This window comes from Capra hircus, chromosome 3 (genome assembly GCF_001704415.2).
Source record: "Capra hircus breed San Clemente chromosome 3, ASM170441v1, whole genome shotgun sequence".
NCBI classification, from domain to species: Eukaryota; Metazoa; Chordata; class Mammalia; order Artiodactyla; family Bovidae; genus Capra; species Capra hircus.
Genome location: NC_030810.1, coordinates 70,937,229 through 71,206,552, shown reverse-complemented (window position 1 = coordinate 71,206,552; position 269,324 = coordinate 70,937,229). Strand labels below are relative to the sequence as shown.

The 269,324-nt window shown below is 43.6% G+C and overlaps 2 protein-coding genes, 1 non-coding gene and 1 pseudogene across 4 annotated transcripts; 2 read left to right on the top strand and 2 right to left on the bottom strand.

Annotated features, from left to right (window-relative positions):
• On the top strand, positions 55,209-193,656 carry ABCA4 (ATP binding cassette subfamily A member 4). The gene is made up of 48 exons (XM_018045782.1): positions 55,209-55,333; positions 57,979-58,118; positions 64,331-64,458; positions 68,927-69,124; positions 88,567-88,656; positions 90,922-91,162; positions 92,178-92,317; positions 92,942-93,058; positions 93,888-94,085; positions 105,864-106,069; positions 106,724-106,900; positions 109,129-109,351; positions 116,062-116,283; positions 118,136-118,340; positions 123,618-123,683; positions 127,318-127,407; positions 129,399-129,573; positions 139,472-139,603; positions 140,545-140,684; positions 141,159-141,296; positions 142,251-142,444; positions 143,520-143,604; positions 147,019-147,224; positions 147,591-147,639; positions 152,185-152,444; positions 153,044-153,168; positions 153,668-153,766; positions 154,577-154,763; positions 157,362-157,456; positions 158,941-158,973; positions 162,881-162,986; positions 163,121-163,195; positions 163,451-163,620; positions 165,524-165,701; positions 172,077-172,192; positions 173,206-173,353; positions 176,785-176,908; positions 177,473-177,602; positions 180,770-180,890; positions 181,315-181,377; positions 182,728-182,834; positions 184,783-184,924; positions 186,496-186,630; positions 187,535-187,638; positions 187,726-187,818; positions 189,776-190,025; positions 191,300-191,386; positions 192,889-193,656. The coding sequence occupies exons 1-48, from the start codon at positions 55,212-55,214 to the stop codon at positions 192,922-192,924; spliced, it is 6,666 nt and encodes a 2,221-aa protein (XP_017901271.1). The 5' UTR covers positions 55,209-55,211; the 3' UTR covers positions 192,925-193,656.
• Positions 220,932-221,490, bottom strand: LOC108635649 (annotated as a pseudogene).
• On the top strand, positions 244,001-265,061 carry GCLM (glutamate-cysteine ligase modifier subunit). Of its 2 annotated transcripts, none has more exons than XM_018045781.1 (7): positions 244,001-244,558; positions 248,335-248,400; positions 249,661-249,745; positions 252,775-252,834; positions 254,200-254,402; positions 257,143-257,257; positions 261,700-265,061. In XM_018045781.1, exons 1-7 carry the CDS (start codon positions 244,433-244,435, stop codon positions 261,867-261,869), a joined length of 825 nt encoding a protein of 274 aa, XP_017901270.1. In that variant the 5' UTR covers positions 244,001-244,432; the 3' UTR covers positions 261,870-265,061. The 2 variants fall into 2 exon arrangements, with proteins under 2 accessions (XP_017901270.1, XP_017901269.1); XM_018045780.1 differs by lacking the exon at positions 244,001-244,558 and adding an exon at positions 244,604-244,939.
• Positions 254,891-254,962, bottom strand: TRNAY-AUA. Its single transcript has one exon. It is a non-coding gene; the product is annotated as a tRNA-Tyr (tRNA).

Genomic DNA, 269,324 nt, shown 5'->3' with positions numbered 1-269,324 from the left:
CAGATGTGTGTTGTAATGTTAAAAAGAATGGTAAAATAAAGGGAGAGGGAAGTGAAGTGTTAGTATTGAGTAATCCAAAAGAAGACAGAAGAAAGTAAATGAAAGAGTGCATCAAATGGAAAGTAAATCGATGGTAGATATGAAAGCACTTAAATCAGTGGTTATGTCAAATGAAAATCGACTAAATGCTCTAAGTAATAAGCTAATGTTATCAGACTATGGAAGAAAATAAAACCAATGTATTAATACATCCTGTTTACAAGAGACGTAACCTTAAGATGCACAGAAGGTACAAGGATGGAAAACGATAAACCATGCAACTACTAATGAAAAAACAGATGTAGCTATACTGCTGCTATTGCTACTGCTGATTTGCTTCAGTCGTGTCCCACTCTGTGTGACCCCATGGACGGCAACCCACCAGGCTCCCCCGTCCCTGGGATTCTCCTGGCAAGAACACTGGAGTGGGTTGCCGTTTCCTTCTCCAGTGCATGAAAGTGAAAAGTGAAAGTGAATTCACTCAGTCGTGTCTGACTCTTCGCTACCCCATGGACTGCCGCCCACCAGGCTCCTCTGTCCATGGGACTTTCCAGGCAAGAGTACTGGAGTGGGGTGCCATTGCCTTTTCCGGTAGCTATACTAATGTGAGATAAAACATTTAAATCAAGAAGTATTACTAGAGATAAAGAGGGTATTCTGTAATGATAAAGAAGTCAGTCTACCAAGAACACTTAAAATTTTTAAGAACACTGCTTCAAATATATAAGGCAAAAATAGACAAGTAAAAGGAAAAGTGGAGAAATTCACAACCGTAGGGTTACTTTAACACACTTCTGAACAGATAAAAAGAGTAGTAAAAAGATAGATCTGAGGAACACAGTTAACAACCTTGACCTAATTGACATGCAGGGAACACTGCCAACAATGACAGAATTCGTATTTTAGTTAAGCCCATATTTAAAATTTACCCAGACTGATAATAAGCAGTCCATATAAGAAAGCTCCAAAATATTTCAGAGCATTGAAATAATTCAAACTATGCTCTCTGACCTCAGGGAAATTATGCCAGAAATCAGTAATAAAAGCTAGAAGATCCTCAAGTGCCTGGAAATGAAACAGAAAATCACCCATGATCAAAGAAGAAGCAGACTTTAAGAAATATTTTAAGCTGAATGATAAGGAAGATGTACCATATTGAAAATTGTAGGCTACAACTGAAGCAAAGCTTAGAAATTCATGGCCTTAACTACATTTACTATGAAAGTTGAGAGGTTAAAATCAAACTTCATCTCAAGAGACAAGGAGAATAAATCAAATCTAAAGAATGTAGAAAAAGGAAAGAACGATTAGAAATAAGTGAAATAGAAAACAAAAATAATAAAGCTAAAAAGCTGGTTCTTTGAAAAGTTTGATGTATTCCCAGTAAGACATCAGTAAAAGAGAAAGCAAATTAACATTAGGAATGAAATCAAGAATATCATTAAAGACACTGCAAACACTAAAAGCTGTAATGACATAATGAACAACAAAATTTGAATAAGGACAAATTCCTCAAAAAAATTAAACTGAGAAAAATTTGGAGAGTTTCTTCTCTTAGTGGGAATTGAATCAGGCTTTATTAAAAGCCTTTCTACTGATTTCTTTCAAACATTTAAGGAAGAAATTATTCCAATTTTATATACATTCTTCCAGTAAATAGAAAAAGGGAACATTTCCAAACTTTCTAAGTCCATCTAACCATGATATCACACTCTGTCAAGGACATCACAATGCACAGAAAAAGAACTTGCTGTACATAAAGAGGATAACCAAGTGAGGTTAACTCTGCTGCTGCTAAGTCACATCAGTCATGTCCAACTCTGTGCGACCCCATAGACAGTGGTCCACCAGGCTCCCGTCCCTGGGATTCTCCAGGCAAGAACACTGGAGTGGGTTGCCATTTCCTTCTCCAGTGGATGAAAGTGAAAAGTGAAAGTGAAGTTGCTCAGTCATATCCAACTCTTCACGACCCCATGGACTGCAGCCTACCAGGCTCCTCCGTCAATGGGATTTCCCAGGCAAGAGTACTGGTGTGTTGCCATTGCCTTAACTCTCCCTGTATTCAAATACAATTTACGTTTGAAACATCAATGTAATTTTCCACCTTGATTTCTTAAAGGGAGAAAAACATGGTTATCTCAGATGCAAACTGAAAAAAGGATTTGATGAATTTCAACATTTATGATAAAAATTAATAGCAAACTATGAATTGTTGAGTCACTAAGACGTGTTTAACTCTTGTGACTCCATGGACTGTAGCCCACCAGGCTACTCTGTCCATGGGATTTCCTAGGTAAAAATACTGAGTGTTAGCCATTTCCTTCCCCAGGGGATCTTTCCGACTCAGGGATCAAACCCATGTCTCCTGCACTGCAGGCGGATTCTTTTCACTGAGCCACCTGCGGAAGCCCTTAACCATGTATGCTGCTGCTGCTGAGTCGCTTCAGTGGTGTCCGACTCTGTGCGACCCCATGGACAGCAGCCCAACAGGCTCCCCCGTCCCTGGGATTCTCCAGGCAAGAACACTGGAGTGGGTTTCCATTTCCTTCTCCAATGCATGAAAGTGAAAAGTCAAAGTGAGGTCGCTTAGTCGTGTCTGATTCTTCGTGACCCCATGGACTGTTGCCTATCAGGCTCCTCCGCCCATGGGATTTTCCAGGCAAGAGTACTGGAGTGGGGTGCCATTACCTTCTAAAACTTCCCTAAACTGATAGAAATACAGATCTATTTAGTGGTAGAACACTGAAAGTTTTACCCCTGAGATAGAATACCTGCCATTACTACTTCTATTCAACGCTGTTCTAGAGATTCTAGACATGCAATAAAGGGGGAAAAGAGAAATGAAGGGCATAAAGATAGAAAAGGAAGAAATAAAATAACTATTTGTTTGCAGATGATATCTAATTATGTACACAGAAAATCCAAATGAATTTACCAACTATTAGGAAGGAGATCAGCCCTGGGATTTCTTTGGAAGGAACGATGCTAAAGCTGAAACTTCAGTACTTTGGCCACCTCATGCGAAGAGTTGACTCATTGGAAAAGACTCTGATGCTGGGAGGGATTGGGGGCAGGAGGAGAAGGGGACGACCGAGGATGAGATGGCTGGATGGCATTGCTGACTCGATGGATGTGAGTCTGAGTGAACTCCAGGAGTTGGTGATGGACAGGGAGGCCTGGCATGCTGCGATTCATGGGGTCGCAAAGAGTCGGACACGACTGAGCGACTGAACTGAACTGAACTGAAGTAAATTAACAACCTTATCAGGTCAGTACTCAAAAGTCATTAATATTCATATATAAACACCAAATAGAAAATGGAATTTAAAATTAAAACATCAATGAGCTAGGAAATCTACTGTGGGATATGTAGAGATGACTATACATTGAAATAATCGATACATATACATTTGTATGTATAGGTATATACATATACGTAAACATTGATACATATACATACACAAATATATTTGATACAATTTAAAGAATTAAACAGAGGGATATGCCATTTTCGTGAATTAGAAAATTCAATATTATGAAGATTGGAGTTCTTCATTTGGAGTTCTCACCAAACTAGTCTGTACATCCAACACAGTCTTCTTTATTTGTGTTAATTTTTGACAAATATGCCTTAAGATACTTCAATAAAGATAGTGTCATGATCCCCAGAAAAGCAGAGCAGGTGTTTTGAACTTGCCCTTAGTGTCTTCAGAGAGGATAACTTGCCATGGAATATACAGCTAGCAGAGAAGAGGTGGCCCATGAACCCGTGGGAGTCTTACTGGGACATCTTTTTTCCTCCTCTACTCTTCTACCAAAGACTGCTCCAGTCCTATTCTTCCTGGTTAGGCTCCTTCCTCCTAGAATCTTGACACTGCCAGAGACATGCTATAGGATTTAACCTACCTCAAAATCCCAGGCTTTTTGTGTGTGTGTGTTTTATGTATTGAAAAAAATGTGGAAAGCTGAAAGAATGTGTGGTTAGTCACGTCCGACTCTTTGTGACCTCATTGACTGTAGCCAGGCTACAGTATGTCAGGCTCCTCTATCTATGGGATTTTCCAGGCAAGAATGCTGGAGTGAGCTGCCATTTCCTTCTCCAGGGCATCTTCCTGACCCAGGGATTGAATCCATGTCTCACATCTCCTGCATTGGCAGGCGGATTCTTTACCATTGAACCACGTGAGTTCTACATGGTATAGAAAATTTATCCTTGTAAATAAAGTCTTTGAATTTAAAGTCAGAAATGACTTCCATGCAGCACTGGGGTTTACAGGCAGATTGTCAATAAATACTTTGAGTCCTACTTTAAAATTATTGCTGTTCAGGGACATTCTGGAGATGTGAGCCTAAATAGTTAACTGAATGTTTGTAATTATCTTTGTAAAAACAAAGTTCTAGCTACCCCCAGAAATTAAGACCCAGTCTAGAACAAGCCTTAAATTATTTGGGATCCTGCAAAGATTTTTCGTAATAAAGACAAAAATTTTCCTAGCACGTGAGAGTTGAGTGAGTGGTGTTAATCACATCTTCTTTTGGTTATTCATTGAATAAGGCTTTTGTTTCCTTACTGTCTCTCTCCTTAAGCTAAGTTTAATTTCAGAAGGAAGTTTTTAAGATTTATTCATTTGGGGCTGTGTTGGGTCTTTGTTGCTGTGCTCCAGCTTTCTCTGGCTGTAGCAAGGAGAGCTCCTCGCTAGTTGTGGAGAGCAGGCTTCTCACTGCAGTGGCTTCTCTTGTTGCCGGGCACGGGCTCTGGGTGCGTGGGCTCGGTAGGTGTAGCATGTGGGCTCAGGTAGTGGAGGCGCATGGGTTCAATTGCCCTGCAGCATGTGGAATCTTCCCCAAATAGGAATCAAATCCATGTCCCCTGCATTGGCAGATGGATTCTTAACTGCTGGACCACCAGGGAAGTTCATCAAAGAGAATTTTTTTTAAGCTGGTCATCCTATTTGGGCTAAGCTATTATCTGACAGAAGGCTCCCCATAAAAGAAATGTGACCAGAGCTTTGCAGGGTTTCCTCATTGTTGTCTGACTTCCTTGGACTCACTCTGAAGTCCTTGCCAGTCAGATAACATTTGAAGTATAATGTGTCTTAATTTAATGTATAAATGTATAAAACCACCGACATACCTGTTGGCAGTGGAGAGGGAGCACTGAAGACTTGTGGAACTATAATTGATTTTAGTGACCTATAACGAATGTGGAGTTGGGAAAGGTGAGACCGGGGAAGAATAAGGTAGAGAATCTTCAGAATCTAGAAACTGGTCACGTGATAAATGGTTGAAGACCGGGGGAGGCATAGCCTGGAAAAAAGGAGAGCTGGGAACATGACAGTCACGCTCAGACCCTGGAAGGGGAAAGAGATGACAATCAGAATGCTTGTTTACTCTTATAGGGAGACATGTGACCAGGGCTGGGATTTACAGGTGACAGGTGTCTGTTCAGTAATACAAGGAAGTAATACAAGTGATACAAGGAAGTATTAAAAAGAAGTAATACAGCTGGAATAGATCTAAAATGAAGATGTGGGGGACACATCCAAAACAAAAATTAGATGACCACCTTTGAAGCATACCAGCGAATAATCTCTTGGGAGAGAGGATGTGGTTTAAATAATTAGTAAAGCACTTTCTAACTCTGAACTGAAGATTGTTAAGGCCTTGAGTTAAGTGTAACCTTGCACTTAGACAAAGCCCTATTTGCAGGATCAGCAAGGAGCAAATAAACCTCATTACCTGGTCGGGCTGCTTCCGAACACGCGTTGAGACAACCAGCAGAGACCTTGGCTGACAGCTCATGTCCTGTGAGCTGTCATAGGACAGGATCATTACTCCTGGTTCCCAGGTTCCTGTCCTACTGGCAACATAAATGTGATGGTGCTGTTGTATTTCCATTTGTAGATTTTTGTACATTTATTATAAAAAGCTTTAGGGTACATTGTATTTCTTTATCATTTAATGACAATTTACCATTTATCATCTATCCACTAAACCAGATCATAGAAACAAAACAGAAACGAAAAAATACTTCCTGACCTTGCAGATCTTACCACCTAATGTTATCAGCAGTTGGCTCTTGGTTCTTTTTTTACATTTGGAAAAGCCAGAATTGTTAAATATGGCTTTTTTCAGGAATGAATAGGAAATTTCTCTGTATACAGTCTGAGAATAGAAAGAATATTTTATATTGAAACTAAAAGAGTATGATTTGTTCCTAAAATACTGTTATTACCCATACCTAAAATTCTGCAGTGAATAATTAGGAGAGTCATGTCCACAGTTTTAGGAAACTTGTTGAAAACAATCATGAGCTCTAACTGAGCTGCCCATCTGCTGCCCATCTAGATCTGAGTTGTCAATACAGTAACCAGAAGCCACATATGGCTACTTAAATTGAAATTCATTAAAATTAGATAAAATTTTAGTTCCTCAGTTATAATAGCCACATTTCAAGTGCTTAATAGCCACATGTGTCTGGTGGTTACCATATTTGACCATGAAGATTTTGTACATTTCTATTATGGCAGAAAGTTCTATTGGTACTGACCTAAAGAACCATTATATTTAGAAGCTGGATTTGAAGATGTTTAAAAACATAAAAGCATTTGATAACTCTAATATTTATTTATGATAAAGACTTTAGCATACTATCAATAGAGAATGTCATTAAAGTAGTTTAGTTTCCACTAAATGACTTGAATCAGCAGCAATACATGATATTAGGAAAACAGATAATTTGGAAAACAACTACTTTATTCTGTATATATAAAATATATCTTGATGGTTTGTACAAATATACATTGATAATGTATTAATCAAATATTACAAATTCAACTACAAGGATACCAGTAAACTAATTTATCTAATATGTATTATAACAGATAGGAAATTTTGCCATGAATCAATACCAAGTAAAGGATGTGTTGTGTAAAGTGAGAATTATCCAGGACCTATCCAGTTTCATAGTTATGTATATTAGTCTCACTGCTTCAAAAAGAGGGTCAAACTAGACTTATGAAATCACTAGATGTTATTTTTTAATATGCATTTGCCTGTGGTCTGATTTCTGCTCATTATGCATACATATGAATATTTTTATTTCATTAAATATACCATTTTATTCACTTTTTCTTTATAATTTATTTAGTGTCAGAGTTCACACATGCTGATAGAAAGTCTCCACTGTTAACTGCAGTTTTATACACTAGTAGAACTAAATTCCATTTTATATTGTTCTGCAATCTAGCATCAATAATGAAAGCTAGCATCAATGATAAAATAGTATCAATAATCACAGTGTCCAAAAGAATGGTGACAAAAAACAGCAATTTCCTACTTCCTCTATTCTGCATATTGTGCTAAGTGCTTAATTCCATTGATTTTATTTCATATAACAACTCTGAAATATTTTTTTAAAAAGTTAGAAATAACCCCAGTAAACTCATAGTCCAGCAGGCCAAGATGAGTTTCATAAGATTCCCTATATCATGCCCCTACTAAATTGTTCAGTCAAGATGTGGAAACCCAGTCTGATTCTTATATATGTGTTTATTTCACTATTCCATTACCTAGGGTTCCCAATTATGAATAATAGTAAATGCCTTTTTTTTTTTAAGTTTAAAAGGCAGACATTTCTATCTCATGATTGTAGAAGCTAGTAAGTTTGAGATCAAAATGTTGGCAGATTTGATGTCTGGTGAGAACCTTCTCCTGGTTTCCATAATGCCATTTTCTTAATATACCCTCAAATGAAGGAAAGAGATTCTTTATATACCCTCACACGAAGGAAAGAGAAATGTCACTTTCTAAGTACTTACAATATACTAGATAATTCTAAGCACTTTTCATGATTAGATCATTTAGGCTACACATTGCCATAGATACAATTATGATTCCTTTTGACAGATGAAGACACTGAGGGACAGCTAGATCACCTTGCCCTGTGCAAAGGAGCAGAACTGAGCTAAACCCAAACACTGGGCTTCAGAGTCTGCACTCTTATCCATTATGCTGTGCTGTGCTTAGCTGCTTAGTCATGTCCCACTCCTTGCAACCCCATGGACTATATAGCCCACCAGGCTTCTCTGTCCATGGGGATTCTCCAGGCAAGAATATTGGAGTGGGTTGCCATGTCCCACTCCAGGGGATCTTCCCAAGCCAGGGATCGAATCCAGGTCTCCCACATTATGGGGAGACTTTTTACCAGCTGAGCCACCAGGGAAGCCCAAGAATACTGGAGTGAGTAGCCTTTCCCTTCTCCAGGGCATCTTCCCGACCCAGGAATCAATCTGGGGTCTCCTGCACTGCAGGTGGATTCTTTACCAGCTGAGCCAGCAGGGAAGCCCTCTTATCCATTACACTGTAGTGTTTTTTTTTTCCTTAGAACTAAAGAAAGCACTTTGGTGCCTAAGGGCATCATCGACACAATGGACATGAGTTTGGGCAAACTCTGGGAGATAGTGAAGAACAAGGAAGACTGGTGTGCTGCAGTACACGGGATCACAAAGAGCTGGCCACGACTTAGCAATGAACAACAGTCAACTGAAATGCATCACGTCCCTTAAGGTATTCTATACTCATGGGAAACGACCTGGGAAATCAAAATAAGAGAGCATTGTACTGGAAGCCCAGGGAAGCTCCATAGTCTCAGGTAAGAAGGAAGATCAGATGAGGTGATGACTGTTAAGTCATTCGGATGGACTCCTGTCTGCAGATTGCTGCCCCCAACATGTGAAAGAAGGACCTGGCAACAGTGACAAGGATTGCATGCTGTGCTCAGGGCCAGCTGAAGTTCAAAGCCAGAGTTGTTTGATGTTTTTCAGCAATAAAAAGGATTGTGAGCAAAGAGCTGGAATTTTCCAGCTGGGAATTTTTCAGGGAAGACTTAGCAAAAAGAGTCAGGGTTTGAAGAAGCTCAGGGAACCAGTTTGAAAAAACATGGACTGTGGGTTAAGTCTGGGAGTAAACTGTAAATGGGGAGAATGGCAATTTTTACCTAAAATAAAACTATTCACTGATTCATGTTGAGGTTTGACAGAAAACAACAAAATTCTGTAAAGCAATTATCCTTCAGTTAAAAAATAAATTTAAAAAAGCTATTCAGTCTTAATCAGACAGGATGAATGTTACAGTCCATGTATTAGTTGATCAGATTAAGAAGGGCATCTAAAGCATTTAACATGATAGCTCTCACTGTGCTATGGATTTGATGTATCTGAAAAGTGGATTAAATGAGTTGACAAAAACCTTGGGATTCAGGGCACATGCATTTGGTTGGTGTGTGAATTGGTGTAACTTTTCTGAGGTTAATTACCAATATCTGCCTATTAAAGTCATGACAACTCTTTGGAACAACAAATTTACTTCTGTGAATTTGTCTTGTGGAAGTTCTTACTGAAATTTTTATAAATAGAACTTCTCAGAAGGAAAGTATTTTTTTTCTTTTTTTTAAAGCATGTTTTGTAGTTGTTACATCAATTTAATTACAGTGCACATACATAATTTTACAATTTCATTCAAAGTGTACTTTTAATCCTTTAATATATCTTTAGGGATAGGTATTCCTATTGAGTAGGAAACAGTTTCTGTTTGCTAAGTAGAAAGAAATATTCACTAATTCCTACGTACTTTTTAAACTGAGAACAACTTGTTTTAATAAATTATCTCTCCATTGTTCTGAGAATGAGTCCATCTGTCAACCCACACTTTTTTATTAAGCATCACGTTTGATTTTGATACATAAAGTGATGATCCTTTCTTTTTTTTTTTTTTTCTTGTCAGATGAACTTATTTGCAAAGCAGAAATAGAGACCCAGAGGTAGAGAACAAACTTACAGATACTAAGAGAAGGAAGCGGGTGAGATAAATGGGGAGATTGAGACCGACATATATACACTACCAGGTATAGAATAGGCTTCCCTTGAGGCTCAGCTGGTAAAGAATCCGCCTGCATTGTGGGAGACCTAGGTTCAGTCCCTGGTTTGGGAAGGTCCCCTGGAAAAGGGAAAGGCTACCCACTCCAGTATTTTGGCCTGGAGTTCCAGGACTATATATTGGAATTCCTAGAATCCCATGGACTGTGTAGTCCATGGGGTCAGAAAGAGTCCAATACAAATGAGTGACTTTCACTTTCATGTAGGGAGTGGATAACTAATGAGAACCTATTGTATAGCAGAAGGAACCCCACTCGGTGTTCTGTGGCAACCTAAATGAGAAGGAAGTCCCAAAACCAGGGGACATATGTATAAGTATAGATGATCGCACAGTTGCACTCATCTCACACGCTAGCAAAGTAATGCTCAAAATTCTCCAAGCCAGGATTCAACAGTATGTGAACCGAGAACTTCCAGATGTTCAAGCTGGATTTAGAAAAGGCAGAGGAACCAGAGATCAAATTGCCAACATCTGTTGGATCATCAAAAAAGCAAGAGAGTTCCAGAAAAACATCTACTTCTGCTTTATTGACTATGCCAAAGCCTTTGACTGTGTGAACTGCAACAAACTGTGGGAAATTATTCAAGAGATGGGAATACCAGACCACCTTACCTGCCTCCTGAGAAATCTGTATGCACGTCAAGAAGCAACAGTTAGAATAGGACATGGAACAACAGACTGGTGCCAAATCAGGAAAGGAGTACATCAAGGCTGTATAGTGTCACCCTGCTTATTTAACTTATATGCAGAGCACATCATGAGAAATGCTGGACTGGATGAAGCGCAAGATGGAATGAAGATTGCTGGGAGAAATATCAATAACCTAAGATATGCAGATGACACCACTCTTATGGCAGAAAGCAAAGAAGAACTAAACAGCCTCTTGATGAAAGTGAAGGAGAGTGAAAAAGCTGGCTTAAAACTCAACATTCCAAGAACTAAGATCATGGCATCTGGTCCCATCACTTCATGGCAAATAGATGGGAAAACAATGGAAACAGTGAGAGACTTTATTTTGGGGGGGGGTCCAAAATCACCGCAAATGGTGACTGCAGCCATGAAATTAAAAGACGCTTGCTCCTTAGAAGAAAAGTTATGACCAACCTAGTCACATGGCATCCCACTCTAGTACTCTTGCCTGGAAAATCTCATGGACGGAGGAGCCTGGTGGGCTGCAGTCCATGGGGTGATGAAGAGTTGGAAATGACTGGGCAACTTCATTTTCATGCATTGGAGAAGGATATGGCAACCCGCTCCAGTGTTCTTGCCTGGAGAGTCCCAGGGATGGAGGAGCCTGGTGGGCTGCCGTCTATGGGGTTTCACAGAGTCAGACACGACTGAAGCGAGTTAGCAGCAGCAGTGGCAGATGCATATTAAAAAGCAGAGACATTATTTTTCTAACAAAGGTCCATCTAGTCAAAGCTATGATTTTTCCAGCAGTCATGTATGGATGTGAGAGTTGGACTATAAAGAAAACTGATCACTGAAGAATTGATGCTTTTAAACTGTGGTGCTGGAGAAGACTCTTGAGAGTCCCTCAGACTGCAAGGAGATCCAACCAGTCCATTCTAAAGGAGATCAGTTCTGAATATTCATTGAAAGGACTGATGCTGAAGTTGAAACTTCAATACTTTGGCCACCTGATGCAAAGAACTGACTCATTTGAAAAGACCCTGATACTGGGAAAGACCAAAGGTGAGAGGAGAAGGGGACGACAGAGGATGAGATGATTGGATGGCATCACTAACTCAATGGACTTGAGTTTGAGGAAACTCCAGGCATTGGTGATGGACAGAGAGGCCTGGCATGCTGCAGTCCATGAGGTCACAAAGAGTCGGACACAACTGAGTGACTGAACTGAACTAATAGCTGATTCACTTTGCGGCATAACAGAAACTAACACAATATTATAAAGCAACTATGCTCCAATACAAGAATACACAGAAGAACTGTACAAAAAATATCTTCACAACCCAGATAATCACAATGGTGTGATCACTCATCTAGAGCTAGACATCCTGGAATGTGAAGTCAAGTGGGCCGTAGAAAGCATCACTACGAACAAAGCTAGTGGAGGTGATAGAATTCCAGTGGAGCTATTTCAAATCCTGAAAGATGATGCTGTGAAAGTGCTGCACTCAATATGCCAGCACATTTGGAAAACTCAGCAGTGGCCACAGGACTGGAAAAGGTCAGTTTTCATTCCAATCCCAAAGAAAGGCAATGCCAAAGAATGCTCAAACTACCGCACAACTGCACTCATCTCACATGCTAGTAAAGTATTGCTCAAAATTCTCCAAGCCAGGCTTCAACAGTACGTGAACCATGAACTTCCAGATGTTCGAGCTGGTTTTAGAAAAGCCAGAGGAACCAGAGATCAAATTGCCAACATCTGCTGGATCATAGAAAAAGCAAGAGAGTTCCAGAAAAGCATCTATTTCTGCTTTATTGACTATGCCAAAGCCTTTGACTGTGTGGATCACAATAATCTGTGGAAAATTCTTCAAGAGATGGGAATACCAGGCCACCTGACCTGCCTCTTGAGAAACCTATATGCAGGTCAGGAAGCAACACTTAGAACTGGACATGGAACAACAGACTGGTTCCAAACAGGAAAAGGAGTACGTCAAGGCTGTATATTGTCACCCTGCTTATTTAACTTCTATGCAGAGTACATCATGAGAAACGCTGGGCTGGAAGAAGCACAAGCTGGAATTAAGATTGCCGGGAGAAATATCAATAACCTCAGATATGCAGATGACACCACCCTTATGGCAGAAAGGGAAGAGGAATGAAAAAGCCTCTTGATGAAAGTGAAAGAGGAGAGTGAAAAAGTTGGCTTAAAGCTCAACATTCAGAAAACGAAGATCATGGCATCCGGTTCCATCACTTCATGGGAAATAAATGGGGAAACAATGGAAACAGTATCAGACTTTATTTTGGGGGGCTCCAAAATCACTGCAGACAGTGACTGCATCCATGAAATTAAAAGATGCTTACTCCTTGGAAGAAAAGTTATGACCAACCTAGATAGCATATTCAAAAGCAGAGACATTACTTTGCCGACTAAGGTCTGTCTAGTCAAGGCTATGGTTTTTCCTGTGGTCATGTATGGATGTGAGAATTGGACTGTGTAGAAGGCTGAGCACCAAAGAATTGATGCTTTTGAAGTGTGGTGTTGGAGAAGACTCTTGAGAGTCCCTTGGACTGCAAGGAGATCCAACCAATCCATTCTGAAGATCAGCCTTGGGATTTCTTTGGAAGCAGTGATGCTAAAGCTGAAGCTCCAGTACTTTGGCCACCTCATGCGAAGAGTTGACTCATTGGAAAAGACTCTGATGCTGGGAGGGATTGGGGGCAGGAGGAGAAGGGGACGACAGAGGATGAGATGGCTGGATGGCATCACTAACTCGATGGATGTGAGTCTGAGTGAACTCCGGGAGTTGGTGATGGACAGGGAGGCCTGGCGTGCTGCAATTCATGGGGTCGCAAAGAGTCGGACACGACTGAGCAACTGAACTGAACTGATACTCCAATTGGAGAAGACAAAGGCAACCCACTCCAGTACTCTTGCCTGGCAAATCCCATGGATGGATGAGCCTGGTAGGCTGCTGTCTATGGGGTCGCACATAGTCGGACATGGCTGAAGCAACTTCACTTTCATGCATGGAGAAGGAAATGGCAACCCACTCCAGTGTTCTTGCCTGGAGAATCCCAGGGATGGGGGAGCCTGGTGGGCTGCTGTCTTTGGGGTCACAGAGTCGGACACGACTGAAGCAACTTAGCAGCAGCAGCAGCAGCAGCAGCATACTCCAATAAAATTTGTTTCAAAAGATGAAATCATACACTACTTGAAGTGCTCAAAACATCATTCCTCTCTAAAATGAAAAATCCCTAATCAATTTCCTTTAAAATCTGACTATACTTGTAACTCTGCCTATACACAGACTTCTTGCAAGTTCTCCTAATGAGAGAAAGGCAGAAATAGGAAATGTAAAGACAAGTTTTGCAAGTATTCTTCTGTAGAATCTGGAATATGACCATCTTGTCCATCATGGTGAAACTACCCAAGAGAAGTTAAGCAACTTAGTTTTGCTGGATATGAACCTAGGCTGGTGGGCTTCCAAGCCTGTGGTCATTCTGTTACCTCATGATATAGAGTTCATTCCAAGAAACGCTGATCGTGATAAAATAGCTAACTGTAGTGAGAATTTGTTAGGTCAGGTACTGTTCTAAGCATTTTGCATCTATCTCTCAACAAACTTTAGCTAGTTCTCTATTGATTTATAAGGTTACGCATCTATGAACTCAGTCAAACTTAGCTACTAATTAAATGCCCTTCAAATTTGCTTTGTAAAAATTGACATTCCTTTTTTTTTTTTTAAATCAGGTGTTTGGCCTTGAAACAAGATACTCATTTTTAAAAAATCAGTAAGTATCTAGATCTTGCTCAGCTTTAAATTCTTGAGCTACTTTCAGGGCACTGAGAACACTGCAGCCCAAATATGCTAATGATGTTCTATTAGTCTCTTGAGTGACTTCTGAGCAGTACAAGCATCAATATATTTTGTGTTTTGAAATATAAATAGAACACACTGATGTTTAAATTGTAAAGTTTCATTGAATTTTTTTTCTTGCTCCTGTAAAATGGACTATTAATCTACCTTCAATAAGGTACAGGTGTCAAGCTGATAGATAGTACGAAGCAGTTTCACTTTCTTGAGTGCAACTAAGCACTTATTTATAGAACTGAATTTCTGACTACAATGGTTAAAAAAATAAAAAACCTCCACTGGTATAAATTATAAAGTTATGAAAAGAGATGACAAGACTTAACAGTTGTCCTGTTAATAAGCATAAGCTTTTGCATTCCAAATGTAGACAGCTTCTTTCCAATATTTTCTGTAATAGTCAAAGGCTAGCAAATATATTTATATACTTTTATTTCAGGATTGAAGTTTCTACCAGTGACAGGCATCTGGATTGCACAAAGAAGAGGCACAGAGGCCTGTTTCTGAATCACATGGTTTAGTTATATCCCATTACTTAGATTTTAAAATGTTAATAGTTTACCATTCAGCACTTGGGCTTTGATATATGTAAATTTTAAATTTTCAATTAGATTCAAGGTGGCAATAAATATTTTGTATAATGGCGCAAAAGTCCAGGACTGAGTTACATATTAAAAAACAGAATGTACATAAAGGAAAGAAGAAATATTGGGAGAGGGAAGAGTGTTTTAAAGCCATCAAATCACATTACAAATATTATTATTTCCTGAACCTCACAATTCAAAGATGAGATTACTTGCATTTTTTCATTGTAGAAGTACACGATATAAAATTGTCAATGACTAACATAGACACACTATTATGTATAAAATAAACAACAAGGACCTACTGTATAGCCCAGGGAACTATATTCAATATCTTGTATTAATAATAATCTATAGTGGAAAAGAATCTGAAAAAGAAAGTATAGATATATAACTGAATCACTTTGCTATACACCTGAAACTCACACATTATAAATTAACTATACTTCAATGAAAAAAAAACTGTCAACAACTGAAATATGGGCATAAAAATAAATAAAATACAGTTTTAAGCTTTTTCACCATTTCATAAGACATTTAAAACTTTGTTATGTTTATATTTATACATATAGATATATACAATGTATAATTTTATTTTTTCATATGTGAACAGTACGCAGATTGTTAACTAGTATAGAGATCAGGTTAATTTAAGCTTGCTTCTGATTAGTTGAGCAAGTCAAGTTATTTAGAATATGATATATGGCTTAGTTCAGACCACATCTGACTTGCCACATATTTTTGTTAATAAAATCTTATTGGGACCCAGTCATGTCCATTCATTTACACAGTGTCTGTGGCTGCTTTCCTTCAGAGTTGAGTAGTTGGAGCACAGACCCTACGGCCTGCAAAACCAAAAATATTTACCGTCTGTCCCTTTATAGAAAAAAATTTGCTGACCTCTGTATTTGATGAGTCAGATGGTGCGCTAAATATTACACTTGCTATTACAATAAGTGTTTTACGTACAGGAATTCCCTCTTCTGCGTTTTGACTAATGTGTCCAAAATAGAATATAAGACTGGCCAAGATAGCCTAAATGTCCATAATAGTATGTGCATGTTATATCTACCCACAGCAAATGTTTTATATGACCTTGTTATAGCTGATTTATATATATGTATATATCTCACATATATGTAAACTCATTATTTATAACGTATTTCAAGGACTCATGGCTCCCCTGAAATTGTGATCTCTTAGACTTTATTCAAGTCTGAGCCACTCATGGTTTTCAACATTTTGAACCATACTTCTTTTGGCTATGAGATAAAATAAATTTCACGGGAAGTTGTATTATAGTACTGAATGGCATTGAGAAATAGAGGGAAAATAAATAGTCCATTCTCTTTGCCTTAATAGCTTTGTTTTTAGTCCTTAGTGCTTGAAATATAAAAGCATTGTATTGTTTATGGAAACCTAAAAGAAATCATGGTAACTATGGTATCACTGACTCAATGGATACAAGTTTGAGCAAACTTAGGGAGATAGCGAAGGACAGGGAAGGCTGGCGTGCAGCAGTTCATGGGGTCACAAAGAGTTGGACATGATTTAGCGACTGAACAACAGTAACAACTTATTGAGCCTCCAACATGTCAGGCCCTGTTAGGTACTCTACACACATCATCTCATTTCATCCACATAAGCTTAAAAAATATGTTGGTGTATTATGCCTGTTTTATATATGAGGGCATGAAGGCTCAATTAAGACACTTGTCCAAGACCACACAACCAGTAATCGACAGAGCAAGGACTCACACATTGAACTGTCAGATTACAAAATCAGGACTCTTAATCTTACCATTAAATAATAGGTGTTAGTATTTATGCACTTCAAAATACCTTCACATGTCATTTAACATGTTGAAACAACCCAGTCAGAGAATATAATGGAATTACCTGGTGAACTGACGTCTTCGTTTGCCCTCACTGGCAAACCTCCTTGGGAGTATCGTTTCCTACTGTCATTTCTTCCTTCTTGGTTCATCTCCCTTTTCCATTCCCCAACACTTACTAACCTACATACACTGAGGTGAGTCAGGAAGTCCTGCTTCAGGGGTCTCAAGTATCTCATACTATTTATAATCCTCAGCTTATAGACACTTTCCAGCTTCTGAAGCCATTTAACAAGAGAAGATGTTGCTATTTCTATTGTGGAAGTCACTAGTTTGGAAAGTGATTTATTACAAATGGGCAGAGATATCTGACTGATGGAAAAAGACAATAATACCGCTGTGTTTATAAGCCTACTGACTACCACAAATCCTGGTAGCTAGTGTACTATGCTATAAAGGAGAGTGTCTGAGGAGGTGGTGAACTCTAGTTTAATCTGGCTTTATGACTAGAAGACTCAGTTACAAAGATGGGCAGACATTTGGAAATGTTTCTTATGGTGTGCATTTGGGCAATGAATACAGAGATGGATAATGAGTGTTTCCTGTGATGAATTCTCTATTTTGAGATCTCAAAAGCAAATGGAATTAAATTCTTTCTTCCTTAGTTCACTTACTTGAGGAATGGTACCATGACTTCATTAGGTATAATGCTTCTTATATTTGTAAGTACTGGAGTTTACTCCAGGAATGCATGGATGGTTCTGTAATTTAAAAATTATTAATATTACTTTATCTAGGGATGAAGTAGGGTAGCAGCCTAAAATATCAATATGCATTATACTTTGTGGATGAACAATACCAGAGGCATCCTGATATAGAAAAATAGAGCAAAAATCCCTATCACTACTATTATTTAACTACTATATAATATTGTACTAGAAATATTGGCTAGTACAATTAAGCAAGAGAAGGAATGTAGAAGGAAAAAGCTTGGAAACGACAAGATAAAATGATCACTATCTGTAGATGAAACATTATCGTAAACCTAAAACCTCAAAGAAAATCACTGACAAACTGCAAATAATAAGAGACTGGTAAAATTGTTGAGTGTAATAAAATCCTAACTTAATGAAGAACACCTAACGTCTATATTGAACTAGTATCACTGACACAGCTGTTGATAATGGTTTCTACTGAGGAATAAACACAAAACTGACTGTTTTGTTTGGATTTTCTGAAAAATCCTCAAGCAGATGTCCTCAAATCATCCAACGAAATCTTCCTAAACCAAAACAGACTATGATAAGCTAATTAAGCAATTTTTTCTCAGCAGCCTATTAAAAGATCTCAATGGAATTTTTGGTATTTTTATCATGTGAGGACTACCTTGACTTTGTTCCCTCCCCTATAATAATAGTGGTCCTACCTGAAACTTTTCAATTTATGTGAATAGGGTCTTTTGAGCATTTTCCAAGAAAAAGCAATTTTCCAGGCAAGGTTGTTGCAGCTATTTCAATAATCATTGTGCATATGTCCGCTTTAATAATACTTAAAATCAGATGATGCTGACCCAGTTAGAGCTAAGGATTAAAGAAATCTGCTTACAACTGAATTGGATCCACTAGAGCAACAAGAGAAATGCATTCCACAGAATGCCCTTCAGAGAACCTCTCATTAGCCAGACTGCAAACCTTTGATTTCTTTTTACTTGATATACAGCTGCCTAGAATTCACTTAAACATGGATGTAATATATGTTCATGTATGTTCACAGCATATTGGTCTAATCTTTCACTTTTTTGTGGACAAAAAATGTAGTCTTATGCAGAAATTAGTTATTTGCTGTTCTACCTTAAAATATAAAAATAATATAATTTTAATACAAATTGTATACACTCGGCATACCTTTTATGTAATTTTAATACAACTTCAAATACGTCTGAAGATGTTAAAGCATTGCCTTTTAAACTAGAAGCACTTTTTCTGACTATAAACCTTTAATTTGAAATTCACACACACACAAAAAGCAGTAACAACAGCAGTGTATTATTCCTCCCGTCAACCAGATGTAACAGAACCTGCCCAGAGAAATCTCTGTGCTTTCCCTAACCTCTGACAATATTGCATTTATCCTTCCATTTATACATTTGTTTCTAACTTGGACTTGATCCTATCTACTGTTACTGTCTTTTGTCTGATAAGTATCCTTACTACTTGTCCTATAACAGATGTATTTACATCAATATTACCTATTGTAGACTAAAATTCTTGGATAGTAGGATTTTTAACACCACAGCTTTGAACCTCGGCTCTTCATTAAGATCACCTGGGAGGTTTATACATTCTGTCACAAGGGTATTGCTCCTGATGAATCAGTAGATGTTGGGTGGGCCCCATACCTCAGTATTTTTTAAAAGTATTATAGGTAATTCTGACACACAGGTAAGAGTTGGGAGGCACTCTTTTTAATATTATGCCTAATTCTATCCATTGCACCCAGCATAACTGACCCATAGACAACCCTCAAAAACTGCTTATGATACAAACCCTTTTGAGTCAGGTCCCAATAAGGGTATTCCTGCCCTGTGTCACTCATACCAATAGAAGGAGACCAGTTCAGTTTGGAAGCAAAGGAAAGCTTTGTTCTCCTCCTTCTTTTTAAAAATATTGATTTATTTGGCTATGGTGGTTGTCTCGTGCCTTATGTATTGCATGCCATTTCTTTCTTGCCGCAAGTGGGAACTTTAGTTGCAGTGTGCGGGATCTTTTTCAGTTGTGGCACGCAAACTCTTGGAGCATGTGGAATCTAGTTCCCTGACCAGGGATCAAACTTCACCCCCTGCGTTGGAAGCCTAGTGTCCTAGCCAGGACCACCAGTAAAGTCCCAAGCTTTTATCAAAGACTGGAGTGGTGCACGGTCTCACTCTAGTGTATATGCTTTCCAGAAAGACCGTTGGCACTGCTGCTTTATAGGGCTCTCCATAGCGGGGGAGTGATGGTGGTGCCGGGGAGAGGGGGACCGGTGGGAGTTCCTGCTGGTCCCGTGCTCACGGCACTCACGCCAGACCCTCGCAGTGCCAGGCCCAGGGTCTCGGCACCCGGCCAGCAGCGGCCACCGCCATCTTGAATTGAGGTGTCACGTGCACACACCTGCAGAGCTGTGTCTGACGCAGCCATTTTGTACTTGGAACAGTGCCCTGAGGCGGGACTCTGCATGCAGTACCCGATAAGCAAGTGAAAGTAGACGGAGCACAAAGAGAAAACAAAAGGTTAGACTTTATTACCCAGGTTCTATTTTTATTTCCTGAAAATTGTTAATGGATTTTGCCGTGACAAGTCCCGTCTCTGCCGTTTGTCCTGCTCCTCATTTGCGAGGGGTGCTGAGAGGCAGGTCCATCTTCTATAACCACTTTCTGCTGCTTTGGGCATCATGAACCCAGTTGGAGGAGCAGAACTTCTCCCCAGCTACTTTACTGTCACCAGACCTCAGTCCTGATGTTCGTATCTCTGAACAATCACCAGTTGTCTAATCTTTTAGAGACAAAGGGCACCAGACAATTTAAGACACATTAAGAATAATGGTCACATGTCAGTTTTTTTTCCTGAAAGTGAAGGTGTCTAGGTCTTTTCATTTCAGTTCAGTTCAGTTCAGTCGCACAGTTGTGTCCGACCCTTTGCGACCCCATGAATCGCAGCATGCCAGGCCTCCCTGTCCATCACCAACTCCCGGAGTTCACTCAGACTCACGTCCATCGAGTCAGTGATGCCATCCAGCCATCTCATCCTCTGTCGTCCTCTTCTCCTCCTGCCCCCGATCCCTCCCAGCATCAGAGTCTTTTCCAATGAGTCAACTTTTCACATGAGGTGGCCAAAGTACTGGAGTTTCAGCTTTAGCATCATTCCCTCCAAAGAAATCCCAGGGTTGATCTCCTTCAAAATGGACTGGTTGGATCTCCTTGCAGTCCAAGGGACTCTCAAGAGTCTTCTCCAACACCACACTTCAAAAGCAGCAATTCTTCGGCGCTCAGCCATCTTCACAGTCCAACTCTCACATCCATACATGACCCCTGGAAAAACCATAGCCTTGACTAGACGGACCTTTGTTGCCAAAGTAATGTCTCTGCTTTTCAATATGCTATCTAGGTTGCTAATAACTTTTCTTCCAAGGGGTAAGCGTCTTTAATTTCATGGCTGCAGTCACCATCTGCAGTGATTTTGGAGCCCCAAAAATAAAGCCTGACACTGTTTCCACTGTTTCCCCATCTATTTCCCATGAAGTGATGGGACAAGATGCTATAATCTTAGTTTTCTGAATGTTGAACTGTAAGCCAACTTTTTCACTCTCCTCTTTCGCTTTCATCAAGAGGCTTTTTCGTTCCTCTTCACTTTCTGCCATAAGGGTAGTGTCATCTGCATATCTGAGGTTATTGATATTTCTCCCAGCAATCTTGATTCCAGCTTGTGCTTCTTCCAGCCCAGCGTTTCTCATGATGTACTCTGCAAAGAAGTTAAATAAGCAGGGTGACAATATACAGCCTTGACGTACTCCTTTTCCTGTTTGGAACCAGTCTGTTGTTCCATGTCCAGTTCTAAGTGTTGCTTCCTGACCTGCATATAGGTTTCTCAAGAGGCAGGTCAGGTGGCCTGGTATTCCCATCTCTTTTAGAATTTTCCAGAGTTTATTGTGATCCACACAGTCAAAGGCTTTGGCATAGTCAATAAAGCAGAAATAGATGCTTTTCTGGAACTCTCTTGCTTTTTCCATGATCCAGCGGATGTTGGCAATTTGATCTCTGGTTCCTCTGGCTTTTCTAAAACCAGCTTGAACATCTAGAAGTTCATGGTTCACGTATTGCTGAAGCCTGGCTTGGAGAATTTTGAGCATTACTTTACTAGCATGTGAGATGAGTGCAGTTGTGCAGTAGTTTGAGCATTCTTTGGCATTGCCTTTCTTTGGGATTGGAATGAAAACTGACCTTTTCCAGTCCTGTGGCCACTGCTGAGTTTTCCAAATGTGCTGGCATATTGAGTGCAAAGCACTTTCACAGTATCATCTTTCAGGATTTGAAATAGCTCAACTGGAATTCCATCACCTCCACTAACTTTGTTACCCACAGTGTGCTCTGATGACAAAGCTCACTGCCATGGCCCGAATCTCCCCAAGTCAAAACTTTTCTTGTTTTCCAGAAGAGGAAAGTTCTGCATGTTAGAAGTTCCATGAGTAGTCAAGGAGGTTCATTGCCCTAGGTTGTGTCTCTGGAGGTTTGGGTTTGCGGGCCCTCCTCACCTGAGTGTGATGTACCCACAGAGTAATCCCTGCAACTGCAGGGCAGAATGGGTGGTTAGGATCACCAAGCAGGATCTGTTCCACATAGGGCTGAGCTGATCTTGTGAGCTGCTGGTTTTTCAGGTTTTTAGATAAACCCAGTTTCCTGGTCAGATGCGGGCAGCACCTGGTTACCATATACCATGAGGGCTTTCATGGTTTCTGCTACCTGGAGGGCACACTTCAGTTGCTCTGTTTCAACTGAGGAGGTTAAGGGGATACAAGGGTTAAGGTGTCCCTTCTTTCAGGCTTGGGAAATGGGTCTACCATACATGAGTTCACATGGACTTCACTTTAACTTATTCCTTGGTGCTAACCACATGCAGAACAGGGCTATCAGAAGCAACTTAATGCAATTTTCTTGAGTCTCCTGACCTAGTCTGGCTCAGGCTCTTGTCAAAGTCTGATTGAATCTCTACTTTACCTGACACTTGGGGTCTCCAGACTGAGGGCAAGGTCCATTTTTATACCCAGGGCACTCATAATCCCCTTCATCACTTGAGACGCAAATGCTAGACCATTACTGCTTTGGAGGGATATTGGGAACCCAAGTTCCCTGGGGATTATTTCTTTTAGTAATGCCTTAGCCATTTCAGCTGCCATTTTGGTTCTAGCACAGAATACTTGTATCCAGCCAGAAAATGTGTCTACTAGCACCCCAGATGGCACTAGTGGTAAAGAACCCACCTACCAAGGCCGGAGACATAAGAAACACAGGTTCAACCCCTGGGTCAGGAAGATCCTCTGGAGGAGGGCGTGGCAACCCACTCCAGTATTCTTGCCTGGAGAATCCCTTGGACAGAAGAGCCTGGTGGGCTACAGTCCATGGTGTCGCAGAGTCAGACACAACTGAAGCGACTTAGCACATGCACACAGTACCAAGAGAAATCTGACATTTTCTGGTACTTGGTAATGGCAGTGACATGTCTTGGCATGACAGTGAAATCAATCTACCAGTCTTCTCCAGGATGTGTTCCCCTGGTCTGAATGGACCTTATCTGGAGGCCTCTGAGGAGTCCGGTTTTGAGGTTGTTCATTGCACAGGTGAGACAAATCTCAGCTATTTGACTGATAATACTTTTCATTCCAGGAGTTACCATGACCTCAACTAACCAGTTATAAAGGGCTTGCCTCCCGTAGTGAGTTCCTTGATGAATCTCCCTGATGGCTTGACAAGTTGCACTTTGGGGAAAGAAATGTTGCCCATGTTCATTAACTAATCACCCATGGTCTCCTAGATCTCCACTGAAGCCCCGCTTCAGATGTCTAATTCTTGCTTTGTGTAGACTGGGGAGTAATTGGATGGATCTGGCCTGCTGGGTATGAGAAGAAATTGCCAAGTTACTGGTTCTAGGGCCCACCCTTTCGGCAGTTGTGTCTACCTTTCGTTTCCCCTAATTACCTCTCCATCTCTCTTTTGGTGACTCCTCCCCATCCTTCTTTCACTGCCAACTTTTGGGGAATCTATACTGCTTCCATAGTAGTTACTGTGTATCCCACTGAGCACAAGTGGCTCAGCGGTAAAGAATCGCCTGCCAAGCAGGAGACCTGGGTCAATCCCTGGGTTGGGAAGATCCCCTGGAGAAGGAAATGGCAACCCACTCCAGTATTCTCACCTGGAGAATCCTATGGATACAGGAGCCTGGCAGGCTATAATCCATGGGGTTGTGAAAAGTCTGACACGACTGAGCACCTTAACAGCAACAGCAGCATAGTGCTTCCAAGAGCTTCAATATGCTTAAGCCATGTTTCACCTGTTTATTCTCCACAGTATGTATACCCTGTTTCTTTCCAAACAGCCCTGTGTCCATGTAGGATGCCAGATGCATATTGGGAATCTGTTTAAACATCTAAGGTCATCCCTGTCCTGAGCTCTAGGGCTCAGGTGAGGGCTATCAGCTCAGCCTTCGGGGCAGAAGTCCCAGGGGTAGGCGTCTTGTTTCTATGACGTGGATCTGGGAAGTTACTGTGTATCCCACCAGCTTTTTCCTCTCCAGTGAAACTGCTCCCACCTGTGAACCATTCTTCTTTGGCATTGGGAGAGGCTCACTTCTTAGGTTAGAGTGACTAGAGTAGGTTTTTTAATAGAGTCATGCTCCAGGGAGAGCAGAGTGGCAGGATTTAGCATGTAACAGGTGTTTATGGCAGCCATTGTACTATTTAAAAGTCCAACATGAATTTGTATCTATCTTCTGAGAAATAGCCATTCTGTTCCATTAGAACATACTAAGGCCTGAACCCGGTGTGGAGTCCATATAGTGACTGGCTGACCAAACCTCAACTTTTCAGCCTCCTTTAGCTGCTGCTGGGCTTCCCTGGTGAGCTTGGTGGCAAAGAATCTGCCTGCCAATGCAGTAGACGCAAGTTCAATCCCTGGGTTGGGAAGATCGTCTGGAGAAGGAAATGCCAATCTGCTCCAGTATTCTTGCCGGGGAAATTCCATGGACAGAGGAGCCTCGGGGGCTACAGTCCATGGTGCTGCAAAAATTGGATACAACTTAGCAACTACACAAGTAGCTGGTACAGCCCTTTTCTCATGAATGTAAAGGTCAAAATGATTAGCTAAATCTGGGAGGGCCAGGGCATGGGTCCGAAATAATTGTTTTTTCAATTCTTGAAGGGCCCTTTTTGCTTTCTGAATTCCATTCAAAGGGATCATCATCTTTCAACTTTTCATATAGAGGCCTAGATCATACTTAAGGATACAAATGTGGCAAAACCTGGCCATCCCCAGGAAACCCCAAAGCTGTTTTCTAGTTTTAGAAGGGGTGAGGCTGCTAATGGCTTGCAACTCTGGGGCCAATGGAGTACAGAAGAAGGCGTCTTTTAAATCTACTACTTAATACCAGATTCTGGTGGACAATAGAGTGACCAGCAGGGCATAGGGATTAGGGACTACTGGATGCATTTTCTCAGTTGCTTCACTGACAGCCCTAAGGGAGAATGAGGGTATTACAGCCCGATTGGCATGGTCTAATGAAGCCCTGGTCAATTAAACAGGGTGTTCCCTGTTCTTGCCAGTAGCTCACAGGGCTTCCTGATCTTGGGATTCCTGGTTCTGCAAGTGGCTCACATGCTCACCCGCCCACTTCAGAGAAACTAGCGCTGCCTGGAAGAGGTCAAGTCACAGTCCCATAGCTACCTTGGGACACTTTCACATTTGAGCATTGGATTGAGTGTCCTCATTCTGAGTTAGCAGGTGATCCTTGTTACCTACTCCCTTTTCCAGTCTCACCTCTTGGCTCACAGGGCTGGCAACTTTCCTTAACCAAACCAAAAGTGATCATGGGGAATGCTACTGTTGATCCCCAGAGTTTGGCAAAGAAGCAGAAAGCCCTAGGGCAGCCACTGTTGCCTGGTAGAGAAGTCAAGAGGACAGCGTTACAGGCACAGCAGCAGCAAGACTGCCATGGCCCCCTCTCATCCGCAGGCTCCCTTTGTCCCTGGGCTTCTGGTATCACGAAAGACCAGCCAGAGGCGGTAGACAGACGGGTGTGAGGTTTCAATCTCCAGTCCCCAGTGATTCCATATTATGATCCCTTCAAGCGGGGCACAGTCCAGATTACTCTGGGAGCTACACTGTGTGTACCATATTGAAGTGTTGGGTTGCTGGACTGAGTTGCTTTGAATTTGGCTGAAGGCTGCCACTGTTCTACCCCGTCAGGATATACTCAAAGATCAGAGTCAGTCATCCTCCCGTGAACCTCCAAAGCCTCTGCAATCCTCTGCATGCAGTACCCCATGAGCAAGCGAGACTAGACCAAGTACAAAGGGAAGAAAGGGATTAGACTTTATTATCCAGATTCTATTTTTATGTCCTGAAAATTGTTAATGGACTTTGCTGGTGATATTTATGTAATTGGCGAACTGGTTCGACATGGAGCTTCACTTGAAAGCTGTCAGTCATAATATCAATTAAGTAAGTCAAGCAAGTACAATGATTCCAAGTAAACAAAATACTGACAAAGCCATAACTGCACTTGAGTTGTGTCGTTTGAGCCAACCAAATTATTGGCTTAACCTGGACAGACCTAACCTTTTGTAATTAAAAAAAAATTTTTTTTTGCAAGGGGATTCTGGTTGCCAGCAGTCTGAGTTTGAGGAAAGAATATGCCTTTGTTGTTGTAAACAGTCTTTATGGAGTCCTTTTCTTTGAATTAAAAATGAGTAAATAACCATGTGTTCAAAGAAGAACTTCAAATAAAAGATCCCAGAGCTGAGTTATAACATTCCCAAAGATTTGCATGTGACTGGAAGTCAGTATTACATTTTCTTAGTATAAACTAATTCCACTTTTAAGTAGTTCCTACAACAGCAATTGGTTTGTAGTAATCCTAGTCATGAGAATTAGTAAGACTTGGATGACAGTGTCTGAAGGCAAACCCTGGCACCCCAGTGAAAGGCTGGCCCATCTTTCTGTTCTCTAGGTTGTTCCTCAAAGGTGAGGTGCATCAGAATCACCTGGAAACCTTGATAAACATGCAGATTCCTGGGCCTCACCCCCAGAGATTCTGATTAAGTGGCTTAGCCACCAAGGCTGTGAATGTGTATGTTTAACAGCTGTTGATTCTGATGCAGGGGGTGTGACACCTTTAGAAGGATTGGATTGTGCTGTTTGTTTTCTTGTTTTTTTCTCTTTCCAGTGTCTGAAGGTAACTTGTGCAAGGGCTTAACAGCCTAAGCCATCATGGGAGTTTTCCTGTTTTATGTTTTAATCTGTTTTTTTTTTTAACAAATATATTTGTATACCAAAGAATTTATATGCCCCTTGAAGATATTTATTCCTACTTGAAATTCAGTCTTGAAGCCAATGTTTTCAAGTCTAGTGAATTAAACTGTCTCACCAAAGCAGTTGGGAATGTTTTTACAAATCCTACCCTTTAATCCTAATGAAAATAGAATACAGACACTACTAAAACAACTGCAGTATAATTCATAATCTAATCAAGAGAGAACACTGCTAAGTAACCCAATAGCAGTTCTCTAAAGTGCAGCAGCAGTTGGTAAACCATATTGCAAAAGTACTCAGTTGTAATGATGATAATTTAGACTATGAAGCCTTTGTGGTCGGAGAGGAGAGAAAAAAAGGAATAATGATGCATTCCAACTGTTTGAGTACCACTGGGATTTTCCCTATTTGGGGTTTAGGGACTATGAGAGGGACCTGAGGTTAGCATGTGCCCCTTCTCTCTGCCCTCAACTTTTCTAGTTATTTTCCTCCTTTCTCCCTTGCTCTCTATTTTTGTTTTCCTTTCTTTTTTCTTGAGAATGTATGTGACGTCTGGGCCCTAGAGCCCATTGAAGAGGGTTATCTGACCTTTTTAAAAGATGACTGGGTGATACATTGACCTGCAGGTTCTCAGTCAAAGATCTCCTCTTCGGAATTGAAAGGGCACAACAGTTTGTAAAATCAAGCTGTTTTTTTTTTTTCCTTTCTTTGAATGCCCACAGCAGTAATTAAAGTCTATTGTGATAGTTTCTGAAACAGGGAGGAAATAGGAAATTAACATCCTGAAACTGAATTGGAATCCCAGACAAGTTGCCAACCTGTAGCTGAGTCACTAAAGTATCTGGAAGCTATTTGCCATCTAGCGAGACAGGAGGAGGTTAGGATGGAAATCACTGAAAAACAGATGACTCAGTTTTCCTTTTTAGAAAATGTTCAATTCCAGCTGCCTGATTTCCCTGTTTAAATAAAAGGGATACAACTGCAACAGGCCAGTGGCATCTAGGATGGAGAGTAATAACTGCTACCTGCATTGGTATCAATCGAAAAGGCACTCATTGAGGCACTGGGTAACTTTATGCAGAAGCTTATGACATTTTGTTGGGCTTCCCTGGTGGCTCAGATGGTAAAGAATCTGCCTGCAATTCAGGAGACCCAGGTTCAGTCCCTGAGTCAGGAAGATCCCCTGGAGAAGGGCATGGCAACCCACTCCAGTATGCTTGTCGGGAGAATCCATGGAGAGAAGAGCCTGGTGGGCTACAGTTCATGGATCCCAAAGAGTCGGACCCAACGACTAACACACACACAATGACATTATCTACCAGCAAGAGGAGATATAAGTCAAAGGAAGATTCAACCATGTAGTTATTTCCTGCTTTGTCAGAGACTCATATGGCAGGAAAGAATGAAGTCCTGTGTTTCCATCCCAACTTTTCTATTTACACACTGTGTGACATTGGCAGGTCATTCAACTCCTTTGAGAATGTTGCCTCATCTGGGAAATGAGAATAATATCTGCATGACAAGGCAGTTGTGAAGGATAGGTGAGTTAGTATACTTGAGTTAATGTACATTTTCAGCCCTATAAAAATGTAAAGCCTCTTTGTTGCTGTGAAGGTGTTTGGAGGGGTTGGCCATGGTTACTTGGTCACAGTAATAACGTAAGAGAGGGGTCAGTGTACTGTTCTTGCATTTAGAGAGGAAATAGTGAGTATTTGAATGAAGATACCCATTATCACAGATTTATGTTTATAAGTATGAAGATGACCTCCGTTTGAAAAGTTCAATTATATCACCTTTCATTTCAAAATATTAGGTAGCGAATGCATCAACAGTAGGCATTTCTTATCAAAGTAATAATAATAGCCATCATCTAATGTTTTCTTTAGACTGAGCATAGTGATAACAAACTCTTCCCTTTATACCATCAGACTGAGCCATAGCCCCAATATGTAGGCATTCTCCCCAGCCACTGTAGACAGCAGCCCTACACCAATAGGTATTATTATGCCCACTTTAGAGATAATGAAACTTATCAAAATTAAATTAAAAAAAAATTTCCAGGGGCATACATCTAATAAGCAGAGAAATAGACTTTTTAACCCAAGTATTTCTGACCCTAAAGCATGTGTCTTTAACTACCAAAATCTTGAAGAGAATGGAAACCACCCTGTTTTCCACTGAATTGGAACAGAAGTCTTGTCTCTGTGACAAGCTGACCTTGACTTACGGTCCTGTTTTTGAAATTGGTACATGATGATGAACATAGCTTAGACACAGGCACACACACACACACACACACACACACACATACACACACACACACACACACACTCCTCCTTTATACCTGGCTCCTGTCAGCCATGAGTTGGTTATGAAGGAGATATGTGTTATAACTGACTGATGAAGAGCCAGAATGCTTAGCTCATATTGCTGATTACCTATGTATCTTTGAGTAAGTGATTTAAAATCCGAGCCCTAATATCTGCTTTGAGTGAAGGTCATAATGTTTATCTAACCCACCTCATAGGGAGTTGTGAGGGTCAAGTGGAACGGTGCAAAGAAGAGTATGTTTAGATATTGAAGAAAGGGGAGGGTGTTGTTAAGAGTTTCTCAACCAGTAAGAGACTGAGAGAAGGTTTGGTAAGTAATGTAGAAAAAAAGAAAAAAGGAACCATTAATCCCCTGCAGTAGTCACTCCTTTTATTTCCCACGCCACGTCCATCACCTCACAGAATGGTGCCTCAGTATACCATAGTCTGATTATCTAAAAAAGTGGCTTTCAAAGTATCGTGTGCCTACCGGTGGGACGCAAGATTATTTCAAGAGGTGCTTGAAAATGTATTTTAATAGTTCTGTTTACTAGAACAATATAGAAGAGAAAAATAGAAAAATATTGTGATTTCCCAAATTACTTTTGAGAATTCAGCTAAGTATAAAAAGTGAATCAACTTAAAATGAATTAAATATAGTGAAGTACAGGTATTACACAGATCCAGCAAACACGGCGAAGGTAGAAGGCCAAAGATTTTAGGAAGCACTGACGAAAGTACTCTGTTTGAAAACGAAGTCTTGTCAGAGGAGCTTGTTGGAGCTACCTCCGGCTGATCTCAACGGATCTCTTGTCTTCAACAACAGTAATAATAACAGTAAAGAGCTCTGTTGACATTCTCTCCAAAGCTCACCCCATACTCCCACCTTCCCTACTCTGGTTGAATGTACTTGCCCCATAAGGAAGGCAATTTGAGCCAAAGTATTGTTTTATTCCTTCTCCAAAAAATATACTTTTCACCCTACATTACACAGGTTTCAAACCATGGGTGCTCCTCTACACAGGGCATGAGTTTCTACTTTGAAAAATGAGGATTTACTCTTAGTATCATAAACATACTTCAGAAAGAAAGCATAAGTGCTCTGGAAAGGTCTGTAACAGTCCTACTGGGACTGATTGCTCAGTTAAGGCCTTGAATATTTGCCAGGCCCTAGCTGCATCTTACGGAGAAGGCAATGGCAACCCACTCCAGTACTCTTGCCTGGAAAATCCCATGGGTGGAGGAGACTGGTAGGCTGCAATCCATGGGGTCGCAAAGATGACTGAGTGACTTCACTTTCACTTTTCACTTTCATGCATTGGAGAAAAAAATGGCAACCCACTCCAGTGTTCTTGCCTGGAGAATCCCAGGGACGGGGGAGCCTGGTGGGCTGCCGTCTATGTGATCGCGCAGAGTCGGACATGACTGAAGCAACTTAGCAGCAGCAGCAGCTGCATCTTAACTGCTAAAGGTTAAAAGCTACTGACAACTCTTCTACTGCAAGGCTTGTTTTGCAAGCCTTTGATGACAGGGCTTTCATTTAGGATGGCTCCTCCAGGCTTGTTGAGAAACCAGTATTGACCTGATGTGACCTCAAAAGAAAGCAACATAGTCTTCTGTATTAAGGGACTTCAGTGGACCATGTTGGATTTTTTTCCAAATATAATCTAGTTACTTAAATAGCGATTAAAACTAAAATAAAGAAGCATCATTTATTAAGAAAAGAAAAATCCCTTCATGTATTTTCCTGAGAAGTTCCTGGTCTAATAGAGACATTTTCTCCTACTAGCAGTCACACAGCTAAGGGCAGTCTGACATCCAAACCAGGGTCTCTCTGGTTCCAAAGACAGGGACTTTTCCCCATACCACAGTCCTTGTACTCAAATCTTTATTGATTGATATCAAAGAGTAGCACTTTGAAAATCATTTAATTTCATTAAGGAGAAAAGAGAATCAGAATTTAATTAAGAGATGGAGATGGAAATGCTTCCACAGCATTCATGGGGATTCCTGGGAGACTGTTGGGGAAATGCTGGGACCCCATCGCTGCCTCGCCTCTCTGTGTTAGATAAAATGACTAAGACACATTCCTGCTGGGGCTGAGCTGGAAATGAATCCAAAGCAGGGGCGAAGGCTGGCACACAACTCGCAGCTCTGCGTGTGGGTCTTTCCCCGTCTCCCTGCCCCAACAGATGCAAAGAGCAGGGGAGACGGAGGGCCAGGGGGGCCCTGAGTGCTGTGAATCATGAAGGCAGGGGGTGATATGGAGCTGTTTGAAGAGCGAGATTTCCCTCACCCAACAGAGGTTTTTCCCCCTTTGACAAATTTAGCTGAAGGAATCTGACAGCAAACCACAAGCTTTCTTTGTCAGGCTGAGCAGGCAAGAATCATGTGAAATATTTTCCCACGCCACTTCCACCACCTCATAGAACGCTGCCTAAGTGTTCAATAGTCTCCGTTTTCCTCCTGTTTTTCTATGCTTAAGGTCAAACGGTTACTGGAAAGCTGACATCGTTGTTGGCTGTTGCGTGGTTTTGCCACTTGGCAGGTAAATTGGAGCAAGCCCTTCCTCTTGGTTCGCCTGTGGTGAGTTGCCCATTGTTGAGTTTTGCAGACCTCTCGGCAGAGTCTACAGAGACTTAACTTGTTAACCTCCCAACGGCAAATTCCCAAGGAGGGGCACCAAGCCTTCCTTGGTGTTATAAGGAAGGTATATCTTCCACATGGGCACTCAAATTGCTGCTATTATTTGTCTCACTAAATGGATCACCACAAAGAACTTGTTCTGAATTAGTCTGGGTCCCTGAGTCTCAGTTATTTTTGGCACTGAAATACCTCTTTTCCTCTGTTCTTTAAGCTTACCCCTTGGTTGTGCTGCTTGCCTCTAGCTGGAGTCCTTCGGAATGTCTGGTTCTGGAAGCTGAGCTCATGATGCCCTGAGATTGCAGACTGGCAGGTCTGGCCCTGGGAGTGAGGTTTCTCAGGTGTTATCAGACTCTGCCCACAGCCAGCAGCTCAAACCCCTACTGAGGCCCATGTGATAACATCCCAGACTAATGGTCTGCTATGAAACACTCCTCAGCATCCCCTAAAACTCTGTTATCTGACAAGTATTTTGTACTTAATTCCCAGAAAATGTGAAATCTCTGGGCTCTTGTGGGTTTTCTGAATGTCAAGTCAGCACAACTCTAAACAGCTTTTGAAGTGAGTGCATAGAATGTGCTTGGAGTAGCAACCTGCCTCCTCATTTTTGATAGCAGCTTGATTTAGTTTTACTTATTCTGTTAGAGTCCTTTATACTGGGGCAAGTGGGCTACCCGCCTCCCCCACCTCCAAGAGTCCTCAAAGACTTTCCAAAGATACCAGACCAAGATAGCTGACATGGATACATTTCCAGAGCTTCAATTTCCATATGATAATTTCCCCAAATCGGTCTGCCTTTGATGGAAATGAAGATGTCCTTCAGGCTGAAGAATGAGAAGAAATTCAGACCACTCTGCAAACAAGGCTGGGACTGGGCATCCAGGAAGGAGAGGAGGGGATATGCAAGTCCACACGGCCTTGTGGAGCATGCCTTGGGGTAGAGGTGAGACCTAGGAACTCAGGTCTTGTTTTCCCAGGGACAGCTGACCTTTCATAGGGTCTTGCCCTCCCAGAGCAGAAGTAACTGTGACTGGGAAAGAACTCTCCAGAAAACACTTCAGTTGGTGCTGGTTATCGGTTTAAACCATCAAGTTGAATTAATAACAAGACCCTACCTGTGACTTGCCAATTCATTAGGTGAATATAGTGACACGTGTGTTTGGGGGAGGGGGGCTCAATGAATAATTTCACCCCTAAGAGCTCTACACACTGTAGCTCCGTTACTTACCCTTTATAAATGGCTCAACATGCACTTCGCTTAACCAAGCTCAAAGGAGGACAAAAGAACGATGAGAAATAAACTTGCATGTTTGTCGCTCATTCAGTTCACAAGGTATTTTCACATTATCTCATTTAATCCTCTCATTTTCCCTTGCCACATTTAAGACAGGAACCACTAGGTCCCTGAGCTCCTGGCCTCCACTCTCTTAAGTGAATCTGCCCCTGCTTCTTGTGTATGGCAAAAACCACCACAATATTGTAAAGTAATTAGCCTTCAATTAAAATTTAAAAAAAAAAAAAGAAGAATTGGAGGAAAAAAAAAAAAAAGATCCTTCCCACAATGATTGTGGGATGCAAGGTGTCCCTCCCCTGCCCAAGGCTAATTCTACTTCCTCCCCTTCCTTGGGGCCACATTAATCATCCCCACTAGTTTTAGCATCTTCCTTTCAAAATACTCTGTCCCCCACATATTAACAGGGTCACATCTCTCCTGTCTTCAGGGAAAGAAAGCCTGTCTGACCTGATGTCCCTCCGTGTGTCTCACGCCTCAGTCCTCTGCTGTCTGGTGTCTACCTCCCGTAAGACTGTTCTCTCAGAGGCCAGTCATCCTACCCAATAGACAGCTTTCAGTCTTCATTCTACTCCACCTCCTTTCTTGAGCCATTTGGTACTTTGAACCAATTCCTCCTCCTGCAAACATCCTGTTTCCATGGCTTCCAGGGTATCGCTTTTTCCAGACCTTTTCCCATCACCTCTAGCTAATCCTGCTCAAGTGCCTTTGCTGGGTTCTCTTTCTTCACTTGCTTTTTAAGAAACAATTATTATTGCAGTATAATATATACATAGAGAGGTGTACAAGTCCTAAGTTTACAGGCTAATAATTTCCACAAACTGAGCACACCAAAATAACTAGCACCCAGATCAAAACACTGTTTCCAGTGCCCCCAGAAATGGTGACAATCACCTTCGCAGCTGCCATGCAGCCAACTTGCCCCTGCAAAGAGTAGCCACCCTCCTGATTTTGAAAATCAGGCGTGAGTTTTGCCTGGGCTTGAACTTCATGTAAATGTGAACTATGAATGCTTTGTATCTGGCTTCTTTTGCTTATCATGTGTATATTAGAGAATTAGCTATCATTTTCTGGATGTACTTTGTTCCCACTCACTGCTATATGAGCTTTGACTGGAGAACACACCGCAATTCATTTATCCATGCTCCTGTGATGGCTGTTTGGTGAATTTCCAAGGTTTTGTTATTAGAAGGCATGATAACAGCAAAACACTCATGTACCTGCTTTTAAATGGTGAATTCTCTAGATTTCCATCCCAAACCTCTCCTTCTCCCTTGTCCCCCAGAGAAGCTCTGGAATATTTGAGGGGCAGATGAGCAAAGATGGCTTAGACATGAAAGCCAGTGTCCCTCTCACTAAATAAGAAAGAAGCTGCTAGAAGTATTTCACATAAATTTTTTCAATTACAATTTTCAAAAGTTTAAGTTTAGCATCTTCCAGTTAGCCCAACAACAATCTGAATTCCAAAATTCTTATACCAAAGAATAAAGTAGTGCCAGGTAATGTGCAAGGGCTTCCCTGTTGGCTCAGATGGTAAAGAACCCGCCCGCAATGCAGCAGACCCGGGTTTGATCGAGATCATCTGAAGAAGGGAATGGCTACCCACCCCAGTATTCTTGCCTGGAGAATTCCATGGATAGAGGAGCCTGGCAGGCTCCATGAGGTCGAAAAGAGTCAGACGCGAATGAGTGACTAGGCACATAGGTAATGTGCAAGATTCTCATAGGAGAGATCAATTTAGAAAATTTGTTTTTCAGCATATAGGGCCATTAATTCCATAGTACTACTGAAAGTTTACATTCTCTTATTTTGGTCATTAGCTTCTACTCCACAAAAATTAGCAGGGCTTGGACCTCTTGATGACACAGTGTAAATGTTCTAGCAAGGTACAGTAGACAATGAGCATGCCAGTCTTGCTGCAGTAATCAACCAAGTCAAAGCAACATGTGACAGCTCCAAGTTACAAGGCTCACTGATAAGACCACGTCAAGTAAGAGTCAAGATCGATTCATAGAGGAAACTGAGCTGTAGGTACTTCAGGTAAAACCAAAGTTCTGGGATTATACTTGCAACAAGTCTATAAAGGAATTTTTAATGAATTTTGCTACTGCTTTACTTGATGGTTCAGAGATTATTTTTATTTTGGTATAACCATTCTCAAAAAAAAAGTCAGTTCAAATCTAGTAGTATAATTAGCAATCCATAGAAAAGATTTTAATTTTATACTATCCTGCTGCTGCTGCTGCTAAGTCACTTCAGTCGTGTCCGACTCTGTGAGACCCCATAGATGGCAGCCCATCAGGCTTCCCCGTCCCTGGGATTCTCCAGGCAAGAACACTGGAGTGGGTTGCCATTGCCTTTTCCAATGCATGAAAGTGAAAAGTGAAAGTGAAGTTGCTCAGTCGTGTCCGACTCTTGGTGACCCCATGGACTGCAGCCCACCAGGCTCCTCCACCATGGGATTTTCCAGGCAAGAGTACTGGAGTGGGGTGCCAGGAGGTAGAAAAAAAACTCATGATTTTTCTCGCTACCCAAAATTTCATGATTTAGTATTTTTATCCTCCAAATATAAGACATGTAGAGATTATTTTCTGAAGAAATTCTTCTACTCTGTGCCAAATGGTTTGGAAATAGTCATCGTTTCCCTCTGATGATAAACTATGTGGTATTGCTTCTACTTTTAAAAACAAAGAAAAAAAATGTGTTTACAGTTTCCCTTTGAGGCCCTTTAGAAAGAATTCTTGTGACACTTAGTGAACAGTAAATAAATGTTAAACAAAAAGCTGGCTCAAAATTAAAACAAATATAAATATCACACTTGATTCATTGGCCACCAAAGTATAATATGTAAAGAATCAGTTGACATAATTTTCAGTTTAGATCATCTATGAAAGTACAGTCCCAGCTAAGAATTCACAATGGCTGATGTGCTATGAACCTGCCTCACATCTTCCCACTTCTTATGCCTGCACACTGCTTAGCATGTTTTTAAAAATTGTCAACCTTTTCCTAATAGAAGACAAACTGACAGTGTTCAATATTTTGGAATTCCTTTGCTTTCCTAAAAGATCCTGATGACAGTGTCAGTTCAGTTCAGTTCAGTTCAGTTCAGTCATTCAGTCGTGTCTGACTCCTTGCGATGCCATGAAGCACAGCACTCCAGGCCTCCCTGTCCATCACCAACTCCCAGAGTTCACCCAAACTCATGTCCATCGAGTCGGTGATGCCATCCAACCACTTCATCCTCTGTTGTCCCCTTCTCCTCCTGCCCTTAATCTTTCCCAGCATCAGGGTCTTTTCAAATGAGTCAGCTCTTCGCATCAGGTGACCAAAGTATTGGAGTTTCAGCTTCAACATCAGTCCTTCCAATGAACACCCAGGACTGACCTTCTTTAGGATGGACTGGTTGGATCTCCTTGCAGTCCAAGGGACTCTCAAGAGTCTTCTCCAACACCACACTTCAAAAGCATCAATTCTTCAGCACTCAGCTTTCTTCACAGTCCAACTCTCACATCCATACATGACCACTGGAAAAACCATAGCCTTGACTAGACGGACCTTTGTCGCCAAAGTAATGTCTCTGCTTTTCAGTATGCTGTCTAGATTGGTCATAACTTTCCTTCCAGGAGTAAGCGTCTTTTAATTTCATGGCTGCAGTCACCATCTGCAGTGCTTTTGGAGCCCAGAAAAATAAAGTCAGCCATGGTTTCCCCATCTATTTGCCATGAAGTGATGGGACCAGATGCCATGATCTTAGTTTTCTGAATGTTGAGCTTTAAACCAACTTTTTCACTCTCCTCTTTCACGTTCATCAAGAGGCTCTTTAGTTCTTCTTCACTTTCTGCCATAAGGCTGGTGTCATCTGCATATCTGAGGTTATTGATATTTCTCCCGGCAATATTGATTCCAGCTTGTGCTTCTTCCAGCCCAGCATTTTTCATGATGTACTCTGCATAGAAGTTAAATAAGCGGGGTGACAATATACAACCCTGACGGACTCCTTTTCCTATTTGGAACCAGTCTGTTGTTCCATGTCCAGTTCTAACTGTTGCTTCCTGACCTGCATATAGGTTTCTCAAGAGGCAGGTCAGGTGGTCTGGTATTCCCATCTCTTTTAGAATTTTCCACAGATTATTGTGATCCACACCGTCAGAGGCTTTGGCATAGTCAATAAAGCAGAAATAGATGTTTTTCTGGAACTCTCTTGCTTTTTCCATGATCCAGCGGATGTTGGCAATTTGATCTCTGGTTCCTCTGCCTTTTCTAAAACCAGCTTGAACATCTAGAAGTTCACATTCACATATTGCTGAAGCCTGGCTTGGAGAATTTTGAGCAATACTTTACTAGCATGTGAGATGAGTGCAATTGTGTGGTAGTTTGAGCATTCTTTGGCATTGCCTTTCTTTGGGATTGGAATGAAAACTGACCTTTTCCAATCCTGTGGCCACTGCTGAGTTTTCCAAATTTGCTGGCATAATGAGTGCAGCACTTTCACAGCATCATCTTTCAGGATTTGAAATAGCTCAACTGGTATTTCATCCCCTCCACTAGCTTTGTTCGTAGTGATGCTTCCTAAGGCCTACTTGACTTCACATTCCAGGATGTCTGGCTCTAGATGAGTGATCACACCATTGTGATTATCTGGGTCATGAAGCTCTCTTTTGTACAGTTCTTTTGTGTATTCTTGCCACCTTTTCTTAATATCTTCTGCTTCTGTTAGGTCCCTACCATTTCTGTCCTTCATTGAGCCCATCTTTGCATGAAATGTTCCCTTGGTATCTCTAATTTTCTTGAAGAGATCTCTAGTCTTTCCCATTCTATTGTTTTCCTCTATTTCTTTGCATTGACCGCTGATGAAGGCTTTCTTTCATATATATATATATATATATATATATATACACACATAGATATGTGTGTGTGTGTGTATATATATATATAATTTAGCAGAGAAGGCAATGGCAACCCACTCCAGTACTCTTGCCAGGAAGGTCCCATGGATGGAGGAGCCTGGTGGGCTGCCGTCTATGGGGTCGCACAGAGTCGGACACAACTGAAGCGACTTAGCAGCAGTAGCAGCATATATAATTTAGATTTCTTTATTTTAATTGGAAGCTAATTACTTTACAATATTGTGTTGGTTTTGCCATACATCAACATGAAGCCGCCATGAGTGTACACGTGTCCCCCATCCTGATCCCCCCCTCCCACCTCCCTCCCCGTACCATCCCTCTGGTTCATCCCCGTGCTTTCTTATCTCTCCTTGCTATTCTTTGGAGCTCCGACAGTAGTTCTTCTTTAAACTTTGCTGCAATTCTGTGGAGTTTTCTGCTATATTAATATTGTAATTATGTATCTACCTAGGTACTTTATTCAGATACATCTCACAGGCTGCAAATCAAATTTTTGCCCTATGTCAGTTGTCCAGGTGATAGCCTCTCCTTGATTATGATAACTCACATTAGTCGGGAGTTTTTTGGTTGCAAGTGATAGACACCAAACTTGAGCTAAGTTAGGCAAAGTGGATTTAATTGGAAGGACTGGGGTGTCTTACAGCTAAATTGCCTGGAAGAAAAACAGGAGAGCAGCTGTGTCCCGGGGACAGCTGGAAGCAGGGCCACAGCTGCAGCTGAGACTGCTGCTCTCGGCCTCAGTCTCTCCTGTGCATTGCCGTCATTCCCTCTCCCTGAAGATAGATTTCTCTCCGTAGTGGGGAACACAGCCTTGAGGCCACTGCCAGTCCCTGGCATGTGTGTGTGCATGCGCGTGCCCACAGAGCCTCTCAGTTGTGTCAGACTCTGCGACCCCATGGACTGTATAGCCTGCCAGGCTGCTCTGTCCATTGGATCTCCAAGCAAGAATACTGGAGTGGGTTGCCATTATCTTCTCCACGGGATCTCCCCAAGCCAGGGATTGAACCCACGCCCTATAGCACTTTTGAACAAATTAGAAGGCAGAGACAGCTCCACAGTTGCATAGTTTGGTGAGAAGAGGTATCTTCATGAATTGAAAAATGCACACGTTTTACTTGAATACAACCCTATACCAGGGCCCATGGTTTGGTCAGTAAAAGGAAGTGAGATTTCACTCACTCCACTCTTTACCTGCACACAGTACAAGCTGGACCTAATGACCTAGCATGGCCTCTGATTTCTCTACCAACTTCTGTACTTCCGTAATGATAAACTCACGCTTCTCTCAGGTCCACAATAAAACATTCTGTGACTAGGCTCTGATTGACCCAACTAAGGTCAGAAAACCACATGTGACCAATCAGCTCTGACCACGGACCCACAGCATTTCCTAGTCTACTGTAGACCCTTTCCTTGACATTGGGGTCACCCCCGGAAAAGAACAAGTCTGTGAGTCAGGCAGCCAATCTGTTGGCAGCTCCTACCCAGGTTTGGATAATTTTTTTTGGAGAAAATTACATAAACTGAATTGTATTCATTTATTGCACTATTGGGGCTTCACAGGCGGCGCTAGCAGTAAAGAACCCACCTGCCAGTGCAGGAGAGTTAAGCGAACACGGGTTCAATCCCTGGGTCAGGAAGAGCCCCTGGAGAAGGGCATGGCAACCCACTCCAGCATTCTTGCCTGGAGAATCCCATGGACACAGGAGTCTGGCGGCCTGCAGTCTGCAGAGTCAGGCTGGACTGAGTTGACTGAGCACAGCACCGCACACTACACTATTACCTTATCAAATATTATTGAATAAGTTGAGGAGATGTTATTCATTACGACTGAAGGAGTTGGAGAATTTAACTGCCAGTTATTTAGTTTTAAATCTGGTAGGGATAAACTCAATGTTAGAAAGCAAAATATTTTCCCTTTGTCTTACACTGTGATGTCTCAAAACTGTCTTTATGCTTATGAGATAGATTCATACTGCTTCCCACCCCACCTGTAATCGCTGTTTTCAAAGAAATATGTGTCCAGTGATGGATTAGGGAACATTCTATTTTCTTCAGCTTGTTTCAAATGAACTATTGTTATCTATTGACATTAGTTCATTATCAAATTTATCTCCACTCTAACACTACAGAGTTTCTAATTCATTTAGCTTACATATTTTCCTGAGTACTTTCTCCAACAAGAAACTTCTTAAAATTATAAATTACTTTTCTCTGCTATAGAGTTTTTGCAGGATAACTGGTAAAAGTGATAGAAGGTTTCTTTCTTGATGACACTGCATCTCAGCCCTCAGAAATGAGGTCTTTAAGCTTCATCGTTTGTCTTCTGTGCTTCTGAAGATAAATATAGGTTGATATAGTCTATCACTTAACTTCACAATGCCCAAACCACACACAATTCCCAATCCTCATGTAGGGTCCTAGCATGAAACCATTGCATTCCCTACGTTTACATCAATTCTAGATTTACCCCCAATCAATTAGTGTTATTGGTGATAACTATAAGAATAAAATGTGAAGTTATTAGCACCATTCTTGATTAACTAAGCATATTCTCAGAAGCATTTGAGAAAACTGAGAACATAGGATTTATTTTGACATAATTTTTAAACAACTATAGTTACCTGCAAGGAGTAAGGTGGGGGAATTACACTTAAAAATAGCTATAAAATTTAAAGAGTAAGTGTCCTCAACGTCACCAGTCGTTAGGGAAATACAAATCAAATCACAGGATACCATTTCATACCTGCTAGGATGGCTATTGGGCTTCTCACGTGGTGCTATTGTTAAAGAACCTGTCTGCCAATGCAGAGGTAAGAGACTTGTGTTCAATCCCTGAGTCGGGAAGATCCCCTGGAGGAGGGCATGTCAACTCACTCCAGTATATTTGCCTGGAGAATCCCATGGACAGAGGAGCCTACTGGGCTACAGTCCATAGGGCTGCACAGAATCAGACACAACTGAGGCGACTTAGCACACAGGCACAGAATAGCTATTATAAAACAAAACGGAAAGTAGTAAGTGTTGGTGAGAATATGGAAAAATTGAAACTCTTGTGCACTACAGATGGAATGTAAAATGATGCAGCTCTTATGGAAAATAGTCATTTTTAAGAAAATTAAATGTAGATTTACCATTTGATCTATTCCACTCCTGCGTACTTATCCAAAAAAACTGAAGGCAGAGACTTGAACAGATTTTTGTGCACCTATGTTCATTGCAACATTATTCACAATAGCCAAAATGTGGAAACAGCACAAATTACTGTGGATCAAAGAGCAATGAAATATTATTTTGCCTTGAGAAGAAATTCTAACATAATGCTACAACACGGATGAACCTTAAAGATTACGTTAAGTAAAATAAGCCAGAGACAAAGGACAAACACTATTTTTTACTTATATGGGTACCTATAGCAGTGAAATTCATAAACACGGAAAATAGAATGGTGCTTGGCAGGGGAGGAGGGAAAAGTGTTACTGTTTAATGAGGATAGAATTTCAGTTTGGTAAGATGAAAACCTTCTGTAAGTGTATAGTGGTAATGGTTGGACAACAATATAAATGTACCTGGCACTACTGACCTATACACTTAAAAATGGTTAAAATGATAAATTTTATGTTACATATATTTTGCCACAATAAAAATAGTGTCAACATCAACAAATATTTGTGTAGACAAGAACATCAGTTACATGGAAATAATGCCACTGCAGTATCATCAGTTGAGTTTAACAAAGTGCTCAAAGTTTAATATTTTCTATTGTAACTCAATGAAAAACAGAATATTTGTATACTGTGACAAGACACAATTTAGATAGCAGGTATCTGATGACTACAACTTCTTCCCTTTGGGAATTTGAAAGGAGGCATATTTCTTCACCAGCTGTAGCTCCCCACAGCAATTCCACACGCTCTCCAAGTTTATCCTCCCTGGAGAATCTACTTAATCACTCCCAGGGCTTAATCTTCTGTTTATATGCTGATGAGTCCCAAATCTATGTCTCCATCTCAGAACAGCCTGCTGAATACCTCCAGTCAGATAGGGAGGTCACAGGGACCTCAAAGTAAATATGTCAAATCCCAGCCCATCTTCTCTCCCACTTCCTCCTACTTCCCTAGGCCGTCCTCTGGCATTCTCCTCCCAGTTACAGGCAACACCAACTTCACTACTCAGCCAGCCAAGCCCTCAACTTTAGTTACTCTGACGGACGTCTCCCTCCTCTTCCTCACCCGCTCCCAATCAGCCACCCAGCCGTCTGTGCCGCCTTCCTTTGGTCACTCCAGCCCCTCTACTATCACCTGCTGCCTTTGCTCAGGCCTTCTGTTTCCCCCACCACTCCCTCCCTACTGCCAGAGTGAATTTACCCCCTTTGGCAGCCACTGGATTAAAATCTGCGATAGCTTCCTGCGTGGTTAAACCCGTACTCTATGGCATGCAGCAATATCTTAATGATTCTGCACAGCGCCTGCTTCTGTTTGGGTGTGCCTTGCACCTGTGGACCATGGAGGGATCACTTCATGGGGGCCCAGGAAATCTCAGTCGAGTCAAAGGTAATCATCAATTTGTCGGTCTAGTTCCCTTTCTAGTTGCTTCTTTCAGCATTTCTCTATCCATATCCTCTACTTCAGCCTGTTGTACTTCTGGTTTTCCTGGGCAGGATTAAGCTGTTCGTGCCTCTCTGTTTTTGCATGGGGTTTAAATGAGATGTTCAGGAATCCAGCATCGTCACGTGTGACCCTAAGCACAGTATTTAATCTTACTAGACTTCTTGTTCCTTGCCTCATAAACACCTACCATACAAAATTATAGTGAGGATATAAGGAAATGACATATGCAAAAGTGGTCTGTAAACCATAAAAATAAACTGTTATTTTGTAATTCATCAAAGCCTAACTTTAATATCACCGCTTCCAAGAAACTTATTTCATATCCTAAGCAGAAACCAAAGAATTGATGCTTTTGTATTGTGGTGCAGGGGAAGACTCTTGAGAGTCCCTTGGACAGCAAGGAGATCAAACCAGTCAATCCTAAAAGGAAATCAACCCTGAATATTCATTGGAAGGACTGATGCTGAAACTGAAGCTCCAATACTTTGACCACCTGATGCAAAAAGCTGACTCATTGGAAAAGACCCCAGTGCTAGGAAAGATTGAGGGCAGAAGGAGAAGGGGATAACAGGATGACAGTTGGATGACATCATCAGCTCAATGGACATCAGTCTGAGCAAGCTCTGGGGGACAGTGAAGGACGGTGAAGTCTGGAGTGCTGCAGTCCATGGGGTTACAAACAGTCAGACAGGACTTAGCGACTGAACAACAAACCAGAAACCATTCTCTTCCTCTGGAAACCCCACCATACACAGCCCGTTTGTGCTCATGGATTCCATCGCACTCTTTAACTTATCCAAGTTCATGTCTCATGTCTACAACCAGATCATTAATTCCATGAAGTCAGCAGCCATTCCTACTCTATGACTCTCCCTCCACCCTGTCAAGGTCTCAGGGGTCTAAAGTCTTTTTAAAAAAGTAACTTCTAAGATTTGAAATGGTGGAAATGAAAGTTCCCAGTGGTGAAGTAGCAGAAAGTCTTCTGTTTGAGATGTTTGGGATCATGGATCCACCTGCAAATGACGAGTCCATCCACTGTGAGCTGGAATGATAGTAGCTTATCCACCCACTATTCTTCTCAAGCCTAGACTGTGTCAGACATGACTGGCCAATCACAGTCTGTTCTGCTGAGCATGGAGGTTTCCAGCAACTTTTCCACCACAGCTCCAGGTAGCCACGACTAGTTGATCAATTTCAGCACAGGAGAAAAAACTCTTTACCATCCACTAAACTCAGAGATGTCTACAAATAGCTGACCTAAAGTCACTACAGAGCAAGGTAAAGGTTTTTAAAAGGGAGAGATGACTTTAGATCTGGCAAGTGATCTGCCTGGGCTTTAAAGTAGTCATTCCTTGGGTACTGCCTCAGGGCAAGCTATTTCAGAGGACACAGCCCACCCTATATTTATGGGGAGAGAGTCTGTCCCAAACTGGAAGGTCAGAGATTCCCAAAGGCATGTCCCCTTCAGGAACTCTAGGAACCCCTTTGATGGACAGGGAGCCTGAGGGTCTTGGTTTCCCATGAAATGCCCCCACCTCGATTCACTTAGTGCTCACTCACTCATGTCTTCCCAAAAAGAAGCCAACAGAGTGTCAGCCTGCTTTCCTCTGCGAAGGGCTTATGTGTGTAATTAAAAGGGATTATGCTTTGAAGAAAGTAGCCTTTAATCACCCCGTGAAGGACACAGCAGCCTAAGCTGGAGGTGCTCTGGGCACCATTTATGTCCATTGCTGCTTGTGAGCCCCTGTCACAGACGCAGGGCTGGGAGTGATCTCCGATCTTCCGTGACCACCAGCATGGGCTTTGCCAGACAGATCAAGCTTCTGCTCTGGAAGAACTGGACCCTGCGGAAAAGGCAAAAGGTAAGAGAGGAGACTCTGTGGTCTTGGACTGAGGAGGTGTGGAGCAAATAGACAATGGAGAGAATGGGTGGGGTGGGAGCAGGGAGGGTGAGAAGCCAGTGTGTTGGTTGCTATTTGTCACTGAAGCAGCAAGTAATATCTGGCTCCTCAGTGTGCCTCTCTGATGAGTGTCCTTCCCAGGAAGATGTGCTTCTCTGTCCTGAGGTAGCCGCCTTCCATCCACAGCCCAGCATGGCCGTACTATGAAGTCTGCTTTTGCCTGCCCTGCACATGAATCCATTGCCTGCCCATCCCTCCCCTGCCCCTGGTTTTTAAGCCTGCTCTCTGTCTGCATTCCCTTGTGCATTCATACTGTGTGGCAGAAAGAGTCCAAAGTCCTGAAAATCAGGCTCAAAGGAAAACTATGGTTTCCAAGAGCTTTCCAAACCAATGATACTATATTTCATTGGTTCTAAATGGCACACTGTTTTTTCACATTTCTGAAATTGAACTACAGCTCACAATCAAGTGATACGTTCTTTTCTTAGTGTGCAAAAATAACAACCCATCAAAAAAAGTAACAACGCATCTTACCATTGATAGTGTCTTAGATTCGATGAGATATAATATCTTAGCACCACAGATGTTTACTGAGCCTTCCAGTGAGCACACAAGGGATTGGGCTGGACCAGGGACTTAAAAAGCACAGATCCTACCCTGGACTCATTTCTAGTCTGGCTGAGAGAAACTGAAGTATGTTTTGAGACCAAGAGCAAGAAAAAGGGACACAGGCCAAATATCCCCTGAGAAGAACAGCCAACAGCCACAAGAAATCAGAGGACCCCAAGGGTGTACATGTAAATCCAACTGGCCTCTGTAAATTTTTTCTGGGAAAGGATACAGAGCGAATGTGTAACTATCGATAATGCACATCGCTGCGGCCTCAGCATTGCTGCGGTATGGAAATGCTGGATGACTGAAGGAGCCAAGAGAAGCAGTGGGGGAGGATTGAGTGGATAGGACTGAGATAGAGCCAGGCGAGGTAGGAGGAGACAGGGAGAAGATGGGCTGTGGGGAGGAAGATAACGGATCTGTTCCAAGCCTCGATTCAGAGTGGGGTTTTGTGGCAGGACAGGGTTTTCATGGGTACTGGAAAGGAGGTTGGAGAAGGAAGGGGGCCAACAGGTGGAACATCTGAGGACCCCTGATGAGTATCTCAGTCACAGTCCAGTCAGAGGGACTCTAATGGAAGGAGGTGTTAGCTGGCAACCAAGCTGGTACCTGAGGATGTGAAAGAGCTCCAGGTGACATGGAGGTAGCAGCTGCAGGATACAGTTACCAGCCCTACAGCTGAGAGAACCAGGGAGAAAGTGGGATTGCTAAGTCTCAGAAACACAGAGGTGATGTCAGCAGAGCCGAAATGCAGACCTGTGAGGAAGGGACACAACAAGGCCACTGCTGAGGTCTCTGAGCCCAGTCTCAGGCTCAGACCGAAGAGGAGGAAGCCCTGGCTGGCAAGAGGGTTTGGAGCTGAGAGACAATAGCTTAATAACTGGCACAAAAGGGAGCAGCAAGGGCCACAGTCAACCAGTGCACAGATGATTCTTCCCATTTGTGTGTCTTGGACAGGATTTAGGGAGACTGCAGGGGAAGCCAAGTTAGGACCCCTTCCTACTGGGAGACACCACTGTCCTCAGGCTGCTTTCCTTTGTCAAAGCTGGTGTGATTTTCAAACTAGCACTGAAGTTATATGTTACCCCAAGAACCCTATGCTAAAAGTAATCAGAGACTTAATCTCTATTTCCAGGAGCTTCCTTTGTAGAATGCAAATAGGCAGAACTGAAGCAGACTCCTTATTAAATTCATTCATTTATTCATTTGCTCCTTCAGTTAACAAATACTTAATAATTGACTCATTGGAAAAGACCCTGATGCTGGGAAAGATAGAGGGCAGGCGGAGAAGGGGCCAACAGAGGATGAGATGGCTGGATGGCATCACCGATTCAGTGGACCTGAATTTGAGCAAATTCAGGGAGATAGTGAAGGACTGGGAAGTCTGGCATGCTGCAGTCCACAGGTTTGCAAAGAGTCAGACATGACTTAGTGACTAAACAACAGTAATAGCCAGGCACTTGGCCAGGTGCTGGGTACACAGTAACAAGACAATCACGGTCTCTGCCTACATGATGTTTAGTCTAGATTTTCACTCAATTTTACTCTCAATGTGCTCTTCATGGTCCTCAAAAAATGCACCCAGGGACAATAGCTGCTGGCCTGCAATGATTCCATTCCTGTGGCAAGTGTGTTGCTGTTACAGAGAATAACCCTATTTTCAAAAACCCTATCTTCCAAACCCTATTGGCCCAGAGGCCCTCACGGTCTCTGCTTGCTTTCCCTGGTGCTGGTGGGTGGTCTCTGTTCAGAGATTCTGTCTTCTCCCCAGTGTGCTTCCTGGAGGTAGCATTGCCAGCCCCTCTGTGATGAGACAGGGCCTTTCAGGCTGAGGACCTTGGCTGGGGGCATCTCCCAGGATGCACGTAGTCAGGCCTGACAATCATTTGGTGCCATTGGGATGGCGGAGATTGAAGTCTTTGTCTGGTGTGCCTCCAGCTAGCTTCTCCACTGCTACATTCCAGGAATTTCCAGGATGTCTGAGTATGATGGAGATATCCCCACAGCCCCCAATAGCTCTGATAGGGATCTGTGGCCCCTTCTGTAAACTTTTCGGAAGCTTCTGCCTTCACAAAATGATGACTATAAGAAAGAAAAGAAAAAGAAAAGACTCACCCAGCCCATAACCCAGCTCCTAGGTTTTAATTCCTCAGACTTGCATGGTTTTGGATGTTTACTGTTGTGGGCAGAGCAAGAGCAAAACCAGATACGAGATTTCCCTCTGCCTCTTCTCTTTATCCCTTAAGGTCATAAAAGGAAAGTCTTCAGATCTTTGCTTCCCCCGCCCCTATCCCTTTGTTTTTCCTTTCTCTGTTGACATTTATCAAGTATTACTGAATGTCTGGCATTGCACTAAGTATCACTTCATTTAACCCTTATCTCAATTCTGTGAGAGAGCCACCACTATTATCCACCATGGGCATCATTGAGTCTTTGGTGACTGGTGGGCCTGGACCTAGGGCTCCAGGACAGGCAGGCATGCCAGTGACCCCACACTGCCCCCAGGTAGCACGCCCTGTGTAGTAAGCTGGTCAGGAAGACAACAAAGATAGGGTGACCATCTAGTTTATCATCCAATCTAGGGCAGCTTTAAAAGTGAAGTAAGTAAGTAAGTAAGTTAAGTCACTCAGTCATGTCCGACTTGTTGCGACCCCATAGATGGTAGCCTACCAGGCCCCTCTGTCTATGGGATTTCACTAATTATGAATATATCAGAACAATACGTGTAAAGTGATAACAGACCTGGGAAAGTGGGTTTTATGGTCGCTATCTGTGACCTAGGGGCTTCCCTGGTGGCTGAGATGGTAAAGAATCTGCTTGCAATGCAGGAGATCTAAGATCAATCCTTGGATTGGGAAGGTCACCTGGAAAAGGGAATGGCAATCCACTCCAGTATTCTTGCCTGGAGAATCCCATGGACAGAGGAGCCTGGCAGCTACAGTCCATGGAGTTGCAAAGAGCTGGACGTGACTGAGTGACTAACACTTCCACTTTCTGTGGCCTGTTTATCCACGTATTAGATAGCCCCTGACCTTCTGGAACTCAGAGCCGGGGTGGAAGCGGGAGTCTGCGCACAATGGCTGAGCAGCAGACCGTGTGCGCTAGTGGAGAGGAAGGGGCAGGAGATGAAGCTGCGCTCTGGGAGCTCAGAAGAGAGAAGGGGGTTGGCAGGGATAAGAACAGACTCCCCAGGGAGTTCATTCCCCAGAGGATGCATTTCTAGTGATAAGAGCTCTCCCACTGTTCCCTAGCAAATACACTCTTGCTCATATTTTCAATGGGGCAGGCACTGTGTTGAGTGAGTTTATAAAGACATATTAGGTGTGTCTCTTGCCCCTTAGAGCCCACAGTCTAGGGCCCCTTGGTGTCATCTCTCTGGTCCCAGCTTCCATATCAGGGCAGGATATTTGGGGAACCTTGAGGATTCATGGAGCTTCCCAGGTGGCTTGGTGGTAAAGAACTCACTTGCCAATGCAGGAAACACAGGTTTGATCCCCAGGTGTGTAAGATCCCCTGAGGAAGAAAATGGCATCCCACTCCAGCATTCTTTCCTGGGAAATTCCATGGACAGAGGAGCCTGATGGGCTGCAGTCCATGGGGTCACAGAGAGTCAGACATGACTTAGCGACTGAGCAGGCACACAAGGATTCGTGAGAGTAGGGGGCTATCATTTCCAGGGCCCCAGACCTGGGCATCTGGTATATCCATGACCTTTGACCTAGGGTCCAGAATTAGGTGAGGAGAACCTGGCAGGTGAGGGAAGGCTGGGCAGCTAGTTGCAAACCTCCTCAGGTCCTGGGGCATATTCATTCAGGATGAGAATCCTGTCTGGGCTCTCAGCGCAGAAGGGGAAATCATGCAGCTGTTTGGATCCCTGGCCACCCGCTTTCAAATTGAAAACAGAGTAGGAGGGAAGAAAACCTAGCTGACCAAGGTTTCAAACAACAAGCATGACTCTGCCCTTCCCTGTGACCCCCTCCTCCCCTAAGTAGATTGAGTGGTAAAGGGGGAGGAGGGGGAAAAAAAAAAAGATAGAGAACAAGGAAATACCAGTTTGAGAAAAAAATTTTCCACCAGCCCCTTCTGAGCTTCGGTTGGGCTTAATTAGTTACAGACATGTTTAAAGAGGAGGGGTGTGGGGAGCGAGAGCTACTCTGAAAACATGTGTTTAATTACACTGTGGAATTTCTCCCTAGGGTATGCCTGTGCACAGTTGAGCATCAAGGACAAAGATGCCGCTCTGGGATGGGGGCTGCGCATACAGTTCTGGGGGAGGGGACGAGGTTGTCGTGGGGACTTGTCAGGCTAGAAAGGCTAGAAAAGAATTGCCGGTGGTCTTTGTGCAGGAAGTGAAGTGTGAAATGCAGCCCTGCCGAAACAAATGCTCGCAGAGCTGGAACAGCAACACTGACTTCTCCAAAACTGCTTTTCAAAGATGACCAACTACTACCCGGGCCAGCGGTTCTCAGTCCCAGCCACATGCTGGAACTGCCTGAGAAGTGTTAAAAAACAAACAAAACCAAACTGATGTCCCATGGCCAGACACCCTGGTGTAATGGATGTGGGGCATGGCCCGAGCTCCCTACAGATTCCTGCATTCAGCCATGTGAGAACCGCAGACCTAGGTTGATGAAGGTGCTCATTTGAGAGGCAGGGACTTTAGGTGGAAAATAGAGGCCCTAACTCAGAGGTGTGGTAAAGAGGAAAACCTGCAGAGCTGTACTAGTCCTTGCCCTCAGCAAAGGGTGAAGGAGGAAAGTAAAGTTCTGAACTGACCTCCCCCGATAGGTGGACTTGCAAAGACCAGATATTTCAAAACTACAAGTGTGAGTAAGTGGGTAAGAGAATGTGTGACTTACATGTCAAAGAGGGATGAGATGCACTAGCCTGGGTTTGGGAATTTTATCCACGGGACAGGTAGGCCAGGCTGGCTGACCCTCCCCTGGTCCAAGATCCTCCATGGAGTAGGGGACAGTGTGTGGTTAGTTTTCTCAGAAAGCCCCATGCTTCCAAATTGAAAACTGAGCAGTTTTGACTCCAGAAAGGGAGAAAAAGGAGGAAACGTGAATGTGAGTGGAGGCCAGACCTAGGACCTTGCAGATAATTTAAATTATAACTCCCTGCTCTTCAGACTTTACAATGTGCTGTCACTTATAATGTCCTTGTGACCCTTGAGGGAAGTGAGGGTCAGTAATAAACGTCTCATGTCCATGGAATGTTTCTATGTGCCAGACTCTGCTTCAGGTGTTTTACAAAGTGAACTCATTTCATTCTCACAACTGCTCTGAGAGGTAGGTCCTGATAGCACTCCCGTTTTACAGATGAGACCCCAAGGCATGGAGAGGTCGAATGGGTTACCCGAGGTTATACAGCTAGTAGACAGCAAAGTCAGCTAAGAACCCCTGGTATTGACACACTTTTAACCCTCAGTATAAGCTATAGGATAGAATAGGCCCATTTCACAGATGAGAAAACTGAAACCTGGAGATAAAACAAGCCCCAAAGTGATTCCTAACCTAGGTCTCCCCATTCCCAAATCAGCAGCAATGTTTCATATACCAGCCTATTCCCAGGTAGGCATTGCTACATGGAAGGTGGCTGACTTACTAGATGATAGACAGCCAGTGCTGCAAGCAGTTGTCTTAAGGAAGAATCAAAGATGTAGAATTTGGACTGGTTGTCTCATTTCCTTGGTGAGGACACCAGGAATAAGTTTTGGTTTCATAGCTGGCACCTATCACTCACATTACTATCTTGCAGAACTTGCTCTCCAACCTTACCAACTGACAGGGACGGGTTGGAGAGTGGGTGGGATGGGGAAATTTTGGATAGAAGGTGTGAAGCCAGTGTACTGTCCATGAGGGAAGCAGTTTGTTCAATTTGCAAACTGTTGTTTACCTGAGCCACTGAGTCACCTCCAACTTTCCAGAGAAGCCTCCTAGACCAGTCTTGACAAAGATTCTCTCGTTCCACTGATATTTACTGGACACTTTTTATAAACTTGGCCCTGTATTGGGTGTAGTGACAAGGACAGACATGGTCCCTGCCCTCAGGAAGCTTACAGCCAGGGAGAGGTCCACCTTCATGAAGGAGTAATGATGATGAGTGCCATGGGAAGAGCTCTGGTGACCAGCAGGAATGCGTGCATCCTTAACAGTGAAACAGGCTCACTGTGGACAGTTTTCACCCCTCCACCCTTGATTTGCATGGCCTGGGGGAACTGCCAACATTTTTATGGCTATCAAGTGTGCTCGGAGTCAGTCCTTTTAATACTGGATGGGACTTGTCTGATATTGGTGTTTTGCCGTTTGTGGGAAGAATGAAGTCTTGAAGACGAGTGGTTTAAGGAAAAATCTACTATTCTTTCTTCTTCCCATAATGTTTGTGTGAGTTTGTCTTCTAATACATCATGCCTAGACATATTTTGGATAAAAGGTTTTGTAAATGTTACAACAGCGTAATCACCACCTATCCTGAACATTTTTTTCCTTTTCTTCAATGTATTGTCTTTTTTCTCTCACTGACTTATGTTATGATTTGTAATAATCTGCTTGCCAGTAGACCTAACCAACAGAGAAGGAACAAAGCTTTATTGAGTAAATATGTTGTCTACAGCAGATGGTGACTGCAGCCATGAAATTAAAAGATGCTTACTCCTTGGAAGGAAAGTTATGACCAACCTAGATAGCATATTCAAAAGCAGAGACATTACTTTGCCAACAAAGGTCCATCTAGTCAAGGTTATGGTTTTTCCAGTAGTCATGTATGGATGTGAGAGTTGGACTGTGAAGAAAGCTGAGCACTGAAGAATTGATGCTTTTGAAGTGTGGTGTTGGAGAAGACTCTTGAAAGTCCCTTGGACTGCAAGGAGATCCAACCAGTCCATTCTAAAGGCAATCAGTCCTGGGTGTTCTTTGGAAGGGATGATGCTAAAGCTGAAACTCCAATACTTTGGTCACCTCATGCGTAGAGTTGACTCATTGGAAAAGACTCTGATGCTGGGAGGGATTGGGGGCAGGAGGAGAAGGGGACAACAGAGGATGAGATGGCTGGATGGCATCACTGACTCAATGGCCATGAGTTTGAGTGAACTCCAGGAGTTGGTGATGGATAGGGAGGCCTGGCGTGCTGCGATTCATGGGGTCGCAAAGAGTCGGACACAACTGAGCGACTGAACTGAACTGAACTGGTGTTGTCTACCATTCTCCTGAAAATTTAAGTACATTAGTCCTAACCAATAGAAAAGGAGCAAAGGTTTATTGAGCACCTGCTATGGTGTCCACCAATCTGCTGAGAATTTAAGAACATTTCTTTGGAAGGAACAATAAAGGGTTAAATTTAAAGCCACATGAATAGCCCCTAGCTGATCTATATAGGCTTACATTTCTGTTTTCAGCCATCTACTTAAATTCTGCTTTAAGTTTAATGCGTTTCTGAACGGGGGTTGGGTGGAAGAACTATTACCTTCCCCAATACATATCTCTCACTACCAATAATCCCACACCTCCAACCACACCCTGACATGCTATGCCTTGGAGTGTGGGCTGCAGCAACCAACTGGTTCTTCTTTGGAGTCAAGAGTCCTTAAACTCTAAATTGAACCTAAATTTAAATACCGACATTCAGTCATATGTTGACATTGGTAATTTCTTCCAGTATTGTAAAATCTCATGGCAGTGTGCCCTTCTTTGTTTATTTAAGCAACAAGAAATTGTTGATAAAAAATGTTGGTAAATTTAGATTTCTGGGTTTGACTTTACTGCGAATCACAGTATTTCATGGGAGGCTTTGCATCTTCATTCATTCATTCAATGACCAGGCATGCAAAGCCCAGTGGCGCTATAAGCAAACAGGGCAGTGAGGAAGGGCAGAGTTCTGGGCCTGGAGACAGGAGGCGGGATTTTGGCTCCAGTGCTGTCACTGCCCATGAGATACTGCACCAGTCACCTGCCCTTCCTGGGCCCCTGTTTCCTCATCTGCAGAAGGAAAAGTTATCAGGAGACCTTTACCTGCAGCATCAGCATTATCTGGGAGCTTGTTAGACATGTGAGATCTGACAGGGCCCTACAGAATCAGAATTTACATTCACGTGCACAGCAACATCCAAAAAGCACTGAAGCACTTATCCTGATGATTTCTGATAAACGTACTGTGCTAACGAAGTTTTCAGTTGGGTTGGCCAAAATAATCAATTGGATTTGTCCATATTATCTTATGGGAAAACCCGAATGAACTTTTTAGCCAACCCAATAAAATAGAGGCAGACTGGAACCCAGATGGACACCAAGTCTTGGGAGTCCAATATATCAGAGTAGAGTCAGTATGGAAGGTAAGGTTTAATTAAGGAAGTCCTTTAAATATACCACAACCAGAGTCCTGTTGCAGAGACAGACATGGAAATGAAGTGGGTCTGCTCGGGGTATGTTTCCTGTAATCACTTAGTATCACTGGTCTTTCTCACTTTGTGTTTTGTTTTTCCAGATTCGCTTTGTGGTGGAACTCGTGTGGCCTTTATCTTTATTTCTGGTCTTGATCTGGTTAAGGAATGTCAACCCCCTCTACAGCAAACATGAATGTAAGCATAACAGAGGTGGGGTAGGGGGAGCCTTGGCGTGCCTGAAGGTCCCTATCACTTTGTTTAGAAAGGGTTTGGGCACTGGGGGGTGCCAGGATCTGATCTGCTTATCATCATTTCATGCCTAGAATGCAGAAAACAGATGTTATGCAAACTAACTTTTAAATCCTGCACATTCTATGCAAATACTTACATGTGGTTACTAAAGAAATGTGTAATGATTTTTTGTTTGGTTGGTTTTTTCTACACCTAAACACTTTGTACTTTTAAAGGGAGCAGATTATAGGTAAGTTATTTGAAATATTGGGTTGGCCAAAAAGTTTGTTCAGTTAAGATGTAGATAAACCCAAACAAATTTTTTGGCCAGCCCTAAATTTTGAAGATAGTTTAGGAATATGTTAGGCATGGTGCTAAAGAAAAAATAAGAAGGGACATCACCAGTCCAGGTTTGATGCATGAGAGAGGTGCTCAGGGCTGGTGCACTGGGATGACCCAGAGGGATGGGATGGGGAGGGAGGTGGGTGGGGGTTTCAGGATGGGGAACACATGTACACCCATGGCTGATCCATGTCAATGAATGGCAAAACCACTACAATATTGTAAAGTAATTAGTCTCCAATTAAAATAAATAAATAAGAAAGAAGGGACAGAAAATAGTGTATTAATAATGTAGTATTTCTTGGACCCCAGAGGTGTCCTGGGACCGAGGATGAGCCTATGTATGCCTCTCTTATACTATGCCCCTCAGAGAAAGCTTTCTCCTGGTTTCTGGCTAGGATGACTTCTTCTGGCTCTTGGCAGCTGGTGTGGGATCCTCAGGAGTCATACCAGCTGCTCAGTCCCCTGTTCTGGTTTCCCATCCTTTTATTAGTGAGTTCCAGGCCCCATATTCTGAATCAGCCTTCTGTCCATCAGACCCTTGCTTGTGTACCTCACCCCTCAAGGAGCCTATAACCTGCGCTCCCTCTTTAATGCTTGGGGGTAGATGCTCAATACACAGTTGTGGAAGGAATAGACAAACCTCTTCTCCTTAAACATCAGCAACGCATGGAGGCTTCTCGCTCTAACATCGCTCCACCCCTTCCATCTCCCTACAGTACAGTGTGCTCCTCCTCTGTTCCCCCTTCACACTTCCATCCATGCCTCTGTTAGGATATGTTTCCATCTCACCACTACACTGGAAGCTTGAGAGAAGAGACCCTGTCTCCAGCACCCAGCACGGGGCCAGGCATACATTAGATGCTTCTGCTTCTTAAGTGTTGGTAAATGAAGGAAAGCACCAGAAGGACCAGGGTCCATCCTACAGAGGCTCTAGCTCCTAGGACCTGCATCCTTCTTAGTGTCAATGTCTAACCCCTTGCCTTCATTTCCTGTCTTAAAGGCCATTTTCCCAACAAGGCGATGCCCTCAGCAGGAATGTTGCCATGGCTCCAGGGAATTTTCTGCAATGTGAACAATCCTTGTTTTCAAAGTCCTACTGCAGGAGAATCTCCTGGAATTGTGTCAAACTATAACAACTCCATGTAAGTGCTGGGATTCCCACCATACACCCTTTATTCTCCTCTTGCCTCGGAGTTCGTGTACGTGCACACAGAGCATGTGCTGCTGAGTAAGTGGTCTGGTGGCTTGCGGAAACCTTAAACTCTAAGGAGCAGAGCATGTTTCCACTCTGGAACATTCTGTATCAGCTGTCAGGGCACTTGAGGAAAAGGCTACAAACTTAGGCCAGATGACAGAATTTCTTGGTCCTTATATCCCAAAGACATGACTAGGAGTCTGATGTCAGCACCCTGCTAAAATGTGTCTGCTGCCTCCAGCTCATCCATCTGCTCAAGCAGAGTCACTGGATGAGAAACATCCCATTCCCCTTCTGATTCCTTATGTCACTCTCCACCCTGGATCAACTCTGAATGATCTCTGTTCTTTTAAAAGTCTTCTTGGACATCTAAAAGCTAAGAAAATTGTCAGGGGACCTTTTGAGGGTAAATGAAACCAAGTTTACAAGGTGAAATTTGCTTCTTGGAAGAAAAAGAGACAATTTCCAAATCGTCTGTCATAAATGCCATTAGTTCTCTTGGTTGGCCAGATCTTAGGATGTTGCTTGAGAGCAGTAGTTCTTAACTTGTAGGGGTGAAGACCATTCCCAGAAGGTGATGAAAACTGGTGGTCCCCTTCCCGAGGAAAATGAAGACGCACACACCCTCAGAACATTACACTGTGCATATGATTTCAGGGCATTTGTGCACTCCAGGTTAATAACCTCTGGTCTGGGATTGAATTTCAAGTCAAATTCCATAAGAGAGTCTATATTTGGAATTTCCTTGAAGTAGATAGGGGGACTTGATGTAGCATGTTCTACAGACAGAGGCTCAGGAATGAGGACACCGTTGTCCTTCAGCCACTGGGCTGACCTCCAGCTGCAGTTTGTGACGCTTACCCCCAAAGGTCAACAAGGGTTTGTTGGAGTGCAGGCTTCACCTACTTGTATAAACATCAAGTCAAATGGAAACTGAGATATTGTGTTGCTCCAGTTCTTTCCTTAGAGGAGATTTGGATATAATTCCGCCAGGGCAAAACTGCATTTTGACAAAAAGAAAAAGAACATTTGGTAATTCCACTTAATACTCAGAGGTAACCTTCCCTCTGGGAACAAACTGTGACTGCTTTTGCCGTACAAAGGCAAGAGTAGTTGTGACAGAGACTGCCTGGTCCACAAGCCTATAACATGTTTGCTAAGCCCTGGTTTATTGGAAGATAGAAGAGGGAATACAGAACACCCATCTTCCTGGAAGACAGCATTTTAGCTGGGCTCCCCTGGCTGCAAACACCACCTGGAAGCTTTAATTTACAATCTGAACTTTCAGCTTGAGCCTCCTGGAGGTGCCTAAGAAGAAACACTTGCCTATCCAGAGAGACCCCATGGGTCACGTGGTGGGATCAGGGGCGCTTTGGAGGTGCTTCAGTGGCAGCTCCGTGGAGCTTTGGTGGGACTGGCACCGAGGGTCCACAGATTGAGAGGTGGAACTGGGGAGGGGAAGCGGCTTTGGACTCTAGCTGTGTTCAGCATCTGGGCCAGGAAATCTGAGTTTCATGTTTCATGCACATAGTATGCATGAAATGTTGGCTTACTCAAAATTCATTTGCTTGCAAGGCACAGAAACACATTTAAACAAGTTTAAACCTCAGAGGGAAAGATATGATTTGGACACTAGTAGTAGTAAATAGTAGTAAATGTTGCTCAGTCGTGTCCAACTCTGCAACCCCATGGACTATAGCCTACCAGGTTCCTCTGTCCATGGGATTTTCCAGGCAAAAATACTGGAGTGGGTTGCCATTTCCTTCTCCAGGAGATCTTCCCAACCCAGGGATCGAACCCAGGTCTCCCGCTTTGTAGGCAGACGCTTTACCATTTGGACACTAGACCTTCTTACAAAGCCAAGAGCAGCAAGCAGTTCTCTGGGAGGGGGACAAGAACAGAAGAACCACCAGGAGCTGCTCCCTCCTGTCTGGACCTACAAGGTCCAGCCTCTCCACCACCGTCTGGGGTTCTACTCCATCTGCCTCTCTCCACTGACCACTCTGCCCTGCTTCTCAATGCCTCAGCTGGTACTAGTTGCCCAGTTCACAACACCTGAGCTTGGGCAATCAGAAGAGCATCTCTGAGTGCCATTCAAATTCCTGGGAGCATATCTGTTTCCCCAGCTTTATTTTCCTTGTCCAATCAGCCTTGGCAGAGGTGTGTGTGTTCATGCATGCAAGGAGGGCTTTGTAGATTAAGTATGGCTGTTAGAACCTGAGCATATGAATGGCTGGAAGGGCAGGTCTCAGAGAAGTGGGTACTGGCTGAAAAGAGCCCCTACTAATATCTCCTATTATCATCCTATTTAAGACTTCTTGGAGGAGGAAACACATAGTGAAAAGAGTTAAGAAGTGACCCAGCCCTGCCCAAGTTGGAAGACTGTTGACAACAAATTGCTCAGAGCCCCTGTTATCTTATATGTATAAGGAAGTAAAAAATCTCCTTTTGTCTTGGCAATATTGAGAGGATATATAATGTAGGTATATGCAAGCGGGGTCAAGCAGGTGGTATCTTAAAAAATTACGCAACGTGTTATAATGATGATGAAAATGACAGCCATGTCTTTAATGATGAGGCTCATTCTTACAGCTTGGCAAGGGTGTATAGAGATTTTCAAGAACTCCTCATGGATGCACCAGAGAGCCAGCACCTTGGTCAGGTTTGGAAAGAACTCTGCACCTTGTCCCAGCTCATGAACACCCTCCGAATGCACCCCGAGAGGATTGCAGGTGAGGTGGGCTTCAGTGTTCTTAAGTATCACTTGCTTCTCATTTGTCTCCTCCACCAGACAAACTGAAGATACAGAGAGGAGTTAGAAGATTTGGTTGGAAAAGATACCAGAGGGTGTAGGAAGGGATCTAGAGACAGGAGGAGGCTTACCTTGGTGAGAACTCCTCTTTCTACCAGGCCTGAAGGTGGGAAGTTAGGAAGGAGGGCAAGAAAGTTCTCATCCCAGGTAAGTTGTAAGATAGGAGAATGTGGAAAGAGATGTGCTCTGGAAAGTCTGAGGCCAGGTGAAGGGGAAAGAGTTCATGGAGCCTGAAAAAGATGTGGACCACATTCACAGAGTCCTAGAGTGTGAGCTACCCAGGACTGTGTGGAAGCAATGCCAAGTAGCAGTAAAGAGCCAGGAAGATCGGTGCACAGGTTTGATGTTGTTTTTTCTGTTGTTCAGTCGCTAAGTCATGTCTGACTCTTTGTGACCCCATAGACTGTAGCCCACCAGGCTCCTCTGTCCATGGGATTTCCTAGGCAAGAACACTGGAGTAGGTTGCCATTTCCTTCTCCAGGGGATATTCCCTACCCAGGGATCAAACCCACATTTCCTGCATTAGCAGGTGGATTCTTTACACAGAGCCACCGGAAGCCCAGAGCATGTGTTTATCATGACACAAATATGTATAGTCCTTCCCTTTATTCTGGTAATATTCAGCGTCCTAGGCCCTGAGGCAGAGCAGGTGCAAAGTTGGGGAAAGCAGGATTGGGGGCTGGTAGGGCTGGTAGGGAGGTGCCAGGGAAGGTCCAGGAGGCCAGGGGGTTGAGGGCAGTGATTGGACTACACAGATAGGGTCTAGGCTGCATATGGATGAAAGAGAAGCCAGGACTGGAAATGCCCGAGGGAAATGGAGAGGCAAAAGAATGGAGGCCTCAGAGTGTTCCGTGACGCTGGTCACAGACTGAGGAAGCAGCAGGATAGAAAGAGTGACAGCTGTGGTCAGAATGTGAAATATGTGGATTCAGGATTTCAAAGGCATGCAGGACAGATGAGAGCAAGCCCCCAGGTGCGCCAGTGGAGGTTGAAGGGAGCAGAGGCAAAGGTTAGGTGACGGGAAGGCAAAGGAAAGCAGGCTGGGTGGACACAGAGGTTGCGGGGGTGGGAGAGCCCCCTGGAATCCAGAAGCTTGAGGACGGAGGGGGAAGGAGCTCCCTCTCCCATGTCCCCCTCTCCAGGGGAAGAACTAGAAACAAGCAAAAGCCAAACCCAGAAACCCTCTGACATCTCTTTTCAGAGCACAAGTGGATGCCGTGCGGTTTTCGCGTCCGCCATAGGCTCCTCTGTAGGTGGTTGGAGTTACTGGCTATGGAAACAGCCTGGGCACCAGGTGGACCCCACCCCCTTTTCAGGGGTAAATGAACAGCTGGAAGGCAGCAGGCTGGCCAGGACCCCAGGGGTCAGTGCGGTTGTGGGGGTGGAGAAAAGGCTGCCAGCGTGGGGGAGTTCGTTCAGCGATGGGCTCAGAGGCTGTAAAGGAAGTGGTTTGTGGCTGCTGGGAAATGTCAGCTCTTTGAATGGAGATGAACTGACTATGAGGATGACCTTGCAGAATGACAAGGGTGAGGAAGGTGATGCCCAAGAAGACAGGAGGGGCTGGATAGGATAGCTTCTGCCTAGGGAGCATGGTACGAAACAGTCGCCCAGGGCTCCTCACTCATGCAAGCCAGGCAGTGTGCTGGTCCCTGGTGACAGAGAGTCATTAGACCAGTGCCCTCCCCCAAGGGATCCCTGGGCAGAAGTGGAAGGCCCGTGACCACACCCTGTGGGGCTGCTGGAGGGACGCAAGGGGCCAAAGAGCATAGGTGAGTCGGTCCAAAGAGAACCCAGTCCTCCTCCCACTGGGCCACCTTCTCCCTTCTCTCCCGATTGGAGCAATAAAGCACAGGAGTCTGATCAGAGGACGGTTAAGTTTCCTTCATTACATTCTACTGCTTCCAAAATCAGTAATGCATACACATTATATCGTAAAACTAGATTACAAACACAGCCTTCTTTGCTGCCTAGGAGTTTACTAACAGTAAGGGTTGAAAGAACCGCAGGGCCTTGCAGGATCTGGGCACAGTTGGCATTTTAATATGAGGGAAATAAGGGGGAGAAGTGCCAACAAGGCAGCAGTTTTTCCCAAGGGTAAACAGCAGATGAGAACACAGGCTTGCCCAACGCCTGGAGTGGCTGTCTACCCTGTTCACCCAGTGCACGTTTCACTGTTTTCTCATTGTCAGATGGTCTGGCTGGAAGGAAGCAAAAAGGAAGTTGTTTCAAACCGCAGTGTCTCTGTGGCCTTTCAAGCCTGTATATGAGGACCAAAATCACTGCTTACAAGCCAACACAATGCTAGTTTTGAATTGGCATACAGGTGCTTCTTGTGTCAGCCTCCGGGCTGTGGGGGAACATTCCCTTCATGAGACCGGCTTCAGGGGGTCTGGGAAAACAGCGTTAGAGGAAGCCAGCTGAGACTGTCCGAAGGAATTTGAGGGCTGAGAACACAGACTCTGCAGAACCCCTGTCCTTGGGGGCCATGAGAGGGGAAAGCAGACCATCCCCAACGAAAAGGACAGGGTGTCTGAAGGAATTTCTGGCCGAGCACTCAAGGCCACAGTCAGTAGTGAAGATAGTTTCAGTCTGTCCCTGGGCTCCCAGGACCTTGCTGGCTGTGAGCACTGAATCCTCAGCCCCAGGCTGCAGTGGAGGGTTAAGCCTCTGAAAGCGAGATGGGCCTGTCACTGGTGTGTGCTTTTGCCTGTCAGTTCCCCAGTCACCTGGGAAAGTATGCCAACAGTGACCTAGGGCATTTTCCTTTCCTAGCAAACCTGTAGTACTGCATTCTCCACAGAGGAGGATTAATGGTAAAAAAAAAAAAAAAACTAGCCGTGAAGCCCCCTCCCCTCTCACCCCCGAGCAAGCTCTGCAGTCTCTCAGTCATCTTTAAACATTGCCCTCCTCCGAGCCTCACGCACGCATTTCCCTGGTCTCCCCACCCCCATCCCAGCCTCCCGAGCTCCGTGGGCCTCAGCAGCCCCTTCCCCCAGCCTCTAATCTTCCCAGGGAAGAGAACAAGAAGAACAACATTTTACACTACATTTATTTTCTTTTCCTCAGGGCCCCCCAGTTCACATTTCTCCCTCGGGAATCCTGCTGTCTGCTTACATTCTGGCCCCACGTCTCCCTCCAGGATGCCCCCTCCACTTCCTCAGGTGTGCTGAACCAGCATGCTCCTTCATGCGCCTTGTCCCTGGGGCCACGGCAGCCCAGGCATCTGGGTGGGAATCTGGGCCAGGGCAAAGTTGCTCCCAGATCCCCTTGTTTTGTCCCTTTTCCCAAGCGAGATGTCTGTAGATGTTTGTATGTAAGGTCCAGCGAGGGAGTTAAAGAATAACGAAGAGTTCAATAGTCAGATAGGGTCCTGACTCTCAGGTCGAGACAACAGTTAATTACTGGGTGTCTCCTATTACTCCACAGACATTCACCAAAGCCCTGATTCTATGTCAGGCCGTAGTGCTGGGTGTCACGTAGAGATGATTTGGAGGGCTTACATCTCTGTGCCCAGCTAGGTATGATGGAGAGTGTGATAAAAGCAGTATCTGTAGCTCTCTACTCTCAAGAGTCTCTGTGTGTGTGTACTGGGAGTTGTGTTGCTGAAGGTCAGAGGATATAGTATGATGCTGTGTACAAAGAAATGATTTGGAGATGAGCAACCAAACTGGAGCCCTAGGGGAAGAAAAAAAAGGAAGCTGGGTTTGGAAGATAAGTTACTGAAAAGGAAAGAAAGCAAGAAGAAAATAGAGCAGCCCCTCTCAGAACCACTCCTCCTTCCTGGGGTAGTGCCCCCAGTCCACGGTTTCAGCTACCTGTGGTTATCCAGTCTGAAAACATAAGTGGAAAATTCCAGAAGTAAATAACTCATAAGTTTTAAACTGTGCGCCTTTCTGAGTAGCATGATGAACTCTTGCACTTACCTGCCTGGGATAGAAACCATCCCTTTATCCAGGTATCCTGCCCATTAGTCACTCCCTGGCTTTTCAGATTGACTATCAGAGTATCACAGTGTTTATGTGCAAGTAAGCCTTATCTGATTTAATAATGGCCCCAAAGTGCAAGACCAATGATGCTGGCAATTTGGATATTCTCTTACTCTGCCTAGTTTATAAATTAAACCTCATCATAGGTATGTATGTATAGGGAAAAAAACACAGTATATATATAGGGTTTGGTACTATCTGCATCCACTGGGTGGGGGGAGGTCTTGGAATGTATCCACTGAAGATAAAGGGACTATTGTAGTCGGGTCCTCCTTAAGGCTTTGGGTGACACTGGATCCCCTGGTGGTACAACTGTCAGGGCGCTCCATGGTGGTGAGGGAGGTGTCTGTGTGATAGAACTTCGGGGTTGGTTCCGCGAAGCTGGCCCCAGCTGCATGGGCAGGCCTGTGGCTGGCCCATCCCCTTTCAAGAGGAAATTAGCAGAACATCAATGTAGAGGCAGCATGTACATAGAAAGTCACAACCTGAATATGAAGGGTGGCTGTCAAGCACTCAGGGAACAAGACCTCTTGGCTGCCTGGGGAAGGCAGGATGTGGGGAGACAGCAGATGGGGCACTGTAGTATGAGAACCTGGAACGTGCAGGGACATTTGATGATTAAAGTTAAAGAAGAACTAAGAGATAGGCAGTCAACCAGGCTTCTGGCAAAGATAGGATGTAGAGATAAGCATTTTCATGCAACCCAAATACTTGAGTCTGACACAACTGAGCAACTGGAACTGAAATGAACTGCATGTTGAAATGATTTCATAAATATCTGGACTCTCTGCCATCTTCTCTGGCTGGTGCCTCCAGAACTGGAGCAGTGGCCAGCTTGAGACTGAAGGTTGGCCCTGGAAGCAGGCAGAGAAGGTGAGTGGGAATTCCCTAGAAAGGGTAAGAATAATATTAATGCAATCAGGACAAGCATTTTTTTTTTAGTTGGGAGCTAAGTACTTTACATTCTTTACTCCAAGTCACCCCCACAACAATCCTAAGAGGCATATGTGGAAAATGCAGACCCAGAAAGGGTCAATCACTTGCCCCAAGGTCACTGTAATGGTTAGGAATCCTTTATGCCTCCTTATAAAGAAATTTCTGCATCTAGTGGGTTTGAGTGGAGTGGAAAGAATGTGACTGGGCTGATCAGGGCATGAAACTGCAAGCCCAGGCAATAGACCCTCCCCTTTCCCCACTTGAAGATTTTCCTGCCCTAGACAGCCCCATCACTCTTAGTCCAAGTCCATACCCTGAGCTTAGAGCCATAGTTGATGTGAGAGAAACACCAGGAAGGGTCGTCTACCCCTTGACAGTGGCACTGTGGACAGAGCACGTGTCTCCTCCATTTCCACGTATCTAGGATTTGAAATCAGTCCTGACTATTCATTGGAAGGACTGATGCTGAAGCTGAAGGTCCAGTACTTTGGCCACCTGATGCGAAGAGCTGACTCATTTGAAAAGACCCTGATGCTGGGAAAGATTGAAGGTGGAAGGAGAAGGAGATGACAGAGGATGGGATGGTTGGATGGCATCACCGACTCAATGGGCATGAGTTTGAGTGAATTCCGGGAGTTGGTGATGGACAGGGAGGCCTGGCGTGCTGCGATTCGTGGGGTCGCAAAGAGTTGGACACGACTGAGCGACTGAACTGAACTGAGGGGTTTCTCAGCCTTAGCACTATTGACTGTTTGAACTGGATAGTTCTTTATTTGGTCAGGGAAGCAGGGTTCTTCTGTGCATTGTGGGATGTTTAGTGGCATCCACTAGTACTTACCCATCAGTGTTTTCCAAGTTGTAACAACTAAAAATGTCTCCAGACATTGCGATATATTCCCAGGAGGACAAAACTACTCCTCTCCCCACCCCACTGCCCAACACCATCTCTGAAAAGGATCTGATGACCACCACCACCTCCACCCCAACCTAGGTTTTTCCAGCTTGTGTGCCTTCTCACAAATTTTGCCTATCTGCTCCAGCAGTAAATGCTGTGACTCTGTTGGTGACAGGCCTGACCTTTAGGTGCTCCCATGGAGCCCCCAAACAGAGCCTTCCTCTGAGAGTCAAGTTAGAAATCACTTCTAGATATTTTTCCTTATTTGACCCAGTTTTCCTTCAACACCCTGTTCTTTTTCTCTTTCGATTGCAGGAAGAGGAATACGAGTTCGGGATGTCCTAAAGGATGAGGAAACACTGACACTGTTTCTCGTGAAGAACATCGGTCTGTCTGACTCAGTCGTCTACCTTCTGGTCAACTCCCAAGTCCGTCCCGAGCAGGTAGGTGGATGTCTTTGGCCCCGTGGTCCCTGGAGGGGAGGGGCAGGCACTGAGCCTGAGAAAGGCAAGGGAGACCTTGAGCTTCTTTTTTCTTGCTTGCTTTCACATTCAGAAGCATTCAGATTCGTGCCACATGCTCAGGAGAATGGCTCGGGTTCAATGAGATGATACAGTCCCCATGATGGGATTCTGACGTGGCGTAGAAACTGGCAGCACTTGAAACACCTCAGGGCTTTAAGACTGGAAGGAACCTGAGAGATCATGTGGCTCCAACTCCCTTTTATTGTTGAGGAAACTGAGGTTTATTCATGTAGTCGTCAAATACATAGAGACGTTTTAGGTACCAGAATGCAGCGGGAACAATGCGAGGAAACCCCTGACTCCGGGAGCTCACATTCCAGTGGGGACGACAGGCGATGACCACGTAAGCCGAGGGCACCTACGTGCGTTCCCAGGTCGTGAGGAAGGTCCAGCAGGGTCTGAGTTAGGAAGGGACGGGAGTGGGGGGGCAGTTTTCAATGTAATCATCAGAGAAGGCCTTCCTGAGGAGATGCTATCTAAGCAGATCTTACTGAACAGTAGACCCGGTGCAAATGCCTGTGAGAGGAGAGTGCCAGCTGAGAAACAGGCAAAGCCAGGATCAAGTGTGCTGAGGTGACCTTCAGGGTCATGGAGCCTGACAACAGCTGCACAGAGAGCAGACCTCTGCTTTCCTGGGCCGTGCCTCCTCAGTGCCAGGCAAACTGCTTGTAGCTCCGCTAAACGTGTGTCATCTGTTTTCATAATCTCCTGTATTTGTTCAGAGCATTTTTACCACTAAAGTAAGACTTCCACCTCTCTGAGCACCTGAACTCCTCACACTAATCCCAAGATGGGTCAAACAGATGAGAAACTTGACATGCCTGGTGGCCGAGAGACTGGTGCCCAACTATAGAGCTGGAATTGCTGGAGCTGGAGTGGAATCGGGGTCTTCTCATTCCTAGTCCTGGGCCCTTTCATTGGTTCTCAAGGTCCCCAGACCAGGAGCATCAGAAAGGACTGGGAGTAAATTCACAGGCCTTACCCCAGACTTACCAGCACTCTCCACTTTAACAAACCCTCTGGGTGGTTGTAACAGTTCAGGGGTGAGAAGCATGGCTCTAATTTAGGCCTTCATGGGCTCCTGGCCCAGCATCCTGGGTGTGTGGGTTCCTAGTGTGATAAACACAGTGAGAATGCATGATAAGCAGGAGCCTTAGCACAGACATCCTGCCTGCCTCTCCTGGCCAGGACGGCACCTCCTCTAGACTCCGGAGGAATTGTTGGTTAGTCACTATGTCGTGTGTGACTCATCCTGACCCCATGACTGTAGCCCACCAGCCTCCTCTGTCCAAGGGATTTCCCAGTTAAGAAGAGTGGGTTGCCTTTTCCTTCTCCAGGGATCAAACCTGCATCTCCTGCATTGGCAGGCGGATTCTTCTCCTCTGAGCCACTAGGGACTCCAGGGAAGACGGAGATGTAAACAGAGAAATTTCAGGGCCTGTGTCAGTCCTGAGGCAAAAGTCTGCACAGGGTGCCGTCTGAGCCCAGAGAGAGGAGGGGACTCACCACCTGCCTGGTTGAGGTTGGTTCTGTTGGATGGGCTTTTCAAGCTGGTTCCCAGTACAACAGTGGAGAAATCCACACCTGCCTTACTGGCTTCTCGGTCTCTGAGGTTTTCATGGAAACTAGACAAGGGGAAATAAGGTTCAGCCCTGACACAGCACATCGGGGCACTTGGAGCGAGGGCAATGCCCAGGCGCAACCCCAGTGCACGCCTGGGTAGGCCCCGGGGGTCAGGCCTGGCTGGCTGCCCAGCCCTGCTTGGCTCCCCCTCCCGCTCCAACCCAATGTCAGGCAGCATGGATTGCTCACTTTCCCCTTTGCTTTCTCTTCAGCTCGTAAAACTCAAGTCCTGGAAATGCCTGTGATGACTTCCAGTTGGTAAAACAAGGGAGATGGAGATAAGGGCAGGAATTTAGGGGAAATTTCTTTCCAGTTCCTCACCTCTGTGACATTTAGGTCTTTAGCTGCTGTGTCGCTAGCATCAGGGCAACAGCCTTTCATGTAGGGAGGAGACAGGGCCGTTGGGGTGTGCCTGTGTTGCAGGCTCTGATTAGCTGAGGCTTCCCTGAGCTTAGGAAGGAGCTCAGCTCCTACACTCCAGAGGCCAGTCATGTGGACCCAGCTCCCTCCATGCCTCCTACCCACCCTGCTTCTCAGCCCCAGTGACCTGTGAGCCTTCCTCCTGACCTCTTTCTCCATCTCCAACCAGCTCTGTAACTCCTGGACAGAACTGCCCCCTGGAACTTTCCTCCATGCTGGCAAAGTTCTCTCTGTGCCATCTATAGAGTAACCATAGCCATGTTTGGCTGGTGGGCATGTGAGATGAGTCTAGTACAAGTGAGGAAGTGAATTTTAAATGCCATTTAATTTTAATTACCTTAACTGATCACATAGGGTGTGCCGCTCTCTAATTGATCATCATTATACATGGGATTTTGTTCTTGACTGTCAAGACTGGCTATCCCTCTGCCTAGTATCTGAGCATAGCTCCAAAGGGAATAGCATCACCCTCCTCGCCCCATCTAGAGAATTATTAGATGACTGAAGTAGCACAGTTCTCTGGCTTATCCCTCACCACACCCCTTACCCACAGCCCAGGAGACTCCTGAACTTTCTTCAAGGCCCAGCTCAAATGTTACTTCCTCAATCAAATGGTTCATAAACCCTCCCTTCTTTGTCCCGCCCCTCCCCCTGCCCTACTTGACAAGAGAATTAAGAGCAAAAGTTGTTCAAAATGGCTAAGCAAAAGCTCTGGGTTCAAATCTCAGCAAGGTCACACAGTTAACTGCAAGTTAATTAATCTCTCTATTTCCTCATGTGTAGAATGGAGACAATAAAATTTCCTACCATATACAGAGGTTGTGGGAGGTTAAAAGACTTAATATCTATAAAGCACTTAATGCCTGGCACATAGTAAACACTTAATAAATACCAGCTACTTTTACTAGCGATTCTTAATGCTGCCTCTTCTGTGCTCTGCTTTCACTACATTAAGTCTAGCACTTACTGCTGTTTAAATGCCTGCATTTCCAGCCAGCCCATGAGCTTTTTGGAGGGCAGAAAATTTATCTCATTCTCTCCGCATCCCTGGTAACAGAATGGGAACACAGTGAATGAGCATTGAATGAATGAGTGACACTCATATGGTGTCCCAGCTTTCCTCCAGCCTGTTGTATAACCCTATTAAGTCACCTGACCCCTTCAGCCTCACTTGTCTCCTCTGAGATACTAGAGGTTTGGACAAAATGAGTTAATTAATTCCCTCCCCTGTGTAGAACCCATGGGACTGTGGAGGCCAAGGAAGTCCATGAGCCTGATCTGTTCATGGTATTTAATGCTTTTGTCCACTGGGAGTCCAGGACTCCAGGAGGCCAGTAACTGTGCTGGGTGGATAAGGGTCCCTGGCCAGGGCTGAGGCCTCCTTTGCCTCTGGAGGCTATCAGGGAGCTTGTGCTTTGAGAGTCACTGCCCACGGGAGGTTTCTGATGTGGGTGCTCCAGGCGTTAACATCATTGGATAAAATACAGGGTGCCTAGTTAAATTTGAATTTTAAATAAACAATAAATAATTTTTTCATCATAAGGATGTTCTATTTGGACTCCATTTGGGACATACTTGTACCAAAAATTGTTCATTGTTTATCTGAAGTTCAAATTTAACTGGGCATCCAGTATTTTTATATGTAAATCTGGTGAGACAGAAAGGGGGAGAGGTGGTCATTCACCATCACTCCAAATGCATTCTAGCTACTCACTCACCTCAGCTGCACGCCGTAGGTCCTGATGGTACCTTAGCATCATTGCTAAGAAGGAATGGCTCATGTTGTGAAGTCTCTCTGTTAAAATGAGGCTTGGGAGTGTTTTCATTTTCTGTGGCTGCTGTAACAAATTACCACAAACTTAGTGGCTTAAAACAACACATATTTATTATTTTATGGTTCCAGAGATCACATTCTGAAAATCAAGGTGCCAGCAGGGCTGTGCTCCTTACTGGGCGGTCTAGAGGAAAGTTCATTTTCTTGCCTTTTCTAGCTTCTAGAGACTGTCTACGTTCCTCAGCTGGTGGCCTCCCTTCATCTTCATGGCTAGTAGTGGCCTGTCCAGTCTTCCCCACATCAAATTATCCTGACATTGATTATTCTGCTATTCTCTTGCACATTTAAAGTACACTTGTGATTACATTGGGCTCACCCAGATAATCCAAAATCATCTCCTTAATTTAAAGTCAGATGAATAGCAACCTTAATTTCATCTGCAATCTTTAATACCCCTCACCGTGCCACATAACATATTCACAGGGTCTGTGGGTTAGGACATGGACATCACTGGGAGGCCAGTATTCTTCTACACAGGGAGGTTTCTGGTGTTGCTTTTCCTTTCTGCAGTTTGCCCGTGGAGTCCCAGACCTGATGCTGAAGGACATCGCCTGCAGCGAGGCCCTCCTGGAGCGTTTCCTGATCTTTCCCCAGCGCCGTGCAGCCCAGACAGTGCGCGGCAGCTTGTGCCCCCTCTCTCAGGGCACCCTGCAGTGGATGGAAGACACCCTGTATGCCAACGTGGACTTCTTCAAGCTCTTCCACGTGGTAAGGGAGGTGTTCAGCTGCTCGCCCCCGGGGAGGTAATTTCTGGAGGCAGTATGGCCTGGTAACAGGCCACTGGGGACTCATGAATGAACAGTCAGGGAAGGCATAAACTTGGTGTTCAAGACAAGACAGGCTCCAAAGGCCCCCAAACCAGCTGACAGTATTTCCAGAACATGGCCCAGACATCCAGCAGTCACCGCTAGGTTCACCATTAGATCTGTGTCGTGGCAGATCTAGGTCTACCCCAAATGTGGGACCAGCCCTCTTTGCCACCACCGGCAGTATGGAAGGGAGGAGGCCTGGGGGGACCCCTCAATTGGCTTCCTGGCTAGGTCATCATGGACATGATGGTTAACCTTTCTTGGCCCTATCGCTCATCTGTAAGACAAATATAATACTTTGAAGAATAGTAGAAAAGATACATTAAAAATATGTGCAAAACATTTAATAAATGTCAGTGAATGAGAGCTTTACACTCCCTTCTCTGGGTCTGCTTTTGACCCCAGAGCTTACTGTTTATGGGTAGAAAACAGAGAAAATGTCATAGAAAATTTGCAAAAATTTGGCATGCCTGATCTAGCACAACACTATGCTCAGAACGACATCGTACATAGTCTTGGGATTCGATTGTATCTCTTCTTTTGCTTGAAGGGGCTTCCCTGGTGGCTGTCAGATGGTAAAGAATCTGCCTGCAATGCAGGAGACCCAGGTTCAATACCTGGGTCAGGAAGATCCCCTGGAGAAGGAAATGGCAACTCATTCCAATATTCTTGCATAGAGAATTCCAAGGACAGAGGAGCCTGGTGCACTACAGTCCATGGGGTCTCAAAGAGTCAGACATGACTGAGTGACTAACACACATACACACACATACACACACACACACACACACACACACACACACACACACACGATGAGAGGGATAGGAGGCTTCAAGCATTTGTTCTAAAATCATCAGGGAAGCTGGTAAAAGATGCAAGCTCTAAATTCCTACCCCCAGAGGTTGATTCAGGAAACCTGGGCCAGGCCAGAATCTGCTGTTAACATAGGTGATTCTGATAGAGGTCTTTGTAGGTCATGCTTCAAGAAACACTCAGAATTAGAATTTTCTAGCATTGAATTGTGTTTTCTCTTTTGCCTACATTTTAATATCTGGAACTATATTTCAGGGAGTGCCAGTCAACTGAGAACTTGGCAGAGGAATTTGTGTTTTGTCTTAAAAAAAAAAATTCTGCTTCTTAGTATACCTTTAAAGAGTTGTTTATTTATTTATTTTGGTTGCACTGGGTCTTTGTTGCTACTTGTGAACTTTCTCTAGTTGCGGCGAGCGGGGCCTACTCTCTAGTTGTGGTCTGTGGCTTCTCATTGCAGTAGCTTCTCTTGTTTCAGAACACAGGCTCTGGGGCACGTGGGCTTCAGTAGCTGTGGCATACAGACTTAGTCGTCCCATGGCACGTGGGATCTTCCCAGACCAGGGATCAAACCTGTGTCCCCTGCATTGGCAGGCGGATTCTTAACCACTGGACCACAAGCGAAGCACTGTGGATTTTTGCTTTGCCTTTTGTTTTTTTTTAATTTGCTCTCTCAAGGAGAAAATTTGCCCTAGGCTTGTCTTTGAAAGCAAGGTGAAGGCCTTTAAAAACAAAGTAAAATAAGACCCCACAGTTGATGGCAAGGTTCACACTTCATCCCTTTCAGTGTGACTTTTCCTTGACATGTCATTCCATAATTTTCCCAGTTCATTGGGGATCCAGAGTGGGTAAAGGGGTCATATCTATGGATGCCACCAATACTGAGAGTCAAGGGCCCCAGAGAAGGTCTCTGCCAGGAGAATAAAGTCATGCATTTCTAACTTCTCTTTCCAAAGTGCCTCGAGGAACCCAATTTTAGACAGTTCTCAGTTTGTTTTCAGACTCAGATAGGAGAGTGAGTAGGTGATGAAGGTCCTTATTCTGGACAGCTGAACCCCAGCACCATGGGAGACCAGCGCCTGCATTTGTAGGTTTGTATTTGAAGAGCTGTGGGAGGTTCCCTGAGTGCCTGGGATATGCAATCCTCTGGGCACTAGGAAAGGGGTAGGGGCGTGTGTCTCTTTTTGAAGCACCTTTATAGCAAATGTATCTTTGGGACATGAGGACAGACAGCCTGGATATAGTAGGACAAAGGGTGACCTGGGCACAATGCTTCATTAGGGTCTGGACCCATAACTTGGACTTCAGATGTTTATTTATCATATAAGAAAGACCAGCATGCTTTTTCTTCTGTCCTTATATGCAGCTCTGGCAAGTGTCAGCGTTCAGAAACCAGAGAATTTTGGTCAGTCACTCTCACCTCCCTGAGATGGACCCTGGGTGCTTACCCGCCACCCAGGTACACGTTTCCATGCACTCAAACCTGAATTGGACCAGGCACTGAGGCCGAGGGCCCAGCCATGGTCTTCTCACCATTACTGAATTCCCAGCTATCCTGAGACAGACAAACAGGCCATGTCACAGCACTGAGACGTTTCCAGCTTGGTTGCATACTGAGTTACCTGCGGAGCTTTTAAAAGTTACGAATACCACCTCTCCCCACATCTGATTGATTTTGATTCAACTGCTTTTACCATTTTTAAAAAATAATTTTCTTGTTTTATTTTTGGTGTGCTGGGTCTCCGTTGCTGTGTGGGCTTTCTCTGGTCGTGGAGAGCGGGACTACTTTAGTCGCAGTACAGAGGCTTATTGTGATGGCTTCTTTTGTTTCGGAGCACAGGCTCTAGGGAGCCCAGGCTTCAGTGGGTGCAGTAGTAGAGGCGCCCAGGCTCTAGAGCACAGGCTCAGTAGATGTGCACACAGGTTTAGCTGTTCTGAAGCATGTGGGATCTTTCTGGATCAGGGATTGAACCTGTGTCTTCTGCATTTGGCCAACAGATTCTTTACCACTGAGCCCCTAGGGAAGCTCTCTTTTAGCATTTTTAAAAGCTTCCCAGACATTCTCATTCCAGCCAGGGTTGAGAGTTGTGGACCTACAACATAGGAGTTTGATTTACAGACTTAATTTCTGTAGACCAAGCATGTAAATGAGTGCTAGTCGCTCAGTCGTGTCTGATTCTGCAACCCATGGACTGTAGCCCACCGGGCTACTCTGTTCATGGGATCTTCCAGGCAAGCATACTGGAGTGGGTAGCCATTTCCTTCTCCAGGGGATCTTTCCAACCCAGGGATAGAACCGGGGTCTCCTGAATTGCAGGCAGATTCTTTACCAACCAAGCTATGAGGGAAGCCCAAGCATAATAATAACAGTACCCAAATGCCCCGAAGGCCTCAGAGCACTTTCACTTTTCACCCCTAAGACCAGGGTGCTGTGCAGAAGCATCTTCCCTGCTGTTGACCCAGAGACTGCCAAGAGGAGAAAGCCCTGACAGATGGGCTAACCCTGCAGATAGGGTTGCCCTACCTTCCATCCTCTTGCTCCTGCTTGTGTCTGTGGGGGAAGACCTGACCAAGACAGGACACATGGGCCCAAGCAAAGAGGACAAACACCCTAGGTGGTGACCTTGAAATGTGCTTTTCCAGCTGACAAATGGACTAAGTAACTAAACATCTTTTCAAAACTACAAAGAAGGAAACCTACATGGCTCAGACGGTAAAGAATCTGTATTACAGGCAGACACAGCTTCGATCCCTGGGTCAGGAAGATCTCCTAGAGAAAGGAATGGCAACCCACTCCAGTATGCTTACCTGGAGAATCCCATGGACAGAGGAGCCTGACAGGCTACAGTCCATAGGGTTGCAGAGTTAGATATGACTGAGTGATTAACATGAACATGAAGAAGGAAACCTATAAGGAATTATTTGCAGTAAGATGGGGCTTTTGCTCCTATACCCACCCTATCAACGTTTTTAGAAAACCAGTGATGAAACAGGCACAGAAAAGCTCAGGGCAGACCCTCCAACCCTCTCAGAGGGGCACAGGCCAGGCACGGCTGCTCTGAGGCAGGGGCAGAGGCCTCCCTGGGACAAGGCTGTTGTTGCAGCTGGTTGGCTAGCAGCCAAGCTTAGGTCCTGTGTGGGGAATGCTGTGTCTTCCGTTCTCCTGGGCTGTTTTTCAGGCACATGTATATCAGTGTATAAATAAGCTTTCAGTAAGTGCCAAATTGGTGCTCACTAACAAAGAGAGAGGGACCAACTCACTAAGCCACTGCATGACACCTACCCCTGTTGTGTCAGGACCTGGGTGTGTGGGTGGAAGTTTAACCTCCAAACTGGCCTTAGAGCCAAGAGAACTAGCAGAGGGGGGCTGGGGACTCAGCACCAACTGGGGCCAGCTGTGTTTTTCCTCAGCCCCTTGGAGATCAGAAGTGAGTGCTGTCATCTTCAAATAATCCAAGTGAAGTACCCACGCCTTCCTCCACCCCACCCATCCCCAGATGTACGCTCGCGTACACACACACTCCCTCTCTCTCTCTCTCTCTCTCTCTCTCTGGTGCCCAGTACCCTAGGCAAACTGGGAAAAAAAACAGCAGCCAGCTGACTGGATTTACTCCAAGAAGAATTAGCCCCTCTTGCTTTCACCTGGGTTGAGATGGTTTGAAAGAGCTTGCCTTCACCTGTGGCCTTTTCAGACCTAACGCCCCCAGCTTGAAACCAGCAGCTCAGACCTGGGCCAAGGTACTGAGACTGCCGCCGCTACCTGAAACGTCTTGCACCTCATAAAAGTCGGTGTGTCAGTTTCGGGTGAGGGGTTGGGCTGTTTCCCATCTGATCTGGCCCAAGGCGTGTGTCTCCCTCCCCCTTCTCCGCCTCCCTCTTCGATCCTTCCTGTTTTCTCCCTGACTCCTGGTGCACAGCTTTGAAATCTTGCTGAGAAGCAAATCTGTCCCTTCGGCTCCGCATGTTTATTTGTGGAAGTTCGGCAGGGGAACCGAGGCGGGTGCCAAGACCTGCCACGCTGCTGGGAAATCTGCGTTTCCCTCCCTTCCCCCTTCTCAGTGGACACTGATAGAGGAAATTGGCCTCTCCGGCATTTTGGCCCGTGGTTTTCCCCTTTGCAGTCGCTTCCAGTGTGACATGATTCAGCTTTCTTTCCTTTCCCTCAGCTACTACTCTGTCACGTTTTTAGTTTTCTGACTTCATTTTCCCTGTGTCTTTGTGACTATGGGGTGGCTGAACATTGAGTGAGTTCCACAGGAGAAAGGCCAATCTTGGGGGTGCTTGCTACATGCTCTTTTCAATGTCCTGCTTTGTTCTTGGCTCTGCGCCCTAAATTCCTGAATCACTGGGAATAAGTGTGGGTGGACTGCCCCTGCTCAGTGTGAGCTGGCCATGGTTTCTGCTCTCTTGGATCATTCGTTGCAGTTTGTTAAATTTCAACTATGCATTTCAGTTTTCGGGTGACGTTGCCTCCTCAAAATTCTCTAGAAAAGCCCCATGTCTCCAGGATTTTGCGATGGTTTCTCCCATTAGTGACTTCACTTCATGATCTCTCTCCTCCCATCTTTGAATCTTTGGGCTGTCAACATTCTCCCTTTTTTGCAGGGTGTCTAGGGAGAAGGAAGAGAAAGGGGTGGTGCTCAGTGTCAGCAATGTGGAGGGAAGTACAGCAGGCTGAGCGAAAAGAAAATCAAGTTAGGAATAGATTTTTTTAGTTTTTTGAAAATTATTTAGCCACAGCAAGTAAATACAGCTGATTTACAGCATTAGTGTTTGTTCTTTCTATAGCTACAAAATTATGTGTCTATTATAATTCAAAATTTTGGCAAGCTGATTTTGATAAAAAAAGAAATGAAATGGAAGAGAGAGGGACATTACTGTATGTTAAATGTATATTAGGATTATGGGCTCGATTGGCCTTGGCCTGCAAGGCACTAGTAGGCCAGGGCTTATTTTCTTACCAGATGAGTTGTAGTTTTATGAATTTAAAAAGGAAAAAAAGACTGAGAGGTCAAAACTAAAGTCACTTAGGACACAAACAGTCCCCTGCAAAGACTGCTCTTAGGATAAAGTGTCCTGGGGTTCTGGCCTTTATTCAGTAGCTGTAGATAGAGCAGCAACATGTTAGGCATCCGGTTTTCTCCAAGGTAAACTGGTTTAAAGAAGGATTTCTGCCTCTGAGTTTTCTTATCTCTCCAGAACAGTAGTTCTTAATCTTTTTATAGATTAGGACTGCCTTTGAGAACGTGACAACAGCTCTAAGTAAGCCTTTTCCCTACAGAAATGTGAGTTCACACAGACACACAGCAGGTGGGGGCGCTTGAAGCCTCTGAAGTCAGCCCCGAAGTTAAGAGCTTTTGCATTAAAATTTCTTTCCCACTTGCCATTCATGTATATTCTGTCCAAAAGATTTGAAATACAGCCACAGATTCTTCCTTAATTCTCCTTATGAAGTAATCAGCTTCTCCCCTGAGTACAGGACCCCAGAGAGAGAGAAAGGACCAGAAGGCCGACAGCCTGCTGGGGCACATAAGATCTCCCGGTGGTCAGGGGCCTGGTCCCAGCTCTGTACTGGCCCCTTCCTTGCTGTCATTTGCAAAGAACTCAGCCTCCCCATGTGTAAAATTGAGACAGCAAAACCTATTCCCTGGATCTCATAGGATTCAGTGGTGAAGTTTACATTAGAGGTAGAAAAGCACTTTGAAACAAAAAGCATTTTTGCTCTTACAAAAATAAGAATGTAGCTGCTCTGTGGGGGCCTCTCTCATCGCTCCACTCCCAGAAGTGACCTCCTCAAACACTTAGGTGGGACATTCTTCCTCCCAGACCCTCAGACTAGGAAGAGGACTATTTCAAGGGGTAGTCTCTTGGCTGCCCCTAGATTCCAAACTCAGTTTTGCATTCATCAGCCACAAATACTGAAAACAAAACTGAAGTCACCGCGGGAAGAAAAAGGCCCAGTTTCTGTTGAGCCAGAGAGAGTCCCATTACTTGTCTGTTCAAGAGCCCACCCTCTCATTCAGACTCTGCCCCTCCTCCCCAGTTCTGGGAGACAGCTTGTCTCTGTGACCTCTCCCAGTAGAGGCAGTTTGGCATTTCCCCACTGCTCTGAGTGATTTAGTCTGAATTCTCTACTCATGACGCATTTCCTGGTACTCAGGGTGTCCCCTCCTGGTTGCCCCCTCACCACTGAAGCTTGTTTCCTCTCTTTTCATCTGATGCTTCACAACTGTCAGGTTGCAACAAACATGCTTCAAATCTACATTCCTCCAGTTGCCTAGCAACAACTTCCCTCCCGGATAAATCTGGATTTCCTGTAGCGGCCCACAATTAAACACAGTGGGCCCCTCACTGTCTGTCTACCGCTTCTTCTGCTTTTCACCTCTGTCTGGGTGCTTTAAAGACAGCAGTTCATCCCTTACTCCAGAGCCCTCCACCAGTTCCCAGAGACCATGTTATCCTTATAAAGACACTTTTAACCCAAGGCTACCTATTCACCCTTGTGTTAGATCCTCAACTTAGAAATCAATACTGTTTTCCAGATGGACTTCTTTGAATCAGAGAAAGTAAAACAAAAATTTCAACTCATAAAACATGACTTTTTTGTTGTGACAGCGTGGCATCTGTTTGATTAACCTGTTGGATCCAAAGTGTCAGCAAGAACTGCTCAAATTAGACTTTTTTAGTAGCTGCTGCTGCTGCTAAGTCGCTTCAGTTGTGTCTGACTCTGTGCGACCCCATAGACGGCAGTCCACCAGGCTCCCCCGTCCCTGGGATTCTCCAGGCACGAACACTGGAGTGGGTTGCCATTTCCTTCTCCAGTACATGAAAGTGAAAGTGAAGTCACTCAGTCTTGTCCAACTCTTCAAGACCCCATGGACTGCAGCCTACCAGGCTCCTCCGTCCATGGGATTTTCCAGGCAAGAGTACTGGAGTGGGTTGCCATTGCCTTCTCTGTTAGTAGGGAATATGCTTTATTCTGCCTCAAGAAAAAATATTACATAGTCCCAAAAGACAGGCATGTACCTCGTCCCTTGAGAACCCAGAGACCTCATGTAACCAGAATTTTCTTGGCTACTGTGTAGGACCTTGTATCCATTTTTCAAGTTCTGGACCAAGGCCCAGGAACCCCTCAGACCTCCCATAGCTGATGGAAGATGATAGAGACCTACTTTTCTATAGCCCTATTTGTATATCCAATCTTCCTTATGAGATCTAATCAGGTCTTGAACCTGGGTTGAGTTCAACTTGAGTGCTGAGTTCTGTGCATGACATAGAAGGGTTACTTGTTGTTTGGGAAATTGAGAAAACTTATTTGGCATAGGAATCAGTGGTGTGCGTGTGTGTGTGTGTGAGAGAGAGAGAGAGAGATGGTGATACTTGCCATTTATGTCTGTGACCTTTTTTTCCAGAAATGTTTTCACATTTCCATTCAAATAAATTTACAGTCCCTTCCGGTTCTTTTGGCAGGAACAATCCATGCAAATTAGAATAGATACTGGGGGAGGGAGCCTGGGAAAGTTATTTTATAATTTATGGCAACATCAATCAGACAATTGGTGACCAGACACGTATGAAGTGTTCCCTGGGGAGGCGGGATGGGGGAGCACTATTCTGAGATGTAGGTGGTATCTAAAACAAAGGTTCGAGTACTAGATCCTCATTATTTACCATCTCCACTGGAAAGAGCTAGGAAAGGCATTGCAGCTGTGGTACCAGGGACACAACTGGAACTCAGTAAATTTTTATATTAACATAATGAATATTATTAAATTGTTTTTAATGGGATATAGTTGCTTTATAATATTGTCAGTTTCTGCTGTGCAGCAACATGAATCAGCTGTATTCACACAGATATTCCCTCTCTCTTGAGCCTCCCTCCCACCCTATACCCGTGTAGGTCTTCATGCAGCAGCGAGCTGAGTTCCCTCTGCTGTATGGCAGGGTCCCACTAGCTGTTTCACACATGGCAGTGTATATATGTCAGTCCCAATCGCTCAGTCCGTCCACACCACACCACCCCCTCCATGTCCACACATCTGGTCTCTACATTTGTGTCTCTATTCCAGCCCAGAAAATAGTGTACCATTTTCTTAGATTCCTCATATATATGTGCTAATATAAAATATTTGTTTTTCTCTTTCTGATTTACTTCACTCTATAAAACAGACAAGACTGAAAAGGAAAATGTTAACCAAACACAAAAACGTACCTCCAGCAGTGCTTCCTCCTGTCCCCCTTCCCCAAATTTCTGGTCTCATTCTTACTGGCGGGCCCTCTAGTTTCTCTTGCCATCTCTCCTTACATTCCTCCTCCACCTGGAATTCCTGGCCCTCCTGTTCTGTCCATAAACACTGCCTTCAGTCTCATGATCATCACCTTGTCTTCTTTCCAAGCGTAACCAACTGTTAGCTTCCCCCATCCCTAGGGAGAGCCGACCACACCCTTTCTGTAAGTCACCGTTGTATCCTGTGAAAACATCTCTTATGGAACGCAAAATCACAATAGACTCAGTCTCTTATCCACTAGATTGTGTTTATTTTCTCATTAAGTAATACACTACACATTTATTGCACATTTACTATGTACCATACTCTGAAGATACATATTTTAAAAAGTGTATTCCTATGCTTAATGAATTTACAGTATAGTAGAAAGACAGAGGGGCTTCCCAGGTGGCTCAGCGATGAAGAATCCACCTGCCAGTGCTGGAGACACAGGTTCAACCTCTGGGTCAGGAAGATCCCCTGGATCTCCAACCCTCTCCAGTATTCTTGCCTGAGAATTCCCATGGACAGAGGAGCCTGATGGGCTACAGTCCACAGGGTCACAAAAGAGTCAGACATGACTTAGCAACTAAAACAACAACAGAAACAGAGATGACTTTTAAAAAATAGCAAACCAATGTAAAAGTGAGAAATGGACAGAGGATTTAGGAGCAACTAGATGGGGTACATTAACCCAGGGGAAAGAGGGCAAGAAGAGCATGATGGTGGAGGGGAAGAAAGGTTTCTGGAGAATATGAGGTGGTTTTACATGAGCTGACTCTGGCCAGTAAGGTGAGGATGGGATGAGATGGAGTGGGTAGGCTGTTTTATTAGGCCCTAAAATGATAACCTAGCAACTAAGGGCAACAGGGTTTGCAGAGGCCTACAAAAATGCTTGAGATCTAAAAATAAAAAATGAATCATACTCTGGTTTCTCTTCAGATCGCATAAATCTTTCACCATTTACTAAAAATAAAAATTATGGCTTCAAAATACAAAGAAAAAGCTTTAAAATGAAAGTTAATAAACATTAAATTGGTAATAACATTTACATTATAATTAATAACATTAATTAATAACATTAATAAACATTAAGAAAGGTAATATTTTTCAACTTTATAGTTAAGTTTAATATTCATGAAATTCTAAATTTAAAAAATGGGTTTATAGTTCAGAGTCTTCCCCTTTACAAACAATAGTAAGTATTTGCAGTGATTGCTTAGACACTGTACCAGATCATTCATTAAATGAGCTCGGTTCAGTTCAGTCGCTCAGTCGTGTCCGACTCTTTGCAACCCCATGAATTGCAGCAGGCCAGGCCTCCCTGTCCATCACCAACTCCCAGAGTCCACCAAAACTCATATTCATTGAGTTGGTGATGCCATCCAGCCATCTCATCCTCTGTTGTCCCCTTCTCCTCCTGCCCTCAATCTTTCCCAGCGTCAGGGTCTTTTCAAATGAGTCAGCTCTTCGCATCAGGTGGCCAAAGTATTGGAGTTTCAGCTTCAACATCAGTCCTTCCAATGAACACCCAGGACTGATCTCGTTTAGAATGGACTGGTTGGATCTCCTTGCAGTCCAAGGGACTCTCAAGAGTCTTCTCCAACACTACAGTTCAAAAGCATCAATTCTTTGGTGCTCAGCTTTCTTCACAGTCCAACTCTCACAACCATACGTAACCACTTGAAAAACCATAGCCTTGACTAGACGGACCTTTGTTGGCAAAGTAATGTCTCTGCTTTTGAATATGCTATCTAGGTTGGTCATAACCTTCCTTCCAAGGAGTAAGTGTCTTTTAATTTCATGGCTGCAGTCACCATCTGCAGTGATTTTGGAGCCCCAAAAAATAAAGTGACACTGTTTCCACTGTTTCCCCATCTATTTCCCATGAAGTGATGGGACCAGATGCCATGATCTTCGTTTTCTGAATGTTGAGCTTTAAACCAACTTTTTCACTCTCCTTTTTCACTTTCATCAAGAGGCTTTTTAGCTCCTCTTCACTTTCTGCCATAAGGGTGGTGTCATCTGCATATCTGAGGTGATTGATATTTCTCCTGGCAATCTTGATTCCAGCTTGTGCTTCTTCCAGCCCAGCGTTTATCACGATGTACTTTGCATTAAGTTAAAGAAGCAGGGTGACAATATACAGCCTTGACGGACTCCTTTTCCTATTTGGAACCAGTCTGTTGTTCCATGTCCGGTTCTAACTGTTGCTTTCTGACCTGCATACAGGTTTCTCAAGAGGCAGGTCAGGTGGTCTGATATTCCCATCTCTCTCAGAATTTTCCAGAGTTTATTGTGATCCACACAGTCAAAGGCTTTGGCATAGTCAATAAAGCAGATGTTTTTCTGGAACTCTCTTCCTTTTTCCATGATCCAGTGGATGTTGGCAATTGATCTCTGGTTCCTCTGCCTTTTCTAAATCCAGCTTGAACATCTGGAAGTTCATGGTTCACGTATTGCTAAAGTCTGGCTTGGAGAATTTTGAGCATTACTTTACTAGCGTGTGAGATGAGTACAATTGTGTTGTAGTTTGAACATTCTTTGGCATTGCCTTTCTTTGAGATTGGAATGAAAACTGACCTTTTCCAATCCTGTGGCCACTGCTGAGTTTTCCAAATTGGCTGGCATATTGAGTGCAGCACTTTCAAAGTATCATCTTTCAGGATTTGAAATAGCTCAACTGGAATTCCATCACCTCCACTAGCTTTGTTCATAGTGAGGCTTCCTAAAGCCCACTTGACTTCACATTCCTGGATGTCTGACTCTAGGTGAGTGGTCACACCATCGTGATTATCTGGGTCATGAAGATCTTTTTTGTACAGTTCATCCGTGTATTCTTGCCACCTCTTCTTAATATCATCTGCTCCTGTTAGGTCCATACCATTTCTGTCCTTTATCGAGCCCATCTTTGCATGAAATGTTCCCTTGGTATCTCTAATTTTCTTGAAGAAATCTCTAGTCTTTCAAAATTTGTTGTTTTCCTTTATTTCTTTGCATTGATCGCTGAGGAAGGCTTTCTTATCTCTCCTTGCTATTCTTTGGAACACAGAATTCAGATGCTTATATCTTTCCTTTTCTCCTTTACCTTTCACTTCTCTTCTTTTCACATCTATTTGTAAGGCCCCCCCAGACAGCCATTTTGCTTTTTTGCATTTCTTTTCCATGGGGATGGTCTTGATCCCTGTCTCCTGTACAATGTCACGAACCTCCGTCCATAGTTCATCAGGCACTCTGTCTATCAGATCTAGTCCCTTAAATCTATTTCTCACTTCCACTGTATAATCATAAGGGATTTGATTTAGGTCATACCTGAATGGTCTAGTGGTTTTCCCCACTTTCTTCAATTTAAGTCTGAATTTGGCAATAAGGAGTTCATGATCTGAGCCACAGTCAGCTCCCGGTCTTGTTTTTGCTGACTGTATAGAGCAGTTCAGTTCAGTCGCTCAGTTGTGTCTGACTCTTTGTGACCCCATGAATTGCAGCACGCCAGGCCTTGCTGTCCATCACCAACTCCCGGCGTTCACTCAGACTCACGTCCATCGAGTCAGTGATGCCATCCAGCCATCTCATCCTCTGTCGTCCCCTTCTCCTCCTGCCTCCAATCCCTCCCAGCATCAGAGTCTTTTCCAATGAGTCAACTCATCTCATGAGGTGGCCAAAGTACTGGAGTTTCAGCTTCAGTATCATTCCTTCCAAAGAAATCCCAGGGCTGATCTCCTTTCGAATGGACTGGTTGGATCTCCTTGCAGTCCAAGGGACTCTCAAGAGTCTTCTCCAACACCACACTTCAAAAGCAGCAATTCTTCAGCGCTCAGCTTTCTTCACAGTCCAACTGTCACATCCATACATGACTACTGGAAAAACCATATCCTTGACTAGACGAACCTTAGTCGGCAAAGTAATGTCTTTGCTTTTGAATACTGTCTAGGTTGGTCATAACTTTTCTTCCAAGGAGTAAGCGTCTTTTAATTTCATGGCTGCGTTCACCATCTGCAGTGATTTTGGAGCCCCCAAAATAAAGTCTGACACTGTTTCCACTGTTTCCCCATATTTCCCATGAAGTGATGGGACCGGATGCCATGATTTTAGTTTTCTGAATGTTGAGCTTTAAACCAACTTTTTCACTCTCCTCTTTCACTTTCATCAAGAGGCTTTTGAGTTCCTCTTCACTTTCTGCCATAAGAATGGTGTCATCTGCATATCTGAGGTTATTGATATTTCTCCCGGCAATCTTGATTCCAGCTTGTGCTTCTTCCAGCCCAGCGTTTCTCATGATGTACTCTGCATAGAAGTTAAATAAGCAGGGTGACAATATACAGCCTTGATGGACTCCTTTTCCTATTTGGAACCAGTCTGTTGTTCCATGTCCAGTTCTAACTGTTGCTTTCTGACCTGCATACAGGTTTCTCAAGAGGCAGGTCAGGTGGTCTGGTATTCCCATCTCTTGAAGAATTTTCCAGAGTTTATTGTGATCCACACAGTCAAAGGCTTTGGCATAGTCAATAAAGCAGAAATAGATCTTTTTCTGAAACTCTCTTCCTTTTTCCATGATCCAGTAGATGTTGGCAATTTGATCTCTGGTTCCTCTGCCTTTTCTAAATCCAGCTTGAACATCAGGATATTCTCTGTTGACATATTGCTGAAGCCTGGCTTGGAGAATTTTGAGCGTTACTTTACTAACATGTGAGATGAGTGCAGTTGTGTGGTAGTTTCAGCATTCTTTGGCATTGCCTTTCTTAGGGATTGGAATGAAAACTGACCTTTTCCAGTCCTGTGGCCACTGCTGAGTTTTCCAAATGTGCTGGCATATTGAGTGCAGCACTTTCACAGCATCATCTTTCAGGATTTGAAATAGCTCAACTGGAATTCCATCACCTCCACTAGCTTTGTTTGTAGTGATGCTTTCTAAGGCCTACTTGACTTCACATTCCAGGATGTCTGGCTCTAGATGAGTGATCACACCATTGTCATTATGTGGGTCATGAAGATCTTTTTTATACAGTCCTGTGTATTCTTGCCACCTCTTCTTAATATCTTCTGCTTCTCTTAAGTCCATACCATTTCTGTCCTTTATTGAGCCCATCTTTGCATGAAATGTTCCCTTGGTATCTCTAATTTTCTTGAAGCGATCTCTAGTCTTTCCCATTCTATTGTTTTCCTCTATTTCTTTGCATTGATCACTGAAGAAGGCTTTCTTATCTCTCCTTGCTATTCTTTGGAACTCTGCATTCAGATGCTTATATATTTCCTTTTCTCCTTGCTTTTTGCTTCTCTTCTTTTCACAGCTATTTGTAAGGCCTCCCCAGACAGCCATTTTGCTTTTGTGCATTTCTTTTCCATGGGGATGGTCTTGATCCCTGTCTCCTGTACAATGTCACAAACCTCAGTCCATAGTTCATCGAGCACTCTATCTATCAGATCTAGGCCCTTAAATCTATTTCTCACTTCCACTGTATAATCATAAGGGATTTGATTTAGGTCGTACCTGAATGGTCTAGCGGTTTTCCCTACTTTCTTCAATTTGAGTCTGAATTTGGTATAAGGAGTTCATGATCTGAGTCACAGTCAGCTCCTGGTCTTGTTTTTGTTGACTGTATAGAGCTTCTCCATCTTTGGCTGCAAAGAATATAATCAATCTGATTTCGGTGTTGATCATCTGGTGATGTCCATGTAGTTAGTCAAAGGCAAATTTCAAAAGTAAAATTAAGAGCCTTAAAAATGTGTATCTATCTATCTGTATCAATATAGCTATAGACAGAGACACAGATGCTTTAAATATGTGAATTTGAGGCAGGATCAAGTTTTAAGATCAGAGTGTGCCTAGAGCCTATGGAGATGAAGGAGAGAGGATGGAAAGAAGCTGTCCACTGAGGCAAAGCACAGGCATAGATAGTATCTAGTCCATAGTTAAGTGAGGAAAACAACAGCAAACTCACAAAGAAGAGAAAGTACTTACAAGTGATAGAAGCTGTGACTGACTGATTCCTGTCTAGACTCTGGGTGCATGAATGTGATAGTTGCTTATCTTCTGTGCCTCTGGGCTTCTTAGGTCTCTCTTAATTGCCTCCGATCATCTAGGACCCTGCTTGTTTTTCTCTGCACAGCTTCTTTCGTCTCCATCCCTTGATTCCAGCTTCTTTCTAAGGCTGTCTTTCCTATTTCTCTTCTCCCCTCTCTGCATTTTGATGGCTCATCCTGGCCCACACTCAGACCCAGCACCAGCTTCTAGATCTTCAGGCTGGGATTTTGACAGTGGGATGGGGAAGAATCACCCATGACTCCCAGGCTTCCAGCTCTGGTGACGGGCAGGAGGCAGTGCCACCAACTGAGGAAGGGCATCCCAGAACAGAAGCTGGTTTGGGAGAAGATAATGAGATCAGTTTAGGACAAATTGGATTTGAGCAAATTATCCAACAAACAATTGAAAGTTGCAGATGCAGATTTAGAAGTCATCAACAAAAATGTAGTGGATTAAATGATAAAGGGAATGAAAAAACCCAGAGAGAGTGTGCGGAGTGAGAAGAGTGAGGGTATGGAGGTCCTCAGGAACCTCAGCACATATGCGGAAGGTGGAAGCAGAAGAGCTTATGGGACAGGCAGAGAGAGAACAGAGGAAACCAGGCAAGATGAGTGTCATGGAGGAAAAGAACATGACCAATTGTCAAGAGCAGAGAGGTCTGAAAAGACCAGAACAGAAAGCATTCCTCAGACTCTAAAACTGGGGATTCTAGTGAAACCATCTTGCTAGGATGACGAAGGCAGGAGACTGGGAAGTGCTGGTGAGGAAATGAATCACTGAATGTGAATTGTTCTTCTAAGAAGTGTGGGAATAAAGGGTGGAGCAGGGAAGACCTTCTCCCAAGTAAGAGAGAATTCTTCCTGCCTTACTGGCTTTGAAATGGGACATTGATGCTTTTTCTGCTTTTGAACTCAAACTGAAACACCAACTCTTTGTGGGTCTCCAGCCTGCTTGGGCTTCCCTGGTGGCTCAGATCGTAAAGAATCTACCTGCAGTGGAGAAGACCCAGGTTCAATCCCTGTGTTGGGAAGATCCCCTGGAGAAGGGAATGGCTAACCACTCCAGTAGTCTTGCCTAGAGAATTCCATGGACAGAGGAGTCTGACGAGCTACAGTCCATGGGGTGGCAAAGAGTTGGACATGACTGAACGACTAATATGCACTTAGCCTACCAACTCACCCTGAAGATCTCGGGATTGGCCAGCCTCCATAATTTCATGAGCCAATTCCTTAGAATAAATCTCTTCCTATCTATCTGTCTATCTATCTTTCTATCTACCTATGTACTGCCCTTAAGCATACCATTTCATGAAGTAGCAGGTGTAGAAACAGTCACCTGCTTGTTGCTATGAGCATTCATTCATCATATTTGATATGTGCCTGAATGTCTACTGTGTGCCCAACACACAGACATAGTTCCTGTCTACATGGAGCTTAGAGTATAATAAGAGAGACAGATAGCATGTGAACAGTAGAATAATTACCTATGGTGAAGAGTGCAAGGAAGGAAATAAACAGGGCACCTTAAAAGAACTCAACAGAGCAAGGGCGAGTGAAGAAGCATATAAAAAGGAGCATCATCTAAATCTGCCATAAGAACACTGTCTTTCATATAGATAGTGGTCTTAGGAATCAGCCTTGAAGAATGAGGAAAACTTTACCAAGTGGAGGAGGGAGGCAGACAATGTGCATAAGCCAGGAAGCATGAGAAAGGGACCAGCACATTAGGGAGTGTAGAATGAAGTCTAGACTCTGAAGGAAAAGTAAGAGAGAAGGCTTGAGAGGGAGCCACGCACCAGCTCATGAGAAGTCATGTGTGTCCAGCATGGGTACTGACCTTCTCTCCTGGAGACAGTAGGGAGCCACGGAGGATCTTTGTGTGGGAGAAGTAACATGATTGTATTGTCATGTTAGGTAACTCAGGCTATAGTGTGGAGGGTGCATTTGAAGGAAGGAGATTAGGGTCAAGAGGCCAGCAAGAAGACTGTTCTGATAAGATGTTCTGAGAAAGAAGCAAGGAGAACTTAAGCAAAACAGTTTAGTGAGCAAAGAACAAAGAGAGGAGAGAGTATTGATGCAATATTCATTTATTTATGCATGCAAAAACCTTTTTATTTTTAGAATTTTATTCTAGAAATAACTATAAAAGAGAAAATAACATCATAAATGCCCATGTACCCATCACCCAGCTTCAACTATTATCAACATTTGGCTGTTCTTGTTTTATCTGTTCCATTTTTCCCTGAAGTCTTTTAAAGCAAATCACACATAACATTTCACCCTCACATATTTCCCTATGTATCTCTAACATAAAAACTTACTTGTTTTAACAAAACCACAGTTCTATGATCACTCCCAACAAAATTAATTCCTCAATAATACCTAATACTCTGTTATGTTAACTTTCCCTTTGCTTGTTACAGGTGGTTTGTTCAGATCAAAGTCAAAATAAGGTTCACAATAGCATTGTAATTGGTTATGTCTTGGACGGAGGAGCCTGGAAGGCTGCAGTCCATGGGGTCGCTAAGAGTTGGACACGACTGAGCGACTTCACTTTCACTTTTCACTTTCATGCATTGGAGAAGGAAATGGCAACCCACTCCAGTGTTCTTGCCTGGAGAATCCCAGGGACGGGGGAGCCTGGTGGGCTGCCGTCTATGGGGCCGCACAGAGTCGGACACGACTGAAGCGACTTAGCAGCAGCAGCAGTATATCCCCTTTCATCTGTTATAGTTCTTATTGGAGGTAGTTTGGAAGGCGAGTCAGCAGGACTGAGTGATATCTTACCATTGGGATACATTTTTACCTGCTGGCTTCCTCCCTTCCTACCTACTCTTCTCAGCCCCACCCTCTTATGGGAAAACAGGAATTAAAGTACTTTGCCCAACACTGAAGCTATTTTCAAGGAGTTTGCAAAGTAGTCATGGCAAGACCAAAGTCTGGGACCAGTGTTAAGGTTAAGGAGAAAAGACTTTTCTCAAGGTTATAGTTTCAATGGTGGCTTTCCTGCTCCTTAGTCTAGAAAATTCTCCTGCTGCTTTGTAGCTCTCATGCATAAGGAGGTCTTTCATACTGCAGTTATAAAGTAAGCCTGAAATGCTAATGCTCCATAAGTGTATATACACTTATTCTTCAGTTCAGAGTCAGAGAGAAATATGAGGGCTCCTGCACCTACAGCCAGGAGAGAGGGGAGCAGGACCACAGCTAGAAATAGGCCAGGGTGCTCAAAGCCTAACTCCACCTGCTTCTCTGCTTTGGTGCAGCTGGATCAGTACCCCCAGCATTTAGGAGAGCGGTACTGGCAAATGAGAAGGCAAGGCTTATGGCTTGTGGTTCACAAATATATGAATGATAATTATATGTTGAGCTTGTTAAAATGCAGATCCCCTCTGGCCTACTCAAGGGGCATGCTTGAGTCTGAATCACCATCTCAAAAGTTAGAATTCAATCCTAAAAAAAAACAGAGAACTGGTGATGTCAATCATTTTGAAACTATGAAGAATGAAGTCATTCATTCAGGACTTGAACTTGATTTCTGGCAAACAAGGTGTTCACATCAGGCTCCGGGCCTCAGAGCCAGAAAACTCATGAACTCCCACCTTCCCCACAGCGGTGGAAAACACGCCAACAGCGCTGTGTTGCTGCACAGGCCTGGGATCACTAGAACACCAGCATGAGACAGAGACTCTGAGAGGGAACTGCTCTCTCTATTCAAGGCTGCCAGCAGCAGCTTTGAAAAGAAAGGTGCTGGAGTTGGCCAACTCACCCATAAGAGATTGGTGCTGAACAGAGTAAGAAACACAACCTGTCTGGAAAGGACATAAAGGGACGACAACGACCAGGAAGCCTGCGAGCGTCCGCGAAGCCCGGGTGAACAGATGGGCGCCGTCCGCATGCAGCCTTCCTTTACGCACCAGCAGTTGCTCTGTTTTCTTTCCTCCAGGAGTCTTGTTTGGTGTTACTAAACCAGCATTCAGAATCACTTTGGTGTATTTAATGTCACCATAAAGCTATTTGTGATTGACTAGTTCAGCAGGGTTGAGAATAAGAACCTTTGATTTTCTCAGTTAGACAAAAACTTGTTTTTGAAAGCAATCTTGCAGAAGAGGTCCTATGATCAGAAAGAAGGTAGGAAATGTTTTTCCAGCATACCAGAGATCAGATAGCACCAACGTGCATATGTAGAACTGCACACACACACACATATATGTTTTTAAAATATTTTTTTTCCTATCAATTACAGTTTCCCAGACTCCTAGACAGCAGTTCTCAAGGTATGAATCTGAGATCCTGGGGAAGAATATTATCTGATATGTCACCAAGAATTCAAGAAGTAAGTGGCTTGATGATAGTAATATAATTCCATTATATCTTTCCACTGTTTAATCACACTTAATATGTCAAATAATTTAATTGTACCTCAGACCCATTCTAGGAGAAATACATTCAATTTTTCCATCTAGCAATTTCAAAACACCTGCTCATATATCGTTAATTATCCATGCTCCTGAGTTGGAGGCAGACAAAAAGGAACCAATTGTCTAATTTCACACCTAGAAAGAAACAACACTTTGTCTGGTATAGTGGATTATCAGGGGACTGACAACTGAATTCAAGTCTTTTCACTCTTTCTGACATGATACAATATTCTCTTATGCCCTTAAAATCCGCATAAATCTATACCATTAATAGTAATAGCATATAATTACAGACTCTAAGTGTCTTACATACTTTACTCATTTCATCACAAAGAGAGTGACTTTTTGGTGTTGTTTTATAAAAGATGTGCACATTTTAATCAAATAGACAAGCCAATTGCCCATATATAAACGATTCTCCAGTCAACAGATGAGAGGTGCTGGGGTCACGATGATGAAGAGATAGATATATGGTCACTGCCTTGTGAAATGTAAAGTCCAACAGGGAGGAGAGCTGTGAAATAAACAATTAGCTTCAAGTGTAGTGAATCTTATGAAAGAGAGGCAAAGGGGAAACATAATTTTCCCAAAACTTTTTTTCCCTCCAGTATTCTCAGCTGATTTGGGCTTTGCCAACCTTGAAAACTGCATGGTTAGAATCTGTCCTCATGAAACTAAGCTCAGCCTGGGCAGAGTGCTGTGCAGGGCAAGTTAGAAAAGGGCCCATTGTACTGATGGCCACCTGCTGTAGTAGGAGTCTCTGTTTAACATTCTTCTCTTCATAAGCATTTAAAAAATGTGTATCAGTATAATAGGGTTGAAGTTGATAGAGAATTTTTTTTTAATCTCCAAAGCAAATCAGCACTCTTAATTCCATGTGGGAGTTCCAGAAAGTTTCTTGCCTGACTAGATAACAAGTCTAGCATTCGTGAACTGCACTGAAGCAGATGGCCCTGTTTATATTAACTGATACTAAACCATTTGACCCTGGAACAGCCTCTTCATCTCTGAGCGCTTTGATTAAATGAGCAACATAATAATGGTAATAACCTCTTACAAGACTGTCATAAGGCTTACTGCTATTAAAGCAATTTGAGATTCCATCTTTATTATTGAAGCCTAGACTGTGATTATAGGCATGACTCACTATGTGGATTCTCCACGGCACTCAACAGTTTCAGAGGGCAAGTGTTGGCATGTGGACAGAGAGGAGATGACAGGTAAATGTCACTTATTGCAGTAGGAGAACTGTTTTCAGTCTCACCTGATTGAATGGTTTTTTAAGATCTCCATATGCCTTTGAACACAGGTAACCAAGTGTGTTTGGGGAATAAAAGCAGCATGGTTTTTATTTTGTGTTTTCCTTTAAAGTCAAATGGTAGTATGGAAACTGATATCTTGGCAACTCTGGCAGCCCTTAACTTAGTTCTCAGCATTATAGATTCACCTTCAAAAGATAAGGCCAGTGAGTGCCACCAGTACCCGTATGGGGAGAGGACCACCAGCCTCTTCTTAGTTTGGTGCTGAATTTGAAGAGGTTTTCCAGGAATGGAGAGTTCATTTGTTCTATATTTGCTTCGATCTTAAAATATATATACACACACACAGACTGAAAGAAACCACAAACCACACATTTCAGGGAAATGGAACAGTCCACATTCAGTAAAGCTAAGCTAATAAGAAGATAATTTTCCAAATATAAGAAACTAATTTCTAAACTATTTGGCCAAAGACCAAATTTGCCCTGACTTTGCCTTTCTAAGACAGAGCTACTCCTCCATTTCATTTCCCAATTTTTTCCAGTAGCTCCATCTTGATGGGAATAACAGAACCAAAGAAGTGATTTACAAAGAAATATTCTCTACATTTTGCTAAGGATACATTCCCAGGGAATTCACACTAAACAGACTGGAAAAGAGAAGTAATATTAAAATGCTTTTGGAAGTTACCTCTTTTATTTTCTTTAAGGCTCATCCTAGTTTCCTCCTAGGGCCTGAGTGGATGGCAGTAGCTTTTATTTCATACCTGGATTAAAGATCGCCAAGAATATTTATGGTTTCTTTTAAATGTGGAAATCAAAGGCATATGCTGAGATCTCCCCAAACTTTGGAGCTTTGGCTTCATGGTGGGTTGTGACTCTGACTGCCTTAGAATGACCTGAAGCCTTTGCCTTGCCATAGTTCATCCACCGGCCAAGTGTTCAAGACTTGCTATGGGTGACCAGACCACTCGTGCAGACTGGAGGCCCGGAGACCTTCACGCAACTGATGGGCACCCTCTCTGACCTCCTGTGTGGCTACCCAGAGGGAGGAGGATCTCGGGTGTTCTCCTTCAACTGGTACGAAGACAATAACTATAAGGCCTTTCTAGGGATCGACTCCACAAGGAAAGATCCTATCTATTCTTATGACGAAAGAACAAGTAAGTTTTCTAAGTCCTGCATATAAATTGGCTTCTAATGTTGGGTTAAGCTGATAGGGTCACACTTGCAGGTGAAATTAATCCCGGGGTTGACTCACCCTGGGTCTTGTTGATCAGCTTTGGGCAAAGAGGCTTCTCCTTGTACAGAGTCCATTTCCCCAAGTAGGAAGAGGGGCAGTGCTCAGAAAGAAATCTGGAAGTGAGTCAAGGAAAGAACAGAGACCCGCTTGGAAAGGGAACAGAGGGGACATTTCCTACTGATCCGATTGAACTAGGGTTAAGTTCTAGAGGAAGAGAAAGATAAATGAGGAGGCAGCCCAGAGTTGCAAGCAGAGCTGGGGTCAGAAAGGCTCTGGCAAATAAACATGGCTGTGGGATGTTTTCACAAACACAATGCAGTGAAAATCTGTATGAGTACTATTGAATTGTGTTCCCAAAGGCAAGTTGCCTGCAAGTTATCTTTCCCACTTTTCCTTATTTTTTTTGGCTCCTGTGGGGTAAAGGAGGGTGGGGTATGGATGAAATGCAACCTAACCCACTAGTTAAAAATTAAAGAGGCAGTGAGGCACGCACCCAAAGCAGTTGGGCCCCAAGATAGCCACACACAACAAAGAAGTTAAGCGGCTAATTGAAGGGAAATTATTGAAACTAAAGCAGAGATTTCAAGTGAAGGCCTCGTTTGGCCTCTCGGTCCCTTTCATCTGAGAATGTCCTCTGTTCCTTTTAATAATCGCAAGCAGGCTTCTCAACCTTCTTCTAAAGCAAAGGAAAAAAAAAAAAGGAAACCGAGGGCAAGCCCCATCCTTTGTTTCTCTGATGAGGCCTTTATTGAGATGCACTGTGGCATTTTGTTACTTACTAATGATGAGCTTGTTATTGGTGGAGTGCAGCCTATTAATTCAGGTTATTTGTCAAATCCTCCAGCATATAGTTGAATGAAACACGTGATTTGAACACACTAATGACTGTGTTTAGCTGGGAGTTTCTATAAAATCCGTCCCTTCTCTCCTGACAGCGACCTTTTGTAATGCATTGATCCAGAGCCTGGAGTCAAACCCTCTAACCAAAATAGCCTGGAGGGCAGCAAAGCCTTTGCTGATGGGAAAAATCCTCTTTACTCCAGATTCCCCTGCAACACGCAGGATCCTGAAGAATGTAAGGTCCCAGCTGGTCTTGTCCCTTCTGCCTTCTGCCTCTGGCTGTCCAGTAGAATGGGAGTGTATGTGCATGCATGTGTGTGTATGTGTGAGTGTGTGTGTGTGTGTGTTTTACTGTGCCCTCCTGGTGGTGAGCCTTCTGTTTGTTTTTTGCTCAGTGGACACTTGGTTCCTCCCATGGGAAGGCTTTGCACCGGTGCCCCTGCCTGGACCCTCCCTTCTCTATGGAGCCTGCAATGATATTTTCTTCCTCATTGCCTAAATTCTATCCCTTAGAGAGGGGTTCACAGTTCTCTGAAGCCTGGCTTCCGGGAATAGACAAAGATAGGGAGGAAGGGAGGGAGAGCATTTGCTCACAGGGAGTCCAAATCTAGCTTTAATGAGATTCTGAGACAATAACATCATCAATATTAGGAATACCACTGAGAAATGAAATTCTGTCAGTCCTGGAGGCTGGGAAATAGCCGATTGTTCTGGGAAATATCAGTTGACTGAGAAAATAAAGACAATTCCTTGAAAACCCTTTCCTAAACAGTGCAGGTTAGTGACAGGAAAAGTACAACCACAGATTCTCTCTTACTTTTTCTCTCTCCATTCTCTTGCTGTCTCTGTCTGATTTTAGGCTAATTCGACGTTTGAAGAGCTGGAGCGTGTCAGGAAGTTGGTCAAAGTCTGGGAAGAAGTAGGGCCCCAGATCTGGTACTTCTTTGACAAGAGCACACAGATGACCATGATCAGAGTACGAATGGCATTAGAGGTTGGGAGGGAGAGGGGAAGAGAAAGGCCAGGAAAGTTCCATTTGTTTCCTCTTCCCATAACTTTCCCTGGAATTAGATCAAAATATAACAGGCACCAGTTTTTGAAGCTGTCCTTAACTGGAATCACTGACTTTGCATGGGACCTAGGGCTTTGCTGGTGGCTCAGACGATAAAGAATCTGCCTGCAATGAGGGAGATTTGGGTTCTGTCCCTAGGTTGGGATGATCCCCTGGAGGAAGGCATAGCAACCTACTCCAGTATTCTTGCTTGGAGAATCCCATGGACAGAGGAGCCTGGCGGGCTACAGTCCATGGGGTCACCAAGAGTTGGAAACAACTGAGCGACTAAGTACAGCACTGGTTTCTGAAACTGGGGAAATACAAGAACCATCACATGAGGGCCTCCAATTCAAAGGGGCATCTCCTCAAGGGGCCAGTTCTGTAACTGCAAAGATAGTCAGATGTGTCTCTCTGGTCCCATTTTCCATTTTGCAAAACCAGGAGATAAGAGTCCTGCATAGCAGAGATAATTTAAAGGAAGCCAAAGAAAATCCTTAAGAAAAAGAAAGCTTCCAATATACCATGTCCCTGCCCCTCTCCCCCATTCCCACATCCCTCCTTTATTATAGAGACCTATGTTTAGGAGAAAAATGGGATATAGCTAGATATGCTTTATGATAGAAGAAAACCCACTAGATTTTTAGGGAACCTTAGAGTCTATCCTATTTGTTAAAAATTGGCAATGGCCTAAAAACAAGACCAGAGATCCTGTGGAATTCTAAATGCTGTAATTGTGTTGCTTCTTCCCAAGGACACTCTGGAGAACCCAACAGTAAAAGCTTTTTGGAATAGGCAGCTTGGTGAGGAAGGCATCATTGCTGAAGCCATCCTGAGCTTCCTCTATAAGGGGCCTCGAGAGGGCCAGGCTGACGATGTGGGCAACTTCAACTGGAGGGATATATTTAACATCACCGATCGTGCCCTACGCCTGGCTAATCAATATCTGGAGGTAAGGGTAGCAAGTCACCTAGGGCCACCCAGGACCCCTTCAGAACAGCCCTGTACATGGAGCCAGAGATTCCTTAGCAAGTCAAGTGGTCTCGGGTTTCAAATCTCATTTTCTTCACTGAAAGATTCCCACAGTCCCCAAACGGAGATGGACCTTGTTCTCTGTCAGCTTATCCACAATTAAAACAGTTCCCTCTTCACATCTGCCTCCTAACAGCTCCCTCGCTCCTCCTTGGCTGTCCCCTTGAAGCCCATATGGTGTCATGTCTGTCCTTAGCCACCTCTTGTCTGCATTGCCTCGGTGGCTGTCCACTGCTAGTGTCACCAAACCTCCAGTTATGAGGTCCCCCTGCTTGTTAGATATTCCCACCCCCAGGTTCTACAGGCACATCAGACTCAGCATGTCCCAAAATAAATCTGCGTTCACCCTCCCTGTAAAATGCATCCTCCTTCAGCATTTCCTACCCTGATCAAGTCCTCTGCGTTTTTGCAGATTCTTAAATTAGAGGTTTTACGATCACCCTTAAATCACCCTCCATACAACACTTCTCATTAATTGTGTAACTTTGTGCCAAACTCTGTGCTAAGTGTTTTTACGTACCTTAGTCCCTTCAATCCTCTGACAGCTCCATCATGTGTTGGTTGTCATCATTCCCACTTTACAGATGTAAAAGCTGAGGCTTAAAGAGTTTAGGTATGATCCCCATTAGCTATTAGGTGGAGCAGACAGGAAGGGATTCTGCTGCCCAGACTCCTGCCCTGCGTCTGTCATGCCCAGTCACTGAGCTTTGTCTTCTCATCTCTTAGTATTCCTCAGCTCCTCCTCTTACCTTCTAGGCTCTCTGAACCCCAGAGGCCTTCTCATCTTTCTACCAGTCATTCCTAAATTCTCCCTCCCTGGACTCCAGGGTCCATTCTTTGTTGGTTCAGCTTCTTCTCCATGATGACACCAGAGTTACATTCCAAACTCACATCTGCTAATATCACTCTCACACTTACAGTCTTAATGACCCACTCTCCAGGAAGACAAGTCCCTTCCAAACCTGCCCCAGCCCACCTTCCCAGCCTCTGCTCGTTCACACATCTTCAGTTCTGCCCCACTGGCCCTGCCACCACCCTAAAGCACACCCTGGCTTCTCATGGTGTCATTCTTTGCAAATGTCTGTTTCTCTGACAATTTATTGGAGGCTCTTTGCCTAAATAAAGAAAATTTATTGGTTGACATAACCTGGAAGTTCAGGGGACCTAGGACACTGTGTCCTTCCCTCTTACCTTACTGTTTGCCTTGGCCCAACTCTGATCTCAGCCAGATCCTCTCCACTGGGTAGTGAGTCAGCTGCTCGCAGCCCTCAGTGGTCATCCTTATACCAAAATCTCTGCAGAAAGAGGGAGTGGCTTTCCCACAGCATACACAGTCCTCCTGGACAGTATTGGCCTGGCCACTCTACCTAGCACCAGCCCCTTAGGGGACTGTGTACCACCCCGGGGTAAGGAAGGCAGCATTAGCTTCATCTGAGTCTCATGGACTGAGCAGGGTTACTGTAAAGTGGGGGAAGGTCTTTCCCCAAAAGAAGAAACACAAGGCAGAGAAGTCCAAAAGGCTTTCCCTTCCCCATCAATTGAGTGACTATCCATTCATTTTTTGAGACTTAGCTCTCAAATGTCACTTCTGCTTCAACGCAGGGTTAGTCATTCACTCCTCTGTGCATCCCTGGCCCTCTCTTCGCATCTCTCTTAGATCTTGTTCCAGTCCGATTCGTGACAGCTATTAACATGTCCATCTCCGGCTGATCAGCAGACTGGAGTTATCAGAGTCAGGGAACAGATCCTAGTTAGGTTTAAATTCTCAACCTCAGACTCCCAGGGAACATCTCTGTCTGGGAGCTTATTGCACCTACCAATGGGCCTCACTTCATACAGCACATTGACACAGAGAAGATGCTCAAGGAAATAGGAGAGGAAATTAAGCCAGTGGCCCCCAAGAGCAAGCCCGTCTCCCCCATACTCCGTGGTCCTAAGGATAACTGACTAGTGAGAAAAAAAGCCCACCTTCATCTGTCACCACAGTGTTCTTAAAGACTCCCTGCTGCTCTTGGAGCCACCAGAATTCTCCCAGTGTGTGCGCCACTTCCTCTCCAGAACCGTAGACATGTCAGCACAGGCTTCCTAGGTGGCCTTTCAGAAGGGGCCAGGCACGGCAGCAACACAACCAAAGTTCAGGTCATTCAAAGTGATTCCTACTTGTCTGAAGGCAACAGTGTCCATGGATGCTTTCTACGAAACAGATTTCTGGACACAAACCCAGATCGATTGGCTCAGAATTACGAGGGAAGAGGCCTAGTAATCTGTATTTTCACAGACCTATTAGATTGGTGGGGCCTCGGGGTCCCCTCATACAATTACTAAGTTGCTATTTTCTTCTTGCAATGCCTCTGCCAGCTAAGCCCCCATTCCTGGCCATGCCCACCCCCATCTGCCACTGTAGTTATAATATAGGCAGGATTTTTGGATGGGTTATGGACAGAGGCACTCTATTCATTTATTCTTGCTGAATGGAGTTCATTGGGTCTCACAGTGTTTTTTGTAAGGTCCTATCAGAATACCTCTTATCTTTTGTTTAACTTGATATTTGCATAGTGATGTAAAGGGCTTGTTTTCTTGAAAGATCAGTTTTTCCACGTATCTTGTGCTTAATATAGTACCAAATAGATACTTAATATATATTAGATGGTTAAGAATTTAGTTTCTAGAACCAGACCACCTGGGTTCAAATCCCTGCTAATTGTGCCTCAATTTCTGTATCTGTAAAATGGATATATTGATACTTATCTAATAGGCTTGTTGTGAGAATTAACTGGGTTAATTCTTGCAAAACACTTAAGACAGTGCCTGGCAATTAGTAAGCACTTAATATTAACTTTTTAGTAAAATACAAACAAACAAACAAGCAGAAACTACTGCTTGGGAGGAGGCGAGTGGAATTAGTGAAATTAGGCCCAGCCACTGAGCCCCTCCTGCTGCTTCTCCAGGGATTACAAAACTGTAATCTCATCTAACACAGCCACCAGCATGTCCCCAGGACTTGCAATTCCATTAGCCCAGCCAAGTGCTCCTAAGCAAAGACTAGGATAGTCACCAGTTAGTGGCCTGCCCCAGGGGTTCCTAACAGGGGTTTTGATGGTGGCAGAAACCCAGCAGGTAATTGTGCTGAGGTTTCTGATCTTCCTGCCCTCGGGTGGTGGGGGGAGGAAAAGTGAGGACCAGTGACCTGAAAAGAGAAGAGGAGGGTGAAGAGTAGTGAAGAAGAATCTGATCCTTGCAACTGGTCCTGGGATGTTCTGTTTTTGTCCTTGTGTTTTGGGAAGTCAGGAAGAGCCTTGGAATTGGGAAGTCTGGCAGAGCCTTGGAAACTCCCCAGTTCTTATCCTCAGAAGCAGACAGGGCATGAAAACCCCTTCACAATGGCTGCAGGACTTCTCCAGGACAGGGCAGCAAGCGTGTTCCTACACAGGCTGTTTAAGGCTTGACTGAGTCTCTCCTCTCTTCAGTAATATGACTTTCATTAGGGAGCTTTGAGAACTTCTGGGCCAGACTCAAAGCCTACTTCCCTGCTTATTCCAAAAAAGAAAAGAAAAATCATTTCAGGAAAATTCAGCAAAAAATACTGTAAAACATTAATTATGTTGATCCAGGTCAGCTTCCCTGGTGGCTCAGCTGGTAAAGAATCTGCCTGCAATGCGGGAGATCTGGGTTTGATCCCTGAGTTGGGAAGATCACCTGGAGAAGGGAAATGCTCACTGCTTGGGGAAGCTTCTCACCCACCAGTGAGGATAAACACCTTGGATCTTGCTTATAAGCTGTATCCCTCTGGGAAACCTACTTTACCTGCCAAGGTTCAATTTTGTCATTTGTAAAATATAGGTAATAACACAACAGATCTCAGAATCGCTGTTGAGGATGAAGTGAGTGAAGCGTGCAAGGCACTTAGAATGATGGCACTCACTCATTGCCATCGATTAGTTAAGCCTGTGTGTAAATTCTCTGCCCTTGATTCCTCACATCTTAGGTGGGGCTGGCAGTGCCCTCCTTTCCAAGTGGCTGTGAGGATGAGACTGGAGGCAGTTGGGCACCTATCCATTTGATGCACAGCAGCTCTTGCTGTGAACCACAAGGATGTCTACCCTTGAACCACAGGCCACGTGAGGAATGTCCCTTTTTCTCATTTCATGTAAGCATTAACCAGGGATGTGAAGCCACTCTTCATATTAACCTTGTGAACTGGTTTAGAATCAGGACTGCCAGATTATTCCAGAAGGGTACAAAAGTCTACAGCATGAAAGCATATTATTTCAAGAGCCATGAACTGAATCACAAACAGCTTATGGACAATGATCTTATTTTATGTCTCATCAGTCTTTCAGAAACATAGAACTGGGTCAAGGAAGGAGAACACAGGTCGGGGATAGGGGCGGCTTGAGTCATAGGTGGAAGGAAGGAAGGTGCGTTTGAGTCTGCTGTGACCAGCCACTGTGCTGGACAGCCCTACACGTCATCTCGTGCAACATTCCTGCCTGCCCAGTGGGCATAATTCTTACCATTTTATAGAATTAAAGACCTAGTTGCCTAATACATCACAGCAGATAAGAGATGGCTTCAGAATTCTAACACAGAACTGTCTGGCTGTGAAAAGGAAATTTTTTCTTCTACCATATGGGCCACATTAGTAGGGAGCTCAGTAAGTTTGGATAAATTATATAATGAGTTGGATGCATGCTTCAGTTGTGTCCAACTCTGCAACACTATGGACCATAGCCTGCCAGGCTCCTCTGTCTGTGGGATTCTCCAGGCAAGAATACTGTAATGGGTTGCCATTTCCCCCTCCAGGGGATCTTTGTGACCCAGGGATCGAACTCTAGTTCTTTACCTCTGGCACCACCTGGGAAGCCCATTTAATAAATAGGATAAGGACAGTAATTATTTTGTAAAGTTCAGGATAGCAAACACTATTCTTTTTCAGTCTTTTCTGCTTGGAAATAGCTAGGTTTAGAGGCTTCCCAGGTGGCACCAGTGGTTAAAGAACTCACCTGCCAGGGGTCGAACCTGGGTCGAACCTCTTTACCGACCGAGCTACCAAGGCCTTCTTAGTGGTAGTATCTCAGAGAGCTGCTACAGTTCAATCTAACAGAGAAGAAACAAGTTGCGCAAATCCAAAATGTCACAAATCCTCCAAGCACTGTCAGTTATCCTCCAATTGTCTCTGAAATCCCCCTTCCTCACTCTCTGCATGTACGGCCTCTGTTTTCAGGGACCACTACCAACAACTCTCCTAGCTGGTTTCTGGGCCTCTGGTCTCTTGCTGCTTCTGTTCAGCTCCCACACTGCCCAGTGAGATTTTTCTGAAACTCATCTTGCCCTCACTTACTGGTTCTGTGATTTCAGGCAATATTGTTCCCCTGCCTGCTGAAAATAAGGATGGTAAGTGAAGTTACAGCTAGGGCAGCATTTACCAATGTGGCTGGACTGGGTGTTTGTGGTTGGAATATGCTTTCAACAGTCAGTGCCCGGCTCTGTTGCTTATTAAATATTTTAAGTATGATAACACTCACCTCCCAAAGTTGTTGGGATGATTAAACAAGAAAGCTTTGAGAGCTAAAGTGCCCTGCAGTCAGCCAGACTTTTCTCTTTCCTTGAACCCAACCACACAGGAAGCATCACCTGGGGGCTTTGCTGGAGTGTGAGTCTTCATGCTCCAACGTGACCTTTTTATTTGTTTCATTATTGTGTTTATTTTAGAAACAGACATTTTTAAACAGCTGTGCATTTCCTCTTCCTTTGTTTTCCAGTCATGGTGCATTTCCGCACTTCTTACAGTTGAACATTTCAGAGGTCTGTTCATGGTGCCCAGTGTGTTAGATAAAATTTATTGCAGCGCCTTTGGCCTGTACTTCACCATCCCAACCAACACAAACAGCCCAAAGCTATTTTATCCAGTGGCTTTTTCCATGTGGGGAGAAACAAATCTTAAGTGTTAAGGTTTAGATCTGCCAGGAAATTCATTCTGGGATGTTTGCCCACATCCACTGGCATTTTTCAAAAGGAACCCCAGGTATCTACATTAACACCAGCAGGACCACTTGAGGCATTCATTAGCCACTTTGTTCTTGGCCTGAGTGTGGAAGTTAAAGATGTAAGAGACAAGGTTGTAGAGCCAGCGTCTCTAAGGGTGCAGTGCTTTTCTTGTCCCTGAAGATTTATCCCTCACACATCCTGAACGTGTTAGTCAAAAAAGGTCAGCACAGAGTACCAGACCCCTTTGATTATCAAGTTCAAGCCAAGAGAATGATTCTTTCTTTCTTTGCCTCTACTGGATATAGTTTTCCACTTAAGAGATAATTTAATTTATTTATTACTTAATGTGTTTGAATTAGCATTGGAGGGGTCACAGTAGAAGAAGGAAGCCGGCTGCTACTGCAGCTTCTTCTCCCAAGGTGGTGTTTGACTTAGCTGTATAAACAAATGACTGCATTCTCCAGAGGTTCTGAACACAGCTGTCTGCCCTGGAGAGGGCCACACCTCTTCCGGCAGGGTGAACTCTGCTTCCTGCTGAGAATCAGCAAAACAACCAACAAGGAATGGTAGGGATTGTGTAGACTTCAAATGGCAATGACCCTGCCACCCAGATTTTGGCCACAGCAGTTGGAAACTGAATGAGACAAGGAAACCTCTTCTCTTGCTTTACTGCCCTTGGCCATCACAGGGCATTCTAAAAATTCTCTTTGAGACTCTCAACTCTGGTTGCAAAATTTGTCTAGACTATAACCATGAGACCCTGGAGACACTGTCTTTTTAATTAGTGAAGATGCCCTTTGAATTTTTTCCTAGTCATGATGCTATCTTTCTGCTGAGCCTCTCTCACTAGCCAGTTCTTATCTACCTACAATATTCTTCCCAACATCCATGATCACACTGTTTCTCTCTGTTTAGAACCAAAGAGCTTTTATAAACAGACTCTGTGGCTTCAGTCTCATTGGAATCTACTATGTTTTAACTTACAAGCCAACCAGACCAGACCAGATGTATCAAAATTTATGACCTTGGTTAAGAGTGTAGTCATTCACCATTGCTTCCCAAACACACTCATGCAACTACTCACATGAGTATACATGTTCATTAGTCAAGATCTTAACTTCAGGGACCCAGAGTAAGTACCAGTAGGGAATGAGGTCACTTGCTATGAGGCAGGTGGCCTCCCCATGAGAATGCAAGGATACATTATGAATCATACCTCGGGGTATGACCTAGGGACCTCTGACTCATGTCCAAACCAGCTTCCACAGCTGCTCTGCCTTGACCTCTGGATTAGTTTCATAAGACCTTCCTCTGGATAGAGTTGTCTGACTTTCAACTAATGGCCAATGAGCAAGCTAGTGAACACCAGTGGTTTAGGATCCATCCTACCGCCACCAGGTGGAAGCTTTGGCTTCTGTTCATAGCATACTTCTAACCAGATGGGGTGCTGCAGATAAGTTTGGGATGGATTGTGTTCCCAGCCATATTGTTTTTTTTAAAATAACTGTCTTCTTTCCTAGACAAACAGCTATTATAAATGGCTGGGCTTAAATGCCACTAGACTGTTTTAACTTTGAAGATATTTTGCCAAAACAGTGATTAAAATGGTATTGATCAAGTCCTCATTATTTGTGAAATAGTTTAGTATCTTACAGACTTCCCTGGTGGCTCAGACATTAAAGAATCTGCCTATAATGCAGGAGACCTGGGTTCGATTTCTGGGTCAGAAAGGTCCACTGGAGAATGGAATGGCAACCAACTCCAGTATTCTTGCCTGGAGAATCCCATGGACAGAGTAGCCTGGTGGGCTACAGCCATGGGGTCACACAGAGTCAGGCACGATTGAACAACTAACACTCACTCTTAGGATCCTACATAGTTAAAACACAGGTTCTTTCCAGAGGAAGTTTACTTGTTTGCCTCATAAGAGAGCTTGGAGTGATCATCATTAAGTGGTTGGGAGGATTCGAGGGGTTAATACAAGCAAAGCCCTTGGACCAGTTTTGGGTACATAGTAAGCCTTCATTAAGCATCAACTGTTATTCTTACCAGAAGGCAGTGGTTGGTCCCACTTACACTCATGTGATCCTTAGAACATACCTATAAGGTAGGCACATTTCCATTTTGCAAATAGAGAAAGAGAGGCCACATGGTTAGCAAACAGCAAAGTAGGGATGGCATTCAAACACTACCCTGTACCATCTTTCTAGAGATGATAATTTAAGTTTGAAAATGGGTCAAATGTTTCAGAGTGAAAATGAGTGAGAACCATTTAGGTTTTGTTTTTCCAGAGAGTATCAGAGTACCAATCTAGAGAGACACAGCAGGAAACATGACTGTGAATCATCTGCCTGATAAAACAGCCAGGATGGAGCCCAGGTCATGGCAGAACTGAACAATATCACTGGAAAACCAGCACTACTCTACTCTACTCTACTATAGATTTCCCTTTAAGACATGAAAGGAGAATTCAAAGAGCATGGGTTAGATTGCTCAGAAAGTCATGTTATTAAAATGTATTTGTTTTTATTGGTTTTTTTTGCTTTAATGAGAGTTATACTCTTGTTAACATTATACCAAAAATTCACTAATTTCTCCCAGTTTATCATCTGATTTCAGGTGCATAGGATTATGTTCAAAACTCACAGTAGTAAGGTTATATTTCTTGCAGCATTTGGGACTTCTAAATTTAACTCAATTCAGTATACACTTATTAAGCCCCTTTCATGAGGAAATACTGTTACAGAGACTTAGTAAACAAGACATGGCCCCTGACCTCCGGAAATTTACTATCTTTAGAGCTGTGCTAACAATACAGTAACCAGCAGTCACATGTGACTATTTAAATTTAAATAAAGTGAAAAGGCCAGTGCCTCAGATGCATTAGCTTCATTTCAAGTGCAAAATAGCAATGTGTGCTTCCTGGCTACCATGTTGGACAGGGCAGAAGTAGAACATTTCCATTGTTGCAGAAAGTTCTGCTGGACAGTGCTGGTCTATTGACCAGAAGCAAAAGATCTTGTTCAGGAATTCTGTTCTCCCACTTTGCGGCTGCTCTTAGAGGAATGCGAAGGACCAGCACCACCCTTCAGGCTTAACAGTTGAAGACATGGATCCATATTCTGCTTCTGACCCATATTGACCTTAGACAAGGACCTTTGCCCATCGGATACCAGTTGCCTCATCAGTAAAGCAAAGACATCAGACCATAAGACCTCTATGACTCCTCTGTCCAAGTGCCTTGTGATGCTATGAGGGAATTGATAGACTATTCTCTGTGTGTGTGTCACAGCTACAAGACACTGCAAAGAATTCCCATCTCCCCAATAATATTCTTTTTTATTTTGGAAGTTTAATTTCAAGTTCAATCTATTTGTCAATACTAAAACTCTATATGTGCAGTCCTAAACTTGACAAACTGATTTTTTTTTAAAGGGATATATTATTATTTTAAAATAGATAAGTAATAGCTATGCTCTATTTTCTTTTTATCTTTTTATTTTGTATTGGGTTATCCCTGTAGCTCAGATGGTAAGGAATCTGCCTGCAATGCAGGAGACCTGGGTTCAATCCCTGGGTCAGGAAGATCCTCTGGAGAAGGGCATGGCAACCCACTCCACTATTCTTGCCTGGAGAATCCCATGGACAGAAGAATCTGGTGGATTACAGTCCATAGATTCACAAAGAGTCAGACATGACTGAGCGACTAACACACACATAGGTAATTAACAATGTTGTGATAGTTTCAGGTGAACAGCAAGGGGACTCAGCCATACATATATGTGTATCCATTCTCCTCCTAACCCTCCCCCATCCAAGCATGCTCTCTTACTTTATGAGACAATCGTAGCACATGGAAGCCCATAGATTGGGCTGTACCAGTGGCTCCTGGTGTGGGAAGAAGTCTGGACCTAGAGTTGAAAAATGGGGAGAGAATCCAGACTCTGCCACCATCTAGCTATGTGACCTCTATCAGGTCTCCTCCTCAATAAAACTAAGGTTCCAGGTCACTCACGAGGCTCTGTGGGAGAGTTAATGTGTTCCTTTAAGCCTGTGTTACATCAACAGCCTTCTAACCAGGCTTCCAGCTTCCCCTTCCCACCACCAGTGTACTTTGAGAAACATGATCTAATCTCATATGTCAGACCTCTGCTTAGAGCCCCACAGTGCTTTCTTGTGGCTTTTTAGAGTTTTGCCAGGAAAACTCCTGACTTTAGCATGGAAAGCCCTGCATCCCATGAAACCTCTCAGTTGGTCAATCACCCTGCAAACCCAGCAGAGCAACTGACCTGGTTGCCACCTGCCTTTTTAGTACACACCTCTCACCATTCACCTCTGCTCACCTACATTCTTCTCTATAACCTAGGACAACCTGGGTGTGGGCGTTTGACAAAATACTGATGCTTTGGTCCTGCCTCTTGAGAATCTGACTTCATTGTTTGGAGTGGAACTTGAGTATAGTTGTCTTTTAAAATCTCCATAGAGGTTTGAAAGCACCAGAGAAAGGGATCTCTATTCTGTTCTCACAGGTCTGCAGAAATCCTGTGAGCGATTCTCCATGCCTGAGCTGACCTTTCCCTTGCTTTCTTCCCTTGGCTAATTCCTGCTTATTCTCGTCCTACTCAAGAGTCTCTTCCTCCAGGCAGCCCTCCAGGACCCCCTCCAGGTAGATAGCCTCATTCCACCACTGGGCTGCTTGACTACCCCAGGCTTGCTTTCACCAGAACCTGCATTCTGACTGTCGGCTTACACCAACTCTCTCCCTCATTAGGTCTGGAGTTTCTTTCAGGAAGAGATTTTATCTTTCTTCCTTGTATCCCTGGAGCCAAACAGGCTCTGGCACTTTGCAGGCTCTCAGTAAGTATTCCGTGAACAGATTAATCAAAGCAAGGCCAGCTGACCTCTTGTGAGTTACATACTAAGAAAGAAACATCGCACAATAACCCCAGTGTATTATAGAAACAGGAGATTAAGGAAAAAACACACCCAAGTACAGTGCAACACTTTAACAAATCTATAAAAGTGGACAACACCCAATATTCAAATTAAAAGAAATTCTTAGTTCTGCTCTTTTCTAGATAATGATTTTTTTTCTCTTCCGGGGGAGAAAAGAAAAAGACAGGTTAGGAGATCTTCTGTATCCTCATTACCTGTCATAAAATTATAACTGGAAATGATTTCTCTGATTAAATCCCTTTGGTTTTCTGTTATTTTCTCTCTTCCTCCTCATTCTTCCCTCAGCTGGCCATCCTTGTGTGTTTGCAGAGAGGCAGGAAGGTTCACCGCTGGGACTGTTTCTGTCTCCCTTTAAAACTCTTTTATCGGCAGGCTTTCTGATCTTCAAAGCAGCTTGTATCTGATGTGACCCCACTCCCTAGACTCCATGTACTGGGGAGTGAGAGCTGGGAGTATTTTTGTCATTTTGATGACTTGCATGTTTGGACAGCCTTGGACAGCCCAATTGTGCAGTCCTTACTAAATCTGCAGGGATGAGAGCAAGTCAGTGTTTCTAAGCTCCCTTTCACCTCTAAATCTATACACATTGAAAACTTGACACCAGAGCCCAGAGTTAAGCAAACAGCAAGTTTATAAGTCTTCTTGCTTTTGACCCATCCACTGGGGCAGCAGCCCTGATCCTCTGCCCTGTTTTGCCGTTGAGTCTTTGTGGTTGGTTGTTCCTCAGACTCTCAACCTTTGTGATTATCCACAGTGCTTGATCCTGGATAAGTTTGAAAGCTATGATGATGAATTTCAACTCACTCAGCGAGCCCTGTCCCTGCTGGAGGAAAACAGGTTCTGGGCTGGAGTGGTGTTTCCGGACATGCACCCCTGGACCAGTTCCTTACCGCCCCATGTGAAGTACAAGATCCGAATGGACATAGATGTGGTGGAGAAAACCAATAAGATCAAAGACAGGTGATGCTTCAGGAGATCTCAGAAGGCCCTGGCAATCCCCAGTGATGTATGAGGCAAGGAAAGGTGGCTCCTGTGGGCTCAGGCCACTCATCTCCTCCTGAGACAGAAGGGTCACTTGGAAAGGCGCAGAAAAGCATTTGATATCAGAGAACTAAGCGAGACAGTTGACCCTGCTAGTTGGTGGGACCAGGCAAATTCAGCTGCATGTGTTTACTTCCTCACCTCAGCACTTGTCCTTGGCTGGCCTTCGATCAATTTGGAGATGAAAATCTCTAGGTATTGGGTTATCTTCACAGAGATCCTGCAAATGAGGTTTCACCAGAGTCACTGGGAAATTACATTTGTTACAGAGTAAGGGATTGAAACTGGGCTCAGCCTATACATCAGTAAAAATTAAGTTAAATCAGAGGAAGAAAGATAATTTGTAAAGCTCAAAATAGAGTCCTTGAATGAAAGCCATTACAAATCATGCTGAGGCTAAAATTCATCACTGAGATTTAAACTTTGACCTAGAAAACAGAATCAGAGAATGTGGAAAAGTTCCGGAGAGAGTTTCAGGAGAGTGAATGCCAAGTCCCCTCGTGCTGATAACAAGTGAGTTGTCCTGTCCGTCCGCATCCACATCCCTTGTCCCTCTCTCTGGTTTCTTCTCAGGTACTGGGATTCCGGCCCCAGAGCTGATCCTGTGGAAGACTTCCGATACATCTGGGGAGGGTTTGCCTATCTGCAGGACATGGTTGAACAGGGGATCACAAGGAGTCAGGCCCGGGAGGAGGTTCCAGTTGGAATCTATCTCCAGCAGATGCCTTACCCCTGCTTCGTGGATGACTCGTGAGTCGGAGGTCCCAGGCCCCCTCCAGGACAAACTAATCAGGTTTCTGGGGTGGGATGAAGGGGAGGTGCTCCCCAGGCTTCAATCTCTTTGGAGAAAAATCTCTTTGGCTCCTGGGGCCATCTCAGGGAGAATGCCCTGCCCCCTCAGCTGCAGGCAGGGCCAGATGGGTAAGTAAAGTGGGAGAAAGGAGTTGGTGTTATGGGTAGGAAAGGGAAGGTGAAAATTAAAGCAGAGAAAGTGAGGTTGGGGGAGGGAACACAGGCTTTTAAAATTTCCACTATGTAATATGTTTGGTATGTGAAAGAGTTCAGGTCAGAGTGTTTGGCCAGTGATTGCCAAAACAGCAAATTAGGATTCTGCATCACAAGTAGGTCCGGTTCCTAGGAGCCTTGGAATAATGCAGCTCCTTCCCTAATTAACATTCCCATGATGTGTGCTTCATGAGAAGGGAAGGGGGTGTTGGATGAGCTTGGACCCCCTTTCCTGTCTACCCCCACCCCCAAGCCTGTACTTTTGCTGGCCATTAGCAAGACATGCAAGTATCCTACTGTTTTCTGAACATGCATTTGGAGGTGGCGAGGTGGAGGGAGGGACAAAGAGGGAGAAGGGGCTGGGAGGGCTCATTTACTGTGGTGGGTGGGGCAGAAATGTCCCAGGACGGGAGCAGAGATCTGCAATTGGCTTAGGGATTCAACTCCTAGGGAAAAACATGGCAAGTTCACCATAGTGTGTATGTGGGTCTGCGGGTTCAGGGAAGAGAAGAATGTGCACAGCCTAAAGGAAAGAAGAGTCAAATTGCCAGCTGGCCAGGATTGTGAAAATAAAACCCGGTATGGGTGTAACACCTTAGTCCAATCAGTTCTTCTTGCTCAGCTCTGTAAAAGACTGAAAGAGATAACAGGGGCTGTTTCACAGTCAGTTTAGGGTTGGACAATAGGCAGAAATGGGAAATGGAACCAGGAGCAAAAGCCCAGTTTCGCTTTAAATAGGAGTGAGTGGCAGGGAACTGAGGTAGACAGTGAGGAGGCAGGAATTCTGGCCATTCAATGTGGGAGAGCCCTCTGGTGGCAGGTCCCAGAAGGGCAGACTTTGTGAATGCATGATTCACTTCCTAGGGCCATCTCAGTGAAACTCTCCCACCCGGGAACTGGGCCCTTACTGTGTTACCCAACAGTTTTCAATAGATAATAACCTCAAGGGCTTTACTAGCAAGGTCAAGTGTATGGAAAACATATGTAAAGTTCACACTAGAGTAATTCCAGAATACTAAATTTGCCCTGTTTGCCGGAATGAATATCCATGAATGTCCTCCATGAGTATAGGCTGCTGGAATCGGTGACCATTGAATCCCTGATTGATTTGTCAGTGGGGCAGTTGCCTTCTAAAAGTGCCACAGTGATTAGTTATCTTGTGCCTCTTCCTGTATGACTGAGGTTTGATCCTCCAGGGTAGGCAGTGCTTCACTGGCCTAACCCTTGTGAATTCAATTAATGATCTCACCACAACCAGTTCCCTTGGTCCACCTTCTTGGACTTCAACATCAGTTAGCACGAATCTCTTCCAGTCACATCCTGTATTATCAGTCCTTTCCTGGGAGATCTTATAAGAAGCTATATAACATATATAGTATGATTTAATTTACATGTTTTATGTATAGAGAGAACTCATCTGTACTAACCAAAAAGCTAACTGAGATCTTATAAAGAATGCTGTGTAATATACATATACTGTGTAATATACATAGTACAATTTTATTTACACATTTTACTCACAGAGTTTTCATCAGGGCTAACCAAAAGGCTACCAACTTGCTCTAAGGAAAAAAGTAATCCTTTGGGGCTACCCTAGTGACTCAGACGGTAAAGAATCCACCTGCCAATGCAGGAGACCCACATTCAATCCCTGGGTCGGGAAGATCCCCTGGAGGAGGAAATGGCAACCCACTCTAATATTCTTGCCTGGAAAATCCCGTGGACAGAGGACCCTGGTGGGCTACAGTCCATGGGGTTGCAAAGAATCAGACACAACTGAACAACTAACATAATTTGGAAAGGGACAGAGGGCAATATATTAAAAGATTCAAGTCCATTGAATGCCCAGTGGAGAATTTTCTACCTTTTCCCTCCACCTGGGCTTCATTCTCAATATATTACTTCATTACTCAAACATTTACTCCACCAGGTTCAGGACAATCTACTATTCTGCTTCTCTCCTCTTGCTTTAGTTTTATGATCATCCTGAACCGCTGTTTCCCTATCTTCATGGTGCTGGCCTGGATCTACTCTGTCTCCATGACTGTAAAGAGCATTGTCTTGGAGAAGGAGTTGAGACTGAAGGAAACCTTGAAAAATCAGGGTGTCTCCAACAGGGTGATTTGGTGTACCTGGTTCCTGGACAGCTTCTCTATCATGTCGATGAGCATCTGCCTGCTGACGATATTCATCATGGTAAGCCAGATGGAGAAGGTCCAGAAAACCTTGAATAGTTTTGTTCCTCTTACTTTCCTTCCTGTTAATGAACTTGTACCTAGATTAGTCATCTCACCAACAATGATAGCATGACATGTAGCTGTCTTTCCATTTAGGCCAAGGTGGAAGACAGAGAGACAAATTCTTCCCCAAGAAGCCAATGTATCCGAGCATCTTCCCTGCCCCCACTTCCTGCCTGGGGAGCCACAAGCTATTAATAGATAGATTATCCCACCCCATTACATGAACTATCTGGAAAAGCTGCTGTTAGCAGATCCCAGACGCTGCTAACTGGGTGGTTGTATGTGCAAAGGGTTCTTTCTTGTCAAATACAGAAGAAATGAATCTAAGGAGTGTTTTCTTGGGATTACTGTACCAACCGCTAGCTGGAGTGGGGATGTGGAGAGCCTTTTCAGTATATTAGGAGAGAAGATCTGGACTGTTTATTAATAACCATTGTGGTCACTCCATTCATTGCTTGACCAAAGGACATTCTGATGCCTACAAAATCTTGGATAGAATTTGGAGTCCATCCTTTCTCAGTGACAGATATTTTATCAGTGCAGACAGCATGCATAGGTCGTTGTCCACAAATTTACAGCTCCCATGCAAGCTAAACTTATCTATAAAACTTTATTTCATAATACCCTTTTGTGCCTCATGTTTAACTCCTCCACAGTAGATGACCTTTTGTACTTGTTAAGTGATGGGACATTAAATTTAGGTAGTTTTTTACATTTATTTGTTTGGATTTAGTATAAGGCTTAGACTTCAGGCTTTGCAAGCTCCTGATAACTTGTTGTGCCTCTTTGCCATCATGCTATTAAGAGCTCCTTGCACTAAGCAATATGTGTGCTGATGCATAGGCTCTGGCTAAGCATGTCCCTTGTTTTGCTGGACCATACCTGGTGGCTACTTGATCCAAGAATGTTCCATCACATATCTTGGCCAACCAACACATATCCAGTTAAACCAAATCCTGTCCCTTCTCTTTGCAGTAAAATGTACTAAGTCTGAATGGTTTTGGTGTAAGTGTTGCATTGAGATTCATTGAACAGTGGCTTTAGCCAAACCCTGGGCTAGAGCCCTGTCAAAACCAATGCTGATTTTGAAGTCAGCCTGCTCAGTCTGACCAGACCCAGATGTAGCATTAAGTACCCAAAGGGTCCTGGAGTTCCACGGAGAGGAGGGGAGAAGCTGAGTAACTTGTCTTCCTCTAGGGATCTTTGTTCCTTCCCACCCTTCAGTCTACTCTTTTCCTCACTACTAAGACATTTAGTGTCCTCAGAATCAAAGGAATCAAAATACATGAGCATCTGACTCGTGCAAAATGTGTAAGCATGCACGACACCTTGTAGGGGCCCTGAGACTTGTTGCTGGTAAGTGGCATTGAAATTTGCCTCCCTAAGAATGGGCATTAGGACTTCAAAGCTTTTAGGACGTGAGGTAAAGAATGTTTATGAAGACTTTCTTGTACAAAGGGGTTTCTCCTTGTGGGAACCAGGACATTGTTCCAGTGATGGCGGAAACAGAGCTTTCCACAACAAAATAGGATTTTCCTTTGAATGACGTTCTCATCTTTCCCCTGTCCTTACTTCCCACCTCAACTATGCAGGAAAGAAGCTGGAAGCTGGGACAATGGAAGGGTTCCATTGTTATTCAAGCTATTAAAACAAAAAAGAAAAGTGGTCATAAGAAAAAGCCAAGGCCAACCACTTTCATCTCTGTCTTAAGTCAATGAGAAATTATATAGCCTAGAAGTTTGAAGGACCTTACTTTGATCTGAGATAAGAAATTGATTTCATTCTTTTGAGATTAACAACCATCTTAAAGGTCTTCCAGCCAAAAGCCACATGTTCAGTCAGGGACTTGCTTTTATTGAGTGGCATGGCATTAAGGATAAGGAGTGCGATTTCCAGGGTAATATGGAGAGTGCTTTCATACAAAATCAGGCCTCTGAGTCTTAATCATGATTTTATTTAGATTTCTTCAAAGTTTGCTTTTAGTTAAAAGCATGGCTCTTTTCCACCTCCTCTGCCATTTGTTTTATTCCATTTTTCAATCTGTTCTGTCAGTGCCCAGCAGGCACGACAGCATGAAGGAAGAAGAAATGGTAGCAATAGGAGGTAAGTGGCACATTTTTTTTTGTATTCAGATCTTACATGCCCATTACAGATATTGCTCTAGAGGAGAAAATGGCAACCCACTCTGTTATTCTTGCCTTGAAAATTCCATGGACAGAGGAGCCTGGTGGAGCATGGGGTCACAAAGAGTTGGACATGACTGAGTATACACATCAGTTTCAGTTCAATCGCTCTGTCGTGTCCAACTGTTTGCGACCCCGTGAATTGCAGCATGCCAGGCCTCCCTGTCCATCACCAACTCCCGGAGTTCACCCAAACTCATGTCCATTGAGTCGGTGATGCCATCCAACCATCTCATCCTCTGTTGTCGCCTTCTCCTCCTGCCTTCAATCTTTCCCAACGTCAGGATCTTTTCAAATGAGTCAACACTTCGCATCAGGTGGCCAAAATATTGGACTTTCAGCTTCAACATCAACCTTCCAATGAACAGCTAGGACTGATCTCATTTAGGATGGACTGGTTAGATCTCCTTGCAGTCCAAGGGACTCTCAAGAGTCTTCTCCAACACCACACTTCAAAAGCATCAATTCTTCTGCACTTAGCTTTCTTTACAGTCCAACTCTCACATCTAAACATGACTCCTGAAAAAACCATAGCCTTGACTAGATGGACCTTTGTTGGCAAAGTAATGTCTCTGCTTTTTAATATGCTCTCTAGTTTGGTCATAACTTTCCTTCCAAGGAGTAAGCATCTTTTAATTTCATGCCTTCAATCACCATCTGCAGTGATTTTGGAGTCCCCCAAAATAAGGTCAGCCACTGTTTCCACTGATTCCCCATCTATTTGCCATGAAGTGATGGGACCGGATGCTATGATCTTAGTTTTCTGAATTGTTGAGCTTTAAGCCAACTTTTCCACTCTCCTTTCATTTTCATCAAGAGGCTTTTTAGTTCCTTTTCACTTTCTGCCATAAGGGTGGTGTCATCTGTATATCTGAGGTTATTGATATTTCTCCTGGCAATCTTGATTCCAACTTGTGCTTCTTCCAACCCAGTGTTTCTCATGATGTACTCTACATAGAAGTTAAATAAGCAGGGTGACAATATACAGCCTTGACGTACTCCTTTTCCTATTTGGAACCAGTCTGTTGTTCCGTGTCCAGTTCTAACTATTGCTTCCTGACCTGCATACAGGTTTCTCAAGAGGCAGGTCAGGTGGTCTGGTATTCCCATCTCTTTCAGAATTTTCCACAGTTTATTGTGATCCACACAGTCAAAGGCTTTGGCATAATCAATAAAGCAGAAGTAGATGTTTTTCTGGAACTCTCTTGCTTTTTTGATGATCCAGCAGATGTTGGCAATTTGATCTCTGGTTCCTCTGGCTTTTCTAAAACCAGCTTGAACATCTGGAAGTTCATGGTTCACATATTGCTAAAGCCTGGCTTGGAGAATTTTGAGAATTACTTTACTAGCATGTGAGATGAGTGCAATTGTGCGGTAGTTTGAGCATTCTTTGGCATTGCCTTTCTTAGGGATTGGAATGAAAACTGACCTTTTCCAGTCCTGTGGCCACTGCTGAGTCTTCCAAATGTGCTGGCATTTTGAGTGCAGCACTTTCACAGCATCATCTTTCAGGATTTGAAATAGCTCAACTGGAATTCCATCACCTCCACTAGCTTTGTTTGTAGTGATGCTTCCTAAGGCCCACTTGACTTCACATTCCAGAATGTCTGGCTCTAGGTCAGTAATCACACCATTGTGATTATCTGGGTCATGAAAATCTATTTTGTATAGTTCCGTGTATTCTTGCCAGAACTTCTTAATATCTTCTGCTCCTGTTAGGTCCATATCATTTCTGTCCTTTATTGAGCCCATCTTTGCATGAAATGTTCCCTTGGTATTTGTGTTTTTCTTGAGGAGGTCTCTAGTCTTTCCCATTCTATTGTTTTCCTCTATTTCTTTGCATTGATCACTGAGGAAGGCTTTCTAGTCTCTCCTTGCTATTCTTTGTAACTCTGCATTCAGATGCTTTTATCTTTCCTTTTCTCCTTTGCTTTTCACTTCTCTTCTTGTCATAGCTATTTATAAGGCCTCCTCAGACAGCCATTTTGCTTTTTGCATTTCTTTTCCATAGGATAATCTTGATCTCTGTCTCCCGTACAATGTCACAAACCTCCGTCCATAGTTCATCAGGCACTCTGTCTATCAGATCTAGTCCCTTAAATCTATTTCTCAATTCCACTGTATAATCATAAGGGATTTGATTTAGGCCATATCTGAATGGTCTAGTGGTTTTCCCCACTACTTCAATTTAAGTCTGAATTTGACAATAAGGAGTTCATGATCTGAGCCACAGTCAGCTCCTGGTCTTGTTTTTGCTGACTGTATAGAGCTTCTCCATCTTTGGCTGCAAAGAATATAATCAATCTGATTTTGATGTTGACCGTCTGGAGATGTCCATGTGTAGAGTCTTCTCTTGTGTTGTTGGAAGAGGGTGTTTGCTATGACCAGTGCATTCTCTTGGCAAAACACTATTAGCCTTTGCCCTGCTTCATTCTGTACTCCAAGGACAAATTTGCCTGTTACTCCAGGTATTTCTTGACTTTCTACTTTTGCATTCCAGTCCCCTAAAATGAAAAGGACATCTTTTTTGGGTGTTAGTTCTAAAAGGTCTTACAGATGTTCATAGAACTGTTCAACTTCAGCTTCTTTAGCATTATTGGTTGGGGCATAGGCTTGGATTACTGTGATATTGAATGGTTTGCTTTGGAAATGAACAGAGATAATTCTGTTTTTTTGAGACTGCATGCAAGTACTGCATTTTGAACTCTTTTGTTGACTCTGATGGCTACTCCATTTCTTCTAAGAGATTCCTGCCCACAGTAGAAGATATAATGGTCATATGAGTTAAATCCACCCATTCCAGTCCATTTTAGTTTGCTGATTCCTAGAATATCGACGTTCACTCTTGCCATCTCCTGTTTGACCACTTCCAATTTGCCTTGACTCATGAACCTAGCATTCCAGGTTCCTATGCAATATTGCTCTTTACAGCATCAGACTTTACTTCTATCACCAGTCACATCCACAACTGGGTGTTGTTTTTGCTTTGGCTCCATCCCTTCATTCTTTCTGGAGTTATTTCCCCACTGATCTCCAGTAGCATACTGGGCACCTACTGACCTGGGGAGTTCATCTTTCAGTGTCCTATCTTTTTCATACTGTTCATGAGGTTCTCAAGGGAAGAATGCTGAAGTGGTTTGCCATTCCCTTCTCCAGTGGACCACATTTTGTCAGTACACACATACACACTCACACACACACACGCACACACACACACACACACACACACACACAGAGATATTGCTACTTGGTTTCTCTTCTCTACTTAGAGAAACCCAGTGCTCTAGGGTACCACTACCAAATAATCAGAACCAATTCAAGAGGTAAAGCAATGTACCTTTATTTTCCCAAGAAAAGAACGGGACAATCTATACATGTTTGGAGTTATGTGCAAAGGGTAAAAATCCTCATAGGAGGCCTATAGCAAAAGAGAAACAAGTAGGCTTGATCAGTTTGATCAATTCATCTGCTGATGTAATTAGATAGCAGCTTACTTATTAAAAATAGCTAGTTTGGTTCTATTTTCTACATAGCCAGTGACTGACCCATTAGTTAACATGAAAGGTGCTGAGTATAGTCCACAGGTTCTATGAAATGTATTTCTATAATATCATGTGCTGCAAGGATTAATCCACTCTCAAGTGATGTGGATTAACTACAGACATTTTCACCAATGTGAGAGGCAAATCTCAGAATATAAGTATAAATGATTAAGTCAGCAGACGAGGTGGTGGTGATTTAGTCTCTAAGTCATGTCCAATTCTTACGACCCCATGGACTATAGCCTGCCAGGTTCCTCTGTCCATGGGATTTTCCAGGAAAGGATACTGGAGTGGGTTGCCATTTCCCAGGACCAAAGCAAAATGTTAAAGCTTGTTGGGTGGTCTCCCACCTCCCTTTTTTGTTCCTCATCAATTCAGTATATCACAGGAACTATTGATGCTCCAAGACCCCCTTTCCAGATCTTCCTCCCTGCTCGAGGCTTCTTCCTCCACTCTTTCCTCTTCCCAAGGATTTCATTACTGAACCAGAACAATTACTCAGTACTGATAGGTAGCTTAATATGTTACCCTCCTAGGAGAAAATGAAGTAATTAGAATTAAAGGACCTCAATATATTGAGTATTAAGTGTGGAAAATTAGACAGTAACAGGGCTTCCCTGGTGGCTCAGATGGTAAAGAATCTGACTGAGATTCAGAAAACTGAGGTTCGATCCCTGGATCAGGAAGATCTCCTGGAGAAGGGAATGGCTACCCACTCCATTATTCTTGTCTGGAGAATTCCACGGACAGAGGGGTGTGGTGGGCTACAGTCCATGGTATCACAAAGAGTCAGATACGACTGAGCGACTAACACACACTGGGCTCATGGGAAAGATCCCTTTGGGGCAGAGGGCTTCTGAACACATGGAGATCACTTCCTAAAGGGGTGGGGCTCCTGGATGTGGGCGGAAATTACTGACTCGTGGCCACTTTGGTTTCAGCATGGAAGGATCCTGCATTACAGCAATCCGTTCGTCCTCTTCCTGTTCCTGTTGGCTTTCTCCATTGCTACGATCATGCAGTGCTTCCTGCTCAGCACCTTCTTCTCCAGGGCCAGTCTGGCAGCAGCCTGTAGTGGTGTCATCTACTTCACCCTCTACCTGCCACACATTCTCTGCTTCGCTTGGCAGGACCGAATTACAGCCGACATGAAGATGGCTGTGGTAAGGGACCCTGGGCTTACACCCAGAACATGATGCATTCCATTTGCAGGGTCTGTAGCAGTCTGAGAGGACTGGCTCGCCCTTTAGGGGGTCCACTTTGCCTTTGGCAGAAACGGACGTTAAGGTTTAAAGGCACAGGTACAAAAGTGGGAGTAGTCTTCATCTTGAGCAACCTAACAGTTCCTCTTCACCAAATCTGCTTGATAAGTCTGCCCTGGGAAGTAACTGAAAATCAGTTCAGCTCATGGGTCCCTTTGTGTGTCCATAAGAGGAGAACAATGGGGCCCATTTCACTCAGTTCTTTTTTTTCCCTTGGAATTGGGAAGATTCATAAGGGAGGGAGGTTCTCCCGTACTATTCTGCCCAGAAAGATGTTCCCATAAATTAAAAGTTTTTGTTTCTCTGTAAAAGAACTTGAATCAGAATAGCTCTAATGTGTCTTTGTCATGTTCTACCAAGGCACTCAGAGAAGGGTGCACAAATGAGCCAGTTGGGCGCTCTTCCCAGGAGAGGTCTCTAGAAATTGACTCTGGATTGCCTGAGAGACCTCTTCACAATGCCCAAACAACATGTTTTTTTTTTCTCTAATTGTTTTCAAATGATCTATGTCTACTCTCTCATTAACCAGACTAAATAGCTTCTAAGCCCTGTAGGATGCAAATTTCTTTGTCCTCCAAAATCTCCCTATCCATGGTTCTTTGTACAATGCAGTTGAGAAAGGACTGTCACCTGCATCTCACTGGGGAAAATTTAAGTTAAACTTGTTCTCATGACTCAAGCTTATTTGGCTCAAGTACTGCCAGGGCATCTGCCTTTTATTTCTCATGTTAAATAAGAATTAATTACTGTCGTTAATGGCACCTAATTTTCTTACGTGATCACAATGGGCAAGAAATTCTTATGACTCTGCCTGTCGGCAGAGCTGGGCTATCTTGGTATACTGTGTAGACAGTTGGTACTTAGAAGCCACAACTAGTTCCTTGCATGTGTGGGTCTACCAGGAAGCTATAGTTCTGGCTGCTCTGTGGACCAGGGCTGGGCTGAGATTTTTTTAATGGTTTTTGTGAAGATATAGCTAGGGAATCCCTTCCTTCTGCAGAGAGACACTCTGAACCCCACCTGTGTCCTGCAAACTAGAGGTTGGCCTCCTAGCAGAGCAAGTGGGAATAGCTCATCCCTCTGTATGTGTGTATATGTTTTCTGCCATGCCAGGGAGCAACTGTGGGGATGTGGCTGGGGGACTTCCTCTTTCGACTTTCTGCATACCACCTATTCAGTTACTTGTGCTCTTCAAGGAGATTCTAAGAAAAAGATTTTCCCTAGTCTGGAAATGAGAAAAGGTGATAGTCATTATAAGCTGAGGATTTGGGGCCTAACATTGCTCAGGAGGTCATGAGACAATATCCTGTCTAGCCTTCTAGTCTGCTCTAAAACACTGATGACTTTATGGACACTTTTATTGGGATTCTCACAAAGCAGCTCAAGTTAGCTTCTTTATTGTGCCAAAAACTGTGAGATTTTATGGAAGAGGTAGGTAGAGGCAGGGAAAGGTAGGAAGATAAGCTTGAGGACCTTTGGTCCTTTGTTGTGTTGTCTTCCCTAGTGCACTACTGTGATCCATTGGACAGGTGAAAAGTGGCCAAGTAGGTATTGGGCAGGGGTCCCTGAGGCCTGAGAAGTATTCCCAGAATTCTCTTCCTGTGGGAAGACTGCCTTAACCCCTCCCTGGAGTGGTCTTAGACCAGAATACATTATAGACCCTCCATTGGCCTTCCTCCCTACCTTGTGGGTTCTGTTGGGTTGGGTTAAAGATCCTCTGCTCATCTTTCATGCCTTCTTTGCCCCACTGCAGAGCCTGCTGTCTCCTGTGGCATTTGGGTTTGGCACTGAGTACCTGGCTCGTTTTGAAGAGCAAGGTGTGGGGCTGCAGTGGAGCAATATTGGGAATAGTCCCATGGAAGGGGATGAATTCAGTTTTCTGATGTCCATGAAGATGATGCTCCTTGATGCTGCTCTGTATGGCTTGCTTGCCTGGTATCTTGACCAGGTGTTTCCAGGTAAGGGTCCTCCTCCATAGGGTAAAGGTAACTATGTTCTTTAGTTACTCTGCCTTTTCACTCTAGTTTAAATCTTAATCAAATAGCCCATGCTTTTGGATTGGAAAAACTAATATTGTTCAAATGGCCATACTTCCCAAAGCAATCTACAGGTTTAATGTGATCCCTATTGAATTACTCCAGTATTCTGGCCTGGAGAATTCCATGGACTGTATAGTCCCATGGGGTCGCAAATAGTCAGACATGACTGGATGACTTTCACTTACTCACTCACTCACTATCAAATTACTCAAGATATTTTTCACAGAACTAGAACAAATAACCCTAAAATTTATATGGAACCATGAAAGACTCGATATTACCAAAGTAATCCTGAGGAAAAAGAACAAAGCTGGAAGCATAACCTCCCAGACTTCAGACAATATTACAAAACTATAGGAATCAAAACAGCATGGTATTGGAGCAAAAACAGACAAATGGATCAATGAAACAAAATAGAGAACCCATAAGTAAGTCCACACACCTACACCCAATTAATCTTTGATAAAGGAGGTAAGGATATACAATAGAGAAAATACAGTCTCTTTAGCAAGTGGTATTGGGAAAGCTGGACAGCTACATGTAAATCAATGAAATTAGAACACACCCTCACACTGTACATAAAAATAAACTCAAAGTGGTTTAAAGACTTAAAATATAAGATGTGATACCATAAAACTCCTAGAAAGGGATATAGGCAAAACACTCTTGAACATAAATTATAGGAATGTTTTCCCAGGTCAGTCTCCCAAGGCAAAAGAAATAAAAGCAAAGATAAACAAATGGAACGTAATCAAACTTCTTAGATTTTGCACAGCAAAAAAGGCATAAAGCAAAAAGACAGTCTGTGGACTGGAAGAAAATGATTGCAAACAACGCATTAGGCAAGGGATTAATTTCCAAAACATACGGACAGCTTACACAACTCAACAGCCAAAAAAAAAAAAAAATCGAAAAATGGGCAGAAGATATTTATTCAAAGAAGAATAGATGTTTATTCAAAGAAGACATACAGATGATCAATGAGCTCATGAAAAGATGTTCAACACTGTTAATTATTAAAGAAATGCAAATCAAAAATATAGTGAGGTACTAGTCAGAATTCAAAAGCAGAGACATTACTTTGCCAACAAAGTCCGTCTAGTCAAGGCTATGGTTTTTCCAGTAGTCATGTATGGATGTGAGAGTTGGACTGTGAAGAAAGCTGAATGTGGAAGAATTGATGCTTTTGAACTGTAATGTTGGAGAAGACTCTTGAGAGTCCCTTGGACTGCAAGGAGATCCAACCAGTCCATTCTAAAGGAGATCAGTCCTGGCTGTTCTTTAGAAGGACTGATGCTAAAGCTGAAACTCCAATACTTTGGCTACCTCATGCAAAGAGTTGACTCACTGGAAAAGACTCTAATGTTGGGAAGGATTGGGGGCAGGAGGAGAAGGGGATGACAGAGGATGAGATGGCTGGATGGCATTACCGACTTGATGGACATGAGTTTGGGTGAACTCCGGGAGTTGGTGATGGACAGGGAGGCCTGGCGTGCTGCAATTCATGGGGTCACAAAGAGTCGGACATGACTGAGCGACTGAACTGAACTGAGTCAGAATGGCCATCATTAATAATCTACAAATAACAAATGCTAGAGAGGGTGTGGAGAAAAGAGAACCCTCCTATACTATGGGTGGGAATGTAAATTGATACAGCCACTATGGAAGGTAGTCTGGAGGTTCCTTAAAAAACTAAAAATAGAGCTGCCATATAATTCATCAATCTCATTCCTGGGCATATAGCCAGAGAAAACTGTAATTTGAAAAGATACATGCACCTGAATATTCAAAGCAGCACTATATATAATAGCCAAGGAATAGAAGCAAACTATATGTCCATTGACAGAGGAATGGATAAAGAATATATATACAATGGAATACTACTGAGCCATAAAAAGAATGAAATAATGCCATTTGCAGTGATGTGGGTGGACCTAGATATTGTCAAACTGAGTGAAGTCAGATACAGAAAGACAAATATCGCATATCACTTATATGTGGAATGTAAAAACATGGTGCAAATGTTTTGTTATTTACAAAAGAGAAATAGACTCACAGACATAGAAAAGAAACTTATAGGGACTTTCCTGATGGTCGAGAACTAAGAATTTGCACTCCCAATGCAGGGGGCCTGGGTTCAATCCCTGGTCTAGGAACCAGATCCCACACGCCACAACTAAAAAAACAGATCCTGCATCCCACATGTTACAATGAAGGCTGAAGATCCTGCATGCCACAACTAAGACCTAGAGCAGCAAAATTAATAAACAAAAATAAATAAATATTTTTAAAAAGAAGAAAAAAGAAAATGAACTTATGGTTACTAAAGGTGATAGCAGGGTGGGGGGTATACATTAGGAGTTTGTGATTAACATATACACAATACTATATATAATGTAGATAAACAACAGAGACCTGTTGTACAGCACAGGGAACTGTATTCAATATCTTATAACAACCTATAATGGGAAAGGATCTAAAAAAAGAATATAAATATAGGTATGGTGTACAGCAGAGTGATTCTACCAAAACTAACACAATACTTTATATCAAGTATACTTCAATTTTTTCAAAATCTGATTCTTTCTGAAGTCTTTCAGCTTGAACTCTCAGAACCCATATTTAAATCTTAAATCCAGGAACCAAAAATCCATCAGTGAGTGCTTGACTCACCTTTAGAAACAGATTCCGAATATGATCCCTTGTCACCACCTCTACACAACGTTCTCAATCCAAGCCTCCTTCTTCCATCATCATCTCTTACAAGTCTCTCCTCCACACTGTGTTCAGAGAGATCCTTTCAGAATCTAGGTCAGGTGGTGTCAATCCTCTGTTCAAATTCTTCGGAAGATGTCAGTGTAAGAAGATGCTGAACTCACCTTCCCTCATAGAGAACTGAGTCTTCAGCTTCATATGGAACCATTTCCTCTTTTAAAAAAACCTAAAGTCTGGCTGAGTGATAACTACACATCAGGCAAAGCAGGTAGGGGAGTCTAAGACACAGCTGCACCATAACCCCCACCCTTGGCACAGTGATCCACAACCAGGAGGGATCTCAGAACCCAACAACCATTTGCTACTTGTATTCATCATAATATTGGAAGTCCTAGCCACAGCAATAAGACAAGAAAAAGAAAAATATCCAAATCAGAAAAGAGGTACATTTATACATAGTAACATTTGTAGATGACATTATTTTATGTATAGAAAACTCTAAAGACCCCATCAAAAAAAAAAAAAACTGTTAGAACTAATTTAAAAATTCAGTAAAATTGTAGGATACAAATTCCATACACAAAAATCTCTGAGCACCAAAGAATTGATGCTTCTGAACTGTGGTGTTGGAGAAGACTCTCATGAGTCTTATACTGCAAGGAGATCAAACCAGTCCATCCTAAAGGAAATCAGTCCTAAATATTCATTAGAAGGGCTGATGCTTAAGCTGAAGCTCCAATACTTTGGCCACCTGATGTGAAGAACTGGTTCACTGGAAAAGACCCTGATGCTGGGAGGGATTGGGAGCAGGAGGAGAAGGGAACAACAGAGGATGAGATGGTTGTATGGTATCACTGACTCAATGGACATGAGTTTGAGCAAGCTCCGGGAGTTGGTGATGGACAGAGAAGCCTGGTGTGCTGCAGTCCATGGGGTTACAAAGAGTTGGACATGACTGAGCAGCTGAACTGAACTGATGAATAACAAGGGCACTTCTATCATTCAGGAAACTCCAAAGGTTTTAAGAGCTCTGTACCAGGAACTGTGGACAAAGATCAAGTATTATTTTGTATTCTACACACACCTCAATATATCTCTTTTGGGGGAAGAGAGAGTCAAGGGACATAATTTAACCTTATAACAGTGGATTCAAAGAAATATCCTTGACTTTCTCAGCCTCCATTTTTTCCATCTCACTGGGCCATGAGAGAGGAATAATAAGTGAAAATTAATTAGATTGAAAATAAAATTTGTGTATATTTCAAGAGCTTTCATTTAGCCAAGCTAAAGCTTTAATATGTTCAGCCACTATGTACTAAGCAGCACCGATGTATTAGGCTCAGTAGCACAGGTACTCAGAAAAGAAGGAGTGGAAAAAACTGACCCAAGCCTGTCCTTGAGGGATTACAGTCTAGTATTGGCCATAAGGCACAGGGTAACTATTAAATAAGCAAAGATAATATTCTCACAAAGTCAACATTTATAGGCAGCAAGCTAAGGGAACTGGACTAGAAACTTCGTAGTTTATTCTTTGAAACTCAAGTGGATCAAGTAGGATGATATGGTTAACATTAGTGGTGTTGGGCTTCCCTGGTGGCTCAATGATGAAGACTACCTGCCAATGTAGGAGATGCAGGTTTGATCCCTGGTCCAGGAAGATCCCACATACCATACAGCAACTAAATCCATGTGCCAAAACTATTGAGCCTTTGCTCTAGAGCCTGGGAACTGAAATTACTGAGCCCACACACTGCAACTACTGAAGGCTGTGTGCTCTGGAGCCTGTGTTTTGCAACAAGAGAAGCCACCACAATGAGAAGCCCATGCACCACAATAGAGAGTGGCCCCCACTCACTGCAGCTAGAGAAAGCCCATGCAGCAGCAAAGAGCCAGCACAGCCAAGAATAATTCGTTAATTTTTTTAAAAAAGGATCAGTGGTATTAGAACCAGACTACCAATGTTGGAATTCTTACACCTCTATTAAATTAGCTGTGACATTGGGCAGAAGCCTCAAATTCAGTGTGCCTTAATTTCCTTATCTGCAAGAATAGTAATACTACCTATCCCTTTGTGTTGTTTTGGGGATTAAATTATTTAGCACATTGAAGGGGCTCACAGTTATGTTTGACACAGAAAGAACATTCAACAAATGTTAGTAATTATCATCACTATTATTATCTGGAACTGTTGAAAAAAGCATGCTTAAATTCTTTAATTAAATGGTTTCTTGGAAAACTAATGTTAGCTAAGATCATCAGTCTTAGTGTTGCTGATTTCACCCCCGAAACAGGACCTTTTGAATTGAAGCATATTAGAAGAAGTAGTCTTAGAGGAAGCATGTGGATAGCCATGTAATGCTTATGAACTATAAATATATATAGTACAACCTAGGTTCAGGTAGATAAATTCTAGATCTTATAGAACTATGGTAAGATTGAACTACTTAGGCTTTTTCTCTTTATTTGCCTGTCTATCTTTAGGGGACTATGGAACCCCACTTCCTTGGTACTTCCTTCTACAAGAGTCTTACTGGCTAGGTGGTGAAGGTGAGTTGTTTAAAATTTTTTTTTAACTAAGAAAGAAAAACAAATGTTTGAAATTAACTCCTTTGGCTCTCTATGGATATGTGTGCATTGTAGAGGTGGTTCTTACATGAAGTGTGAGATTCCTGATTAGTTAGCTGTCTGCTGGGGGCTCTGTTCCTTAGTGCATAATCACGGCCTCTGGAAGCCCCTATTTTGTGAGTGACTGGACCAGGGTGTGGAGAAGGCAATGGCACCCCACTCCAGTACTCTTGCCTGGAAAATCCCATGGACAGAGGAGCCTGGTGGGCTGTAGTCCATGGGGTCGCTAAGAGTCAGACATGACTGAGTGACTTCACTTTCACTTTTCACTTTCATGCATTGGAGAAGGAAATGGCAACCCACTCCAGTGTTCTTGCCTGGAGAATCCCAGGGACGGGGGAGCTTGGTGGGCTGCCATCTATGGGGTAGCGCAGAGTCGGACACAACTGAAGTGACTTAGCAGCAGCAGCAGCAGGACCAGGGTGATGGCTGAACATTGATAAGCCCTTGCATCCTGGTTGTGCCCAGTGGATTAAAGTGCACGCTTCAAAGAAAGCCAGACCACTTGAGGGTGCAAACGAGGTTTGCAACTTCTCAATTTAAAGCAAACAGATCTATAGAATCTGGAGAAGAAGTTGTGGTATATATACACAGTGAAATATTACTCAGCTATTAAAAAGAACACATTTGAGTCTGTTCCAATGAGGTGGATGAAACAGGAGCCTATTATACAGAGTGAAGTAAGTCAGAAAGGAAAACACCAATACAGTGTATTAACACATATATATGGAATTTAGAAAGACGATAATGACGACCTTGTGTACAAGACAGCAAAAGAGACACATATATAAAGAACAGACTTTTGGACTCTGTGGGAGAAGGCGAGGGTGGAATTATTTGAGAGAATAGCTTTGAAACATGTATATTACCATATGTCAAATAGATGACCAGTTCAAGTTCAATGCATGAAACAGGGCACTCAAAGCTGGTACGCTAGGACAACCCAGAGGGGTGGGATGGGGAAGGAGGTAGGAGGGGGGTTCAGGACCAGGGGACACATGTACACCCAAGGCTGATTCAGATCAATGTATGGCAAAAACTGCCGCAATATTGTAAAGTAATTAGCCTCCAATTAAAATAAATAATTAAGAAGACAATAAAGCAGACAGATCTAGAGAATCACAGAGGAATCCATCTTCTGCTGTGTCCCCTTGTGTGGTTTTTTAGTCCTCTCCACTTTTTCAAATATAAATAAATTTATTTTCCCAAAGCAATAAGTTTATTTTCCTGAGGCTGGGGCAGACTCCCAGATTCCCTTAGTGTTGGTCTTTCTTGTAACTGGGAAAGAGGGTTAAAAGGACATTTGCCCAGAGTGCATCATAGATAAAATTTACCTTTCTTCCTGAACAGGACAGAGTTCTAGAAGTGGGGGGTAGAGAGGGGAGCTGCGGACTGTGGACTCCTGGAGGGATGAGGAGATAGAGAGATTCCAGAGCTGAGAGCTGGGAAGTGGGGGGTAGAGGGGGGGCTGCGGACTGTGGACTCCTGGAGGGATGAGGAGATAGAGAGATTCCAGAGCTGAGAGCTGGGGCGCCCCTGGAGCTAGGAAGTCTCTGGAAGCAAAGGAGATGCTTTCCAATCTGTTTGTTCCTTACCTACTTGCTCTTTACTTTGTATTATTGGGCCTGGGCCAGGATTTAGCCTTTAAGCACTAAGATAGATGTTTGTTTTCTCTAGGGGATTAGTCTAGGACCTTTAAAAGGTTTGCAGTGGGGGGTGCCTTTTTTTTTAATGATTCAAACAAACCACATTTCAACAGCTCAGTGTTTTTTGTTTTCTTTTCCCCCCATTATGTTGCCTTGTCTGTCTTTCTTGTCTATCTAGTAAACTTTTAAATTTCTAGTATAATAAAGTTATAGCCTATCATAAATGGGAATTTTCAACGCAAGAGTCTGTTCCTGAAATGTTTCTAATTTCAGCGAGTATCAGGACTTTGTGGGCATGTTTTTCCTTCTATAATCTCAACAGATATGCTGCCTCTAAAAAGAAAAATCTTAAGACAAATGTACTCCTTCAAAAATGAGTCACATGTATTTTTGCCAACAGAAGCTAAATATTTTTCACCTGTCTCACAAGCTAGACTGAAATAGATTCCTAAATTTTTCTAAAATTAGAAAACAGCTGAGTTTTTCCACCTAATCCACTCCTTTCACAGATGAAGACATGGAGCCCAAGAGACATCTAATGTCTAACCCAGTTCCTGTTGGCCATTTTGGACAAAATCTGGAATTGGGACATGCATTTCCTGGCAAGGAACTCACTCCAGTGACTAGGAGAAATTTTCCTCCTGCTCTTTTATTATTATACATTTAATGCTGTATAATGGCTAGTAAAGTGATCAAAGGGATTGTGGGCAATAGATTCAAAAGTCCTTCAGGAAACAGAAGTACCAGCGAGGGCCGGTCCCTGACCAGGGCCCGGTACATGCCAGTCCACCACACAGCCTGCAGTCCACAGACAGCAGTGTGGACGGAAGAGGCCTTGGCTGGCTGCAGCGTTGGAACATCACCCTGCTCGTGGACGTGCACCTGTAGCCAGAGCCTTTAGATGCTTGGCGACGATGGTTTCCTCCCGCCTCTGCTTTCTTCGCTAGCTGGCTTGTGCTTCTGCTTCTCTCCCCCTTTCAGGATGTTGTGATGTCCTTTTTTTCCAGTTAATGAATTTATTTTTTGTGTTGGAGAATAGTTGCTCCACAGTGCTGTGTTAGTTTCTAAGTACAGCAGAGCAAATCAGCCACATGTGCATATATATCCCCTCTTCCTTGGATCTCCTTCCCATTTAGATCACCACAGAGCACTGAGTAGAGTTCCCTGTGCTGTGTAATGTGTTCTCATTAGTTATCTATTTTGTCCTTTGAAACCAAATGTAAAGTTTACAAAAAGTGCCTCTGTGAGGGCTAGGGGGTTGGGTGTTGTGTGTGTCAGAGTATGTGTGAATGTGAAAATATGTACAAGAGTGTTTACACCACAATTTGTGCAAGCCTATCCAATAGCCAGGCTCAGCTCTGGTGTTAAACCCCTAATACTTCAATGCCCATAAAAGTATTGATAGATTTCTCAGGAAACCAGTGTCTCAGTCTGCCTGCCCATCATATCAGCTTGAATGGATTTTTACTGAAGATTCACCGTGACTTTGGCATGTTTTGGATTGGAGTAAAAAGTACCATTAGTGAGCTGAAAAAAAAAAAAATCCATTTAAAAGTCAATCCTAGTTTTAATTTTTTTTTTTAATCACAATTTCTGACATTGTGCGCTCCACCTGAGGATAAGTGAAACTCCTGGTACAAAACTCCCTCTGTGCTCACTGATGGTTGCCAAATCAGACCTCTGGGAGGCAACCCCTCTCCCCAGACCCCGTGGGAACTTCACAGCCCCACAGGTCAGAGGTTGGCAGAGCCCTCCCCGGGGCTGGTCCTGGCAATGTCGACCTGGCCTTCTGAGGGAACTGTGCTTTCCAGCTATGGTAGGAAACTCTGCTCCCCTCTTCTTCTCGTTTCCTGTCTTTCCTGATTCTCAGCCTTCACCAGGAGAGTAACAGTAGCTTCTGGTTTGTGTAGGGTGTTCAACCAGAGAAGAAAGAGCCTGGGAAAAGACAGAACCCATAACAGAGGAAATGGAGGACCCAGAACACCCAGAAGGAATAAATGGTAAAAAAAACAAAAAAACCTCAATAAAGAATGCAGAACAGAGGCAAGAGAAGGTTCAGAATACTGCAAAGGGCAAGAGCAGAACACCTCATGTGTGGGGTGGAATGGAACCCAGGAAGCTGACTCTCTTGACAGGGGTCAAACCTGATACCTTCTCTAGGGTCCAGCTGTCCATGTGTGGAATGAATGGTCCAGCCAGACATTAACACATATTTCCTGGAGAAAGCAAATCCCAAGTATATGGTGTTTTTGTGCCCTTGTTTAGGCAAACCCCCAGTGAATTGCACAAATGTGCTGACTTCCGAGGATTTAGCAAGAACAATAACTTGGGTCACTGGGACTTCAAGCGGATATGAGCTATAAGGAAAGACAAAAATAAATGCTCCTGTGCACAGGGGGAAAGAATCTAGAGGAGCTGACTACACTTCATTTGTGATTTACAAATCTAGAGGTCCATTCATTCAAGCCATCAAAAGCCTTTCCTGACCATGGAAGTTACTTAATAATTCCTCAGCTCATAGACCAAGTTTGCAAGTGTTCTCTTGGCCTTTACCTCCCTTGCCTTCCCTCTTGAACCAGTTCTGTCCTGGTTCCCCCACCCCCACCATGTTCTTCATTCCTCAAGCATATGGATTTCTCTAGAATTTCTCTGTGGATTCGGAAATGCTCCGCTATCGTCACCCCGGGTGCAGAGAGGCAGCATGGCCTCTGGACTTCACTTGATGTTGCAGAAGGTCCAGCCTCTGTGTGTCTGATGCACCCCAGGTGCCATTTCACAAAGCTGAGGTTGGAGACCTGTGATTCCTGCAGTTTCCAGTCAGCAGAACCTTTGGGAAGACCCTCCTCCCAGAGCAGAATTCCAAGACCAAAGTCAGGGGGTGGGGGTCCAGTCCCACCTCAACTGTCAACAAGGCCAGCGGAGGCAAAGAGAGAAGAAGCATTAGGATTTCCCCCTCCCCGCTTTCTTTGGCAGGGGAGTAAGTGCTCAGAATTACAATATTATGGTGACAAATTAAGTAACACATATAAATGAAAAGTGTTAGCCACTCAGTCATGTCTGGCTCTTTGTGACCCCATGGACTATAGCCCATCAGGCTCCTCTGCCCATGGAATTTTCCAGGCAAGAACATTGGAGTGGGTAGCCATTCCCTTCTCCAGGGGATGTTCCCAACCCAGGGATGCAACCCAGGTCTCCTGCACTGCAGGCAGATTCTTTACCATCTGAGCCACCAGGGAAGCCCCATCACTGTATTGTGTGAACTAAAGCAGGGAGAGACTCGAAGCCAGGGAGACATGGACACCAAGTGGACCTCATACTGGAGGGGAGTATGGAGTTTAAAAGTGGGGGGACAGAGTTGGAGGGACAGTGGTGAGAACAAGTGGACTGTCCTACCCTAACTGGAGAAACTGGAGCGCTAAAAAGCAAGTAGTCAGCTTTAGTAGAGTTGACTCAAAGATGTGAGCCAAGGTGACTAGGAGAATGGACATAAGATAGTCTGAAGGAAAACACTGTTTGGAAAAGAGAATGAGGAGCCTGAGCTGTCCCAAGAAATTCCTGAGGAAATCCCCTGTAGACTGTCAGAAATGAGGGCCTGGGACTGAAGGCTGAGCTTAGGGCTAACTCCATACAGACAATGAGCGCATCTGCATTCAAATCCCAACTCTGCCACTCATAAACCATGCGACCTTGACTGGACTCTTGATATCTCTTTAGGTTTCTTCATCTGTAGAAATGGCACGGTAATCTCTGTTCCCCTAAGACTGTTTTAAGGGTAAAATGAGGAAATCTATATAAAGCACTTCAAACAGTGCTTGGGACAGAGTAACAGCTCCACAAATGTTAGACACTATTATTACCATTATTATTGTGTAGTCACCGTTATAAAGTTATAGTTGAAGCCGTAGGTACAAAAGACAGTGGTCTCAACAAGGAACCTTGGGTAGTGTGTACATGAAGGTATTGTTATGTCATGTTCATTTTTTCCAACAAGGCTGCTTCTTTGAACGTGAGCTTCCAGGCCTGGTTCCCGGAGTATGTGTGAAGAATCTGGTAAAGATATTTGAGCCCTATGGCAGGCCAGCCGTGGACCGTCTTAACATTACCTTCTATGAAAGTCAGATTACCGCATTCCTCGGTCACAATGGAGCAGGGAAAACCACCACCTTGTGAGTCTTTGATCATTTTCTGGCTCTCATCCTCTATTAGCTTCAGTCTATTCTTTCTCACTCCAGGGCTTCCCTGGTGGCTCAGGTAAAGAGGCTGCCTGCAGTGTGGGAGACCCGGTTTCAATCCCTGGGTCAGGAAGATCTCCTGAAGAAGAAAATGGCAGCCCACTCCAATATTCCTGCCTGCAGAATCCCATGGACAGAGGAGCCAGGCAGGCTACAGTCCAATGGGTCGCAAAGAGTCGGACACAATTGAGCAACTTCACTTTCTTCCCCACAGAAGTTTAGTGAGAAAAATGTGTTCTATATGTTTGTCCCAGGAAGGTGTAAAGTGTACTTCAGTTTTCGAAGCTTGCTCACATTAATCATTTTATCAGATCACGAAGTTGGAGAGAGAGGTGGAGTAGTAAGTTCATTGCCCCCTTGGTGCCAGGGATGGGGACATCCAGAGAGCTGAAGTGACTTTCCAAGGAAGCCAAGTTGTGGTGGTTCCATGGGCGCAAGAACCGGATCGTCCTTGTGTTTGATGTTGTGAGCTGGTCCCCCTATCCCCAACATCCCCAGCGTTTCTATCATGATGGTGGTGATAAAGTCATGACCACTACCATCACATGCCCTTCATCTGTAGAGCATTGTGTGCTTGCATGCTAAGTCATTTCGGTTCAGTTCAGTCACTCAGTCATGTCTGACTCTTTGCAACCCCATGGACTGCAGCACACCAGGCTTCCCTGTTCATCACCAACCCCTGGAGCTTGCTCAAACTCACGTTCATAGAGTTGGTTGTCATCCAACCATCTCATATTCTGTTGTCCCCTTCTCCTCCTGCCTTCAATCTTTCCCAGCATCAGGGTCTTTTCCAATGAGTCAGTTCTTCACAACAGGTGGCCAAAGTATTGGAGTTTCATCTTCAGCATCAGTTCTTCCAATGAATATTCAGGACTGATTTCGTTTGGATGGGCTGGTTTGATCTCCTTGCAGTCCAAGGGACTCTCAAGAGTCTTCTCCAACACCACAGTTCAAAACCATCAATTCTTCAGCACTCAGCTTTCTTTATAGTCCAACTTTCTCATCCATACATGACTACTGGAAAAACCATAGCTTTGACAAGACAGACCTTTGTTGGCAGAGTAATGTCTCTGCTTTTTAATATACTGTCTAGGTTGATCATAGCTTTTCTTCCAAGGAGCAAGAGTCTTTTAATTTCATGGCAGCAGTCACTATCTGAGTGATTTTGGAGCCCCCCAAAATAAAGCCTCTCACTGTTTCCATTGTTTCCCCATCTATTTGCCATGAAGTAATGGGACCAGATGCCATGATCTTAGTTTTCTGAATAATGAGTTTTAGGCCAACTTTTTCACTCTCCTCTTCACTTTCATCAAGAGGCTCTTTAGTTCTTCTTCGCTTTCTGCCATATGGGTGGTGTCGTTTGCATATCTGAGGTTATTGACATTTCTCCCAGGAATCTTGATTCCAGCTTGTGCTTCATCCAGCCCAGCATTTCTCATGATGTACTCTGCATATAAGTTAAATAAGCAGGGTGACAATATACAGCCTTGACATACTCCTTTCCCGATTTGGTACCAGTCTGTTGTTCCATGTCCAGTTCTGTTACTTCTTGACCTGCATACAGATTTCTCGGGAGGCAGGTCAGGTGGTCTGGTATTCCCAGCTCTTTCAGAATTTTCCACAGTTTGTTGTAATCCACACAGTCAAAGGCTTTGGCATAGTCAATAAAGCAGAAATAGATGTTTTTCTGGAACTCTCTTGCTTCTTCAATGATCCAGAGAATGTTGGCAACTTGATCTCTGGTTCCTCTGCCTTTTCTAAATCCAGCTTGAACATCTGGATGTTCACAGTTCATGTACTGTTGAAGCCTGGCTTGGAGAATTTTGAGCATTACTTTACTAGCGTGTGAGATGAGTGCAATTGTGCAGTAGTTTGAACATTCTTTGGCATTGCCTTTCTTTGGGACTGGAATTGAAAACTGACCTTTTCAGTCCTATGGCCACTGCTGAGTTTTCCATATTTGCTAGCACAATGAGTGCAGCAATTTCACAGCATCATCTTTTTAGGATATGAAATAGCTCAACTGGAATTCCATCACCTCAACTAGCTTTGTTGTAGTAATGCTTCCTAACGCTCATTTGACTTTGCATTCCAGTGATCATGCCACTGTGGTTATCTGGGTCATGAAGATCTTTTTTGTATAGTTCTTCTGTGTATTCTTGCCACCTCTTCTTAATATCTTCTGCTTCTCTTAGGTCCATACCATTTCTGTCCTTTATTGTGCCCATCTTTGCATGAAATTTTCCTTCAGTTCAGTTCAGCCGCTCAATCATGTCCAACTCTTTGCGACCCGATGAATCGCAGCACGCCAGGCCTCCCTGTCCATCACCAACTCCTGGAGTTCACTCAGACTCACGTCCATTGAGTCCGTGATGCCATCCAGCCATCTCATCCTTTGTTGTCCCCTTCTCCTTCTGCCCCCAATCCTTCCCCGCATCAGAGTCTTTTCCAATGAGTCAACTCTTAGCATGAGGTAGCCAAAGTACTGGAGCTTCAGCTTTAGCATCATTCCTTCCAAAGAAATCCCAGGGTTGATCTCCTTCAGAATGGACTGGTTGGATCTCCTTGCAATCCAAGGGACTCTCAAGAGTCTTCTCCAACACCACAGTTCAAACGCATCAATTCTTCGGCACTCAGCCTTCTTCACAGTCCAACTCTCACATCCATACATGACCACAGGAAAAACCATAGCCTAGACTAGACGGACCTTAGTCGGCAAAGTTAATGTGTCTGCTTTTGAATATACTATCTAGGTTGGTCATAACTTTTCTTCCAAGCAGTAAGCGTCTTTTAATTTCATGGCTGCAGTCACCATCTGCAGTGATTTTAGAGCCCAAAAAAATAAAGTCTGACACTGTTCCTACTGTTTCCCCATCTATTTCCCATGAAGTGGTGGGACCAGATGCCATGATCTTCGTTTTCTGAATGTTGAGCTTTAAGCCTACTTTTTCACTCTCCTCTTTCACTTTCATCAAGAGGCTTTTTAGCTCCTTTTCACTTTCTGCCATAAGGGTGGTGTCATCTGCATATCTGAGGTTATTGATGTTTCTCCCAGCAATGTTGATTCCAGCTTGTGTTTCTTCCAGCCCAGCGTTTCTCATGATGTACTCTGCATAGAAGTTAAATAAGCAGGGTGACAATATACAGCCTTGATGGACTCCTTTTCCTATTTGGAACCAGTCTGTTGTTCCATGTCCAATTCTAACTGTAGCTTCCTGACCTGCATACAGACTTCTCAAGAGGCAGGTTAGGTGGTCTGGTATTCCCATCTCTTTCAGAATTTTCCACAGTTTATTGTGATCCACACAGTCAAAGGCTTTGGCATAGTCAATAAAACAGAAATAGATGTTTTTCTGGAACTCTCTTGCTTTTTCCATGATCCAGCGAATGTTGGCAATTTGATCTCTGGTTCCTCTGCCTTTTCTAAAACCAGCTTGAACGTCAGGGAGTTCACGGTTCATATATTGCTGAAGTCTGGCTTGGAGAATTTTGAACATTACTTTACCAGCATGTGAGATGAGTGCAATTGTGCGGTAGTTTGAGCATTCTTTGGCATTGCCTTTCTTTGGGATTGGAATGAAAACTGACCTTTTCCAGTCCTGTGGCCACTGCTGAGTTTTCCAAACTTGCTGGCATACTGAGTGCAGCACTTTCACAGCATCATCTTTCAGGATTTGAAACAGCTCAACCAGAATTCCATCACCTCCACTAGCTTTGTTCATAGTGATGCTTTCTATGGCCCACTTGACTTCACATTCCAAGATGTCTGGCTCTAGATTAGTGATCACATCATCATGATTATCTGGGTCGTGAAGATCTTTTTTGTACAGTTCTTCCATGTATTCTTGCCACCTCTTCTTAATATCTTCTGCTCCTGTTAGGTCCATACCATTTCTGTCCTTTATCGAGCCCATCTTTGCATGAAATGTGCCCTTGGTATCTCTAATTTTCTTGAAGAGATCTCTAGTTTTTCCCATTCTGTTGTTTTCCTCTATTTCTTTGCATTGATCGCTGAGGAAAGCTTTTTTTATCTCTCCTTGCTATTCTTTGGAACTCTGCATTCAGATGCTTATATCTTTGCTTTTCTCCTTTGCTTTTCGCCTCTCTTCTTTTCACAGCTATTTGTAAGGCCTCCCCAGACAGCCATTTTGCTTTTGTGCATTTCTTTTCCATGGGGATGGTCTTGATCCCTGTCTCCTGTACCATGTCACGAACCTCATTCCATAGTTCATCAGGCACTCTATCTATCAGATTTAGACCCTTCAATCTATTTCTCACTTCTTCTGTATCATCATAAGGGATTTGATTTAGGTCATACCTGAATGGTCTAGTGGTTTTCCCTACTTTCTTCAATTTAAATCTGAATTTGGCAATAAGGAGTTCATGATCTGAGCCACAGTCAGCTCCCGGTCTTGTTTTTGTTGACTGTATAGAGCTTCTCCATCTTTGGCTGCAAAGAATATAATCAACCTGATTTCGGTATTGACCATCTGGTGATGTCCACGTGTAGAGTCTTCTCTTGTGTTGTTGGAAGAGGGTGTTTGCTATGACCAGTGCATTTTCTTGGCAAAACTCTATTAGTCTTTGCCCTGCTTCATTCTGCACACCAAGGCCAAATTTGCCTGTTACTCCAGGTGTTTCTTGACTTCCTACTTTTGCATTCCAGTCCCCTATAATGAAAAGGACATCTTTTTTGGGTGTTAGTTCTAAAAGATCTTGTAGGTCTTCATAAAACCGTTCAACTTCAGTTTCTTCAGCGTTACTGGTTGGGGCATAGACTTAGATAACTGTGATATTGAATGGTTTGCCTCGGAGTCGAACAGAGATCATTCTGTTATTTTTGAGATTGCATCCAAGTACTGCATTTTGAACTCTTTTGTTGACCATGATGGCTACTCCATTTCTTCTGAGGGATTCCTGCCCACAGTAGTAGATGTAATGGTCATCTGAGTTAAATTCACCCATTCCAGTCCATTTTAGTTCGCTGATTCCTAAAATGTCAACATTCACCCTTGCCATCTCTTGTTTGACCACTTCCAATTTGCCTTGATTCATGGACCTGACATTCCAGTTTCCTATGCAATATTGCTCTTTACAGCATCGGATCTTGCTTCTATCACCAGTCACATCCACAGCTGGGTATTGTTTTTGCTTTGGCTCCATCCCTACATTCTTTCTGGAGTTATTTCTCCACTGATCTCCAGTAGCATATTGGGCACCTAATGACCTGGGGAGTTCCTCTTTCAGTATCCTATCATTTTGCCTTTTCATACTGTTCATGGGGTTCTCAAGGCAAGAATACTGAAGTGGCTTGCCATTCCCTTCTCCAGTGGACCACATTCTGTCTTTCCCTCTATTTCTTTGCATTGATCACTGAGCAAGGCTTTCTTATCTCTGCTTGCTATTCTTTGGAAATCTGCATTCAAATGGGTATGTCTTCCCTTTTCTCCTTTGCCTTTAGCTACTGCTGTCTTCTCAGCTATCTGTTAGGCCTCCTCACACAACCATTTTGCCTTTTGCATTTCTTTTTCTTGGGGATGGTCTTGATCACTGCCTCCTGTACAGTGGCGCAAACCTGTATCCATAGTTGTTCAGACACTGTCTATCAGATTTAATCCCTTGAATTGATTTGTCACTTCCACTGTATAATAATAAGGGATTTGATTTAGGTAATACATGAATGGTCTAGTGCTTTTCCCTACTTTCTTCAATTTAAGTCTGAATTTGGCAATAAGAAGTTCATGATCTGAGCCACAGTCAGCTCCTGGTCTTGTTTTTGCTGACTGTATAGAGCTTCTCCATCTTTGGCTGCAAAGAATATAATCAATCTGATTTCAGTATTGACCATCTGGTGATGTCCATGTATAGAGCCTCCTCTTGTGTTGTTGGAAGAGTGTGTTTGCTACGACCAGTGTGTTCTCTTGGCAAAACTCTATTAGCCTTTGACCTGCTTCATTTTGTACTCCAAGGCCAAATTTGTCTGTTACTCCAAGTATCTCTTGACTTCCTACTTTTGCATTCCAGTCCCCTATAATAAAAAAGGACATCTTTTTGGGTGTTAGTTTTAGAAGATCTTGTAGGTCTTAATAGAACTGTTCAACTTCAGCATTGCTGGTTGGGGCACACACTTGGATTACTCTGATATTGAATGGTTTGCCTTTGAAATGAACAGAGATTATTCTGTTGTTTTTGAGATTGCATCCAAGTACTACATTTAGGACTCTTTTGTTGACTATGATGGCTACTCAATTTCTTCTAAGGGATTCTTGCCCACAGTAGATATAATGGTCAGGAGTTAAATTCACCCTTTCCAGTCCATTTTAGTTCACTGATTCCTAAAATGTCAGTCTTCACTCTTGCCATCTCCTGTTTGACCACTTGCAATGTGCCTTGATTCATGGACCTAACATTCCAGGTTTCTATGCAATATTGCTCCTTACAGCATTGGACTTTACTTCCATCACCAGTCACAGCCACAACAGGGTGTTGTTTTTGTTTAGGCTCTATCTCTTCATTCTTTCTGGAGTTATTTCTCCACTGATCTCCCATAGCATATTGGGCACATACTGACCTGGTGAGTTCACCTTTCAGTGTCCTCTCTTTTTGCCTCTTCATGCTGTTCGTGGGGTTCTCAAGGCCAGAATACTGAATTGGTTTGCCATTTTCTTCTCCAGTGGACTGTGTTTTGTCAGAATTCTCCACCACGACCTGTCCATCTCGGGTGGCCCTACATGGCATGGCTCATAGTTTCATTGAGTTAGACAAGGCTGTGGTCCATGTGATCAGTTAGTTTTCTGTGATTGTGGTTTTCAGTCTGTCTGCCCTCTGATGGAGAAGGATAAGAGATTTATGGAAGTTTCCTGATGGGAGAGACAGACTGAGGGGGAAACTGGGTCTTGTTTGATGGGCAAGGCCATGCTCAGCAAATCTTTAATCCAATTGTCTGTTGAGGACTATGTTCCCTCCCTGTTGTTTCACCTGAGGCCAAACTATGGGGGAGGTAATGAAGATAGTGGCAACCTTCTTCAAAAGGTCCCATGCAAGCACTGCCACACTCAGTGCCCCCGACCCTGCAACAGGCCACCGTTGACCCATGCCTCTGCTGGAAACTCCCGGACACTCATGGGCAAGTCTGGGTCAGTCTCTTGTAGGGTCACTGCTCCTTTCTCCTGGGTCCTGGTGCACACAAGGTTCTGTTTGTGCCCTCCAAGAGTCTGTTTCCCCAGTCCTGTGTAAGTTCTGGTGGCTCTATGGTGGGGTTAATGGCGACCTCCTCCAAGAGGGTTTATGCCATACCCAGGTCTGCTGCACCCAGAGCCCCTTCCCCCTGCAGCAGGCCACTGCTCACCTGTACCTTTGCAGGAGACACTCAAACACAGTTCTGGCTCAGTCTCTGTGGGGTCTCTGGGACCTAGTGCACACAAGGTTTTTTTGAGCCCTCTGAGAATCTCTGCTAGTAAGGAGTTTGATTCTAAACGTGATTTCGCCCCTCCTACTATCTTACTGGTGCTACTCCTTTGCCCTTGGATGTGGGGTATCTTTTTTGGGTGGGATCCAACATTCTCCAGTCAACGGTTGTTCAGCAGCGAGTTGTAGTTTTGGAGTTCTCACAGGAGAAGATGAGCGCACGTCCTTCTGCTCTGCCATCTTATGCCACCAGATTTTTCTCTATCACTCATTAAGAAATATCCCTCATGGGTCCTCAGTGACTCTTCTGAGAAAAATATTTCCCAGTCCCATTAGAGGCTAAGTTAAAGCATCAGTTTCTCCACACAGGGATACTGTGCCCATCCACATGCAAACCAAGGCAATGATGGAGGGGATTCCTTACATCTGGTTTCCATGCTCTTCTGATAGATGGCTACCCTCTGAATGCCTTAGTCATTTCAGTCGTGTCCAAGTCTGTGTGACCCTATGGAATGTAGCCTCCTAGGCTCTTTGCCCATGGGATTCTCCAGGCAAGACTACTGGAATGGGTTGCCATGCTCTTCTCCAGGGGATCTTCCAACCCAGGAATCAAACCCACATCTGTTAAGTCTCCTGCATTGGCAGGTGGGTTCTTAACCACTAGCATTACCTGAGAAGCCTGTAGAGCACTACTTACTTTCAAAGAGCATTCCTTTTCCTGCCTATGAGGGTTGGTGGTAGCTCTGGAGAAAAAGAGACATAAAGAATGCTCACTTCCAGCCAGAGATCCCTCTGCAACTCAGCCATCACAGCTCCTGGTGCTGCAGTGAAAGTGTTATTGCTTGGTCGTGTCCGACTCTTTGCAACCCCATAGACTATAGCCCACCAGGCCCATCTGCCCATGGGATTCTCCAGGTAAGAATACTGGAGCAGTCATTCCAGTCTCCAGGGGATCTTCTTGACCAAGGGGATCGAATCCTGGTCTCCCACATGACAGGAAGATTCTTTACTGTCTGAGCCACCAGAAAGCCCATCACTCTAGGGGCTCAGTTAAAGGTATTCAGCACATGGGTCCAAGTTGTGTCTGATGTCACCATCACAAAGGGCAAGGTCTTGGTGAGAAGCCCAAGCATTAACATGTGTTTGTTAATTAACTGATTGAACCCAGGTCTGGGAATTATCACCACAACAATTTCGGATCCAAAATAATAAAAAGCTGAGCAACTGAAAACCAAGTTCAGGGAAGATGAAGGCTCTTCATGGAGTCCTCAGCTCAGGACACTCCCCTGGCTTTTCTACGGGATCCAGGCGCCATCTGCATAAAGAGAACACGGCCATCTAAGGTTCCCCAAGGAACAGCAGGGGCAGCCCTTCAAGGGGCAGGGAAGCCATGTGAATGCACTCATCAAGTCCTGTGGCTTTTTGCGGAGCCCCAGGAAGGAACAGCCGTGTACACCCTGCGTTGGAATGTTCTCTGAGGGCGGGTTCAGTACCAATGGAATGTGGGGCTGGTGCCATTCCACTTGGTTCTGTTTCCCTCTAGTGGTTGATCAACAGACAAGTTCAGAGAGTCTGAGATTGTATCCGACTCAGGGACAAAGCTGGGAGGAGCAGCGCTGACGCATCTCATTTCTCTCCTTGTTAACTAATGTGGTCAGAGGACCCCAAACCCAAGTATATTACTTCATGCATGAGAAACGCAGCATTGCCTGGGGCTGGAACACAACGCTTAATAAAAGTAGTATAACATTTTTGACTCTTCCTTAATGAAAGCACTTCCTTTATAAAGCACTGTTCTAAGTGCTTTAGAGGTAATAATTGTATTTAATCCTCACAAAATACCCCATGAAGTGAGAGTCATCATTTCCCATTTCACAAAAATAAGTTAACAGTGCTGTTGGGCTTTTTCTTACTTTGGATCCAAAATTGTTCTGAGAATTCCCAGGCCTGGGTTCAATCAACTAATTAACAAATACATGTTGAATGCTTGGGCTTCTCACCAAGACCTAGCACTTTGTGGTGGTGACATCAGGCAAAACATAGACCCATGTGCTAAATACCATTAACTGAGCCCCCACAGCACCAGGAGCTGTGATGGCTGAGTCGGGGAGAGACCCCTGGCTATAAGCAAGCATTCTGCAGCTGGAAATCCCAGAGGCCCATCGGCACCTGCCTGTGAGCACTAGGGCATAAGAGAAGCACAGAAGGAAGGCAGATGTACTCACCCTCCTGGGGGTCTTGAGTACACACTAGTGCTAAGCCCTGTCTGGGAAACTGTTGGTTCCTGCCACTAGTGATGGTTTGGGTTAAACTGAGAGGCATGGGTAGAATTACTGAGAGTCCTCATTGACCCTGGGGTGGAGGCTGCTGTCCTAAGGTGTTCCTAAAGGCCAGGCTCTCTGCCACTGATTTCTGCTTTTGGCAGGTCCATCATGACTGGTCTGCTGCCACCGACATCCGGGACTGTGCTTGTTGGGGGAAAGGACATTGAAACCAACCTGGATGCTATCCGGCAGAGCCTTGGCATGTGTCCACAGCACAACATCCTGTTCCACCAGTAAGCAGAACAGGAACTGGGACCCTCCCGGTGCCCTAACCTCACCTTGCCCTCCCCTAACATGTTCTCTAGAGCACAGCTGAGGGGTGCTGGCTCTGGGGCCAGAGGCCATACTCTTCAGCGGCTTCACCCACATTTGGGGTCCTTTGTCCTGTTGGCACTGAGAAGGTCCCTCAGAACATGAGACTGTTTCTCTCATGCTCAATGCTGAGGTCTTCCTGCTCAGGAGACTGGCACTGCCTTCTCTCTGCCAGGGTGGCTGGTCCTGGGGCCCCTTGCTCAGAACTTGCCCAGAAGTTGCTCTCAGGGACCACAAGGGGACGCACAGAGGGGACCATGGCTCCTGTTTTCCTCTTCAGCCAGGCATTAAAAACACTTTTGAGGAAGTTTTTCAGTTGCTTTTTTCCCAAACTTTTCTTATATAAGAAATTATATACAGTCACTGAATAAAGGAAGGAGGGATCACAGGAAGGAAGGCAATATAGATTGAAACTAAAAATCACCTGTAACTTCACCATCCATAGGAAACCACTGTTAACACTTTGATATTTAATTTTTCAAAGCTTTCTCTCATGCATGTATAGCTATACATATATTTGGAATTATAAAAGAGAATAAAACTCTGCTTACCATTTAGTAACCTGATATTTTAATGCTTTTTTAAACCTAAGATATCATGAAAATTTTTTCATGCTGTTATGTATTCTTCTATAAAATAATTTTTAATGTATACATACTATTCCATTGTATAATGTGCTATTTAAGCTGTCAGATATTTTGGTAGGATCAATATTTTGTCTCATTTCTCTGTTATGAACAACAACATGATGAGCCTCATGATTGCTAAATCTCTGTGCTCATCTTTAATTATCTCTATAAGGTAAATTGTTACAAGTGGAAACGCTGAGCGCATTGTGTTTCTCACTGCCCCATCCCCATAGCCTCACCGTGGCTGAACACATCCTGTTCTACGCGCAGCTGAAAGGGAGGTCCTGGGACGAGGCCCAGCTGGAGATGGAAGCCATGCTGGAGGACACAGGCCTCCACCACAAGAGGAACGAAGAGGCTCAGGATCTATCAGGTGCTTGGTATTGGAAAAAGGGCTTCAGATGGTCGATCCATGGGTTCCCAGTGCACAGAGCCTTGTATATATGTATGTGTGTGTGTGTGTGTATTCTTAGACTTGTAACAGGAGAGCTCCTAAGGGTTGGAATAATCTATAAAGTTATTCTGAGCATCTAAGAGAAACCCACCTCTGGATTATTTTCTACATAGAACACTATCCTGCAGCAGCCTGGGCTCTATGTGCTCTGAGGTTTATGTGTTTGAACTAAAAATGTGAGAACAGTCTTCACATGGTCTGATCCTGGGAGGCAGGGATTTTCTGTTGTGCATTATAAGGCCTGAACCACTTAGGGTTCCAAACACTGTGGACATCTAAGGAGGCAGCTTGAAGCTGCTGCTAGATCTAAGGTACCTTCCTTATGTGGCCAGCCCTGGGCCATTCCTTCACGTCGTCCACAGCTCCCGTGACCCCACCACCTTGTCTCTCTAGGTGGCGTGCAGAGGAAGCTGTCCGTGGCCATTGCCTTCGTGGGAGATGCCAAGGTGGTGGTTCTGGATGAGCCCACCTCTGGGGTGGACCCCTACTCACGTCGCTCAATCTGGGACCTGCTCCTGAAGTATCGCTCAGGTAATGGCCACTGCACATCACCTGTGCTCTTGCTGAGGCTAAATGTGTGCAATCCACTCTCTCACACCTGGCATCTTGCAGCTCACTGTAGTAACAGCCACGACTACCCTCAGATGTGGCACTATCACTGGCTTGGGGAGTCTGAGTTCCAAGTGAAGCCTCCTGAGGTTTTTTTACCCAAATATAAGCAGAGAATTACTGATGAAGCAGCCTATTTCCCAAAATGCTCTAGAAAGTTCTCTCAACCCAAAACCCTTCTGCCTGGAACAATGGGAGCAGCTGTAAGTAAAATCCCCCTTGACAAAGGGACCCGAATTATCTATGAAAACCAGGTGTGAGGGTGACGAGCCTATATTCAGTGTTGTGGATGGAAGTATCTCAATGGGACGGTCCCTCCTCTGTCATGGCACCTGAAACCAGATGCACAGACCCAGACAAGACAGCAAGCAGAGCCATCATAAAAGTGACAGCGTGATCTAATCCTGTGGTGTATTTGCCTTCCTGGAATCCTCATTACCATTTTATTTTAAGGACATCTCTATCTAGTATGAAAGAATGTAAGTGTGAGAGTGTGTGTGTGTGTGTGTGTGTGTGTGTGTGTGTTCTTTGCAGAGATGATAAATGTAGCACTTAATGACCCAGAGAATATACTACAGAACTCAATAGATACTGACTGACAGTAATAAATACGTCCCATACGTGGTGGTTTATTTGCATCAGGCCCTCTGCTAAGGAAGAAATACTCTATAAAATAGTGCTTTACAATATGCAGGATGCTATAAAATGGTACCTATTGGTATTTTTTATTCTAATATTCTAGACTGTATTGCAGAATACTTGTTTTTATTTATTAACTCCCAGTTTTGCAACCCATGGAATATGGAGTTTGCTATACACCTTCTCCCATCCATACCCAGGCCTGCCTGGTAATTCCCCTGACCCCTGCCTCTGCAGGCAGAACCATCATCATGTCCACTCACCACATGGACGAGGCCGACATCCTCGGGGACCGCATCGCCATCATATCCCAGGGACGGCTCTACTGCTCTGGAACCCCACTGTTCCTGAAGAACTGCTTTGGCACAGGCTTCTACTTAACCTTGGTGCGCAAGATGAAGACTATTCAGAGCCAAGGAAGAGGCTGCGAGGTTTGTGTCTGTCCAGGGGAAAAGCCTGTCCTGGGTGAGAAGGAACGTCATTCCAGACACTTCTACCCAAATCAGACTCCAGCCAGCAGAACTGACCTCTTTGTTTCTGGAACCATTTGTAGATTTTGATAATAGAACATTCTGAACTCTCCTACAGAAATGCTTCAACCAACTAGCTTAAAAGACCTGAAATTATTACAGGCCAGAATCCTAAACTACACATGTGGTTTCATGCAACATAGAGGGAAGGAATGATTTATTCTGCAAGGTTACACTGTTTAAAGGACAGTAGTTATTCAAGCTTCCTTTTTTCATTCAAACATTTATGTTAGCTAATTAACCCCATATTTCATTGGCAAATGAAAGCTAAGAAAAAGCTTCCCTAGTAACTATAACCTAGAAATGTTGATATGAATAAAATGCCAACTAGCAGAGACCACCTCAGCGTGTCAAGAATCCCAGGTCCAAGTGTGGGCTTCAAGGTGAACAGACTGTCGCCTTAAGCAAATTCCTTAATTCCTCATTGTTGTTGGGTTTTTTCCACATAGAAAGTGCAGCTGATAACTGCCACTCTGCTTCCCGGGGATGTGGTGAAGATAAATGAGATAAAGTATGATAAATGTGCTTTGGGCTCCTAAAAAGGCACTGCTCACCTTCCAGTTGTCCTGTCATGCTTGTTTTTATTGTATTATAGTATTATTTATGCCTTCAGCCCTGTAGTTTAGGTGTCTGGCTGCTTCTGTGTTTTCCAGTCCTGGGTAGATTTCCACAGCCCACTGTGCATCCCCGGAGAGGGAGAAGCAGAAAGTCTCGCATGGGCTGACCTACAGCTGTCACATAAGTGATGACAAGCCAAAGGAATCCTTCAATGTTCTCTCGGTGCCTGATTCACACACTCTCAGAACGAAATCAGACAGCCACACCCTGAAATGTTCAGATGAAGTAATAGATTAAAACAGTGAAGAAAAATGTGTTGACCACACTTGGTGCGAGACACAAAGCATGGCGGTGACTGCAGTGGGCATCAGGGATGTCAGGGGGCGCTGTAGGAATGACTGCCGTCCATCTGTTGTAGGGGACCTGCAGCTGTGCGTCTAAGGGCTTCTCTGTCAGGTGTCCAGCCTGTGCTGAGCCGATGACTCCAGAACAAGTCTTGGACGGTAAGGACTCAAGCAGGCTGTACCTTGGTCCTGGTCTGGCAATCATCTCTGGGTCTTGCTGGTGTGTCCAGCTGTCAAGCATTTCAATGGGAGCAAAGAGAACTCTCTGTGTGCTTCTCAAGCTCATGGTCATGCAGTTGCTCGTCTTCTTCTTTTGAGTTTTTGTCTCCTCCTCCATTCCCAAAGAAAGTTGAAGTCTTGGGCTTACAGGCCCTCTCCCTTTAATGAGGAACCCAGTCTTTGTTTACTCCTAGCCCTTGCCCATACTAAGCCTGCATTTCTGGGGTCCCCCTGCCTGGATCCAAGCCACTTTCCCCAGTATCAGGAGAGGAGGTCTTCCAAAGGTGCCAGCTGGAGCCCTATGAGCCTCGGCAATGCACAGCCCTCACAGTGAACTTCTCCAGAGAGTCAGGTTGCATGGTGTAGATGCCAAATCTGTGGGTTAATGTATAGCCCTGTTACACTCCCAGATTTTCTCCCAGTTTCCTAATTTTGAGTGATTCTCCCTTGGATTAGATACAGTGTGTTAAACCTTGTAAGGGGCACCTCCAAAGCAACTTAGCAGCAGCAGCAGCAGCAGCCACCTCCAGAAAGATGCAAAACAGAGACTCTAACTGTGGAAGCATTTCTGATACAGGACCTGACTTCCTGGCCCCAGAGTGCTTGTCAACAGCTCTTTCTATTCTCCAAGCTCTTTCTATTCTCTGCTAATGCCTGCCTCTCATCCTTTCCTGTTTGGGGGTGGTGGGGAGGGGCCTGGGCGGGAGAGAAGGGAGGGGGAGGGATTGTCCTCACAATTGGAATACCATATTTCCCATATTCCTAAGTAGGAACAAAACTAAAACTATGTGCTGATCCAGGTTAATGAAGGGGAAAGTATTTGCTTATTAAAGAAAAGACAAAGTTTCCTAAGCACAAATGTTTTTCTAACTAAAATCTGAAACAAGAAAACAAGGCAGTATTTATGCACTATGCTTAAAAGCTGAGGGGAAATGCCCAGGGTTGCATCATATTTACTCTCTCACCCTCTCTGGCACTGACAGAACCTGTGATGAACACAAACATATCTTCTTAGAACATTTCTGTGTCTTTTTCCTAGTCTGCCTTGCTGTAGGCCCCTCCCTGCTTTCCAGATAATTTTTTTGAGATGAATATGTTTAATTACTGGGGCTTCCCAGGTGGCACTAGTGGTAAAGAATCTGCCTGCCAATGCAGGAAACATAAGAGGCATGGGTTGGATCCCTCGATTGGGAAGATCCCCTGGAGGAGGGCATGGCAACCCACTCAACTATTCTTGCCTGGAGAATCTCATGGACAGAGGAGCCTGGCAGGCTACAGTCCATGGGGTTGCAAAGAGTCAAACACAACTGAAGTGAAACACACACACACACACCAAAGTCAATATGCAAACAGAGCCTGCTGGGTGGGGTAAATTTTTTAACTATTACTTTATTTCTAAATAAAGGTTTATTTTCTTTGAATAGAAGAGGGATGATGTGAATAGTGGGAAGCACAGTAAGTTGTTGTGCCCCAAATAAGAGAAGGAAGATAATTTCAGTTCCCATTAGCTCCTTGAGAGGCTTTCCACTCATACAGACTCGCAAACCACACACACTGGCAGACCCCCTTGCCAGATGCTGAAAGCCCTGCCGCCCTGAAGGACCACTTCTGGAAAGGCTGACACACACATCCAAGACACAATTCCTGGGAATCCAGCAGCTTCAGGTTCGATTTCCTTCCTCAGAGAACAATGAACATGACCCCGGAGAGCGGTTAGGGCAGAGCTGCTTCCTCCCACGAGGAGCCCTCTAGCCCCTGCATGAAGTCATCTGGAACTGTAGACAATTGAGTCTCATTTGCATGTTTGACATAAAACAAGCCTTCTAGTCTGGCTAGGCAGAAGGATTTGGGTTGAAAGCCACGAAATCCCTCCGCATGAGTCATTTCTGAAACAAAGAAAAAAGAGAACTCACTGGGTGATCCTCACTCTGAGAGTGTTACTCACAAAACACCCAGAATCCCTTCCCCTTTGACCTGCTTCTCAGAACAGTATTCTAGGGAACTATCTGTTTAAATGCATGCTAATTAGATTTTTAACAAGTTTTTTTATTTGTTTAATTTGGGGCCATCCCCTGCAGCATGTGTGATATTACTCCTTGACCAGGATTCAGACCTGTGCCCCCTGTGTTAGAAGGCAGAGTCTTAACTACTGGACTGCTGGGGAAATCTCTAGATTTTTAATTTTAAAGCAACATATGCTCATGCATAAAATTCAATTCTGATTGCATGAGTATATCAGGTAAATACCTGATACTGGATGCTTCCCTTTACCCCATGCTGTGCTTTCTGCACTCCATCCCCTGGTCCTTCTTCACAGTGTCTCAATTTCCTTCTGCATTTCCCGTGAGCTGGGACTTTTTGTTTATTTGAGGAGGCAGATGCAACTCTGAGGGAAGTGGCACAGTCCTCCAAAACGTTGGGCCAGGCCTGGGGGTGTGATGTAGGAAGTGGGGTTCTCATCTGGCTTGGTCACCAGGCCCAGGTCTACTTCTTGGTCAAGTCCCATATACCTTGGGGCTTCCCAGGTGGCATTAGTGGTAAAGAATCTGCCTGCCAACACGGGAGACATAAAAGAAATGAGTTCAATCCCTGAAGCGGGAGGATCCCCTGGAAGAGGGCATGGCAACCCACTCTTGTATGCTTGCCTAGAGAATCCCATGGACAGAGGAGCCTGGCGGGCTACAGTCCATAGGGTCTCAAAGAGTTGGACACGACTGAAGCAACTTCGCACACACACACACACACACACACACACACACACACACACACACACACACGCCAGACCAGAAAAATGCAAGCAATTTTGATTCAGGTTTGTGGTGTTTAAGGTTGAGCAACATTGATGACAAGAGCTTTCTTACTTGAGATGATGTTCATGATAAGAAGAGCAGCTATCAGTCATCTATGGGCCAGACAGAACATTCTCAGTGGTTTCTGCAGATTAACTCATCCAAGCCTCACACATAAAAATAATATGGGTACCACTATTTTTCTCTTATACAGATGAAGAAACTATGGTTTCACCTGCCTGATGTTCCATAGCTAGTAAAGAACAGAACATTTAATCAAACAAAGGAGAAACCTGGCACAGGAAATGTTACGTGAGCGCCCCAGTGTTACACAGATAATTTGGGGAGAGTTGGCTTCCATCTCCATCTCCCTTTCAGTGCCTGTCACAGGGTCAACTAAGTTAAAAACAGACATGATGGAGCAATATTCCTCCACAAGAGTCACTACTGATAAAGGAGATGGGCCTTCCTCAAACACAAAACAGAAGAAAGTAGAGGACCTGGGTAAGCTCCCTGTCTTCCAGCTTCTGGAAAACAGTTGATGTCAGCCTTTTTCTTGTCTTAGGGGATGTGAATGAACTGATGGATATGGTTCGCCACCACGTTCCAGAGGCGAAGCTGGTAGAATGCATCGGTCAAGAACTCATCTTCCTTCTTCCAAATAAGAATTTCAAGCAGAGAGCATATGCTAGCCTTTTCAGAGAGCTGGAGGAGACGCTGGCTGACCTGGGACTCAGCAGTTTTGGAATTTCTGACACTCCCCTGGAAGAGGTGAGGCAGAGACTCCTGCTGGTTTCTGTCAGGCACCAGAGAGGAAGTTCCTTGCCAAAGTCTAACACAAAAGCCTAGAAGGGAAATTTCGTGAAAGCAAAAAGCCATAATTCCTTGCCCAGGCATAGCAGCTGTCTTCACTTTGGCTTGCTTCCTCCTGCCTTCATCCGTACTCACACATATTTCACATAGCTGTGGTCACCATGTGCACACACTTCTGTATTTACAGAAGAATATGTTCTTAGATAAAGAGTCATAATGTATTCCCTTCCCATTATGAAGCAATACCCAACAGAACTGAGCTTGGGTTAGATATTTTGGAGACTGGGAATGCCTAAACCAAATTCTCTTTTTCCTTCTGGACAGATTTTCCTGAAGGTCACAGAGGATTTGGATTCAGGACATCTGTTTGCTGGTATGGTGCCCCCCCAAGTGTGCAGTTTGTCCCCTCACTAAACCCTCATGCTCTATCTCGAAAACCTAAGGAAAAACTCATGAAACAACAAAGTGGACAAACACTCCTGCATCCTATTTATCTGACTCCCAAATAACAGGCCTTTTGAGTTCTTGGTTGTATGCCACAGGAAAGGCAAGTGGAATTGGGTCCGGGTGGGAAGATGCTAGATGAATCGGGAGTCTTAAGAAGGTCAGGCTGGGAGATCTGCCACCCTCAAGCTCCTCACCCCACTTCCTGGTCTCCTGTTCCTTCCACATCACCACCCTCATCTTCTCCTCTTCTCTCTACCAGGCCTCTGATCCACTCCTGCCGGCATGAGTGACAGCTCACAGAGTTCTTAGAGATAATACAATCCAGATGCCAGCTATGACCCCCTGGCCTCTTTGAGATGGAGATAAAATGGTTCTGAGCCCTCATTTACTGCCCTAAGGAATTTTGAAACTGTGGGGACCATAAAGGTTGTGGGTTCTGGGGGCTTCTCTTCTATATGTGTGAGCCTGGACACCAGTTATCCCCTTCCACAATTTCTACCAAATCTCAGAGCCACAAAAAGCACTCATGACTTAAGTGGTCTTTACTGTGGAGGATGGAGAATGGGAGTATGGATGTGCAGGAGGACTCACCTGCCACAACACAGGCCACTTCTGATAGAAAAACAGGCATCCACCCAGTCCGATAGAATCCTCTCCCTGGCTTCTCCCTTCTTGTTCCATTTCCCTCTCGCTGGTCATGGAAAGAGCTCTGAAGGAATTCACCTTTGCTGATGTGGGCACCTGCCGCTGGTCACCTCTTTCTACCCGGTGTGACTACCGCAGCCTTCTCCTGTGCAAAGACTGTTTCCTCTCTGTTTCTGGTGCCTGCTCTTAAGTCATGGTTTCCACCTTGCTTTGTAAGTGATCCCGGCTCTGTCTAGAACTATCAGTGGTCCAATATATCAGCCCAGATATGTGCCATGATCCAGGTAGGCTGTGTGGTTGCCAGAAGAGGTGGCCCTCCGGGCAGGGTGGGGTATAAAGAGCAGTGCCCTGGAGGGAGTGAGAGCAGCCCGCCACAGGGCCCAGGTCTTCTTTCCAGCTCTTTAGACACAGCAATTAAGTTCCCTCAACTCACCCAAGGGCAAAAACTTCCATTAACCAAGACCAGAATGAAAACATGATAATTTATATTAGAAACTATGATGAACTCAAGAATTGGGGCCATTAATCTGCACAGAGTGCTTCTGCTTAATAATTAGTCCTCTTAGAAGAATAAATAAATTCAAAGAAGGCAATGGCACCCCACTCCAGTACTCTTGCCTGGAAAGTCCCATGGACAGAGGAGCCTGGTGGGCTGCAGTCCATGGGGTCACGAAGAGTCAGACACGACTGAGCGACTTCCCTTTGACTTTCCACTTTCATGCACTGGAGAAGGAAATGGCAGCCCACTCCAGTGCTCTTGCCTGGAGAATCCCAGGGACGGGGGAGCCTGGTGGGCTGCTGTCTATGGGGTTGCACAGAGTCGGACACGACTGAAGCGACGCAGCAGCAGCAGCAGCAAAAGAATAAATTACACATCAGAAGAGTGGTCATTCTGGATCTATTAATAGAATAGGATGTTCCAAAGAGACAGTCAGGGGTAGGAGTTGAGTGTAGCCTCTACAATGAAGCAGGCCAAACACCAAACCTGAATTCTATAGTTTGTTGATTGAGTGGCTTTGGGTAGATGTATGTGTGCTAAGTTGCTTCAGTCACGTCCGACTCTTTGCCCGCCAGGGTCCTCTGTCCATGGGATTCTCCAGGCAAGAATACTAGAGTAGGTTGACATGCCGTCCTCCAGGGGACCTTCCCAACCTAGGTAGGGATCTAAGCTGCATCTCTTATGTCTCCTACATTGGCAGATGGGTTCTTTTCCACTAGTGCCACCTGGGAAGCCCCCTTGGGTAGATACTTAGCCTCTTTTTTTGTTTCTGAACACTCTTAAGATTCATTCCCTTAATAACTTCCATGGATAACATATAGCTGTGTTAATTAAATTTATCATGTCATACATTATATCCCTAGGACTTATTAATATTTAGTTTCTTTGTACCTCAGTTTCCTCATATGCCAAATGGGGATGATAATAGTGTCCACCTTTGAAGGTTGTTGTTCACTCACTCAGTCATGTCCAACTCTTTGTGGCCCCATGGACTGCAGCACACCAGGCTTCCCTGTCCTTCACCATCTCCCGGAGCTTGCTCAAACTCATGTCCATTGAGTCAGTGATGCCATCCAACCATCTCATCCTCTGTCGTCCCCTTCTCCTCCTGCCTTCAATCTTTCCCAGCATCGGGGTCTTTTCAGATGAGTCAGTTCTTCACATCAGGTGGCCAAAGTATTGGAGCTTCAGCTTCAGCATCAGTCCTTCTAATGAATATTCAGGACTGATTTCCTTTAGGATGGACTGGTTTGATCTCCTTGCAGTCCAAGGGAACTCTCAAGAGTCTTCTCCAACACTACAGTTCAAAAGCATCAATTCTTCAGCACTCAGCCTTCTTTATGGCCCAACTCTCACATCCATACATGACTACTGGAAAAACCATAGCTTTGACTAGACGGACTTTCATCAGCAAAGTGATGTCTCTGCTTTTTAATACACTGTCTAGCTTTGTCATAACTAGGTTATTGAGAGAATTAAATGAGTTAAAGCATGCTAAGTCTTAACACAGTGTGCAATTTCTGGTAATGATTCAGCAATACCCTCATCTCAGCACTTACAAATATCTCTTACCTCAAACTCAGCCATAACTTATACTTTACAAAAAACTAAATATCCATTGTTTTATTTGATTGTCGCTATAACCTTATGAGGCTGGTAGGGCAGGGATTGACCCCATCTGGGGAAAAGAAAGTAAAAGTGTTAGTCACTCAGTTGTGTCCATCTCTTTGCAACTCCGTGGACTGTGGCCAACCAGATTCCTCTGTCCGTGGGATTTTCCAGGCGAGAACATCTGGCTAAACAGCTCTTATAAATTGGATGACTTGCCTTAAAGTCATATAGGCTTCTCAGTCTTATTCCTTGGTCTCAGTTCTCAAATCTAGGGCCCTCGATTACACACTCCTATTTTTCAGATTGTCTCCCGTTTTTCAGATTGCTAATTGCATTTGTCTGAAAGGGCTCTGTTTTTGAGGCCGGCGTTTTTCTGGTCTGGTCTTCAGAGTCTGAAGGAGCTGTGGCTGTCTATGGAGCTGCACGGCACCAAGAGACTCCAGGCCATTTCTGAAGGATGTCTCATTGCCAGTGGCCTCTAGAGGGTAGCAGAGAGCCAGGGACAAACAGGCCTGAAGCCCTCGACTCTGATCTGAACAGGGGCCTACAGCCTGGATGGGGTGTCAGGGAGAGTGCAGCTCAGAGGACAGGCATGAAGACAGGCAGCAGAAATCCTGCCAGAGGGAGGGCCAACCACAGCAAAGGCGTCAAAGCCGAGTCCAGATCAGAAGGGAGGCAGAACTGGGGCGCTGGTGCTGAGTAGTCAGTGAGCCTGCAGATGGTCACCCTCTAAGTAGTGAGCCTGGCACACTGCAGGTGCCTGTGGAAATTAGCTGAAAGGATGACTCAGCTGACCCAGCTCCCTCTGCAGTTGTTCTTGTCCTGGAGGACGTTAGGAGAGAGACGTGGGGGCCAGCCAGCCGTCCTCTAAGCTCTCTAGGTCCAACACCACATTCTGCAAGAACATTTTAATTGGCGATGATACACTCTAGCTTCAAAATAGCTGATGACTTGCAATGGTTTATAAAGCTCATTCACATGTGTTAGCTCATTTAATCTTCATAATAGCTCCTTTCTTTTTTTCATTTTACAGATGAGAAAACTCAGATTCAGACAGATTGAGTCATTAAGACAAATTTGCACATCTAGTTAGTAGAGTCAGGATTCACACCCAGGTCTCCTAACTCCTAGTTTATTGGTCTTTCTGCTTTCTACTTCTCGGTGACCTCTAAAAATATAGAAAGAACCAAGCTGACTCTTTCTTTTCATGTACACAGGTTATACATGAATATATTTTGCTGTTAAATTCAAATAATACAAAAAAGGCTAACCCTTCCCATTTCATCCCCTGCCCCGTCCAGCTCTGCCCCTGAAGTGATCTTTTAACAATTAACAGGTATTCTTTCAGAATTTTGCACATGGGTACACACTGTGAGTGTATGTGTATACATAAAACATGTTTCTTTCCATGTGACACATGTGCTAACATAAATATGATCTTATTACACATATTGTTCTGCAACTTTATTGTTTTTATTTTTTGCTTATGTGTTTTGAACCTCTCTGTCTTGTCCTCTTTATGTAGAGATTTTTAAAGCATTTTCAGGCAATTCTGTCTAAAATGATTTATATCAGAAAGTAGAATGTAAAAATTTTTCTTAACGTTTCTGACAGATATTTTGTTTCTAACTTAGATGAAGGGAAAACTAACACAGTAAGAAAAAAATTGACCTTGTGAATGTTTTTCTAAGTTACTCATTCCATCTTCCAAACCAGGAGGCACTCAGCAGAAAAGAGAAAACATCAACCTTCGACACCCCTGTTTGGGTCCTAGCGAGAAGGCCAGACAGACTCCCCAGGGCTCCAGCAGCCACCCCGGGGAGCCAGCTGCTCACCCGGAGGGCCAGCCTCCACCGGAGCAGGAGGGACACAGCCGACTGAACTCAGGAGCGCGGCTTGTCGTCCAGCACGTGCACGCTCTGCTGGTCAAGAGGTTCCAGCACACCATCCGCAGCCACAAGGACTTCCTGGCGCAGGTATTACTGCAGTCTTTGGCTGTGCCTGTTTGCTGGTGGCCTCCCTGGCCTCCCCATCCTCTCCCAGGCCTTCTTGTGCATGTGGGGTCAGACATGGCCACGGGTACCATCTTTGGCTTCTGTCAGCTTTGTTTTCTCCTTGCCAACCTCTGCTTCTTCTTGGTAACATGAAGCTTCTTTGTAAGTATTCTAGTACACTCAGCAGAGAAAATAGCATAATAATGAATATATAAATATTGGTTTTATTTTTACAGGGGAAGGGAAAATCATGTTTTTATTCATTTTTTGCAGACCCTACGTCATTGTCTGCTTTTTCTCTTTAGATTTTTTGTTCAGAAGCAGAAACTCTGGTTTACCTCTGGCTGAGCACTGGCCTACTTTAGGGTTCAATACTGGCCTGCTTTAACTACCCTTCAAAGGGTGGAATGTTCTCTGTTCTTCTTTACAACTTGCCTTTGCACATCCTCCCATCATGTTAATCTCTATTAGGGGCTAGTTATGAGGCTGCCAGATAAATGTTTAAAAGACTTGTGTGTGTGTGTGTGTGTGTGTGTGTGTGTGATACCATAGCCTAAGTTACCATGTTTATTTTCCCACAGATTGTGCTCCCAGCCACTTTTGTGTTTTTGGCTCTAATGCTTTCCCTCATCATCCCTCCTTTTGGTGAATATCCTGCTCTGACCCTTCACCCCTGGATGTATGGACAGCAGTACACCTTCTTCAGGTGTGTAGACTCATCCCAAAGGTCATCATTCACCTCCTTGGGTTGTGGGGCCCTTGGGTCCCCTGCTGCTTGGTAGGGCCCTGCCCTTCCCACTCTGGGACAGTCACCAGTGTGATGGGGTCCTCAGACTGCCCTCGGAAAGAAAGATAATTTGCCACCTGGGAAAGGTGACCTCCACATGGACACCCAAGACTGCCAGGAGTAAGGAAAGAGAAGGCAGATGGTGGGTGAGTGGGTTTAAGTTCCCTTGTTTTGAATTGCAGACACGATGTGGCATCAGACCACTGAGTGTGTTCAGGCGACCTTCCTACGCCCTTCTCGGAAGACCCAGAGCCCCATCAAGGCAGCGCGCTGTGCCCTGTGTACATGCCTGGCACACAGCACCCATTCAATAGACATTTGTTGAGTTCCATGTTGGTGGCTTTGTTCCTCCGTCCCAGTCACACCTCCACTCGCTCTGTCTAGCATGGACCAGCTGTGCCCCTCTCGCTCTGTCTAGCATGGACCAGCCGGACAGTGAATGGCTCTCAGCACTTGCAGATGTCCTTGTGAATAAGCCAGGCTTTGGCAACCGCTGCCTGAAGGAAGAGTGGCTTTCGTAAGTCCCTATGCTCCCCTGCTGTAACACCAACAGCTGCCCTGGGAGAGCCCAATAGTGGGGGCCTAGGACAGCATGGTTGGCGAGACCCCATCTATATTACTCAGACACTTCCGTATCCCTGAGCAGCGCTCACCGGGCCTCTCCTTCAACATCTGTGTGCAGGGGTGTTCACTAGCTTTCAGGAAGCCTCTGCATCACTGGATAAGTCTCTAGTTCTATAATTCTCAATAAAGTTCCAAACTGAGTTGACATATGCTACTCACAACTTCTTCTAAAGGAATCTGAAGGAAGAAGGAGAGAGATGGGGGTGTGCAAGTAATTGGACCTAGAACGGCATTACTTACACATATGGCCAACTGTCAATATTGCTTTCAGTGTAGAGAAGAGAGTTCTAGAGGAAAAGTCATGCTTTCATTCATTGGTGGTTGAAATACACCAAGAATTTAAAACGTTCAGTATAATTTTAAATGCTTTTTTCATCTAGTCTTTTTCAGAGTTATTTGTGAGGACCAAAATAGACTAATTTAAAATTCTTGTATTTGTTCCCTCAACAGAGCTGCCAGCAGATAAAAGGAAAATTATATCACTCTAGATAATCCTTGCCTAGACCCACACCACCTAGTCAATCAACAAAATTCTAGTCTTGATTTTTCTTGAGCAGAAACCTTTAAGAGTAGAAGAAAATGCATGGGTCTGAGGAAAGGGAAAAAATGGCTAAGAAGGAAAGGGCTAGGTTCTATTTCTCATTTTTAGGAGTTTTTATAAACTTTGGATCTGACTGTGGAATATTCTCTTATCTTCCATGAGGGAGTTCCCCTGTGGAAATTCAAGCCCCTGGAAGACTCCATCTGTGTCCCCGGACGTCACCCACTTGCTCCAACAGCAGAGATGGACAGCGGACCAACCTTCACCTGCCTGCAGGTGCAGCACCAGAGAGAAGCTCACCATGCTCCCTGAGTGCCCTGAGGGCGCAGGGGGCCTCCCACCCCCGCAGGTACCTCCACCCTCCGGGGGCCACCAGGGCCCTGAGCCTGCCTGCAACTGCAGCCATTGCACCTCCTGAGTTTCTAGACAACTACCATTTCAAACTAACAGCTAAGTGAAGGACTAAGTGAGGCTCTGGGTCCTCACCAACTGAAGGAAGTCGCTGACCAAAAGTTTCATTTCCATTAAACACTCCCATTCAATCTAGTAAGAAAATATCTTTGAGTATTGAGAAAAAAATATATCGTGCATGCTTACTACAGAAAAATTAGAAAATACAGAGAAGTCAGAACAAAAAGATATCACCCTATCACTTGGCAATAACCACCAATAATATTTAGTTGTTATTTGTTCAAACAGGATTATATTCAAAATGTTGTCCTGAAACCTGCAATCAATAACATATCATGAACATATGTCCACATCAGTAAATATACATCTACCTCATCATAGCATGCCTGCACACTATCCTACTGTTTGGATTTACTTTAATTTATTTCATCTCTCATTGGAGAAGGAAATGGCAACCCACTCCAGTACTCTTGCCTGGAAAATCCCATGGACAGGGGCGCCTGGTGGGCCGTGGTCCATGGGGTCGCAGAGAGTCGGACATGACTGAAGTGACTGAGCAAGCAAGCAAGCATCTCACACTGCTGATAGGAGCTTTCCTGATAGCTCAGTTGGTAAAGAATCTGCCTGCAATGCAGGAGACCCTAGTTCAGTTCCTGGGTCAGGAAGGTCCCCTGGAGAGGGGAAAGGCTACCCTCTCCAGTATTCTGACCTGGAGAATTCCATGGACTGCATAGTCCATGGAGTGACAAAGAGTTGGACATGAAGGAGCAACTTTCGCTCATTGCTGAACATGTGGGTTTTCAATTTTTCTCTGTTATAAACAATGTTGTAGTGTCCATTAAAGAGCACACTTACTAACAATCTTGATTAAGAAGCTTGCCATGTGCTGTGTTATTGACATGCATACACATACACACACATGCAATCTATGTTAGAAATCTGTGTTTCTCAAGGATATCAGCAATCTTGGCTCTGAGTGGCATCCTCATGGAGTTCTAAACGCCATAATGTATCACAGTGAGCTTCTCCATGGGGTTTCAGAGACAGTGAGCTGGGCCAGAGAAGTCTTAGTTTGTCTAAGGTTGATAACAGGCCTCCAAGCTAACTAGGACAGAGCTGGGTCCTATATGGTCATCTCTCATGACTTGCCAATAAATGAATGAACAAATCCCCAAGAGGCAGTGGGATGAGCACCATCATTGGCGTCAGAGAGCCATGGACAGGTTACTTGGCCTCTCTAATAAGTTGGAGATAATTTCCTCACTTATAAATTGAAGATAACTACACTTCCTTAGGGGTCCCAGATGGCTCAGCTAGTAAGGAACCTGCCTGCCAATGCAGGAGACATAAGAGACGTGAGTTCAATCTCTGGGTCAGAAACATCCCCTGGAGGAGGGCACAGCAACCCACTCCAGTATTCCTGCCTGGAGAATCCTTATGGACAGAGAAGCCTGGCAGATTACTGTCCATAGCATCACAAAGAGTCAGACATGACTGAGGCGACTTACCATGCACGTCTGCCTCTGGGTGGCACTCTTGACACCCAGGTTCATGACAGACCAGAAACTAAATGCTATGTATTCTTATATTTAAAGTGCCACCTGGTGGTCAAACTCATGCACTTTTCAATTCTCTAAAATCTTTTGATTACCTCAAGTTCTAGATGAATTTTCAAAGTGATGTAAATTGTAAGGCACTGTTTGATTTTTTTCATTCACATCACAATTTATTGTGTCAACTCTATGCCAGATACTATTCTGGGTGCTGGGGACAGAACAGCTAACAAGTCAGAAAAAGTCCTGGCTCTCACAGAATTTGTATCCTATCCTACAGACAAAAACAAGTAAACAGATAGACTGGAAAGAAAATCTCAGATAGACATGAAGTTGTGAAGACAATACTACCACGTGTGACTGGATACAGAAAATACTTCTCTGAGGAATAAACTTTGGGCTGAGATTTGAATGAGGACAAGTTAGCCCTGAGAGGTTGTCCAGGGAGGGGGAGGGAATGCGAGGTGTGCATTTGAGAAGCAGAAGTGGGGAGGTCAGGAAACAAGGGGGTGCCTACAGGTGAACTCAGCCTTGGTAACGAATTAGGATCTGATCCTGCGGCTCATTGGAGTGTGGTAAGCAAGGCAAATGGTATATTCTGATTGATTATTTTTTTGAGCTCAGTCTGGCTCCTGAATGGAGAGTGGATTGTGGAGGGCCAGGGTGGACGCAGAGCCCAGTTTGGAAGTGTCTGTAGACGTCCAGGTGATGCCTGGGTGGAGACTTGGTCTAGGGTGATGTGGCAGGGCTGGAGACGTGCAGACGGGTTGGAGATGGATTCTGAAGTGAGAACTATCCTGGGTCGTCAACGGAATAAAGGAAAAAGAGGGCTCAAAAGTTTCGCATCATTGCTGGGGGAACTAGGGAGACACCAATCCTTTACTGTCTTCCCAGTAGTTGAGTCTGCAAATAATTTTTGGAAAAGAACAAGTAGTTTCACCTCAAATTCAGAAGTGATTAATGCAGATATGTCCTTGCTTCAGAGAACGCAACGCAGCACTGAAATTCTGCAGGACCTTACAGACAGGAATGTCTCCGACTTCCTGGTAAAAACATACCCTGCTCTTATCCGAAGCAGGTAAGATACTTTTTTGTACTTTTCATCCTGGCTCCCTTGGGAAAATATTGACTAAGATCAGAAGATAGTTTCCTCATGACTTTTCAACAATCAGGGCAGTGGAATTTTTTCTTTTTCCTAATTTGAAAGTCTCAACTGATAGAAAAGACAATTGGGGCATATACCAGTCAAATGCAACTTATGATTAATTTTGATTTGTTTTTGGTTTCGTTTAGGCCAAGCAAAGTTTAACCCATGCACTACTACAAGTAAAATAAGAAAGTATAGAATTTTTCCAAAATACAGTCTCATATTTTAAGTAGTTCAAAAAGAGAGGTGAAGTTTGGAGGGAGGAAGGAGAGTAAGGGGGACAGGGAGAAGACAAAGAGACAATTAAAAAAGGAAAAGTAAGAAGCAACACGGAGAAAGGAAACAATGAGACCAAGATAGGAGCGAGACAGTGGGAGAGAGTCCTTGTGAGCCCACAGGTTGTCCAGGTTAACTGTACCTGTTGTACTCTAACTGTGAATTAGCCCCGGGATGACTGCCCTTTCCAATGCCAGGCACTCCTCTCATCTCTGCAGCTGTTCTCATTGAGCTCCATCCAGGATGGACCAACTTCAGCAGCCCCATCACAGCAAACAGTGAGACAAGAGCATGCTATGGAGAGAGCGTTATAGGGGACCCTGGTCTAAGCCCCATGTTCTCTGGAATTTTAAAATAAAACATACTGTCTAACTCTAGTCATGTTTTCCGTGGCTTCCCCTCCCAGTCCCTAAGCGAAGGATTAATGGACTCAGTTAACTACAACACACTGCAGATGGTGAAAGCAGCTGCTGAGAAAGGAGTGCCAAGCCAGCAGTTAGCAAATGAGGAATACCATTGAGCACGAAAATACCAGCAGAGTGCATAGAATTTATTCAATAATGCAGTAAACAGTGACTGCATCCCACCCTTTGTTCTCAGGAGCACATTTGCAATGTGAAATTTGGGATTTTGTGCTTTGTGACCAAGATAGCTTGTGAGCCTGCACTATGAGGACTAGAGCTGGTTCTGTGCGTTTCCAATCTTGTAATTTTGTCCCTTGTTGGCTGGAAGTCAGTCCCTTAACTCTGCACTAGGAGTGATTCAGAACTTCCTCCAAGCGTGCAGGTGATTATGAGAGTCTCACTCTTTCCGGGTGCAAGAGGGGAGGGCTGCAGCCTTCATTCCATGCTGCCAGGGTCATTGTCCTATTTCCTGGGTCCAGATCATCTGACAGATAACCTTACAACAGGGCCAGCAGGAAGGCCCAGAAGTCAGGATGTGATGGGAAGGCAAGGGTTAGGAAACATTAGTCTTTTCTCCACAGATTTTTTTCAGGCTAAGCCCTTGGCCTGTGAGGGGCTATCAGGAAATACAAAAATGCCCCTGAAGACTGGGACAGCCCAGTGGGCGTTTGGGAAAGAAAGTTAACACTCCTGAATATTTGTTGTATTCACTGTATGATTTGTTTCGGCTTTCAGTTTGAAGAGCAAATTCTGGGTCAATGAACAGAGGTAAGAAACTATTTTTAAAAAATTAAAATCTCAGAGTGATCTATTTTAAATTACTGCACATTAAAAAAGTCACACCTCAAAGTCACCTGGATGAGCTGTTCCGTACTTGCCCAGGAATTCATAAGACATGTCTTAAGGGACATTCGGCTACAGACACCCTGCACCCAGAACATGCTCAGCAGTGAATCTCCTCAGAGGACATAAATGACGGGAGATACTTCCTGAAGAGGAGTTCTGGAGCACTCTCCCTCCAGTTCCCTCAGACTTCCCTGGTGGCTCAGACGGTAAAGCATCTGCCCGCAATGCGGGAGACCTGGGTTCGATTCCTGGGTCTGGAATGTCCCCTGGAGAAGGAAATGGCAATCCACTCCAGCACTCTTGCCTGGAAAATCCCATGGACGGAGGAGCCTGATAGGCTACACCCCATGGGGTCGCAAAGAGTCGGACATGACTGAGTGACTTCACTTCACTTCCTCCCTCCAGTTCAGTTCAGTTCAGTTCAGTTCAGTTGATCAGTCAGGTCCACCTCTTTGCGACCCCATGAATCGCAGCACGCCAGGCCTCCCTGTCCATCACCAACTCCCGGAGTTCACTCAGACTCACGTCCATCGAGTCAGTGATGCCATCCAGCCATCTCATCCTCTGTTGTCCCCTTCTCCTGCCCTCAATCCCTCCCAGCATCAGAGTCTTTTCCTGTGAGTCAACTCTTCGCGTGAGGTGGCCAAAGTTTCAGCTCTAGCATCATTCCTTCCAAAGAAATCCCAGGGCTGATCTCCTTTAGAATGGACTGGTTGGATCTCCTGGCAGTCCAAGGGACTCTCAAGAGTCTTCTCCAATACCACAGTTCAAAAGCATCAATTCTTCAGTGCTCACCTTCTTCACAGTCCAACTCTCACATCCATACATGACCACAGGAAAAACCATAGCCTAGGCTAGATGGACCTTTGTTGACAAAGTAATGTCTCTGCTTTTGAATATGCTATCTAGGTTGGTCATAACCTTCCTTCCAAGGAGTAAGCATTTTTTAATTTCATGGCTGCAATCACCATCTGCAGTGATTTTGGAGCCCCAAAAATAAAGTCTGACACTGTTTCCACTGTTTCCCCATCTATTTCCCATGAAGTGATGGGACCAGATGCCATGATCTTAGTTTTCTGAATGTTGAGCTTTAAGCCAACTTTTTCACTCTCCTCTTTCACTTTCATCAAGAGGCTTTTTAGTTCCTCTTCACTCTCTGCCATAAGGGTGGTGTCATCTGCATATCTGAGGTTATCGATATTTCTCCTGGCAATCTTAATTCCAGCTTGTGCTTCTTCCAGCCCAGCGTTTCTCATGATGTACTCTGCATATAAATTAAATAAGCAGGATGACAATATACAGCCTTGACGGATTCCTTTCCCTATTTGGAACCAGTCTGTTGTTCCATGTCCAGTTCTAAGTGTTGCTTCCTGACCTGCATACAGATATCTCAAGAGGCAGGTCATTTCTCAAGAGATGGGTATTCCCATCTCTTTCAGAATTTTTCAGTTTATTGTGATCCACACAGTCAAAGGCTTTGGCATAGTCAATAAAGCAGAAATAGATGTTTTTCTGGAAATTTCTTGCTTTTTCGATGATCCCGCAGATGTTGGCAATTTGATCTCTGGTTCCTCTGCCTTTTCTAAAGCCAGCTTGAACATCTGGAATTTCACGGTTCACATATTGCTGAAGCCTGGCTTGGAGAATTTTGAGCATTACTTTACTAGCGTGTGAGATGAGTACAATTGTGTGGTAGTTTGAACATTCTTTGGCGTTGCCTTTCTTTGGGGTTGGAATGAAAACTGACCTTTTCCAATCCTGTGGCCACTGCTGAGTCTTCCAAATTTGCTGGCATATTGAGTGCAGCACTTTCACAGCATCATCTTTCAGGATTTGAAATAGCTCAACTGGAATTCCATCACCTCCACTAGCTTTGTTCGTAGTGATGCTTCCTAAGGCCCACTTGACTTTACATTCCAGAATGTCTGGCTCCAGGTGAGTGATCACACCATCGTGATTATCTGAAAGTGAAAGAAAAAGTGAAAGTGAAGTCGCTCAGTCGAGTCTGACTCTGCAACCTGTGGACTGTAGCCCACCAGGCTCCTCTGTCCATAGGATTCTCCAGGCAAGAATACTGGAGTGGGTTGCCATTACCTTCTCCAGGGGATCCTCCCGACTCAGGGATCGAACCCAGGTCTCCCGTGTTGAAGGCAGACGCTTTAACCTCTGAGCCACCAGGGAAGCCCCACGTGATTATCTGGGTCATGAAGATCTTTTTTGTGCAGTTCTTCTGTGTATTCTTGCCATCTCTTCTTAATATCTTCTGCTTCTGTTAGGTCCAGTCCATTTCTGTCCTTTATCGAGCCTATCTTTGCAAGAAATGTTCCCTTGGTATCTCTAATTTTCTTAAAGAGATCTCTAGTCTTTCCCACTCTGTTGTTTGCCTCTATTTCTTTGCATTGATCACTGAGGAAGGCTTTCTTATCTCTTCTTGCTATTTTTTGGAACTCTACATTCAGATGCTTATATCTTTCCTTTTCTCCTTTGCTTTTCGCTTCTATTCTTTTCACAGCTATTTGTAAGGCCTCCCCAGACAGCCATTTTGCATTTTTGCATTTCTTTTCCATGGGGATGGTCCTGATCTCTGTCTCCTGTACAATGCCACAAACCTCATTCCATAGTTCATCAGGCACTCTATCTATCAGATCTAGTCCCTTAACTCTGTTTCTCACTTCCACTGGAGGTTCTAAAACCTCCAAGCAAATAACAGTTTATAACAAGAGCACAAGTACCCTATACCCTGGCATTCCTTGGCCCATTCCATTTAAGGCTCAGGGAGTCTGGCCCAGCCCCAGACTCACCCTGTTCCTGAGGTATCCAGGAGGTTCATGTGGTTCTTGAGGTTTGAGAATCCTCCAGAGACAGTCTACAAGTGAGCTGGCCTCCCTAGGCTCCCTCAGGAACAAGGCCTCTAGAATTAATGTGGAGCTGATGTTGACTTGATTTCCTGGGAAGGCTCTAGGCCATGAAAGTAAAATTCAGCTTTTAGAATCATTCGCTAGAAAGTAGTGAGAGGCCTCAACTGAAGCAGAAAGGTAGGGAGGTGGGGAGGACAAGTTGAGTCTCTGAGAAATAAAGTTCTCCTCCTCCGCCTCCCCTACTCAATAAGTTAATTTTGTTTGTTGAGAAGTTTGGCTTTTATGCTACCATTGAAGAGTTTTAAGCCAGAGAGCGACACGCCCAGGCCAGTGTTAGGGCACCAGTGTGGAGGATGTGTTAGACAGGGAGAGACCCAAGGCTAGGATCGCAGCTGAAGAGCAGATAGGAGTCAACGCAGGGAGAGGGGAGGGACTCCCTGAGGCAGGGATGGGTGAGAGGCACGAAGAGAGGATGGCAGACTGGGCCAGGTTCAGTGATGGTGAGTCCTGCACACTAGAAGTACCTGCAGAGTATGGAAGCAGCAGAGGAGAGGAACCACTGGTAGGGGTGGGGGAAAGTCAGGGAAGACCTCAAAGAGAAGATAACACAGGACAGATGAGTTGGAGAGGCACCCAGAGAAACTAGCAGCCCTCCAAAGGCAAAGAGGCCACTCGGAGCTTGTGGCATGACTAGATGCCAGGAATAGGCCACTGGAGGTCAGGCATAAGGAGGGTGAAGTAGGAGAGGTTGGCAGACACCAAGCTCAGAAGAAGTCAGGACTGCACCCTGGAGATAAGGAAGAAGCTATGAAAAGTTGGTTTGTAAAGTGAAGCCATGTTTCCCACTAGTCCAGACAATTCCTGCAAAAATACATCTTTTCCTACAGAAACAGAGCTATGATAGCCATGAGGTACACACACGGTCACATGGCTCATGACACAGAGCTGAGGACTTCTTGTTCCCTTCTCAGGTATGGAGGAATTTCTATTGGAGGAAAGCTCCCAGCTCCCCGCATCACTGGAGAAGCACTTGTCGGATTTCTAAGTGACCTTGGCCAGTTAATGAATGTGAGCGGGGTATGTAAACAGACTGGAGATTTGGTGGGACTTTCAACTGGTCACCTATGAAATAGAAATGATCGTGAGTGCTAAGAAGAGGTGGTGAGGGGGAGTGGGAAAAACCCTCTTGTTTGTTTTTTATGGCTTTCTAGGGCCCTATGACCAGAGAGGCCGCTAAAGAAATGCCTGCTTTCCTTAAACAACTAGAAACTGAAGACAACATTAAGGTATTGGCCCTGCATGATCTGCCCTAGAGCTAAAAACTCACGTGAGCTGGTGGCTGTTTTATTTTTATTTTCCCAGCTTAATTAAATTCCACCCCTCCTCCTGTTGGAATCTGGCATGAAATGTCTCCCAGCTGCCAAAACCTTCCTCCTGCTCCCATTGTTTTCTTGCAGCTCATTTTTTTCTTTAAACAGCTACTGTTCGTGCAGAGTGTCCTGTGGAGCAGAGCCTAAGGAAGCCGCCTTTCTGTCCTCTAGGTGTGGTTTAACAACAAGGGTTGGCATGCTCTGGTCAGCTTCCTCAACGTGGCCCACAACGCCATCTTACGGGCTAGCCTGCACAAGGACAAGAACCCCGAGGAGTATGGCATCACCATCATAAGCCAGCCCTTGAACCTGACCAAGGAGCAGCTCTCTGAGATCACAGTGTAAGCCACCGTGCCCCCTGCCTCACAGAGTTCTTGTCACCTTCTCCACTCTGAACACTGCAAGAGGCTTTTCACTAGCAGGAGCTGCCAGACTGGACGGCCAGCTTGTTTAATCAGGTGCACAGAAACATAAGATTCCTTGTGCCAAACAGCTTGGCCATTCTTTCTCCTCACTTATTTGGAAAGTGAGCATATGTCTGGTTCCATTCCCTTTTTGCTTTTGGTAACATATTGCTCCTGGAACTTACACAAATCGTCTCCTTTCCATTATCCAAAATGACTGCCAGTAACTGGGAAGTTCAGTAAATCTTTCATCGCCCCAGCAGTAATTATCTTAGATTCCGGTAATTTCCCCCAGACGGTCAGGCTTTGGACCTGTCGACATATCCCTACGTTCCTAAAGCATAGGCTCAGCCTCAAGAAGTAAAAACTTTTGCAATTTGTAGCATGTTTTCCTTATCAAAGGTCTATATTTGGTGAGAATGCCTTTGTTAGTACAAACTCCTTCTGGAAGGCAGTAAGGGGGCCCTGTATACTCCAAGTGCACTGACCATGCCCAAGGTGATGGCTAAACTTGGATCTGAAGCCCTAGGGGCCTTTCCTGGGACACCCACTGAGGCCCTAGACTGAGGAAAAATAGTCTGTGTCCATTCCCACTTAACCTAAGTTTCTCTACTTTCTGCCAAGCCTTTTGAATATGAAATATGAGATAGGAGTCTTGTGATTATAGGGACAGTATATAAAATAGTATATGTTCACTAAATAAGGTTTATAGAAGAGAGTTTTAAGAACTAAGCTTCTATAACCCAACAATTTAGGGTATTTCCTCTAAGCATTTTTTGGTGTTTCCCTCTGATCATTTGTTCTAATCTTACTATGTGTGTGGATCAAGCTATCTGTCATTTTAACAGGAGCGTCGACCAGCACATATAGTGCTTTCGTGGGAATTAGTGAAAGGTGCTTCAGGTGGTGCTGGTGGTAAAGAACCCACCTGTAATACAGGAGATGTAAAGAGACATGGGTTCAATCCCTGGGTCGGGAAGATCCCCTGGAGGAGAGCGTGCCCACCTACTCCAGTATTCTTGCCTGGAGAATTTCATGAACAGAGGAGCCTGGCGGGCTACAGTTCACAGGGTCGCAAAGGGTTGGACATGACTGAAGCGACATAGTGTGAACACATGTTCCTTTGTCCAGGTGGGCGCTGGCCCACACCAGAGTTCATGGCTCGTATGTGAAGGCTGGGTTAGATTTCAGCACACACTTGCCCCATCAGGCAGATGCTTTCTATCTGATCCAGGAAAGAGTGAATATTGCCAAGCGCCTGCATAACCAGCCTGTTCCTTTCTCACTTAAACTTACATTATAATGTAACATTTCTCTGTGTTCTGATGTGTTTCTTAAATGCGTGATTTAATAATTCATTGCCTTTAAAAATGTATTTCTTTTCACAAACCATGTATTTATTTACATAAAAATTCAAGAGTATCTACAGACAAATTATTAGAACTAATAAAAGCATTATAGTGCATGATATTTTTGAGGTAAAAATCCATTCCTATACACAACCAACAAATAATTAGAAAATGTAATATAAAGAAAATGTATCTAGACTTTCATATTAACAGGGAACAGTATATGATATTACATACATTGGTTATATACTACATAACCTTAACATTCAACATCAGCCTAGAAGAGGAAACACACAAATCTCCACCTTCACCTTGACCCAGTTTGATTTGGACAGTCGAGTGGGATGACAAGCTTCAGGTTAAGCAAGGGGATTCTGGAGGCTGTTCCCTGGGGTGGGGCAAGGACTTTCCAGAGCCTGATCTTGTCCTTCTGCTTCTGCTCCTCCTCCTTCACCTGCCTCTCTCTCCCTGTGTCTCTCGTCCTTCTGCAGACTGACCACTTCGGTGGACGCTGTAGTGGCCATCTGCGTGATTTTTGCCATGTCCTTCGTCCCTGCCAGCTTTGTCCTTTATTTGATCCAGGAGAGGGTGAACAAGGCCAAGCACCTCCAGTTTGTCAGTGGAGTGAGCCCCACCACCTACTGGCTGACCAACTTCCTCTGGGACATCGTAAGTATCAGGTCATGGACCCGCTCTTGCCACCCTGGGCCCAAGGCGTTTGTGTCTGTTCTGACTGAAGGAGTACAGCAGGGTGGGGCTCTCATATGACCAGGGCTGACAGAAGGTGCCACGCCCAGGGCCCAAGCTGGGGAAGGACGCAGGGCGCAGCTCAGCAACTGCGGTGGGGAGTGCTCTACATGTTCTGCACAAGGGGCCTTCTGACCCACCAGAAACATCACTGCTTGGCAGGCCTGAGGCTGGCCTTCCTGGGAATCATCTGGAGCTGAAGAGGTAATCTAAAGAGGTCCTTCACCCTACATGCTCTTCTTAAATCTCACCCCACCCTCAAAGTGGGTAAAATGGAACCTGCCCTGTGGTTGAGTCACCATAAACATAGGATATCCAGTTAAATTTAAATTTCAGATAAAACAATGAATAATTGTAGGTATAGTTTATCCTAGTTCAGTTAAGTTCAGTCGCTCAGCCGTGTCCGACTCTTGGTGACCCCATGCATTATAGCACGCCAGGCCTCCCTGTCCATCACCAACTCCCGAGTTCACTCAAACTCACGTCCATCGAGTCGGTGATGCCATCCAGCCATCTCATCCTCTGTCGTCCCCTTCTCCTCCTGCCCCCAATCCCTCCCAGCTTTGGGTCTTTTCCAGTGAGTCAACTCTTCACAAAGTATTGGAGTTTCAGCTTCAGCATCAGTCCTTTCAATGAACACCCAGGACTGATCACCTTTAGGATGGACTGGTTGGATCTACTTGCAGTCCAAGGGACTCTCAAGAGTCTTCTCCAACACCACAGTTCAAAAGCAGCAATTCTTCAGCGCTCAGCTTTCTTTATAGTCCAACTCTCACATCCATACTTGACTACTGGAAACACCATAGCCTTGACTAGACGGACCTTTGTTGGCAAAGTAATGTCTCTGCTTTTCAATATACTATCTAGGTTTGTCATAACTTTTCTTCCAAGGAGTAAGCATTTTTTAATTTCACGGCTGCAGTCACTGTCTGCAGTGATTTTGGAGGCCCCAAAATAAAGTCTGACACTGTTTCCACTGTTTCCCCATCTATTTCCCATGAAGTGATGGGACCAGATGCCATGATCTTAGTTTTCTGAATGTTGAGCTTTAAGCCAACCTTTTCACTCTCCTCTTTCACTTTCATCAAGAGGCTTTTTTGTTCCTCTTCACTCTCTGCCATAAGGGTGGTGTCATCTGCATATCTGAGGTTATTGATATTTCTCCTGGCAATCTTAATTCCAGCTTGTGCTTCTTCCAGCCCAGCGTTTCTCATGATGTACTCTGCATAGAAGTTAAATAAGCAGGGTGACAATATACAGCCTTGACGGATTCCTTTTCCTATTTGGAACCAGTCTGTTGTTCCATGTCCAATTCTAACTGTTGCTTCCTGACCTGCATACAGGTTTCTCAAGAGGCAGGTCAGGTGGTCTGGTATTCCCATCTCTTTCAGAATTTTCCATAGTTTATTGTGATCCACACAGTCAAAGGCTTTGGCATAGTCAATAAAGCAGAAATAGATGTTATTCTGGAACTCTTGCTTGTTCGACCATCGAACGGATGTTGGCAATTTGATCTCTGGTTCCTCTGCCTTTTCTAAAACCAGCTTGAACATCCAGAAGTTCACGGTTCATGTATTGCTGAAGCCTGGCTTGGAGAATTTTGAACATTACTTTGCTAGCATGTGAGATGAGTGCAATTGTGTGGTAGTTTGAACATTCTTTGGCATTGCCTTTCTTAGGGATTGGAATGGAAACAGACCTTTTCCAGTCCTGTGGCCACTGCTGAGTTTTCCAAATTTGCTGGCATATTGAGTGCAGCACTTTCACAGCATCATCTTTTAGGATTGGAAACAGCTCAGCTAGAATTCCATCCCCTCCACTAGCTTTGTTCGTAGTGATGCTTCCTAAGGCCCACTTGACTTTACATTCCAAGATGTCTGGCTCTAGGTGAGTGATCACACCATTGTGATTATCTGGGTCATGAAGATCTTTTTTGTATAGTTCTTTTGTGTATTCTTGCCACTTTTCTTAATATCTTCTGCTCCTGTTAGGTCCATACCATTTCTGTCCTTTATCAAGCCCATCTTTGCATGAAATGTTCCCTTGGTATCTCTAATTTTCTTGAAGAGATCTCTAGTCTTTCCCATTCTGTTGTTTTCCTCTCTTTCCTTGCACTGATCACTGAGGAAGGCTCTTTTATCTCTCCTTGCTATTCGTTGGCACTCTGCATTCAGATGCTTATATCTTTCCTTTTCTCCTTTGCTTTTCGCTTCTCTTCTTTTCACAGCTATTTGTAGGAGTTTGTCCTAAGTCCCCCTCAAATACTGCATTCTTACCCAAAAACATTTATCAGTTTTTGACCTGAAATTCAAGTTTAATTGCATGTTCAACATTTTTAGTTGCTAAATCTGGAAACCCTATCCAGGGGCCTTATTTTGATTTCCCAACCAGATCTTCATTATATTAGATGAGCTACCACTTCAGAGAACATGAAAAAAAGCTATATATCAAATCAGAAGCAGACTACTACCTCAGAATCAGAATTGATGGGGGAAGAAAGGGGTCAGGATGGGCTACTTTACTACAGGTTACAGGGTCCAAATGACTTGACAGCAAAGGTCTGGTTATAATATGGGAGTTGTTTGACACCAATTCCTGTCTATTCCAGGCATCTTGGGACCAAGATACTTTGTTTTATCTCAACATTCTAAGACTAACATGAAGATGTTAGTCTTCCACTTCATGTGAAGATAGAATATATCATGATGGAGACCAACACAACCTTTTACACTATGATTTTTAATAATGATGACAGATTTAGGGTTTATGAAGACATGATCTCTTCTCTCTTACTCAACTTACTAAGCAGCCATCATTTAACGGTATAAAACCAGAAATCACCGGTAGCAACTAATCTTTTCTCTAGCTTCTGTCTACGTGAGGAAACACTTATGAACACATGGGGAGGAGGTCAGAGACAATAAGCCTCCCTTTGAACAAGAACATCACTTGTAGTCACTCATATTGGCCTGTGCTTTAAACATGAGAGAAGCTAGGCTCTCCTGCACTGAAAAGCTATTAAAGTTCTGGTTTTGCATCCTATTTTTTTAAAAAAAGACAAGGAATAGAATTTGCAACTGAGGCTGACCCACACATGTGCCTGGCTATAGACAGAGATCTCTGAGCCTAAGGAGAAATTTGTGGACAGAAAGACAAAGCGAGTGTCTGAGTGGGAGATGATTCTAGCAAAGTAGACACTTGGCAGTCTAATGAAGAGCTTGGAAATGGTGACTATGATGCCAGCAGGCTTCCTGATGCTCTAGAATTTTAAGAATGGCCTGGAATCAATTCAAGGAGCTATATTGTTGGAACTAAGCACCCTCGTTGGCCAATGGTAAAAAGATAACACTGGCCTAGAGGTCATTGTTGAATAAATGAACAAACACGTTGTTTATATCATTCACTCAGCACGTATGTGATGCTACAAGTTCTTATTTTTAATATATCATCTGTTTTTATTTTCTTTTAAATTTTGAAATAACCACAAAGTTATAAAAACAGTGAAAATACAGCTTGAAACTTTTTTCTGAGCCATTTGAGAGTAACTTCCTCATAAGACACACACACGCACACACACACACACACACACACACACACACACACACACTGCATTTTGTTGCCCTGTCCCTTCAGTCTCTGTCAGCCTGGGATGGATCCTCCCTCTTTTTTTGACACTCGCGACTTGACACTTTTGAAGATCGTAGACCAGTTATTTTGCACAATGTCCATCAGTTGGAGTTTGCCTAATGTTGCCTCATGATTGGATTCAGGTCATAGCAGCAGTTTTCCTCTATCCTGCTCACTACATCCTATCAGGTAGCTTCTAACTTCAATTTGTCCTATTACTGATGATCACTTTTGTTACTTGATTAAGATGGTGTCTGCTGAGCTTGTTCACTGTAAAGTTACTCTTTTTCCCTTATAATTAATCAGGATTTGGAGAGAGGTGCTTTGAAGCTAGGGCTTCCCTGGTGGCTCAGTGGTAAAGAATCCATCTGCCAATGCAGGAGATATGGGTTCTATCTCTGGGTCAGGAAGATTCCTTAGAAAAGGAAATGGCAACCCACTCCAGTATTCTTGCCTAGGAAATCCTATGGACAGAGAAGCCTAGCGGGCTACCGTCCATGGTCTCACAAAGAGTTGGACACCACTGAGCGCTCATGTGCGCGCACACACACACACACACACACACACACACACACACAGAAGAGTCTGATGGGCTGAAGTCTGTGGGGTCACAAAAGAGTGGGACATGACTGAGTGACTAAACAACAACAACAGGCATTTAAAAATTATTTCCACATCTCCCTTGTCTTTCCAGAGTTTGAAACCTAAGTTACCATTAAATGAAAGAATTAAGTAAGTTCTAATTTGATATCGATTTTCCAGGTTACTAAATATTTTTCAATGAAAAATATTGGGATATCAATGATATTTTTAGATGGCCTCCACAAGAAGATGAGAGGAGTTATTTAGAAATTTAAAACTTCCACTAAAGAAAACACAATTTTTAAAGTTTTCTAGCCTCATGGAGTCCTACTGAAACAGAGTAAGTTCCCCAACAACAAAGTAATCTTTTCAATTTCATCCAACACAAAAGTAAAACTGTAATAATACTCAAGAGATTGCTTTACTTCAAAGAAAAAAAGATCTGCAAGGCAGCTGAGAGGTCACTTTCTTCAAGTCTGTTTCTGGAACGTGGACATCAACCATACACAGATACCTCCTTCCCCAGGACATGACTCAGTGACTTAACAACAACTTTGAAGTTGTGTAAATATCCTGGTTTTTTTAAATCAAACTTTCCATTTATTCATATGTTTATTTATGCTTTTATGGAGTCATGGTTCCTGTGTTAATCCAGATTACAGTCTGATACCATTCTTACTGATTTTGGTGCTCAGATTATCCCCAGTTTGGCCAGTGGGACGTCCTCCAAGCCAGCTCCCATGCCCTTTTGACTTGTGTCCACATGTTCCTTGAATTCATCCAAGTTCTCTGCCCAGTCCTACCCTGGAGTCAGTCATCTCCCCAAGGAGTTCTGGTTCCTTCCAGTGGAAAATGTCCTTCAAAACTGAGATCTTGGTGGTGAATGTATTCCTTGCCCCTGGGGTATCAATGGTCCCAGGCCTTCACAGTGGAGACAACTAGGTGAGATGCGCGTGTATATACATAGACATGCGCACAAGTACACCTAGACTTCATCTATATGCTGAACTAAACTGAACAATTGTTGTTGTTATTGCTATTCAGTCACTAAGTTGGGTCCAACTCTTTTGCAACCCTATGGACCGTAGCCTGCCAGAGTCCTCTGTTCATGGGATTTCCCTGGAAAGAATACTGGAGTAGGGTGCCATTTCCTTCTCCAGTGGATCTTCCCAACCCAGTGATTGAACCTGCCTCCACCATTGGCAGGAGGATTCTTTACCACTGAGGGACCTGGGAATCCAACAAAACTGAACAAAACATTCACTAAAAAACACCACTAGTTCCAATCCAGCACTACAGGTTCACTCTGGTTTCTGTCTTTCCGTATTTGTAGCTCCCTTCTCCAAACATGAAAAACTGGTTGCTATTGCCCCTGACTCATTTACCTGCCTGAGCAACACACCTGTATGTAGTAAGTTCCCCATCTCTGCCTTCGTCCTCCCCACTGTGTGGACACCCTCCTCTCCCTCCTCCAGCCACCCACCTTCTTGTGCAGGCCCTCTCCATTCTGCTCTGGCTCTGATATCGCACACCAGATCAGCCCCGTAAGGACACCATCCTGACCCCGCCTGGGGCTCCAGCACCCCGTACCAAGTCACCTCCATGGATATCCTTCTTAGGTTCTCATTCTGCTTGGGACCATTCTGACTCCTCCCCTGTCCTCACCATGGCTGCCCGCCTTTCCCTGTCCAGCCTGATGGACTAAATTCTGTTAAGAAGAGAGGGGAGGGAGTGATGTAAGACCAAGAATTATACTATAAATTTTTCTGAATTCTGGAGACATGCTTAGAAAGTAGAATCAACAGGACTTTGAGACTGATTAGAAAGAGGAGAAATCAAGTGGAATTTTATAATTCATTGTTCCAAAAGATACAACTGAAGGTTCCCTTTGTAGGGAAGTGGGGGTGAAGCAGGGTAGGAGGACGAAGGACACCTTTACATACATTTGCTAGCCAAGAACTGTTTATACAAATGGAATCAGAATCCCAAACTGTAAGTACTGGAGGAGCCTGGCCCAGCCCGTGTCTTACTGAATGAGAAACAGAGGTGCAGAGATTAAGGACCTTGCTCCTCTCTTCTCTCTTCAAGATGAATTACACTGTAAGTGCTGCGCTGGTGGTGGGCATCTTCATCGGGTTTCAGAAGAAAGCCTACACTTCTTCAGACAACCTTCCAGCCCTTGTTGCACTGCTTATGCTATATGGGTGAGTTGTGTGGGCCATTAGCTAATGGGAAGGGAAGCCAGGGGAGGAGCTTGCTCTTCTGACAGAAAACCTGGGTTTCCAGTGTCGAGATCAGCTTCTAGTTCCTGGCGGGGTCTGTGGCTGCTGATCAGGAATCTGGCTGGCTTCTGTTTCTGACTCCATGCATGGAGCTGTTCCTGCAGCCCAGTGTACTTAGGAACAATGGAGATGCCCCATATGGTTTGAATCTTAATCTTCCTGAGAATCCATCACTGCCCAGTTCCTCACTCAGCTCTGACTCTTATTCATCTGTGGCCAATCTGTCCATCTCAGTGTCTCCTATACCAAGCCAAAAGTTGTTTGTAACATAGAAGACTACAGCTGAAAAGTCATTCCTGGGTCAGGACCAGAAAATAATGCAAGGATTAAATCCAATAGAATTACAGAGCATACAACTTTATATCTAAGCCCACCACTTACTATACATATAACTGTAGACAAGTAATTCACCTCACTGGGGCCTGAGTTTCCCCATCTGCAAAATGGAGATCAGGATACCTGGCCCTTCCTGCAGGGGCCAGCAGTGTCTTCCCAGAGTAATGGCCTCTCTTCATCTCTCTTAGAGAATCCAGGAACAAGTGTGAATATGACATATCAGCTCCAGTGAGCTATGAATATTAGCCTGTTGGAATCTCAGCCCAGCTTTGCTGATCCAGACTAGAATGGAAAGTGTTGCAGGGTAGAGAATGCTTCTATATATTGTGTAAGGCTTTATAATCTACAAGGCACATTCACAGCTCCTATCTCATTGCTCCTCACAAAAACTCCACGAGGTGGTCAGGAAAGGCATTGTTTGTCTCCATTCAAAGATGAAGAGCAAAAACCAAGGAAGGCAGTATCTCTTTGGTTCCCCTGGACTCTTCATCAGTTCAAACATACCACCCCGTGTGAGAGGGGGATGAATTATACCTAAGGGCACAGCAGGTGGGGTGGAAATTGGAACACCATCAACTGAATTGTGTCATTTCACACAGGTGGGCAATCATTCCCATGATGTACCCGGCATCCTTCCTGTTCGATATCCCCAGCACTGCCTATGTGGCCTTATCATGTGCTAATCTGTTCATTGGCATCAACAGCAGTGCCGTCACTTTTGTCCTGGAATTATTTGAGAATAACCGGGTAAGTGTGCCTTTCTTGGCTTCTTCGTTTAGTTATTAGGACACTAGAGAGTGTGTGAAGGTCAACCAGAGCCAGGGGCAAACTCTGTGTCTGTCAGTTCTTAGTGTGTAAATGAATGTTGCTGCTTCCTTTCCTTTATCCCTCCCTCTTCCCTTCCTTTCTTTGTTTCTTTAAGCTCCTTGTTCATTCATATGCTCTGAATGTCATGGTTTTCTGGACCCTTTCTGCAGTTTATAAAAGCCCTTTCATAATTCTAAGCTTTTAGATCTTACTTCTTCAAGAAATTATCCTTGGGGACTTTGGGTCTTAGGTTTTACACACACATATACTCAAGGTAACACATTCATGTCATTTCAGAATTTAAAAAGAACAGAAAGGCATACATGAAAAGTCTCCTCCTTTTTCCTGTTTCCCACTTGCCTAGTTCCATTCTCCAGAGGCAACGTTTGGTTTGAATTTCTTATGTATTCCGGAGTGCGTGCGTGGGTGTTCAGTATGCTGACATATAAACAAATGCATATATGACCTTTCTCCCAATTTCATATGCATATTGTAACAGAATAATATGAAGATTAATCCTGAGATTAGGGTTAGGAATTTGTAGCGCTGAATGACCCACTTCTATGAGCTGTGAAGTGCGCTTGTCACACGCACACCCCCAGACTGCTCCTTGCCCAGCAAGACCTGGCAGAATGAATACTAAACCAGTGGCAGTGCCCCAGGGCTGTCTTTGCTCTGCGCTTGCTCCCCCGGTCCTCTGTGTCTGAGCCCTGGCTGTCCTGGAAACATTCCCGAGAATCAGTGGGCTCTTCCGTGTGCCTGTGTCCCCAGCACCTCTCTTGCCCTTCTCTCTCTCGGAAGGTCTTTGCAGTTGAGAGGGTGGGCACCAGCCAGCACATCTGCACACCTGTCCTGTGGCCCCTCTCCCCACGCCTGCCTCCAGGCCTTGCTGGGAGGACCCAAGGCAAACCTGCATTAACCACCCAGTCACATGGCTTCCTGAGAGCAACTCTTTCCCTGACCTCATCAGGCTTTCTGTAGCCACTAAGCAAGAAGCAAAACCCCAGTTGTCCCGTGACTAATAAGAAATGTACCACATCACAGTCAGACCCCAGAAAGGAGGTGGATGAGAACAGACTCCACTAATGACTGGAGCATCCTGGAAGACTGAATATGCTGCTCTTTAGAGTTGCTTCTGTCACAGGCTCACAACTCTCCACATCTTAATAGAGTGTGTTACTTCAAAATAAAAGCTTCAGTTCAGTTCAGTTGCTCAGTCATGTCCGACTCTTTGCGACCCCATGAATCGCAGCACGCCAGGCCTCCCTGTCCATCACCATCTCCCGGAGTTCACTCAGACTCACGTCCATCGAGTCAGTGATGCCATCCAGCCATCTCATCCTCTGTCGTCCCCTTCTCCTCCTGCCCTCAATCCCTCCCCGCATCAGAGTCTTTTCCAATAAGTCAACTCTTCGCATGAGGTGGCCAAAGTACTGGAGTTTCAGCTTTAGCATCAGTCCTTCCAAAGAAATCCCAGGGCTGATCTCCTTCAGAATGGACTGGTTGGATCTCCTTGCAGTCCAAGGGACTCTCAAGAGTCTTCTCCAACACCGCAGTTCAAAAGCAGCAATTCTTCGGCACTCAGCTTTTTTCATAGTCCAACTCTCACATCCATACATGACCACTGGAAAAACCATAGCCTTGACTAAACAGACCTTTGTTGGCAAAGTAATGTCTCTGCTTTTCAATGTGCTATCTAGGTTGGTCATAACTTTTCTTCCAAGGAGTAAGCATCTTTTAATTTCACGGCTGCAGTCACCATCTGTAGTGATTTTGGAGCCCAAAAAGATAAAGTCTGACACTGTTTCCACTGTTTCCCCATCTATTTCCCATGAAGTGATGGGACCAGATGCCATGATCTTCGTTTTCTGAATGTTGAGCCTTAAACTCAAAACATCCCACTCCTGCCGGCTGCACTCATTTAGCCAACAATTACTGAGTGTGTACCCCTCTCCTGCATAAAAAAAGCTGATTGCTTCCCCCTAAATTGTGGAATAGATGGATGCTGCAGAAATTCCCAGAATCCCACAGGAGGCTCCTCAGGTCACAGAGACATCCACTAGGAGAGCACCGTGTGATGAATGTGCCAATATAAACCACTGTGGCCCCAGGAACTCCCTTCCGGTGAGGAAATGATCTGCACACCAAATTAGGAACTGATATAAATGGAGGTTCATAACCTTCCATGAGACAGCGTGTGACAGAACATCAAAGGAGCAAGACTGATAAAGCACCACAGACCAGAGTGGGTCAGCAGGACCCTGATAGAGGAATTCAATTCAAACCTAGCTTGGAATAAGTAGTATTTTATTAACCCACTTAATAAACAATGAAGTACCTACACTGAGCTAATCAGGTGTCAGGTGTTTAGGAAGGACACCAAAATAATTTGGACCCAGTTCCTGCTCTCTGGGCACCAGTGACTAGCGGAGAAAATATGCAGGTTAAAAAAAAATTAATCATGGTGACATGGTAAGTTCTCTAAGAGAGGGTTCGATGTTTTTCCATGGGAATCTGGAAAGGTTTAGGCTAGAAGAGAGTATTTGAGCTAGGTTTCTAAAGAAGGGCAGTTATCTGCCAGAGAGCAGGAGGGGAAAGAGCATTCTTTTCACTAATAGCAATAGTTAATAGAAGTTACAAGTGCAAGGGCCTAGAGAGAAGAACGTAGTGCCTTCCAGGAAGAGTGTAGAGGGACAGTGGGGAGGGGTAGATAGGCGGAGATGAGGTGACTAAGCGAAAGTGAAGAGGCCAGAGAGGAAGGAGGTTGTACAGCAGGGATGGGCCAGAAAAGTAGGTCAGCCTCAGCCCCTTGGTGTCCCCTCTGCCTGACACTGACACTTAAGGCTCATACAGCAAATACAGTCTACCACCTGAAAACAAGTCCCCAGCATACCCCAGGCACCAGGGAGGATCTCCGGCCATCTTTTCTGCTGGTGACAGTTGCAGACAGCCATTGCTGTCCTATGGGAGCTGAGAGGCAGAGCTAGGAGATGCGCAGGGGCCCTCTCCGCTTTGGTACAAGCGAGGCTGAGACACCACCAGTGACAGAGCCTGAGCTCCAATGCAGCCCACAGCTGTACCCAAAGAGGGAGAGTCCAGGCCACAGGCCCAGCAGCTGCTGCATCTCCTGGTAACAAAAGCCTGGGGGGCTTCCTGTGGAATTTCAAAGTGAATCCGCTGTGAAAGCTCCCCAAGCAGGCTGCTGGCTAGGGACACCTCCTGTGAGTATTCCCAAGCCTCCTATCTGCTTGACAGATCCCTCCAGCAGCCAGGCCCCTCTGGCTGCACACCATCCCCTGGCCCAACTCCACTCAGGAGGGGGCGGACAGGCTTGGCCCCATCACTGACTGTCCTGCTTTTCTATATTTCAGACGCTGCTCAGGATCAATGCCATGCTGAGGAAGCTGCTCATTATCTTCCCTCACTTCTGCCTGGGCCGGGGTCTCATTGACCTGGCACTGAGCCAGGCAGTGACAGACGTCTATGCCCGGTTTGGTGGGTAGCAGTCATGTGGCCCTGGATCCTCCAAGACTGGGAGGGCTCCAGTGGGAGTTTCTATGACCAACCTGCAGCCTGGACTGGGTCCGGGGGCACCTGGTTGGTCTGGGATTTTTTCCTGATACTAGAAGGAATCAGGGTGCTTCTGTGTCCATGGCTGAGGAGCATAGGAGGGATCAGGGACAGTTCCTACTCTGACTTGAGCCAATATGAGACTCGGGTGATGGCTCAGATGGTAGAATCCACCTGCATTGCAGGAGACTTGGTTCAATCCCTGGGTTGGGAAGATCCCCTGGAAAAGGTCATGGCAACCACTCCAGTATTCTTGCCTGGAGAATCTCCATGGACAGCGGAGCCTGGCAGGCTGCATGCAGTCCATGGGGTCGAAAAGAGTCAGACACAACTGAGAAACTAAACACAATGCAGAGACTCGGGTTTGTCACTGACTTAATCCCTTGTATAAGGCGTGGTCTAGCTGAGCCTAGTGTTGTAACTAGGTCTTGGGACGGCAGGGACAGCAGGACTTCATTCCTGTCCTTTTCTGGTGGTCTGCATCCCCAGGTGAGGAGCACTCTTCAAATCCATTCCAGTGGGACCTGATTGGGAAGAACCTGGCTGCCATGGCAATAGAAGGTGTGGTGTACTTCCTCTTGACGCTCCTCATCCAATACCAGTTCTTCTTCAGCCGATGGTATGCTCCGCCACTGGTACCAAGCCCAGCTCCTCACATCTGTCAGTCAGGGGACTTGATTTCACATCCATGTGGTCATCTCTTTCCTCATGAGCCCCACTCCGTAAAGATTGTTATGCTCTCAAAGCCTGGCTTGTTCTGAATAATGCAAGGAGAGACACATTAAAATAGTCACATTAGAATTTGTGAAAATTTTAAAGTGTTTAGAATATAACACGATTAATTTCAATCACTAGTATTTAATCCCATTCTTTTAATAAACATATAATCATATTAAATTGGATCATAGCATCACAAATGATAATGATTAATTGATATCCAAAGTACTAGGAAATCAATACATGCATTCATGAGGAAATGGACAAATCAGGCCCCTTTGCTAATTAGAGATCTGAGAGTGGGGACAGGGCAGAGGGGGAAGTGAGTAATGCGGAGGGTGATATTTGAGGTGAAGGCGGCCAGGTGCAGTGTGGCGGGGGTGGAGCAGTGGTCATGCCCCCCTGGTTGGGGAGCAAGAGGGTTGTCTGCCAACCCTGACCCAGCCCAGCCATGCCTTTCTTCCCATTCTGTTGCTCAAGGCCCTGCCTCATTCTGAAGTGTGTGCTCAGGTTTCCAGAAGGCAGCCCCCTCTGCAACCCAAGTTGATATTTACTGGCCTCGACTCAGAGGGCTGAACTGCAAGTCACTGGGCACTCAGAACAAGCTTTCCTGGACAGTGTTTGTCCCTTACCCTCTTATCCTCTCACCCTCTCAGGCCAAATGTGGGCACATATAAATAAAGACTCAGAGGACTGGTCTTTAGCTTTTAATCCTCAGGGAATTGAGTTATTGGAAAGAGGTTGAATAAGATAATGAATGTCAACACACTTAGAATAAAAATACATGGCCAGAAAGTGGTTCTAGCGGGAGGATTTGTCCATGGGACCCTCAGTCCTTGCAGGCCCCCCTCTGCAGCTTTGGCTACCTCTTTTTGGGGGGGGGCAGGGCACCCCTTTAAGAGGCCTTGGGTGGGAGAGAAGCAAGGGTTATTTACTAAAACAGACACACTTTAGCTTCAAACTCTGATGTCAACACATCAAGTGTGTCCTTCTGTATTAGACCAGGAAGAGGACCAGAGAAGTGTTCAGAATCTCTGGCTTCAAGAAGACAACAGGGCCCATCCTGAGAAACAACCAGGAAAGGAGAAAAAGGAGAGGAGGGAAGAACGGTACTCTTGGTAGTGGGTATGCACACATGTGGGGAGTTCAGAATGGCTGTGAAAGGAGAGGGTTGGGATGGGGGAGGCGGTGAGAGATGAGTGGAGAAGAAGGCAGAGTCAGGTCATGAAATGCCCCCTCACCTTGGTGAGGACTTAGAATTTAAGCCTGAGGACAGCAAAAAGTCGTTGGGGTGTTTTAATCAGGGAGATGACATGATTTGCAAGCATTAGAAACGGAGAGATGAGACAGGAAGCTGCTTTGTTACCTAGGCAAGAGACAGGGGTAGCCTGGAAAGGAGCAAGGGTGTTAGGAAAGAGTAAAAGAAGTTGATGGAGGAAATAGTAAGAAGTCTGTTAGACAAAACTTTGTAATGAACTGGATATGGCCAGGAACGGAGGGAGGAGAGCGTGTAGGCCAGGGTACTCAGGGTGTTCCGAGAAGAGGCTGTGTTGTTAAGGATGGTGAGGGTTCTGCTCGGCAGGGCAGGAGAACAATAACACTGAGCCACTGGAAATGCCTGCAGGGGCTGGGAGCTGGGAAAGCCTAACCCGGGCTGGGAGCTGAGGGTAGATGGGGAGATGCAGCTATGGTTGGTGGAGGAGTCAGTCCAAGAGATAAATGGGTAAGATCTCACACGCCACCCGACATGGCCAAAAAAAAAAGTGTGGGGAGAAAATTTAGGTATCTACTTAAAGCTTTTCAAAATTATGTTGAGTGTACATATTCAAAAGGGTTTGAGTATTACGGAATTAATTACTGGAGAGTAATTGTGCTGCAGGAGAACCATCCAGTGCAGGGAGGCAGGGCTCTGAGCTGTAGGACCTGACCTGACAGAAGTGTCTGCCCCTCTGTGAACCTGTTTCCTCAAATGGACGATAAGGAGATTGGATATAATTCTGCTACTCTCTGTTTCTTGACTCACTAACTGGGTGGGCCAGGCCATTTGGAATGTAATTTCTCTACCAATGTTGTTGTTGTTCAGTAACTAATTCACGTCCAACTCTTTGTGACCCCATGGACTGCAGCATGCCAGGCTTCCCTGTCCTTCACCATCTCTCAGACATTGCTCAAACTCATGTCCATTGAGTCAGTGATACCATCCAACCATCTCATTCTCTGTTGCCATCTTCTCCTCCTGCCCTCAGCCTTTCCCAGCATCACTGGTCTTTTCCAGTGAGTCAGCTCTTCTCATTAGGTGGCCAAAGTGTTGAAGCTTCAGCTTCAGGATCAGTCCTTCCCATGAATATTCAGGGATGATTTCCTTTAGGATTGACTGATTTGATCTCAGTGCTGTCCAAGGGACTCTCCCAATAATAACACCATTAACTGCAATAATAAAACTCTCTACAATTTTTTGAATAAAAAAAGAAAGATTAATGGGAGGATGAGTGGGAAGAGTAGGTGGGGCCTGACTGCAGGTCTCTGGGATTTCAGCTGAGGAGTTAAGGTTTTAACCTACAGCTGATGGAAAACTATAGTTTGGGACAGGAGATAACCTGATGGACTAAAAGAAGTAGGAGGCTTGGTTGCTAGTAACTATCATTTGTTGAGTGCTTACCATAGATGAAGGGTTCTATCATGATAGCAGCTACCAGGTTTTGAGTCTTGACTCTATGCCAGACCCTGTGCCAAGTTCGTCTTTACCACAATCCCATGAGGCAGATGTTCTTACCACCCGCTCCCTGTCTTATGGTTGAAGGAGGCGAGGTTTGGAGAGGTTCGGCAGCATCCTCACCATCACACACAGGGAGGCCAGGACTGGAGACCAGGGCAGACTCTGGTCTCGAGCGCTTGCCTTCTCTGCCTAATGCCTGACATCTTTCCTGTGCAGAGTCCTTTTGAGAGTCAAGCGTTAGGGGTGGAAGGCTAGGCTGGGGTAGAGGCCAGTGAATGAGCAGAGGGTACGATGAAAGGACAGCGCTAAGGACGCTGTGCACCAGCCCTCTCTGTCCTCTTGTCTTCCCCTAGGACTACTGAGCCTGCAAAGGAGCCCGTCATAGATGAAGATGATGATGTGGCTGAAGAAAGACAGAGAATTATTAGTGGAGGAAATAAAACTGATATCTTACGGCTAAATGAACTCACCAAGGTAAGGGAATAGATACAGAAATGTTAGTTTGGAGGTGCCCGTTGGACTAAGATGGCACGATGCTGTGATTTGCCTTCTGTAGAATAGGCAATATACTAATGCAAGCAATTCCTTTTCCCAATTTTATGTGAGATTGTCATCTTTGTTGTAATTAGTCTTCCAAGAACTTTCAGGCACTTTCCCTAGCATTTATCTTGGGCACTGACACAGGGCTTCAGCAAGAGCCGCTGCAACTGAGCCCTGCTAATGAATCTTCCTGCACTCCATTTCCGCACAGGGGCTCAGCTTCAACACTCTCAGTGCTCACAGCACCTCTATCACATCCGTGTCGATGTGTAACCTTCACCTAAGCCATCGTTTGCTCTCTTGCCCTCCCCCGTTTAACCCTCTGTTAGTCCTCCGTCCACTTTCTCTGATCTTGCAGGTTTATTCAGGCACCTCCAGCCCAGCAGTGGACAGGCTGTGTGTGGGAGTCCGCCCCGGAGAGGTGGGTACTCTATGGGCCACATGTGAAGGAACCTCAGGAAACCAGCTCCCATGCATGTCTCTGGTCTCCTCTGAAACAGAGCTGATCAACAGACATAAAACACAAGCCACGTAGGTCATTCTAATTGCCCAGTAGCCATAGGGGGAAAAGCAGGTGAAATTAGTCTTAATCATTAATCTTGTCCAATATATCTGAAGTAGTATCAGATATACTTACTTCAACATGTAAGTCATATAAAATGTCATTTATATTTTACATTCTTTTTTGTTACTGTTCTAAATCTTCAAAATCTAGTGTGCATTTAATCTTATAGTACACGTAGATGCATTCAAGTGCTCAGCAGTCACTGTCAAGGAGGAAAATTCTGCTTCCTACTGCCCTCTTAGGTTCTGGAGCCAGTGCTCTATCAATTGGACTGATAAAAGATGAAGTAATGAGAGAGAAGCAAAGAGAAAGTTTGCTAGCATGTGCACTGTACCTGCGCAGGAGCAATGACTACCCCAAAGGGGTGGTTAGAACTTGGGCTCACGTGGCACCTTAGCAAAGGAACAGTACATTGTTAGGGAAGTTACAAGAGAAAGGAGATGGACTTACAGTTTCTAGAAGGGTGGATTGCAGGAAAGTGTGTGGGTAAGCTGTTTGTGACCCCATGAACTGTAGCCTGTCAGGCTCCTCTGTCCATGGAATTCTCCAGAATACTGGAGTGGGTAGCCACTCCTACTTCAAGGGATCTTCCCGAGCCAGGGATCAAACCCACATATCCTGTGTCTCCTGCATTGCAGTCAGTTTCTTTACCATCTGACCTCCAGAGAAGCCCTGTATGTGAAAATAATGGCACATAAGGCTAGTTATTAAAGCTTGTGATAAAGATTCCTCTAGTGTCGTCTCCTGGAGAAGGCAATGGCACCCCACTCCAGTACTCTTGCCTGGAAAATCCCATGGATGGAAGAGCCTGGTAGGCTGTGGTCCATGGGGTCGCTAAGAGTTGAACACGACTGAAGTGACTTAGCAGCAGCAGCAGCAGCAGTGTCGTCTCCAGGCTAGTAAGAGTCTAAAGTTGTCTCCAGTGATTACTTTTGTCCATCTTGATAGAGAGGAAAGGGGAACACCTTGTAAATTTATGTCTTGCTTTGAGGCAAATAAGGGGAAGGCAGACAGCTTGTCTTATGTCTGCTTCTTCCCATTTGCCTTCAGCTCACAATCACCCTCATGCCAAATGACACATTCTGCTCCCATAGGCCATAAATGGCTAATCACCTTTATATGGCAGCCTGGGTCCTGCTTGCCCTGGGGCCTGACACTCTGACCTTGGGCTTCAGAGCGAGGCTAGTTCTGTGTGTTCTCCCTCAGTGCTTTGGCCTCCTGGGAGTGAATGGAGCTGGCAAAACAACCACGTTCAAGATGCTCACTGGGGACACGCCAGTGACCTCAGGCGATGCCACTGTCACGGGCAAGAGGTGAGTGTTCTGTTATCCTGCCTCAGGGTGTCTCTCCCAGGTCCTGAGGCATGTCCTCGTCCCTACCCTGTATCTGAGGATGACTCTGAGAGCCTGAAAGATCTGTATGGAGGTACAGACCTCCCAGCAAACATGGTCTGAAAAGTCTAAGACTGTCTGGAGAACTGAATTGAATTGTGATTGTTAAAAGATTCCTCCCTTAGCATGAATTCTCAGGAAACTCTGGAAGCACCAAATCAGCGGTTTTTAGTCTTTTGTGGGTCATAAGCCTCTGACCCTTTAATCATGTGATGAACACATGTACCTATAAAAGTTGCTTCCCATTGCCTCTCTTCATATGTTCTTTACTGACAGTTTCAGGGGATTGCCTGAGCCCTGAAGCACAGTTATGACCCTACAGGAACCCCTAGGTCCCAGATTAAGAACGTCTGTGGTGAAGCACCCTTTCTCTGGGTTGCGTTTCTAGGTGGGGCTTGTTCAGGAGTCCTCGGAAGCTTTAATCTGCATTGGCTATTTCTGTGCCAACACTTGGCTTTGCTGGCCAAGACTCTTTTATAAAGGGAGAACTGGCATGTGCCCTTGGATTCTGGGAGAGTGCCTGCTGCTCTCTGAAATAAGGAGCATGGAAACAGACTGGTCTTGGACAGGACAGGACAGAAAACATGAGCTGGCACTTGTCTGCCTCTTTACAAGCTGCTCCTTGAATAGCAGAGCTCACACATATTGTGCCCAGAGAAACTCTCTGTCCTGGTTTATGAGTGGAGTTAGCCACTGCTGACATCAAACCAACTTCTGCCTGCCTGGGGAAAGCCATCACCAACGTGGCCCAATGCTCCCTGGGTGAGGAGAGTCCTAAGCATTCTTCACTGGCTCAGACAGGATGAATTTGGTTCCCCAGCCTTCCCAGCCTTGCTTTTGGGTCTAGAGCAAAGAGAATGGCAGAGGTGGAGCCAGGCCATGACTGGTTCCACCTCATCTTCAGATCTAGCTTGGCCTACAACCAAGCAAATGACTTCATGATGGGAAGCAAAAGGGGAGAGGGCAGGGAGTGGAGAGCAAGGGGATGAAAGAAGATTTACCATGAGACATCAAAATGAGACGCAGGTAAAATCAAGACAGAAGCTAGAAACTATAGGTTTAAGACACAGGATTGGGGCTGTTAAGTGTAGTAATTCCTGTGGATTTGGTGAAGTACCCTCCTTGCTCCCCTGAGCGATTTTAATTGGCCACACCTAAATGGTTTTGTCACAGTAGGGAAGTACATGGCCTCTCTCTGTCCCATACCACTGCATCTATCCTTCATTCTTAGACCCTAAGCTATGAGAGAAGGAGCAAGAAAATTGGACCAGTCTGTGGTCAGTTTGTTTTTTCATCAAGGCAATGTACTTTTTAGTGGAGGAGAATACATTGATTAGAGGGAGTTAACAGAACTCATTTCATCTCTTCATCTCTTCTGCAGTTCTCTTGCTCTGTGTGGTGATCTGATTGGTTCCTCTTTCACTGACAGTATCTCTGTCATTAAATACAAGTAGAAAATTCACTTCCACTGGGAAGCATGCATCTTCTCTAGCTACTTCCCAAATATTTGAAAGGGATCAAAAAACATTGCTCCTTTTCTTAAGTTTGATCTTCCCTTTGTTTTTAAACTCACACATGAGGTGATCCAATCTAAAAGCACAGCTGTCTTTGGGTAACAGGTATTCAGTTTATCCTAGATAGGGAAATCTAGGAGAATCCAACTGGATTCAAAGCTCAGAACTCCTGGAGTTTATCAGTTTCTAACCAAAGAACCCCTACTTTGATTTCTAAATGTTGTTCACATTTTTAAAGCAAAAATGGGAAGAGGAGAGGGAGCTTTAGTATCGTTTTGGCAGAAACTCCTCCAGTCCCAGATCTCTGGTTACCCATTTTGTGAAGGAAACCTACTAACTGTTTTTTCTTCTTGCAGTATTTTGACCAATATTTCTGACGTCCATCAAAGTATGGGCTACTGTCCTCAGTTTGATGCAATCGATGACCTGCTTACAGGGCGAGAACATCTTTACCTTTATGCCCGGCTTCGAGGTGTACCAGCAGAGGAAATTGAGAGGGTAAATTAACTTGGTTTATTGTGTCCACTTAATAGTTTGGTAAGCCATGAACCTGCTTCATGAGAATTCATTTATTTAGATATGGGAAAACTAGAGCATGCTATCCATTAATTCATTCAACAAATGCTCAACTGAGTGTCTGCTGTATGCCAAGTACTCTTCTGGAAAACAAGAGTATAGCAGTCAACAAACCAGATGAAAAAAAATTCCCACCCTCCTATCTAACAACATGATATATGCATTTACCCTTTGATCCAGCCATCCCGCTGCTGGGCATTTACCCTGAAGACACACATCCCACAGTACAAAATACACATTCAAAAATGCATATTCACTACACTTTAGTCATAAAATATTGGAAATAGCTAACTGTTCAGGCATATAGGAAACTGATTGAATAATTTATGCCATAAATACATGCAGCAAGGTCTTATGCAGCTATTTTAAAAAGCCCAGGATTTCCCTGGTGGTCCAGCAATTAAGACTCTGTGCTTCCACTGCCAGGGGCATGGGTTTGATCCCTTGTTGGGGAACTAAGATCCCACATGCCGTGCCTGGTGTGGCCAAAAAGAAAAATCAAAACCAAAAAAATAGCTCTGTGAATGATACCGACTTTTTTTCAAGGAAATACTGTTAAATGAAGAAAGCAAAGTGTAAAAGAGCACACGTAGAATGCTACTTTTTCATGGAAGAAAGTAGGGCAAATAAGAAAGCATAAATACGTCTGCTTGCCTTCACAAATAGAGATACAGGAAGGATAAACGGGAAATCAATGAGTGTGGTGATCAGCAAGAGGGAAACAGGGTGAAGGGGAAATGGGAGGGAGTAACACTTCTGTCAGGACATGTTTTTGTATAGTTTAAACTTTTGTAATCAGGCTAACATTCTACATATTCAATAAATAAAACTAACTCAGTAAGAATGAGAAAGAGGTAAAAGTGAAAACAGAAAGAAATCCTAACACTGAAAGCAAACTAAAACCAACTAATCCAATTTTATTTCAAATGAATGTAATAATCATATGGAAGGGGAAGGAAAGAACTAATACAAATAGCTGATGACACAGTATTCGATTGTTATCCTCAGTCCTGGGCAGGCAGAGTGGAGATAAAGAACTACAAACAGACTATGAGCTCTTCCCAGTCAATTTGTTTTTTATAGAGGCATAGGAATAGCACTCCTGAAACAATTTTACATGTTTTATAGGACTAAGTAAATGAATAAGTGGGTTTATGTCATTTGGAGCCAGAGTTCTTCCTCTTCCACTCCTAACCATCGTCCAGGACACTGGGTAAGAAGCGTTGTCCTGCTCTGGAAAGGCTGAAGACTATTTCTCAGGGAGTTGCATCCAATGGATGTGAAGCAGACCAAACCGTACGGGGATCTAAGGATCTGAGACTGGAAAGGAGATGCCTGGCCCTTGAAGGCCATGAGCTGCTCCATAAGTTGTCATGTTTTGGCCTCACTGGGTCTGTCATCCTGGAGGAGTGAGATCTAGGAGCCCAGACTTTGAATTGCTGGGGTGTTTGCTTGTTTGTTTTTCCCAAATGGGATTTCTTTCTCCTCCCTAGGTGACAAACTGGAGTATTCAGAGCCTGGGCCTGTCTCTCTATGCAGACTGCCTGGCTGGCACCTACAGTGGAGGAAATAAGCGGAAGCTCTCCACAGCCATTGCGCTCATAGGCTGCCCACCATTGGTGCTGCTGGTGAGGACCCTGGAGGCCACCCGAGGGCTCGCGAGAGCCGAGGGCCACATCTCTGTGTTTGAGCCAGCGGATTTAGGAACTGCAGCGGTCTGTGTTTGTCTGGGTTGTTCCTATACTGCTCATATTGAGTGAATCAGTCCAATGTTTGGTTCACAGCTCTTGGGGGAAATCAGAGTCAAAACACATTATTACTTTGAGTTCCTGGGAAGCCTCTAGTGGGGCTTCAGGCTCACAGCAGGGAAATTCAGCCCTTCTGCAGAATGTCAGTGACTGGTCAAAACTTAGCTCTGCCTGAGGAGGCCTGTGAAGGTGAAAGTTGCTCAGTCATGTCCAACTCTTTCTACGGACTGTAGCCTGCCAGGCTGTTCTGTCCATGGGATTCTCCAGGCAAGAATACTGGAGTGGGTTGCCTCTTTGAGGTCCTAACTGGACAGGAGCGCTGGCCTGGAGCAAAGGCTCATGTGGTTCTCGCCACAGCTAGACCAGGCCCAAAGCCCTGTTCCCAGGCAGTCTGGGGTTCATGAGGGCATGGGTCACAGGACTTGAAAGGACCCTGAAAAGTCACCTGAGCTTTCTTCCTGCTTCCTTGCAAGCACACGTAGAGAATTTTATTTTCTTTTTTAAAAATAGTTCTATCATTGCTTTAATGAATTTTGACTCATTCATGGGCTAAAACAGATCTAGAGGCGTGCTGATGTTTCTTCATGCTCCTGATTCACCTCCTGCCTTCCATGCCCTGTGCTGCCTTCCCCGGCTCTTGCCCATGGGGGAGCGACTTTGTGCACTGTCTGCCAGAGAGCAACATCGCTCAGAGAGAGGAAGGTGCAGCCAAGGAGTGTGCAGGAACCGGGGGAGGCTGGCTCCCAGCCTGGCCCTCTGCCCTCTGCCCTCTCCCTCCCCACAGGATGAGCCCACCACAGGCATGGACCCCCAGGCGCGCCGCATGCTGTGGAACACTATCATGGGCATCATCAGAGAAGGGAGAGCCGTGGTCCTCACTTCCCACAGGCAAGAGATTCCCAGGGGCTGAGGTGGGGCAGGCGGGTGATGGAGTCCAGTCCTCTCAGCCCTCACCTGCTCTCTCCCTGCCCCCAGCATGGAAGAGTGCGAGGCCCTGTGTACCCGGCTGGCCATCATGGTGAAGGGCGCCTTTCAGTGTCTGGGCACCATCCAGCACCTCAAGTCCAAGTAAGGATATGGTGGGGTGTTGCCTTTGTTACCTTCGGGGGAGAAGTGGGGAGTCAACAAGGCCCTGTGCAGTTTTCTGACATGTGAGAGAGTCTTGCTGCTCCCCCATGCCACGGGCAGAGGTATCTGAGCCTGATTCTGCAGCAGCAGGTAGAGAAAACCAGCGTGCTGAATGCAGCTCTTCTTTACTGGGCTAACAGCCTGTGGCTGAAGGCTTGCTGAGGCTCCAGATGGGGATTCGGAAAGGGGCAAATTGGGATGAGAGCCCAGCTGGGATGAGAGAGGGTCATTACCACTGCCTCGTTATCACACCACTCATCCCAACAATCCAGAACCCGTGACCTATTTAATGAGTCCACAACCAACATGGGAGCAATCCAGAGACCAAACAGCCTGAACAGTCAGTTTCTTTCTGGCATGTCATATGCTTTTTTTCCTCTTTCTTTTTTATTTTTTAAATTATGAAAGTATTACAACACATTTACAGGAGACTTGGAAAATACAGAATCATATGCTTTTGAGTTTGGGAAATGACCATGTATTATATGACAAACCAGCAATGCCAGTAATCATTAGTAGGATTATCCTGTCCTTATAAATTGTAAACTGCTGTAAATAATGTGTTATTAATAACAGTTTGTGTGCCAAAGTGGACAAACACTTAAAATAAGCTTTGGATAATAATACCATACTCCCTTGCCTTCTGATATGTTTTATAAACTAGGAAGGGTGGACTTTAAATTATTACTTATTTATCAAACACATTTTGAGAGCCCAGAATAGAAAAAGTCACCATGCCAGTTGGTGAAAGGAAGAACACATAACCCACTGCATCTGTGCCAAGACACTTCATCTCGATGTTCCAGGAGAGTGTCTTGCACAGCACACATCAGGCTTCAAACGCATCATATGCAACAACAATTGAGATGAAGGTCTAATAGGTTAGCTGCATCTGGGCACTAGACCCATAATGTCTTGAGTAACAACAGCTTGGACGCTATACAGGGACTTCAGCATGTGAGGTCACCAGACCCATGTCAGCAGCTTCCAGTGTCCACCTGCTGGAGAACAGATGCTCCCTACCCCCTTTGCCTCTCAGTCCTCAGTTTCCTGTAGGAGAGCAGGTGAGCGGGAACATTCCTGTGTGAAGGATGGTCACTTTTCTGGGGGTAAAAGGTAAAGGCATTTTATTGCAAAGGGAAACAACCCTGGATCCTGGATGGAGCACTGAAATAAGTATACCGTGAGGTAAGTGTGAAGGGATGCCATCTGGCCGTGCACTCACTCTCTAGTGGACCATTGACCTACATGCGAGTGACCTGGTGAGTGAAGGAGGGAGGCCTCCATGGCCCTGGGCCTGGCAGCTCCATTTGTTCTGGAAGGTTCCCCAGGGAAGCACTGCCTTCCCAAGCCTTTTCGCCCACCAGGCCAGTGTCTTAAAGGCCCAGGCAGTCTTTCCACCTCTGAGGAAGCCCTGGGCAGCCTGTGATCTCTGCACAGGGCTCAGACAACCTTTGACTTCAGCACATACGGTAAAGGGAGTGCAGCAGGGAACAGCTGTGTCTCCAGAAGGTGGACACAAGAAGGTGTGACATAGACCTGGAGACCCACTCCATCGCATGAGGCAGTAAGACCTCCAAAAGCTAGTGTCAAACCACCTCTCCAGGAACCATCATGGCCCTTTCGGTCCTAGTTTTAAACACGCACGCAAGATCTATTTTGGTTTAGTTGCTAAGTTGTGTCTGACTCTTTTGCGACCCCATGGAGCCCACCAGGCTCCCCTGTCCATGAGATTTTCCAGGCAAAAATGCTGGAGTGGCTAGCCGCTTCCTTCTCTTCTCAAGATCTACAGGGCCTTTAATCCCCAATATTTGTGATAAGTCTAGTCCTCATTTCAGGATTTCCTTAGATCCAGCTGCTAACAGGCCTGTTCCACACCGCCATGTGCATCCCCCAGGTTTGGAGACGGCTACATTGTCACGATGAAAATCAGATCCCCAAAGGACGACTTGCTTCCTGACCTGGGCCCCGTGGAGCAGTTCTTCCAGGGCAACTTCCCAGGCAGCGTCCAGAGAGAGAGGCACCACAACATGCTGCAGTTCCAGGTCTCCTCCTCCTCCCTGGCCAGGATCTTCCGGCTGCTCGTCTCGCACAAGGATAGCCTGCTCATTGAGGAGTACTCGGTCACGCAGACCACCCTGGACCAGGCAAGGCTGGGGGGTGCCCGGCTGGGCAAAGCCTGGGCTGCGCTGCCCCGCTCGGCTGGAATCTACACGAGGGCATTGGAGGACGTGCCCAAGTGCCAAGTCCCTCTGTCCATTAGGGCAAACTTGGAAAATCAGAAATGGTTTTCTAAGAGTATTTCAGTCATCGACAGACTTCACTGACTTTTTTACAGCATTCTTCCTCACAACACTACGATGTTTTTTCTCCTTCCCAGTTTGTGGGGATGGCCCTTTTTTCCTTTCAAATCATCTCTACTGATGCTTAATTTAAATACAATAGAATGCACCTATTTAAAGTGTACAATTCAGTGACTTTTGGTAAATGTATGTGCCATGTGTCAGGTTTTTTTAACGTGGTCATTTTTTATTGTGGTAAAATATGTGTGTAAAATATATGTAATTATCATTTTTAAGTGGCATTGCACTTCAGCGGCATTAAGTATATTCACATTGTTGTACAACCATCACCACCATCCATCTCCAGAAATTTTTCATCTTTCCAAACTGAAACTCTGCACTCATCAAGCGGTAACTCCCCAGGAACTGCTCCCCTAGCCACTGGTTTACATTCTGTTGACTGCTCCACATACCTCGGAGACATGGAATCACACAGTATTTGTCCTTTTGCGTCTAGCTCATTTCAGTTAACATAATGCCCTCAAGGTAAATCCATGTGGGAGCCTGTGTCAGAATATCATCCCTTTTTAAGGTTGAATAATATTCAGTTGTGTGTATATACCATGTTTTGTTTATCCATTCATCCATATGGACATTTGTTTCTGGGTTTCATTGGTTTGTATTTGTTCTTTTTAAAATAAATATCCTTAAAGACTACTCAGCGTAGCAGTAGAAACAGGCAAGTCTCTGCTTACTCTCTGAGGAGCTGGCTCCCAGCACCTTCTTGCCAGCATAAGTAGATGGAGGCAGGGACAAGAGTTGGTCACACTGCACATTGAATTGAGAATAGAAAACTGGAGCGATCAGTTCCCGTCTTCCTGGCTTTGATTTTTCAGTTATTCCTGTAGAGGTTTAGGAGGCTACCACTAGCTGAGACTCTGCCTCATTTACCCATGATCCTCTTGCGGGCACTCCTTTGGCTTAGATCACAAGTCTGAGAGGAAACCCTGTGCCCTGGGCAGGACACAGGCTGCTCCAACATTAACTGTGGGAAACAACAAAGTGATGGGTGGGAGGGTGGGTGGAGGGTGCCCTTTTCTGGAGCTATCTACCTACTCTGGCCCTTCTCTTGCCTCCAGGTATTTGTGAACTTTGCTAAACAGCAGAATGAAACTTACGACCTCCCTTTGCACCCTCGAGCTGCAGGAGCCAGCCGACACGCCAAGGTACCTCTGCCACCCTTTCCCTGTCCACTGCTTGGGGCAGATCCTTGGCTCAAGGACCCAGCTGACACACTGGGCCTGCAGGGGCCCCAGACATGCCTCCTGCAGAGAGTCCCACCCATAGCAGCCCTCACCTCCTCCCTTCCATGCCTCACTTGTCTGGGCCAAAGATAGCTGTGTACCTTCATTTTATAATCAGGAAACTTTCGGATGGTATTGGAGAACATTTTTGAAACGAACTTTCTCATATATTTTTGCTTATAGCAAAAAAAAAATTGGATTTTGGAAATAAGCAGGGAAGATAGGAGAGAATATTAAAATATTTCAGTTGTTGGGATACTTGACGTATACATCTGGTCTTATGTTTGAATTTCAAAGTAAGGAAGTTAACTGGCACTCATTTCACTGGTGGTCTCATTTGGCTAGAGTAAAGATTATTCTCTGTTTTATGAAGAGGGCTCTTTGCTCTTTATAAAAATTTCAAAATGATGAAGGAAGTAACAATAAAAGGTATGTATCCTGGCCTGTCATAACTCTTGGGATATGTGCCTCCACATTCCTGCCCTGACACAGCACATAAGGAACACATTCATCCCAGTTCCCCAGAAAGAGAACAAAGGAGAGCTGGAGAAAGTCCTGGAGGAGGCGACCTAAGCCTGGGGTGTTAAAGGATCAAATTAATTCAGCCATCTTCTCCTGACTTACCTGGAGAGTAGATCAAATAAAATCAAAGTATTTTTTTCAATAAGCCTAATTTCCCATAAAGTTCTCATTCCTCCCAGTTTCCTGATTGTGAGAAAAGCTGGGTGCAGGTAATGATTGAAACACTCCTTTCCAAGGCACTATTTGTGATGCATTTTCCCCATTTCTCTTGACCAGCAGAGACGTAATGACTACTTGGCAAGGCTGACTTTGCCCAGAAATACCTAAGTAAAGGCATCTGTCCAGAGAAAATTAGTTTTGCTGAGATTTTCCAGCCATTCTTTCTCATTTATAAATCTTATATTTGCTGTTTACACCAGCAGAAAATAATTCTTTGAAAGCAGTTGCAGTTACAAATTCCTTTTGTAACTCAAAATACATAATTTGATTTCAGAAGTTTTTCCTAAAACTGTCAGTGGTCTCCTCACCCACAGCTGGCATGTACCCTCTTAAAGGGGGTAATACCAGGTCATCTCTGGACCTGACAAGGGGCATTCATGATCTGTGATCTGCAGCAGTTAACTCCAAACTTTCCCTCTTACTGGATGTGATCGTTTCCTATTTTGCCTGTCACATTTTAGCATGCAGATACTAGAAAACCTACTGCAGCATATTTATTAAATCAGCATTTTTCTATAATAAATGTGTGGTTCAATACCTCACCCTGACTCTGTGACATACAACCTTTATAAAAGTTTGCAAAAACCCTCCTGCAGAGCATTGTACATAAGTAAATGTCATGAAACAAATAATAATTATGTTTTGTTTACATTATCCCATTTTAAAACAATTTTCTTCTATAGGAAGTGGACAAAGGGAATTCTGCACCTCAAGGATGACCTTAATTATGATTTCTTGGCTTTTAAGATAGTAAGGACATGATAACTTCCTTGGCTAAAAAAAAACAAACCAAAAGGCACCATAAGAAATGTTACAGAAGGTGTGGCTAACATACATGTCAACATGTACATGCGTGGTGGGGCATGAATCTTTAAAACATCTGGATCGTAGAGTCAGAAGAACCTGCAGGATCATCGGCTCCAAACATTACAGACAAGGAGATAAACATAACCTGTAAACCTGGATGATCTGATAGACTCTAGTGCCCTCAGCTGAGCTTCCTTCAGAGCTTGACCAACGGCTATTTAACTTAAAGTCTAAAAGCCATCGAACCAGAAAACCGAGATGGACAGAGTCCATCTAATCTCCTTCTACACTGCCCAGGTTTTCTGCTGCAGCTTAAAAAGAACTGTGGGCAGCTGAAAGGGCAGGAGCCTCTGCCATGTGGTCAGTCACACCAGCCAGCATAAGCAACCTCCTGGCCGCAGAGACGAACACAGAGGAGGCACACGGTATAGACCCCAACTTGGAGGCTTTTTCAGAAGGAAACAGGAACTGACTCGCTCACCTGAAACATCCGATGGGAAACTCATGCAACCAAATGAGCGCAGAACGCGCTTCTTCCAGACCAGACCGCAGAGGGAGAAGCCTGGGGCCGCCTTCCTCCTGGCCCTGGCCTCCGCACTGTTCCCATTTCAAGTGGATCTGCGTTGTGTGTGTGTGTACGTGTGTGTGTGTTATTTCTAAAGAGAAAATAAAATGCAAACACACTTTCAACAAACTATCCCCACTCACTCCTCTCCCTGAGGGCACCATCTGGTGTAGTTTTGGTCATTCCCGATGCCCATATGGCTTGCCATCACGGCATGAGCTTATGTGAGAGTAATTGCCCCGGGAGTGCCAGTCACAGCAAGCTTCTGTAATGAGCTAGCCTTGATGTTCCATGGCAAGTCTGCCTCACAGGGTTTGCGACAACACCCAACTGGCAGTGCATGTAGACATTATCCACTGTCAGCTGGGTACTGTTTGCATCTAGGTTGAGTTCCCTGCTGGGAACTAAATCCCACAAGCCACAAGGTACCACAAAAAATAAATAAATAAAAATTTTAGCCGCGAAACATAAGCAGGGAAACCTCGAGAGGGAGGAGGCAGGCACACACTTAGCCTGGGTTTGAGGAAAATTCAAGTTGGAGACTAGACCCAAATCTCCTGAGAACATGTTTAATTTATTGAAAAATTTCCCAATCTGGATTAATAAGAAAAATTTACAAAGAAGAGGAGGAGAAAATGGAAAGAGTCAGTTTAGAAAACAAGACCACTTGGGAGCTATTCCAGGGGTATGACTTGCTGCCATATTTTTCTAATTTCCTGTTCTTCTTTGGGGAACTCAAGATTTTAGAACAGCTGGAATCAAAAGAGGATCTCTTTCACTCTAAGTAAAGAGCTCATAGAGAGCTTGATTTGTTCCTGCTACTCTAGATCTCCTAGAGAAAGAAGAAGAGGAAAGTGGGGCAGAAAACAGGTCAGCAGAGCTCTGGGCTTGGAAGAAAGGGTCTCTGTGGCAGCCTGAATATTTGCATCAGGACCAGTGAGGAGGAAGTTAGCACCAGCAGCCGGAGGGGCTTGTGGAGAAAGGGGAAATGTTTTCCCCTAGAAGGACAGCAGTATCCCCTTCCTGAACCACAACCCCAGAAGCTCTCAGCCCTCTGGACCCAGGCTATTTGGGGCCTGGTTTCCTCAGTGTGATACTTCAGTGCCTCAGCAGGTCCTCTGAGATGAACATGACTCCTGGTGTCCACAGGGCGTTACTACTGCCACATTTGTCCAAGGTGTTTGTCAAGTTCAAGAAAGCAGAGGCACTAGAAGTTTCAGATTTAGAGACTTATAGGCTTGTAGAGCTAAAAAAAAAAAAAAAAAAAAAGGCTCAGTTTTCAAAAACTAAATCCTTATGTAATTGTTTGATTTACACTGTTTTAACAGAAAAGGAAACCAAGTCCCAGAAGGATTCAGCTACTTGGCCGGCCATCCAGGCTTCCCTTCAGGCCTCACTCTGGTCCTCCTCTGGTTACTTCACTCACATGTCTGAAGACACATGCCCATCAGACCCAGAATTCCCTGCCCCGCTGGTGTAAAGTCTGCCTCTAGGGCCTGGTGGGCCTCTTTCCTGGGTCATGGATGGTCCTGGATCTCTCAGGCTCAAGTCTGCTCATGGCACATGAGGGCCCTTGTGAAAGCAGGAAAGCGATGAAAAGAGGGGTAAGCCATGGGGCAGCTAGCTCTGCACCACCATCGTCCAACACAGGACTCCAAGGAATCCAAGAAGTTGATAGTTGAGCCTGCCTCACCAAAGAGGTCATTATTTAGCAGTTTCTTTGCTTAGTTTATTACTTTAAGAATTGAGACATACATGATATGAGAATCCCCCAAAGCTACTCTCCTCAGAGCCTTTCCCAAAGCTCACCATGATACATACTCAGCTTTTCAAGCAGCTGTCTAATATCAAGGCTCAGACATGTGTGTCTCATGAGTCAAGCTTTGGCCAAACCAGTCATCCTCTTGGTTCAGCGTGTTAGTAACTTTCCTAAGGGACCACAGCACCTTGTAGCCAAATCCCTTAGTCCTGAATTGTGGTGAGTTTCAGGAAGGACACGTCATCTACAAAGCACTGCACACACAGCACCTAGTTGTCAGGATCCCTGGCACACAGCTCTGCAATTGTGCTATTCTCATTTTCCACCAGAGCTTGGCAGTCTCTTTGGTCTTGAATGATACTGACTGCTGAGTCCATCCTCTTATGCCAACTAGAGAAGGAAAAGATAAGAGAGGAGGGGAGAAGAGGGCAGGAAGCATCCAGTGCTCCACATCCTGGGTCTAAAGCAGTGCACAAGATACACCCAATGTCTCTATGGTGTTAATATTCTCGTGTGTTGTTGTTCAATTGATAAGCAATGTCCAACTCTTTGGGACCCTATGGTCTGCAGCACGCCAGGCACTTCTGTCCCCCTTTATCTCCCGGAGTTTGCTCAGACTCATGTCCTTTGAGTCAGTGGTGGCATTTAACCATCTCATTCTCTGCCGCCCCCTTCTCCTTTTGCCTTCAGTCTTTCACAGCATCGCGGTCTTTCCAGTGAGCCAGCTTGTCACATCAGGTGACCAAAGTATTGAAGCTTCAGCTTCAGCATCAGTCCTTTCAGTGAATACTCAGGGTTAATTTCCTTTAGAATTGACTGGTTTGATTTCCTTGCAGTCCAAGGGACTCTCAAGAGTCATCTCCTGCACCAGTTTGAAATCATCAATTCTTCAGCGCTCAGCCTTTGTGGTCCAGCTCTCACATCCTCACATTCTCATGTGGGGGTCATCAAACTTTCTGAAGGGGCTGGAGAGTACAACGAACTAAATGAATTGTTTCCAATTCATGCAGTGGATGCTATATAGCAATGGAAATGAATTAATTAAAAATATGTATCTCAAAACTTAATAATTAGCAAAATAGCCAACGGCAGCAGGCTAGAAATAGCAAGGCATTCTCTGGCTACTCAATCTAAATTTTCAACTGTCCCATCCCCATCCTGACATCATACCCACTTCTATGCTTTTTTTTAAATCCTTGGAAGTTATATTATCAAACATACTGTATGTTTTTACTTTCTCTTCTTGTTTATTGTTTCTCTGCTCCCCTAAATACAAACTCCATGAGGACAGAAATTTTTGTTTAGTTTCTTATTTTTTCTGGTAGTTGTTAACCAAACCATTTTTAATTTTTACATTCTTGGCATTACAGAACTAAACTGAAATGTAACAGTCTGCTCTTACATTTCTTATCAACAAACATAACTATAATTCATGAGCCAAAAAGCCCAAAACAAAACTAAAAACAGAAAAGCTTGTAAAACTAAATATGAATCCCAGCATTAACAGCTGAACAGAAAATGTGATTTGATTTTTAAATTTTTAGCAAATGGTAAAAAGTTGTATAGAAACTGAACAGTTAGAAATAATTTAAAACCTGAAAATCACTGACTAGAAATCACACAATTTGATTATGTGGACACAGGATAAAAAGTTTATGAGTGAACCTACATTCTTCCAGCTACAGCACCTGCCCTTCTCAGAGGAAAGCCTGGCATTGATTAGATTCTGGGCCACACTAACACTGGCCGCAGAATCAGTGATAGCAATCTGCCTTCCAGGACAGCCTTCCGTTGGGTCAGCAGTTTTGATCTGGGCCCTGGACATCTGGAAGATCTCATTAATGTTGGTGCCTTGGCCCCTGACTAAGTAACCAGTTAAGCTATTTAGAATGGTGAGTTCATGGGTGGTTTGACTAAAGGCATCCAAACTTGCCCAATAGCCTTTTATCTCTGGAAAGCTGGAGTCAGTTCTGGTAAATCCAGTCTCACCACGCATCACAGCAAAGTGATGCCATCTGGTTCAACTTAGCCATATGGAGTCGAGAAATGGTGTGTTGCCCTTGAATTGAGCAGGCATGTCGTGCTGGTTCCTCCAGGCCATGGGTGGTGTAGGCGCAGCTTGCAGCATCACCGCACCCACCTTGGCAGCCCTCAAAGATGACAGAGAGCTACAGTCATGACTCTTCACTGTGGGGACCCAGAGAACATCTCTAGCATGCCCAGGCAGAGCTGCTTGGCACACTCGGTGATAGAGCACAACACGCCAGTGATGACGATGGCCCTCTCGGTGAAGCTGCCCAGCATATTTCCCGTCCCCAGTGTTAAAAACAGTGCCTGGCATAGTAGCAACTCAGTATCAATATTTGTTGAATTAATGACTAAATAGTGTACCCAGACATTTTTATAAAATCTAAAACTCATGAAATCACTAAAGATTATTTATAGATACATGTATATGCAGTGAAAAATATCATGCTTGAGGATTATGAACACCAAATTCAGGATGTGACTGCTTCTAGGTGTAAGGGAGGAAATGACATTCAGGGTGAGATGCAAGGAAGGTCTAACTGCATGTGTAATATTCAGATTTCTTAATAGAGGAAAATAACAGAATGGGAAAGACTAGAGATCTCTTCAAGAAAATTAGAGATACCAAGGGAACATTTCATGCAAAGATGGGCTCGATAAAGGACAGAAATGGTCTGGACCTAACAGAAGCAGAAGATATTAAGAAGAGGTGGCAAGAATACACAGAAGAACTGTACAAAAAAGATCTTCATGACCCAGATAGTCATGATAATGTGATCACTAATCTAGAACCAGACATCTTGGAATGTGAAGTCAAGTGGGCCTTAGAAAGCATCACTACGAACAAAGCTAGTGGAGGTGATGGAATTCCAATTGAGCTGTTTCAAATCCTGAAAGATGATGCTGTGAAAGTGCTGCACTCAATATGCCAGCAAATTTGGAAAACTCAGCAGTGGCCACAGGACTGGAAAAGGTCAGTTTTCATTCCAATCCCTAGAAAAGGCAATGCCAAAGAATGTTGAAACTACCGCACAATTGCACTCATCTCACATGCTATTAAAGTAATGCTCAAAATTCCCCAAGCCAGGCTTCAGCAATACGTAAACCGTGAACTCCCTGACGTTCAAGCTGGTTTTAGAAAAGGCAGAGGAACCAGAGATCGAATTGCCAACATCCGTTGGATCATGGAAAAAGCAAGAGAGTTCCAGAAAAGCATCTATTTCTGCTTTATTGACTATGCCAAAGCCTTTGACTGTATGGATCACGGTAAACTGTGGAAAATTCTGAAAGAGATGGGAATACCAGACCACTTGACCTGCCTCTTGAGAAATCTGTATGCAGGTCAGGAAGCAACACTTAGAACTGGACATGGAACAACAGACTGGTTCCAAATAAGAAAAGGAGTCTGTCAAGGCTATATATTGTCACCCTGCTTATTTAACTTCTATGCAGAGTACATCATGAGAAACGCTGGACTGGAAGAAACACAAGCCGGAATCAAGATTGCCGGGAGAAATATCAATAACCTCAGATATGCAGATGACACCACCCTTATGGCAGAAAGTGAAGAGGAACAAAAAAGCCTCTTGATGAAAGTGAAAGAGGAGAGCGAAAAAGTTGGCCTAAAGCTCAACATTCAGAAAACGAAGATCATGGAATCCAGTCCCATCACTTCATGGGAAATAGATGGGGAAACAGTGGAAACAGTGTCAGACTTTATTTTTTGGCGCCCCAGAATCACTGCAGATGGTGACTGCAGCCATGAAATTAAAAGACGCTCACTCCTTGGAAGAAAAGTTATGACCAACCTCGATAGTACATTCAAAAGCAGAGACATTACTTTGCTGACTAAGGTCCGTCTAGTCAAGGCTATGGTTTTTCCTGTGGTCATGTATGGATGTGAGTTGGACTGTGAAGAAGGCTGAGAGCCGAAGAATTGCTGCTTTTGAACTGTGGTGTTGGAGAAGACTCTTGAGAGTCCCTTGGACTGCAAGGAGATCCAGCCAGTCCATTCTGAAGGAGATCAACCCTGGGATTTCTTTGGAAGGAATGATGCTAAAGCTGAAACTCCAGTACTTTGGCCACCTCATGAGAAGAGTTGACTCACTGGAAAAAACTCTGATTCTGGGAGGGATTGGGGGCAGGAGGAGAAGGGGACGACAGAGGATGAGATGGCTGGATGGCATCACTGACTCGATGGACGTGAGTCTGAGTGAACTCTGGGAGATGGTGATGGACAGGAAGGCCTGGCGTGCTGCAATTCATGGGGTCGCAAAGAGTCGGACATGACTGAGTGACTGAACTGAACTGAACAGCTATGCCATTGAGAAGATATTTTCAATAATTAGTATTTTCAACAATATTTAGCATATCCCCCAAGAAACTTCTGGACCCTTTATTAGAGGCTTCATTCAAAATTTAAAGAAGGCCAGAGGGAGACGCAATGTCAGAAATTAGATCAGACTCAAGTCTTGATGATCCCAGTCCTGTCTGCAGCCTGCACTCATACCTCCTACTCTTTTAATTTAAAAAAGCCCTAGAGAAATAGACTAGTCTCATGAAAAGGCCAAAACTGCATGTATATACTTGTCACACCCTTTTCTCAAAAACATGGTACATCTACAATAATCACCAAAGAGCCCTGCAGTGCTGAAAACACTGGGAGAAACAGACTTTGGGCTTGAAACAGCAGGGTTGGCTAGAGACAGGATTGAGATGATGATAAAACTGCGTGTAGTGGAACTGGGGTAAGGGAGGCCATACCCACCTGGAGACAGGTCCATACCCGCCTGGAGACAGGTACATGCCCAGGGTCATGCACACAGCCGAGCAGGGAGAACCAGGGCCCAGGACAGAGGCTGGAGGACGCAGAAACAATTTGCCTCTCTGATGCTCCCCAACAGCATGGTTCCATGGGATATCCCATGAACAAACACTGTTCATTCGGCCTTTTGAGGAGATGAAAAGAATGGCAGATACAGGCCAAGCTGGAAATAAGACAAAAGAACTTAAGAAAGCTAAAGAAGCCATTCCGAATAAAACTCCAGTGCTGACACTCCCTGGAGCTCTGGGAAGAGACTCGGTTAATCCAAGGAGGCCAAACATGAGCTTTCCATCAGGCCAAGATTGAAAAACAAAGTGTGCAGAGATAAAACAGGCAGCAGTGTTCAGGGACCCGTAACTGTAAAGAGGAGCACGGTTTTCAGAGTGCGACTAAAACTTCAAGCATGCAAACCTGGAGGCTCACCACTTCATGAAATGACTTCATTTTGGAGAACACTGATGAAAATGTCACTATTTACGCAGAGAGTCGGACATGACTGAAGCGACTTGGCAGCAGCAGCAGCATGGCTAGCCACAGCAGGAAAAGGGATGGTGGCCTTTTCTAAAACCACTGAAGCTGTGGTCAGTGCCAGAGCCAGAGAGAGAACAAAAAAGTTTCATTTCCCCTCACAGCCTGGGCCCCCACTCCCACAGATGCCAGGCATTTGCTTTTTCAACCTGGAATCTGAGAATTTTAAGATCTTCAAACTGATGGAATTGGGGGCTACCAGGACCTTAAGAGTTGTAGATTCTTAGACATCCTGCTGCTGCTAAGTCACGTCAGTCATGTCCGACTCTGTGAGACCCCATAGACGGCAGCCCACCAGGCTCCCATCCCTGGGACTCTCCAGGCAAGAACACTGGAGTGGGTTGCCGTTTCCTTCTCCAGTGCATGAAAGTGAAAAGTGAAAGTGAAGTCACTCAGTCATGTCCGACTCTTCACGACCCCATGGACTGTAGCCTACCAGGCTCCTCCGTCCATGGGATTTTCCAGGCAAGAGTACTGGAGTGGGTTGCCATTGCCTTCTCCCTTAGATATCCTAGAACCATGAAATTCCAGAATCTCACGGTCAGAATTATTGTGTCCAGGGAAGAGACAGCTTCCACCACTTCCTAACTGTGTGACTTTGGGCAAGATGCTTAACATCTCTGTGCCTGCAATTCTTCATCTACAAAGCAGAGTAATAATTGTACTTACTCCCGTCTCTGCTCTCGGCCACATGAAGATACAGTAAGTCAGTAGTATACAATCCAGAAGAGGATCCTCACCAGAACTCTCTCATGCTGACACCCTGATCACAGACCATCCAGACTCTAGAACCGTGAGAAATAAAGTTTTATTTTTAAAGGGAAGAGGGAAGGAGGCTGGTAAGAATTTTATCAGGGCTACCCGACCATCCTGTCCAGATGCCCACCTTCTCATAAGTGTCATATTCCCATGAACCCATGTCTAGGTCCCACAGCTACCTTCAGTTGACCTTCTTAAAGCGGGCCGTTCACTATAAAACCCCATCCTGGAGACCATCACACTCTTCCAAGGGCTCCTGGAGAACAGTGCTGGCCTGCCTTTTCCAGACTCTTCACCATTCTTGGCCCACGTATTGTCCAGCTCCTGACTCTTAATAACAGTGGTGTTCATGGCTCTATAAACTGCTGCCTTCAGGATTTGGTAAGGATACTTAATCTTGAAAGCCACGACCCTCGGTATGCCTGCTAGTGCTGACCCAGACCTCTGACTCCTTTCTCCTTGGAGGTCCTGACTCCTATCTTAGTTTCAGCCCTGGGTTCCTCAACTCCCAGCAGTAGCCCATCTATTCAACACCCTCGTCATCTAACTCTGGCCCCCTGAATGTGATTTTGCACAGATGGGACATAACCAAATTGTGATTGTACCCCCATCTGAAATTTGTTGCATATATAATGCCTAACAATTTATAGTAAAGTGTACATAATTAATCTCACAGCTCGGGTTTATTACTTAATTTATTCTTCCCATTGCAGTCTTTTAAAAAAATATTTATTTGGCTGTACCAGGTCTTAGTTGCAGCACGCGGGATCTGGGGATCTTCATTGTGGTAAGAATGTTCTTTAGTTGCAGTTGCAGCATGTGGGATCTAGTTCCCTGAGCAGGAATCGAACCAAGGACCTCTGCATTGGAAGCACAGAGTCTTAGCCACTGGACCACCAGGGAAGTCCCTCCATTGTTGTCTTTAAGAGACCAGAATTTAAAAACAACTACCACCACCAATATTTGGGTTTTGTTAAGAAGATGTGCTCAACTCAAGTAGACCCAAGCCTGTGGTGCCTCTAACTTGAAATTTTGATTTATTCTCAACTGTTTCTGAGCCTCTACTAAGGGCCAGGGAACGTAGCACACACTGGGAAACCAGGGCAAGACACAGTCCCAACCTGTGGAGCTCAGAGTACAGTGGGAAGAAAGGCAAGTCCCAGATGGTTAGGAGTCAGTGTGGACCCACTAAGAGGCCCATAGAGGAGGCAGCAGCTGAGCGAATTGTTAAGAATAAAAGAGTAACGGGGGAAGGGGAGGTAGTGGAGGGAAAGCGTTTTAAGCAATGGGAGCATTATGTGGAGGGAGACCCTAATTCTGTGCATCAGTTTGTCTAGACGTGGCAGTGCAGGGTGGATAAGTGCTTCCAGGAGGGATGAGAAGATAGAGGCAGGCATACCCACATTCTGGTGGGCTTTGTCTTCCTGGCTAAGCAGTTTGGACTTTATCCTGTAATGTAGTTTGATTCTTGGTGTACATAAGAATCAGTGAGGGAGCCCATTTTTAACGGTGGCTCCTGAACCCTGCACATAGAACATTGGATTCAACAGGTCAGGCAATGAACCCAGGAATCTGCATTTTAATAACCTCTCCCTCCGCGGAGTAAATCTGATGCAGAGTATGCTTGGGCAGTACTTTTCCGAATACAGTTACAGGAGACGGGGAGTCATAGAGGGGTGGCATGATCAAATCTGTTTCAGAAAAGTCGCTCTGGCAGAAAGTATGCATACGTGCTCACTCAGCAAAGGCCCCTAATCCTTTGATAATCCCCTAGTAACCTTCTGTTGCCCAGGGCCTGCAGCGCTCAGAGGTGGCTCTGAAAGAGATAGTCTCCTGAGAAGGGAGTCCACTGGGAAAGTTATGCCTCCTGGCCTGTTGTTCTGAAATTTTGTACCTCCAGACTCAGGGCAACAAAAGGTGCTGGTTGTGAAAGCAGGAAAGTCTTGGGGCTCCAGGTCCACTGATGAACTTCTGAATGCTGGAGGACACAGGCTCTTAAAGGGGCAGACACCTGGAGCAGACCCAAGTCTGGTCTTGTTGGTGCTAAAGAAGCTCCTGACAGGACAGAACCTGTGCTCATTTGGTTAATAAAGACCCAGGGGGATTTGGGTACAAGCCACATCAGCATTTTCCTCTGGAATGCCAATAATGTCACCTCAGAAAGCTGAACCCATCCTGATTAGCATGGCCTAGTTTCTTGCAGCCAATGGCAATAAATACACTGATAAATATTTTGTGATGGCTACAACAATGACATTCCAACCAAAAGCCACACTCATTTTCTGGAACTGCTGAATCAGTCAAGCAGCAGTTCTGCAAAAACTGCCTTCTTATAACCTGGTGATTCTGACCATGGTAAAACGTTCAGGTGGACTGATGCTGGCTGACAGCATCCACCACCCACACCCACACCTAGATCCAATCCCAGTGAGCCTTTAGTCCCAGAACCTGTCCACCTTTCCATGTCTCTTCAAGAGCAAAAGTCACATATCTTCCAAAGTTGGACCATGCTATGATCTATAACATTTTGTTTCATATTCTACCATCTCAGAGGGCAAGAACCCTGTCTTGGGCTTCTTCTGGCTCCCTGTGCCAAGCAGCTACGCCAGTGAGCAGGTCTGAAATGACCAAGAGACCTCCATGTGGTCGGGCTGGCCCCACTCTTAGCCCCAGCCAAAGTCCTCCCAGCTCAGCTCTGCCACTGCCCAGGCACCAGACTCTAGCCTGGGACATTTGTTTCCTGAATACTCCCTGAATAATGCTGTTGGTGTATGCTTATAGGATTGCCCCTTTTGTCAGCTGAATCCTGATTCGTATTTTCTGTGATGGAGCCTCACTGACCACCTGGCAGGATCCCACTGAGGATCTAGAGAAGAAAAATAGTCTTGTTCAGGTACTTTAAATAGCCATTAGAAGGTGATTCCATTTGAATCAGGGGGACTACCTCAAATATTTTGGCTTTTCTGTGTTAACTTGCCAGTCAGATTCTAGTCTATAAACATTTATTTATCTTAAATTCATTTATTTATTTTTGGCTGTTCTGGGTCTTCGTTGCTGTGCTCAGGCTTTCTCTATTTGCAGTGAGCGGGGGCTACTCTCTAGCTGAGGCGTGCGGGCCTCTTTCTCCTTGTTGTGTCTTCTCTTGTTGTGGAACAGGCTCTAGAGTGCCTGGGCTCAGTAGTTGTGGTGCACAGGTTTAGTTGCCCCACAGCATATGGAATCTTCCCGGACCAGGGATTGAACCCATGTCCCCTGGCAGACTCTTCATCACTGGACCACTGGGGAAATCTGCCAAACACATTTAAATATCATTTGTGTGTATGTGTGTGTGTGTGCATTTGACAGAGAGATCTAATAACATTTGTGAGTACGTAACTGGTACCTAAAAAGATCTTATCTAATATCTAACTTGATATTATTACTTGAAGGGTAAGTTTCAACATAGGTATCAAAAATATTTATAATTAATGAGTTGCTAGAAAATTGGGTTTGCTGCCTTGTCTGGAAGACACAGCTGTTTCTTGGTCTTATAATCAAGAATCTCCACCTGGCATAAACAAAAATTACAACAAAAACTCTACCTATTGGTCCTGTGTGGCCTAGGATGACCCACAGCATGTTTATATAGTGCCATTAAGGTGGGAATCAAAGATGGGGGCCCCCGCTGCCACCCCTCCCAAGTGCCTTCAGCTCAGAGACCCTACTCAAAGATGCACAACCAGTTTTTAGACACCAAATGACAAAAGTGAGTTTCAGGAGACCAATAGTTACACACACACATAGCTGGGCCACCCTTCATCTTAACAGCTATACAAAAGGCTTTGTGTGCACCTGTATGGTCATTCTGAGAGCCTGTATTTCAGATGCACTGGGCTGAGTCCTCCCAATTCTCAAATTGTCAGCTTAGTTCATAGCCTCCAACTACCTATGCTGTAATAATCACACAGCAAAGCCTGTGACTCTGCAACCCACCCATGGCAAACAGAGGCAGCTGAAAAGACATAATAGGTTTGGGAGGAGCACTAATATTTGTCAAGTTCCCACGACAGAAAAAAAAGCTTTCAAGATAATCCTCTGAAGTATCTGCTCTTTCCCCCACTTTCTAGATGAGCCCACTCAAGCTCTAGGAGATTGATCTGCCAAATCCATACAGCTAATGAGAGGCAGAGCAGGATTTGAGCCAAAGTCTGCCTCTCTTACCACCCACGTGTTATCTCATCTATTTCATTTAATGTAATTTGCTCTTCTTCACATTATGATGACAATATTATTACCACTACTTTCCAGGTAAAGAAACTGAGGTTGTTTCTGAAATGAGTTTCCCCTCTGGAACACTCAAGCATTTTTCCGCACTGTCACATAGAAGTAGTTTGAATATACAAGTCAAGACTCTTAACAGAACACGAAAGAAAAGTTTTTTGAGAACAAGTCCCTCACAATGATTGCTCAACTTCTTCATAGCTCCAAGTAGACTAAGTCTTCATATAAACCCTCATGATTTAATATTATAAACAAAATGGTAATGATATAATAGCATACAACAAAAGAACCAAGACTTCTAAACCTAAAATTCATGTCTGAAAGAAACTGTCCTCAGCTCCTAAGATTCCTGGCTAAGATGTCATGGTTGCAACTAACAGAAACCAATCTGGCTTAGCATAACTAAAATGTGGTTTTATTGGAAGTATGAAATTCAATAACTAGGGCAAGACAGCTTGCAGGATCTCAGTGTGTTCTTAGTTGCTCAGTCATGTCTAACTCTTTGCATGTCTAACTCTTTGTTAGTCATGTCTAACTCTTTGCTATGGAATGTAGCTGGCCAGGCTTCTCTGTCCATGGGGATTCTCCAGGTGGAGGGGGTTGCCATGCCCTCCTCCAGGGGATCTTCCCAACCCAGGGGTTGAACGCAGGTCTCCCACATTGCAGGTGAATTCTCTACCATCTGAGCCACCAGGGAAGCCCAAGAATACTGGAGTGGGTAGCCTATTACGTCTTCAGGGGATCTTCCCAACCCAGGAATCAAACTGGGGTCTCCTGCATTGCAGGTGGATTCTTTACCAGCTGAGCTACCAGGGAAACCTGTAGGGGCTTCAGTGAGAGAGTTTAAAGACCTTCCTTCTACAGCTGAGGCAGCTTGCATGACTCAATTCCCAACTTCAGGACTCAGGCCAAATTCTCAGAATGAAAAGTGAATGTTTCCAACTAATTCAGCCAGTTCTGGAGCAGGGTTGCTATTGCTATTGCTAAGTCACTTCAGTCGTGTCCGACTCTGTGCAACCCCATAGACAGCAGCCCACCAGGCTCCCCCATCCCTGGGATTCTCCAGGCAAGAACACTGGAGTGGGTTGCCATTTCCTTCTTCAATGCATGAAAGTGAAAGGTGAAAGTGAAGTCGCTCAGTCATGTCCAACTTAGTGACCCCATGGACTGCAGCCTACCAGGCTCCTCCATCCATGGGATTTTCCAGGCAAGAGTTCTGGAGTGGGGTGCCATTTGACTCATCCATATAAGGGGCAGAGTTTTCAGCAAAAGAAAAGTAGTCATTCCTAATATTTATTCATAAAAATATAACATATAGCTAACTCCAAATTCTAAGCACAAAATTATTATATGGATAGAACAATAGGATGGGGAAAACACTATATAAGAAGTTAGGCAATGCGATTCCTATTAATTCTCTGCATTGTCTTTGGGCAATTCCTGCATCTGTAAAATCAGGAGTTGAAGTAAATGACCAAAAGTCTTCTAAACCCACCCTGAGGTCTAAGTTTCTGTAGATGGTTGGTATAACAGTCACTTCAAGGAGACTTTAATACAGCTATCTGAGGAATGCATATGTTTTGATGAACCCCAGAGTTTGTTTGAAGCCTTTTCCTACAGAAACAAATGAGTGCAACATCACACGGATGTCAACATCCAGCACTGTGAAAAGGGAAGAGAAGATTAACATGCCAATTCTAGGACTTTAGTGCTGGCCCCTCAGACCCGATTTCTAAAGGAGCTTCTTCCACGTCTATCTGATTAATGTTCTATCTGTACTTGGCTCACCAAGCAGAACACGTGACTGCAATATCACATTTCTATGCTGGATTTTAGTCAGTACTTTAAGTTTGCCTCAAATTAGCTGGGAACCTGATTCAGAGTTACTGCTGACATTACCCTTGTCTTATGCTGACCAGCCAAAACTGAGCTTAGATCCTTATCAATAGAGAGAATAATAAATCAAGGCAATTTGTTTTAACCATATGCTTTATTCCCTACTGTGCCCTCCCTCCATGTCCCTTCTTTCAACCATTCTATTCTGCTACAACCACAGCACTTGGGTGTTTGTCTAAAATGAAATTAATTTTCAGCAAAAACATTTTCAAAATTGTAACATACTTGCCACCCCTACCCACCTGCACTCCAAACCCCCTTTACTCTGCTCTGCCTTTTTTCCCCCAGAGCATGTATCGCCTTCCAACATATCATACAACTTATTGTGTATATTCTCCCATCAGACTGTAAGCCCCCACAAGGGAAGATATCTTATTATGGTACATATATAACTGGATTTTTTCCCTGGTCCCTGGCACAGAGCACCTAAACCCCTGGAATTTCCTGAGTCATAGGAATGTACTTTGTTACTCATAGTGAGCTTCTTTATGATCATAGTTGAATTTATGCTAATAAGGTGACTAGCGGTGAGGTCCTAGATAGTTTCAGGATGGAGGTAAATGGCCAGAGACACCAACCATATGATTAGAGGTTTAGAAATTCTAGCCCCACGCTCAACCTCCAGGAGGGGAAAAAGGATGAAATTTGAGTTCAGTCACAATGGCCAATGATTTAATCAATTGTGCCTATGTAATGAGACTCCCTCAAGCGAAGAGTTGACTCATTGGAAAAGACTCTGATACTGGGAGGGATTGGGGGCAGGAGGAGAAGGGGACGACAGAGGATGAGATGGCTGGATGGCATCACTGACTCGATGAATGTGAGTCTGAGTGAACTCCGGGAGTTGGTGATGGACAGGGAGGCCTGGCGTGCTGCAATTCATGGGGTCACAAAGAGTCGGACATGACTGAGTGACTGAACTGAACTGAACTGAATGAGACTCCCTATACAAACTCTACACAAAAGAGCTTCCCTGGTGGCTCAGAGGTAATGAATCTGCCTGCAAGAAAGGAGACCTGGGCTAATCTCTGGGGAAGATCTTATGAAGAAGGGGATGGTTACCCACTCCAGTAATCTTGCATGGAGAATTTTATGATTAGAGGAGCCTGGCAGGCTACAGCCTATGGGGTCTCAAAGACTTGGACACAATTGAGTGAATAACACTTTCATTTTCATACAGATTCTAAGCAACAGGTTCAGGGCACTTTTCAGTTTGTTGAACAAAACTGCATGCCTGGAGCATGACGTACCCTAAATCCACCAAGACAAAAATTCCTGCAGTTGAGACCCTTCTGGATCTCATCTATGTACCATTTCATCTGGCTGTTCATTTTTATCCTTTATGTGTTAGTCGCTCAGTCGTGTCCGATTCTTTGTGACCCCATGAGCTGTAGCCCATCAGGCTCCTCTGTCCATGGGATTCTCCAGGCAAGAATATTGGAGTGGGTTGCCATTTCCTTCTCCAGGGGATCTTCCTGACTGAGGGATCGAACCCAGATCTCCCATATTGCAGGCAGATTCTTTACCATTTGAGCTACCCAGTGATGCCCTCATCCTTTATAGTAATCCATAATCATCAGTATAAACTCCTGAGTTACGTATGTCACTCTAGTAAATTATCAAACCTGAGGGGGGAGTGTCATGGAGACCTCAATTTTCTAGACAGCTAGGCAGAAGGGCAGGTAACCTGGGGCCCCATTTTGGCTGGCATCTGAAGCTGGACAGCCTTGTGGAATTGAGCTCCTCACCTGTGGAAAGTGAGTGTTATTCGCTCAGTCATATCCAACTCTTTGTGACCCCATGGACTGTAGTCTGCCAGGCTTCCCTGTCCCTGGAACTCTCTAGGCAAGGATATTGGAGTGGGTTGTCATTCCCTTCTCCTGGAACTCTTCAAGACTCAAGGATAGATGCCGGGGTCCTGCCCCGGTTGGATTCAGGGTATCCGAAGTGTAACGGTGTTGGCGAATGAATGAATGAATGAATGAGAGAGGAAAGGATAGAAGCTGATATTCCTTTGTTTACACAGAAAGCCAATAAAGCCCCAAGACAAGGGACTTGCTCTGTTCACGAGGCCACAGGCGCCCTCTTACCGGACTGAAGACACAGAGTGCCTTCTCCATCGGGTCTTAGAAGCCCAGGCAGGAAAGTGAACGCAGAGAGCCTCTGTGCTCCAAGGGATCAGCCTGAAAAAGAGAGGGAGGGAGAGAGAGAAAAAAAGAATGATTGACACGGGGTGACCAAGCTTCAGTGAGCAAGGCCCATAACTTTATTTTCAAAAGGAACTTTTATACCTTGACTTGTACATAGAGGGAAATGAAAGATGCAATGTCATACAGAGTCAGCCCAAACATTATATCTGTTTCATCTTTATTGAAACCAGGATTTTTTTCTGCATACCCTTCCCATAAACAATGTTGTGTACATTATCTTCTGGCCTTGGAGGCCTGTGGACATTTTATGGCCTTCTTTTGATAAAGCCTGCTCAACCAGAAAACTTATTTCCCCTTGAAGTGTTTTTTCTTTATATTTTTAATCTATGTCAGCCTCAGAAAGTATTAAACAGTTACATTTCTCATGGAGCAAAGGTGCAGTGAGTTACAACAAAGAAAAACCAATTAGCTCAAAGATCTGATATGGTTAATTTCAAGGCTATTGCTTGTTTTTCTTAAATTCCAACTACATTAACTATTGCACTCCCAGGTGCACAGTGGATAAGAGATATGGGAACTTAGCAGCAAGCATTGGCTCAGCAATGAAATCCTACACCAGCACTGCTCTAATAGCTTTTAACTCTTTGAAAGGCTCTATATTTTTAGAATGTTTTAGGCTTCCTGTGCCTCTCACAGTTGGGAGGCTGTGAATAATCACATGTGTAGCTGCAAGAGTCTGGATAAACCTGTCAGGCAAGCTAGAATGCTAACAAGGGGGTTTGAATTGAAATATTCCATTCATGCCCAAGAGACTTATTAGCTAGAGCCCTAAGTTGATTTTCTCCAGAGAAAGGTGGTCGGGGATAGCCCCCTGTTAATGTCAGCAAAGTTGGCGAAAGGCACAAAATAGTAAGACAGACAGATTCTGGTTTTGGGGTAGATGCTCGAGCAGGTCCTGGGGGTCACTTGAGTCCTGATCCACCTTGCTCATCAGGTCTCTTCCACATGAGCTTGTCATGGGTGGGATCTCCCATGGTGGCTCCCAGCAGATAGAACCCAGGTTTCCTGCATTGCAGAAGGATTCTTTACCATCTGAGCTGCCAGGGAAGCCCTAACCTATGGCGTCTGCGATAACTCTAAGCAGTTAGTGTCGGAATTGAGCTGTGAACACACAGATGGTGCTAGAGAAGGAGAGAATTGGTTGTTATTTTTAAAATGACACACCCACCCTCTTAGAAAAGTGTCTGGTACATAGTAGGCTGCTGCTGCTAAGTCACTTCAGTCGTGTCCGACTCTGTGCGACCCCATAGATGGCAGCCCACCAGGCTCCCCTATCCCTGGGATTCTCCAGGCAAGAACACTGGAGTGGGTTGCCATTTCCTTCTCCAATGCATGAAAGCACTCACCTAATATTTACTGAATGAGCAAATGGATAGTTGTCATCCTATATAGGACTGCCATTAAAGTTCTCCTGTTTTGACCATCATCTCCTTGGGAGTCCCATTCCTTCCTAATGGATTTTTAAAAGTTCAACGAATAAATATTTTGAGGTCCCAACACATGCCAGGCACTGAGGACCCAACATTAATAAAGTTAGCCAGGAGGTAGCAAGCATGCCACTTGATGCCGTAGGTCTCGGAGCTATTCAAGAACTCATGGTTCTTTGCCCACCCCACCAGGATGGAGCCAGACCTTGTGGACAGAAGAGTTCTGACCTTCTCTGAAAGTCAGAATTCCACAGTGATTCTTCAGCTTGCCCTTGCAATCAACAGAATGCAGCCCTGAACATATTCCTCTCAACCTCTGAAGCCTGGATTAAAATCACACAGGGAAGACTGGCTCTAAAGACACAAGGTTTGAGAGTTACTCTCAGCAGGAAGCAGATGGAACTCCAAGCCAGCCAAGAGCACAATTCTTTGTGTTTTCAGCAAACAAGCTTCCCCAGGGCATCCAAGAGCCAGCTGAGTTGCTCCCTCCATCTCCTCTTTTAGCTTTTAGCCTCTACACCCAACTCTATGGAGAATTTTAAAATTCCACTCTATATATGACATTCACAAAAACAAATCCAGGTAGATGAAAGGGTTTAATTTAAATATACTATTCCTACATTGCTACAAAAGAATCTTGACCTTTAATCTTGGACTGGAGCAGTCCTTCATAAGCAGAACAGAAAACACAGAGGTAATAAAGGAAAAATTAGAGAGTTTAATTAAATAACATTTGAAACTTCTTAAGGAAAAATAACAAGACTAACAATGTTAAATATAGACTGATATAAGTATTTCAATATAGATTAATAAGAGGGTCAATAGTGATAATACATAAAGAGCTTCTACAAATTGTTTGAAGATAAAGGACGGGAGAGCAGAGCTTCCTTTTTGAGGGTGGACAGCAGAGTCGCACAGAGTTGGACACGACTGAAACGACTTAGCAGCAGCAGCAGAGGTGGAAAAAAGGGAAGAGAGCAATGAGCAAGAAGAGAATCCCCCCTTCCACTTGCCCCTCAGACTGAATTTGAGGCCCCCACACAAGTCTTTAGCAGAGAAGCTCATGAAGCCTTTCAGTAGAGATGTTTGGAGTCTGGGGATCTAAGCATAACAGTGACAAAGGGTGGTTGGCACACAGTGAGCAGGTGGCCCTTTCCCCACCCCTGCCCAAAGCTCAACATCCCAACTCTGCCAAACAAGAACTGGAACCTTTGGAGCACCAGCACTGGAGGGACAGCCCTTCCCTGTACTCCCTTCTCCACAGGCTCTTCCTGATGTAACCCAGCACCAAGGCCTACATTAACTACCTGGGAGAGCACCCTGGCCTCATGCAGCTGCTGAGCCAGGGACTGCAAGCTCCAGGCAGTGGGTGTTACCATGCGAGGCGTGGTAACCTGTGCACGGCCCTGAGCCAGGTGGCAGACCCGCAAAGACACACCTGTGTGTGGCACCCACAACCTTCGTGCTGCTGAGCCACTCTTTGCACACGGTGCTGGTCGCCCACCTGCAGGGCAGGCTCACAGCCTGGGATAAGTTCCTGACAGGCCAGGCAGTGGTGCTGATGGAGAAGTACCAGTGAGCTCGCTGCCCTGCGGGTCCAGGTCTGCACCTGTCAGTGAATAGGCCTCAAAACACTGGACAGTGTTTTTTAAAAAAATGGACACTTTGGAGACATCTAGAAATAGCACCGCATGGCATGGACTTTAACATTTGGTTTCTGTTAACTTCTCCAAGCTTCTGGGCAGATACACAAGGAGCAGGGGCCAAGAGAGACTGGGAAGTTACCATATGGAGACAGAACCAGCAGACAGGCTTATGGACAGAGATGAGACTCCCTTTGGGGACTTCCAGAAAGAACTGGAGGACATGGTGAGGTCCCTGAGAGCCTGGCTTTACTTGGGATACTACAACAGAAAATGTCTGGACATACATATATACATATATTTCTTTCAAGTCTGGAGGGATAATGGTTTCTTGGAGAAATGCAATTATGAGAGGAGATAGGAAATTCTACCTTCTATTGTATACATTTCAGGGATGTTTCATTTTTTTTAAGAAACATATATTACTTTCATAATAGTAACATACAAAAAGATAGTCCCACTTAGAAAAACAAAACAAAAAATACACAGGATACCGCATTTGCCTTTCAAGGATGGCGCCCTGCTCTGGAGCATGGCTGGTAACAGTACAAGTCCGCAATTAGTCATCCCCTGTGTTTTGTGACCTGTGACAGGGATACATAGGAGCTTCCCTGGCCTCAGTGTCTGGAACTGAACTATGTCTAGGGGCAAAAGTTGGTTTGGTGGCCAGCGTGGAATGTCAGGATTAGTGACTATTGATGGCATAGAGCCCCTGACTTGTTCTGCCTCGAGATCTCTTAGGAAAACTCATTGTTTTGGGGGCAGTTACCACAGGTTCAGAGGGTTTCTCTCACACAAGGTCTCATGATCTGCTGCTCTCGTGAAAACGTCCAGCATCTTCATCCAGACTCGCAAGTCCTGGCCCCTGCCTTCCTCTCCAACCTCATCTATCTCCTCTTTGAGCTTTGAACATACTAAACCAGGTATGGTCCCCAGAGTGGTCTCCTCTTTCTACCCTTCCCTGCCCCTTCCCTCACTCTTCCATTCCCAGCTGCATTATTACCCCTTGCAGAATCCTCCCTGAGGGGCCCCCCCCGAGGGTCCCCCACTCCAGGTGAGACACCAGCAGCTCTGCTCCTGACACCCTGAAACATCGCCACTCTGTAGAATGGTTGCCTGATTACATGTCTGCAGCCCTCAGCTGACTGGTAGATTTTTGTCCAGCAAGAGTGAGAGTGTTACCACCGTGGCCTTCAGTTCTGGTCATGAGGCTCCATAAACATTTGCTAAATGAAGAGGAACATGCTGGCCTGGTCTCACCCTGCAGGCATCCTCATGGGAGGACCCTGCATGTTCACTGACTCACCTGTAAGCTCTTCACAGTTCCCGAGGGAAGGATGGTGGTAAAACACCAAGAAATAACAGCACTTACTAAAATGTCTCTTTGTGGAAGAGAACACAAGAAGAGAGTTAAATGCTCACAGAGGGAAAGAGGAAAACAAGTATTGTGTATTAACGCATATATATATAGAGAGAGAGAGAATCTAGAAAGATGGTGTTGCTGAACCTATTTGCAGGGCAGCGAAGGAGACACAGACATAGAGAACAGATTTGTGGATGGAGGGTGGAAAGAAGAGGGGGACGAATGGATAGGGCAGCATGGAAACATATCCACTACCATATGCAAAATAGATGGCTGGTGGGAATTTGCTGTATGACTCAGGGAACTCAAGGCTCTGTGACAACCTAGAGGGGTGGGAGGGAGGGTCACGAGGGAAAGGAAGATTCATATTGATGTATGTCAGAAACCATCACCATAATGTAAAGCAGTTATCCTTCAATTACAAATAGATAAATTTTTTAAAATGCTCACAGAGGTATGTGGGACTGCAGGCCTCCCACACAAAGTTCTTGGTATGTCAGTTTACCAGGAACAGGTGGGTTCAGGCCTGGCAGGGCAGAGAAAAGCACCATGGGACTGGATTCTCGCTGTGACTGTGGGCACATGCCTTCACCTCTCAGGCCTGGCAGCCCCTATGTCTGCCCCAGGGTCTGTGGAGTAAAGGCTGGGTCAGGTACTGGCTAAACCCTGGGGGTGGACGGAGAAGAGCTGATTGATCTGAAAGGTATATCAATTGGCTCCACCCAACCTGACCTCAGCCTTGGATACAGACCAACCCAAGTCTTCCTGCCTTGTACAAATGCTCCTCACAGCAGACATTCAGTCTGGGTCATGGGGCAAGAACCTTACCAAGGCCTTTGCAGCTGGTGCTTTGTACAAACAGGCAAATCTAGACTAAACCAGCACCTTTCCTTTGAGGGAAAGGACACAGGCCTCCTTGCACCCCATTTCCCAGGGTATAAGTTTTACCTGGGCTGTATTTCTTCCAAGACCAGGCACTCACCGGCTTCACAGTGCTGGGCTCTGTCACCAGCCTGAGCTTCCCTCCCTGAGGCAACTCCAGAGCCAAATCTACACCCTGTTTCCAAGGTGCTAGACGTGGGAAGCTACTGCCTATGTTACAAGGTAGAGTGTGCATGTCCTAAGTCGATTCAGTTATGTCCCTATTGACTGTAGCAGCCAGGCTCCTCTGTCCATGAGATTTTCCAGGGAAGAATATTGGAATGGGTTGCCATGCCCTCTTCCAGGGGATCTTCCTGGCCCAGGGATAGGACCTGAGTCTTTTATGTCTCCTGCACTGGCAGGTGGGTTCTTTGCCACCAGTGCCACCTGGGAAGTGCTATAAGGTAGAGGGGAACACATCTATTCCCACTGACTTCACTGGACTGGGGGACAGGAAAGTTCGGTGATGTTTTTCTTCTATTCTGCTACAAGCACAGGGTTGGGCATCAGTCAGACCTGGCTTCCAGTCTGAATTCTGCCTCTTTCTAATGATTTCACTTTGGGCCAGTTAGCCACCTCTCTGCCACTCAGTTTTGAATCTGCAGAGTGCAGACAGAAGGCCTACCTGGGAGGCTTACAAGGCAGAGTTGTTATGAAAATTAAATGAAGCGACGTCTATCAACCACACAGCACAGGGCCTATCTCGTTGCTGAGCAAATGTCAGCATCTTAACAGCCTGGAAATGTCTGCCAAGAGCGACGGGGTGTTTTTAAAAGAATTTCCCTATGAGTCATGGTCAGAACTGAATCCCGATCCCACAGCCCGTAAGTCAGGTCTCTTCATGCCACCTCACCACCCCACAGTTCCAGCCACTTTTGATTAAACAACTGAGAACGGTAAAAATGGAAACCCGCAGCCAAAGACCCAGCCTGTTCCTGACCCTCACGGCAAACGCAAACCCCAGGAATCCCCACAGCTCAGATCTGCTATCTCTTTTTGCCCTGGCAGCACAGCACTGAGGTCAGGATGCTCAAAGTCAAGTTTCTGACTTGGAGGCTATGGTGCCTCCTCCCAGTGAGCTTTTCTTTACTCACACTGGGACCTTTCACACAGTTACTTTTTAATCTCAAGAAAAATCTCCGCAGCCTGCTTTGTAAAGGGGTAACCACCTGGAAGTAGGGCGGGCATATTCAGGATACATAATAACAGATGGCACCTGGAACTGAGAAGCAGGCCCCCAGGTGTCTCTGCCAGCTCTGGGGCAATAAACCTTTTTGTCTCTTTGGGTTAGCTTCAATTTCTTTTTTTTCTTTCTTTCTGTTCTTGTTTTTTTTTTTTTTTTTTTAACTCAAACCAAAAGCTCAAAATGAGACAGGCAATAGAGTTAATAAAGACTAATGCCCCAAATCCATGTTAGCTTCCTCAGCCAAACTCTCCCTGAGCTGGTCAATAAATAAGCCAGTGATTAAGCTGCTCTGGCACATTCCATCCTGTAGCCCAGAAGGGATCTTTCCTGCGTGGAGGGACAGAGACACTAGATTCGTAGCTTCAGTCCCTGTTCACCTTCCCTGCTCCTGTGTGGTGGGTGATGGGACCGCCTCCACCACCAAGTCATTTCTGGGACACCACCAGGACCAAACAGGACCCAGAGACAAAGAGAGGCCTATGGGGTCCTGTTGCACAGGACTGGCCCATGAAGGGGTGGTACATGCCTCACACCACATCTCTGTGGTGCGAGATGTTAATTAATTAATCCTCCTAGTCGCCCCGTACTGCAGGAGCTGTCATTAGTGCGAAGGCTCAGAGGGGTCAGTGGCACGCTCAAAAAGCTGGCAGAAGCAGATCCTAAGCCCCACAGCCTGATGTGGGAGAGCATCAGGTGATACTGCCTTTACCTTTTTGCTACCAACCACGAATGTAGTATTTCCAAAAACTGAGAGATTAATGAGCAGTGCAGTTACTCAGGAAGGTTCAGTGAAAGGGGGAGGATTTGGAGAGGTCCCAGGCAAGAGGCCAGGCACCCACGTGCTGGGAAGGAGTCTGGTGGTATAGGAAGTGGGGGCAAGACCAAGCATAGACTTTGTTAAGGCAAAAATTTTTCACATTCCTGCCGTAATGTATCTAATCTCTAATTTAAAACATACCTGAACTTGTATAAATGAGTGCTGTTAAAGCACCTGTTAATTTTAGCAGCTAGCACTCAGGATGAGAGAGTAATGAGCAGGCAGGGATGGTCCTCTCAAGCCTTCCCCTCAGCCAACCCGTGCTGACACCCTGTTCCCTCCACATACCTGCGGTTCTGTGGATAGCGGAGGGTCAGGATAGCTCCCACCATGCAAGCTGTTTAGGCTCAAAATTGCCTTTCTTTATGTTTTGGAAATTCTGCTGTGCAGATGGTTCCTGCAAGTTTGACTTTTTTTTTTTTTTTTTTGCTGTTTGGCATTGAGAGAAAATGTTTTTTTGTTGGTTGTCCATTTTAATTGAAGGATAATTGCTTTACAATATTGTGTTGGTTTCTGCCATACATCAACATGAATCAGTCATGCACCTACATCCCCTCCCTCTTGAACCTCCCTCCCACCTCCCAACCCACCCCACCCTTCTAGAGATCCGATTTGAGTTCCCTGAGTCATACAGCAATTTCCCATTGGGTATCTATTTTACATATGGTAGTATATTTGTTTTTTAATAATTTCTACAAATCTAATATATAATACTTCTCTTGAAATTAAAGTCATCTGGTGACTAGTTCAACGTTCAGAACAAGACAGTTCCAGGTTGTCTGGACAAACCATAAAGGGCAGTCACCGCCCGGCAGAGCCCAGCTGGCTCCCTGTGGGAGAATGTTGAGCCTGCATGGTCAGTCCTCAGCTCCCGGATAGCAGGAGTTGCTCCCTCTTCATCACACCCTCAGCCCTGGGTCTACAGCATTCCTGAAATCTCTGCCCCACCCTCGTGTTAGTGCTCAGTGACCAGGCCACCAAGCAGGAAGTGCCTTAATGTCTTCTACGTGCCAAGCAAATTGCTGGGCCCTGGGCTACACCTGCAAGCAAGACTGTCCTGCTTAGGACTTGCTTAGGAATATAGACTCGAGCTAGACTGCCTGGATTAGAATCCCAGCTCTGCCGTGTACTAGCTGCTGTTGCCCTGGGCAAGTCACTTAGCCCCTGTGTATCTTGGTTTTGCCATATGTACAGTGGTGATGATGGTCACCTACCTCATAGTGATGAGAGGATTAAGTGAATTTATACATTGTTAAGTGTGTTTATGCTTAGTACCCAGTAAGTCCTACAAAGAAGTTAATGTTACAGACTGTAGTGATAATGAAATAGACGGCTACAGTAAAATACAAGTGCTCTCTATATCAAGGGTAAGTACAAGATTATTTTGGAGCACACCAAAAGGGTGCATAAACCCGAACCTGGGACACCTCCCCAAAGGATGTGCTGCTGTGCGCTGTCATCTCCCACTCTTTGCAGCCCCACTGACTGTAGCCCGCCAGGCTCCTCTGTCCATGGGATTCTCCAGGCAAGAATACTGGAGTGGATGGCCATTTCCTTCTCCAGGAGATCTCCCCGACCCAGGGATAGAACCCAAAGGACAGGGATAGAACTCTTGTGTCTCCTGCATTCATTGCCACTAGCGCTACCTGGGAGAGACTTAAACCATAGGAAGGAGATTTGAGGATAAGAAGAATGTTCCAGATTGAGTGACTTCACGTGGAATAATGCAGAGGCAAAAGTCCACACTTTCTTTGGTGAGTTTGCTTCATTTTAAAAAATGAAACTAGTAGGTCAGTCACTAAGTAACAGTTATCACAGAATTTGTAACATGCCTTCTGTCCGTTGAACCATTAATGAACAAACAGAAAATTCATGTTCCGATCCCCACAGCAAGTCTGAACTTAAGGCATCTTTGAAGGTCATACCAACAAGGGTCACAATAGCTCACAAGTTCTCTTTTTATTTTCAGTAGGAAACAAACATGAGACTCAAATCTTTAGGTTAATTGAATTATTTCTTGAACAATTCCTGGTCTATAGACTCCCTAAGAGAAGACATTACTGTTTTTACTCCCCACATCACCCCCAGCACACCTTCCACACAGTAGGTATCCAGAAAAGCCTTTTTTATTTTATACTTGAATGCATTGAATTTTGATTTGCATCTCAATATTTTTTAATAAATGCTTTTTAAATGCTGAGTGTTAAAATGAATTCTGCCAATGCCCAATGCTTCTCTTTCCACTCAACTCACAGGAAAGCAAGTTTGGGCCTGCCTCTGATCTCTTAGAGCAGAAAGCTAATCTCCAGGGTGACCTCACCACAGAGATGTGTTTTATAGTCAACTGGCAAATCTCAGCATGAACTGAGAATGAAAGTTGGAAAGACAATAAACATACAAACAAGTCAGGATTGTACAAATCAAGTCAGTTCAGATAACCAGCTGGACTTATGACTAGTTTTCAATTTTAAGAAAACTACAAAGGAAGAAATCTTCCTCGCCAATAGTAATCCTTTTCAGAAGACTAGGACGCCCTTTCTCTTATTAGCAAATGAAGAAGTCTGGATAATAGAAGGAGGAAAAGGATTTTAAATTAATCTATGCCAGGGATTTTCAAACATGCTTTGATTGAGGAACACTTTGTTCAAACTAAATATTACTAATATATATGAGCAAATAAAAACACATCAACAGCTTGAAGGCAGGATCCAGGCCCCAATTCTAGCTGTTTCTCTCTTCTCTTCAGTTCAGATCAGTCGCTCAGTCATGTCCAACTGTGACCCCATGGACTGCAGCACACCAGGCTTCCCTGTTCATCACCAACTTCCAGAGCCTGCTCAAACTCATATCCATTGAGTCGGTGATGTCATCCAACCATCTCATCCTCTGTCATCCCCTTCTCCTCTCGCCTTCAATCTTTCCCAGCATCAGGGTCTTTTCAAATGAGTAGGCTCTTCGCATCAGGTGGCCAAAGCATTGGTGTTTCAGCTTCAACATTACTCCTTCCAATGAATATTCAGGACTGATTTCCTTTAGCATGGACTGGTTGGATCTCCTTTCAGTCCAAGGGACTCTCAAGAGTCTTCTCCAACACCACAGTTCAAAAACATTAATTCTTTGGCCCTCAGCTTTTTTTATAGTCTGACTCTCACATCCATACATGACCACTGGAAAAGTCATAGCTTTGATTAGATGGACCTTTGTCGGCAAAGTACTGTCTCTGCTTTTCAATATGCTGTCTAGGTTGGTCATAGCTTTTCTTTCAAGGAGTAAGCGTCTTTTAATTTCATGGCTGTAGTCACCATCTGCAGTGATTTTGGAGCCCAAGAAAATAAAGTCTGTCACTGTTTCCATTGTTTCCCCATCTATTTGCCATGAAGTGATGAGATACCATGATCTTCGTTTTTTGAATGCTGAGTTTTAAGCCAGCTTTTTCCACTCTCCTTTTTCACTTTCATCAAGAGGCTCTTTATTTCCTCTTCACTTTCTGCCATAAGGGTGGTTATCATCAGCGTATCTGAGATTATTGATATTTCTCCCAGCAGTCTTGATTCCAGCTTATGCTTCATCCAGTCCAGCATTTCTCATGATGTACTCTGCATAGAAGTTAAATAAGCAGGGTGACAATATACAGCTTTGACGTACTCCTTTCCCAGTTTGGAAACAGTCCATTGTTCCATGTCCAGTTCTTTTTTTTTTTTTTTAACTTTTATTTGCATTTATTTTTTGCAGCATTTATTCCCGGGCCATAAGTTTTTGTTTCTTCAGTTTCTTCTGGGATATCTTTTTCTTCTGTGCAACCTCCTCTTCTGGTTTAGGAACAATCTGTTTTTTTTCAGTAAGGATCATCTCAATGTGGCAGGGAGAGCTCATGTAGGGGTTGATCCGACCGTGAGCTCTGTAAGTCCTGTGCCGCATCTTGGGGGCTTTGTTCACTTGAATGTGCTCAATGACCAGAGAATCTACATCTAAGCCCTTACGTTCAGCATTACTCTGCATTTTTGAGCATGTGTAGTAAAAATTCAGCATTCTTTTTGGGCCACCGACCCTGCGTCCAGCCCCACTGTTTGGCCTGTGCACACCTACCAACTCCACCGTCATAACGACGGAATGGCACATGTTGCTTCTTTAACGTGACATCTTCAGATACTCAGTGGCTTTTTGGATATGTATACCCTTTATGGCCTGGGCAGTTTCACGAGTGTTCTTAAAGTGTACATGAAGATTTGAACCTCTTGATTTGCATGATTTTGTGGGGTTTTCTGGGTCAAGTGAATAGCACACCATTTTTAGGGGTCACTTCAGGCCACTTACCGGAAAAGGAAGCCATGTCCAGTTCTAACTGTTACTTCTTGACCTGCATACAGATTTCTCAAGAGGCAGGTAAGGTGGTCTGGTATCCCCATCTCTTGAAGAATTTTTCCACGGTTTGTTGTGATCTACAAGTCAAAGAAGTGCTCTCTACTCGTGAGCACTTCTAAAACTTCTCATTGTGATCAAACTTCACTGGCCCTGCCGTTGGCAGTAGGAAGACCTGAGACTGAAGAAAAATCCTTGACTTGTCCATGGTCACACAGAGGCACCAGGATGAGTTCCTGGGTCGACTTAATCCAAATGCAGTGACCCTTCCACTGCACCATGCAGAGGGTAGGGAAAATTTGCTTCTTAATGCAGAGGGACGGCTGATGGGAAGGAGATGGAGCACAAGAGAAGGATTTCCCTGCCAGATGCAAAGAGTAACAGAGAGGAGCAAAGCTATGCAGAGGCTGCTAGTTGTTTGGCGGCTCCAAGATATCTGCTGAAATGAGAAGACACCATATCCTGTCTTTTTGCTGGATCACTAGCCTGTGATGATTTACTCCCATGGTCAAGTCAACAGACATTAATTGAGTATCTGCTATCAGGTGCTGAGAAACCTGAATACAGTGATACAAAGACAATTAAGTCACTCTGTCATGCCACAAAAATGAGTAAGTCACTTCTTCATCCCAGGTGCTCGTGGTCAAGTACAGAAAACAGAATGGAAACCCTAACTAGAGTGAGTGTGAGACTGTTGCATGGACCCACAGGGTAGCTACACAGGAGAAGGGGAGAGATAATTCACTGGGAGAATCAAAGATGCCCAGCAGAATAGACAGCCACGCAGGCTTTCCAAGGATGAGTTTGTCTGCAGGTGGACAGGCAAGGAGACACATCTGGTTCAGAACAGAGAGAACAGAGAAATAGGTTTCAAACAGTGGCAAAGATGCTCGTTTGCAGTTTAGAAAGATCACTGACGTGGCACTGTGGAAATTCACATCAGGAAGAGGCTCTGCACTGGTTGAACTGAGGGGACTCAGAGTAGGAATGGAAAACAACGGTGGTTTTCACAAGGAAAGTCAGCATAACGGGTAGGAGCGATAAAAACGACAGGAGGGTTCCCTGGCTCCCGTGGTTCCTGAGAACTCTAGAAGGTGGTACCATCACAGATAAAGAGTTTCAGAGGGGAAATAAGGAGCCAGCTTCAGTGGGTAGGAGTTCAAGGTGCTGGTGGGCCCACCAAGTGAAGTTATCCGATGGAGAGATAGGTGTAGGGGTCTGATGGTGCACACAGCACAGGCTGGGTTCGTTCCTCAGCTTCAACTTCTAGAGGAAAAGGCGTCACCTATTTCCCCTACATGGGGCTTCCGAGGTGGCTCAGTGCTACAGAATCTGCCTGCCAATGCAGAGGATATGGGCCCCATCCCTGGGTCGGGAAGATCCCCTGGAGAAGGAAATGGCAACCCACTTCCAGTATTTTTGCCTGGAGAATCCCATGGACAGAGGAGCCCGACAGGCGATTGGCCATGGGATTGCAAAACAGTCAGACACAACTTAGTGACTAAAACAATGACAAAAACCTTTCCCTGTGTGCCACAGAGCTTGCTTCAGCCCTCTACTCTGAGGGCTTTCCATAAGTAGAATTTTGTGAAGTTCTGTGTTGATTGTTTCCTTTTCCCCTAAGCTATCTAGTTGAATCCAAACCCTATCAGCTTTTACCACAAGTTATCTGGGGAATGCAGCCTCATCCCAGAGATACTGGCTTCCTCTATTACATCGGAATTAGGAAGCAACTTTATTGTGAGTAATAATAAAAATATACAACACTGAAAAATATAGAGCATATATCCAGTTTAGCTTTGTCCCATCCATTCCTTTATGGAATAAAATTATCATCATTTTCAAGCAAGAAAAGAAATATAGGATGAAGGTAAATGTCCAGGTCCCAAGCCAGGGAACCCTGCAATTACTCAGAATTGAGTTAGATACTTCGTTAGCATTCAATCAATACATCTGTACCAAGTAACTTAAGGTGCTGAGACGCAATACCCAAAACCGTGGGAGATACTAAAAATAGAGAAAGCCTAAGAAATAGATTGCAGCCATGAAATTAAAAGACACTTACTCCTTGGAAGGAAAGTTATGACCAACCTAGATAGCATATTGAAAAGCAGAGACATTACTTTGCCAACAAAGGTCCTTCTAGTCAAGGCTATGGTTTTTCCAGTGGTCACGTATGGATGTGAGAGTTGGACTGTGGAGAAAGCTGAGCACTGAAAAATTGATGTTTTTGAACTGTGGTGTTGGAGAAGACCCTTGAGAGTCCCTTGGACTGCAAGGAGATCCAACCAGTCCATCCTAAAGGAGATCAGTCCTGGGTGTTCATTGGAAGGACTGATGCTGAAGCTGAAACACCAATACCTTGGCCACCTCATGCGAAGAATTGACTCATTGGAAAAGACCTTGATGCTGAGAGGGATTAGGGGCAGGAGGAGAAGGGGACGACAGAGGATGAGATGGCTGAATGGCATCACCAACTCGATGGACGTGAGTTTGAGTGAACTCCGGGAGTTGGTGATGGACAGAGAGGCCTGGCGTGCTGCGATTCATGGGGTCGCAAAGAGTCGGACACGACTGAACTGAAGAAATAGAACATCAGCTCCAGGAGCTGATAATTAATTAACTAGATAATCAATTACCAAAATGAAAATGTAAGGATAAATGGAACAAATGTCAATAGAAATTAAATGTCACAAAAGTTCAGAGGTAGGAAATAGAAAGTTTAATCAGAGTAATGAGGAAACATTTCGCAGAGGAGAGATGCGATCTAAACTTAGTGTTGAAGGATGAGCTGAGTTTGAACAAGCCTGGTGGCTCAGACAGTAAAGCATCTGCCTACAATGTGGGAGACTCAGGTTCCATCCCTGGGTCAGGAAGATCCTCTGGAGAAGGAAATGGCAACCCACTCCAGTACTCTTGCCTGGAAAATTCCATGGACAGAGGAGCCTGGTGGGCTAAAGTCCATGGGGTCACAGAGTTGGACACGACTGAGTGACTAAACTAAGCTAGGCTAAATCAAGCAGAAGGCCACTAGGCTGGAGGGAGGGAATGGACTGAAGGTGCAGCATGGGTCCCTCCAAGTGTTTCAAGACTAGAGAACAGGTGATTCTGGTCAGAGCAGAGAGTCCACACATAGGAGTGACCTAAGTGGGACGGGAGCGGGTCTGAGGGCCCCGACTCCAGGTGGAGGAGGTCATGGGAAATCCCAGAAGGGACTCTAAGCAGAAAAGGACATGGGGCATCAGAAAGGTGGGAATGGGGACAACCAGATGGATGGCAAACTGATCACACTGAGGGAGAAGAGCATGAGGCCGTGAGGGCGGCAGCGCGGGGGCGAGGGCGGCGGGGGCGAGGGCGGCAGCGCGGGGGCGAGGGCGGCAGCGCGGGGGCGAGGGCGGCAGCGCGGGGGCGAGGGCGGCAGCGCGGGGGCGAGGGCGGCAGCGCGGGGGCGAGGGCGGCAGCGCGGGGGCGAGGGCGGCAGCGCGGGGGCGAGGGCGGCAGCGCGGGGGCGAGGGCGGCTTTGTGAGGAAGAGAGTGTGTGAGGTAGGTCTGGAAGACTGGGCTATTTGGGATGTTGATATGGAAGAACAAAATCATAGAGGCTGAAAAATGTTGTCCGTATGAGGAAAAGCACAAAGTGCAGCTGCCTTCACTGTAGGGCCTGACTAGGAAGTCAACTGCATGAGAAAAGAGGCAGGCTGGAGCTGGGAGTTGCTGGCCTATAGAGAATTGGACTTTGTTCAGAGGGCAGTGAGAGTCCCTGGCAGTGGTTGATAAGGACGTGCTGGATCAGAAGCTGTGTGTGAGGAATGCTAGGTGATGATAGACAGCTTCACAGCTTAACAGCCAGCAATACTCATAGCATTTTGATTGATAGCAAAGGTCAAGATGGATGAGGGAGAGCTACTGAAGCTACCCAGATGGGGAGCCAGGCACAGGCGGTGCTGACCTCAACAGGAATGCCGGTGCTGAGAAGAGTGGGAGGGAGGGACGTGAAGGACATCCGGAGGCCTTACCTGAAAGTCTGAACATGTTATGGGAGAGAAGGTTTGAAACAAACATCCTGACAGACCTGCTTCCATGAGCTGTGAACTATGCCAAAATAATGTTCATATCAATGATATCTGAACTTTCCAAGTATAAGCATCCAAACCTGGCTATTTTTAAAATCCTCTCTACACACATGCTTGAAAGGTACTCTGAGTATAATAAGAATTTCTAAAACACTCTTACATTGTGAGACTTACCTTTATAGAAAAATCGAGTAAAACATATTGGTGCAGCTTAAAGAATTATTATAAGGTGAACCCTGTGTAATCTCTCGCAGGTCAGAAAATAAAATCTTGGCAACACCACAGAAGCCAGCTGTGTGCACCTCCCAATTTGAAACCCCACCTTCACTGTCCTAAATTTTGTGACTACCATTTCCTTCCTTTACTTTCTACTTTGAACATATGCGTATGCATCCTCGACTGGATGGTATGTCGTAGTTTAGTCTTCCATCAGTAGATAGGAATAGAAAGAGTGGGAGCAGACCTGATCTACAATGATCAAAACACTATGGTATTAGTATAAAAGCAGACGCATGGACTAATGGAATAGATTAGAAAGTCCCTAAGTAAACCCACATGTAAGTAATCAATTAATTTACAACAGAGGAACCAAGAATAGATAATGGAGAAAGGACAATAGTCAACAAATGATGTTGGGAAAACTGCAGAAGCAAGAGAATGGACTGCACTTTTACACCATACACAAAAATTACTGAAAATGGATTAAAGAGTTGAAAGAAAACCTGAAACCATAAAACTCCTGGAAGAAAATATAGGGAGTAAGCTCACTGATATCAGGCAATAATACAAAAAAATCAGCAGTTGAGACTACATCAAACTAAAAAGCTTAACAAAGGAAAGCATCAATAAAATGAAGTCAGCCTACTGAATGAAAGAAAATATTTGCAAATCACATACCTAATTAAGGGTTAATATCCAAAATATGTAAAGAATTCAATCAACTCAACCACAAAACAGCAAAGAATATAATTTAAAAATGGGCAGTCCAGTGGTTAAGACTGTGATTCTTTTGCAGGATGGCACAGATTTGATCCCTGGTTGATGAACTAACTAATTAGTTAATTAATTAGTTATTTAAATGGACAAAAGATCTGAATGGACATCTTTCTAGAGGAGACACACAGCTGGCCAACAGACACATGAAAAGATACTCAATATTACTAATTAGCAAGGAAATGTAAATCAAAATCACAAAGAGATATCACCTCACACCTGTTAGAATGTCTATTATCAAAAAACCCCAAAATGACTTGGGTACTGTTAGTGAGAATGTAATTGGTGCAGGCACTATGGAAAATATGATGAAGTTTCTTCAAAAAACTAAAAATAGAAATATCATATGATTCAGCAATTCTACTTCTGAGTATTTGTCCAAAGAAAACAGAAAGAGTACCTTGAAAAGATATATGCACCCTCATTGCAGCATTATTTACAATCACCAAGATATGGAAATACTCTGTGTTGTCAATCAATGGATGAATAGATATAGAAAACATAATATGTATATACAATGGAATATTTTTCAGTAATGAAAAAAGAATGAAGTTCTGGCACTGTGACAACATAAATGGACCTCAAGAGTACTATGTAAGTTGAATAAGGTAGACAAAGACCGACAAATACCATATGATCTTATTATATGTGGAATCTAAAAAGAACAAAGCAAAACCCAGGCTCATAGGTTCAGGGCATGTTGCCAGAGGCAGGGGGTGGGGAATGAGTGAAATAGGAGAAGAGGGTTAAAAGATACACACTTCCAGTCTTGGGTCTTGGGCTCTCAAGGAAGAGATGTGAGTGAGTGAAGTCGCTCAGTCGTGTCCGACTCTTTGCGACCCTATGGACTGTAGCCTACCAGGCTTCTTTGTCCATAGGATTCTCCAGGCAAGAATACTGGGGTGGGTTGCCATTTCCTTCTCCAGGTGATCTTCCCGACCCAGGAATCAAACCCGGGTATCCTACATTGAAGGCAGACGCTTTAACCTCTGAGCCACCAGGGAAGCCCCATCAGTTCAGTTCAGTTCAGTTCATTTCAGTCGCTCAGTCGTGTCCGACTCTTTGTGACCCCATGAATCGCAGAGCGCCAGGCCTCCCTGTCCATCACCATCTCCCGGAGTTCACTCAAACTCACGTCCATTGAGTCGGTGATGCCATCCAGCCATCTCATCCTCTGTCGTCCCCCTTTCCTCCTGCCCCCAATCCCTCCCAGCATCAAGGTCTTTTCCAATGAGTCAACTCATCGCATGAGGTGGCCGAAGTACTGGAGCTTCAGCTTTAGCATCATTCCTTCCAAAGAACACCCAGGGCTGATCTCCACCCCATAGGGGTCTGGAATTCTCAAGGAGGAGGAAAGGACAAACATCTTCTTTTTCTATACCTTCCTTAGTCTTAGTCACATAAAACATTTTTTTCTTTAAAGTGGTGATTATAACAGAGGATGAGATGTTTGGATGACATCACCAACTCAATGGATATGAGTCTGAGTAAACTTCAGGAGTTGGTGATGGACAGGGAGGCCTGGTGTGCTGGGGTTGCAAAGAGTCAGACACGACTGAGCGACTGAACTGAACTGATGATTACACAACAAACAACTCAGTTTAAACTCTGTACTAAGGATTATATAACAACATGTATCCTGCTTGAGGACAGTTTCTCCTTCCTGAAAACCTTCTGGCTAACTCTGTTATCTTAAAATGTAAATCATAGGAGTGGGTCTAGTAAGATCTTTACAACATTGAGACATTTTTGGATTTATTGTAATAACTAATTAAAAAATATATAACTCCCTTGCTAGAGACTATCAGGGGGGCACTCTCTGTCCCCCTTCTGATGTTTGTGTCAGAAGCTTTCTCTGTCCCTTTTCATACTTTAATAAAACTCTGCTACACAAAAGCTCTTGAGTGATCAAGCCTGGTCCCTGGTCCCAAACTTAAATCTTCTTCAGAGATCAAGAATCCAACACTGTTCACTGTAAGCTATCATTAATAATACTACATTGCATATTTGAAAGTTGATAAAAGACTAGATCTTAAAAGTAAGTCCTCATTGAAAAAATTATAATTATTTATGGTGGCACACCATCCCCAAGAAAAAGAAATGCAAAAAAGCAAAATGGCTGTCTGAGGAGACCCTACAAATAGCTGTGAAAAGAAGAGAAGCAAAAAGCAAAGGAGAAAAGGAAAGATATACCGATTTGAGTGCAGAGTTCCAAAGAATAGCAAGGAGAGATAAGAAAGCCTTTCTCAGCAATCAATGCAAAGAAATAGAGGAAAACAATAGGATGGGAAAGACTAGAGATCTCTTCAAGAAAATTAGAGATCCCAAGGGAACATTTCATGCAAAGATGGGCTCGATAAAGGACAGAAATGGTATGGACCTAACAGAAACAGAAGATATTAAGAAGAGTGGCAAGAATACACAGAAGAACTGAACAAAAAAGATCTTCATGACCCAGATAATCACGATGGTGTGATCACTCACCTAGAGCCGGCCATCCTGGAATGTAAAGTAAAGTGGGCCTTAGGAAGCATCACTACGAACAAAGCTACTGGAGGTGATGGAATTCCAGCTGAGCTATTTCAAATCCTGAAAGATGATGCTGTGAAAGTGCTACACTCAATATGCCAGCAAATTTAGAAAACTCAGCAGTGGCCACAGGACTGGAAAAGGTCCATTTTCATTCCAATCCCAAAGAAAGGCAATGCCAAAGAATGCTCAAACTACTGCACAATTGCACTCATCTCACACGCTAGTAAAGTAATGCTCAAAATTCTCCAAGCCAGGCTTCAACAATACGTGAACCGTGAACTTCCAGATGTTCAAGCTGGTTTTAGAAAAGGCAGAGGAACCAGAGATCAAATTGCCAACATCTGCTGGATCATTGAAAAAAGCAAGAGAGTTCCAGAAAAACATCTATTTCTGCTTTATTGGCTGTGCCAAAGCCTTTGACAGTGTGTATCACAATAAACTGTGGAAAATTCTGAAAGAGATGGGAATACCAGACCACCTGACCTGCCTCTTGAGAAACCTATATGCAGGTCAAGAAGCAACAGTTAGAACTGGACATGGAACAACAGACTGGTTCCAAACAGGAAAAAGAGTACATCAAAGCTGTATATTGTCCCCATGCATATTTAACTTATATGCAGAGTACATCATGAGAAATGCTAGGCTGAAAGAAGCACAAGCTGGAATCAAGACTGCCGGGAGAAATATTAATAACCTCAGATATGCAGATGACATCACCCTTATGGCAGAAAGTGAAGAGGAACTAAAAAGCCTCTTGATGAAGGTGAAAGAGGAGAATGAAAAAGTTGGCTTAAAACTCAACATTCAGAAAACGAAGATCATGGCATCTGGTCTCATCACTTCATGGGAAATAGATAGAGAAACAGTAGAAACAGTGTCAGACTTTATTTTGGTGGGCTCCAAAATCACTGCAGATGGTGACTGCAGCCATGAAATAAAAAAAAGACACTTACTCCTTGGAAGAAAAGCTATGATCAACCTAAACAGCATATTAAAAAGCAGAGACATTACTTTGCCAACAAAGGTCCATCTAGTCAAGGCTATAGTGTTTCCAGTAGTCATGTATGGATATGAGAGTTGAACTATAAAGAAAGCTGAGCACAGAAGAATTGATGCTTTTGAACTGTGGTGTTGGAGAAGACTCTTGAGAGTCCCTTGGATTGCAAGGAGATCCAACCAGTCCATTCTAAAGGAGACCAATCCTGAATATTCATTGGAAGGACTGATGTTGAAGCTGAAACTCCAATACTTTGGCCACCTGATGCAAAGAGCTGACTCATTTGAAAAGACCCTGATGTTGGGAAAGATTGAAGGCGAGAGGAGAAGGGCAGCAGATCAGGTGGCTGGATGGCATCACCGACTCAATGGACACGAGTTTGAGTAAACTCCAGGAGCTGGTGATGGACAGGGCGGCCTGGCATGCTGCAGTCCATGGGGTCGCAAAAAGTTGGACACGACTGAGCGACTGAACTGAACTGAACTGATGGTGGCAGACATTAACTAGACTCATTGTAATGACCATTTCACACTATATACAAATACTGAATCATTATATTGAACACTTGAAATTCAATTCTATCTCAATTTTTAAAAAACAGATCCTAATATGGTATGAATTAGATGATACCTATTTCATATCATTTATCAAAATAAATTATAAATAAACTATAAAATAAATAATATTTTATTTAATAAAATAAAACTATTTTATAAAACAATTTATGAAATAAATTATAAATCAACTAAAGATTTAGTATAAAAACCAGAGCAAGAAAAGTACTAGAAGAAAATGGAGGGAGATATTTATGTTATCTTGAAAGGCCCTTCTAAGGATAATACCAAAGGCTGAGACCATAAAGGAAAAGAATGCCAGATTTGTCTATTAGAAAAAAGTAAAAATCTTCAGTAAATCAATAAGCACAGTAACCGAAACTAATGAGAAAATGCCCAAAGGGAAAATTATATGTAACATCATACTAGCAAACCAGTTATGTCCATAGTTCTTACAAATCAGTAAGAAAATAAAACAGTGGGAAAAATAGCTAGGGCAATGTCTAGGTTAGCTGTGTGTGCTATGTGCTAAGTCGCTTCGGTCATATCCGACTCTGCAACGCTATGGACTGTAGCCTACCGGGCTGCTCTGTCCATGGAATTTTCTGAGCAAGAATAGCGGAGTAGGTTGCCATTTCCTCCTCCAGGGGATCTTCCCAGGGATCGAACCCGCATCTCTTAGGTCTCCTGCATCGGCAGGCAGGTTCTTTACCGCTAGCAGCACCTGGGAAGCCCTTCTAGGTTAGCTATTGCCACAAAAATAATTAATAATAAAGAGGCCCAGAATACAGTGGTGCAAAATAACATTTATTCTCACTTATGACACGCAGGTCAAGTAAGGTTGTTTGGGCACTGGGCTCAGTACAGGCAGAGTCCAGGCCCGTGCCATGTGTTTCTCATGCTTTTGGCAGCAGGCTGGCCAGGGCATGTTCTTCTCAAAGAGTTGGCAGAAGACCAACAAGCATTCCCGACCATCCAAGCACAGTTTAGACCTTTAGTCACCTATCTCCTGCCAGCATTTTGTTAGCAAATCAGATGGCAAAGCCTAACCTTAGTTGGTTGTGTAAATAGACTCCACTGCAGTGGGAGGGCAGATAATCAATATTTGATGATGGCAAGTGCCAGAGACGGAATGCTTGTGTCTCCCTCCCAGTTCATATGATGAAATCTAATCCCAATGTGATGGTATTAAGAGGTGGGGCCTTGGGGCTCCACCTTTATAAAAGACACCCCCGGGGAGCGCTCTTGCCCCTCTGCTATGTGAGAACATAAGGACAAGAGGGTATCTACAGTTAGGAAGCCGATCCTCACCAGACACGAAATCTGCCAGTGCCTTAATCTTGGACTTCCTAGTTTCCAGAACTGTGAGAAATAAACTTCTGTCATGATACCTAATTCCAACAGCCCAAAGGGTCTAAGACAGCAGGTATCATCAGGCTACTACTGGAAAAACATGGACAAATGACCAATTAGTATGTGAAGGAGTGAGCAAAATTCTTCATACGGAAAAATACAAATCTTAAAAAATATACCATTTGTGGCTGATCAGATTGGCAGGTACAAATTGACATCTAACATGAGTGACGATGATCCCTCGGTACTCTTGGTGAGACTGTACATTGGTATCATCCTTTATATCAACATTTACAATATATACTCTGATGATTTGCAATCTTACTTTTAGAAAACTATTCTACATATTTAACAGTACAACAGCCTAACGATGTATCACAAGAATATTCAATATAAAGTAGTTTGTAATAGTGAAAAATTAGAAATAGTCCTAAGCCCCCAAATAAGGGATGTTAACAGGACATAGAATTACATGAGTAAGCAGGATTTAGGAGACCATTTTTAAAATAGAGATAATAAAAGAAATGCTACTAACCAGTGTTGTCATGAATATATATAATACATTTTATGTTGTGCATATTTGTTAACATAAAAATATTCACAATATAGTAAATAGAAATAGATTATAAAACAATTCAAACAGTATGATCATGTTTTAAAAATGAAGATATGTAAATATGCAAAAAACATCTAGCCAGTAGCCAGTGACATACCATAGTAATGGTGATTTTAGGTGGTAAGATTATGGATTTTATTCTTTTTTCTTTGTATATTTTAATCTTTTATAATAAACAGGTATTAATTTTATCATAAGAAATGCAGGTTAAGATGCTAACAATGCTTTAAAATAATTTTAATAACACTGGAGAATGTTTGCTATGATGTTAAGTTGAAAAAAGATACATTTGTTGAGACGGTATGAATAATAGTTCTGTAAATGTGTGTTTAACAATACATTAAAATATATGTGTTTAAAAACCAATGTAGATATGTTCGAGTAGTATAAATTATTTTTTTCTACTTTTCTGCATATTGTAAATATTCTGTGATAAAATACATTCTTCTTATAAATGAAAAAATATTTTTTAAAGACAATTGCTGGACAAAATAATTTAGGATTCCTTAACAAATTTAATTGTATCTGTAGTCAGATGTAAAAAAAAATACATACACAAGTCCAGTGGTTTTCAAGTTGTAGTGACCCTAGGACCCTAGTTGTAGTGACACCTGGAAGCCTTGTTTAAAAGGCAGATTTCCTGTTCTCAGCCCCTAAACCTGCCAGTCTTTGATTTCTACTATATAATGGTATTTGACAGTCCCAAATAGAGCTGGGGCTTCCCAGGTGGCTCAGTGGTAAAGAATCCTACAGCAATGCAGGAGCCACAGGACACTTGGGTTCTATCCTTGGGTCGGGAAGGTCCCCTGGGGGAGGAAACAGCAACCCACTTCAGTATTCTTAGCTGGATATTCCCATGGACAGAAGAAGCCTGGCGGGCTACAGTCCACAGGGTCACAAACAACCAGACTATACTGAGCATACAGATGCTCACACACAAATAGTATAATATGAGTATCTCAACTCTGTCTCTTTGTTATGTATTTTTTAATTTTATTAAATGCATTTTCAGTATTTACAAAGTAAGTATATGATTTTCAATTTAAAACTACTAACATGATGATTTATATTGGTAGATTTTCTTTTTTAAAGTATTTATTTATCCATTTTTGGCTGTGCTGGGTCTCCATTGCTGCCTAGGCTTGTTTCTAGTTGTGACAAGCAGGCACCACTCTTCATTGCAGCGTGCATTCTTTCATCGCTGTGGTTTCTCTTGTCTTAGAGCACAGGCTCTAGGGCACATGGGTTCAGTAGTTGCAACGTGTGGGCTCAGCAGTTGTGGCTGACAGACTCTAGAGCGAGGGCTCAACAGCTGTGGCACATGGGCTCACTTGCTCCGTGGTCCTGCTCCCTTGCTCCCTGGGCACCCGATTCCCCGGCAGCCCAGAGTTTTCTCCAAGCCCTTCAGTTTCTTAGTAGTAATTTGTCATTTAATGACAAACATGCTCCTCTTGGGATGGAGGCATCATTGAGAACACTTAAGACAGAATCTAGGTTTCCACATTCCACCACGCACTGATGTTTGGACTTGCTGCTGCTGCTGCTGCTGCTAAGTCGTTTCAGTCGTGTCCGACTCTGTGCGACCCCATAGACGACAGCCCACTAGGCTTCCGCGTCCCTGGGATTCTCCAGGCAAGAACACTGGAGTGGGTTGCCATTTCCTTCTCCAGTGCATGAAAGTGAAAAGTGAAAGTGAAGTCACTCAGTTGTGTCCGACTCTTAGCGACCCCATGGACTGCAGCCTACCAGGCTCCTCCATCCATGGGATTTTCCAGGCAAGAGTACTGGAGTGGGGTGCCATTGGACTTGCTGCTAATGTCCACCAATCCCCAAACCAATAAGCCACAATTTAATGAAAGCCCAAAGTTGGCTCAACAATAGTCAGATTTCAAATATAACTTGCACAGAGTTAGCAAGTATTAGCAAGTTTCAAAGACGTTTAAAGTTCGTTTCTTTCATCATGGAGTATTTCCTCGGGGATTTTGGATGATTCTTTGAAGAAGGTAGCCAACACATCACAGAGAATATATAATGATATATAGAAATAGCTAAAACTAGAAACTAATAAGTACAGTATCTTTGCCAGAAACTCTTAGAATCCTTGTCCCAATAGTCTTGTATTTTCTAAGCAAATCATGCAAAAAAGTAATTTATTTGTATGATAGATAACATTTATTGAGCTACACATGCTAAGACATTATGCTAAGAATTTTATATATATTCTCTCATTTGCATAACAACTGTATGAGTTGGGTGCTAGGATTACCCCCACCCCATTTTATAGATGAGAAAATGGAGGCTTCAAGGGAGTAAAAGCTTACCCAAACACATGCTTCTGGCAAGTGTCGGAGCAAATGTTTGAACTAAAGTCATCTGATGCAGCTTCCCTGCTCTCCTAACCATTCCTGTATATGCTTCTCTGGTTAGCACTGTCTATCATTCATCTATCAATGAATATCATCCTCAGAAATGCACATCAGAATTTAGTTTTTCCCTGTTTTTAATCTTCCTAGAACCATTCTATTATATTTTCATGTAATAATTTAAAAATGTGTATATCATACTCATGAGTGTGACTTTGTGGGTATAATTGCAAACTAAAGCTAGCACTTTGCCCAAATGTATAAACAATCAATGTATACTTTATGTATACTTAAAAATTATAGAGTGATATTTGTTTGCTAGAGATGGGAAGAAATGTATATTACATCTTAAAATAGTAGTACATTTTTCCCATAGTAGTAACACATTTTAAATGAAATTATAAGAACAGAAATGGTATCAGTCAGGGTTCAAGTGGGGTAAACAGAAACTACTCTGTTAAAGCAGAAGATAATATTTGATTCAGGAAATAATTGAAGGTTGGACAAACAAGCTCTGCACCATGTCTCTAGAAATAACGCCCATGGTGACACTGTTCAACTTGTCCCTTCAGGAGAGCTTCTCCTAGGACACAATAAGAAGGATGAGCAACCAGGAGGTTGCCATGGAATCATCATTGCTGCAATCCAGGGATCAGAAAGTGGTTCTAACTGCCTCTGTGACATCTGCGAAGCTGGGGGTAGGACATCAGACCATGGCTGTGGCAAAATTCAACAGCTGACGATGCAGGAAGACGCCCTCCATTGAACTTCTACTTTGAAATCCAAACCTAGTACATGGAATTTATGTAATCTAATTTGTACCTAGAACAAGAGCTTGTAAGGGATTCTGAGAATTAGTTAGTGAAAGAGCTTGCAGGCTGTATCATACAGGAAAGAACCCTAGAAGGAAATTTGGGGATTGAGTTGCAATTTAAGATTTTCACCACAAACACATTATCAAATAAGGTAGCACTGAATTCCTATAGCTGTGAGGCACTGTGGTCTGTGTCCCATGGGCAAACTGCCAACTCAGTAACTGGATGGTAATTTCCAATGCTTTATGAAAAGGTATGCAGTGTTATCTAACATATTCATTGGAATTGCTACAGAAACAGGAACCAAGAGAGAAGAAACTTGACCTGTGGGTTTTTTTTTAACTGTCTACATCACTTCTTGTTAAAAGCTTGTTTGTCTCATGAAACTGTTGTTGTTCAGTCGCTCAGTCATGTCCAACTCTTTAAACGCCATGGACTGCAGCACTCCAGGCTTCCCTGTCCTTCACCATCTCCCGGAGCCTGCTCAGACTCAGGTCCCTTGAGTCGGTGATGTCATCCAACCATCTCATCCTCTGTCAACCCCTTCTCTTCCTGCCTTCAATCTTTCCCAGCATCAGGGTCTTTTCTAATGAGTCGGCTGTTCGTTTCAGGTGGCCAAAGTATTGAAGCTTCAGCTTTGCAGCATCAGTCCTTCTAATGAATATTCAGGATTGATTTCCTTTAGGATGGACTGGTTTGATCTTGCTGTCCAAGGGACTCTTAAGAGACTTCTCCAGTATCACAGTTCAAAAGCATCATTTCTTCAGTGTTCAGCCTTCTTTATGGTCTCTCACATCCATACATAACTACTGAAAAAACCATAGCCTTGACTAGATGGACCTTCGTTGGCAAAGCAATGTCTCTGCTTTTTAATACAGTCTAGGTTTGTCATCAGAGAAGGCGATGGCATCCCACTCCAGTACTCTTGCCTGGAAAATCCCATGGACAGAAAAGCCTCGTAGGCTGCAGTCCATGGGGTCGTGAAGAGTCGGACACGACTGAGCGACCTCACTTTCACTTTTCACTTTCATGCATTGGAGAAGGAAATGGCAACCCACTCCAGTGTTCTTGCCTGGAGAGTCCCAGAGACAGGGGAGCCTGGTGAGCTGCCATCTGTGGGGTCGCACAGAGTAGGACACGACTGAAGCGACTTAGCAGCAGCAGCAGCAGCAGCAGGTTTGTCATAGCTTTTCCTCCAAGAAGCAACCATCTTTTAATTTCATGGTTGCAGTCACCATCTGCAGTGATTTTGGAGCCCAAGGAGAAAAAGTCTGTCACTATTTCCATTGTTCCCCATCTATTTGCCATGAAGTGATGGGACCAGATGTCATGATCTTCATTTTTTGAATGTTGAGTTTAAGCCAGCTTTTTCACTCTCTTCTTTCAACCTTCATTAAGAGGCTCTTTAGTTCCTCTTTGCTTTCTGCCATAAAGGTGGTGTCATCTGCATATCTGAGATTATTGATATTTCTCCCAGAAATCTGGATTTCAGCTTGTGCTTCATCCAACCTGGCATGTCTCATGACGGACTCTGCACAGATATTAAATAAGCATGGTGACAATATACAGCCTTGGCGTACTCCTTTCCCAATTTGGAACTAGTCCGTAGTTCCATGTCCGGTTCTAACTGTTGCTTCTTGACCTGTATACAGATTTCTCAGGAGCCAGGTAAGGTGGTCTGGTATTCCCATCTCTTTAAGAATTTTCCAGTTTGTTGTGATCCACACAGTCAAATGCTTTAGCGTAGTCAATGAAGCAGAAGTAGATGTTTTTCTGGTCCCTTGATTTTTCTATGATCCAGCAGATGCTGACAATTTGATCTCTGATGGCTTCCCTTGTGGCTCAGCTAGTAAAGAATCTGCCTGCAATTCAGGAAACCTGGGTTTAATCCCTGGGTTGGGAAGATCCCCTGGAGAAGGGAAAGGCTACCCACTCCAGTATTCTGGCCTGGAGAATTCCATGGACAGTCCATGGGGTTGCAAAGAATCGGACACAACTGACTGACTTTCACTTTTCATTTCCTCTGCCTTTTCTAAATCCAGCTTGAACATTTGGAAGTTCTTGGTTTATGTACTATTGAGGCCTGGCTTGGAGAATTTTGAGCATTACTTTGCTAGTATGTGAGATGAGTGCAATTGTGTGGTAACTTGAACGTTTTTTGGCATTGCTTTTCTCTGGGATTGGAATAAAAACTGACCTTTTCCAGTTCTGTGGCCACTGCTGAGTTTTCCATATTTGCTGGCATACTGAGTCCAGCACTTCAAAAGCATCATCTTTTAGGATTTTACATAGCTTAGCTGGAATTCCATCACCTCCAGTGCTTTGTTCATAGTGATGCTTCCTAAGGCCCACTTGACTTCACATTCCAGAATGTCTGGCTCTAGGTGAGTGATCACACCATTATGATTATCTGGGCCATGAAGATCTTTTTTTGTACATTTCTTCTGTTTATTCTTGCCACCTCTTCTTAATATCTTCTGCTTCTGTTAGGCCCATACCATTTCTGTCCTTTATTGTGCCGATCTTTGCATGAAATGTTCCCTTCAGTTCAGTTCAGTTGCTCAGTCGTGTCCGACTCTTTGTGACCCCATGAATCGCAGCACGCCAGGCCTCCCTGTCCATCACCAACTCCCGGAGTTCACTCAGACACACGTCCATCAAGTCAGTGATGCCATCCAGCCATCTCATCCTCTGTTGTTCCCTTCTCCTCCTGCCCCCAAACCCTCCCAGCATCAGAGTCTTTTCTAATGGGTCAACTCTTCTCATGAGGTGGCCAAAGTACTGGAGTTTCAGCTTTAGCATCAATCCTTCCAATGAACACCCAGGACTGATCTCCTTTAGGATGGACTGGTTGGATCTCCTTGCAGTCCAAGGGACTCTCAAGAGTCTTCTCCAACACCACAGTTCAAATGCATCAATTCTTCGGCGCTCAGCCTTCTTCACAGTCCAACTCGCACATCCATACATGACCACAGGAAAAACCATAGCCTTGACTAGACGGACCTTAGTCGGCAAAGTAATGTCTCTGCTTTTGAATATACTATCTAGGTTCCCTTAGTATCTCTAATTTTCCTAAAGAGATCTCTAGACTTTCCCATTCTATTGTTTTCCTCTATTTCTTTGCATTGTTCACTTAGGAAGGCTTTCTATCTCTCCATTCTATTCTTTGGAACTCTGCATTCAGATGTGTTTATCTTTCCTTTCCTCCTTTGCCTTTCACTTCTCTTCTTTTCTCAGCTATTTGTAAGGCCTCCTCAGACAGCCATTTTACCTTTTTGCATTTCTTTTTCTTGGGGTGCAAAATTGTATACTGAGAATAAATAAATTATAGTATATTTACATAATACTAGGTTTCTAAAATATACATGAAATAGAAATCTATATATTGACCTACATACATATATATGTATATATAATTAAATTATACATGTAATATATAATTAAATTTAAAATAAATCACATAAAAATAATAGTGTTTCACATTTATGTTAAACACACAAAAACACATATATAACTAACATTTATTGAAGATGTTTCAGACACTATTCTAAGAGATTTATGTGTTTTGACTCATTTTAATTATCATAGCACCAACATGAGCAAGAATACGATAATTATGCCCATTTTACGGAAGAAGAAATCAAGATACAGAATGTTAAGTCACTTGGCCAAGTGCAAATGGCCGCTAAGAGATGGAACTGAGATTCCGACCCAGGCAGTCTTGCTCTAGAGCCCGTCCCTTAAAAAAGGAAGAGATAGGACAGGAAGCTAAACTAGTTCTGAATGACTCCAAAGCCTAGAATTTCATTAAAACTTCATTTTTAGATAACATCATGCTTGGATTTTCCAGAAGATGGTTGATCATTTTACCATAGGGGTCTGTGGGTGTTGTGTCTTATTCAGGGTGAAATATTGGAATTTCAGGAGCCTGCTGTCCAGAATTCTTGCCAAGTTGTCTGGTATCCGGAGAATGGGTCTGACCTGCTTTATGGAGGTGAGACAGGCCTACCTGAAAACCAGAAGGACTCTCAGCAAAGTGCTACCTTCTGGCCTTCTGAAAAATAACTCTACACAGCCTTATTAAAAATCTGCTCACTCTTCTTGGTAGAAGTAACTCATGGCTGCAGTCCATGGGGTCGCTAAGAGTCGGGCATGACTGAGCGATTTCACTTTCACTTTTCACTTTCATGCATTGGAGAAGGAAATGGAAACCCACTCCAGTGTTCTTGCCTAGAGAATCCCAGAGACAGGGGAGCCTGGTGGGCTGCCGTCTGTGGGGTCGCACAGAGTCGGACACGACTGAAGTGACTTAGCAGCAGCAGCATATGACTAAAGTGGCCTCCTCTACTGGATTGTAAATTATGTGGGGACAGGGATAAAGTCATACTTTGCTCACCCTAAATCTGTAGTGCCTAGTCCAGCATCTGACAAGTAATAGACATGTAAGAAATATCTGTTGAGTAAATTAATATTACTTTAAATATAGATTTTTTTTCTTACTTCCTGGAGTCAAGACTTTGTTTTACTCAAGGTCAAAGTCTTCCTAACCCAAATTCGAAAACTCTAGCTTGCTGATAATGGTCTTCCATTAATCACACTCTCACTGCCTTCACCTTTAAGGGGTACTCCTGCTCAAGGCAGGCGCCTCTCTTTCCTATTTTCAAAAAATGCTGTGGGTGTTTCCACTCCTCTGTACTTAACTCATGTTCTTTCTATTCCAAGCCAACGGTCTGTTCTTCCAAATTGTGTGAGAGTGACAGTTGTGTTATTTCCAAACGATCTGGGTTTCAGAAATACCTTAGAGAAATCTTTTTATATTTTGTTATATTTATTTTTGGCTATGCTGGGGCTTCATTGCTGCGCAGGCTTTTCTCTAGTTGCAGAGCACAGGCTTCTCATTTCGGTGGCTTCTCTTTTTTGCTAAGCATGGGCTTAAGGGCATGAAAGTGAAAAGTAAAAGTGAAGTCGCTCATTGGAGAAGGAAATGGCAACCCACTCCAGTGTTGTTGCCTGGAGAATCCCAGGGACGTGGGCTGCCGTCTACGGGGTCGCACAGAGTTGGACACGACTGAAGTGACTTAGCAGCAGCGGCAGTAGTGGCAGCAGCAGGGCTTAAGGGCACACAGGGAGGTTCAGCAGTTGCGGCTCCTGGCTTCTAGCGCACAGGCTCAGTAGTTGTGGTACACCTGCTTATTTGCTTTGTGGCATGCTCAACCTTCCCAAATGAGTGATCAAACCTATGTCTCCTGCATTGGCTGGCAGATTCTTTCCGACTGAGCCATCAGGGAAGTCTGAAAAATCCTTTTAAACACCTTCACTTCTAAAGTGGCCATGACTGAGTTAGTTACTCCTGAATGTTGTAACATTAATTTTGGGAATTAAAACAAAAGTCAAGAATTTAAATCAGTTTTAACTAAGCATAAAATGTACCAAGTGGCCCCTTAATAAGGTGAAATTTAATTTAATTTTCATATTTTGCTTGTTCTTACATCAAACAAAAATGGACTATGAATGAAAAATGTAATCACTTCCTACAACAATTTATTTATGAAACCATTTTTGCTGTGTGCTTTAACATAAACATCTACAGCTCATGAGCCTCTATTGGGCTTCCAACAACACATTACAATGTTAAAAAGTGTTCTGTGATCAAATATGGTGAGGAAACATGTAGTGTAGTTTATTTCAATCTAAGTGAGGAGAGTAGTTTTTAAAGGAGAGCCTGGACAGTAGTTATCAGATCCTGGAAAGGTCAAGAAGAATTTAAAAAGGGCAGTCAATATTAGTGACTCTTTATACTTACACACATTTGCAGAATTTTAAAGTATCTAAAACTGAAATTAATACCATTCCCAAAGATGAATGTGTCAGCATTTTTTCATCTTCCATAGAAGGAGGAGGGGGGTGCAACTCACTCAAAATAACTGTATATAGCAAAATACTTCTGATTTTGCATTCCCTGTTTTTGTCAACAAATAAATTTAGAAGATTAAGCTTTTTTTCTTCCAAAATTATGATGCCAGGGCAAAGGTATCATACAGTATAATATACTGTAAAATAAAGCTGTACAAGCACAGAAAGCATATAAATCATGCTCATACACATTTAAGAATTAAAATTACCTCAATAAATATGCTTTATGTAGCATAAATTGTAGTATGGAAGAGTAAGGAGTTTGAAAATGAAGGATCTGGGTTTTGATGGAGGCCCCAAAACTTAGTACTACCTAAGATTTTCAACAAATCACCTATCTGTTGCTGTGAAGAGTAAAGTTTGGTGATGGTTTAGTCGCTAGGTCTTATCCGACTCTGTGCGACCCCATGGACTGTAGCCTGCTAGGCTCCTCTCTCCATGGGATTCTCCAGGCAAGAATACTGGAGTGGGTTGCCATTTCCTTTTCCAGGAGATCCAGGGATTGAACCCAGGTCTCCTGCATTGCAGGCAGACTCTACCCACTGAGCTACAAGGAAAGCCCAAAGCAGTTTACACATGTGAATTTTTGTTTTGGCCATGCCCCATGGCCAACAAGATCTTAGTTCCTCTACCAGGGATTGAACCTCTGTCTTCGCAGTGAAAGTGCCAAATCCTAACCAGGGGACCACCCGGGAATTCCTCTCTAAATGTAAATTTTAAAAACATGACAGTGATATTGCTGTGAGTGTGAGAAGTGGGTTGTAAGGGGGAAAGAGAAGAGTCAGTATTTCTAAGTGATCTCACCTACTGGACATTACTATGAGCCAAGTACTGTACTGAGGGCTGTCATAAGTTCTCTCATTAAGTCCTCACACTTAACCAACGTAGTAGTGTTGTATTAGGTGGAATCATGGGAACTAGCCATTTCAGTAGCTCAAAAATAGTCAGTTATCAGCAATATCACGAAGTTTAAACCATTATCCGCAAAAACAGGAGAAAGTGAAACACAGAGACTAAGCGACTTGTCTAAGTTAAAATAACCAGTACCTGATAAAGTCAGATTTGCAAGCCACACAGGTTTATGTTTTTGCTTTTTAGTATATCTGATTACTCTCAACAAAAGCAAAAATGTGTTGAGGAAAGCTCAATAAATGTTAAATTCGCGGTTCTTACCAAGTCTAGTACATATGAAATTTAATAGGAGTAAAATGACCAACCTACACAGCATATTAAAAAGCAGAGACATTACTTTGCCAACAAAGGTCCGTCTAGTCAAGGCTATGGTTTTTCCAGTGGTCATGTATGGATGTGGAGTTGGACTGTGAAGAAAGCTCAGCGCAGAAGAATTGATGCTTTTGAACTGTGGTGTTAGAGAAGACCCTTGAGAGTCCCTTGGACTGCAAGGAGATCCAGCCAGTCCATCCTAAAGGAGATCAGTCCTGGGTGTTCATTGGAAGGACTGATGCTGAAGCTGAAATTCCAGTACTTTGGCCACCTCATGCGAAGAGTTGACTCATTGGAAAAGACTCTGATGCTGGGAGGGATTGAGGGCAGGAGGAGAAGGGGACGACAGAGGATGAGATGGCTGGATGGCATCACCGACTCGATGGACATGAGTTTGAGTGAACTCCGGGAGTTGGTGATGGACAGGGAGGCCTGGAGTGCTGGGTTGCAAAGAGTCGGACACGACTGAGCGACTGAACTGAACTGAAAGAATCACAAACTCTAAGGGAACAGCTCATATCTTCCCTGATCTCACCAGTTTAAGCATTCTCTTTAATCTCATCCGGAAACTATGACATTCTTACAGTATTACTCACTGTTTCATTTGCTTAAATCGTATCTGGAACTACAGTTGAAGAATCTCAAGGGCAGAGATTGTCTTACTCTTTGACTTCACACACTGGCCAGCAAATAGAGTAAATCAATAGACCTTTAATCAATGGACGTGAAGAAAAAATGAGCAGTTTGGGGGAAAGCCCTTAAGAAGGAAAACGAACTGCTTCTGAGAATGGAAACCGGCGGGCGTTTCAGTGCCTCGGTACTTTCTCTTTTTAGAGCGGTAGCTTAGGTCTATCACCAGCGTGATAGCCCATTGGCTGGGAGGTGAGGTGGAGCGGGCCGGCGCACCGCCCTCTGGCCGGCAGGGGGAGCCCTGCCGAGCGCTGGGCCCCGCGCTGGGCCCCGCGCCATGCCGCCCCGCCCCGCGTGCCCCGCGATCTCTCCGCCGCGCGCCCGCCTGCCGCCCGGCGCCACGCCCGCCGCAGGCCGAGGGCAGTCACCCGCGGGCCGGCGCCCCGCAGCCCGCTCGCCGCCCCGCCCCGCCCGGCGCCGCCGCCGCCGCGGGACGGGTAACGGTTACGAAGCACTTTCTCCGCCGCAATTTCTGCTTAGTCATTGTCTTCCAGGAAACGGCTCCTCAGTTGGGAGTCCACTCTACCGCGGCGGCCGCTGTAGCAGAGAGCCGCAGCCATCAGCGCGTCTTTCCCGGCCGCAGCTCCGCCGCCGCTCGGTCGTCCTTGGGCCCGAGCGCAGGCCGGGGTCTCGCCGCGCGGGGCGAGCAGCCTCGCGCTTTGCTCTCCGGCCTCGGGCACCGCGTCCTACGGGCGGCCTCCTTCCCCGCCTGCGGCCCCGTCGCCGCCGGGCCCGCTCCGTCGGCTGCTGTCATGGGCACCGACAGCCGCGCGGCCGGAGCGCTCCTGGCGCGGGCCAGCACCCTGCACCTGCAGACGGGGAACCTGCTGAACTGGGGCCGCCTGCGGAAGAAGTGCCCGTCCACGCACAGCGAGGAGGTGAGGGCGGCGAGCGCGCCGGCGGAGACCGGCTCCAGGGACAGGCCGCGGGCCGGGCCGGGCGGCTCCGCGGGCGGGTGATCGGGCTCTGGGCGCCGCTGGGGACGTGGGCGAGGCGCGCACCTGGGCTCCGCCTGCGAGAGGAAGCCGGGGCTGCTATCTGCTCGATGTCGCGTCCGAACCTGCTGTTGGGGGGCACTGCGTCTTTACAAATTCAGCAGGTGCAACTTGATGAGGAGTGACGCCTCTTGTCGGTGCTCCCGGCTGATGACCAAACTCTCGAACCTATTGGATCGCTCTCCCGGGCGAGGGGATAAGAGAGGGCCGATCCCGCGCTTCGTCCCCCTCTCTAGCTCACTCCCTTTCTCCCACGGCGTCCAGGTAAAGAAAAATTGGGGGGATTATCTTGCCGAAGACTCGGATGAGGTAGTAGTAATAATCCAGTTAGCTTTAAGGGTGTTGACTGTAGTTTCTCTCTGGCTGTGAGGCAAATGACTGAACACTCAAATTCGGCTTTGGAAAAAGGTATGTATTTCTCTTGCCGAAGATTAGTTTGGCAGAAGACTGACCACAATTTTGAAACGGCAGGGAATAACCTGGAATTATACTCTCCTTGAATATTTGTTACATCGCTGGTCCTTCCTGAAATGAAGAGTTGATCATTACGCACAGTTAATTGCTGAGGCATGTTGGTGGTATAGGACGGGTTTTAGTGTTAAAAAATAACAATCAAACAAACTTTTAATTTAAGAGCTCTGTGACTTTGGGAAAGTTACCCTCGCGAGCCTATTTCCATGACTTGAAAGTTGGATTGTATCATCATCAGGTCACGGTGAGGAATAAAAGATTCTATATGAAACCCCATGCAAGGATTTATCTCCCTTGCCATCTGGTTCAGAGAGATAAAACAAATCTTGATTAAAAGAAAAAATTCCTAAGCTACGTCAATTATGATGTTATCAACTGTGTTCCTAATCAGTTTGAAATAAGATGTTGGTAAATATACTAGGTAGTAGCAGTAGCATCCCTCTGAGTATGACTTGGACCTGTGCCCAGGCCTCCTACTGGCAGTGAGGACCAATCGGGGGATGATAACTCTTGGTTGCAACTTTAATAAGAATCAGAATCCATACCATATTCTGTGTCCAGGATGCAGATCAGTTTGTCTCTCTTGTTTGTTTGTTTTTTAAACACCCTAACTTGTGCTATTTCTCCCAAAGATAGACACTTCTGTGTTTTGTACTAGACCTTTAACTTCTCCAGGGTTGATGGTTCAATATAGCATTTTGCACATAGATAATTCTGGGTGACATTTTCTCTCTCTTATCTCACTTAACACATGCTAAAGTAGTAGTTTGCAACTCAGTAAAAGAAAAAAAGCATTTTGCCATGATAGTCCATTTCATGTTTTCGCACACACACTCAAAATCTTATGAAAAGATTTTACTATATACTGTGCATTCTAATTTTTTCTTATTTTAATTTTTAAAAACTTGATTTGTTAATGCAGTAATGAGTTACACCTCTCAGTTTGAAAAACATTCTTCAAAAGACTAACTGTGATTTGTGTATTTTATTTTGGGTTAGGTGAAGGAGGGACAAAATTAAGAAATTTGAAAACTTTTGAGGAAAGCTTGGTGCTAGCATATGTGAAGAAAACGTGATTAGAATAGGAGAGGTGTGTTTTGTTTCTATGTAAAGAACTTTGCAGCAACCAGAGCTGTAAACCAGAGACATTAAATTTCCTAAAAGATCTTTTCTAGTCTAATGTTTTGTTTTTTAATTATTCTGTAATCTCTGCCCTGATTTTTTGTTTCACTGTAATTTTCTGAAATAAAATTTTGTGTTTTAAATGGGCCATTATTGGACTGTTTTGAACAGTTATTTGTTGTTAAGGTATTTGATCATGTAGAATTTTTTTAAAACTCTTACACAACTCCAGATCTAATGATACACTAAACTATGATGATGCTCATCTTCCATGATACTACATGTGGTAAGAATGAAGAGAGCAGAGAACAAAAAAGTACAAAGTTAACGTTCATTCAGTACAGATAACATATAAAAGATTAAAAATCACCGAGTTTGTGATAGTCAGTGAATTTCTCATATTATTATAACATTGGACTGTTCCATAACTTGTCCTGACAGAAGGGAGAGAACACTCTGAAAATATACTTATCTTCATGAATTGAGAAATTTATCTGGAAAGCCTTCTGCCAGTTAACCATCCTGCCAGAGGAAAATTTCTAAAATTTCTCCCATGACTTGAGCCACAGCACTCCTGATAGAATTGTTGTTCCTGCTGCCTCAATTTTTATTAATTTTTTCAGAGAATATTGACTTGTAATTCTGTCTAAAATGATTATCAACTAATTGTTTTTTATTTAATGACTTAAATTTGATTATAAATATATAGACCCTGTAAATGAATTCATGTGGGTTATTGTGGCTAGCACATGAATTACTGTTATATATTGTAAATCTTAAATAGGTGATTCTGAGCTCTTGATAAACCAGTTGTCCCTTGTAATTACCTATACTGAAATATAAGCAGTAAAGTTCTTGTGTCGGTTTTTATCATGAGCACTCAGAGATCAGGTAGTGAGTTCAGAAGTTTAATCTCTGTTGATCAGACAGTGAGTTCAGAAGTTTAATCTCTGTTGTTGATATTAGGAAAGTGCTTTTGCAATTCGGGGATGTGCTTCTAGTTACTCATTTATTTTTTCATTGATTGCCCACAGAATGCAAAGTACTGTGCCCTTGGTATTTATAAGGCAGTGATTTCAAACTGCTAGTGTTGGCCCATTTGTGGTCAGAAGTCAGTTCAATGATTCACGGAGCAACATATTTTTTTCTAACTCATAGAAGTCACCAGCCTATCTGGTATATAGTAAGCATAAATATTACTTTGTCAATTTTTGTTGTTATATGTATGGACGTCTGTACTCACTGTGTTAGTGTATGTCTTATGTTGGACCACTATTAAATAAGTTGGAAATACGCTGTCATAAGAGATAAAAGATAACTAGACACTTGAATGAATTTACAGAATACTACAATGTTAGTGTAAGAAAATTGTATAAGAAAACATTGATGACAGGTCTAAGGTCTACCTGCCTGTTAGGAAATGACTTATATGAACTGACTTTATGCAAGTTGACTCCTGTGAGATAGGACTATGGTGGTTTCTAGACTTTAGAGTACATTTTGATTACTTGGATGCCTCTTAAAATGAAAGTTCTGCTGCCCTTAGAAAGTGATTCAGCAGATCTAGGATGGGGCTTGGGAATCTAAACATTTATTGAACACCACAGGTGATTCTCATGTAGGCACATAGTGGTTAAGGTTCATTCTAGTCAGGCTGCCTGGGCTTGATTACAGTTCCTCCATTTATAAATTTCCTTATTCTTTGAAATTTTGTTTCTTTATGAATGCTTTTACATCTCAAAAGTTTCCTTAAATTTTCATTGGTGCAAAAATACTTTTTAAATGATTAGATTACTGCTTTAGGTCAAGAACATTTGAGAATTAAGAGTAGGATAAAAACAGATATAAGTTGATCTTTGTTAAAGGAAACAAAACCTTGTAGAATTAAAATTTTGATTTGTATCGTATTTCCTGTGGGTATCTTCTTTTTCCTACTTATCAGATTAATACAGTCCTTTTTTTTTTTTAAACTTTAGGTGAAGGTTTATTTCAACCTTTTTTCATTGTAGAAGTACATAAAAAGTGTAGTATATGGTTAACAGCTTAAAAATGCATTTCTTTTGCAGCTTCGAGATTGTATTCAAAAGACCTTAAATGAGTGGAGTTCCCAAATCAGCCCAGATTTGATCAGGGTGAGTGAACTGTGAGTGAAAAAATCATGTAATAAGCAGGAAATTAATTTTCTCAGGTTTGATCAGGAAGTCAGATAGGCAACTAGCATGAAAATCACTGTGGTCCATTTGTTGAAATGGCAGTTTGACCCAGTAGGCTTAAGCATGAAAGAGAAAATCCAACTCTTTAGTCAACTCTTCAGTAAGACAAGCTGCCAAGATTCCAGTCTCCTCAGAGTCTATTTAGTTCCAGTTTATATTTGGTCTAGTAGAGGAATGACTATCAAACAGTTCTGGTTTCTAGATTGCTTTGGTAGACTATTAGCAAAACATAGTTGCTAAAAATAATTTTATAAGTGTCAGTTACTTATGAAACAGTAAGGAAGTGTTTCATTGAATATCAGTATATGACTATTATCAAAAATATTAATATACAAAACACTGTAAACCATTCTTTGGAATCCAGCTTAGCCAAAGGCTTGTCACAAATTACAGAGACTTCTTAGAAAGTATGGAAGAGGACATGTACTAAAAATAATTGTTTCCCTGAGCATACTGCAACTTTGTAACTAAAGGTGCTAGGCAGACATTTATTAACCTCTTCTATCAGTCTCCTTTCTCTGAAATGACCATTCACTCTGTGCTTGACTTGTAAATACTTAACATGTGGTCAGGCATTCTATGTTCAAGAATTATGGGAAAATCTGGTTTACTTTGTTTTAACTTTATAAATGTTAGTTTGTTAGTGATTTTTATGCACCAATATTTTACATTTCCCTCATTAACTACTCATTTTTATGCATTGGACTTGCCTTTACTTTGTTTCCACTGCATTCAGAAAAAAATATATTTTGGGTTAAAATGTTTGCGATTGACATATGGAAGTCTTTAACATGTCAGTATCCAGAAGGAAAATACTGCTTTTCATCGCTCTCTGAGTAGAAGTATTGGCTGTGTTGATGGCTCTCACTCTTCACATGCTCCCCAGCTTGCTTGCTGGTTTGCTCATTTGTCTTTGGTCATACATCCTTCCCCCACCCCCGCCCTGAGTATCCTGTCAAAATGGGACACTTTTTCCCAGAAAAATGGACACACACACATATATATACACACAGCACTTTACCTTTATTTCAGGGCTTTATAGACTTTCTGAAGCCAATCAGGTGAAGAACTTTATTGTCTTATGGGTTCTCTGCTTCTAAAGAGTGTTATGTAGAAAATATGTCGCTACGTAAAAACATTAATTCTATATTTATTGTAAATATCATGTGTTTATTATAGGAGTTTCCAGATGTCTTGGAATGTACTGTATCTCATGCGGTAGAAAAGATAAATCCCGATGAAAGAGAAGAAATGAAAGTTTCTGGTAAAGTCCAGCCTTTGCAGTTCATTTTGTTTTACAGTGGACAATAGGTTTTGTTAGGCATGGGGCTAAGCCTTTCTTTGACTCTGGTAATAAGTAACTCGATCACTCAGTGTAGGAAATATAGAGATTCTTTATAACATAATTTTATAGCCAGCTTTAAAGAAGGCGTTATAGGAGGTCACTATTGGCTACTTCAGTGAAGGCAGAATAGAACTTCACCTCTTCATTTTGTTCTCACTAATTTATGTGAGACATTATTAATCAGAGCAGTAGAAGAAGGTGTAGGAAAGAATAAAGGGAAGGCTTAAGAGCAGTTTTCACCCGAAGCCGGCGTAAGTCCTCCCTTCCTGGTGTGACACTACTAAGCAATGGCTGAGGTCACTTGGGAGCAGGGAAACCAGTCTGGGCAACAAGTCGCATGAAGAAAAATAATATACATACTGTGCCCATTCAACAAAGGTGGAGGGACTCCTGCTACTTTCCAGAGATAGTGTTAAGTTCAAGGAACGAAAGCTGTTCTTGTCCTCAGCTTACAGTCAGCGTAACATAGTCACTAAATACTTGAGCTTTACTAGATTGAAATTCCTGGATGTGCAGATTACTGACTGACATAATCTAGGGCTAACAAATGATTTAACATCTCTGAGCTCAGTTTTCTTACCTATAAAATGGGGATACACCTGTTTCTCAGGCTTCCTTTAAGTTAGATGAAATAACGAAAGAAGCGCTTAGCATGGTTCTTGGCACAAAGTAAAGTGCCAGGAAACTTACTTATTACTATTGGTGGCTGTGTCGTAGTTGTTGTCATTTTATTATTATTCTTATTAGGATGAACACGTAAGATGAATTAGAGCATTGACTCTAATAACTACCATTTGTTGAATCTCACTTTATACCAGAGATTGTACTTGCCATTATGGTTATGGTTATAACCGTATTGGTTATATTTATTCTATAGAATTATGGTTATATTTATTCTATAGAATTTTCAAAACAATTCTGCAAGGTAGGTTTATTATCCCCATTACACAAATGACATTAAATAACTTGAAAGCTGTTGTGTAGCAAGTAAATGGTTGAACCAGGAGTCCATCAAGGTATGCCTGACTATAGAACCCATTTCTTTTTGTTAATTTCACATTACTGTTTGTGTTGAAAAGGTCATCAGAGCAGCATTTCTCTGTAGTATATTACAATTCATCATGGTGTAGATCCATTTTGGAACTCTTAACAAGTTGTCCTTGATTCCTGGAAGGCTTGAGATTTTTGATAAGCATCAAGAGCTTTCCTCTTTTCACCTACCTAAAAATGCCTCCTCTTTTGGAAAGAGGAGACCATCTCAAATGACACCCAATTCATAGCCAGTGGGGTAATGATGGGGAGGGTTTTCACAGAATATAATTACAGAGCTGAGTTGGAGCAAAGTGGTAAAGATTGACTCTCAGCTCGTAAGGAAGTTGTGATGGCTTTTAGATAGAGAAGTAACATGCGGAAAGCAATATTTTAGGAAGATTATCCAGCAGTAGAAAGGAAATGACGAAATGTTGTACAAAGAAAATTTGTTGTATGTATTGAATGCCAAGCACTTTACATAAGGGTATTTCATTAACCCTGTTTTCTCTCTATTACCCTTTATGATTTTCTCTCTTCTTGCTTTCCTATTACTCTACCTATTTGTTGAGTAGATTTAGATTTTTGAACAGTGAGTTTATTACATAAAGTAAATATATACATATTTATATATATACAATATATATAATGTTGAGTCAAATCAATCCAAAGTTTCAGTTTCATTTTGTACCTATCAAATTAGCAAAAATATATATCTTTTTTAAAATAGCATCCTATATTGTTACGAGAGCAACTTCTAACTTTTAATGGTCTGGTAACCTGACGCAATTTTTTTTTTAAGTGAGAGATAAATAAAACAAGACTAACAAAAGAATCATATCCTTTGACCCATGATTACATTTCTGATCTTCAGAAATGCTTCAGGCATAAAGTTGAACAGAGAGTTACCATCGATATTATTCATTAAGAATACAGAGTACAGAGAATTCCCTGGCAGTCTAGTGGCTGGGACTCTGTGCTTTCACTGCCAAGGACCTAAGTTTGACCCTTGGTCAGGGAACTAAAATCCCACAAGCTGCAGAGCCAAAAAAAAAAAAAAAAGAAAAGTACAGAGTAGGTAAAAATCTAAACAGTAACTGCTTTTGGAGATGAGACTCTTGGCAGTTTACCTAAATACTGCATAGAAATATAAAAAAATATTTGTTACATAAGGGTAATAAACCAAATACATAGAAGTACAAAATATATACTGTGTTTCATATGACCAAGAACTTGAAGGTATCATTGTCTAAAATTGATTAGGAAAGTAGAATTGCAGGATATTTGTTTGTTTGGTTTTTTTGGTTTTGTTTTTTCAATTTTCTTCTCATTACAAGCAATCTAATCTTTATATAGACTTCAGTTTATTGGAGAAAGTATATAATTTGGTGATGGTTTAGTCACTAAGTCATGTCTGACTCTTGCAACCTCATGGACTGTAGTCTACCAGGCTCCTCTCTCCATGGGATTTCCCAGGCAAATACTGCAGTGGGTTACCATCTCCTTCTCCAGGGGATCTTCCCAATCCAGGGAGAGAACCCAGGTCTCCTGCATTGTAGGCAGATTCTTTACTGATTGAGTTACCAGGAAAGCCCAGGTATATAATATGCTCCATTAATGTTTAATTCATAAAAAAAGATATTTTGAATGCTTCTATATTTATCTGCCCTGCTTTCCAATAAAGGAGAATTAATATTTGCCTTTTTGTTTTGACAATCAGATACTGGTTGGCAACTAGCATATCTTTTTAAAATTACCATGGAAATACACTTTTAGGTCTTAAAACTATAAAACAATGCAGCTAGGGAAGGAAAAAATTCATTCAGGATTATCTGTTCTTAGTCTTTTAGCAGTGTTACTGCTGTGTAGTAGAATGTTGCTCAAATATAATAATCTGTTTTGTTCTTTTTGTCACTCAGCAAAACTGTTCATTGTAGGATCAAACTCTTCATCATCAACTAGAAATGCAGTCGATATGGGTAAGCAAAATTTTAACTTTTATTTTCATAGTGAACTTTAAATTACTGTAAGTGTATTAATTATATCTTGTGTTCACGTCTAGTTTAAAAAAAAATGAGCTCATTGCAATTTTACTTTTCAAGTTCTAGCCTAATTTTTAAGGTTTCTGTGGAAATCACATCAACCAATGTAAGGTCATATTTTGATATATAAGAGGACTGTAAGAGATGTAACATAACTGTAGGTAAACTATACATTTGGAGATAGAAATTCTCTTTAATCATATTCTTAACTCTTTTAGTACTACAGGTGAAATATCAAAAGAATAACAACAAAAACAAGCATTTTTATCTATTTTCATCTCATGGTGAGGTTACTATATAGCATTATAATTAATGAGTATTTTTTCTTTTAAAACATTCTTCTCGTATTTACATACATTGAACAGTTAAATAACTAGCTCTGTAATATAACTATGGAAGGAATAAAAATCGGTAAAAATAAATTCATTTTTATAAAAACTAAGAAGTTATCTACATCTATTGTTGTTTAGTTGCTAAGTCATATCTGACTCTTTTGCAGTCCCTTAAACTGTGTAGTCTGACAGGCTCCTCTGTCCATGGGAATTCCCAGGCAAGAATACTGGAGTAAGTTGTCATTTCCTTCTCCAGGGGATCTTCCTGACTGAGGGATTGAACCTGCATCTCCTGCTTGGGAGACAGTTTCTTTATCACTGAGCCACCTAAATTAATGTGTGAGTTAAGGCCATAAATTCAGTTTCTCATCGTCTCAAGCTTATTCTTTGCTATGACTACAAGTTACAGGGTTTCCCAGGTGGCACTAGTGGTAAAGAACCCACTGCCAGTGCAGGAGACATAAGAGACACGGGTTTGATCCCTGGGTTGGAAAGATCGTGTGGAGGAGCGCATGGCAACCCACTCTTGTATTCCTGCCTGGAGAAGCCCATGGACAGTGGAACCTAGAGGTCCATAGGATCCCAAAGGTCAGACCCAACTGAAGCAATTTAGCATGCACGCACAGCACACCCAACAATTACAGACTATTAGGTCAGAAGCTACCAGAAAGTCCTGGGGCCTAAGAAATAGGGAGCCTACAGTAGTCGTGAGTTTCACCAGGAATGAGGCAGGTCAAGGAAACCCACATGTCTGCCACACAGACCAAGTAGATGAATGGATACTCATTGTTTTGAAAAAGATGGAAATGTTATACATGACAGGTAAATTATGAAACCTAGTGGAATAATCTGTTACATAGAGTACTAGTGAACTATGGGCAGAATTCAGTGGGGGAGCAAAGGACATTAGAAACAACTTGCCTCCATTACGTACAGACGTTTGTCTTCTTTGTGTTTCCCTCCGCATCAGCCTGCTCAGTCCTTGGAGTTGCACAGCTGGATTCTGTGATCATTGCTTCACCTCCTATTGAAGATGGAGTGAATCTTTCCTTGGAACATTTGCAGCCTTACTGGGAAGAATTACAAAACTTAGTTCAGAGCAAAAAGATTGTTGCTATTGGGACCTCTGATCTGGACAAAACCCAGTTGGAGCAGCTGTATCAGTGGGCACAGGTAAAGGACACCTGCATCCTGAGTGCTCCAGGAGCACCGTGTCTCTCACAGTCTTTGCTGCATCCCATTAAACATCATGCACAGAGCAGACACCACTGTGGGGGGCCTGTTCCACATATGGGGATTTTGAGGCAGACTTTGACAAAAAAAAACTCTAGAAAATGTCTGTTGAAACATTCATAGCCAAATGAATTAAGTCTCTTTCCTTCACTTTTAACTATGTGATAAAAATATGATGTTTTCCTTTAGGTGTTATTAGACCATGGTTCTAATAAGAGAATATCATATATAACTTATATTTTGCTCTGTTATTTAAAGACATGTAAGACCTTCAGTTCACATAACTTGATATGGAGTGAAAGTGAAGTTGCTCAGTCGTGTCCGACTCTTTGCGACCCCATGGACTGTAGCCTACCAGGCTCCTCTGTCCATGGGATTTTCCAAGCAATAGTACTGGAGTGGATTGCCATTTCCTTCTCCAGGGGATCTTCCCAACCCAGGGATTGAACCTGGGTCTCCTGCGTTATAGACAGACGCTTTACCATCTGAGCCACCAGGGAAGTCTTGATACGGAGTAGGAGTCATAAACTAATGACTGCCACTCTCTGGCCTAATAACCTACACTATTATTAGGGAAGCTGCTCACAAGTAGTTTACCTTTGCTGTCTCTGTTTTCTTTATTCCTTTTACTTCATCCCCAGCCTTTTCATTTTCTTCTGGGCAGGAAAACCCTAGAGAAAAGTTGCCTCCTTGTCCCTTTGACTTGGTGATAGCCAGAATGTGGCTAAGACTCTGCTGAATCACTAAGATCACTTGGGTGATCTGAAATGTATCTGTAAATAAACCAGAGCATCTATTAGGAATGACCTAATTCTTCTCTTTTTCAAATGTATATGATTAATAACCATATCATATACTTTAGCATTAAATATGCTTGTCATTTGTATTTGATCCTTTGTCTCTAAGATATCTCCTTTCTAGGTGGAACCATCACACTTAGAATCATGTTTGTTTTCAAGGCAGATATATTAGATGGCAGGTTCTAGCATGAGACTTTTTAACAGTGTAGGAATATATTGGCTTATTCCCCTCTCCTTAGAGCTATTTTTCCCTTTCCTGTTACCAGTACCATGAGTCAGAAAAGTGTATATTAATAAGTATATTCAAATCAAAACTACAATGAGGTATCACTTCAAACCAATCAGAATGGCTATCATCAAAAAAATCTACAAACAATAAATGCCGGAGAGGATGTGGAGAAAAGGGAACTCTCTTGCATTGTTACTAAGAATGTAAATTGACACAGCCACAATGGAGAACAGTATGGAGATTTCTTAAAAACTAAGAATAAAACTACCATATGACACAGCAATCCCACTACTGGGCATATACCCTGAGAAAACCATGATTCCAAAAGGCACGCATACCCGCAATGTTCATTGCAGAAATGTGTACGATAGACAGGACGTGGAAGCAATCTAGATGTCTATTGACAAATGAATGGTTAAAGAAGTTGTGGTACATATATACAATGGAATATTACTCAGCCATAAAAAGAAATGAATTTGAGTTAGTTATAGTTAGGTGGATGAACCTAGAACTGTTACACAGAGTGAAGTAAGTCAGAAAGAGAAAAATATCATATACTAATGCATATATATATATACACACACATACATTTGTATATTTACGTGGAATCTGGAAAAGTGGTACTGATGGACGTGTTTGCAGGGAAGGAATGGAGATACAAATGTAGAGAATTGGCTTGTGGACACAGCGGGGGAAGGAGAGGGTGGGATAAGTTGAGAAGGTGGCATTGACATATATACAATGCTCCTGCTGCTATTTAGTCCCTAAGTCATGTCTGACTCTTCAGGACCCCATGGACTATAGCCCACCAAGCTCCCCTGTCTGTGGAATTTCTCCCGCAAGAATACTGGAGTGGGTTGCCGTTTCCTTCTACAGGGGATCTTCCCAACCTAGGGATTGAATCTGCATCTTCTGCTTGGCAGGTGGATTCTTTACCACTTAGCCCCCTAGGAAGCATATATACACTGCCATGTGTAAAATAGATAACTAGTGGGAAGCCACTTTATGACACAGACTAACCTGGGGCTCTGTGACAACTTAGAGGGGTGGGATGGAGAGGTGGGGTGGGAGGGACACTCAAGAGGGAAGGGATACTTATATAGTCATGACTGATTTGCGTTGTTTTATATAAGGCAGAAACCAACACAACATTGTAGAGCAATTATCCTCCAATTAAAAAATAAATTAAAAAAAATCTGGCACAAGTATGCTGCTGCTGCTGCTAAGTCGCTTCAGTCGTGTCCGATTCTGTGCGACCCCACAGACGGCAGCCCACCAGGCTCCCGCGTCCCTGGGATTCTCCAGGCAAGAACACTGGAGTGGGTTGCCATTTCCTTCTCCAGTGCATGAAAGTGAAAAGTGAAAGTGAAGTCGCTCAGTCGTGTCCGACTCTTCGCGATCCGGTGGACTGCAGCCTACCAGGCTCCTCCGTCCATGGGATTTTCCAGGCAAGAGTACTGGAGTGGGGTGCCATTGCCTTCTCTGGGCACAAGTATAAGTAAAAGTAAAAAATAAATTCATGTAAAAGTAAACTTGAAGCACTGTAGGATGTGATATTTCATATGTTCTAAAATTGAGTCCTTTTATTGCTTTCTACTTTTCCAAGTACTTAATTTAAAGGAGATGTCATGATTTTTCTTTTCACTTCTAGGTAAAACCAAATAGTAACCAAGTTAATCTTGCCTCCTGCTGTGTGATGCCACCTGATTTGACTGCATTTGCTAAACAGTTTGACATACAGCTATTGACTCATAATGATCCAAAAGGTAAGACTGAGATTTTCATTTGTAGAGATTGATCAGGTGCTTTTATTTTATAAGAAGCTACTTGTTAAAATTTAATTTTTAATTGTACAATGATAAAGGTACAGTGCTATCACCTAGAACTATTCTTAATAGTTAAAAACACATACACCTTTATTTTAGTTTCAGAAAGCTTTAATTTTGTCTTTGTACCAATGGGAAAAGAAATGAAGAGATCACTTCCTGAACATCCAGTCTGCTCAGATTTATAAATGCTAAGCTACACAGAGAAGATCTTGTAAGATACTCTAACTAGTGTCACATATAATATTGTGTAGTACAGCAGAGATTGCACCAAAAGGCCACTTAATTAAAGAGGATAAATATCTGGAAAAAGCAGCAGATAGAATTTAATTTGAAACTTAAGCATCTTAAGATGGGTATTTGATTAGGTATTTTATTAATCATTACCAGCAAGACATATATGTTTGATGTTAATCAGAAATGTTATTTGATTAATGAGAATGGCTTGTCTGCCTTTTGTAGGATACTTTTTTTATCAACATTTTACAAGATAAGTTGGAAAGCTGGGAAGATAGTGTTTTACACTTTAGTTACTAGCAGTCTGCTCCATTTTCATTTTTTCACAGTTTCATAGTGAGCAGAGGTGGGATTTTACTAAGTAAACATACAGGCTCTATGAAATAGTTCTTTTTGGTATACAAGTGAGAGCTATCTTGTGAAAGTTTCAAATTCCCATGACACTTGCCCTGGTAGCTCAGATGGTAAAGCGTCTGTCTACAGTGCGGGAGACCCGGGTTCGATCTCTGGGTCGGAAAGATCCCCTGGAGAAGGAAATGGCAACCCACTCCAGTACTCTTGCCTGGAAAATCCTATGGACGGAGGAGCCTGGTAGGCTACAGTCCGTGGGGTTGCAAAGAGTCGGACACGACTGCGCAACTTCACTTTCACTTTTATAGAAGTTCTCATTTAATAAAAATCGGAGGAAATTTTATTTTATAGGTGATTCCTAAATAAAAACTTTCAGCTTTTACTTTCATTTCATGACATTTGTATAGGTGGTGTGATTCCATTTATATTTAGGATGCTTATGGATAACTTAAACCTTACTATAAACAGTCTACCTCATTCTCATTTTTTTTTTACTATTTTATAGGAAGTGGAAGAGGAGTTTTAATAGTTATTCTTTCTCAAATGCTAGGCATCATACTACATGCCTCAGAGATTGTAACTCTCACAACTGAAACTGGACATTTTATGGATAAGGAAATAGGGCCTTAGAGTTTAAGAAACTCCTCAAGGTCACCCAGCTGGCCTAGCCTGAAGTCTGAGCTTAGACCTAGGTCCTGAGTGAATCTGGAATCTTTTCCCCACTCTCTCTCTGATTTGAAACATTAGTATTGTAATATTTCAGGTCCAAAACTTTCTTTCAGCCTCCATTTAAATCATACCAGAATAAGACATAGTTGCTTTGACCTTCCCTCTCCAGCAGAGCTTTCACGCATAAGTAATTAGATTCATTTTTTTTAAAAAAGGTCATTTTAGTGAAAATCCAACAAAGAATTGCTGTGCTGATTTGTTCTGAAATATAAGCTATTTAAATTTTAAATTCCTATGTGTTGGCATATATTATCTAATTTTTCTATTTACTTTGTGGAGGCTCTTCCAACTGTAATTATTACCAACAGCAGTTGTTACAAATAGCTGATCGGTGAGCCTGTACCCCACTTGTGCTCCACTTGAAAAACACGTAATTCTTTTTCCAGTGGGAAAGGAACCAGGAAAAGTCTAAGGTGTCTAGTGTTTTATTTCTGTTTATCTAAATGTGGGCATGTGGCTCATGTGCTGACACATCACCATGGAAAGATGTATTACATATGTATAGGAGAAGAGAAGTTTAATCCTTTTGGGGAGAGTGTGTCTTTGTTTTACCAGTGTAATTTGACTTTAGGATGTTTCTTTGATTCTAAGCCCTTTAGGTAGAATTTATAGTCTGATCCTGCACAGACTATAAATGGGTCTTCAGACACTTTGATCTGTAATGGAGCAGTTCCCTTAAAAGTTTTGTCATGTTTACTGATTCTAAAGATTTAACATTAGTTGAATTAAAAGAATGTAGTTAGTGAATAACATAGTTTTCTGATTTTGTGTAAGATTTTTTTATTTATTTTTATTGGAGGTTAATTACTTTACAATATTGTATTGGTTTTGCCATACATCAACATGTATCCTCCACAGGTATACACGTGTTCCCCATCCTGAACCCCCCTCCCTCCTCCCTCCCCGTACCATCCCTCTGGGTCGTCCCAGTGCACCAGCCCCAAGCATCCAGTATCATGCATTGAACCTGGGCTGGTGACTCGTTTCATATGGATGAAACTGGAACCTATTATACAGAGTGAAGTAACCCAGTAAGATTTATTTTTTAAGCAAGCAAGTTGTTAAACATTTATCTCTATTTGTCATCTAAAATAGAATCTTGTTTATAAGTCACCGAAAGGCCTTCCTCTCTTCTATAATTACCCTTATTCCTCAGAAAGGTTTATTTTCCATTATTCTTTGTCCTAGAAGTTGTGGTAACCGTTTAACTACAGTCAGAGTACAATTGTCAAGTATGTGATTCTGACTTAAGACCTTTCCTTTTTTATTGGCCTTCCTCCTCTCCTCACTCCCATTAAGTCTATAGTATGCCTCATTCCCTCAGGGTTCCTCGATTAGACAATCTGAAAAACAGATCCGCAAACAGAAATATTTGGAAAATTACCATTTTATTTATGAAAACTACCGTTTACTAGCTGTGTAAACCTTGGGCAAGTTATCTAATGTCTCTGCATCGATTTCCCCCTGCAAAGGAAAATAATATCCATCTCTTGGGGTTAGCATATGGATTAAAAGGGTTAATACATGTGAAGTACTTAGAAAAGTGCCTGGCACATGACAGTAGCTAATATTTACTGAGAGTTTAGTATTGCTGTTATTCAAATATCACAGCAGTTCATTTGGGGGCAGGCAGGTTCTTTGACATTCCCAAATCATATTGCATAGATGGTCATCTAATCCCTATCTGTAGGATTGGTTCTGACCCTAGTGGAATCTTTCCATATTGAGTGATTTCTTGAGTAGACTATGTGCCAGGCATTCTAAGTACTAGAAATACAGGACCAAGTCAGCAAAATCTCAGCTGTCATGGAGTTTATATTCTGATGGGAGGAGACACGAATAAGATAAATGTTGAATGTGATAAATGGTGGTGTGTGCCATGGAGAAAAGTTGCCTGAGGAAGAAGAGTGCCCAGGTTAGGGGGTGTTGTTTTATGTAGGATGGTTGGGGAGGCCTCTGCTAGGGTACGTTAATCACAGACCTCCAAGAAGGGCGAGAGCCATGTGGGTATCCTGAAGAAGAGTGCTCAGGGAAGAGGGAGCAGCTAATTCAAAGGCTGCGAGGTAGAAATGTGTTTGAGGATTTCAGGCTACAGCCACGAGGCCAGTGTGACTAGAGAAGAACCACGAGGCCAGTGTGACTAGAGAGGAGGAAGTGAGGAGGGGACTTGTAAATCGGAGCACTGGCAGAGGTCTTAGATAGAAATGTGGACTCAGAAAATAATGGTTTCATCAAAGAGATGCAGATTAAAAGACAACCGTCGGGAAAGGGTCGGGAAAGGTTTTTTAAATGATTGCTGGTGCTGGTGAGGATATGGTAAGATTGGCACTCCAGTATCAAGTGTGAAGCGCAGTCTTTCTGAAAAGCAGTTGGCAGTACACTATGTATCAAACCTTCCAAAGGTACTTGTACTTTGACTTTGTCATTCCATAGCCAGGCACGCATTTTAAGGGTGTTCATCAAGCTTTATTTTCATTAGCAAAATATTAGGAAAAAACTAATTTTTTTGCCAACAATAAGAAAATGTAGAAATTATATCTATAAAATATATTGGGAGAATTATGAAAAATGCTTTCACAGAATAATTACATGGGAAAATATCCATAATATATGTGGAAAAAATAAATAAATTAGGCTATAACTGCAGTATGATTTCTGGTTTTTAAGATATGGATACATACATACATATAAAATAAATATATACAGGAAAAATAGTTTTATGGAAATACACGGTAGTGGAATGGTCCATATTTTTTTCCTTTTGTCCTTTCCTTTATTGTCCCTGACTGTACATTGGGATCACCCAGAGATTGTCAAAAAACACAAGTATTCAGGCTCCTCTCACCAGAAATTATGAGTTAAACTGGCTGGGTTACAGGTGGAGATACTTTCTACAGAACTACCTGGGTTTTTCTGATATTCTGATTCATATTTGTAGCACAGATTAAGGATAAATATTCAGTTTTGAGGTGTTTCTTTTGTTGTATTTAAATGCTTACCTACATAGTAAAGTGCTTTGATTTCAAGTTTAACAATTTGGGATTTTATTTGTTGTTTGTTTTAAGAACTGCTTTCTGAAGCAAGTTTCCAAGAAGCACTTCAGGAGAGCATCCCTGACATTCGAGCACATGAGTGGGTGCCTCTGTGGCTACTGCGGTACTCGGTCATTGTTAAAAGTAGAGGAATTATCAAATCAAAAGGCTACATCTTACAAGCTAAAAGAAAGGGTTCCTAACTGCAGCTTAGGACCATAACCTACTGACCTGTATTTTCCTTGAATATAAGATAAAATTGAGATGTGTAAAAATCTAATTACTGCCTGTAAGTGTGCCTTGGAGGCAGATATTCTTTAGTTATATTTGACAATATGTTATCTGTCAAGTTTGAATACTTCTCTTGCTTCCATATCAGTTCACTCACATGAACCACTCTATTGTTTTCATTAAACTATTGTTTTCCAATTGAAATTGTCTATAAAGAATATACTTGCAATATATTTTTCCTTTATTTTTATGACAACAGCAATCAAGAAAATTTGTCATTAGATATATTTTGGCCTAGGCATCAGGGTAATATATATACATATTTTTTATTTCTAAACAGTTCATTAATTGCTTCTTACTCTATAGTATAACTAAGCAATTTAATTACAATTGTTAAAACTGAAATACTGGAAGATATTTTTCCTGTCATTGATAAGATGATTATATCTCAGACTAACTGGAGTAGCTGGGATCTACTAATAGTGTAAATAAAAGTCCTTTCTTCACTACATGAATGGAAACTTACATTTTTTTAATGTGTCCTTGCTTGTAGTTTACCTGCAATGACTTAACCTTGTATTCTGTGCCATAATTGCTCTTGCTTTTATTACAAGGACAGACCAAAGTAAATATGTAAAGGAGACTAGGAGCTTTGATCTTATTGTTTGGGGGCTTTATAAAAGCAGCTATTTTCACATCCAGATTCTTTTTAATTCTCAATCTGTCCTTAGTATCTTTCTACTCATTCACGAATATTCAGTAAGTATTGAGCGATTACCGTGTGCTGGGCACTGTGGGCTCTGGAAGGAGGAAGGAGGGAGCACAGGGATGAAGAAACAATTAAGTAAAATATGCAATGCTTGTTCCCTTCTAGTGACCGACTGCAAGGGACTAAAAGCCAGAAAAGAGGTGAAAAAAATCTTTAATTCAGGGTCAGTGTTGTCTATTTAGACAACTTTGTTTGAGATACGGTCTTAACTGTTTAAAAGTAGAACAGTATAACCAAAACTTAAAAGCTAAAAGAGACTGTGTATTATTTAATATGATTCCTTATTAGATTAAGAACCAGAAAATAGCAAATAAATAAGTTGTGACCTTTGGTGTATACTGTTAGTCTCTGTAATTCTATAAATTTGTATCTGTGACCCAAATAGTTTGAAAAAAAATTTTTTTAATCTCTTGTATCTCAATTAATACTTTTAAACCATGTATTTTAACATATGGTTTGTAAAACTAAGCTAATGATAACATATATTCATACATACACATATGTACATGCACACACATACACATGTATGTAACTCATATAAAACTAATTTGCCCAAGTTTTTTCAGCTTACGGAAAAGAGCTGTGATTCCATATTCAAAATAAACACATTAAAAATCAATATTATATAAACAAGCAAGACTCCTCTCCTATCCTAAGTAAGGTTTTGTGGTTTACTAGTTGTATAATTTGATTAGAATTGTAATGTGAAATCAGCTGACTTACCTACTAAAACTTGTTTAGACTTTCAGCTTCCTAAAGCCTTCTGTAGCCTTTATATTAATTGTATGTAATGTTATTAAGTATACATAGTTAACTTTTTAATTTAGAAATGTACATTTTTTCATGTAACATAAGTCTTAAACAAATGCTCATTTTAATTTAAGCCTATACAGTGAATTGGCCAAGACATTTAAAAGGGTACTTAAATATCACATTTATTATTTTTTAAAACCCTAGGCTTACAAAAGCGGATTTTTAAAAGGTTATTTTGAAAATAGGAAAAAAAAAAACGTATATTGCCAATATATCCAGACTTCAGGGGGACCTTTTTGTGTGTTTTTCCACCAACTCTTGACAAGGAACCAAGATTATAGATTCATTTCATGAAGGAGATCATGTATGGCATTTTTTAAATGTGTTTTTTGTTTTGCTTCTATACCTTTAATTTCTGTTCCTGAATAACCTTTCTTTAAAAAACTGATTTGTTAAGGCTTCATCTTTTCTAAGCTGATATTCACTTCTTTATTTGGTGAACTATCAGAATATAGTGAATGCTTTTCAAATATTGAAGGATTTAATGTTTAAAAAGCCATAAAATAAAGAGTGATGATACTACCAAATAATTGCTTAAAACCGAAAGCTAAGTGAGCAATAGTGTATATAACAGATTTGTTTTTCTGCGGAGATGTGTATCCAGTGACCCAAGGTATAAAGAATTTATATAACTTTTTTTCCAGTAAACATGACAAGAAGCTGCAGCTTATTATTATATGTCCAAAATACACTGGAGCCTTATTTTAACACATTGTGCTGTAACTTGTAATTTGTTCTGTAATGAGTCTGTTTTGAATTCTCATCTAAGAAACCGTAGTCAAAAAAAGGACCCAGGTGTCTTATAAAATGTGTTTTATGTAGTGTGAATTCTGAAGACCACATTGTGCCAGTATGATAATAGAGCATCCAACAACTAGTGCTAGAAATTGAATCACGAATAACAGCTAATAATTTTTCCATTGACAGGAACATTTAGACAGCTGTGTGAAATGAAAAGTGAAGTTATTCTATTTTGAATGAATGATAACAGACTTTTCCCTACCAGAGCCTAGTAGTAACTGAAATAGGATCTTGATTTTCAGTGATAAAGGTCTAAGGCTCATTTAATTGTGTCTCTTTTTAGAACCTAAAAAGTTGAAGTTTAGAACTTCTTAAGTTTAAACTTAAGAAAGTTTAGAAGTCTTTCTAACTTTTCCACCCAGATTCAATATTTAGGAATGTAAGCAGTTGAGAGAGAGAGAGAGAGAGAGAGAGATAGTGTGTATGTGTGTATATATATATACACACAATATGTGTTTTATTTTTTAAAAATATGTACTATAACTTTTATTAATTTTTTATAGTTTTCAGAGTAAGAAATATACTTAGGAGGGGAAAATGTTTTAATTAGATAATTCTACTTTTATTTGTCTTTAGTAGTATACTATAAAGGCAAAATATAATGCATCATTAAATAGTTATAACAGTTTTTAATTTTAACTATATTATGAACTTAAAGTATGAGTTGTATATTTTTTAATTGAGTTGTTGCAATAATTGTAAACATCTTGAAACATTGATTTTGAACTGTTTAAATTCAAACTGAGTATGATTTGGAAATAAATTATGATAAAAATTTAAACATCCAAGCCGTAAAGTTATTCATACATTCATTCAATAAAGATGTATTGAATGCCTGCTGTGTGTCAGGCACTGTGCAAGGTGTTGGCAGAAAGACAGAAATGAAAACAGCTCTGTCTTCAAAGAGCAGATAAGTATATTTGAGGGGCGAGAGAGATCTCAATGTGAACAAGAGCAATAAAGGGCTGCATGTGTTGTTAATGATAAAAGCCGTGAAAGGGGAGTAGGGTCATATAGAAGGAATGGGACTGCTGGGAGCAGAGTGAGAATACGTAAGAAAAGTTCCCTGGAGAAACTAGCCTTAGAGTTAGGATCATAGAGTGGGATGTGGGGTGTGCCTGGTTTGTATTCAATAAATACACTTATACTGAATGATGAAACTGTTTATATGTAAACTTCAGAAATTCAGTGAAAACACTTTCTTCAAGAGCTTATTCTTATCAGATAGAAAGGAATGGCTTCTAGTGAGACAAGAGTAGGTAAGGTTTGAAAAGTCACATTTTATAAATGACAAAAACTTGCCCCAGTACCCTAGACATGTTAGAGTATGTCTTATGTAGTTTCACTACCAGAAACGTCAGACAAAACCTTAATATGTATCCCTGAGCAATGAATAAATGTATAAAATGTTCTACAAGATTTTGGTCTGTGTTTTGGTTCATTATCTTAAGAAGGTTCATGTTTTACAATAAGCTTCACTTGTTTGGACTTAGCTTTGTTTTCTCTGTTTCTTTGCTCACTATTGATTCTTGCATCCTATTCCATTCACATTTACTTTGTTCTTAATTATATCCTTAGTAATTCTTTCACTAAAGGTCTTTGGGCAGTAAACCTGCTAGGTTTTGTTTGTCTCAGTATGTCTTTGTTAACAATCTTAAATGATCATTTGACATTATAGAATTCTAAGTTTCCAAACACTTTCCCTCAGCATCTTGAAGATAATATTCCATTGATTTCCAGCATATATACTCTTGCTAATGAGAATTTGGATTTTCTTCCCTAGAAATAATCTGTTTTTCTCTCTGGTCTCTTTTCATTCAAAATACTTGATTCATTTTGATATGTGTGGAATTAGAATAAAGCAAGAAAATGAAAACTGGCTTATGAGTTTTCTAATAACACCAAAAAAGTAACCATAAAGGAAAATATCAATAACCAAATTTAATCAAAATTAAAATCTTACGTTCTTAAAAATATACTGTCAAAAAAATGAAAATGTGAGCCACAGACTCAATGAAACGTGCAATAAATCTTATGAAAAATAAATTGACGTAGCAGAGCAGTTAAAACAAAAAATAAATAAATTGGACATAAATTTTTTTAAATTGAACTTCAAAAACACCATTCAAGATAAGCCATAATGGAAAAGAATATGAAAAAGAATGTGTGTGTGTATATATATAACAATCACTCTGCTGTATAGTAAAAATACAAAATTGTAAATCTACTACATTTAATAAATTTTTTTAAAAACTTCAAACCTCCATCAAGAAAGTCAAAACACCATCAGGAAAGTCAAAAGGCAACCTAAAAACAGGATAAGATACTTGAAAATCATACATCTGATAAGGATCTTGTATTCAGAGTGTTTAAAGAACTTCTTACAGCTTAAGACAACCCAAGGAAAATTAGGCAAAATTTAGGACAGATTTTTTTTTTTCCCAAAGAAGACATGAATACTTAGTAAGAACATTTAAGATGTTCAACATCATTAGTCATCAGGGAAATGCCAATTAAAACCATAATGAAATATCACCAAAGTAGCTAAAATTTTTTAAGACAATAGAAGTGGTGGCAAGGATGTAGAGGAAGCAACTTGTACATAGTCCAGTAAAATGGTACAACTACTATGAAAAATAACTTTAGATTTCTTACAGAATGTACCATGTGACCCAGCAACTCCACTCCTAGGTATTTACTCAAGAGAAATCATATATCTGAAGAAGATATATACCAATATCTATAGTACTTTGGAATTACGTGGTGTCCCAGACGGTAAAGCGTCTGCCTACAATGCAGGAGACCCAGGTTCGATCCCTGTGTCGGGAAGATCTTCTTCCCTGGAGAAGGAAATGGCAACCCACTCCAGTATTCTTGCCTGGAAAATCCCATGGATGGAGGAGCCTGGTAGGCTATAGTCCATGGGGTAGACACAACTGAGCGACTTCCTTTCACTTTCATACACAGTAATATGGATGAGTCTTGGAAATAGGCTGAGTGAAAGAAGCTGGACATGAAAGTACATTATTTCCATTACATGAAATTTTTAGAACAGACAGAATTAGTATTGACTGTATTATCTATTGCTGCACCTGGATACCTCAAGGCCTCTCAAAATGTTGCAGTCACGGTCATCTGGAACTCCAGTCTCGTCTGTGTGCTTGATTGAGGTTGGTCTCCTTCCAAACTTGCTCATGAGGTTGTTGACTGGACTCAGTTTCCTTTCTGGCTATAAGCCAGGGGCCTTCCTCACTTCCTTGCCACATGGCCGTCTCTATAGGGCAGCTCATAGCAAGCAATTACTAGCTTCTCACAGAATGAATGAGTGAGAAAGTAACAAGAGAGAAGCCAGCCTTTTTTGTAATCTCATCTTGAAAGTGACACCCATCACTTTTGTTACATTCTTTTCATTATAAGGAACTAGGTCTAGCCCATACTCAAGGGTATGAAGACCAGAGGATAGGATCAATGGAGACCATCTTACCAGTCAAACTTAATTTAAAAGTAATATTTTGTATGTAATAATGTAAAATGACCATGAATAGTATGTATTTTTAGGCATATGCACTAAAATTCTCATTTGAAAAGACCCTGATCCTGGGAAGGATTGAGGGCAGGAGGAGAAGGGAAAACAGAGGATGAGATGGTTGGATGGCATCACCGACTCAATGGACATGAGTTTGGGTAAACTCCGGGAGTTGGTAATGGACAGGGAGGTCTGGAGTGCTGCAGTCCATGGGGTTGCAAAGAGTCGGACACGACTGAGTGACTGAACTGAACTGAACTCATCTTTTGGTTAAAATTCCTGCAAGAGATTCAACCCTATAATTTAATATTTTTAGTTAGTAAAATATTATGGGAGAGTTTCCCTTTAGGCCTGAGTAATAATTACTGTGTTTTTATATTTACTGTATCTTCCCAAAATCCACTTTGGGTAAAGAAGAGAGCAGGTAAAGAAGGCAGAGATGGGGAAACATGGCAGACCTGTTCAGTTCAAATAGAATACTTCACAGTTTTGCCCCTGATCAGCAGACCAGTCCAGTTTTATATTATTAATATGTGCTAACATTTTAATCTTAGTATTTTATTTTTGTTCTTGAATGTTTTACGTTCCAAATACTTGGGAGCATTTTGTTGTTGTTTCATTTTAAAGGGGCCATGCTTGTAAGTGAATAGTACACACTGGTTTTATATTAATAATACTCTCCCAATTTTCTACACAACTCCTGTGATCTTAATTTCTATTTTCATGCATTTGTTCATGTTAAGGTGGTCATATATATTAAATGTTATACATAGTTATATATTAAATGAGTTAATGCATGTAAAGCACTTAGTACCAGCATATAGTAAGTGCTCTACTGATTAGGAACTAAAAAGCCTCTTGATGAAAGTGAAAGAGGAGAGTGAAAAAGTTGGCTTAAAGCTCAACATTCAGAAAACGAAGATCATGGCATCTGGTCCCATCACTTCATGGCAAATAGATGGGGAAACAGTGGAAACAGTGTCAGACTTTATTTTGGGGGTCTCCAAAATCACTGCAGATGGTGACTGCAGCCATGAAATGAAAAGATGCTTACTCCTTGGAAGGAAAGTTATGACCAACCTAGATAGCATATTGAAAAGCAGAGACATTACTTTGCCAACAAAGGTCCGTCTAGTCAAGGCTATGGTTTTTCCAGTGGTCATGTATGGATGTGAGAGTTGGACTGTGAAGAAAGCTGAGCACCAAAGAATTGATGCTTTTGAACCATGGTGTTGGAGAAGACTCTTGAGAGTCCCTTGGACTGCAGGGAGATCCAGCCAGTCCATCCTAAAGGAGATCAGTCCTGGGTGTTCTTTGGAAGGACTGATGCTGAAGCTGAAACTCCAGTACTTCAGCCACCTCATGCGAAGAGCTGACTCATTGGAAAAGACTCTGATGCTGGGAGGGATTGGGGGCAGGAGGAGAAAGGGACGACAGAAGATGAGATGGCTGGATGGCATCACCAACTAGATGGACATGAGTTTGAGTGAACTCCAGGAGTTGGTGATGGACAGGGAG

Excerpts from the sequence above, each read along its gene's own strand:
- GCLM (XM_018045780.1), top strand. The coding sequence starts at position 244,790 with ATGAGGAGTGACGCCTCTTGTCGGTGCTCCCGGCTGATGACCAAACTC. Across the intron at positions 244,940-248,334 it reads CTTTCTCCCACGGCGTCCAG|CTTCGAGATTGTATTCAAAA; the intron begins GTAAAGAAAAAT and ends TTTCTTTTGCAG. Across the intron at positions 248,401-249,660 it reads TCAGCCCAGATTTGATCAGG|GAGTTTCCAGATGTCTTGGA; the intron begins GTGAGTGAACTG and ends TGTTTATTATAG.
- ABCA4 (XM_018045782.1), top strand. The coding sequence starts at position 55,212 with ATGCCCTCAGCAGGAATGTTGCCATGGCTCCAGGGAATTTTCTGCAAT. Across the intron at positions 64,459-68,926 it reads CCCAAGTCCGTCCCGAGCAG|TTTGCCCGTGGAGTCCCAGA; the intron begins GTAGGTGGATGT and ends TCCTTTCTGCAG. Across the intron at positions 106,901-109,128 it reads CCCTGCTTCGTGGATGACTC|TTTTATGATCATCCTGAACC; the intron begins GTGAGTCGGAGG and ends CTCTTGCTTTAG.